Source organism: Pteronotus mesoamericanus, unplaced genomic scaffold (genome assembly GCF_021234165.1).
Source record: "Pteronotus mesoamericanus isolate MK-2021 breed Mesoamerican mustached bat unplaced genomic scaffold, CSHL_Meso_final scaffold_21, whole genome shotgun sequence".
Taxonomy (NCBI): Eukaryota; Metazoa; Chordata; class Mammalia; order Chiroptera; family Mormoopidae; genus Pteronotus; species Pteronotus mesoamericanus.
The window spans coordinates 5,093,909-5,379,307 of record NW_026555310.1 but is presented as its reverse complement, the minus strand read 5'-3'; the positions used below and the strand labels follow the sequence as shown (position 1 = coordinate 5,379,307).

At 44.0% G+C, this 285,399-nt stretch overlaps 11 protein-coding genes and 1 pseudogene across 23 annotated transcripts; 7 read left to right on the top strand and 5 right to left on the bottom strand.

The window, feature by feature from the left end:
* The first annotated feature begins 6,328 nt into the window (after positions 1 to 6,328).
* Positions 6,329 to 6,775, top strand: LOC129084869 (cytochrome c oxidase subunit 7B, mitochondrial-like). The gene is given in 1 exon segment (XM_054591152.1): positions 6,329 to 6,775. A coding segment is annotated over 1 exon segment (240 nt). The 5' UTR covers positions 6,329 to 6,402; the 3' UTR covers positions 6,643 to 6,775.
* Positions 6,776 to 29,362: 22,587 nt separating this feature from the next.
* Positions 29,363 to 36,897, top strand: TUBA1C (tubulin alpha 1c). The gene is made up of 4 exons (XM_054591151.1): positions 29,363 to 29,458; positions 32,713 to 32,935; positions 33,078 to 33,226; positions 35,835 to 36,897. The coding sequence occupies exons 1-4, from the start codon at positions 29,456 to 29,458 to the stop codon at positions 36,807 to 36,809; spliced, it is 1,350 nt and encodes a 449-aa protein (XP_054447126.1). The 5' UTR covers positions 29,363 to 29,455; the 3' UTR covers positions 36,810 to 36,897.
* A 14,571-nt stretch (positions 36,898 to 51,468) lies between these two features.
* On the top strand, positions 51,469 to 54,580 carry PRPH (peripherin). The gene is made up of 9 exons (XM_054590861.1): positions 51,469 to 52,019; positions 52,377 to 52,437; positions 52,623 to 52,718; positions 53,110 to 53,277; positions 53,366 to 53,491; positions 53,581 to 53,801; positions 53,895 to 53,944; positions 54,183 to 54,262; positions 54,515 to 54,580. The coding sequence occupies exons 1-9, from the start codon at positions 51,478 to 51,480 to the stop codon at positions 54,578 to 54,580; spliced, it is 1,410 nt and encodes a 469-aa protein (XP_054446836.1). The 5' UTR covers positions 51,469 to 51,477.
* A 15,787-nt stretch (positions 54,581 to 70,367) lies between these two features.
* Positions 70,368 to 76,440, top strand: TROAP (trophinin associated protein). 5 transcript variants are annotated; one of them, XM_054590860.1, is made up of 15 exons: positions 70,383 to 70,526; positions 70,625 to 70,811; positions 71,332 to 71,489; positions 71,574 to 71,711; positions 71,902 to 71,981; positions 72,253 to 72,255; positions 72,479 to 72,531; positions 73,008 to 73,129; positions 74,084 to 74,200; positions 74,301 to 74,384; positions 74,469 to 74,528; positions 74,788 to 74,922; positions 75,186 to 75,789; positions 76,058 to 76,251; positions 76,393 to 76,440. In XM_054590860.1, the coding sequence occupies exons 1-15, from the start codon at positions 70,383 to 70,385 to the stop codon at positions 76,438 to 76,440; spliced, it is 2,127 nt and encodes a 708-aa protein (XP_054446835.1). The 5 variants fall into 5 exon arrangements, with proteins under 5 accessions (XP_054446831.1, XP_054446835.1, XP_054446833.1 ...); XM_054590858.1 differs by lacking the exon at positions 72,253 to 72,255 and having other exon boundaries at positions 72,479 to 72,537; XM_054590859.1 differs by lacking the exon at positions 72,253 to 72,255 and having other exon boundaries at positions 71,902 to 71,983; positions 72,478 to 72,531.
* A 1,784-nt stretch (positions 76,441 to 78,224) lies between these two features.
* Positions 78,225 to 80,831, bottom strand: C1QL4 (complement C1q like 4). Its single transcript, XM_054590855.1, has 2 exons — positions 80,295 to 80,831; positions 78,225 to 78,404 (listed from the first exon to the last, which is right to left on the bottom strand). The coding sequence occupies exons 1-2, from the start codon at positions 80,829 to 80,831 to the stop codon at positions 78,225 to 78,227; spliced, it is 717 nt and encodes a 238-aa protein (XP_054446830.1).
* Positions 80,832 to 91,926: 11,095 nt separating this feature from the next.
* On the top strand, positions 91,927 to 94,799 carry DNAJC22 (DnaJ heat shock protein family (Hsp40) member C22). The gene is made up of 3 exons (XM_054590852.1): positions 91,927 to 92,027; positions 92,742 to 93,698; positions 94,618 to 94,799. The coding sequence occupies exons 2-3, from the start codon at positions 92,859 to 92,861 to the stop codon at positions 94,795 to 94,797; spliced, it is 1,020 nt and encodes a 339-aa protein (XP_054446827.1). The 5' UTR covers positions 91,927 to 92,027; positions 92,742 to 92,858; the 3' UTR covers positions 94,798 to 94,799.
* A 13,763-nt stretch (positions 94,800 to 108,562) lies between these two features.
* SPATS2 (spermatogenesis associated serine rich 2) lies at positions 108,563 to 214,711 on the top strand. Of its 2 annotated transcripts, none has more exons than XM_054591148.1 (13): positions 108,563 to 108,797; positions 160,370 to 160,633; positions 173,067 to 173,146; positions 177,176 to 177,284; positions 177,960 to 178,009; positions 181,826 to 182,087; positions 183,315 to 183,482; positions 185,501 to 185,636; positions 197,167 to 197,225; positions 203,309 to 203,418; positions 210,451 to 210,553; positions 212,015 to 212,229; positions 213,284 to 214,711. In XM_054591148.1, exons 2-13 carry the CDS (start codon positions 160,609 to 160,611, stop codon positions 213,593 to 213,595), a joined length of 1,629 nt encoding a protein of 542 aa, XP_054447123.1. In that variant the 5' UTR covers positions 108,563 to 108,797; positions 160,370 to 160,608; the 3' UTR covers positions 213,596 to 214,711. The 2 variants fall into 2 exon arrangements, with proteins under 2 accessions (XP_054447123.1, XP_054447124.1); XM_054591149.1 differs by having other exon boundaries at positions 108,768 to 108,825.
* LOC129084867 (60S ribosomal protein L32-like) lies at positions 142,846 to 143,259 on the bottom strand. The gene has a single exon (XM_054591150.1). The coding sequence runs from the start codon at positions 143,245 to 143,247 to the stop codon at positions 142,846 to 142,848; it is 402 nt and encodes a 133-aa protein (XP_054447125.1). The 5' UTR covers positions 143,248 to 143,259.
* Positions 151,349 to 151,860, bottom strand: LOC129085106 (60S ribosomal protein L15-like; annotated as a pseudogene).
* A 6,851-nt stretch (positions 214,712 to 221,562) lies between the features above and the next one.
* Positions 221,563 to 238,211, top strand: KCNH3 (potassium voltage-gated channel subfamily H member 3). The gene is made up of 15 exons (XM_054590851.1): positions 221,563 to 221,693; positions 223,096 to 223,329; positions 223,776 to 223,910; positions 224,828 to 224,961; positions 225,393 to 225,636; positions 225,984 to 226,141; positions 226,229 to 226,436; positions 230,159 to 230,431; positions 230,739 to 230,938; positions 231,292 to 231,541; positions 234,817 to 235,034; positions 235,593 to 235,924; positions 236,329 to 236,435; positions 237,098 to 237,174; positions 237,278 to 238,211. The coding sequence occupies exons 1-15, from the start codon at positions 221,618 to 221,620 to the stop codon at positions 237,872 to 237,874; spliced, it is 3,243 nt and encodes a 1,080-aa protein (XP_054446826.1). The 5' UTR covers positions 221,563 to 221,617; the 3' UTR covers positions 237,875 to 238,211.
* A 60-nt stretch (positions 238,212 to 238,271) lies between these two features.
* On the bottom strand, positions 238,272 to 247,722 carry MCRS1 (microspherule protein 1). 8 transcript variants are annotated; one of them, XM_054591141.1, is made up of 16 exons: positions 247,560 to 247,628; positions 246,953 to 247,031; positions 246,288 to 246,316; positions 245,539 to 245,677; positions 245,033 to 245,171; positions 244,276 to 244,434; positions 244,019 to 244,128; positions 243,003 to 243,111; positions 242,576 to 242,714; positions 240,340 to 240,415; positions 239,941 to 239,969; positions 239,730 to 239,822; positions 239,434 to 239,516; positions 239,168 to 239,255; positions 238,816 to 238,943; positions 238,272 to 238,696 (listed from the first exon to the last, which is right to left on the bottom strand). In XM_054591141.1, the coding sequence occupies exons 2-16, from the start codon at positions 246,991 to 246,993 to the stop codon at positions 238,610 to 238,612; spliced, it is 1,449 nt and encodes a 482-aa protein (XP_054447116.1). In that variant the 5' UTR covers positions 246,994 to 247,031; positions 247,560 to 247,628; the 3' UTR covers positions 238,272 to 238,609. The 8 variants fall into 8 exon arrangements, with proteins under 8 accessions (XP_054447116.1, XP_054447118.1, XP_054447121.1 ...); XM_054591143.1 differs by having other exon boundaries at positions 246,182 to 246,316; positions 246,820 to 247,031; positions 247,560 to 247,614; XM_054591146.1 differs by having other exon boundaries at positions 246,197 to 246,316; positions 246,820 to 247,031; positions 247,560 to 247,614.
* A 12,516-nt stretch (positions 247,723 to 260,238) lies between these two features.
* On the bottom strand, positions 260,239 to 277,845 carry FAM186B (family with sequence similarity 186 member B). Its single transcript, XM_054591512.1, has 8 exons — positions 277,750 to 277,845; positions 276,482 to 276,707; positions 270,384 to 270,566; positions 266,594 to 268,268; positions 265,905 to 266,097; positions 264,004 to 264,182; positions 263,115 to 263,300; positions 260,239 to 260,383 (listed from the first exon to the last, which is right to left on the bottom strand). Exons 1-8 carry the CDS (start codon positions 277,843 to 277,845, stop codon positions 260,239 to 260,241), a joined length of 2,883 nt encoding a protein of 960 aa, XP_054447487.1.
* Between the last annotated feature and the right edge of the window lie 7,554 nt (positions 277,846 to 285,399).

Here is a 285,399-nt window from a genome sequence, read left to right as displayed (position 1 = left end):
TTTCATTTTGTTTGTTTAGAGGGTGATTCCACCCTCAGAATAAGCCACGTATACAAACTACCTGTCAATTTCTTCACAGACTTCCCAAGAGTGGTCACTGAGCACTATTTCTGGTTAACCCAGTATAATAAGACTACCCATTCTCCCAGCGACTGAGGCTGGGGTTCAGATATTTTGTGTTTGGCAAATAGTGAGGGAAAATTTTTCTAGAGATGACCTCTCCCTTGACTTCTAGCCTGTTCTAAATTGGGCCTTTGCAAGACTGTGACCGTTCTCTCAAAAACATGAAGAAGAGTGAATTAGTAGAAATTTATATCTAGACCCTAGGGTAAGGTAAGTGTGTCTCTTTTGGTCAAAACCCTGATTTCACAGAGAAATTGCTTTAACAATGTCAATTCAACTCACTCTTGTTCTCTCAGCTTAGATCCATCCTCTCCCCTCCCTGCGAAATGTCAGACTGACTCTTGTTCATCAAGAGGGCTTAGATTTTGGGCCACTCCTCTGAGATTTCTGTGACACCCCCCCAAAAAAAGAGAGGGTCCCCCTGATGAGTTCCTAACACCTCATGGTTCCCCGTCATAGCTCTGTAATACCATATTGTCACTGCTTATCTGTCTCCCATAGTAGAATCTCATATCCTATGAAAATAGAGTCAAGGCTATTATGTTCATTTTGCATCCTCAGTGCCTAATTAGTGCCACAAATCAAGCAAGTGTTAGACAGGAATTCAACACACGGAGGTGGGAGGGACAGTGTTTCTGACAGAGGACTTGCCATAAGCACATGCACAGACAGAGCACCTAGGGACGTGAGTGCAGGTCGGCTGAGGCCTGAGGGGGACAAACAGGAGATGAGACAGGACAGAATCTGGGGTGGTTATGAATATTGTGAATGTTAGCTTAACATAGATGACATTTCTGGTATATTTATATCAGGCATTTTGCATATATTTTCATAAAAAACATGGAGCCACTGATATAACCCATTCCACTGGTGGAAAATATGGCTTAATTGGCAAAACCAGTCTCCATAGTCAACCCAGTCAGTTAATTAGACTTATTTTGTATCAGAAAAAGTTTAACTTCATTTTTAAATTAAAAACACTATATTACTACAGGTTCTTCCACAACCTCACTTGTGACTTCCAATTCTAAGACAGCCATTGTCCAAGGCACAGAGACTTGCCAGGAATCTGTCCAGGGGATGAAATAGTACTGCCCTGCCAGTGTTTCTTACTTGGCTCTCAGGAGATTCTCCCTCAGGCATGATTCATTCTCAAGTCATCCCGTCCTTTGGGGACAGAGCACAGTCTCGGATGGCTGAGGGTGGCCTTTCAGTTGTGAGAAGTCAGAGCACTTGGGAAGGGGAGGCTGGAAAAGAGAAATCAGCTCCATGCCAGCCATTCCCAGGCAGATCACTTTAAGGAGAGGGCACATTTGGTAGTTCAGATTCTGGAAGTCTGAACTATTTCCTTAATCTATGCTGTGTAGTCTCGAGTGTGAGGACTATGGTTCTAAAGAACCAGGATTTTATCCTAATGAGTGGGCTATACAAGAGGTACAGAGAGAAAATATTACAATTTCTATTTAAAAGGACAAACTTTTTCATGCCCTCTTAAACGTTCTATTTTGGTAAATGTTTATAATTTACATAAAGTTGAAGTACAACAGTATGTAAATAATTTTAACATAAATTATGTGTGCATGTATTAGAGAGGCTATGTAAACATTGGTTTAGTGATAAGCACATGTGACCAAGAAAAAATATGAGGACCACTTTTAGGGACAGTGGAGAGTCACTGAAGGTTTCTGAGTAAGGAAGTAAAAACGAGAGTAACTGTTAACTGCAGGTGACGAGAACCAGCGCCAGGCATCGAGGAGGATGCAGAGAGCGAGCTACCACGCCTGCCTTCAGAGCTGACCACTTGGCTGCACAGGAAAGAACAAGTAACAACAGTGCGTGGTACGGAGTTAATAGCTAATTAAAGAAAGGACAGCAAGGAAGAAATTTTAGAGAACAAGGAAAGAACAATTGTTTTTTATTCTTTTTTTAAATGTGCGTTTTCTGCAGAAAGAGAGGAATTTCCAGCAAGGCCCTAAATGGTGATGTCCTCACTACACTATTTTTATTTCAAATTCCAAGCATTCTGTTTGGTCATGGTCCTTCTTCTCCATTTTTAACCACCAAATTGATGTTTTATTTCTGATCGGGGGGGGGGGTGATAGATTTCAGTTCTTAGAAGAAGAAACCTCTAAAAATGTGAGTTGGTGACTAAGAAGGATTTACTTCTGTAATCCGGGTCTTTCAGAAGATACCAACACTATAATGGTTAAAATGTCCAGGGGGAAAAAGAAGTTAGGGAGTAATTTCAGGAGCTTCCCTATTTTTAGAAATTTTACTCTGACCAAGATTTCCCAGAGAGAGGGATTTTTAAAAAGTTCCCAAAGAACATCATAATAAGGTATAATAATACCTTTTAGTTCTGTGTAATAGATCCAGTCTCAAAGGATTTCCATGACCTTATCCTTGCATTTCCACATATCATATCTCCGTTGAATGAAAGGGTGACAAAGGGGTCAAGGGGCACCCCAGACTCCCAGTCTGAACAGCAGCCCGGGCCTCCTGGTAAACACTATGTTGGAATAGAAGCCTGCAGCGTCCACCCTGCTGCTTACTCAGACCCCACCCTCCTCCCTGTAACACCGCAGGCATTATTTTAGCCATTTAACAGAAGAAAAAAACAAGGCTTGGAGAAGATAAGTATACCTGTCAAGCGCAAAATTACTAAGGAGAACTGGAATTCAACACAGGCCTGTCTTACCCAGAGCCTGTTTTAGTGCCTAGGAGACAACAGATGATTTTTGGTGGGTTAGTCTCAGTGGAGCGGTAGACATGACAAAGAAGAAAGATTCTGTGGGCTTATTTACTTACTTATCAAATATTTATTGAGGAGGGTGAGACTTCCAGTTATGGCCAAGTGAGGAGGTGGGCAAATCCACTCCTGAAAAAAGCACCTGTAAAGCTGGAAAATAAAAATGATGAAAAGAGCCATTTTTAATATTTTGGAAATCAACCAAAGACATACAATAATCTGATAAGTGTTCATGCTTAAACAACTGCTGAAGTTCAGTAATAACAATGGGAATCTCTGGCATCCTTGCCTGGGAATTTTCCTATTTCCTGGCCCTCCCCACAGACCAGTGAGCATGCGATTTTGCCAGGTGAGGGGCAGCTGTGAATACCAGCAGCTTTGCTGCCACAGTCAAAGAGGCCTCGCTTGATGTGGAACAAGGAAAAGGGCCCACGATTCTAGTAAACTGAAGTTACAGTTGTGGTTGGGGCAAGTGTATTCCTGGTTGAGGTTTGTACACATTTCCAGCTATGAACATAGGGCCTAAGAGAGCCACACGTTCCTGGCTAACCTTGTGGGTCATGCAAAGAGGGGTTGTGAAAGGGTCCAATGGGAAGTAAGAGTCAAGCCCAAACAGAACTGAAAACAGCCTGAACTTTGGGTATATGCTGCCCTGCCTACACATCAATTCATTACCAGAGGATGGAATCTTTACCAGTTGGGGTGTTTGAGCATAATTTCTGTCCCATGATTGGCTGAGCATTAGGCTACTTAGACCCAAGGACGACCCTTAGGAAACCAGATTTAAAAATGAAAACAAGAAAAAAATTAACAGAGCAGAGATAGCAGCAACTATATGCTTCAGAGGTGACAGATTTCATCGATTTAACCCAGGCAAGTTACTAAACACACAAACACAAAAGTAAGCCTTGAGGAAGAAAATCAGAATCCAGAGTTGCTACAATATAGTTTTAAAAATGTCCAGATTTCAATAAAATATGCAAAGAGATAGGAACGTATGACTCATTTTCAGAAAAAAAGCAAAAGTCAATAAAAATGATCTGAGTGTCCCCAGAAGTTAGATTTAGCAAGGCAGAGACATCAAAGCAACTATAAAGTTCAAAGATATAAAATAAATCATGTTTAAAGAATAAAAAAAAAAAGTAGGGCAATAATGAATCAACAAATAAAGACTATCTATTAAAAAAAAAAACAAATTATTAAAAAACTTTCAAGTGTCACCCCGGCTGGTGTGGCTCAGTGGATTGAGTGCTGGCCTGCGAACCAAAGGGTCACTGGTTTGATTCCTAGTCAGGGCACAGGCCTGTGTTGCAGTCCAGGTCCTCCATTGGGAGTGTGTTGAGAGGCAACCACACATTGATGATTCTCTCCCTCCCTTCCCCTCTCTCTAAAAACAAATACATAAAATCTTTTTTAAAAAATTAAAAAATTGTTTTCAAGTGTAACTTCTAGAGGTGAAAATAAGTAATACCTGAAATGAAAAATTCACTAGGACTCAAAAGCAGATTCAAGATGGCAAAGGAAAAGATTAAGTGAACCTGAAGAGAGATCAACAGAAAATACCTACTGAAGAACAGATAGAATAAAAAGTAAAGAAGGTGCACCTCCTTGAGGCACACCCACTCGAACCTCCTTTTTGAGTGAATATTCTTTCTCTTAAATTCTAGGGTCCTCACGAGACTCACAACCAGGGGAGCAATGTGCAATGGCAGCTTGTCCTGGGCTAACCCCCTGAACCTGTCTTCAAGGCTCCCTTTTCTCTGACTCTCCAATGGGAAGACAGCTGCCTCGTCTTGGCTCACTTCTTTCCCATAATGTTTCTAGAGAGATAAAGCATCCTCGCCTAGTCTCTCTCCTGTTGCTTCTTATATCCCAGGCCCTTCCTGTTTCACTGCCCCCAGCTTTAATAAACGTACTCTCATATTTAAAAACTTTTTTTAAAGAAATGAATAGAGCCTCAGAGACTTGTGGGGACAACATCTAACATATCTACGTATGTGTAATGGGAGAGACGAGAAAGAGTAAGGAAAATATTTGAAGAAATAATGTCCAAAAACTTGGCAAATTTGATTAATAATACACAACCAACTAAATAATAAACTACAAAGAGATACACACCTAAACACACTATAGAAACTGTTGAAAGCTAACAACAAGAAGAAAATCTTGAAAGCATTAAGAGGAAAACCACCATCATGTACAACAGAGCATCAATGTAATTTACAGAAACAAAGGAGTTTTCTCATCTGAAACAATGGAGCCTGGAAGGCAGTGGAATGAGTTATTCAAAGTGTAAAAGAAAGAAAAAAATCTAACAGCCTTGACTTGTGTGGCTTAGTTGGTTGGGCATCCTACCACAAAGGGAAAGGTCACATGTTCAGTTCCAGGTCAAGACACATGCCTGGATTGCAGGTTTGGTCCCCCAGTCAGGCTGCATGGGAGAGGCAACCAATTGATGTTTCTCTCACACATCAATGTTTCTCTCTCTTTCTCCCGCCTTTCCCCTCTCTTTCTTAAAAAAATAAACAAACAAGCAATTTTATATCCCACGAAACTATTCCTCAAATGTGAATTAAGATATTCCCAGATAAATAAATCTGAGGGGATTTGTCACTGGCAGATCTGCCCTACAAGAAATGCTAAAGGGAGTCCTTCATGCTGAAAGTAAAGTACATCAGATGGTAACTCAAATCCACAAGAGGAAATGAAGAGCACTAGAAATGGTAAATATATGGGCTAATATAAAAGCCCCTGTAAATATATATTTTCTTGTTTCTTCACATAATTTCTTTAAAAGATGTGAAATTGTATAAAGCAATAATCATAACAATATATCGATGGGTTATAACATACATGTGCTATACATGATAATCATTAACATATAATATATAGTAAAAATTATTAAGTATTAATATAAAGACATATGTAAAATAACACAAAGGAAGGAGAGAAACAGAATTATGTTAGAGAGAAGTTTCTATGTTTTACTGAAATTAGTATTAATCTGAAATAGATAATAATAAGTTGTATGTATTATAATCCCTACAGTAACCATTTTAAAAAGTAACTTAAAAATATATGGTAAAAAAATCTACATAAAAAACAAATGGCACCCTAAAAATATTCATTTAACAGAAAAGGTGGCAGTAAAGTAGGAAGAGGGGAGCAATAAAGGAAATATAGAAAACAAATAACAAAGTGGCAAATGTAAATCAAATAATATCAATAATTATATTGTGAAAGTTCTAAACATCCCAATCAAAAGACAGAAATTGGGAGACTGGATAAAAAGCAAGATCTAACTATAAGATGTCTACAAGAGACACCTTACATTTGATGACATAAGTAGATTAAAAGGTTGAAAGAATATACAAGGGTTATAATAACCGCAAGAGAGCTGGAGTGCCTATATTAATTGTAGACAAAATAGGCAGCTAAAAAGTGTTATTAGCTTCTTTGCAAGGGTACTTGAAGCGAAGATCCAGCAAACCCAGCAGTGCAGTTGCTACAGTTCTGTCTTCAACTTCACGATGTTTCCATTGGCCAAAAACGCGCTAAGTCGTCTCCCAGTTCGAAGCATTCAGCAAATAACAGCGAAGCAGATCAACCAGAAACGGACACCTGATTTCCATGACAAATATGGTAACCTTGTATTAGTTAGTGGAGCCACTGTCTGTATTGCTGCGTGGGTATATACAGCGACACAAATTGGAATAGAATAGAACCTGTCCCCTGTTGGCTGAGTCACCCCAAAGGAATGGAGAGATTAATAATCATCGCAGCTGGTGTAATTAATTGTCCCAAAACCAACTCATAATCTGCCAAGTGAAAGCGCTGTGTACCCATGAAAATATGGCATGATTGAAGAAATAAAGTACATTTGAAATCTTCAAAAAAAAAAAAGTGTTATTAGAGACAAAGAGGTACATTTAATAATGATAAAGGAATCAACTCATCAGGAAGATATAATCATTATAAACATGAATATATATATAAAAACATCTACAAAATACATAAAAGAAAAATGGACAGAATTGAAGGGAAAAATTCAACAATAATAGTTGAACATTTCAATGCCCCACTCTCATTAATGAATAGAACAACCTGATAGAAAATCAGCAAGAATAGCCCTGGCCGGGTAGCTCATTTGGTTATAGTGTCATCCTGACACACCAAGGTTGGGGGTTTGATCCCGGGTCAGGGCACATACAAGAATGAACCAGTGAATGCAAAAATAAGTAGAACAATAAATCAATGTTTCTCTCTCTCAAATTGATCAACAAAATTTTTGTTCTCATCTGAGGATATTGTTTCATTGCTTTTAAAGAGAGAGAAAGGAGAGAGAGCGGGGAGAGAGGAGAAGAGAAAGAGGAGGAGGCGGGAGGGGGGAGAGAGAGAGAGAGAAACATTGATTGGTTGTCTTCTGTATGCACCCTGATGGGGGACCAAACCCACAACCTAGCTATATGCCCTGACCAGGAATTGAACCCACAACTTTTCAGTGTATGGGACAATGCTCCAACCAACTGAGCCACACTGGCAGGACAACTGATAAAAAAAATTCTTTTAAAAATAAAGAAAATTAGCAAGGAAAGAGAATACTTGAACAACACTATCAACCAACTTGACTTGATTGACATCTACAGAACTCCAACCAAGGACTGGAGAGTAGACATTCTTTGCAAGTGCACACGGAATATTCTCCAAAAGAGATAATAAATCAGGATATAAAACAAGTGTTCAATAAGTTGAAAGTAATTCAAACCATTCAAACTATGTTCTGTGACCACAATGGACTTAAATTAGAAACCCACAACAAAAAGAAATCTGGAAAATCCCCAAGTATTTGGAAATTAGATTTCTAAATAGTCCATAGGTCAAAGAAGATACCACCAGGGAAATTTTAAAATATTTTGAACTGAATAAAAATGAAAACAGAACATATAAAAATTTCTGGAATACAGTTAAGTGGTGCTTTTAGGGAGACACTTATGTCAGAAAAAATAAAGAATGTTCCTATTAAGTAACCTAAGCTTTAGCCTTAATAAAGTAAAAAATAAAAATAAGTGCAAACTAAACCCAAGGCAAGCAGAGAAGGGGGAAATAAAGATTAGAGCAGAAATCAATGAAATTAAAAAAAAAAAACAGAAAAACACTTCTGCTTTGTTGGTTCTTTGAAAAGATCGACAAACTTGTCTTTTTTTAATCCTCACCTGAGGATATGTTTATTGACGTTAAGAGAGGGGAAGGGAGAAAGAGACACACACACACCTGCAACCTAGGTATGAACCCTGATCAGGAATTGAGCCCACAGCCATTTGGTATATGAGATGATGCTCCAATCAAATGAGTCACCTGGCTAGGGCAATATCAACAAATTTTTAGTTAGATTAACCAAACCAGAGAGTAGAGGAACAGAGAGAGACGGAACATACAAATTACCAATATCTGGAATAAAAAAGGGGAACATCAGTGTCTACCCTACAAAAATTAAAATATTTAAAGGTATGTTATGAATAACTTTATACCAATAAATTAGACTACTTAAATAAAATAGAAAAATCCCTAGACTTCGAGTCAAGATGGCAGCCTAAGTAAACAGAGCTCATCTCCTCACACAACCACATCAAAACTACAGCTAAAATATAGAACAACCATCACTTAGAACCACCATAAATCAAGTTGAATGGAAGTCTGACAACTACGGAATTAAAGAAACCACATTTATTCAGACTGGAAGGAGGGGTGGAGACATGAAACAAGCAGGTCCCACATCCACATGTGGTAAATAAAAATTTGAGAGGGATATCTCAGAAATAAGGAGTCCCAGCCCTATACCAGCCCACCCAGCCCAGGTTTCAGGTGCCAGGAAGATAAGACCCCCATAACTTCTGGCTGAAAACACCAGTGGGGATTGAGTTAGTGGAAGAAACTTCTAGAGTCTCAAGCAGTTTCCCCTGAAGAACCCACATATAGACTTAATCAGACTCACTCCCTCTGAGCTCCAGCACCAGGTAGCAGCTTGAAAGGTACCAGAGACACACGGGGATGAACTGAAGTGTCTGGCATCAAGATAAGAGCTGGAGGGCAGCCTTCTCCCAGACAGAAAGTTGGGCCATTGTCCCTTTTCCGAACCTGCACAGAGCCACAGAGCCAGCAAGCTAGTGCCATATCGGAGACTCCATCAACCTGGCTAATACTGTTTTCCCTGCCCTGGAGACCCCCAGAGACTATGTTCCACCCAACTTATGGGCCCATCCAAGCTGCTTCCATATATGAATGGGTAGTCTTGGTATATGCTTCACAATTTCCTAAATCCCATCAAACAAGCAACAGTCAGCATCAGTAATCCCCCAGACCCCCAGACCTCTTGCTAAGGGGCCCCAGGCCTGGCACTAGCAGCAACCAGCCTAGATTCACAGCTTGGTTTTGCCTGGGAATCTCCAAGCCCAGCACAAATAGCAGACATCTCAGATTGCTCTATAGCTCAGGCAGGAGTGTCCCAGGCAAAACACAGGTAGGGGATGACCTTGGCCTGCACCACCTGGGAAACCCCAGAGCCTGCACACCCAGTGGACAACTACAGACCACATCACCAGCGCACCACCACGCTGCCCCTGCACAGCAGATCCTCCACGGAGGGTGGAGGTTGGTGATCAGTGGTCACCAGTCCTTGCAACTGACTGTCCTGGGTAAATCCCTCCTATTGACTTGCCAACAGAAATCAAGTCTCAGCTACAAGAGGAGGGTATACTCAGCCCACACAAAGTGTGCAAGTTGAGTACCCCCAGGTGATGGGGGTACTGTGCCGCTGAGCCCTACAGGACACCTACTACATTAGGCTGTGCTACCAAGACAGGGAGTCATAGCAGCTCTACTTAATACATAGAAACACACACAGGGAAGCTGCCAAAATGAAGAGATAAAGAAACATGGCCCAAATGAAAGAACAGATCAAAACTCCAGAAAAAGAACTAAACAAAATGGAGGTAAGCAATATGTCAGGTGCAGAGTTCAAAACACTGGTTATAAGGGTACTCAAGGAACTTAGTAAGGACCTCAATAGTATAAAAAAGACCCAGTCAGAAATGAAGGATACATTAATTAAAATAAAGAATGGTTTACAGGGAAACAAAAGTATAGTGGATGAAGCCGAGAATCAAATCAATGATTTGGAACATAAGGAACCAAAAACAACAAATCAGGACCACAAGAAGAAAAAAGAATTCAAAAAAATGAGGACGGTATAAGCAGCCTCTATGACAGCTTTAAGAAGTCCAAGATGCACACATCATAGGGGTGTCAGTAGGAGAAGAGAAAGAGCAAAAAATTGGAAATCTATTTGAAAAAATAATGAAAGAAAACTTCCCTAATTTGGTGAAGGAAATAGACATGCAAGTCCAGGAAGTACAGAGAATCTTAAACAAGATGGATGCAAAAAGACCCACTCCAAGACACATCATAATTAAAATGCCAAAGATTAAAGATAAAGAGAATATTTGCAAGAGGAAAGAAGTTACCATATTTTGCTATGCATAATATGCACTTTTTGCCCAAATTATTGAGGGAAAAATAAGGATGTGCATTATACATGGGTATAATGATTACATACCATGGGTATAATAATCCTGTGTATAATGTGCACAAAACCGTGGGTACATATTATACATGGCAAATTACAGTAGTTACCTGCAGGGGAGTTCCCATAAAACTGTCAGCTGATTTCTCAAATGAAACTTTGCAGACTAGATGGGATTGACAAGAAATATTCAAAGTCATGAAAAGCAGGAAGCTACAGCCAAGAGTGCTCTACCCAGCAAAGCTATCATTTAGAATTGAAGGACAGATAAAGAGCTTCCCTGACAAGAAAAAAGCTAAAGGAGTTCATCATCACCAAACAATTTTTATATGAAATGTCAAAGGGACTTATTTAAGAGGAAGAAGATGATCAAAACTATGAACAATAAAATGGCAGAAATACATATCTACCAACAATTGAACCTAACAAACAAAATGAGCAAACAAGAACAGAGAGAAAATCGTGGGTACAAAGAGCATTTTGATGATTGCCAGATAAGAGAAGGGTGTAGGGGATGGGTAAAGAGATGAGGGGGTTAAGAAATACAAATTGGTAGTTACAGAATAGCCCTGGGGTTGTAAAGTACAGTGTAGGGAATGGAATAGCCAAAGAACTTATACACATGACTCATGGACAGGAACAATGGTGGGGGGATTGTCTGAGGGAATAGGGGGTGCTGGGTGGAGGGGAGCAAAGGGGGAAAAATTGGGACAATTGTAATAGCATAATCAATAAAATATAATTTAAGAAAACCCAGAAAAATCCCTAGGAAGGTACATATTACCAAGATCAACTCAAAAGAAATAGAAACCTGAAAAGACATATCAAGGGGGGAAAAAGAATTAGTATTTAAAAATCTTTCCACAAAGAAAAACCAAATCCCAAATGGCTTTACTGGTGGATCTTATTAAATATTTAAAGACGAGCCCTCACTAGAGTGGCTCAGTGGATTGAGTGCTGGCTTGCAAACCAAAAGGTCGAGGGTTTGATTCCTGGTCAGGGTGCAGGCCTGGATTGTGGGCCAGGTCCCCGGTTGGGGGTATGCAAGAGGCAACTGATCAATGTTTCTCTCCCTCTCTTCCTCCTTCCCTTCCCCTCTCCCTTAAAACAAAATTTTAAAAGAAGAAATACTACCAATACTCAACAAACAATTTCAGAAAATAGAATAAGAAAATAGAATAGGAATTCATTCTACAAGGATAGGAATAGAATAGGAAAATAGAATAGGAATTCATTCTACAAGGACAGCATAATTACACTGATATCAAAGCCAAAGAGAGATACTATAAGAAGAGAAAACTACAGATATTTATGAGTATCGATGCAAAAATCCTCAATGAAGCACTAGCAAGCCAAATCCAGCAACATTTAAAAAGAATTATACACCATTACCAGGTAGGATTTATCCCAGGAATTCATGGTTGGTTTAACATCCTAAAATCAATTAATGTAACATACTATATTACTACGATAAAGAACAAAACCCACATGATCATCTCAATACATATAGAAAAAGCATTTGCCAAAATCTCAACTAACTGGGAATAGAAGAGAACTTCCTTATCCTGAAAAAGGATATCTATGAAAAACCCACAGTTAACATCCTATGTCCCTCGACTGATGGATGGGTAAGCAAAACATGCTCTATCCATAGTAATGGAATTCCATTCAGCAATAAGGACGAATAAAATACTGACACGGCCACATGAGTTAATCTAAAAAAAGAAACATGCTAAGCGACAGAGGCCTGGTGGAAGCCTGTAAGTTACATGATTCTATTTGTAGGAAATGACATAGTAGGAACACATACAGAGACTTAAAGCAGGTCAGTGGTGGCACAGGAGGGAGGGGGAGAGCAGGCTTAATTGGGCTCCATGTCCCTGCTAGAATAAATGACAGCCCCCTTGGAGACAAGCTACCACAGGCAGTAAGCCATTGGAGGACTTTAAATAGAGAAGTGTTACGATCTGACATTTTAACAGGATGGCTCTGGCTGCAGGGCCAGGAGTGGACATAGGTAGGCAGGAGGAGCAGAAAAAACAGTGGCGCTCGTGCAACAGGGCTCCAGTGGAACTTGTGAAAAGTGCTCAAACTACAGGGATATTTACAGACAGGATTTGCTGATGGGTTGATGGGGGTGACAGAAACAGAAGAGCCAATGAGGACTCCAAGGTTTTGGGCTCAGGACGCTGGAAGAATGGAATTGTCATTCACTGAGATGGGAAAGGGGAGGCGCATGTTAAGGCGGAACATTAGGAGCTTAGGTTTAGGAACCTACTAGATATCCAAGCAGAGAAGTCCCCCAGGCACTGGATATACGGGTCTGGAATTCTGGAGCATATTCCAAATTGGAGACATATGTATGTGTATAGATTAGTGTATGGAGAGGATATAGAGTAAGAGACTGGATGAAATCAGCAAAGGAATTGGTGTAGATAGGAACGAGAGGAGATCTTGAGCTCTTGACATACAGAGTTTGGGATAACAAGGAGGAAACAACAGTGAAGACTGAGAAAGAGCAGCCAGGAGGAAAACCAAAAGAGTCCTGGAAACACAGTGAACAAAACACTTGAAGCGAAGTGTTTCACAGTGACCAACAGTGTCCAATGGTGCTGACAGGCTGGATGAGATGAGACCCGAGAGCTGACCACTGGCTTTGGTGATGTGGAGGCCACGGGTGGCTGTGGCAAGAGCAGCTTCGGGGAAGGGGTGAGGGTTCAAGTCTGATTCCAGTGGGTCAAGAGATAGGGGGAGACGAACTCAAGATTGTAGATAATTCTTTGCTGTAAAGATAAGGAGAGAAATGGGATAGTAATCACAGGCAGAGGTGAAATTAAGAGAGGTTGTTTTGGAGATGGAAGAGCATGTCTTTATAGTAAAACATGGAATAGAGGGGGAACATACATGCAGAAAAGAGAATCACTAGAGTAATAACATTGAGAAGGGCAGACAAAAGGGGATGAGCCCTGGCCGGGTGGCCCAGTTGGTTGGAGCATCGTCCCATACACCAAAAGCCTGCGGGTTTGATCCCTGGTCAGGGTGCGTCCCTAGGTTGCAGGGTCTACCCCCACTCAGTGTGTGTACAGAAGGCAACTGATAGGAGTTTCTCTCTCTTTCTCTCCTTTCCTCTTTCCCTAAAGTTAATGAACATACCCTCGGATGAGGATTAAAATTTTTTTTTCAAAAGTGGATGGGATGTAACATACAAGTGGAAGGACTGGCCTTGAATAAGAGCTTAGACAGTTTATCTGCATTAGTGAGAAGACAGGCAAGAGTGCTTGGGTACAAATAGGTTGATTGATAAGAAAAATTATCCCAAATTTGGAAGTAAGCAAACAGGGTTATTTGGTATCTTCTTAATGAAGATCTGTGCTCTGCCCAGCAGGTCTACCAGGAGCAGGTGCCTTTACCTGACTTTCAACTTACTATTGATTGGTATTTTATAACTCTGTTTCTTATAGAAAACTTACAGCAATGTAAACAGTTCTTGTCTGAGAGAAATACAAATGACTTCTGTCCTATGGAAAAGGTAACCTCCTGTGTTATTTACTTATTTATTTTATTCAGCCTGGTGGGGTATAAGCCAGTTTTGTAGCTAACTTAGAAATCTTATTCCAACATTTTTAAAACACTTTTCCTGATGAAAGTATATCAACTCTTGTTCCTCGTATGCTCTTTGCACCAACTCTATCATTTTATTGCTTCCTTGCTTAATAAATCTTGGACATGTTTGTTCTATATTTATATGACTCTTGATTTTAACTTTTTGGGAAAAAAAGGTATAGTAGTGGAGGATTGTGGACAGTCTGTTCTGGTTGCTTCTGTTTCTTAGAGAATAAGGACACAAAAGAATTATGAACTGAGAGTGAGAATGGAGAGGAAATTTGGAGGCTTGAGGGTCATGAAGAAGATCTAAAAAGCCTTTCAGGAGAGGGCGAAAGTGAAAGGAAATACAGTGTGGCTTCTGAGCAATGTAAGCCCACTGCAGGGCGATAGTCATGGGGTCTGAATGAACTGTCAGCAAGTCACCGGGTTAGATTCAGTCGGGTTTGAGGTTGCGATCAGTGAGCACCACAGAGAAAACGGAGCAAGGCAGGGGCAGGAGTAAGCGAGGGCGTAACTGGTGACCGGCTATGGAAGGAGAGACTGAGCACGTAGGTGGTAAAGGTCAGTAAAAAGGTGATGGGATCAATGGCTGTCCGTCCCATTAAGTAGAAGTGTTGCTGGGATTGGTTTTCTCTTGCTGGACAGTGGAGGTGGTGGTTAGACAGTGAGATGCTCAAAACTGATATCTTGATGGGGGCAGTGGATGGGATACTTATTAGAGCTAAGAAGTGAATGGGAGGGTGAAAAGAAAAGCCACAAGTGTGACTAAAAGGGAAGGGACATAGGATAGTAAGTCAGTGGGAAATGACACTATGGTGGTTAAATCCTAATTTGTGTAGACAAAGAGAGTGAAGGGTCAAGAAAGGGGTTAATATGTGGTGAATAGTGTGTACTGACCGGAATGATGAGCAGACAAGCGGGTTTTAGGGAGAGTGCTTCAATAATAAGCTCCGCTTTTAAACTTAACTTTGAAATGTCTGAGAGGCTTCCCAGTGGAGATATCAAGGAGGCAGTTGGATTTACAGGATGAGCTCAGCAGTAAGGCCAGCTTGGAGATGCACATTCTGAAGCCGTGAACATAGGGCTGGTCTTTAGAGCTACAGGAATGGCTGGTGTCCCCTGGGGAGGGAGGAAAGGGGGTGGGAGGAAGCCTTGAGGAACTGCAGCCTTTAGCGATCAGGTAGAGGAGGAAGAATCTGGCACTGGGATGAGGAAGAGGGGCTAGAGAGGTGGAGGGATATTTCCCAAGAAGAGAGCACAGTATAGCCAAAAAGTGGGGATGATCAACTGTGTCCTAGGCTACTGTGAGGTCAAGCAGGATGATGTCTAAAAAGCATCTACTGGATTAAACTGGGCAACACAGAAGTCACTGGTGATGACTGCAAGATCAGGATCAGTGGAGTAGTAGGGAGAAAAGCTAGATTGGAATTAGTTTCATAAAGAGTGTGAATAGTAAGAGAGAAAATCTATTTGGTAGTGATATGTTCAGTTTCCAAGTGACGGATACAGAGCAAGCACTTTAGGCAATACTCTTAGTTCTAGGTTAGGCTATCTTGTGCATGCCACTCTCCCTGCCCCAGCCCCCCACCTTATCCATTTGGCAAACACATTTTCATGCCTTAACTTTCAAGAAGCTGTCCCTCTTTGTCACAAGTAGGGCTAACCATTCCTTGTAGTAATTTGTTTCTGTCTCCCAGCAAACAGAGAACTCCGTAAGGGCAGGGAAAACAGCATCTTCTACATCCATTCTGACACCCCCAGCACAAAGTCTCGGCTTACAGTCATTAAGTGAATAAATAAGATAAGCGGAATAACAATTTTATATTCACTGGGGCCATTTCTGAGATAGGAACCTTGTCACAGAAATGCATTCTCGTAGTGTAAATGGAGGCAGTCTGCCTTCCCCACCCAGGTGTCCGGGTATCTAAGGGAAGCAGTTTCTCACAACCTTAAATGGGCCCGATAAAGTCGTGTTCTCATAGCCTTGAGTCTGGGTCTGATAAACGGTTCCCATAACATGAAGTGGGCTCACGTGCGCAGATTCACGCTCGTTATATAATATGTTGGCTTTCTGCCGGCTTTGTTTTCTCTAGTACTTAAGAGGGTAGGAGCTTCTCGCTACCTGCACAGACACGCAGCTCGCAGCATGTGTGCCTCGCCCATCCTCAAGCATCCCCATGGCTTCGCACATTTCCTTCCATCTGCCCAAGTCTCAAGTGGACCTGCCAGGCCTTGACCGGCTACAACACAATTCTCTATTACAATGACCTTCTGTTGCCCTGATGACAAAGGAGAACATCAAAAATTCTCTGTTAGCCTGCCTGATTTTGCTCTTTCTTTGAAAATATTTGCAGCTTCTCAGAACAGAGTTCAATGTAAATTGAAGTGGCCCAAAGTAATAAATATAAAAAGTCACTTCATTGTGGTTTTATTATATGTTTTTTAAAAAGAGGCTAGTGGGTTCTGTGTGCATTAAAATCAGTGGTCTTGTCGCTGTGCTTGCCTAGATGAATTCCATCTCTCGGGCTTCTACAGCCTTTGCTGCATACATAGAAAAGCGATAACGGGAAACATGCTTATGAAGCTGAGGGTGGAGCTGGGGACACGGAGGAGTCCCTGACGTGCGACCAGAAGAATCTGGAATCAGGTCCTGTCTGCCTCCTGGAAGCTAAGTTAGGACAAAGCATTTAAGCCTCACCAGCCTTTAGATTCTTCCTCTACACAAGGGGGATGCTGTTAATTTTTTTAATAGTCTCATTAGACTCTGAGCACCTTAAGGATAGAAACTCTATGTTATTTATCTTCATGTCCCTAGTATTAACACAATGTCTGCCAGAATATGCATGAATAAAAGTTTCTTGAAGAAAAAAAAAAGAGGTTAATTTTTAAAGCAAGATTCCAGAGACTGTGAGCAGGAATAAAAATGAGGGAGCCAGTGTACAGATCAGACTGGAGGGAGCCCTACTGAGACAAGAGGGTGGATAGTAGCAGGAACCAGAGAGAGAGAAATTTGTTGAGGACAGGATTGAAGGGGTTGAAGCCCAGGTTAGATCCCTTAATTTAGGTTATCTGCTAAGAGTGAATAAGTGAGTGTAGATTAGGAACAGGAAGGATATCAAAGAGATTGGGAGCAGCTGTTAGGAAGAGTAAGCGATAGATAAATGCATCATCAGTAGTGTGGGTGGGAAGGAACAAGAGCGGTTGAAGTCTCTGAGGAAGGTGGGAGGTTATCTTAACTTCCTGTGTCTCTCTGTAAAGATGGAAAGCTCAATGAGGTACTTACAAGGGTTAAGTTTTATTGTTTACATAGGTCACGAGATTGACCCCATAGACATTACTAGTGTTCGCCATGATCAGCCCTGCAACAGTGGTGCCTTTAAGTCCCTCCTAGGCTCCAGATCCAGGTGCCCATACTTACCGACTGGCCCTCACTACCCGTGTGTTCTGAAGGAATCCAAAACTCTCTACTGGAAGGCCAAAAGCAACCTCACTGCAGCCTCACATCAAAAGTAAACAAACAAACAAACATACAGAAGTAACCTCACACTGCCACTCCCCCGCGGCACACGCACACCTCTTCTGGTATTTCCTATGCGCTTACCAGCCCAGGCTCCAGAGATGGAAAATTCAGAGCCTTTTCCTGTCCCTCACTCTTTAATCCAATTAGACACCAATTTCTACACTGTGAACACCTCTCAAAGCTTGTCCCTCCTCAAATTAGGATGACTCACAAACTGGCTAAAATCTTGGAAGGTTCACACATTCCAAATTGGGGAAGGGGGAGTTGGTGGTGGTCCAGCTCAGGCCGAGAGGGCACCGGCTCTTTCAGGCCAAACGTACACACGCACTCAGACGGCTCGGTTCTAAGGCCTTCCAGCCTGTGGTTCTGCTTGTGCAGTGCTCCCGCGTGTGCACTTGACGGTCTCACCGTAACTGCATCACTAGCTTAGACCTCCATTTTCCTCAGGTGACTTTATTTTGGGTCTTGGTGTCCCTTTCTGCCACTGGCCTATTGTCAGGCACTCCTAGTCCACCCAGACTGGATAGCCTAATACGGGATCTGGGTTGGAAGTTCTGGTCCCTTCCCACCCTGGGATCCATATGCGTATGGATTCACTTCTCACTTCAATTCTCCACTTGGAAGCGTAATAGGCATCTCATACTTAATTGCCCAGAGCAAACCCTGTCCTCCCTGCTCCTTAACACACTCTCTCACCTGTTTCTCCCAAAGTGCTCCTCATCTTAACATCCACTCCATTTTCCCACTTGTTCAGGCCCAACCTTTTGAAGTCATTCTTGATTCTTTTTCTCCTCACAACCCACATCCAATCCACCAGGCACTCCTACCCAGGACCTGGCCACATCTCACCATCTCCGCTACCAGTCCAGGCCCCTGCCCAGATTGTTGCAGTAGCCACTTAACTGGGTGGTCACCCTCCCTCCTTGCCTCCCTACAGTCTGTTTCATGGCTTTGCTTAGAACGCTCCATCAACTTCAATCTCACTCAAAGAAAAAGCCAGATTTCTTACAGTGGCCTCTGAGGACCTACACAGTCTGAGCCGCCCTCTCCGTCTCTGACCTTATCTCCGGTTGCTTCCCTCCCTCACACTGCTCCAGCCGCTCCCTCTGCCTGGCATGCTCTTCCCCGAGACACCCACGTGGCTCAGCTCTTCCTTCAAATCAGAGAGGCCGTCTTTGCTATATTAGGTAAAACAGTGCTCCTCATTACTCATTAGCCTCGCTCAGCTTTATTTTTCTTTCTACATCGAGTCTCTTCCCCAAATGCAATTTAAACTCCTCGAAGAGCTTTGTCTTGTCCTCAGTTCCTAGTACAGTGCCGAGTACACACTAGGAGTGAAATAAACATTTATTGAATAAAAGAAAGAGTAATGTAAATTTGCATTTCTAGAAAATCTTTACATTTTCAGAGCTATATATAAAATGACTGAATTATATAAGGAAACTTAGAGACTATGTTTTATTTTACAAATGACAAAACTAAGATCCACTCAGTCAGTTGTATGTACTATAACTAGAATCCAGTCTCCTAAATCCCAATCCAGGGAGCTATTTACAAAGCTGTTTCGGGGCAGGTATTATCCTCACACAGCAGATGGGAAAACTCAGACGCAATACAGCTAGGGACTCTGCCAAAGGCTGTGCCGTTTAATTACACCAGAAACCAGAATTCCCAGTTCCTAAGAGTTATAATGACTTGGTGAGTGAACACTCTTGTCACTAGGAGTCCTTACTTCAATATTTTGTCATTCTAATCTTTACTTTCCCTACACCCCAGGATCTTTCCCTTTGCGTCTTATTCTGTCTTTTCTCTAGAGGTCAGAACGATTCAGTTGCTTACTAAGTAACAGCTACTTTCCCTTTATCAACACCTAGGCTTATCTTCCTCTGCTTCCATAACAATGTGCTTGGAATTAGGCTTCCTTTTCTCAGGCCGCTTAACAAAATACCATAAACCAGAGTGGCTTATATACAACAGAAACTAATTTCCCACAGTTCTGGAGGCTGGAAGTTGGAGTTCAGGGTGCCAGCATGGCTGGGTTTGGCGAGAACCCTTTTCCAGGTAGCAGGCTGCCATTTTCTCATTGTATTTCACATGGCAAGAGAGCTCTCTGGAGCCCCTTTTATAAGGACACTAATCCCACGGGGCGGGGAGGGGGGGGCTCTACCTCCCAAAAGCCTCACCTTCTAACATCACAGTGGAGGTTAGGATTTCAACGTGAATTTGGGGGTGACACATTCAGTCCATTGCAGGCTGTCTGGGCCCTGACCAGAGGCCATTAAATCCCTCACTGCACTCAAGGAAAGAGGTTTCATAGCTTGTTAGGTGACCTACTTTCCAGGTTAATTTTTCTTTCCCCAGAAACAACTTTGGTTCACTATCAGTCATTTCAGGCAGAGTGAAGGAGTAGAGCAGCCTGACTGTAAAATTTGTTTCTTTGTTTTGAACACAAAGAATTCTTTCCTTCTCTCTCCCTTTTTCCCCACAGTATGTGAACCGAGCTCTGTCCCTTGGGTTCAGTACAAATACCGGAGAGGGGGAAGCAAGTTGATTTTTGTCCTTACAGGCCTTTCCGCATTTACAAGGTCAGTGGGGACCACAACTTACCAAAACAAAGAAGTATGTAATTTAAAATGAGGAACTCTTGATCAGAAATAAGCAAAGACCTTCTGGGGTTTCTAAAAGGCTTATATTCCTGACTCTATCAGAACAAAAAAGCTGCGGGGAGAAAAAGTACACAGACCAGAGGATCCAAATAGCAAAAGCTATAAGAATAGGGGCCTGTGAGTACAGGTCCACATCTGTCAGAGCTCTGTCCCAGCCTCCTGCCCTCACGGGGCCTTATAGCTGAAGAGTTTGGGGACCATTCCAGGTTTGGATGACTTGGAGGGATAAACATGTAATTAAAATTGTAGATATAAAAGTGGTTTCATACTAGTGTTTTTGGAGAGAAGACAGTGGTCTGAAACTGAGAGCATTAAAGCAGCCCTCCCGAGGAAAGGGGTGGGGACCCCTCCGAAAAAAGCTGGACCTAGCACAGCCGGGCCAGTGTGTCTTCAGATAAAGCTCCTTAACCCCATGAGCCTCAATTTCCTTTTCAGTAAAATGGAGGTAACCATAGTTTCTACCTCATAGGGTTATTGTGGAGAACAAATAACTTAAAGCATGTCAGCTTCTCAGTCTGTGGATGAAAGCCCAGGGTCAGGACACTGGGGGAGGGGGACGCGACGAGGGGCAGGGAGAGGCAGCAGAGGCGTTTGGGGGCTTTTAGCCCCAGGAGGTAAAAGGGCTGGAAGGGATCCGAGAGTGAGTTGATCGGGATGGCGGGGGCTGGCGGGTGACCTGTTCTTAGTCCTGAAAGCCTGAGCTGGGAGAAGCCAGGATGCGCTTTTGGGCTTTGGTTGGCTGTGAGGAAAGGGTTAGGCCTGAAGCCAGGGAATCGGCTACACTCTGAAACAAAAAAGCAAAAAACAAAACAAAACCCACCTTCTTCTGCCAGGACCGAAGGAACCGAGAGAGATGGCCTGGCTCGGTCAGTGTGGAAGGAGGGGCAGCGCCTGCCGGTGGGTGTGTAACAGGCAGCAGCGAGTGGAGGTGAAGCCTCGTGTGTAGTAATCACCCGTCTCCACAGTGTCAGTACCTCCCCCATCACTGATTTCAAGCTACCGACACGATGTCCACTTGGCTCACGGAATTCCTGAGAATCTAACAATTGGCGTTAGTAGGCGCTAGCGCACCAGGGAGCAGGGAACTGGCACAAAGGAATCACAAGGGGTTCAGTCAGGGAGACTCCCACTGATCTGAAGTGGGGAGAAACACGGAAGGCACGGAAAGGGGCCGTGTGCTTTCAGCCAAATTCAATGATCTGCCTGAGAAACACGAGACTGTGTCGCCTCTGAGTTTCTGAACTGTGTATAGTCCATGCGCTGATATTCCCTTGTATTGCGGTACTATTGCACTAAAGAGGTAGAAAAAACTGAATACTTAGTGTACTTGAGAATGGCTGGCTCCGTGTCCTGGGAGGAGGCGGGGGGCCAGGGAGCGAGTGTGGGAAAGGGAAAAGCAAAAGGGGAAGGGTTGTTCTGATAGTCACGGGCTTTAAGTAAATCCCCCACTGTCTCAGCTGCTGGCTAGAAGTTAGAGTCACAGGGAAGAAGACCCTCAGGGGCCTTCTGCTGTGGGCCGCTGGGGTGCTTTTTAGACATATGAAAAAATAAAATTATTTTTGCCATAAATAGAAAAGATTTTCAGACTCCAAGATATGGTCCACTTACTGGATAAACATTGTTCATAATTGAAGAATGTGAGTAGTTCCTTTAATTTTCTGCAGGAGAAGTTTACCTGTTTATCTAAAAGAGATGGGGGAGGGGAGTTCCTTACAAAAAAGGTCAGAAAGAGCTTGGGTCATAAGGTTTGGCTGTAGTATATAGAATGGAAATACAACCTACTCGGTATTTCAGTCAGTCACTGTGAGGAAATGATTCAAAGTGTTATATTTTTAAGGAATATCAGGCAGATTAGAAAAAGTCAAATGATGTCTCAGTGGGAATAAAATGTGAAATTTTGGAGATGAAAGCCGATCTTCTCTGGTAATCTCCCAAAATGGAGCTAGCATTTCACATAAAGAATCCTGAGGAATGGGAAGAAGTCCAAAACACCACTCCCATTGCGGGGGAGGAGAACTTTGAAAGAATGTGTAAGAAAGTTATAAAGGCTGCAAATTTTTGCAGGATAAAGAGAGCCGTGAGTGAAAGTTAAAGGATCTAAGGATTATTTTTCCCCAAGAAAAAAAAATAACACATTACCTGGAAGATAATGCCCTGCTGTTCTGTATTTACAAGGGGTAAAAAGAAGAAAGAACAAACTGCCTGGAAATACATAGATTTTTTTAAATGCTTACTGTAAAGAAGCTGGTTGAACTTAACCGCAAGGAGTCCTAGTTGTCCTTGGAGGTCTTGAAAGTTGGACATTGTATCTTTTTTCTTGTTAAATGAGTAGTAGCCTTGCCTTAAGGCAACAGATTTGATAAGTGACTTTTCTGGCACTTCCTTTCCCTGTGAACTAGTGCCACTTCTTAGGAAGGGCCTAGAGGTAAAAGAGGCAACTGTCATTTTTGGCATTTATTCTGGGTTTTACTTCTTGTGGTTTCGGATAATTATTTCAAGTCTCAGGCTTTATTTACCACAGTTCCATAATAAATACCTTTGTTAAAAAGAGTTTTGAAAACTCCTCCAGGCACTATTGGAGTAGAAAATATTTTGTTATAAATTACTATATGAGCACAAAATATCCCTATACCATTATTATTTGTAACATGTAATTTGTAACTGAACACAAATAAAATTTTCAGTATTACTGGTACTATTACCAGTAATAGGAGTTAGGCTGAAAAAAAACATAAGGTTCAGTTTTATGTGAATTACTTTCTCTTTACTAATGTTTTATGGACATGCTATATGACAGCAATTTAAAGTCCAAATTCCCTCAAGCCAGAGTAGGTATGCAACACTTCTCTCCCTAAAGCATTGTTAAGACTCCAGCAAAAGCCCCATCTGTAAGTATTTATCCGATATACTTGTGATTCCAGAAGACCCTAACTGAATGAAGCATGTTTTTAACTTTGCTCATTTTTTCTACAGCTCACATGTACAGCAGAAGCATCAAGTCCCACATCACAAAATATTAGTGCGGGACAAAGCCTTAGAGATAATCCTGTGTAGTCCCCTCACACTGTGCATGCAAAGCCTGTGCCCCAAGGAGTTATATCACCAAAAACGGCAGAGCACTGGCTCTGTTAACAACTCAGCATGTTTGTGGTGACTTCTGGAAAGTAAGACCAGTTTCTGCATCTCCTCGTTCAATGATTTTTAGACCCATAAAGACCTGTTCGCTTTAATAAAGCTTAAATTTTTAGCCGTCTGCCCCGGGAAGATATTCCCCACCTCCTCAAAAAAGAAAAGCCAGCAGAGGGCAGCACACTTAAATATGGATCCCAATGCTCAAAATGATTTTAAATGCAAGAGGAAGAAGCATCTTCATCTCTAATTTTGTCCACAACCAACCACCTCCAACAGTAACAGCGACTAATTTTACTTACTGCCTTACTACGTATGTGTGCCATGTACTACGTATGGCATTTAACCCTCATAACAATGTATCTACCTATGAGTTACATACTATCCCCATTTTATAGAGGAGGTTTAAAGAGATTAAGAAATGTGCTCACTCTGGCCTGGTGGCTCAGTTGGCTGTTGTCCCATACACCAAAAGTTTGTGTGTTCGATCCCTGGTCAGGGTACGTACCTAGGTTTCAGGTTCGTTGCCCAGTCTGACATATATGGGAAGCAGTTGATTGATGTTTCTTTCTCTCTCCCTTCTCTCTAAAACCATCCTCAGATGAGGATTAAAAGAAAAAAAGAAATGTGCTCAAGGACATACAGCTAGAACACAAAAGAAAGCTAGAATTCAAAGCAAGGTAATTAGGACTGCAAAACCCTTAAACATACTGTTGTTCAAGGACTATCTGTATGAATGTGAGGTAGTAGGCAGTGAGAAGAAATATAAAGTCATTTTGTTAATGAATCATATGAAAACAGAATCTAAAAATAAAATGCCTATTATTTTAAAACTGCCACACTGAACTGTTCTTATCAAAGTTCCTAGTGACATCTGTGCGGCTAAATCCAGGGGTCATTTTTGAGTTCTCATCTTGCTTCACCTGTCTGGCAGCATTTAACGCTGCCGATCGCTCCTTCCTCGGTTTCCAGGACTTCGTGCTCTGGTTTCTAACATACTGGCTGTTCCCTCTTACTGTCCTTTTGCTGGTTCTCCCAGAACTCAGCCCCAGGTTCTCTTCTATTTCTACATTCACTCATTCAGTGACCTCACTCGATGTCGCAACTTTAGGGTGGCATTTAGATGTATATCTCTACCCAGATCTCTCTCCCTTGAAATCCAGACTCTCATATCCCACTGTGTATTGAGCATCACCACCTCCACATGGACATCAACATCTCGACTTGACCAAAAACAAACCCTTGACATCGCCCCCTCCAAGCCTGCACCACTTATAGCCTTTTGCATCTGTTGATGGCAGATCTACCTCTCAATCATTCAGGCAAAAGACTCTGGAGTGATCCTTGGCTTCTCCTTCCCTCATATGCGAGCCTTTGGGAAATCATTTTGGCCCTGTCTTCAGAACGTAGCCAACTCTAAACACTTTTCACCACTTCCTCTGCAACTACTCTGGTCTGAGTCTTCATTATCTCCCAAAAGGATTACTGTAATGAGTTATTATCTCAGGGTGTATTCCTGTTTCTACCTGTGCCCTCCAATAATCTATTCTCACCAAAACAACCTGTGTGATCTTTTTAAAAAAGGTAATCAGGTCATGTCACTTCTGCGTTTTGAACCCTACCTGCGCTCCCCATGTCAGAGTACAAGCCACAGGACTTGCAGTGGCTTACAAGAAGCTGCTAGATCTGGCTCTCTCCTCTCCTACTATTCACCTTTTCCAGCCAGACTGGTCTCCCTTCTCTTCCTTCTGAGAACACTCTTGTCTTTGCTCCAGCTGCTCACTGTTCTGGGACCACTCTTCTCCCAGATTGCCACTTGGCTAACCCCTCATGACCTTCAAGTCTCCGTTCAGATGTCACTTACCACTAAGGCTAACCCTGACCATTTTGTTTATATTGCAACTGTTGGGGCCCAAAGTAAGCCACTCCAAAATCTCCCACAATAGTATGTTGATTATTTTGAATTAAAATCACTTGAGACGCTGTAGGAACCGAGAAGCTCTCAGACTCTCAGTCTAAATACAGGAAATAAATCTCCAAGTGAAAAGTACCTTCCCTGCAAGGGCTGGGCTAAGGAGCAATCAGACTAACAAAGAAACCACCTTATTGCCAGATTAGAGAATCCAGAGCTGAGTCTCTAATCAAACCCTTGTAAATTTTACTAATTTACGGCCCTTGTTTACCTTCTGCTTAAATTCCTTACCCATCTGCAAGAACTCAAGACGTGTGAAGGGGGGAATTCCCTCTCAGGGACAGAAGCTTCCTCCCCCCACCCTCAAATCTCATTCCATTTTACTTTGCTCTATATATTTTCATAGCACTCTACACCTTATAGCAAATTATATAAATTACTTAAAAAAATTTTGACAGGGCAGTTATAAGTTTATTGAGGTTCTTGTCATTAAAACCCTTCACAGTAAAGGCTACAGCCCACAGGGGAAGCAGCCTTCTACATGTTTCCTGCCCCAAAACGCACACATTGAAGTAGAAATTGGGTTATTCCCCATCTCCTTCAGTCTCAGTGGCTAAGGGGTAAGGGATGAAAATGGAGAAAATGACCAAGAAGAGGCGAGGATGAGGTTCAGCCTTAAAAGAAAAATCCTGAAGGGATTCAACTTACACCAGCTGGTTTGTTTTTACAGCTGTTTTCACCCAGTTCCAGCCAACCAGGAATAAGTTAAATGCTGTATAGTTTTGCCATCTCAGCTGATGACAATAGTAGCAGCTTTCCAGAATGTGGGCCTAGTTTGCACTAGTTGCCGACATCGCCGCTGCCAAAATTACCAAAGGAGACTTTACAGCAGCTCCTGTGCCCTCTCACTCCGCTCACTGGGAGGCCTAGGCTTCCCCCAGAGACCAGTCCGCCGTGCAGCTTCATTTACCCTTTTCCTTTGTGCTCCTGCCCAAGAGTTTAGGGGTGTCTCACTTTAGTATAATGTAATTTACTTTTTACCATGTTCATTGTTTTTCTTCCCTACCCCCCTCTTGAACATTCGCTCCATGAGGCAGAGATCTGTCAGTTTTGCTTCCATACCCATTCCTGTTACTGGAAAGGGACCAGGCTGGGAGCGGGTCTGCCTCAGGCCGGCCTGTGGTGTGTAGGCTCTTGACTTCATGTAGGAAAGATTTCGCAGCATGAGTCCAGGTGATTTTGAGAGTACGTTTTTAAAGCTGGGGACCTTGACACAAAGGAAGGGCTTAGGGTAGAAGCAGCACCAGGACAGCCTCGGCAGAGCTGCTTTCGTTCTCTAGAAACGTTACAGCAAAGAAATGAGCCCAGGCAGGGCTGCGCTGGCTCACTGGAAAGTCAAAGAGAAAGGGGACTTGGAGACAGGCTCGTGGGGTTAGCCTAGAATGAGCTGCTGGTGCCCACTTTCTCCCGAGTGAAGGTCCGTGGGGTTCCTTAGAGTTTAGGATATGGCGCCTGTGGAGGAAGAAGAGGGAGAGAAAGGCATAGGCATGCACCCAGTCCTTTGTTTGGGGGGTTTTAAAGGCTGGGGATTTAGGGGCGGTCTTAGGAAAGAATCTCAATAGAACATTCGCCAGCTTTTCCAGGTGTGCCTTTTCAGGGATGTGGTCTCTACTGATAGGTCAGTGCCAAGCAGGGGGCCATTAGGCATTGCAGCTGGTGCTGGTGTTGCTCACCTGCATACGCTGTTTTTCTGGGCCTGGAGCTGAAATACAACTGAGGCCCAGGTGCTACCTCTTGGGGAGAAAAGTCAGAGGGTCTAAACTACAAAACCAGTGATGTGCCAGGGGAGGAAAGGCCACCCTGGGGTGAGGTCCGGCATCAGTTTTGCCCATCGATAGGCACCCAGGGCTTTCCACCCTGGCGACTGCCTGCACCTGGCTGTAAATCGCTCGGTCAGTTTGTTCAGCAGTCTGTCTCATTTCTCCATTCTTGTTGCCAAGGAATTTTTCTAGCTTCTTACAATCCTGCCTCACTCCTAAGTACCTAGAAACTATACTAAATGTATTAGTGGAATGAATTAAAAAAGAGTGTAAAGCTCTACTAATTTAAGATTAAAATATTTAACAACATACTAAAATGCTAGTTATTCCAGATTTCGGAATACCTTGCCATGCAAAAGGAACTCAGTGTTTGATAAATGAACTATGTATTGTAATATGAAAAGTAGTCTCTGTACATATTTTCGTAACATCCATTTTGTGCCTGTGCGTTGGAGTATATCTCGGGTTCTACCTATTCAATATCCAAAATCCATTTTTCTTTCTCCTGCTTCTGGAAAAAGCCCTTTAACTTATATTCTGTATAGCAGTCACTACTGTTCTCTGATTATTTCCATAAACTTATCACCCAGAGCTGGTTAAGGAATTTAAGAGCTAACATAATGAACTTGCAGAAAAATAAAAACAACTGAAATAAAGGATGCTAAAGTCAGGGCAGTGGAAGCCTCCCTCACCTGGTTAGTTCCTATGCCTGGTCGAATAACTCAAATGAGCATACAACAGATAAACAGGAGAAAACCAAATTTTAGTATGAGTGCTCAAGGAATTCACGTAAGAATGAAAATTCCAAAGACAGTGAGGCAAAATTAGGTATACATGCCATTTTGGACTTGGGCGGGGGGGAGTTTGGCAATTCACTAATAGATGAGAAAGAGGACACATATTTGTTAAACAAATTCTTGCAGAAGCACTGGGACACAAAAGGGAAACTAGGGAACAGATTTTTGCTCTTTGATCCTCCCTGTTTGCCACACTTAATGTTGATTTGCTAAGGTGAATATCCTAAGATTCCTTTTCAAAAGCAGGTTTTTCTATCTGAATCTCTTTAGACAGGTGAGGGGTAGGTAAAACAAAAACAAAAACAAAAACAAAAACACAAACAAACAAAAAAAAACCTCGAGTTTTTTGGACTTTTTTTTTCCAGCTCAAAATAATCTGCATGCCAGGGTGCAACATTCTGGGGAAGATTCCGTCCAACCCCACGCTTCTGAGAGAGAAAGGTAGCGGGGAAGGTGTGGGCGGAGTATTTAGCACGAGGCAGTACAAAGTCGTGAGGACTTGTAGGCAGCTCCCCCACCTGACCAGCTGTGTGACCTTCAACTAGTTTAATTCCTCTGAGTCCGAGTTGTCTCACCTGTAAAATGGGGATAACTCACAGGGTTTGTTGCAGATGAAGGGTGATTAATAGCGTCAGAAACCAGTTCTTCTGCCTAGTAAGCAATCAAAAAATGAACTGAAAAACAAAAAAGCTTTTGCACCAAGTGGAAAGAGATTCTTGTTAGGAACCGAAATTTTCCTTTTTTAAAGGAAGCAGGGAAACTAGTAAGGAAAAACCACCAGAAAGGTCAGGGTTCAGGCCGACCGCTGGTAATTAAGACCTGGAAAGGGCAACAAGCCTTCTCTCTTGGAAATCCCGCAGCTGAGGGGGCAGGAGCCCCCGCGGCTGGGCGAGACGGAAGCGGCCGGGGTCGGCTCGCAGGCCCGGCCTCTGTGGAGAGCTGTGCGGCCGCCACTGGCTGGAGGCCTCGCCGGGTGTCCTCGAGGGCGCGGCCCAGGGGAGTGGCGCACGGCGGGAAGGTCCGCCCTTCGGGGTTCCGGCCGCCGCTCCCCTAACCAGGCGCCTTTCCTCGCTTAGGCCTGACCCACATGAGGCCACCCACCCACCCAGCCACCCACTGAGCACGGTGCGCACGCTTCGCCCTCCTGCTCCTTTCAGGCCCGGTCTCGACCCCCTTTCCCACCCCACAGGCCCGGGCCCACTCACGGGCCCCAGGATATCTCCTCCCCTTCCTGGTTCTTCTGGCTCCTTCCAAAGTGTTTGGTTTGAACTTTTGAACCCACCAATCAGCGCCACGTACCCGTCTTCTCTCCCCACCCGCGGTGTGGGGAGGGGCGTTCGGCAGAGGGCCACGCAGCTGGAGGCGGGGCCCGGGGGATGGGCCCGGCCCGGGGTCAGGGCCCGCCCTCCCGACAAGTGGCTGGTATATAAGGTCCCCCGGGCAAGCGGGCGGGCCATTGCTCCCCCGGATTCCTTGGAAGTCTGTTAGTGGGAGTTTATCTTCTCGCCTTCCCTTCGCCTTCTCCAGCCCCGCGGAGCCCTACAAGTCTCAGTTATGGTAAGCTGAGGGGGGGAGATGTCTCCCCGTCCCCCGTCCCTGTCCGGGGAGAGCGAGCAGCCCTCCTGGGCGCGGGACGGGGTTGCACGTGGGACCACGCCCGGGACGCCTCCTGGCAAAGTGGCTTCTAGTGACCAGGCTGGGAGAGCTGAGTTCACCCGGCAGGCTTCTGCCTGGTTGAGAGATGCAGCTCGGGCACTGGGGCCATCGCCTTAGGGAGGCCAGGAAGTCTTCACATTGGCTCCCAAGGCTCGTGGGAACTAAAAATTTCTTCCCTCTCATTTCCCCAAATGACCTCACCTTCCCTTACGAAGTGGAAGTACATGGAGCACCTCAGGCGCTTCCGAACGGAAGGTGCAAGCACTTACTGGCTCCCCAGCGCCCTGTGACTCGCTGCTGACTTACCTGTGGCCAGGCACTGGCGCGCCCTCTCCAGCGCCCTGTGACTTGGTGTTGACTCACCTGGGGACAGGTGTCAATTGTACCAATCCACCTGAAAGGCAGATTGCTCACGTTGTCCAATCTTGCCTGTCTGGTGTTCATTTAGAGGGCTTTTTTTAGCTGAAGCTTTCTACTCAGCCAGGTTTTTTGTTTGTTTGTTTGTTTTTTTAAGTTCATGAAAGGATTATTTTCTTGTAAAACCACAGGGTAAACTAGTAGTGACAATGTGTTCTTAGTTTCAAAGAAACATGCAAGTATACACAATTTTCTACATAGCTTCCAGAGGTATTGAAAGCAACTAAGAGTCTCTGTTGGTTTACCTAAAATAAGTCATGTTTTAAAACCAGTATTTGTTTCAAAATAGTATCTCTTTAAAAAAATACATTGAATAGTAGCAAGTAACATTCTTCACAGACTACAGCAGTTACCAAATGCATTTCTGACTGTAACAACTTGCTTGAGTGTCACTAAGCAAAACCAAAAACACTGGTTTAAAAAGAAAATGTGATTCAGAAAGTAGTGTGACAGTTTAAAGAAGCAATTTTCAACCTGTGTCCTGCAAGAATTTTTAAAACATGTAATACTTGACTGTTTAGTCAGGGGCACTGACCTTAGGTTGTCTAATACAACAGTGGCTGTCTGGTGTGAATCAAAGTTATACCTACATATTTTTTTGGTCAGATTGGCAAAAATATGTATTTTTAGTATGCCACAGAATTTTAGTAATTGGCTTGTGTATGCCATGAGATGAAAAAGGTTAAAAAATCGCTGGTTGAAAGGGAGGGAGAGCAGCAGCAGCAGACCTGTTTCAGCAATCACAGGCTAGATTACAAGAGACAGTGACTGCTTTCCAGTTAAAACTAAACTGACTCCATCACCTGTGTCTCTCCTTCTCCCTAGCAGCCAGGGGGTAGTGAGGATACAGTCTAAAGGAGGAATCAAGTTAGACTGTTGAACAATGAAGGAAAATCTTGGGGCTCAAAAGGCTGTTTTTGTTTTTTTTTTTTAAGTTTTTAAAAGATTTTATTTATCTTTTGGAGAGAAGAGAAAGGGAGAGAAACACTGGTGAGTGAGAGATACACTGAACACATGCCCCGCAGCGGGGTAGCGGGCCTGCAATCCAACCAGCTACCTTTTTGCCTTTTTGCCAGTGCTCAATCCTGAGCTACACAAGCCAGGGCTCAAAATGCTTTGCTAGAAAAAGCACTTCATTAGACTGAGAGTATTTTCTCAGATATTTTATCTCCTTGGGTCTGGGTCTATCATGGGCAAATCTCTGGTTTTCTCCAACTTTTCAAAGTCCAGTTAAAAGTAAACATGATGCAATGGTAAATAGTCGTGGGTTCATTAGAACAAATAACTTCCTTTTCTCCCCACAGCCCTAGAGCTGGGCTAGTAGGTGCAGGTGATCTTGGACTTGCTGATGTGATCAGGAGACCATGATTGTTTTATGGGGAGTGTAGGTGGGAAAGAGGAGGACCGTAGTCAAAGGTTGTGAGTGATTAGGGTTTTATTATCTCGGGTTATGAAACTAGACTCTGAGATCTTAGCCGGTGTTGAATTTTCTTTAACTAGTTTCCTATTAGTGGCCCTTAAAAACTTAAAACCCTTTTATTTGAGGGAGATAGTTGGTGTCAACTTTTTGAAAGTCCTCTGCAAATCTCCAAAGTAGTTAATCTGACTTATGATGAAATACAATAAACACTTTTTTTTTGTTTCCCTCTTAAGTCTGTGGGTATAGAGGTTCATTGCCTTCTTTTACTATTTTTTTAGCCCTCACCCGAGAATGTGCTCACTGGGGCTTTTTTAAGGGAGGGGAAAAAAACATCAATGGTTGCCTCTCTCACACACCCCAACATGGGACCGAACCTGCAACCCCAGTGAGTGCCCCATATGGTAATCAAACCCGCGAACTCTCAGTTTATCAGAGGACCACACCAACCCACTAAGCCACACTGGCCAGGGCTTGCTGCCTTTTTCTAAACAGGAATGAGTTTGGTAACACTATTTTGTTCAGCAAATAAAAACAAACATTTTCTTAATCATATCATTAAATCTTAACTGTAGACTTTTTCCCACAGTACCAAAAATATATCTACATTTTACTGGGAAACCACTACAGTCTTGGTGACACTTCTAGCTTTTATTAACATGTGTCTCCATCTCTCCCCACACCCCCGCCCTCACTCTGGTGTGTTGATAGTGAAGGAAAATGTACTTCCTTAAGATTAAATTCTTCCGCAGGGTTAAAAAGCTGCCTCTGGCCAGTTTTTAAAATACAGCTAACTGCTGCTTATCTGGCATTTTCCCTGAGTCATATGGCTGTAGTTTTCTGGTTTAAGCTGGTTTTAAAGGGAGAAGTCCTTTTAAAGAGTAGGATTAAAGAGGGACCAGAATGAGCTCAATAGTTACACAATCATACAGAATGAATCATAGCTGAAAGGCAGAATTTTGCATGCCTGTAAGGACTCGGCAAGCATATTTTCCTGGAGCTGGGGGGAAATGTTGCTATAGAGCCAGCTTTGTCTTTCTGAAGTGGTAGGAACCTGACCTTGAATATCTAATGTGGCTACAAAGGAACGATCTGGTCTCTAGTCTGTCTAGTAGTTCATTGACATACCTTTGGTTTTCCCAAGCATTTTCTCTGAATTAATCTTCAGTAAAGACTTGTTGCTTGTGCAATAGTCTGGGGTAGGAGTGGCCTTCAGAAAGGTGATTATCTATCCTGAAGGTTAGTCATTTAGGTGTGAATCATTCCTAAATGTCCCACTCAATGTGTTATGTTCTGACATTTTCCTTTCCTCCTCCCACAGCGTGAGTGCATCTCCATCCACGTTGGCCAGGCTGGCGTCCAGATCGGCAATGCCTGCTGGGAGCTCTACTGCCTGGAACATGGCATCCAGCCTGATGGCCAGATGCCAAGTGACAAGACCATTGGCGGGGGAGACGACTCCTTCAACACCTTCTTCAGTGAGACAGGCGCTGGCAAGCATGTGCCCAGGGCAGTGTTTGTAGACCTGGAACCCACAGTCATTGGTGAGTTGCCCTCAGTAACCCAAGTGAGACCCCAGGGGTCCGGGACAGGAGGTGTGTCCTGGGGGCTCTGTCGATGCCCTGGGGTTGCGCAGGCTTGCGTGGGTTGTTAGTGATGGGTGGCCGCCTCGTTTCCCTTTTCCAGATGAAGTTCGCACTGGTACCTACCGCCAGCTCTTCCACCCCGAGCAGCTGATCACAGGCAAGGAAGATGCTGCCAATAACTATGCCCGTGGACACTACACCATTGGCAAGGAGATCATTGACCTCGTCCTGGACAGAATTCGGAAACTGGTAAACACAGTATTTAAAGTGGGGTGACAGTTTTCTCTGAGTTTTAAGAGAGACCAAACTACAGGAATCATTCTTCGCACGCTAAAACAGGCTGCAGACTGCTCACGAAATAACTGGACTTCTAAACCAGATAGCCCTGGTTTATGGGACAAGTATTTGGGGTAGGGATAAGTGCTCTTGCCTATTTCTGTCTTACAAGGCAGATTTGGGCAATTGGGCAATTGCTTATTCAATGAGGGCAGTTTACCAGGAGTCAAGGTGAGAAGCAGGGGACATTAACAGTTTGACTGACATGTTAGATCATTAAACACCCTTGTTCATATTAATGAGTCAGCTTCCCTGCTTCAAGCTGAGACATCCCTTTTTAGGTTATCTGAGTCACAGTGAGTAGGTGGCTGGATTTGATGAGCAACTAATTGATCAAACTTTTAAAAAGAAAGCCTGGCCTAGTGCCTTATATTAGTACAAAAAGTTCAGAGCTCAAGAAGCCAGTATAACACTGATTGATTAGAAATGGCCAACACTGAAAATGTTCAACGTTGAAAGTGGAGGCAGGGCAGCTCCCTTATTATAGAAGCAAGTGCCGATCACTGCAACTAGGAAGGCATTGAGAGAAAAACACAAAGCAGCAGGCTCCTTCTCTGCTAGAACACAGGGCAGTGTTGGGAGTCCCACAGAAGTAGAATCTTAGGCAACTGTATTCACACCAGTGAAGTTCACTAACTGCTCTGAGTCACTCTTAATTAAGAGCCTGGCAATCAGCTGATTCTTTGCTCCTTAGACATATGGGCAGCTTGTAATTAACTCAAAATCAAGAATGAATGCTTGGATAGAGTAGCTTGTTAGGAAAATCACATTATACTGGGTTTGCCAAAAGTCTGTTCAGTATTTTATGTGAAATGAAAGACACATTTTTCATTTTCACCAATAACTGTTGATTTGGATATTTTGAGTATGGCGGCTCTCTTCCTCTATTGGCTTCTAGTGGGCAGAGGCCAGAGGTGCTGCTAAACATCTTCCAATGCACAAGGCAGCCCCACAGTGAAGAATTATTTGGTCAAATGTCAATAGTACCAAGAAACATCACAAACCACTTTTGACATGTTCAATCAGTCACAGCACCTTCCCCATACACTGCACAAATGCTTTTTTTTTTTTTTGCATTTGTTGCATTTTTAACTTTCTTGAAATAAAGTACAATACACCAAAAATGTTGCATATCTTCCATCTTCAATATTAAAATGGCTGCACAAAAATCCAATTTTGATAAGGTTTTTTTAATGCACGCTGATAATGACAACTGTCAGAATAAACCTAACAAAATTGTTTCAAATGATGTTAAAGACAGCTGGCCACTACTAGAGCCATTGTACAGAGAAAAAAAAATGTAACAGACTTTTGGCCAATCCACTACTAAGCCCAGGTACAACTGATCTATTCTAAAAAGAATGGCCTTGCATCATTCATGGCCTCATACTTTTCCGGATGTTTATCAGTCTCCCCAGCAAAGTTTGGGTTAATGGTTCCTATCTTTGCAAATCAAGCTTCAGCTACAGACACTCACTTGGCAATCAGGACCTGTGTTTAGGAGAAAATAAGTCTAGTAAAAGCCATTGAGAATTTACGAGTGAAGATCATTAACTACCAAAACAATTGCATTTGCCCTTGGTGTTATTCATATGTCCATATGAGATTTAGTGGATATACTTGGTAGACTAGGATCTGCCCTGTGCATTGATCTCATTGTAGGGACCCACTGGAGAAGTGAGCTGTGAAGGGTTGGTAGAGAATGTCCACAAATCTGTGAGCAGCACCTTTGAGAAGGGTGGTTAATACTTTGCCTGAAAGGTCAACATCATCTTTTCATAGAGCTGCAGTTGCTAACTAGAATAGCTCTGTTGAGTGGTGGAAAGCCCCAAAGTTCTCAGGGAACTGACAGTAAACTACCCCTCCCAGAATGACTAGGCTTTCAGATGACTAGTGGTTACTGTGCCAAGCGCTGTTCCAAGTGCTCACTTAGTTCTCAACAACCTGAGGTAGATTGCTATTCTCATACTAAATGAGAAAACTGAGACTGAGAAATGAATTCGGTCAAAGTCACACAGCAAGGAACTGGTAGAGCCAGATGACCCAGGCTGACTCTAATACCAGGGCATTGAATGTGGTTATTCTGTTGTATTTCAGCTCAGAAAATAGCTGCCAAATCTCTGTAAGGCATCCATTGTACGGAGCTGGTGGTCCAGGCCTGCGCTTGGTAGCTCTCCAGCTGATAAGAAGTTGCCCTTGTTCTGTGGTCACAGCAAGGGCACCAGAGGTTGCTCTCCCAGGCACCAAAACCTGGGCCCTGCATCCATTCCAGACCTCATGAGGCCAGACCTCTGCCTTCCAATGAGAATGGTTCACTTTTAAGTAGCCTTTTAGCAGATTCTCCACTCCAGGAGTTGCTGAAAAGTTTCTCTGCATTTCTTAGCACTTTAGAAGATTTTTACGTTAGTTTTCTTAGCAAATAGTCAAAAGACATTTAAAAATCGCCATCAATAGAGTAATTATGGATTCAAAGAAGTCATTGCAGCTTTCATCAAGACTTAAAACTTTTCTTTCCCTACAGGCTGACCAGTGCACAGGTCTTCAGGGCTTCTTGGTGTTCCACAGCTTTGGTGGGGGGACTGGTTCTGGGTTCACCTCCCTGCTGATGGAGCGCCTCTCCGTCGATTACGGCAAGAAGTCCAAGCTGGAGTTCTCCATTTACCCAGCCCCCCAGGTTTCCACAGCTGTAGTGGAGCCCTACAACTCCATCCTCACCACCCATACCACCCTGGAGCACTCTGATTGTGCCTTCATGGTTGACAATGAGGCCATCTACGACATCTGTCGTAGAAACCTCGATATCGAGCGCCCAACCTACACTAACCTTAACCGCCTTATCAGCCAGATTGTGTCCTCCATCACTGCTTCCCTCAGGTTTGATGGAGCCCTGAATGTCGATCTGACCGAATTCCAGACCAACCTGGTGCCCTATCCCCGCATCCACTTCCCTCTGGCCACATATGCCCCTGTCATCTCTGCTGAGAAAGCCTACCATGAACAGCTTACGGTAGCAGAGATCACCAACGCATGCTTTGAGCCAGCAAACCAGATGGTGAAATGTGACCCCCGCCACGGTAAATACATGGCTTGCTGCCTGTTGTACCGTGGTGACGTGGTACCCAAAGATGTCAATGCCGCCATTGCCACCATCAAGACCAAGCGCAGCATCCAGTTTGTGGACTGGTGCCCCACTGGCTTCAAAGTTGGCATTAATTACCAGCCTCCCACTGTGGTGCCTGGCGGAGACCTGGCCAAAGTGCAGCGAGCTGTGTGCATGCTGAGCAACACCACAGCTATTGCTGAGGCCTGGGCTCGCCTGGACCACAAGTTTGACCTGATGTATGCCAAGCGTGCCTTTGTCCACTGGTACGTGGGTGAGGGCATGGAGGAGGGGGAGTTTTCTGAGGCCCGTGAGGACATGGCTGCCCTAGAGAAGGATTATGAGGAGGTCGGAGCAGATAGTGCTGAGGGAGACGATGAGGGTGAAGAGTATTAACGTGTCTGCTGCAGTGTTACACTCCAGTGTCTTCATACTGTCTTATTTCTGTTCTGTGAAGTCCTTTGTATCCCAAACTTAACCAATAAAGGTGATGTTTATATTTTAATGTCAAACTGGCTGCTGCTTTGTCACAATACTTGACCCACTTTATTCAAGGCCAGTTGGGGGATGGAGGCTGGCAGATGATCCATGTGGCGACTAAATCAGCATTTCAAGTGGCTTCTGTGTGCCATGTGTGGCGCCAAGTGGTTTGTCTGTTTCACTTGGAACTGAAATGATGAATGGTGGTGGTCATTTAAGTGAGGCAACAGGCTTGGATAGATTGGGCCTATGTTTCTCAAACTACAGTGGGGATGTATCATATTAGAATATAGATCTTAATCTGCAGTCTGAGGTAAAGCTTCAGGTACTGCATTTTTTCCAGCTGGCTTCTCTTGGTCCGCTGTGACCACATGTCGAGTAGCAAGGGGGTAATGATGGTGGAGCCAAAACTCCAGTAACCAGTCAGACATGCCTACTGTCAGTATTTAGTAAAATAATAGTCACATTGAGGCAGGATAGTCAGCTAGGAACATCTCTTGGCAAGTGGAATGGGGAAACAGACAGCTGAACAAACTGGCTGAGCAATTTACAGCCAGGTGCAGGTGGTCACCAGGACAGAAAGCACCTGATGCCTAATGAGCAAAACTGGCACCGGACCTCACCCCAGGGTGGCCTTTCCTCCCCTGGCGCATCACTGGTCATACAGTTCAGACCCTCTGACCCTTCCTCCCTAGAGATGACCTCTAGGCCTCAGTTGTATTTCAGCTCCAGGACCAGAAAAGGAGTGTGTGCAGGCGGACAGCACCAGCACCAGCTGCAATGCCTAATGGCCCCCTGCCCTGGCCCTGACTGATAAGGAGAGACCACAACCTGGAAAAGGCACACCTGGAAAAGCTGTGCCTTTAAAACCCCTCAAAAGGACCTGGTGATCAGCCTCCACCTCTCCTTGCCCCACAGGCACGCATCTCCTGAAGTCTAAGGGACCCCTGGAGGCTTGCAACTGGGAACAACAGGCACCAGCAGCTTGGCCAGGGCTAACCCCCTGAACCTGTCCCCAAGCCCCCTTTTCTCTGACTTCCCAGTGAGCCAAAGCAGTCCAGCCTAGGCTCCTGTTGTTTCTTCCATCCTAGGCCCTTGTGCCACTGTCCCCAGCTGTAATAAACATACTTTCATAATCACCTGGACTCGTGTTGTGAAATCTTTCCTACACAAAGTCAAGACCCGCGCCCTGCAGGCCGACCCAAGGCAGAGCCGCTCCAGCCTGGCCCACTTTCCGGCACCAGCATGGGAAGGGCTTTGGAATTGTGCTGGTATATTCCATACTTCGTCAAAACCTACAGTGGCAAATAAGGTGTTCTTTTTAAGAAATTTCTGCTTGGAGAAAGTAAAGTTGGGTAAGACACAAAGTTACAAGTCACACGTGGCTGTAGTATTGGTACTTGGACCCAGTGTACCATAGGGATATTTTAGGTAGGGGAATAATAAGGAAAATTGAAGAATAATGTACATGCAGGAAAAATGGGAGAGGGGAGAGTTTCCTAGTTTGGATCCTCTTCCAAGCACCTGTTGGAAGCAGACTAGATCTTGAGAGGAGCAGGAGACAGCTACAAGGTAAGGGGGGGACAGAGGGGGCTTTAAAACGGGTGGCTGGAGAGCTTGGTGATTGGTATTCAGGTATCAGTGGCGTGGCCTATAAGGTCGAGCTGAGTAATGTAAAAGGTCAAGGATGACCCAAGGGCCAGGCCTCCTGCAGAAGGCAGAAACCAGCTTTGGTGCTTGGCCTGAGCGGAAATGCCACACAGGTGGCAGGAGATGGAGGCAGGTGCAGAGAAGTGGATGTGCTCACTGTGCGCCCTGGCTGACCTCATATTGCTGCTGGTGTTCAGTGGCTGCCTTTCCCCACGAGTGTTTTTACCCCCACCCCTGCCTTCCTCTGCCCCCTTGCTGTGGGAGGAGATCATCTAACACTGTGCCTGTTCTATCTCACGGCTCTCCCAGCCTGAGGGGCTTCGATTTTGTGCTCAGGGGGTTCTTAACAGCATTCATTGGGAGAGCAACCCTGGGCGCAGACCCTGCAGGACAGACCCAGCCGCACCATCCTAGAGCACAAAACCAGCTGTTTCCACGTCTCAGATGGGCCCGATTCCTCCCTGTAGCCTGAGCATGGTGTCTGGGGCAGGGGTCTGGGATGAAGAAAACAAGCCTTAGATAGGCCAGCGGCCAGTCCAGCCACCAGAGGGGTGCCCAGAGACCTTCCCAACCTAGGAAATCTGCCAAGTGTCGCGCAGTGTGAGGACCGGAGCAAACAGGACACTCATGTGAGAAGGGGCAGACAAATCATCCAGCTTCAGCTGAGCGTGACATGCCATGACGCCTGAGAGGTCTGTCCTCTGAGCCGGCATCTCCCAAGCACAGTGCCCCAAGAATGGGATTCGGGGCTCCCTGGGCTAATTACCCCTGGCCAGGGGCGGCTCCTCCAATTACCGCAGTAAGGCTTAGAGGTAAATTATTTTCTACACGTGCCAAATGTGAAAAGGTTGGAACATTAAAGAAGCTGCCATGATGGTGGGGTAAAAAAAGATGAAGAATTTAGTTGAGAGAAAATATTCCAGTAGAACAGAGCCCCGGGGAAGAGCACAGAGCTGGTGGCGGGGGAGAGGTTTCTCCTTGCAGTGATGACTTCCCCTCCTGTGACGGTGGGAGAGTGAATAGAAGTTAGCCTGCAGCAAGAACAAATAGACCCCAAGGTCTAGGTCGCTGCTTTGTGGCTGACAATCATCTGATCTGCCCTTGAGCACAAATGGAAAGTCTCAGAACTGCAGCCACTGTGGATGCCCCCGAGGCTCCGAGGCTCGAGGGGGAAAATGGAGAAAGTCGAAGGGGCGCAGGCTCTGAGACTGGCTGGGGCCCCAGGTCTGGCTCTGCGGACACGGGGCTTAGGCTGCCCTCACCCGACCTGACCAGAGGAGCAACCTGCTTCCATCCCACGGAGGCCGCTGGCCACTGAGGGCCCCGTGGGCCCAGGCATAGCTGCTTTGAGCTGGGGCGAGGAGGAGAGAACGGCTGTGAGGCCCGGTGTGCTGGCCTGTCTACGTGTCACCCTCAGTGTTTGGGAACCAGCTGGCAAGTGCCTCTGCTCCGGTGGAATTTGTCCAACTCCCCACCGTCAGAGCAGAGGTAGCCGGGCGGGGGGCGAGGGTGAGCTTTGAGAGAGCCTGTCTTCAGGCCTCAGACTTCCCGAAGGTGTGTGGCGGCCCTGAGGGGGTTGTGGGAGGAAGGGGGGACTGTCAGGGTGGAAGTGTTCCGTGATCTTCGCAAAGCCCTGTGAGGAGATGTTATCCCTATTCCCGCAGCTGGAGTCCGAGTTCAGAGAGAGTAAGAATCTGCCCCCAGGCTGCAGAGAAAGTGGAGGAACTGAAATGGACCCCAGAACTCTGACCCCATCCTGCCTCCAAGCAGGACCCTGGAGAGTGGTCACAGCACCTGGCAGCCCTTCCAGCTCTGGGTGCGAAGGGGTGAGTCAGACAGGAGGCCCACAGAGGCCAGCCCTGCGTGGAGCACCGCTTGGAGCCACAGCCACAGAAAGGAGCTCTCATTCTGCCTTTGATTGTTAGATCACCTCCCTGGGGCCCCATTCTGGGGCCCAGGTGGCAGCGCACTAGTCCAAAGGAGCAAAGCCGGCTGGTCCCCACTAGCCAGATTGTAGACTTCCTAGTGAGGGGACTCTTTCGTCCAGGCCTCGCTCTGAACTCAGTAAATCAATTCTCAGATCATGGAGACAATGGCGTCCTTGTAGGGTAGCCGTTCCCACCTTCTTGGGCTCCTGCTGACCAGACAACTGCCACGGGCAGACAGGACAGCTCGCACCAGGAGCATCGCTACCCTAAGCCCAGGGGCCAGAATGGTCACCTCCAGTCAGCCACGGTCACAGGGTGAAGCTGGCAGAGGTGACCCAGGCAGAGGGCTCCTGAAGTCCACTGGCAGGGCGGCTCTCCGGGAGACACGGCAGCATGAGGTGGGAAACAGACCCAGTGTGTCAGACAGGGAAGGCTCCCACCTTTGGCCCGTGGAAGAAGTCCCCCCATGCTGACGTCTCATTAACCTGTCACTGCCCCATTCGTTCCGAGAGCCTATGGCTCTGAGTTTGTTCGTCCTGAGAGCCGGCTCTGGGAAGTCAGTCCTTTCCTCCTCTCGCGCTCCTCGGAGGCTGCAGCAGGGGAGAGAGACTCAGCCGCGGTGGGCCTGACAGAGCTGGAGACATGTCTTCTTTAGTCATAAAATAGAAAATGCCCTTAAAACACTTGTCTTACCACTAGAAGATTTATTTTTTCTCTTTTTAAAACACGAGAACAAAATATCAAGCTTTCCTAATTACACAAGTGGTTTGTCTACATTGATAAATTAATGAATTCACTGGGGTAGATAGCAATTGAGTCTCACTGCTGTCAGCCCTCCCTCCCCACACTCTGTTTTCATCAAATTTCACTTGGCTCGTAGATGTCTAGCCTGCCAGTAAACTGAAACTGAAATGCCCTTGGCAAAAGTAACCATGTCCAATTATACTATTATGACAAACATTTCAGTTTTTAAGTTTCATTCATTCATCATTTGGTGCGAGTCATTGTGCCAAGTACTACAGGGGATACATTTCATTTCTTTGTCCCCCTCAGAATATGGAGACATAGGCATAACCCTAATGCAAGGCAGCATATGAGACATATCAGGAGAGATGGTCACAAGGGGCAGCCACTGTTGCACATCTACCCCAGAGCCATCTCCGCTGGTTGTTTTACCTGCCAACACAACCTGGTTCTGTTCAGGTGTTGCGACTACGTGCATCAGTGGAGGCTGGGCCTCTGCACCCCCAGGACCGTAGTCTAAGCTGATCAAGGTAATTCCTTGCCAGGGATTGGTTAAAGAACTGGCATGTGATGCAATTATGGAAACGAGGGGTGAGGTAATGTCTGCTGGTTGGAGGCTGAGGGGGAAGGGGGACAAACACGAGGACAAAAGCTAACACTCTGAGCGTGACACAGCAGAAAGATGTAAAGAACCTGGGTCCTTGATAAGAGGTTGATCCCTTGAATTAACCAGCCCTAAAACTCTGTCTCTGGGTTTTCCATTATGTGAGATTATCAATCCCCTTACTGTTTAGGACATTCTGAGTTGGGTCTTCTATTGCTTCCTGCCAAAAGCAGTTTAATTAATATAAAAGCCTTAGGAGATAGGTCATAGGAACATTTAGTAAAAAGATAATGATAAAAACATTAAGACCCTGTTAAATCTGTGTAACCCTTTTCGAGCGCAGACATTGCCCCGGGAGAGATTCCATGCCCGGCCTTCCTCTGGCTGCAGTGTTTCCAGGAGTCTTGGCTGAACCTAAACCATAAACTGAAAGCACACGGACAACATCTGCCGGCCAAAAAGGTGTCTCCTCTTTCCTTTTACATGCAACTACAACCGGAGCCATAGCCCAGTCTGTGGAGGCAGCAGAGCAAGGAGGCCTCTTGGAAAGCATGGCCTCCTCCCAGGAACCCTGACCCCAGGGTGGTCTCAAATCTCCCAGGGCCTAAGGAGCTTTGAGCTGCCCTTGCAGATAAGCAGCTGGTGCCAGGTGACTCTTTGAACATGAACCAGACCAGATTCAGGGGGTTCTAGGAGGTGAATAAGGGTCACTTGGCTGGTTGTTCCTCTGAGTGGGGGCACTTGGGTTCTTGAGAGGAGAAAGCCTGGGAGGCTTTTTCTCTCTTTCTGGCCCCTTTGGTTTTCTCTACTTTTCCTCCCATCTCCCCTCTCTACTTGGTCCCTCATCTGCTCCCTCCACTTCCATTTCTCTCCCCCGACCCTCTCTCACTCATCTCCCCCATCCCCCACCTTGGTTACCTCCATCACCTCCCTGCCCTCCAGCCAGGATACCAGCGTGCTGCAGAGAGAATTCGCCTCGAAGGCGAGGGAACGGCTAACAGCAGCTGACAACTGACCCTTGCTGGCCGGAGATCCGTGGGCGAGGGCCTGCGTGGCTGGGAGGCAGAGGGCAGGCAGGGCAGTTTGTAGGGCGTCAGCCTCTTTGAACTTGTCTGTTCAGCTGCCACCCGGCCTCTCCCTGCAGGCGATGGGGTGGGATGGATGGCAGAGTGCCATGATTGCGGAAAAGAGCCTCCTGGTGGCTGGCCTGATTGGCAGAAGTCCCTGTCCTATCTCATCTCAACGTGTTCAAGCCCCTGCCTGGGTAGGGAGGGGTGACCAAGGCTCCTTTAACAGGGAATTGTAAGAAATGCCTCCCATCTCAGCAGCTTCATGGGGAAAATGAGGGAGGGGTGCCCAGGTGATCTCAGAGTTTCCCACCTGCTCTAGTTTACAGGGGTTCCAGGCTGAGGGGCTCATGGCAGCTGTGGAGAGGGAGGGTGGGAGTCTGCCCTGTGGGCCGGCATGAAGGCGGCCTCTCTGGGCAGTCCCGGCACGTGGAGCTGGGGAGGAAATGCCTGTCCACCTTGGACTGCCCGACTGTGGTCTGCTCTGAACATGGACCCTGCAACCAGAGATGAGGTCGCACGGACGCTCCAGCTCACGACAGGCTAAGGCTGGCTGTCACTTCCCCATCCCTCATTCCCACTTCAGGGATCTCGGGGCATCACCTTGTGAAGGAAGAGCCTAAAGCTCTGGGGTCAGTGCTCTGAGACCCATTACAATATTTAATAAATGCGTCTTTTATTACCTAAACAGCTGCTTAACAACCGCTATGCCTGGAAAGGATCCAGAGATCATTTCATCTAAAGCCTTCATTTTACCAACAAGGAAAGCAAGGCTCAGTGAGTGGCCCAGGCCTGGGACCGGGTTTCTTGCACACCCTGTGCTGGGGGGTGAGAAGGAACCCTCATCTGTTGCACAATCTTATAAGAGCCCCGCAGAGCCAAGTGGAGACCAGGATGAGAACCCTGGGTTCTGTTCTGATAAGCGACATCACTAACTCTGCAACTGCTGCTTCTCGGTCTCACTGACTCAGCAGCCAGAGCCACCGCCTTGTACCACACGATGGTGGAGACAACGGGACTAACCTACTAGAAGGGTCACAGGCAGCATGGCTCTTTACCCCAAATGCTCCGGCAGACACCTCCTAAGAACAAAAACATTCCCTTATACAGCCACATTCCTATCTTCACACCTAAAAACAGGAATAAATCATATCATAGCATATAATAGGCACATTTCATTAGTACGCTTTGTTTTTCTGCAAATCCGGGATCCAATCTAGGTTTGAACATTGCATTTAGTTGTTATATCCCTTAGTCTCTTTCTTGTCTAACACAATCCCCCCAACTGTAGTGAGTTGAATGGTGGCCCCCCTAAAAAGATGCCCACATCCCAGAACCTGTTGACGCAATCTAATTTGGAAAAAGGGGCCTTGGCAAGATGTAGTTAAGGACCTTGAGATTATCCTGGATTACCTGGGTCCCCAAATCCAAAGACAAGTGTCTTTATAAGAAGGAGAAGACATAGACACAGAGGAGGAGGAGGGCAGAAGCAGAGAGAGATTAGAGTTGCAGCCACAAGCCATGAATGCCTGGAGCTCCCGGAGCTGGAAGAGCAAGGAAGGACCCTCCCCTACAGCCATTGGAGGTCGAGCCCTGCCAGGGTCCTGATTCTGGATGTCCAGCCTCCAGAACTGCGAGAGAATAAATTTCTATTTGTGGTGATTTCTTATGACATTTTTTGGAAACAGACAGACCCACCATTTTTTAAAGAAAATGACAGACTTCTCAAAGAGTTTAGGACTCTTTGTCTTATAGAACGTCCCAAATCCGAAACTGTCCTCACATTGACCTTTTAAAGTCATAAATCAGATCAAGTCCATCCTCTGCTTAAAACCCTCCAAATAAGCTATGAACACTTTACTCTGATTTACAAAGTCCTACCTGCTCTGTCTCCTTCTCATTCCTCTCTCCTCCTCTCCCCCCTCACTCTACCCCACCAACATTTCTGCAATTCCTCGAACATGACAAGCTCATCCTGCTTTACCTCTATGCTCTGGACCACCCCTCTGCCCAGGTGACAACCAAATACAATTCTTGATCTTTGAATCCGATTTGTGGGGCAATAGCTGTGACGGGTATTATTAGGACAACTGGGGGAATTCGAATACGGACTGTATATCGGGTTAAGGAGCGGGTTAATAGTACCACGGTCATGTAGGAAAATAGTGCTGTTGGCAGCGAGAATGGCGCCAGGTGTTCGACTGGTGGAGTCAGATCAGACCTTGGTTCAGCAACCTCAGTACTTGAGTTCAGGGCCAAGACTCAAACTGTAAAAGTTTAGTTAGAAAGTCACACAGGTAGAAGAAGTGAGCTGTAGAAGACATGGGCTTAGGAGACAAGTTACAGCCAAAGAAGGGCCCTTGGAGCTTAGGAGCGAGAGAGGCAAGGCAAACCGGGTGGGGAAAGGTGCTGGCACACCAAAGCTGAGCGGCCCTCCGACTTAAGTTATTATCTGGAGGTCTCAGGGGAGGATCCCAATAGAATATGCATCAGCTTTCCAGGTGTGTCCTTTCAGGGTTGGGGTTTTTACTGATTGGTTGGGAGCAGGGCAGGGGGTCATTAGTTAATGCAGCTGGCCCTGAGGTCAGCCTAGGTGTCACTTGTCTGCTTTTGCTGCTTTTCTGGGCCTGGAGCTGAAACACAACTGAGGCCTAGACGTTCTCCCTCGGGGCTAATGCTTAAGTGAGTGGTCATGCAACAGGGGAGCCGCATGAGGCCATGCTCCAGCTCCTTGTTCCTCCTCCCCAGAGGGGTCTGCCGTGGAACTAGCAACATGCCAGGAGAGGAAAGGTCAAGGGAGGGTCTGAACCACGTGACCAGTGATGTGAAAGATCAGGAGGTCTAAACTGTATGACCACCAATATGCTAGGGGAAGAAAGGCTACCTTGGGGGCAAAGTCCTTGCTTTCCCACATTTGCTCTTGCTGGGCAGCTGGGGATTTCTGCCCCGGTGACCTTCTGTACCTGGCCCATTGTCCTTGCCCTGCTCACATCTGTCTAGCTGCCTACCACAGTTCCATCCTTGTTTTTAAGAGCTGCATGCTGAAGGGGTGAAATATCATGATGTCTGAAACTTACCTTCAAACGAATTGTGGCAAAATATTGACAACTGATAATCTGGGACAAGGGTATATTGGTGTTCGTAGCAGGATCCTTTCAACTTTTCTCTAGTTTGAAAATCAAAAGAAAATGTGGGGGAAAGATAGACAATTTAAAGAAAACAATCTTAATCCAGGTAGGATCAAATTTTCACGTGCATTAAAAATCACCTAGGAAGCTTGTTAAAATGCAGATTCCAGGGATTCAGAAGATCTTCGTGAGGGACTGGAATCTGCTTTCAACAGGCCCCGCAGGTGATTCCGGGTCAGGCCCGCAGCCTGCGCTGTGAGAAGGAAGTCTCCCGTAGCATCCCAAGGCCCAAAGGTGCTCTTGGTTCTTCAGTTGAGGGCTCGTTGGTTGGAAGGGCCAGACAGGCATGCAGGCAGATGGAGATGCGATTTGATGGTGATGGCAGGACTGGAGGTTGTGTACATAGTACAGGACACGGGAGAGTTGAGGACAGATTTTGCTCTCCTTCCCGGGCTTTTGGCTTCCGGCGCAGCGCGGGGGGCGGGGGAGGGTGTGTGTGTGTGAAGCGGGGCGGCGGCTGGGGGAGCAGAGGGGCAGAGGAGGCTCCTAGAGCCCAGGGGAAGAATAAAATCGGGGCTATGAAATCCTAATACTAATGCTGCTATTCTATTTTTACACACCCTTGGTCAATTCTCCTCATCTGTAAAAAGAAGGTCGTCATAATTTTGAAGCATCCTTCAAATTCCAATGTTCCCTTAGCCTTGAGTCTTAAACACAAGCCTGGATGCACACTGCAGGCATGTCATTCTGATTTCTGACCAGAAGATGGCAGCAACACATCTCTCTTTATTTTCCAGACTGAACCACCGAAAAGATTTTTTCAGGTGCCTCAGGGTTACCCTTGAGTTTAACCAACACATATTAGACCAAGGTCCTGTGCTAGACACTATGGACACAAAGGCGAATAAAGTCCGATAGCTGCCCTCAAGGATCATGTTGTCAGGGAGGGAGGAGTCAGACATATAAACAGATCACTAGTTTCCTAGATGTGTGACCTGCGTCAAGTTGCTTAACTTCTAAGTGCCTCAGTTTCTTCAACAGTAAAATGGGAATAGTAATAGTACCTATGTATACAATGAAGATTGAAAGTGGTAGTACGTGTAAGATGCTTGGCATATAGGAGATGTTAACCATAGCATACGAGTACAGTGAGAGAAGTGATGAGGTAGAAAAACATACCCAGAGTGTTCCCTAACTGAGAAGAGTGGAACCCCAAAATGGAGACTATAGGGAAGGAATTCTACTTTGATGGAGCCACTCCGCCAGTGGGGGCCCGGTGGCTGGGCCGGCCTGGGAGAGCCCATCTTGAATGGGGCTGAACTCCCTCTGGCTGAAGCTTATCTTGGCTCTCACAGTCCCAGACTATGGAACACCAGCAGGGCCTGACCCTCCAGGACAGGAATTTTTGAGAGGAGGCTGCTGTTAGCTGTCTGTGCAACCTCATACAGGCAAGTTCATCCCTCAGAGCTTCAGGTCCTACCTGTGATGAGAAAGGGGATCACGGGAACCAAGGGACAGTATTGAGTCCCACAGCTGGGATCCTGTGGAGAGGGAGCTGTAAAATCAGCCAGTTCAGCAGCATTAAGGACAGGGAGCTAAGGATGTAAAGTGGAAGCCCCACAAAGGCATAGGTTTTGGGGAACACACTGAACTTTCCCCAAGATATGGAATGGAGGTTGAGCCAATTTCAGACCTCAAGGGACAGCTGACCCTTAGTTACAAGTAATTAAGGTTATGTCCTTGCTCCTCTGTGTCTGTTTCCTCTTTGTCACATGGGAGAGGAAGAAAATCAACAGTGTTGAGCACCTACTGTGAGCCTCACAACATGCTAATTGTTTTTATATACAACATCTCATAGATCTCACAACAACCCTGGGAGGAAGGTGTCATCCTCCCAATTTTACAGATGAAAAGAACGGAAGCTCAGAGAAAACAGGTAATTGCCCAGGGCCACATGGCTAGTCAGTGTCCAGGCCAGCACCCTGACCTTTTCTCCTCTGACCTTTGTCTCTAATTCACCTTAGACTCAGCTGCCTCCGCCCTTACAAATGCCCTGGGAACCTTCTCACCCATTGAATACTCCTGCTCCAGAATCACAAATTCACACATCTGCTCTCTGAAAACAACTTCCTACCCTCTCAGTGACTCTTTCAATTTCGTACTATGACTGTTCCTCAGCCTTGACTGGGAGTCCAGCTCTGGAGCCTTTTCCTCTGCCAATCTTCCCCATACGCCTGATAACCAGCTTTGAGTCCCTCGCCGGTCATTCGGTAGCACTCTTGCTAGTGACCTAACCTTTGTTTCTCACCTTCCTTGCAAACTTCTGAATGTATCCAATTGTCATTTCTCTCCAAGCCTTTACCAGAGCAGCCAAGGGTGGCAGGAGGAAGAAGGGTAATAAAAACGCTGGCTAATACTTACACAGCATGTCCTGTGTGCCAGGCACTAAGTGTTCATATACTGTAATTCATTTCAGCCTCCAGCATTAACATGGGAAGTATTATTATTATCATTCCCACTTGTGGATCAATACAATGGGATGAATAGAGTTTCAATCACTCACATAAACCCAAAGCACATAGCTAATTAAATTGAGTCTTAATTAGCTATGGCAGTCTTAATCGAACTCAGTGTCCATGTCTTAATCAGTATACTATTTGTCCAGTACAGAGGAAGATAAGGCCACCTTCCCCTCTCTCCCTGAGCCAGTAAATACTTGGCTCCTTCAGCCCTGGGTCCAGAACTGCTCGCAGCCACTAGTAGGGATAATTTAAAAGGAGTCCAGATTCTCACTGCACTAGGGGGCTGACAATGTCCTTCAGGAGATCGATATTAATAATAATAATAAATAAAATAGCTTACATTTTCAGCTGTTATTACATGTATTCTAAGTATTTTATATGTACTTATTCATTTAATCCTCCCAATAAGACTATGAGATAGAAACTACAGTTATCCCCATTTTACTGAAAAACATGGAAGAACGTAGTACTGAACCTAAATTCATACAATAGAGAGTATTGTGTTAGATGGGAAGCTTGGCAATTGGAGGCCAGAGCCCTGACTCTTAACTGTGACCACTCCTACTTTTCTTCTGGCCCCAAGATCTCCTGGGCCTGGCTCTTTCTGAGTAAGGGGGCGAGTCTCCTCTGTCTGGCCAGCATGCCTGGTTTCCCCTCCCAGGCCCTGGCCTTACTCCCTCCACAGCCCCAGAGCCCCGCTGAGGGCCCTTGTCCCCTCCACTCTAAGGCACCTGGATTGTGAGCTGGGAGCTCAAGCAGGGGAGCAGATGGGAACCCCACCTGGAACTCCCTGGGCAGCCCAAGGGGCCTCTATTCTCAAAGACCCAGGTCTACCAGCAGCTCCTTATAAAGCCAAGGCCTGAGCTGGTCCTGCCAGGCTGTGCCTGCCCCTCTGCATGCAGTTCCAGCTCAGACCCCGAGTTTGCTCCCTGAGAACAGCAGGCAGGGGCAAGGCCTAGGCTGGAGTAAATGGGGATCCAGACCAATGGCAGCCAGGGCTCAGAGCCTGGGGCTGTGCCAGAAAGCACCAAGGTTTCCCCATCCCCCTCCTCACACCTGCCAAGCGCCCTGCCTCCAGCCCAGGCAGGACCCTACCCCTCACCATCCCAAGAGTTAGAGGGGACAGGCCCTGGCTTATCCATCCCATCTCTCCCATCCTCCCTCTTCTCATCCCCCTGGCAACCAGACCAGACCCATCAAGGAGAAGACCTGGCAGCTGTGCAGGGAGAGACTAATGGCCCAGAAGGAGGGAGGGGCCTAGAGAGAAGAGGCGGTAGGGATGTGAGCCAGCAGCAGGGCGTTGGCCCATCTCAGAGGACACACAAAGAGGAAAAGGCTCTGCTGCCCTGCAATGCTGAAGGAGCTGCAGCCAGGGAACCGCCCTCCTCACCGCCTCAGCAACCCGGGGTCCCGAACCTGCTTCCCCAGATGCCCAGCTCTTGTCTTCAGGGTCAATCCAAGGCAGACTTGTCCCTCCTGGAGAGCCCTGGAGTCCCCGGCAGCAGCAGCCCCATGGCTCCTAGCAAATGCCACAGGTCTCATCACCCTGGCTCCTGCAGACCATCCGGGCTGCCTCTGTCCACTCCTGGGCAGCCTGTGCCTGCGCTCTGGAAGCCATTTGACATGCAAAGGCCAGATATAAGCCTTCCGGCTAACTCCAGTGTGGCGGAGGGTAGGAAGGTGTGTGCGGTGTGTGTGATGTGTGCACATAGGTATAAAGCGTTATTATACACATGCATCTGTGTGCAGCGGCTTGTGGATCTGCTCCGTGGCTTGCTTTCTCCTCTTTCAGTCCCTGAACTATTGGGGGTAAATACCTTCTTTTTCCCCATCTCTTCCTCATCCAGCCTCACTCATTCTTGGGTACCTGCAATTCCCCAGTAATGGAAACCGGTTGCTGCCAGTCCATCCATCTCTCAGCCTTGGCAGTAGCTACCACCCTTCAGCCCCCTCCCCTTCCTACCTCAGGAATAGCCCCGGTTCCCGTAAGGCCGTGACTGAGCAGCAGTTGGGTGGGGGAAGGGAGAATCCAGTAAAGCCAGACAGCATACACTGGCTCACTCAGCTCATCTTCTGCCAAGGCACAGACCCTGCCTAGTGGGACCGAGAGCTGGGCCCAGTCACCCTCAACCCCTTCTTATGTGCCCACCCTCTTGGGACCTGGGGTAGATCCAGGTTTGGGAGCTGTGTCTTTAAAGCTGAGACATCAGCAGGCACCCTCCTGGCCAAGTGTCCAGGGGAGGGGGAGGAGCAGTGGCCAGTCCATTAGCCGCAGAGCTGGCGCCAGGCAGCAACCCTCCACAGGGCCCTGGGGATTACAGAGAGGCAGCCCTTCCCCACCCCCCTTAGCCTCTTCTGCTCTCCTGTCCCCCATATCTCCCTGGATGTGGTGACAAAGGCGGTAACTGACAGCAGGTAAAAGCAGAGCATAGCCTTAAGGGGAAAAGTGGAGGCACAGGTTCTGGGGCCCAAACCAGGCCAGCTCTCCACACACCTGAGCCACCTCCTCCCTACTCATGTGCCAGAAGTCTGTCCTTGAACCTCCAGTCCTTTTATCTCCCAATTTTACCAGCTATTTCAGTCAGGGACCCCAGCTCAAATCAGGCCCTCCCACTCTAGGCTCTAGCTCTGGGTGCTTACTGAAAGGCGCTGACCTCCGACCCGCCCGCCTGTGGCCTGTAGTCTCGCCATCCCTGCTTGCTTCCCCACCAGCAACAGGGGGAACCAAGTAGGCTGGGCGCCAGCAACCAGGGAGGGAGGGTGCGGCGCTCCCGCAGCTCAGCAGGGTGGGGCGTCCCCCTCCCCACTTAGCCGCACAGTCAGGCCAGTGGGAGGAGCTGCCCGTGCCCCCGCTGAGCCCGCAGGATTATAAAGCCGCCTTGCAGCGGTCTGCGGCTCCGGGACCAACTCTGCCAGCGGTGACTCCCCATCCTCGGCCGCCATGAGCCACCCGTCGGGCCTCCGGGCCAGCGTCAGTTCTACCTCCTATCGCCGCACCTTCGGCCCACCGCCTTCACTGTCACCCGGGGCCTTCTCCTACTCGTCCAGCTCTCGTTTCTCGGGCAGCCGCCTGCTGGGCTCGGCATCCTCCAGCTCCTCGGTGCGTCTGGGTAGCTTCCGCGGCCCCCGGGCCGGCGCGGGCGCCCTCCTGCGCCTGCCTTCTGAGCGCCTCGACTTCTCCATGGCCGAGGCCCTCAACCAGGAGTTTCTGGCCACGCGTAGCAACGAGAAGCAGGAACTGCAGGAGCTCAACGACCGCTTCGCCAACTTCATTGAGAAGGTGCGCTTCCTGGAGCAGCAGAATGCCGCCTTGCGCGGGGAGCTGAGCCAGGCCCGAGGCCAGGAGCCGGCGCGCGCCGATCAGCTGTGCCAGCAGGAGCTGCGCGAGCTGCGCAGGGAGCTAGAGCTGCTGGGCCGCGAGCGCGACCGGGTGCAGGTGGAGCGCGACGGGCTGGCGGAGGACCTGGCGGCGCTCAAGCAGAGGTCAGGGGGCAGGGCCCGGCGGCGGCCGTCGAGGGGGCTGCTTCTCGCTCCCCTTCCCTCTCCACCAGCCATCCGAGGGAGTTGCTTCCCCGGTCAACCAGGGAGGGTGTGTGCGTGCAGGCAGCATCCTTGACCTTCCTCTACCACTTTGCTGGTCTCTGGGAAGGCGAAGTGACTATGTTTCTTCGCGCATAAAAGGGCCCCAGCTCAGCTCCCACCCCTTAGACAGAGAATAGGGCACGTGCATCAGGCAGCCTGAAGATCCCTCCTGCGAGTCTTGGGCAGTAGTACCCTGGATCCTGGGGGTGGGGAGGACGGTGACCCCGCAGCTCAGCCTCTGCCCACTCTGTTCTCCAGGCTGGAAGACGAAACACGCAAGCGAGAGGACGCTGAGCACAACCTCGTGCTCTTCCGCAAGGTGAGTCTGGGCCCCGGGTGGATTTCCGTTTCCCTGCCTCTACCCCTGGCCTGCGTGTCCAGGGTGGCATCTGTGGGTGCGGGGAAGCCACCAGAAGCCTTCAGAGGCTGACCGGGAGGGCCTGGCTCTTCCTCATGCTGATCAGCCCCTCCCTGCTCTTGAACTGCCACTGCCACTCCATGAAGGACGTGGACGATGCTACCCTGGCCCGCCTGGAGCTAGAACGCAAGATTGAATCTCTGATGGATGAGATTGAGTTCCTCAAGAAGCTGCATGAGGAGGTGGGTGGACCTGGGTATCAAGGGAGGATTCGGAGGTTGAGGGTGGTCTCTTTAGCGCTGGGAGACAAGTTCTGAAGGAGATTGGCAGGTGGAGCCGAGGAACAGCACTGGAGAAGTGAGATTCTCTGGATAGACGCCCCCACTCAACTGCAGTCTACAGGTGGTTTGCCCCCCGCCCCTGCGCCACCTGGTGGCGAGAAGCAGCGCTGCATCCTGTATCCTAACCGCGGGTTCAGTGCAGGCCAGGCGCGTGCGTGCAATCCTGTGCGCGCCTCACCCTCTGGCGCCCCCTTTTGTTCACTCAAGTGTTTCTTCTTTTTCCTGTGCGCGAACTGCACGACCCGCCTGCGATCTGCGCGGCGAACTCGACGTCTTGTGGTCCTGGGGGCAGGAGTTGCGAGACCTGCAGGTGACCGTGGAGAATCAGCACGTGCAGCAGATCGAAGTGGAGGCGACCGTGAAGCCCGAGCTGACAGCCGCGCTGAGGGACATCCGCGCGCAGTACGAGAGCATCGCAGCGAAGAACCTGCAGGAGGCAGAGGAGTGGTACAAGTCTAAGGTGTGAGAGCTCGGAAGGGTTTGGGAATGCCTGAGAGGGTAGGGCGCTTGGGTGAGGGAGCATCCCTAGGTTGCCCTCTTTCCCGCAGTATGCAGATCTGTCGGATGCCGCCAACCGGAACCATGAGGCTCTGCGCCAGGCCAAGCAGGAGATGAACGAGTCCCGACGCCAGATCCAGAGCCTGACGTGCGAGGTGGACGGACTGCGAGGCACGGTGAGTACCAGGCCGCGCCACTGGGTAGGAGAGGACCATGAAGGCTGTTCGCTCTCGGAACCATGCTTCCCCTCGCCCCCCAACCCCAGAACGAGGCGCTGCTGAGGCAGCTACGGGAGCTGGAGGAGCAGTTTGCGCTGGAGGCCGGCGGGTACCAGGCGGGCACTGCGCGCCTCGAGGAAGAGCTGCGGCAGCTAAAGGAGGAGATGGCGCGGCACCTGCGCGAGTACCAGGAGCTCCTCAATGTCAAGATGGCCCTGGACATCGAGATCGCCACCTACCGGAAGCTGCTGGAGGGCGAGGAGAACCGGTAGGGGCAGGGCTGTTGGAAAATGGTGGTCAGACCTGGTTAGGGAAGGGGCGCAGCCTGGGCAGAATAGCTAACCACTTGCTTCGCCCCCAGGATCTCCGTGCCTGTCCATTCCTTTGCATCCTTAAGTATAAAGACGACTGGTGAGTCCCACTTCTGGCCTTCAACTTGTCTGTCCCCTTGTCTTCTGCTCTGACGGAACCCTTGCTATGGCTCTGCTCAGGGATTGGTTCTCTCTGTGAACTATAGAGGCTTGGTCTACTCTCTCCCCTCTCTTTAAGCCCTGCCCCTACCTACCCCTCCCCTCACAGGTGCTATGAGGGCTTAAAAGGAAATAAAGGCTAAGCCTCCCTTCTTCCATCCCTCACCTGCTTTTTCCAGTGCCTGAGGTGGAGCCCCCCCAGGACAGCCACAGCCGGAAGATGGTTTTGATCAAGACCATCGAAACCCGGGATGGGGAGGTGAGATGGGACACTTGAGACCATTACCCTATCGTTTCCAAAATTATTTCTGAGCCCCAGTTTGGCTGTAGCCAATCTTAGGGTGTTGTAGGTTAGTGGTCTTGGGGTGGGAGGGAGACAAGGAGATAGAGAAGGTGGATGGATAGATTGGAGCATCAGCTGGTTATGCCAGAGGTTAGACATCATGACCCGAAGGAGCTCGGAGGGTGGTACTGAATGGCTTGTGCCCTTCACATTCCTTGCCCCCAGCAGGTGGTGACAGAGTCCCAGAAGGAGCAGCGCAGCGAACTGGACAAGTCCTCCACTCACAGCTATTGAACCTGTTGGTCCAGAATTTCCTGGCCCTGCTGTAGGCCTACTCTGAGCCCACCCTCTAATACCAGTCCTGAATTAGTCCCCCTTCCATCTGCATGTGTCTAGGGGATGGTATCAGTCACCCCTTCCCTGGTGTGTAGCCAAGCCCTACCCAGCCAGTAGTAGTTGGGCCTCTCCCTGCCCTGAAATAAAGATATGACCCATGTGTTCCTCTTTTCTGATCTCCAAGTCAACTATACTGCCATGAACCCCTGATCTGTGGGATGGGCCAAAGTCTGAATTTAACTTTTGAATCAAATAAAGCTGCTGTCAAGAGAAACCTCTCCAGTGCATTTTGTGTCTGTGGGTGCATTTGTGTCTGTAGAAGTGGTGGTACCTGTGAGGAGGAGGCTCAGCAGTATTTTCTCTTTGTCTCTAGTCATTTCTTTTTTCTTTTAAAAAAATATACATATATTTTATCTTAGAGAGGGGAGAAAGAGAAAGATAGAGAGAGAGAAAAACATCAATGTGAGAGAGAAACATCAATTGGCTGTCTTCCGTACGCACCCCAACTGGGGACTGAACCTGCAACCCTGGCATGTGCCCTGATGGGTAATCAAACCAGCAACCTTTTGGTTTGCAGGATGATGCCTAACTAACTGAGCCACACCAGCAGGGCCTCTAGGCATTTCCTTTTGGCCTCCCACTATCTTGGCATCTATGACTCCTATCTACTCTTCTGGTTTTTCTCCTACCTCTCTGTCTATTCTCCATTTCTGTCTCCCCTCTACAACCCTGAATATCCAGGTGCCTCTGGGTGTCCCAGTGGTCCCTCAAATCCAGCCTGTCCCAGAGCTCCTCATCCCACTCCTCACCGTCTCTGATCATGTTCTTTCTGCTGGATTCCCACCCTAGAAGAGGGCACCACTGGGACTTCTGTTGCCCAAATTAGAACTCAACTCATCTTACACCCCTTTCTTTTCTTCACCTCCCACCCCAGGCAATTTTGCTCATTTTACTTCTTATTCCAGTCTCTCTGCTTCTCCCATCCCCACTTCCACCACCCTAGTCCAGGCCACCATCATCTCTTGTTGGGGTTACACTACCTGCCTCAGTAGCTTCTTTCCCCCCTCCTGGTCCTGCCACCCACCTAAATCTAATCAACACTTAGCCAACAAATCAGATTCTGCTGCCACCTCCTCTCCCCCACTTGGAAATGTCCACTTTCACTCTGTCCTCCAATTCCATTCCATCTTACTCTTGTCTTCATCTCAAAACCTACTTCTGGATTTTAAATGATCTTCTTCACTCAATTATGGTACTAGGCACCGGAAACAAACCAGAGTCCCCTCTCAAGAAGCACATAGCCTGGGGTGAGGGGATAGACAATTAAACAGGAAATACAAACCCGGTGATGAGTGCTGTGACTGGAATAAACAGATGGCATTGTGGGACTGTGAAGAGGAACACCGAACCCAGCCTTGGGGAAAGGATGGCTTCCCAGAGGAGGCGCCATCACACTGAGCACAGAAGAACAAACAGGAGTTATTCAGGTGGAGCAGGGAGAGGAGGGGGACTTTCTAGGTAGGTAAGTCAGCCAAGAAGTAAGAGAGCAAGTTTGGAAATTAAAAATAGTTCTATAATGCTGGAGTGAAGGATAGAAAGCAAGAAATGATGTTGAGGTTGGAAAGATGAAATGGGGCCAGTCAGGGAGAGTCTTATATGCTAGATCAAGGCACTCTGAATTTATCCTAAGGGAAAGGAAAGGACTTAATCAGGAGGATAAAGTCTTTAGTTCTGCATTTTAGGAAGATCCATTTAGGTGTAGCATGCAGAAACAATTAGAAGGAGAAGGGGGATGAGTTCAGAGGCTGTTGAAGGGAAGGATGCAAAAGATGATGGCGGGCAATGAAATGGATGGATGTGAGCCCCGGCCAGTGTGGCTCAGCTGGTTGGGTGTCATCCTACAAACTGAAATGTCGCTGGTTGAATTCCCAGTCAGGGCACATGCCCAGGATACAGGTTTGATCCCCCATCAGAGCATGTATGGAAGCCAACTGATCGATGTTTCTCTTCCTCTCTTCCTCCCTTTCCTTTTCTCTAAAATCAAAAATTTTTTTAATTTAAAAATAAAAGAAGTGGATGGGTTTGAGAAATATTCAGGGGGTAAATTAGCAGGTGAAAGAAGGGGAAGAGCGAAGACGACCCAAGGTTTTGACTTGAACAACAAGGCAGATGGCGGACCTTACACAAACACAGGGAAGAGCTGAGTAAGGGGAGGAGGGGCCCAGCAAGACAACAATGTCAGTTTTAGCCTTACTGAGTATGAGACACTATGAAACAATCAAGAGAAAGTACTAGCAGGCTGTTGGATCCACAGGTCTGAAATCAGGTGTGATGGGATATTTTAAGATACTGAATCTGATCGGTATCTTTTTGCTATGATGCTTTCTGCTACAAGTAGCATATAACCGCATTTAAAAAAAAAGAAAAAGAAAAATAGAGTAAAGAAATATCTCGTGTAACAAGGGTCAGAGGCAAGCAGACTGAGGTTGGTGGATCGGCAGCTCAATGGTGTCCTCAAGGACCCAGGCTGTACCCATGGTTCCGCTCAGCCTTCCTCCTTGGAGGGGAGCTTTGTCCTCAGGACAGTCCTCCTTGCTGTACCAAGATGGCTGCCAGAAGCTTATGGGTGATGCTCCTCTCTTCTCCTCCAGGGCAGGAAAGAGAAAAACCTCCTCCAAGGTATGAGACATAAGTCCTTTCCTTTGGGCTGTCTGGCTAAGGTTATTAGTGTGTCCAGTCCTGGAGCACTAAACGTTGCCAAGGGAAAGGCATAGATTGTTTTGAGCTAATTGTCTGTTATGGAATAGACGTTAGGAACCAACCACAATGTCCATTGCAAATATTGCTCAGGATCCCCACCACACACAGGCACACACATACTCATTCTTACTTCATTTTTTTTTTTGTTTAATTAAATTATGTGGGTATAAAGCCACCATGAGATGTCACCTCACACCTGTCAGAATGGCTATCATCAATAAATCAACAAACAACAAATGGTGGCGAGGATGTGGAGAAAGAGGAACACTTTTGCACTGTTGGTGGGAATGCAGACTGGTGTAGCCACTGCGGAAAGCAGGATGGAGTTACCTCCAAAAATAAAAAATGGAACTGCCTTTTTACCCAGCAATTCCCCTTCTGGGAATTTATCTGGGAGAAAAAACCGAAACACTAATTCAAAAGAATATATGCACCTCTATGTTCATTGCAGCATTACTTACAATAGCCAAGATTTGGAAGCAGTCAAATTGTGCATCAGCAGATGAGTAGGTAAAACAACCTTGGTACATTTGTTAGGTAGCAGCTAGGAATGAGTAGCCAGAGGGGAAATAAAGCAGGGACCCCGCCATTACATCTAACAAAGAACTTAAAGCAGGAGGCTAGAAACAAAAGGGAGACATGTCTCACCCGGTGACCCAGCCATCCTAAGCCCAGTCCAATAAGATTGCAAGGTGTTCCAAACATCACGAGCAAAGCTGCAATAGCGCAGGAAGAGGGGAGCCCTTGAAACTCTGTGTGTATCATCTTCACTAGCTGGGAAAGAAAGCCTTTGTAAACGCCCCAAAGTCTGAAAGGGAGAAGCAGAGGGGGAACCTAGAAACTGACTAAAGTATATGACCCCTGACCACGAAGAGTCAGCACGCCCAGATTAGCTGAGTGCCCATTTATAGCCAGGGACTCAAGTGTATATAACAAATTTACTAACAACTTTATTTCCTCCATACGTAGAGCACTCAGTTTAGCTGGGCACACACTTGCAGCTTTTTGCTCAAGCGTATAGACAAACTTGCAGCTTCATTTTCCAACATATGTGAGACACTCAGCTTAGCTGAGTGCCCACTTGTACCAGGTGCTCAAAGAAACTTAGCAGCAAATTTATTAACAGCTTAATTTTCTCTATTCATGAACGATTCAGATCAGCCGGGTGCCTGCTTGCAGCTTCATGCTCAAGTGTATTTCATAAATGAACTTGCCGTCTCATTTCCACTAGTGTTTGTCTCTTGTCTGAATTCTTCTCTTACGAGTAAGGCAAGAACCGAGGAAGGGAAGGCCCTGACTCAGCTCTCACCGGTAACACATTTACACAGTGGAATACTACTTGGCCGTAAAAAAGAGGAAAACCTTACCCTTTGCGACAGCACAGATGGACCCGGAGAACGTTATGCTAAGTGAAATAAGCCAGTCAGAGAAGGATAAATACCATATGATTTCACTAATAAGTGGAATCTAATGAATAAACTGAACTAACAAGCAAAATAGAGACAGACTCATAGATAGAGAGCAGGCTGACAGTTCTGGGGGGCAAGTTTTGGGGGTGGAGGGATTGAGCCAAAAAGAGAAAGGACTCACGGATACAGGTGACAGTGTTGTGATTGTGGGGAGGGGATTGGAGGTGTAAGAGGGTGTAAGGGGGATAAATGATAATGGAAAAATACAATTAAAAATAAACAGTTAAAAATAAAATAAAACACAATCCCCCCAAAATTTATTGGGGGTAAATTGATTAATAACATTACGTAAGTTTCAGGTCTACAACTTTATAATATACCACCCACATACTCCATTGTGTGTTCGTCACCCAAAGTCTAGTCTCCTTTTGTCGCCATAGACTGGCCCTCTTTACCCTCTTCATCCTCCCCCACATCCTTCCCCTCTCGTAACCTCCACACTGTTGTCTCTAAGTTTGTTTGCCTTTTTGTGTTGTTTGTTCACTTGTTGCTTTTTGTTTAATATGCAACATATGAGTAAAATTGTATGGTTCTTGTAATTTTCCATCTGACTTATTTCACTGAGCATGATGCTCTCAAGATCCATCTATGTTGTTGCAAATGGCAGTATCTCGTCATTTGTTATGGCTGTAGACTCACATTCTTTGTATCACTTGCCTTCTCTCCCTTTCATTCAATGGCAGTTAGTACCTGAGAAATATCACTATAGAAAAGCAGATAAAAACTTGAGAGTTTCAAATTTAAATTTTCAAGTGAGCAAAATTTCAAGTGGAGAAACGTTCATATCAGAGCCTGTGGCCTGTGATTTGTACTGGACACAAGGAAGAGAAGGGCATGAGGTCCCTCTGGGAACCACAGCAGAAGGTATGAAATGCCTAAAGGTGTGGAAATTGAGGAACGAGAAGGGCCTTGGGAGGCCCCTAGCGCAGCAGCAGAAGATAATCTTGAGGATTAACTTGCAGAGACGGAGGAGAATTAGAAGAGAAGGGCCTCAGGAAACCCCTGCAAGAGAAAGGTCTCAGGAAGAGGCTGGAACTCCAGGTTAGATAAAAGCTGGAAAATTTGGGGTTTATCAATAAGGAAGGTGTTACACGCTTCAGTGAGGGAATTTACAGCCAGGGTAGGGTTAGAGACAAACCTGTGCAGTTGAAGAGTAAATAAGGGATGAAGAAGGGGAGAGCAGACTACCGTCCTCTTTCAAGATGTTTGCTTGTAAGAGAAAGAACCAGAGGAAAGAAACATCTGTGTTTGAGAAGTGAAACTTTAAAGAAAAACTAGACCAATAATTTTCAAACTGTGAGTCATGAAACATTGTTATAAAATTGTGTCGAGATCAACATTTGTTAAGAAAAAAAGAACTGAGCCCTGGCTGGTGTGGCTCAGTGGATTGAGTGCCGGCCTGCGAACCAAAGTGTCACCGGTTCGATTCCCAGTCAGGGCACATGCCTGGGTTGCCAAGCAGGTCCCTGGTAGGGGACGCATGAGAGGCAACCACACATTGATGTTTCTCTCCTCCTTTCTCCTTCCCTTCCCCTCTGTCTAAAAATAAATAAATAAAATATCTAAAAAAGAAAAAAAGAATAGAAAACTTTAGAGTGTGGTAAAACTTTTATTTTCAAGGTATTTATGTACATATGTACTGGGTTGCCATAGAAAATTCACTTTTTACTCTGGATTTTGGTTTAAAAAAAAGAATGAATGGAAATGACCAGACTTGAACATGTTTAAATGCTAGGAAAAATAAGAAAGAATCAAGGTGTCACAAATGGGCTCAGCCTTCTACAAAAAAGACACCACCTCAGACTTGGCTGTGATTGAAGAGATTGTGTTGAAAACTCACAATCCAATTCTAATCAAGAGGATCTAATGTTAACGTCAAGAAGACAAGGCTGGGATTTGCCTGTAATTAAGAAAGCTTATACCTCATTGATTTTATTGTACTCTGCTTGTTAGAAGAAAGGAGATAGTTTTCAGGACATCTATAAGAAGGTCATTTCTTAGTATCTCATACTATTCCTACAGAGAATCAGATTGTGGCAGGCACCTGTACCCTGAAGCCCAGGAAGGGGCCCACTGTTGTAGCAGGGGTAGTTCATCAGGGGCCACCTGCAGTAGGTGGAAGGGGTTCAGCTGTCTGGGCTGCAAAGACCAGAGACTAACCAACTCTCGCAGGCAAGGGAGAGTTTATTGTGAGGTTACGCACAGAAGGAAGGCGGACAAGAATTGCAGCTGCCTGGGGTGGAATGGGCGTTGCTTCACAGGAAACTGGAAGCACCTGTATGACTTGGTCTCACAGGAAGAATGGGCTCTGCGGCCCCATCAGGCCTCACAGAGGCTCACAGAGGACAGGGAGGCCCCTCAGCAGCAGCAGGAGCAAAGACACCGCTCCCGGACCCAGGGCCTGCTGCTTCTATCGCTCCTGTCACAATGGGCGAATGAACTCACGCTATCCCCTGGTTTCGCTTACTCATAGCTTTTTCTTAGTCACGGCTTCAATTGTCCCATGTTCAATTGTTCCATAACTGATAGCAATTGAATACCAAGTTCTACAGCCTTCTTTGGTTCTGCTCTCACTTCCTGCCACAGAAGATGCACACTTTACTAGCCTTGCCAGATTGATTGACACTCTCCCTTCCCTCTCTGAGACATATCAACAGATATCCAAAGCACTGGGCTCTTGTTGGGGCTGACAGGCTGCTTTGTCTCCTGCGCACTGCTGATCCCATCAGTGAGCAAATGTTGTTAAATGCATAACTAATGTTGGCTGTATTTGTTCCTAAACCTGTTTTTGACACTTGTTATAAAAATCTCACAGTTCAAGCAAATATTTTTAAACTAATAAAGAGTGTGAAAAGTACAATCTTTATTTAACACATGGCATAGTGATTAAAATCTGCATTTAAATCTTGGGACCTACTTACTAGATGTATGACTTTGGGAAAGGTACTTCACCTCTCTTTGCCTCCTTTTCCTCATCTGCAAAATGGAAACAATAGCAGCTATTTCACAGGAGCATTATGAAGATTGAGTGAGGGTTGAGTGGACTTGGATGTCCTATAGGCAGGAGAATGGGGTGATATGGCCCTTAAGCTGCTTCCTTCAGCAAGGTAACAAGGGACCTTGTAAGTTCCAAACTAAGGATCACAATTCCAGTTATTCTTTAACGGTGTAAGCGTCAAAGGGTTTTTTTCTGTTTCAAGGGGAAAGCTTGAGTATGTACGGTCGCTTTTTTTTGTACTGTATAAATCTCCTGTTGCTGTTGTAAAAAATTACAGTAAATTTTGTGGCTTAAAACAACAAGTGTATTACTGTGCTGGAGGTCAGAAGTCTAAATGGGAAGACAGATCCATGTTCCTGCTGGAGGCTCTAGAGAAGACTTTTCCAGCTTCGGCAGGCTGGCCCCAGTCCTTGGCCTGTGGCCTGGTCTCTCTGCAGAGCCAGCAATCTCGTCACTCTGACCTCTGCTTCAGTTACCATAGCTTCTCTGAGTCTCCGGCTTCCCTCCTACAAAGATCATTGCTATAATTTGGAGATAATCCAGGATAATCTCAAAATCCTTAACTTAATCACACAAATTACAAAATAGGCAAAGAACTTAATGGATGTTTTTCCAAAAAAGATATACAAATGACCAAGTACATGTAAAGATAACCAACACCATTAGTTATTAAAGAAATGCAAATCATTTCATACCTACTACAACGCTATTAAAAATGAAAAAAACAAACAAACAGAAAATAACAAATGTTGGAGAGAATGTAGAGAAATTGGGAGTCCCATACATTGCTGGTGGAAATGTAAAGTCGTTCAGTTGTTGTGTAAAACAGTTTGGCAGTTCCCCTAAAAGTTAAACATAGAATTACCTTATGACCCAGCAGCTGCACTTGTAGACATATATGCAAAATTATTAGAAACAGGAACTCAGACAAATGCACATACATGCATGGAAACAACCCAAATGTCCATTAAAGAATGAATGGATAAACAGGATGTGATATGCACATACAATAAAATACTATTCAGTTATGAAAAGGAATGAAATACTCATACACATTACCACATAAATGATCCTTGGAAACATCATGTTAGATGGAAGAAGCCAGACACAAAAGGTCACATATATATCATTCCATTTATGTGAAATATTTGGGATAGGAAGACAAAATAAGCAAATTAGTGGTTTCCTGGATTTGCGGGGAGGAGAAAATGAAGAGTAACTGATTTTTGGGTGTGAGGTTTCCTTTTTTCTTTCTTAAACTAACAACTCTTTTTGTTTGTATTTTATTTTAGATTTGAAGATTTTATTTATTTATTTAGAGAGAGGGGAAGTGAGGAGAAAGAGAGAAAGATGTGCAGAGAGATACATCATCGATTGGTTGGTTGCCTCACCCATGCCCCCAGCCAGGGGCCTGGCCTACAACCCAGGCATGTGCCCTGACCAGGAATAGAACCAGCCGGCTTTGGGCTTGCAGGCCAGCACTCAATCCACTGAGCCACATCGGCCAGGGCTGAGGTTTCCTTTTGAGGTGATAAAAATGTTTTGGAACTAGAGAGAGGTGGTGATTATATAACACTGTGAGAGTACTAAATATCACTGATACTCACTTTTAAGTGTTTGATTTTATGTTATGTGAATTTTACCTGAATTAAAACAAAAAAAAAACAAAAAAAGCCTAAGGAGTCTTATATCTAAGAACCAATATTTCAAATGAATATAATTAACATTGTTAGAGAGATAAAGAATAGATTAATCTCCCCAAAAATAGTTACAAAAAAAAAAGAACAATGAGAGATCTTGGACATAAAAATTATAATTGTTGCAATGAAAAATTCAGCTTTTATGTTATATATGTGATAGTCAGTCAGGTTCAGCTCCAAGAGGAGACACAGGAAAGGCAAAGAAAACAAAGTTTATTATATTCATAGGTCCCAGAGAGGGGGTCACCACATGCCACACAGGGTCACAGGAAAAGCTGTGGGTTTTGTTTGATTCAGTGGCAGAAGGCAGGAGTCAGAGAAGAGCTTAGGCCACCATGTTTATTGGTGTTTCCAAGGGAAAGGCAAGGCAGGGCAGGGCGAACAGTTTTGGATTGGCTAGAGTGAATCATTTCTGCAGGTTCTGGTGATCCCTAGTTGCCTGATACCTGGTCCTGGGATGATTAAGTCGGAGAAATATTGTCCCCTGGGGTGCACGGATCAGATAGAGGAGGTAAGGGCTCTGGGTTGGATAATTTGCGTATCAAAAGAATGCTCCACGCTGAGTCCTTAGCTATCTTTAAGAATTAGTTAGCCCCAGAGAGCCCGGTTTGAAAGGTTTTTCTTTTTTGTTTTTTTTTTCCAGTGTCAAAACATTATAATATACCAAAAAAATTATACATATACTACATATATAAATCATGATGATGGATGAGACCGCGGTCGGTGCATTCCCCTGCGAGTAACAAACAGCATGTCTTCAGCATGTCCACATCTCCTGGGCCCCCTGTGGTTTTTTCCAGAATATGGCAAACACAGGTATAGCTCCCTGGTTTGGTGCTCCTGTGCTAAGGTCTGTCTAGTTTAAGAGATAATATATACATTTTACAACATGCAACAAAATTCTTATAACTCTTTGCCTAGACTGGCACACTTACTACTTTTAAAGATTTCTGTTATCAAAGGGAAAACGCTGGCTTCTCCGAACCTCTGCCTTGGTAAAGATTATAGAAGGGGAACACTGGCACCTTTCTTCTAGGAGATGCTAGGCCACATCCATAGAACTTGACTATAAGTGAACCTCTCTTTGCTGCTTCTTTTAAGACAAAAGAGCTTCAAATATTTGAAACGAAAAAAATAAACCTCACCAGCAGAGGGTTAAGAAACCACTGAGAGTTACGTTGATGCCTACTTAACAATTGGGTATAAGGTCTTTAAAATATGACTATAATAAAATCTTTTCTGGCTGACCTCTGCCTCTTTTCACTGCAAAAAAAAAAAAAATTTATCTCAATTCATTAATTGGAGGAAAGAAAAGAAAGCCTACCTTATTTTAGCAAGTTCCTAAGTAAGATACTTATAAGGAAAATAGAAAACCTTTGAAGTATTTTAAAGCAGGTAATATGATTTTTAAAGCCTGGTCTTGAACTCATGGTTTTCAATATATTTAGATCCATACATAGATATAAATGTAAATGTGGTGTGTATGTGTGCGCGTGTGTGTGCACATGCATGAATGTGTACCTCTTAGCTCTGTCCACTGAGAGAGCCTGGAGCATCAATATTCTAATATCAATGAGCAGAGCTAGTGTCTAGCTCTTGGTTTCAAATAACATTTTCTATTAAAAGGAACCAGAGCTCCTTGGAGAAATGGTTGATTCCAGAGCTGATGCAGGAAAAGTATAAATTGAGCCTAAAACATGTTGCTATGCCAGAAAGAAAACTAAAAATGCTAAAAGGATACAGTTGAAAGGAACCTAAGTGTTGCCACTCTGAAGCTGACTTTTTGGTATATTGATTTTAAGCTGTTTATTAAGAAACATGCTCTGGCTGGTGTGGCTCAGTGGATTGAGCATTGGCCTGCAGACTGAGAGGTCTCTGGTTTGATTCCCTATTGGGGCACTTGCCTGCATTGCAGACCAGCTCCCCAGTTGGGGGCCTGGAGCCAGAGGCAATCCATCGATGTATCTCTCGCACATCGATGTTTCTCTCCATCTCTTTCTCCCTCCCTTCCTATCTCTTTAAAAATAAATAAATAAAATCTTTTTTTAAAAAAAGAAAGAGAAGATTCATAAAGAAGCTTTGACCCTCCTCTCCTTTCCTGACCAGGAGATTCAGACAGAAAAACCTGCTTCAGGAAGGAAATTGTAGGATGTTAGACTTAGCCTGAATAGCCTAATCTGAATTAGTATGGTAAATAAAAGGGCTTCAGACAGGGGCCTGTTAGACTAACTAGATACTTCGTGTCCCATTGTTTTGAGTTGCCTAGCAAGAATTTGCCTACCATGTATGTTCTCCTTTCCCTCAAAACCTGTAAGTCACCCATTCTCACTTTTGAAATTTAAGACTCCATTTTCCCTCCTTTTCTCCTTTCTCCAAATGTCACATACCCGATGTTGCTTCTCTGTCTGGGATTTTCATGCTTATGTGAATTCCCCATGCACATACATTAAAAGTTTTGATTTTCTCCTGTTAAATCTCTCTATGTTAATTTGATTATTAGTCCAGCTAGAAGAACTTAGAAAGTGAGAGGAAAAATACTCGTTTTTTTTAGCCCCTACATCGTCATGCTGAAGGATACAGAAGACAACTTGAAAGGGCCCCCGCAGACCAAATCAGACAACTTGAGTATCAAGATAAACAGTATTAGTCATTGGATAATATTCCACTGAATATAATAGGAATTTATGAGTCCATACTGATACAGTAAATCAAGTAGAAGTGTGATGAGGAATAGAATATTTACATAATCTCAAAGTCTTTCCCCCCAATACTTATTAATTACAAAGAAGAAAGAGTAAGTTACAGTAGAGAAACCTGGCATATACCATTTTAATCAAGTAATCAAAGTGAAAGAACAGATGGAAACAGGTACCACCTGACAGGGCGCAGTGGGAAAAAACAGCGTCATTTCTGTGACAGTCCTGCCAAAGGTGCGTACCCTGAGTCTAACTGTAAGGAACTGTCAGACAAACCCAAACTGAGAGACATTCTACCCTCATCTCCCCCCGGAAAAAAACCTGGCCTGTAGTCCTCAAAAGTGTCAAGGTCATGAGAGTAAAGATTTAAGAACTGTTCTAGATTAAAGAAAAATGAAGAGACATGACAACTAGATCTTTTTGCTATAAAAGGCATCACTTTGAAAACTGGTGATACTTGAGTGGGGTTTGAGGTTTAGAAATGGTAGGAGTGTGTCAATGTTCTTTTCCTGGTTTTGACTGTTGTATTGTGGTTATGTAGGAAAATGTCCTTGTTCGCAGGAAATATACACTAAAGTATTGGGGTGATAAGGCGGTAGGGCAACATATTGGCAAATTACTCTCAAATGATTGAGGTAAAAAATTCTTTGAACTATTCATGTAAGTGTTCTGTTTGATGTAGTTTCACAAAAACAGGTTTGAAAAAAAGGTTATTCTTAGGGAAAAACTTTTACATGGTTTTCCACAAATCATGTTACCCCTAGCACTGCTACTGTTTAATATAACATTGGAAGTTCTGTACAATGATGTAAGAAAAAAAAACAACAGCAAAACAAAACAAACAAGAATAAAAAACCCAACAAGGTGTAAAGACTACAAGAGGACATATAAAACTGTTTTTATTCACAGAAGGCATAATTATCTCTATAGAAAACTCAGCAGAATCAATAGACAAACTAGGAAGACCAAAAAAAGAGTTTATTAAGGTTGCCAGCTACAAGATCAATTATCTTCTTCTATAGACCTAAAGGAAATATTTACAAAGCAGACATGAGGTTAATATATGAATATACAGTGAAGTCTTATAAACCACCAAGAATGAAGACAGGAAAGCCAATAGTAAGAAAATGTGCAAAGCATGTCAATAGGCATGTGAAGTTCTACTGGTTAACAAGAATATGAAATAACACTCAAACTCACTAATAATCAGAGAAATGCAATTTAAAATAGCCAAGAGTCCACTTTATACCCATTAGAACTATAAAGATTAGAAAGCTGTATAATACCAAGAGTTTGGGAGGATAGAGGTGGTAAGAACTTGCAAGTAATATTAAGAGTTTAAACAAATACATATATTCTGAAAAAATGACCTGCTGGTACATAGTGAAGTTAATGTGTGTGGGCCTCTTGACCCACTCCTGGATATATATCCCAGGGAAATTCTTGAATGGGTTCACAGGGGATCAGGTAAGAAGATAATTTCCTAGAATTGCTTGTAGAAGTGCAGGATGGATAAGTAAACTATGATGGATCCCTACTATGAAATCCTATGTAGCTGTCATAGCAATGAACTAGATTATATATAGCAATAAGGATGGATCTTAGATATTGAATTGACTGGAAAAAAGTAAAAACAATCAAGTGACAATGCCATTTATGCAAATTTAAAATGCATACACTAAACAACCTGTAATAGGCTGAATAATGTCCCCCCAAAGATGTCCACATCTTAATCCCTGTATCTGTGAGTCCCCTGAATATGGCAAAAGGGATTTTGCAGCTATGATTGAATTCAGGACCTTGAGATGGGGACATTATTCTGGATTATATGGTAGACCTGATGTAATTACAGGATGTTTATAAGAAAGTGGCAGAAGCAAGTAGTGTGATGATAGAACAAGAAGTTATACAGAAGGAAGAAGGGGCCACAAACTGAGGAAATCTGGCAGTCTCGACAGGCTGGAGAAGGCAAGCAAACTGACTCTCCCCTGTAGAAGGAATGGAGACCTGCCAATACTTAATTCTAGATTTCTAACCTCTAGTTCTGAATGAAAGAGAATAAATTTGTAATATTTTAAGGTACTACATTTATAGCAATTTTTATAGCAGTAATAGAAAACTAATACACGACCCTACATATTTTACAAACACACATGCACAGTTAGGAACATATATCAAGCACATTTGAGTGGTGTCTATGGAGGAGAGAAATAAGAGAATAGAATGAAAGGGCATCATAGACTAAAACAAAAGAGGTGGCCTGTACATCAATGAAAACACTGTGCTATAACCTGAAGATTAACTCAAGTCTCCATGGGAAAGGTCCAGCAAAGAGAAATAGAAACAGGTCACTCTGATTGCTGTGCAGAAAACAGGTTGGATGCTCTGCAAGGCACAACAAATATTCTGAGCATTGGCTCCTTTAAAAGCTTTTCTTTCTCCTTTGTATCTTGATTCTGTGAAGCTGGTTCCCTGAGGAACAGGCATAAATATTTTGGTTATTGAAAGGTATACCACTTATGGTAAATCACTCAATTCCTCTTACAAATTTTATTAGTGTGAATTAGTCCAAGATCTACCATGGGTCGCTGGACAAATTCAAGATTCCAAGTTTGTGAAGATAAGGACAAACCTGCACTGTGCTACCTTAAAATTATGTAAAGGCACAGTACAGCCAACCTCCATCCTGGCACCTCCCCATCCTTCAAATTTAAGCCTTATTCCTCCTGTTATCCCAAATGCCTAGCAAAGGACGGTACACACAGTAGGCACAAGCTGCTTGTTAGTAACCGTCCCTGCTGGCCTAGTGATTGGGATCTGGCACGTCCCAGTACCTGTTCGTGGAACAAGGTGACCCTCCCTTTCCCTCAACGCAGCCCGTCTTTCTAGTTTTATTTCCTACGTTGCATCTCCCCTGAGGATTCATTTTTCTCTGAACACTCCACATTCTTTCACATCCACTTGCCTTTGCAAGTACTGTTCCCAATGATTAGAATAATGTTCTTTTTTTAAAGAGGAAGTTCAAATAGTACTTCTTCCTGGTCTCTCGATGCATTCATTTAATGAATATTGAGCATCGTTACAAGCTGGGCACAATGCAAGCTATTAAAATGTGATCGTAAACTAAGCATAAAGGGTTACCACCTTCGTGGAGGCTTAGCGGGGGAGACGGAGTTCAACAAACCTAATTTATTATGTTCACTTTGATGAATACACAATTACCAACTGAGATGACATGCTTGAAGGAAACGCACACTGTTCTTTGAGAGCACTTAACCACGGAATCTTTTTTAGATTAGGGTGGGTTATGAGTAGAGTGGCTCAAGGAAGGCCTCTCTGAGGAAATGTTTTAAGTGCCTGAAATGGCGTCCCCAAAGCTTGACGCTACACTACGATTAGAGTCAGCTCGGGGTCTCTCCAACCAGCCACCGAGAGAGGTGGCCTCAATCAGGACAGCCAGTCCTTCCCACAATACAGCCAGAATGGTCTTTCCCTCACCAGTCCCGAAACCTCGCGAGAATACGACCGCACCCGTTATTGCCCAGCCCCGGGGCGCCACGCCTCCTAGCTTCAGACCGGTCTCCTTTTTCCTCTTTCCTCGCCTTCCATCCCGCGCTCCGCTCTCGGATTGGCTGACTGAGTCGGGTCCGTTTTTTCCTGGCTAGGAAGTGGTTCGGCAACAAGTCCAATTTTGGCCCCGCCCTCGAAGCCTGCGGATTGGACTCCCGAGTAAGGGGTCACGCGCCTCCGGGAGCGCGGACGAGCCAATCAGGGGCTTGGCGTATTTTACAAACTGGGGAAGTAGCTGCAGTAGAAGCCGAGTCCGGGGGAAAAAGCGAAATAGTGGGGGCAACCCTGAGGGGTTGCCGGGAAGGTGCGGCACGGGGATCTTGGAAGGAATGGGGGCTGTGGAGGTTCATAAGGAGATGCAGCTCGGGTTCTTGGGGCGAAAGGGTACACGCAGGGTGTCTGGATGTGGCACTCAGAAGTGCGGGCCTTGCAGGCGCCGCGTCTTCTGGACGCATGGATTTGAACGAAAGTGGAAGTATTAGGGATGTGAGGACAGAGCCAATGCCCAAACTGGCCGACCCTTTGATCTCTGATCCTGCCTTCTTCCCCGTTTCAGTTATAGCCGTCATGACCACCCTCCAAACCAAGAAGGATTCTCTCCTCCGGGGTGTATCACCCACCCCTAGCAAGATTCCGGTACCTTCAAAGAGACGCCCACCTCTCCCTACTGTCAAGCCCTCCGCCCAGGACCAAGAGAACCAAGATCCAAAGGTAAGAGGGACTTGGTGGTGAAGACAGTAGCCACAAGGAGGCAGCACACACCAGCAATGTATCCCGACGCTGAATTTTTTTGTCCTCTCCTCCCCTAGAGATTGGAGCAGAAGATCAGTATTCAACGTCCCCTTGCTGACTCAGCATGCCCCAGGCCAAAAGCCACCCATCAAACAGAGAAATCAGAGAGATTGGTGGGGAGCACTCTGCTTCGGAACCCCTTGGAGGAGCTCAGGCCTAGCCCTAGGGGACAAAATGTAGGGCCTGGGCCCCCTCCACAGACAGGTACTTTTTGGAGGCCTAGAACACAGTCTCTTTGGCTGGTTGGTAGAATGGGGTGGGGATAGTGGAGTTGGGGGGCTTTGCACTCCTCCAGTCTCCCGCAGACTATAAGAGTCCATCCTGGTCCTTGCTCCTGGAAAGCTCTTTGCTTTTAAAAGCCCACTCCTTCCTTCAGCAAAATGTCATCTCTTCTAAAGCCTTTTCCAGCATTGCAGTCACAATCAATTACTCTGTGTTTTAATACTTTGCTATACTCTTTTATAACATGTCCATACTTTGACTTGAGTCTGTTACCTCTTTAGTTTGATGATAGCTTCTTGAGTATGGGGACTTTGTCTTATTTATCTCTGGGCACCAGGGCTAGGGTAGTGCCGCATTTAATGTTCTGTGAACATTTGGTGAGTTCAGTCCTATTATGAGTCTCTGGCTCACGGTTGTACCTCCAGGTGACTACATAGGGTACCAGTCCCCTCAGCTTTCCCTCTTCCCATTCCATCTCACCTTTCCTTCCCTTCCTTTGCAGAGGTTCCAGGGGTCATAGAGTTTGTGGCTGACCCTGAGGCTCTGGCTACCATCCTGTCAGGTGAGGGGGTGAAGAGCTGTCGCCTGGGGCGCCAGCCCAGTCTAGCTCAGAGAGTACTGGTTCGAGGGAGCCAGGGAGGCACCATCCGGAGGGGCCAGGTAATGAGACAGGATATGAGGCAATCAGGCTGGGGTGGACTGAGGAGGGAATCCTGAGCTGATAGCTTCTTTTGGGGGTCCCAGGGTGCCCGGGCCTCTGCATATTTGCCTCCCAGAACCCCCCAAAACCGACTGGACCCTGCCAGGGCTTCCTGCTTTTCAAGGCTGGAGGGACCAGGACCCCGAAGCCGGACCTTGTGTGCCCAGAGGCTAGAGGCTATGGTGAGTGCCCTTGAAAGGGGACTGATACTCAGTGCTCCTGGGAGCTCCTTCCAGGGACAAAGCTGGGCCTTGGGAGGTAGCTCATGATGAGCCAAAGGGGTTCTGTGGAGGCAAAGGAGGTGGGTGGTGAGGCCTGAAGGTTTGGCGCCCACTTGTGACTCTGCTTTTTTCTTTTCCTTTTATGGGTCAGATTCTACCTTCAGGATCTTCCTTTCACTCCTCTGCTCGCCCCAGCTTCCAGAAGCTAAAAAGAGAGATAGGTGGCAGCAGGTGAGGAGAGGGTCATTTGGAAAAGAATGATCCAGTGTCCCAGGCAGGGATCCCTCAGAGCTGAGGCCTTCCAGCAGCTTTAGGACTTTCCACCAGCCAGAAAGGGAAGGGGGAACCTGTGACCGCCCAGGTGAGCCCTTGGAATAGGATTCAGGGCTTGCTGGCCAGGCCTCAGTAGAACATCAGTTTCTTCAGGTTGTGAGGAAGGAAGGGGACAAAAATGAGAGGTCCTGTCTCTTTTATTTAGTGGCTGGATCACAGACTAGGGCAGTAAGTGGAATCTGGGATTGACTCCTGACCCTTAGCCAATTTACTAGTTGTGTAAGCTTGCCTGAACCTCCATGCTTCAAGTTCTTTAATCTGTCAAATGAGGATAATGTTTGTGTCATCATTAGAGGTTGTAAGAATTAAATGAAATGTTTGTAAAGCAGTTAGCACAGTGCCCAGCTCATACTTGATATGCAGTGACTGCTAGCTGCTGCCCTTGTTGTCATCAGGACTTCAGTGAGCCAGGCCTCAGGATTGCTCCTGGAGACCCCAGTCCAGCCTGGTGAGTGTGTCTGGCCATGGAGAGAGAACAGGGGCAGGTGGGCTGTCTGCAGTGGGGATCAAGAGGAAAAAGCTCAACAGGCTTGAGGGGAAGAGGAAAGGGCCAGATCAGAAGGGGCTGGAGAGGAAGAGACCTTCTTGATAGGCCAGAGTTTGGCCCAGTTGCCCCTGAGTCAAAGGAGGTGGTCCCTATTCCTACCCTCTCCCTGACACTTCTGACAAGAATTGCCTTCCCCTCACTATTTTATCCTCAGCCCCTAGGGGCCATCAGCACACCCCAAAACACTCAGGGTATTCAGATTAATAAGTGGTTATCGAGCTAGTTCTGGGCTCCAAGGAGATATTGGACGGCTCCCTACCCCTGATGGGACAGTGAGGGCTGTCAAGCTGATATATTCTCTTTAGAGGCTGTAAAGCCCCATGCCAAACTTTTATGGGTGTTCCAGACACTACAGCAAATATCCTGTCTCCTCCCAGCTTCCTCGATCCCAGAAGGAGAACATGAAGTTGTCACTCACTCAGATGAAGAAGGAAAGGGCCGCCTCGGTCTGGCCCAGTGGGTTCCATTGAGAGAAACCCAAGAGATAACTCACAGCAAGGTAAGATGGGACCCTCCTGGGCTAGGGGAAGTGGTGAAGAGAGATGCTTGGGGAAATTCTCCAGCAGCAGCCAGCACTGAGGATTGTGGGTGGAACCAGGTTAGTCCGGGGCCTCCAATACTAATTGGATCTGGGTTTACTCCCCATGGGCCCAAGCCCTCTCCAGAGTAGGACTGGCCTCCTTATACCAGGTGTCTGGGGTCTGGAGGTGAGAGGTCACAGTCTGATATATATGTGTATCTCCATCAGATCAGTGCTGAGAGATCTGACACTTGTCAGCCAAAGCATTCATTCATTCACTCTGCAAGTATTTATTGATCGACTACTGTTTGTCAAGAACTGTTCTGCGTTCTGGATATACAGTAGCAAATAAGTTTACATTCTAGAAGGGGGAGGCAAAAAGTAAACACATTATAAAATATATGGTATGTCAGATAGTAATAAATTCTCTGTAAAAAAAAATAATAATCAGGTACTGAAGGGAAAGTAGAAGTGGGGAAGTGGTATTGTAATTTCAAATAGACTGGTCAGGAGGATCTTACTGAGAAGATGACGTTCAAGTGAAGACCAGAAGGGGTTGAGGGAGTAAGCCCTCCAGATATCTGGGGGAAGAACATGCAAGGAGAGCTGCAGGTGCAAAGGCCCTGAGGAGGGAATGTGCCTACTTTGTTTAAGGATCAGCAAAAAGGAGATGGCAGCAAGACTGGAGGAAGGAGAACGGCAGGAAGTGAGGTTACAGCAATGGCAGGATTAGACCGGGTAAGGATTTACAAACCAGTATTAGACCTTGGGTTTTACTTGGAATAAGTGGAAAGCCATGGGGAGCAGGAATGAACAAGGGAGTGACATGATGTGATTGGATCTTAAAAGAATCACACTGGCTGCTGTAGTGAGAACAAGACCTACGAAAGCAAGAAGGGAGGGATCGATCTTCCACCTTGTTCCTGTCCACAGGACAGCCGGGACTGCCACCCGATGCCTTCCCCTGGCCGTGTGCTGTTACCATCCATCACCCGTCCATCCCCCTTTGGGTTGGCTCAGCGTGTTCCCTCCCCCAGCCCCTCAGCTCTGGTTTGTATCCATAGGGGTTGGGCAAGGGCGGAACAGTTGGGCTGGGATCCCTGCTAGGTCGAGGTTTTGTGACTACTCAGCCAACCCCATCTCTCCCCAGGCCTCACATTCAGTGTTGCGGCGTCTTGCCATTCGACCCAAAACCCAGTTCACACCCATCCCATCAGCCCCCAGAGCTCAGCAGGTAAGAGAGGGAAGGGGAGGTAGCTGGCATAGGAAGGGAGTGAATGGGTACAGAAAGGGTCATGACATCTCACTTCTCTCCCAGGTCCAGTGTGTGAGTGGCCTCTCTCCTCAGTCTTGTCCTGAAGAGCCCGCCCTGCCCTGGGTAAGTGCCCAAAACCTTCCAGTGCTAAAATCCCTCACTCTACCCTGTCAGCCTGAGGCCCAGCAGTTTGAGGCCAGTGGGCTCTTTAGAGAAGCTACCTAACTCTCCAACTCTCCCTGCTTCTCTGCTCTCCTAATCTCAGTCTAGGGCCTCTCAGTTAGGCACCTGGTCCCTTCCTCATGGGGCGGGGGGGGACTCAGACTGGTTTTCCTGCCCCAGCCAGGCTTCCTCACATGGTCTGTCTCTTCCCATGTGGCAGGAGCAGATTGCAGTCCGGTTATTTGACCAAGAGAGTTGTAAAAGATTGCAGGAGGAGCCTGGGAAACCACCTGTGGCAACTCCTCATGGACCCCTCCCCAGTGGAACCCCCAACCTCCAGGAGCTGAAGAAGCAGGTGGGTCTGACTGGGCAACAGCTTTGGTGCCTGATGGGTAGTGAGGGCTGGGAAAGGAGAAGTGGGAGGAGAGTGGGTATGGGAATAGGAATAGGACTGTGGGTAGAGCCTTGAACCCACATCTTTTTTTTTTTTTAGTCATGTTTATTCCATTACGGTTGTCTCCATTTTTCCCCCTTTGCCCTCCTCCACCCATCCCACCTCCACCTGCCCCGTGAACCTACATCTTGTCATCACACTGGTGTATTCTCTCCAACCCACAGCGCATCAGTATCCTGCAGCAGCTTTTGCAACAGGAAGTACAGGGGCTGGCAGGGAGCAAATGCGCCCCCCTTACTGGAGGCTCCTCTCTGGATATGGTAGAACTTCAGCCCCTGCTGGCAGAGATTCCTAGAACTCTGAATGCCCCACAGCATAATTCTGGGGCTTTCCACCTTCCTAAACTGTTCCGGCACTCTGGACTGCCAAAGCCCTGCCTTCCTGCGGAGTGTGGGGAAGCACAACTCTGTCCTGGAGCAGAGCCAGAGGTAGCTCAGGCCTGCCCTCCAGCAGAGCCAGGGCCCCCAGGGTCCTGCCACAGGAGGGAGCCTGAGATTCCAGAACCTGTCGCCCAGGAACAGCCTGAGGTATCTGAGGCCTGCCCTCCCGTAGAGCCTGGATCCCTTCAGGCCTGCTCCGCAAGGGTAGAGCCTGGGGCATCAGAGGTGTGCTCCCTGGAACCTCGGAGTACAGAGTCCAGCCCACAGCCCTGTTGCTATCAGTGGGCTCCAGCAACCACCAGTGTGACCTTCTCTTCCCAACACCCACTTTGTGCCAGCCCCCCTATCTGCTCGCTCCAGTCTCTGGGGCCCCCAACCGGCCAGACAGGTAAGTAGTTGGTTGGAAGGACTTCTGAACAAAGGAGGTCCTCATCTTGCTGGGAGCGGGACCCGTGCCCTGTACCAGGTGATCCCAGGCTTGCTTTCTTTTACCTAATTTGCCCAGCCTGGCACTCCTTCAGGAAGATAGCAGGAGCTGGACCTCCAGTTGTATGCTTCTAATTGGCTTAGCCCTTGGGGGGATTGAGAAAGGGCAGTATAAGGTGAGAGTATAGGACCCCAGAGCCCATCCTGAACTCTGGCCCTTGGACCCTCAGGCCCTAGTAGTCTGGCTCCTCGAACCCTGGCCCTGAGGCAGCGCCTCAAAGCATGTCTGACCGCCATCCGCTGCTTCCACGAGGCTCGCCTGGATGACGAGTGTGCCTTCTACACCAGCCGAGCCCCTCACTCAGGCCCCTCGCGGGTCTGCACCAATCCAGTAGCCAAGCTATTGGAATGGCAGGATGCCCTGGTGAGCTTCCCCGTCCACAGCAAGCCTGTGGGAAGTAGAAAGGGGCAGAGGCCAACCTTGGCTCCTTTACAGAGCTTAGTGGGGAAAGGGTGGCTCAGGTCAAGGGTGGCTGGGCTGTGACAAGTTCTCCTCTCTCTCCAGTGTTTTATTCCAATTGGTTCTGCTGCCCTTCAGGACTCTCCGTCATGAGGCACCCACCTCCACCTGCTCCTGCCCTGTCTTGCTCCTTCCTTTTAGCCCTTATTTATTGTCGGTCCACCCCATGGGATTGGGAGCTGACACGCTTTTGTCCTTCAATAAAGTTTCTAAAGTGTCTGAATGTTGGTTTCTCTCTGGTCTGACCTAGGCCAGCTACTGCTGTTGCTCTCCAGTTGTCCACTTGGTGGCAGTGTCCTCCATCTTAGAGCCAGCTCTGGGCTCTCAGCATCTCCCCCCACCCCCTCACCTTGGGTCTGTCCTGAAGGGAGAAAGTCAGCCCACTCTTGTTCACCTCAGCAAGTTCTGTGAGTGTGTTGGGGGACAACACTCCTAGTCAGTCCCCTTTGGAGACCTGCTCTTTTCCTTGGTTCTTGAGATAGGTGGCACTTCCAGGAGCCATCAGCAACTCTGTCATCCCCTAGAACTCCTCTTCTTAGAACTCTCCCTGCATCAGGCAGAAAGCTGAACACTGGACCCATATCCTTGGAACCCTCCCTTGTTAGTGTCACTCTGGCTGTCTCCCTGCAGGGGTGTCCAACCTTTCAGCGTCTCTGGGCCACACATTAAATACACAAACACTAGCCCTGACTGGAGTAGCTCAGTGGGCTGAGTGCCTGCCTTCGAAGCAAGGGGTTGCTGGTTTGATTCCCAGTCAGGGCACAGGCCTGGGTTGCAGGCCAGGTCCCCAGTAGGGGCTGCGCAAGAGGCAACCACACACACTGGTGTTTCTCTCCCTCTTCCCCTCTAAAAGTAAATAAAATCTTTTTAAAAAATAAATACACAAACACTAATGAAAATGTGAGCAAAAAAAAAAAAAAAAAGCTCCATGTGGAATTCTCAATTTTTTGTTGGGCTGCATTCATAGCCATCCTGGGCCCTGGGCGGGACACCCTTGCGCAGTATAAGGTTGGAAGCTCTCCTGAAGCTGATACCCACCGTCTCCCCCTCCCCACATTACAGCAGAAGCCCTGGGCTGCTCCCCTCCTCCTCCAGAGGCAGGCCTTGCTGGGAAGGACTAGACTTTTGTCTCTGGGGTGGGTTAGAGTCCTGGAGGGGAGTTTGGGTAGAGGTCAGCCCCCTGTCCCCGCTCTGCCAGTTAAGAGGCACACACATTCTCTAACGTCACTTTATTGGAAGAGGCAACAGCAGCTGTAGCCCCGGGGCTAAGTCCAGATCGGAGTAAAATGGGGGCTGTACAGAATGAGTTTTAAATGCTAGGAAGGAATTCACTAGTCCCTCCAGTTCGCAGAAAGGCTGCCAAGGCGGGAGCCTGGAGCCTGAAAAATGGAGGTGAAGGGAGGAGGGGATGGCAAGAGAAAGTTGTTATGACGGTGGACCAGCACCTACGCAGGGCCTAACGCGGCCTTTCAACTAGACGGGCTCCTTCTGTCCCTCCCGCAATGCCTGGTCTAGCTAGTGAGGCCGTACTGAGCTCCCGGCGGCGGAGGAGAGGGGCAGGACCTCTGCCCCTCTAAGACCGGCTTTCACGGCCCGCCCACCCTACACCCACTCCCGCCCCGCCCCGCCGGGCACAGGGGTGCCAGTGGTTCCTTCCCTAGCCGCTCGGTTCCTCCAGCCCGGCCTCCGCTCCCCAGCCACTTATACCCCGGAGCATTAAGAGTCCGTTCCAGAAGGCCGCCCCCGGGAGCAGGAGGGTCCGCCCCACCGCCCGGCTCTCAAAGGATGGGATGGCGCCTTGGGTGGGGCCGACTAAAAGTGGATGAGAGGGGAGCGAAGAGAAGGGCAGGCGAGGGGTGTGGGGGATGGGGCCCGGCTCAGTCTGGGTAGATGATGAAACCAGAGAAAGTGCTGTACTTGTTGGTGTTCCCGCCGTGCACCTTCCCGCCGTCCAGCTTGATGAAGACTTCATCGCCCACATCCAGGTGCAGGATGACGCTGTTGCTGGCGTAGTCGTAGTTCTGGTCTGCGTCCTGGGCAATGGCGCTGGCCCGGACCTACCGAGGGAGAACAGAACAACCCTTCACGCCCTGTGCGGAGCTGGGTTGATGAGATGGGTCCGGCCAAGTAGACGCAGCTGGGCCTGTGAAAGGCCGCGCAAGGGTAGCTGGCTGCAGGGGCTGGGGAGGAAAAGGAGAGGGCAGATCGCTGAGCTGCTCAAGCACCACCATTCGCTAGCTGTGCGACTCTGGCAAGTTTCATGCCTTCTTTGGCCCTCAATCAGAGCTATAAAATGGAAGGTAATAATAGAGTCTACCTTCTAATATTAGAGTTAAATGAGTACTACATGTGAAGTGTGTTAGAACAGTGCTTGACACCTAGAAAACGCTATAAGGCTTTACTATTATTATTATTATTTATTTAAATATAAAATTAGACCATAGAATAATTTCTAGGATTCTGAACCCCCTCTTAGCCTCCTGAACTTGCATTCCCAAGTGATAGAGCAAGGTGTGTATGTGCGAATGCAAGGGCGCGGGTCTTAAATAGGAAAGTACTGCAATGATGCCTTCTTGACTCCTGTGCCCATTTCCCTCCAAGCTCCCTCTGGCGCATCCATGTAGGGGTCGCCTTCTGCCCCAACAGGTAGCCTCTCCTCCCCTCTGGCTCACTGCTGCTGGTTGCCTCCCGCCTCCTGCCGCCAGCCCTGCTCACAACACCCCCCTTCCTGTCCCGCGGGGGCTGGTTATTAACTCATTAATTATTCATCATTATTCTAATCACTATTTACTGTCCTCAGGGCCCGCAGCGCCCGCAATACTGAGTGGGAGCCGGGCAGCCCCTGCCCCCTCGGAAACTGACACACTCTAGATACACACTGTCCCCTCCACCCACTCACAGATAGCCCTTATAGACCACACACACCTACTCATTGCTATATGCAGATAGAAACAAGAAACGTGCTTTTCTTTCACACCTTTGCACCCCTGCAATAACAGACACACTCGCATCACACACACATTCTCACACTCGCTTGCACACATACTCTATCTCACTCCCATACAGACACGCACACACTCTCCCTTTCCTTGGGTTCCTTGGGTGGCCCTGCAGGAAGGCGACCCCAATGCAGTGCTTGTGGGTCTTGAAGCGGTAGAGGGCTGCAGCACAGCAGAACCCGGGTTTCCCACAGCCAGGATGAGCGGGCCTTGTGCGGCAGGGCACAGTCACCACCACCCAACCGTGTGGGGTATTCAGAGGTCACTGCTAAGTCCCAATGTTACCCCCTGCTGCTTGGCGGCCCAGGCACCTAAACCAGCCCTTATGCCAGAGGCAGCCTTTCGCTCCCTCTGTGTGTGTCCTGGATCCTCGAGCTAAGTCCTTGGGGGCTATTTTCCCAAGCCAAGGTGGCAGTGACTCCGATTCCAACCACAGGGGCAGGAAGCAGCAGAACCTGAAGGCCAGAGGCCCCAATGAAGATGTGGGGCCTGGTCAAGTAGGCCCCACATTCTCTGCCTTGTCTTTCCTCCTCTAAACCTGTCCTTTGCCTCTTTCCTTCTTCAAACCAGTACCTTCAAGCCACCTGCCTGGTGCCTTGAGCTACCATACCATTTCTCACCGCTGCCTACCGACTCAATATCAGCTGAGTGTAAGACTGCTCTAGAATTGGCCCCGAGCCCTGGGACTGGCAACAGAACTGATGGTAAATGAGCCAGTGTTTTCCTTGTTTTTCACCTTTTCCTAAAAAAAAAAAAAAAAAAAAAAAATCCAAGCTGAATGCCCTCGCATTGGAACGTCTGCCTACTGTGCACTTCCTGGGACTTGGCAGCCCGGCATTCCTGGATTCAGTGACGGTGTTTCAGGAAGGGGACCGGACTGCGTAATGAAGGCAGGGAGATTTAGAAAGCTACCCAGCAAATCTGGGGCTGGGAGAGGGGGCATCTCACCTGTCCATTCTTCATCAGGTCAGCCCACATGCTGGTGCCGTCTCCGCCGCGCATGAGCACATGGTAAGCGAAGAAGTAGACACCCGGCATGGGGCAGGTGAACTTGCCACTGGCCGCCTCATAAGCGTTGCCGACGTTGGTCACCACGTCGTCGAAGCGCAGCACCTCGTAACCTTCGTGTGGCCGCCGCAGGCCCGCGTAGAAGGCAATTCGGGGCAGGTAGCCGGCAGGGGGCGCCACGCCTCCGGGACCTGGGCCAGGAGGGCCAGGAGGACCTGGCCTTCCCGGCTCTCCTGGAGGCCCTCGGGGACCTGGCGGTCCCGGGGGCCCTCGAAGACCTGCCTTCCCGCGCCGGCCCACCTCTCCTTTGGAGCCCGGGGGGAAGGGGGGCACGGAGACAGGGGCGCCGTCGGATCCTGGACCTCGAGGCCCATGCGGGTCGCACACCATGCGACAACGACCCAGCATCTCGTAGTGCGCCGGCCCGCGGGAGCTGTGCACCAACAGCGGAATAGCCACCAGCAGCAGCAGCACCATGGCCACCCCGACGGCCGCACCGGCCACCCGCTTGCGGCGGCTCAGACGCGACGCGGCCAGGGCCAGGAGATCCTCCTCACTCTTGGGCGCAATGGCGGCGGAGGCTCGGGGCTCTCTGTGGGCCCCGGAGGCGGCGGCCGGGCTCGCGCCTGCGTCGGGACCGCCCCGACGGCTGCGCCTGGCCCCCCACTCCCTTGTAGGCTCTCGCCTCAGCGGTGCGGTTCTCCAAACCTTCCGTCAAGGCGGAGGTCCTGCGTGGGCTGGGCCAGGGGCAGCTCCCGACGGTTCAGAACCCGTGGTCCTCTATTACCCTCCTGTTCAGCCTAACGTTCCCGGGCGTCTGACATCTGCGGTTTCTTGTGCGGCTGATCTCTCTGGACAGCTTCTTTCTCAAGGATGGCGGAGCCGAGGTCCCCAGCTACCCAGACGGATCTCTCCTGGCCGGAGCGGGGACTACTCTCCGCTCTCTGGACGTCCCGGGCTCTGTGCTGAGGGTGGCAACCACCGGACGCGACCTCCTCTTAGGTTTGCGCTCTGGCTCTTGGCGAGCACTGATCCGCCTTTCCACCCCAGCCGCGGCCCCAGCCTCTGCTAGAGCCCGGGCCCCGCGTATCTCTCCTGCTAGCGCATTCCCTCTCTGCGTCCCTAACCTTCCTTTCCTCCCTCCCAGGGCGGCCGTGCCGGTGGTGTGAGCTGCCGCGCGCCGGGAGCCGCTATAAACGACCCGGGGAGGAGCGACCCCTGGCGCCCAGAGCGGGAAGCGCGGGGGCGGGGCAGGCAGCGGACCCCCCACCCGCGGACCCCCGCCTCTTGGTTGATGCCTGGCTCTGGAGCGGCTTCTGCAGGGGTTCGCTGCTCCCACCTCGCCTTACTTTCAGCCTCTACCCCCACTTGGGCATTGCCAGAGCCCAGAAGAAACTAGAAATAGCGATGGGATTTAAAAAAGGGGGCACGGGGGTTGAGATACGCACACAGAGAAGACAGAGGTGGATTCCTGAGCTAAAAAGAGCACCCCCCCAAAAAAGAAGAAGAAGAAGAAGAAGACGAAGAAAATCCAACAAACAAACGAACAAGAAGGGTGGGCAAGAAGAAATTCACCACCCCATACCTCTCAGTGCCCAGGATGAGAATGTCAATCATATAGTAAATGGTTCAATGGTACACGTTGGCTTGAACTAGAAAAGGTAAATCTACAGCCACCTCTACCCTCGATCCCCAGTGCTGGGGAGCGCAGAGCAGCCGAGAGAGTGACGGAGTAAGAGAGAGTGAGAAAACAGACTAGTCTGTGGAAAGGAGCAGGAAACCGACAGGAAAGCAGGAAATGGAATGACAGAAATCAAAGAGACAGAAAGCAAAACAGAGGCGCAGAGACAGAGACAAAGCTTGGGAAAGAGACTAACTGACAGCCCCAGAAGGGGAGAGGGAGAGACAGAGACGGAGAGAGAGAGACAGGAGCCGAGACAGGTTGACAGATCGAGAGAGAAATGTAAATGGCGCGCTGCAGAGAGACACCCAGGTCCGTGTTCGGACTCCAATGTGACATATCAACTGTGGGGAAGACAAGGGGGCGGGGCGGTTCTTCAGCGGAGTGGTAGGCTCTGGGCCTGTGCATTGTGACAGTGTACTGGCAGGTGTGGACATGGCCATGAGCCCCTGGCCTTGTGTGTCCCTGGGTGAGTGGGATTGTGGCTTGTGTTGTCTTTGTGTGTGTGTGTGTGTGTGCGCGCGCGCGCGTGCTATCTGAAGGGAGGTTTTATATTTGTCTTTCTCTCAGTCCTTAAATATGGGATTCTATGAATGCCACCTCAGGACTGGGTAGAGAGTATACGGGGGAAACAGTCAGAAGGCAGCTCTTGTCCCTTTTTCTGCCCAGCCCAGCCTGGCTCTAGCCCTGCCGCTAGTCCCAGATTTTGTCCAGCTGTAGGATCTCTGCCACCTTCCTTTCCCCTTCCTCATAGGTCTATGGTTACACAGGAACCCAGAGAAGTTGGACCCCACAAAGTAAATATTTGAAGCAGGGGTTTGAAGTTGGTTATGCAAATTACCATAACCAAAATACAGATTAAGTGCTAGTTATCCTCCCTCTGGTATAAGTTGATTGTGTCTGCCATTCAGGGTAACCAAAAGGGAACACAAGCTGTGATAGATCCTTTTCTGTGAGGGTTCAGAGTCCAGAGAAAAAGCTAGTGGCTGTGTTCTTCCTTAGGGCCTGGCCTCTCTGGGGGAAAATGCTTGCTTACAGGGACCCTAGGGCCAGAGGCTTTGAAAAGGGGCTCCAGGACAGACAAAATGGGGACGTTTGAAGACCCTGAAGGTGGACAGCTGCAAAGGACCTCTCAGAGACTAGCATAAACCAGGACTGTGATGTATGAGAATATGATGTGTAAAATGGAGGGCATGAGGCACACTGCAGCATGATTACCAGGTGAAGATGATTTCCTTATTTCTTGTTTCCTGTACCCATGTTTTGTCTCTCCCAGCCCATACTGGTGCAGGGAGAAAGAGGTTGCTGAGGCTGGTCCTGTGTGGAGGGAAGCTCCTACACGTATGAAAGGCTTGGGAGAGAAAGAATTGGCAGTGAGTGGGGGAGGGGCCTCCTCCTCTAACCATAAATACAAATTTTATTCAAGGTCTTTGTCACCATTTGTCTCCCTGGGGTGGGGGTGGGGGGCTGAGGGCCATGTTGCCCCGTGCATGTTTAATTCTGGATCTGCTCCCCCAGGCTGGATGATGGATGGATCAGAGAGGAGAGAGCAGGCCCGGGCTCACATCAGCCTCCCCTGTCCAATCCTCAAGCCCCACTGACCTCAGGTCCTGCCACCCCTCTCCTTCCTGCCTCACCAGGGGCAATCTTTGCTCAGCCCTACTCCCCATCCCACTCTCCTACTCACCAAGTCTCTCTTTTTGAGCCCCTCACCTCAGCCCCTGTCAGGTCCGAGCCCTCTTCTCTCTGGAGCTTCCCTTCTCCTCCTATCCCCAGCTGCCCAGACTATGGGCTGCGGTGACCAGCAGGGCTGCAGGCGGCAGAGGGTGTGTGTGGTGGGGGGAGCAGGCTTGGCTCACAGGGAGCTGAAGGGCCAGCTCCATGAATTTATTCATGTTCTGTTGCTCTTTCCCCACACTCCGGAATGAAGCTGCCAGCTCACCAGGCCCTTATTGCTTCCCCTGCAGCTGTCACAAGGAGGGATCTGGGTAGGGTCAAGACCAGTCCATGCTCCTGAGGTCAGACACCAAGTATCTGGGCTCAAGAGGAAATTCTGGGGCCCAGGCTGGGATCTGCTATCATTTACCCAGACCTTCTCAGGCAGCCAGACTGGGAGGCCCCAGGGAGGTCTCCAGATACGGCTGGGAATGGGAGGTAGACAGAGAAGGTTGTGCGACAGGACATAGAAGGGGCAGTGGAGGTGGGGACAAGGCTGATGGGGGAAGAAGAGGGGAGAGGAATCCTTTAAGGAGTCCCCTAGGCTCCCCTATATGAAAGCACAGCCCAGTCTGAATCCTGCTTTAACATCCATCTTCGACTCTGCACTATCCCTGACCCTAACTCCAAATTATACACTTGACTCCTCTCCAATCCTAATATTGAACCCGAACTCCATAACCTCATTCTAAATGGAATCCATCCTGTCCTGGAACCCGGGGTTCTCCCAAGAATTTTCCTCAGAGCTTACAGCCAGGTGTGCCTCAGAGTTCTGAGGATCAGAGTTTTGATTAGCATGTGATTAGCATATGATTTGCATGTAATATATGCCTTCTACTTTGTGGAAGTTTTCATGTTAAAATTTCATGAAGTCTAGCAGAAAGGCCCTGGCTTCTTGAGGGTATTCTCTTTTTGCTCCTTCTCCCACATTCCTTATCACGGACTAAAATACCCTCAAGGGAAAAAGGAGGTGAGGAGATGAGCAATAAAGGGCTCATGGGAGGGAAGACGCTGGCAGTGTGACCTGCCCCTGTCATTTGCAGTGTAACCTCCACAAACCTCAGTTTCCTCATCTGTAAGAGGAGAGGAGCCAGCTGTCTGATGTTATACTAAGGTCTAAGGAAGCATCCCCCCCCCCACCCCCTTGCACTCTTTCTTTCCTTGTCTTTCAGGATCATGCGTGTTGTGGTTCTCCTCCTTCCCACCCCATACACACATTCTGACTTTCATCTCCCACATCTAAAATGACACAGGATTGGAAGCAGCCTGGGGCTCCTGGTACCAGGCCTGATATAAAGAGAGAGGAGCTTTGCCCACTTCATAGCATGGAAATGGAAATAACATTATTGAGTGCTTACTATATGTTAGGGCTTTTACATGCAAGCTTTCATTGCATCCTCTCAGCACCCTGAGAGACGGATATATTGTCTCCGTTTTACAGATGAGGAAACTGGGGCCCTGAAAGAAAAAAAAAATGGCTTATCCTATATCACCCTGTAAGTGGCAGCTCTAAAGCTAGAGTTCTAATCTCCTGGCTTCCTTCTCAGTGCTGTGAAGAGGCACTGGAGACTGTGGAAGGGTGAGAGAAGCAGGACAGGAGTGGGGAGCAGGATTTGAACGCCTGTTGCAGGGGAGACCTGTGTGTGAAGCCAATAGGGCAAGTCCTTGGCTCAGTGTGACCTCCATCTCCAACTACCAGCAGTACAGAGATGGCCACCCAATGGGTACTCAACTGCTAGCTAACAGATGTCAGTGGATGGGAGATGCAGAGAAGTGATGTTCAGACGGAAGAGAAAAGAGGGAGGGAGAAGTGAACCAAAGGAAAATGTGCTCAAAAGGCAAAAGGGAGGAGAGCTGGCCAAGAGGACTGGGGACCACTCTCTTCCTCCTACCATCAGTTGAGAAAACAGTCAGGACCCCAGAGCCTGCACGCAATTTGCCCCCCATGCACAGAGGGTCCATAGACCTCAGCTACCGGGCAAGAGGGAGAGTGCGTCGCCCAATCTAAGACTTCCACTCATCTGCGCCGGAGCCCCTGGCACCGCAGTTCAGTGCAGCCTTAGGTTCAAAGGACTGCGCCAGTGCCCACAGCGCAGAGGACGGGCTCGTGGTTCCAAAGGGAGCGGGTAGAGATCGCTTCCGAGGTGTCCGTCAGGCCACAGCGCGCTGCTGACTTGTTTCTGCAACCCTTGGCCCCTGGTCAGGCGCAGCTCCTCGCCCTAACATTCTTCTCCACCTCCTTTTGTGACCCTCTTGTCGCCACTGTCCTCCCGCTCCAGCCTCCTGTTAATGAAATGTGGTGAGCGGCTGCACAGACAGCTGTCAGACCCCTCATTTCTCCTCCGGGACGTTGGATCCCGCGCTGAGAGACCGACAGGTGAGCAGAGGAGGAGTGGTGCAGGGAGCCCAGGGAGGGGTGCTGGCTGGTGAGGGCTCGGGGCCCGGGAGGCAGCGCCAAACTCAAGCAGCGCCTAGGGCTCCGCTAAGCGATGTCGGCCCTGGGGTGCTCTTTGTGCCCAGGGCCCCTAGCTTTTTCCTCTTCTCCAATAAGCAGGAGACTTAACGAGCCCCACACCCACCGCGCCCGGACCCGGGCCCACCCCGAGACTCCTGGCCCTGTGAATCCTAGGCCCGCCTGGGTGGCTTGTGCGCTGCGCGTAGTGGCCCTGATTCTGCGGCCGCGGCCCGGTGCTTCCTCCCACCTCCTTCCATTCCTTCGTTCTTGCTCCCCCTCCTTCCCGCGCTCCCTCCCCGGCGGCCGCGGCCTTTATTAGGGATTCCGCGGCTGTCGGTCCCACCATCCATCCTGTCCGCCGGCAATTAGGCGGCCAGACAAAGAGCAGCTTCGGATGGATGAGGGTCCCGGCGGATCGGAAATGTGAAGGGTCAGCGCTGCCGCCCGCGGCGCACCCCGCTCCCCGCTCTGCATAATCACCGGCCGCCCGTCATTCAGCCGGCCGCCGGGGAGCTCCGGGGCCCGGGCTGGGGAGGGGCGGGGCTCGCACTGCAGCCTAGGCGCTTCGGGCCGAGCGGGCGCGGACCCGCAACAGGGCGCCTCCCGCGGGAGAACGAGGGGCTGCGGGAGACCGGAAGCACCTGCAGGAGAGAGAGCAGCATAAGGCCCGGAGGGTTCCCTGAAGGCGGGCTGGGGGACGGCTGCCTGGGGCCTTCCAGGGAGGAAGTGGGGACTGTCGCTCCTGGAGAGGAGGCTGTTGACCCAGACGGCCACTCCTGGGAGGCTGGGGGAACCGAAGGCCTAGAGTCTCGGGTGTGTACAAGTGGAACTGCGCACAGGGCGAGCACCTTTAGGCAAACTGGGGTCTGCAGCCTGCTGCACCTCTATCAGAATAGAATGATACTGCGCTTCTATCTCCCACCTCGTAAGTGAAATCCAACCCATCCGCATCAAATCCGGAAAAACTCCAAGGCTGAGCGAGCCCGAATGGAACCTAGTGGAAGTTCAAGGAGCCCGGGTTCTTACTGCGGGTTCTTCGGCGCTGGCTTCCAGCTGACAAATCAACATCTCAATCTGACAATTAGTGGTCGAGGTGGGGGGAGAGGGGCTCTCGCCGCCTGGACCGCTTAACCCTCCCAGCGAGCGGCAGAGAGGTGGGCGGTGCTGGCAGTGATGAACGACCCGGGGAGGGGGGGCGGTGTGGGCCGGGGCCCGGAGCGCGCATTCATTACTCGCCTGACAGGCGGGCGGCGGGCCGGGCGGGCCGCGAGTGGACGTGCCGGGAAGAGGCCTGTGGCAAAAGAGAAAGAGTGAGGGAGGCGTTTAACAACCCCACTGCCTGGTCAGCTCCCGGTTCTTGGCCTCGATCCTGGTAGTTGACTTCTTGATCTTGGCCTTTCAGCTGCTGGGGCTGGCACTGGTTGCAAATTTTGGGGAGCAGAGACGAGGACCTGAGCCCTTTCGGCAGGTTAGGCGATTTAAGGTCTGAGATGCCAAGAAAGGGTGTAGACAGGCCTTAGGACTAGGAGCTTCTGCCTGACCTGGGAGAAATTGTGCGTGTCTGCGCACACAGAGATGGTGTGTGACAGGGATTGATGGGTGTGGATCTCGCATAAGGGGCAGTGTCTGTGTGTGTCAGTGTTAGGGATGTGTCAGCCTGATTTTGTCAGTGGAGGTTCGAGCTGCGAGTGTCTGAGGATGAGCTGCTGCCTCTCCCTGCGTGTCTGGGCCCCCTCCCCCCACCACTTGCTGTCAGCTCTGTTTTCATTTCTGAAGGAAATGGCGGTGTGCTCGGTGTGCTGCTGGGGGTCGGGGGATAGATGTTACCTGTGAGAATGCTGGTCTGGACAACTGCTCCCTTTCACCACCTCCACCCCAAACATCATCCTTTTCTCAAGCTCCCTGAAAGTAGTGGATATCACCCCGCCCCCTGTCCCCCCCCCCCCAAAGTCTGGAGATCCAGTTGCTGAGTCCCGGAGGAGGAAGTGGTTACTACCAGTTTTCTGTAATCCACACACAGTCTCGATCACATACGCAGTCTCTAATACTAGATAGGATCTCAACCCATCTGGTTTTCCCAGGCTGGTGGTGATCAGAGAGGAAGAGGTGGATCTCAGGAAGGGAGAGACAGACCATCCGACCTCCAAAACCTCTCACCTCTTTGGGTCCTGGGCTAGTGGCTCCTGGGATCCTACCTTTTGGATCTCAGGTCCAGTGACTAGTTGACACCTTGGGAGGAACACGCTAATCATATTCTAATTCCTTTCCTTAATAACTCTCCTTACGTGACTTTGTCTCCACTCACCTTCCCACTTTCAAACACACCAAAACGTTGACCCTTCTCCCCAGCTCTGAATCTCTTGGGCCTACAGCACAGGGATTTGGCCTGATTCTGGATCTCTGGTCCCCTGTTTTGCTGTGTGTCTTTCAGCCACTTTCCTTTTGCCTTGCTATTCCTTATCGTGAGAGTATCTCTCGGAGCCTCTGTATCTTTGTTCCTGCAGCCTTCCTCCTTGTGTCTGCATGTCTCTACATTTAGGGATATTTTCCAAATTCATCTCCCTACATTTGAGTGTCTCTCTCTGTTCCTCTGGGGCTTCTCCCTCTGGGAATGCCCCAGGGCAACAGCGAGGCCCATTGGAATGAAGAGGGGGAGTAGGGCTCCCTTCCTGCTCCCATCCAGAGGCGACTGCAACCAAGGGATGGCCAGGCAATGTCAGGGCCCGGCCATGGTCAGGTCGCTTCTCATTCTGGGCACAGGCGCCTGGTCGATGCCCCGCTGTCCGCCCCACTCCAAGCCGCCCTTCTCCAGGCCCTCGCCCCCTCCGCCCTCCTGGAAAAGGCAAATTTGACATTTTTAAATCCCGAGTCTTTGAGGGATCGATGCGGCCCCGGGGCCCCGCCCGGGGTCGATATTCCTGATTGGGAAGCGGCCGCTGCGCGGAGCCGGGTGTAAATCACGCGGAGTGGGGGAGGGGTCTCGGGGAGTCAAACAACTCCCAGGCACGTGGAACCTGGCAGGGTCCCTGCTCGCGCGAACCTCAGAGCAATGGAATGACAGGCCTTAGAGACCGGGACACAAGCCCGCCCAGGGGTCCCCTCCTCCCCTGCTCAGCTCTGCCAACTCCGCGGGCCGGCTCCTGTCTCGCTTCAGCGGCCGCTACCCTCCGTTGCCCCTGGAGCCGCGGGGGAGGCCGGTGCCGGAGCCAGCCAAGCGGCGGCTCCTCTGCGGCCGCTCCCGCGGGGCCTGGGCTTCGGCGGCGGCTGTCATGAAGCCGACAAGCCGGCCGGGCCGGGAAGGGGCGGGTGTCGCGGGAGAGTTGTTGGGGCGGGGCGGGGGGTGGTTTGGCTGGCGCGGCTCTGATTCACAGTGGGAGCGCAACAGATGTTTGCGGGATTGAGGGACAGCAAAGTGGCGTGGGGCACCTAGCAGCGCGGAGCCCCGGGCTGGAGGGAGGGTCCTGGAAGGGGATAGGAGTCCAGCCATTCAGAGGGGCTGAACTGAGAAAGGCCACCCCCTCCCGTCCCCGGGACCGGGGTAGTGAAGAACAAAAAATAGAGTCAGCAGGGAGTTTTAGCCCCCAACCTACAATTGCCTCCACCGCCTCTGCCCTGCAATTCTTGCAGTTCTCTGTTGGGGAAACCGAGGCAGCGCAGCTGAAAACCAGGAAGGTTAAAAATGGGATCAGCGACGAAGCTGGGGAGGCAGCCAGAATTCCCGCGTGGGCCTCTGAATTCACCTGCCTGCCCCAAGTCCGCTTCCTGGTGAATACACTACCACGCCCCCAGCGCAGCTCAGACCCTCGCTCCCACTTCAGCTTGTCGGATCCCCCAACTCCACTCCGCGCCAGTTTATAGAACAACAATTTGGGGAAAACAATCCGGGCCGAGTGACGGCCCCGTAATTGTGACAAAGTGAGTGCGGGCGACTGGAGAGAGCGCTAGGGCGGGAGCGCGGCGGGCCGAGGCGGAGGCAGAGGCGCCTTCCGCCCTCCCCGCCGCCCTCTTGTTCTCATTCTGGTCACCTCCCATCCCTCTCCTTGACTCTTCTCCAATTCTTCTTCTCCCGGCCCCTGGCGCCTCCCTTCGCTTGTTCCTCCATCGTTCTTCCCTTTCCTCTCGGTAACAGCTCTTCTCCCGCCTCCGCCCCGCTGCAGTCCCTCCCTCGGTGCGCCTTTTCCTCTCACTTCTCCATCTCTCCTCCTCCCTCCACTCGTTTCTCCATCTTTTCCTCGCGCTCAGGTCGCCCTGGGGCCCCTGGCTCCCACCGCACAGTCCTCTTCTCTCCCTCCCCAGTCCTCGCTTCCTGAGCTCGAGCCTTGAGCCTCCTTTCTGGGACGCCAGAGCAGCCCCGCACTCCTGGGTTCAACCGCGGCCCAGGGCCTGGGCTGCCGGCCCTTCCCTCCCCCTCCCGCCGCTCCCTCCTCCGCCCCTATCCCTGCGCCTGGAGATAGTTTGTTTGTGCAGCGGCGGCGGCCGCCGCCAGAGCTGTTTGCTGAGCTTAGCGCGCCGCCGCGCAGTGCGGGCCCAATTAAGTCTCATTCATTATTCAGTGCCCGGGTCCGCCCCCACCCCCAGCTGGCGACTCCCGCGTCTCTTTGGGGCCCCTCTCCGCTCTGGCCCCGCAAAGCGCTCTAACAGGCAGTAGGGAGCGCCGTCTTCCTTCCCCGGGCTGGGAAAGGGACTGAGGGGCCCGGGGCTGTGGAGGGAAGAGAAATCGCCAACTGCAGGGAAGCGACGTGGGTGAGGCTCACCAGGCCCAGCCCAGCCCCAAGTCAAGGCTAGGAGACCTTGGAGAGCCAAGCCTTTCCTGTACAGAGGAGGAAACAGTCCCCAGAAATGGCGTGACTTAGCCAAGGTCACATAGCAGAACCAGGATTGGAGACCAGTATAATAAAATGAAGGCATCTTTCAGCCCGACTCTATCCCAGCATCGAGGCGGGAGGAAAGCAGACTACCCTCGGCTGCGGCCTTGCTCTCCTGATGGGACCCCCATCATCCCCTGTCCCTTTTTGCTCCTGGTTCTCCCTTTCGCAATAGCTGGCGGAATGCAGCCGACTTGGGGTTCCTGCTGCATCGAGAGGCTCCTCAGGTCTTAGTCTCAGGTCTAGATGTGGTGCCCCCTGACTGGCACGCCTGGAACGGGGCAGTGAGGCAAACTCGGGTGTGCGTGTGTGCGCGCGTGTGTGTGTGTGGGCGCGCGCGGCCGGGGGGCGGGTAGGGGGATCACTGCAGCCTATCTTTGGGTGTCTCTGCAATAGAGGAATTGGAAGTGGAGCCATCGAAGGCAGTCTTTAAGGACAAGTAGAGATAGAGGAGAGTGTTTCTTGAGGTGAGGGGGAGTCACCCTCCTATTTGTGGGAGTGGAAAAGGGCGATCCAAGGGCCTATTTTTGCCTTCGTTGAGGACTGCGGCTTTGCCCGCGAAACTGGACAAGGTGAGTCAGGGGACCTGCCGGGCCCTTATGTAAGCAGCAGCGCCACCTGGCGGCCGCGATGCCGCGGTGCAGGAGCGCTCGGCCTGGAGTTGGACCCTTTCCCCGCCCCTTGGACCCTGGGGAGGCTGGATCCGCCCCGACAACCTTAAACTGACTATCCGAGAAGGCGGGTGAGAGAAGCCCGAGGCTGACAGGTGATCCCGAGGGGGCCAGGGAGGGCCTTAGGGAGGGGCCTGGCCCCAACGTTCTGACTTCCGTGACAAAGCAAACACAGAAAGACAAAGTCCATTTGAATGGAAGTGGGAGCGTAGTAAGAGGGGCCATTTTGACTCTGTGGTCCAAGGAAATGACTGGTCTGACGACCCTGGGAACCGGGGTACCCAGGTACGGCCGCTCACTCTGGGGCTAGCAGGGACTGGTTGGTGGTCCTGAGGCCCGCTCTACGTAGAGGGGAAGAATGGCAGACACATTTTGGCATCTGGTTTGGTATTCTCGGGATTCATAGCTGCTTTAGAGAGGCTTTCCAGGTCTGCCCTGATAGGAGGTGGTTAAATTATGGGGTGCCAGGATCTAGGTGAAAGTGTAGTTTTCCAGAGCTGTTTAAGTGGTGTGAATTCAGGACCTTTTGCAAGTTTGACATGTGGAAAGATTTCATGGCCTGGAGAGCTGGGAAGGCTGGAGAAGGGCTAAAACCTTGACCAAGTGTCTGAGGAAAGCCATAGTCGGAGTTGGGCAGGAACTTTCGTAGGAACAAACAAGGGCATCCGATTCACTCCACTCCCCACTGAATCATCCCCCCTCACCCTGCCCCCCCAGTCAGTGGTCTGAAGGGAGGTAGAAATTTAAGCTTCCAATTTTTTTTTGTTCCTGTGTTTAGTTCTCAGTTATTCAAGTGAAAGCATTTAAAACATTCCAGTCCCCTAAATTTGGAGTCGCTGTGGTTGTAAAAAACAGACATGAGGTGTTAGTCCAAAGGGTATAGAAGCAGCAGCATTTCAGGGACACTCAGGAAGATCTGGACTCTGTTATTGGAAGGAGATATGGTTACTGGGTTGTGACCTGGATATAGTCTCACGGCTGCTTTCTTCCATCTCCTAGGGTCTAAGGATGACTCTGGGGCCATGATGTCATGATTCTCACAGAGGACCCCAGATTTCTGCACTATGAGCATTGTCAGGTGCCACTAGACTTGTTCTGAGACGCTTTCCCTAAAGGATGGCCAAGGGGCTCCTGGTGACATATGTCCTCTGGGCTACCGGGGGCCTTGCTGGGCTCCATCACCTGTACCTGGGCAGGGACAGCCACGCACTGCTCTGGATGCTTACCCTGGGAGGAGGTGGGCTGGGCTGGCTCTGGGAGTTCTGGAAGCTCCCAAGCTTTGTAGCTCAGGCCAACAGGGCCCAGGGACAGAGGCAGATTTCAGGACGGGGGACACCCCCACTGAGTCCCATTCGCTTTGCCGCCCAGGTGATAGTGGGCATCTATTTTGGCCTTGTGGCTCTCATTAGCCTTTCCTTCATGGCCAGTTTCTATATTGTGGGCCTCCCACTGGCAGTTGGATTAGGAGTCTTGCTGGTGGCTGCTGTTGGCAACCAGACCTCGGACTTTAAGAACACACTAGGGGTGGCATTTCTTACTTCCCCTATCTTCTATGGCCGCCCCATAGCTATCCTGCCCATCAGCCTGGCAGCCAGCATCACAGCCCAGAAGCATCGCCGCTACAAAACTTCAGTTGGATCAGAGACACTCAGTGTGCGGCTCTACCGCCTGGGTTTAGCTTACCTTGCTTTCACGGGCCCGCTAGCATACAGCGCCCTCTACAACACAGCTGCCACCCTGAGCTATGTGGCAGAGACCTTGGGCTCCTTCTTGAATTGGTTCAGCTTCTTTCCCCTCCTTGGCCGCCTCATGGAGTCTGTCCTCCTTCTGCCTTACCGTGCCTGGAGTCTGCTGGTGGGGAATCTTGGCTTTAGCAGTGGCTACTTCCAGGAGTGGGAGAAGCTCTATGAGTTTGTTCACAGTTTTCAGGATGAGAAGCGTCAGCTGGCTTACCAGGTAAGGCTTTCTTCCCTCTCATTCCTGTCTGGGAGTTAGACTAAGCCTTACTGGAGCTGGTGCCCTTATATGGAAAGTCCCCTTTTCAAGCCAGAGGATGTCCTGACTTCTTTGGGTTTCTCTGTGCAGTGGGTGGAGGGGCAGAGGCTCTAATAGTGGGAAAAATATGTGTATTTTATTTACTTTTTATTGAGGTAAAACATATACAAAGTATACTAATTTCATGTATAGACCTATGTAACCACCATTCAGATCAAGGTATGGCATATTTCCACCCCTAAGAAGAGTCCCTCCTGCTTCTTCCCAGCTTATACTCCTTTCCTCGGAGGTAATCTCTATTCTGGCTTCTGTTACCGCAGACTAATTTTGCCCATTTTTGAACTTCATACAAGTGGAATCATTCAGTATGTACCCTTTTGTGTCTGCTTTCATTCAGCATGTCTGTGAGATTTATTCATACTATTGTACACAATTGTAAACTGCTTGTTTTCATTGTTGTATAGTATCCCATTGTATGACTATACCAGAATTTATTTATCCACTCTGTTGTTAATGAACATTTGGGTTCCAGTATGGGACTATTCTAAATAAAGCTGCTATGAACATTCTTGTACATATCTTTGGTGGACATACATGCTTATTTCTCTTGCAAGGAGGAGATCTTGTCAGAGATGTGAAGTTCCAGGTGGGAAAATGGGCAGCAGTGACTAAAGGCAAATTCTCTTTCTTGTCCTGAGATCCAGAGCTCATCCATGTTTCAAAAGGTTGGAATTCTAATGTGAGGCTCTAGGCCTTTTCTATGGTCAAGTAGGAGCCAATCCGAGAGATGTCACGGTCTGATTTAACAAGGGAGCACAGAAAGGCCCAGGTGCCCTGACAACTTACGGGATTCTAATTTGTCAGTTTCTGCCTCCCTAAGGTTTTGGGTCTCTTAGAGGGGGCAACAAATGAAGAAATACATCAGAGATACCGGGAGCTAGTGAAGATCTGGCACCCTGACCACAACCGGCACCAGACAGAAGATGCTCAGAGGCACTTCCTGGAGATCCAGGCTGCATATGAAGTCCTGAGTCAGCCCAGGAAGCCCAGGGGATTCTAGAGGTGAGGAAAAAATTGAGGATGGACTCTTCTGGGCAGAGCTGGGCAGCTCGTCCCAGCCCAGCTTTGCCCACAGGGGGCACCCAACAGCATTAAAGAAACTGCTTATAGTGGAGATGAGAAAACCTTAAAGGGGTGAGGAAGCTATTGTGGTGGAAGAATGTATTCATGTATTGAATTTCTGAGTTCTTGGCTGTTGTGTGCCTGACTATTTTTCTTCTTAAAACCATAAAGTGAAATGAAAGACATTATAAAACCAATAAAATATCTTTTAGGGAATATACCATCTTATCCCACCCCTGATACATTAATGAATGACAGAGGAAGCTAATTTAACTTTTTTTTTTAAATGTGCAAAGCACTAGATTAGGAGGTTGAAGGGAAAAAATATGAAGGTTCTAATATTTTACAAATGACTCTGTGACAAAAGGGATTTGATCTGTGGATTGCTAAGAGGTAAAGCTGATGTTAAACTTCAAAATTTCAGAAAAATATTTTAATTCCATTTACAGGAGAACTTTCTAGGTGCTGTACTTTTCCCAAGAAGGAACAAGATGCTGTGGAGTAGGACATAGTCAGTTCCCCCTCACAGACTCTTCTGCTTGGAGTATTGTGGAGGGCCCTCAAACCTTACAGGGGTGGTTGGACTGGCTGACTTCTGACTTCTGAGGTGTTCTCCAAACTTAGGATCTGATTCTAAAGCTGCAACACCTTGCTCCCTGGGAGCTTACACAGATATCAAAGTTCACCTTGTTCAGTTTTTGAGCTATGTGTTGTAACAGATATAAAAAAGAGTGCACTGGGATATTGGAGAAGGGACAGATGCCATTGTTTTATGGAGACTTATGGACGAATTCATGATTTTATATCTCATATGCCTTTAAGGGGATTTGGGGGAAACCCTAGGGAAACAGCAGCTGGAATATCTCAAGGGAACCTTACTTAATTCCCAGTTACTTGCCAAGTGTGGAAGTAGCAGTCCAGGATGTAGAGGAAGACTGGAGACCAGGAACAGGATATTAAAATTATATACCTTAAAACTCCAGCTCTCTTGCTCTTCTTTTTTATGTATGTGTATCTCCTACTATTTTGGCTAGTAGCCTCTACAAATTAAAAAAAGTTTCAATCAATCTGAGAGGCATGAAATTTTGTAGACATTTTTTTTGCATTCATATATTTAAAAAAGTATTTATTTATTTTAAATATTTTATTTATTTATTTTTAGAGAGGAGAAGGGAGGGAAAAAGAGAGAAACATCAGTGTGTAGTTGCCTCTCGAGTGACCCCTACTGGGAATCTGGCCTGCAATCCAGGCATGTGCTCTGACGGGGAATCGAACCAGTGACGCTTTGGTTTGCAGTATGGCACTCAGTCCATTAAGCCACACCAGCCAGGGCAAAAAAAGCTTTATTAATTTTTTTGCCAATGAATTTATAAACCATGATTTCAAGACCAAAATAACTTTCACACCTTTTTAAAAGTTGCCAAAAATGATATACATGTCCTTTGAAAAACACAGTTTGTCAAATTATTACATGGAATTTTAATGAGACATTTTCACAAGCTATTAATTAATAGCTTATTATCATATTAACATGATATGTAGTACTACATCTGCAAAATGTAAATATATTAAAATAATTTATAAGGTAAAAGAGGCAAAAGAGTGATTAGGAGCTTTACTTGATTTACAAAATTATTTTACTGTCCTCAAATTCTGTTTTTGTTACAAAAAATATGGGTGTATATACATTTTAAAGTAAAGTGATATCTTCTTATATTTTTAAAAAGATTTTATTTATTTATTTTTAGAAAGAGGGAAAGAGAGGGAGAGAAACGTCAATGTGTGAAAGAAACAACCATCAGTTGCCTCTCACATACTCCCAACCCCCAACCAGGGACCAGCCCAAAACCCTGGCATGTGTCCTGACTGGGAATTGAACCAGCTACCTCTAGGTTTGCAGGGTGATGTCCAACCAACTGAGCCACATTAGCCAGGACAAAAAAATATGTGTATATTTTAATTTATTTAAATGGGAACTATTGAAGAGCAATTTCTATTTTTCCAACATGAGCAAGGCTGCAATATCTTTAAGTACATATACTAGTACTTTTTGGTTTTTTGAGGCTATATTCCAATAACTACTAATGCAGGGCCAAACAGAATACATATTTTAAATTTTGATTGGTAATTCAGGAAAACATTGCAACAACTTACACATTCACCAGCAGCTTAAGAAAGTGGCCTTTTCTTTGTCACTGGCATGGACTGTTAATCACTTTTAAATTTTTGTCAAGATGGTGGGTGAGCAATAGTATTTACTTACATTAATTTGCCTCTCCCTGACTCCTAGGGAAGTTCAGCATCTTTATTTATTTTTTCCATTGCCATTTACCTCCCCATGCCCTCCCTCTTCTACCTCCTTTCACCCCCTCCCTCATCGTCTTTTCTTTTTTTCCCATTCATTATTTTTATCAAGTATTTTTTTTAAATAGCAATTCCACGTAAACTTTTTAGCAAAATATAGGGAAAAACAATTCCAACATCATTTTACAAAGTCAGTATTACCCTGATAGCAAAGCCACATAAATAAAACTAGAGACTTATATCCTTTCTTTCTTTTTTTTCTAAATGTTTATTGGGCACTTGGATTTTTGTCTTCCATGAACTCCCTGATCTTATCATCTGCCTTTTTTAAAAAATCAAGTGTTCCTATTTGTCTTTATAAAATCTATTTTGTTGTTATCTTTGGTAGGTTGAAAACTTAACATTTTGTCTTATGTATTGTAGATATTTCCACGCATCTATGACTTGGTTTTTGATTGAACATTGGTTTTAGAGTGAGAGGGATTAGGATTAGGATTTGAATCTGGTTCCATGATTTTCTAGCAATATGATCTTGGGTTTCTCTAGCCTTCGTTTCCTTTAAAATTGAGATAATATTGTGTACTTTTATTTTTTAATTTGTAAAAAAAGTTTTTATTGTATTTTTTCCCATTACCATTTAGTCCCCTTATACCCCCCTCCCCCCAGCAATCACCACACTGCTGTCCGTGTCCATGAGTCCTTTTTACTTTTGGTTCAATCTTTCCACCCCCACACCTCCCCCACCCACCAGCTGTCATCCTGCTCTCCATCTATGAGTCTGTACCCATTTTCCTTGTTAGTCCTGTTTGTTTATTAGATTCCACATATGAGTGAAATAATATTATGTACTTCAAAGGTTTGCTTTTGGAAAAAAACATATGCAGGGTGAGCAAATACTTGTATAACTAGTAAGCTCCCTTTCCCCTTTTCAGCTTGTATAAAGAAATAGGTCTTGAGTGTCTAATGAGTTAATTAGTATAGAATGAAGGTTCTACCTATAAGGCCAAATATTCTGAGAGAATGTTTTGTGGTGGTTTCTTTTTTGTTTTTTTTTTTTACAAAATTTCTTCTGCCACCACAATTAGCTCAGACAAGCTCTACCCCACTTTAAAACTATAGTCCAAGAATGGCTGCACAAAAACTACTTCCCTGGTTCCCCATAAACAGCTAAGAAAGCCTGGAATTTCCTTAATTATAAAATAAGGGAGAAATGCTAGAGACGAAGATTCCTTCTTGCCCTGTCTGTGAGCAAGTACTGAAACTTAGTCCTTGCTAGGAGTAGACTACCGATCCACCCACCGAGGACATCTGTTCATATATCTAATAGCCAATGCTATAGTCCAGCCCTTTTTTTAAAAAGGGTAACAGTAACCTTTTATTAAACTACTTCTAGATTCTAGGCAACTTGTTAAGCACAATAGATACAGTGATGTCAATTAAGCAATTCCATCAACTCCTCAGAGAAGGTTATTATTATTTCCACTATATAGGTTAGTACACAGTCATAGGGAAATTAAGTCATTTACCCAATGATTTTTAAGTGGCTAAGCTGGGGTTTAATCTCTGATCATTGTGACATAAATTTGTGCTATTAGTCATGACATTTTATTTCTATTGCTATTTTAAAAATTGAGGTATAATTGTGGTACATTATATTAGTTTCAGGTGTACAACATGATGATTCAATATTTGTATATATTGTGAAATGGTCACTACAATAAGTCTAGTTAACATCCATGACCATACACCCTAGCTGCTGTGGCTCAGTGGATTAAGTGCCAGCCTGTGAATCAAAGGGTTGCTGGTTCAATTCCCAGTCTAGGGCACATGCCTGGGTTGTGGGTCAGGTCCCCAGTAGGAACACCACACATTGATGTGTCTTTCCCTCTCTTTCTCTCTCCCTTCTCCTCTCTAAAAATAAATAAATTTAATTTAATTTAATTTTAAAAACCCAACCCATCACCATGCATGGTTACAGAGTTTTTTCTTGTGATGAGAACTTTTAAGATTTACTCTCATAGCAACTTTCAAATATGCAATACAATATAATATAGTCTCCATGACATACATTACATCCCTAGGACTTATTTATTTTATAACTGGAAGTTTGCCCCTTTGACCACCTTCACTCATTTCGCCTACTCCCCTCTCTCTTGACTCTGGCAACCACCAATCTGTTCTCTGTATCTATGAACTTGTTTTTTATTTTTGTTTTTAGATTACACATATGAGTTCATATGGTATTTATATTTTTGTCTGGCTTATTTCATTTAGCATAATGCCCTCAAGGTCCAGTCCACCCATGTTGTTGCAAACAATGTTTTGGGTTTTTTTAAAGAAAGAAATGACATAAAATGACATAAATTTAGAACTTCAGGTAGGGAATTCTATTTTGATGCCAACCCTGGGATATAATCGTTGATTTTTGTCATGATATGCTTCCCAAAGGATCTGATATAATGAAAATCAGCTGAAAGCAGACATTCACTAAAATGATTTTAAATATATATTATCATTTTTTATTTTTTATTTATTGATTGTAGAAAAAGAATGGAAGGAGGAGAGAGAGAAAGAGAGAGAGAGAGAAAAACCACTGATTTGTTGTTCTACTTACTGATACATTCGTTACTTGATTCTTGTATGTGCCCTTACAAAGGACCAAACCCACAATTTTGGCATATCAAGACAATGTTCTAACGAAATGAGCTACCTAGCCAGGGCTAAAATAATTTAAAAAAAAAATACCCAAGACTAACTAGCAAGTAAGAAGTCTTCTTTACTCTCTACCTGAATTGATGTAATGAAATCCAGTGAATTTGTATTCTCTCACAGCCACAAATAAAAAATTTATAGGACCTCTTTTTTAAACATTTTATTTTATTTTATTTTTTGATAGAGGGGAAGGGAGAAAGAGAGGGAGAGGAACATTGATAGGTTGTCTCTCACATGTGCCCTGACTGGGAGTCAAACCAGCTTTTGGTTCACATGCTGACACTTAATCCACTGAGCCGCACCAGTTAGAGCTATAGACCCTTCAAAAGGGTTGGAAGGGAACTGAGAAGGCCTCTACCCCAAGTACTTGTCTAGTGCAAGATCTTGAGAATAGCTTGCTTCAGAGATGACCATTTTGGCTTTTCTTGAATAGGAAATTTCCTACCTTGTCCACTTTTTGAATATTCATTATAGTTAAGAAGTTCTTTTATTGGATTGAAATTAGCTTTATTGTCATTTCTTTCTACGTTAGCCATCTTTTGCTACAAAGGACAAAGACCAACAGAAAGCCCCCTGTTGGTAAGAACCCGCCCTTCACCTCATATCCCTCTAATTCTTCCCTTTTCCAGAATAAACATCGCCTTGTTTAAGGAAGCACTGCAGTTTGTTAGAAAGACCATAGATGGAGAAGTGAGGAGATGGGGCTCTACTTCTGCTTCTTGATGACCAGTTGGCTGACTTTGGATGAGTCACTTCACCACTTGGCCTCAGTTTTTTCCTTACAGTGTGAGAAAGTGGGACTTAGATGACTCCTAAGATTGCTATCAACACTGGATTCTGGGTTCTTTTTAGCCCAGGCTTATGCTAAATGATTTGGTTTGTCATCTTCTGTGTGCCCTTTTGTGGATGCTATCTTGGGAAGAAAAGAAAATATGTAATGGCTTGAAGAACAATGTAAGAGTCACCATCCCCCCTCAATAAAAAATCCACCTCTGTCAAACTGCCTGTTTTCATTTATTCATGATCTCTTTGTCTTCATCCATAAATATACATAATTAACTTTACATGGTTGAATCATACCAGGGATATAATTTTATACTGCTTTTTTTCCCCTCATGGAATCATGAGCATTTATATATATTATTATGAAGGCTTCATATATAAATTTTATTGAGATGTAATTCACATGCCATAAAATTCACTCTTTTAAAGTATACAATTTAGTGGGTTTTAGTATATTCATAAGGTTGTGCAAACCTCAACACTACTTCCAGAACGTTTTTATCACCCCAAAAAGAAACCTCATTGCCATTAGCAATCAGTCTCTATTCTCTCCTCCTCCCAGCTCCCAGCGACTGCTAATATACTTTCTGTCTCTATAGGTTTGCCTCTTCTGGACATTTTATATAAATGGAATCATACAATGTCTTCCTTTGTGTCTGGCTTTTTTCTCTTACAATGTTTTCAAGATTCATCCATGTTGTAGCATTCATTAGCACATTTTTCAAACAATACATCCTTATATTTTAACAGTGTATAATATTCCCTTTTCACAAGACATTTAGGCTATTAATATATATTTTTGTAATAAAGACTGCTGCATCTATATCTTCATGCATCTAATTCATCTGTTCTCTTGAATTATTTCAGAATAAATTCCCATGGGTGGGATTACTGGGTCAAAAGGTATGAACATTTTTATGGCTCTTGTCAATATTGCTCTTAAATTGTGGTGCTCAGAACTAAATGCAATTCTCAGATGTGTTCAGACAGAACAGGGTACTGTGGGGTTATTAAGTTCTCAAGGTCTGGACAATATATCATTCTTTAAATCAAGCAGCCCACGACTTTATTAGCTTTTTTTGGTTGTTGTTCATTGAACATATAGCCAATAAGACCCTTAGATCTAGGCACTGTGTCTTAAAGCTATGTTTGTATTTGCTCTATGACCCAGGGTCTTCTGAGGACTCTCTGTCTTGAATTTAGTATTTTTTTGTTTTCTTTTGTAACAGTGGTTGATTCTAACAAGCTAGCAGGTGTGGGTTTATTGCACTCTTAGCTGAGAACTGCAGATGGCGCCTTAAGGCTGTCACAAGGATAAAATACCTGCCTTCACTTTTTTAGGTCTGGTCATGGCACCTCCATAGTAGTTTCATTCTAGAGTTAAGTCTTCTCCTTTTCTGGGAAAGGAGAGAGTAACTGTGAAGTTGGATTTGAGTGTTATTCAGAGAAAGCTCCAACTGAAGCATGCTTTCTAGTTGTCATTTCATCTCTTAGGGGATTCTGGGGCAGTGTACCATGTTAGAGGTTTCTTTTTTTATTTCCTATGTAGGCTCTCTTACACTTCTTTTTAAAAAATTTCCTTGAAGATTTTATTTATTTTTAGTGAGAGGGGAGGGAGAGAGAAAGAGGGAAAGAAACACTGATCAGTTTGCCTCTTGCATACCCCCAACTCGGGGCCTTGACCTGGCCCACAACCCAGGCATGTGCCCTGATCAGGAATCGAACCATCGACCTTTCTGTTCGCAGGATGATGCTCAATCCACAGAGCCTTACTAGCCTGGGCTCATGTTAGAGATTTCTTTGCTTGAACACACATTTTCTATCCCTGCCTTGAAGCTGAGATTTTTGATTTTTTTCATGTTCCTTGTCATCTCTATCTTTTAGTCACTGCAAGGGATTGACACTTGTTCAACTAACTGGTTTTATTTGCTTATCTGTTTCACTAAGGTGAGTTTTGAACAACAAAAGCCGAAAATTTACATGGGGTTTCAGCTAAATGAGATTTAATTTTAATGGTTTGTTGTTCTTTTCATTTTCCATTTTCTTTTCCTCTCAATTTTCTCCTTTCCCCCACCTCTCACCTACCCTGTCCATAGTTCATTAGCTTATTTGAAAATTATTATAAATTTAAGCAAGACCTTGAATTTTCTGGATTTAAACCTAACAAGTTTCAACAGAACAAAGCAGTGCCTTGTGTGGGAAATTTGGAAGGGACTCATTTTAACTCATTCTGTGTCAGACCTTAGTCTCAGTTCTGGACTGAGAAGGTTATAGGGGACGCCCTCTGCTGGGTAGTGACTGAGTTAGGACGTGAGCTTGGCCTTGCAAGAACCACCTCAAGGGTCTTTTTTTTCCCTAGCATCAATAGGTTACCTTTCAGATGAAATAGTATCAAGAAAGGAATGGGAGGCGTATGAGGAGCATATAAACGTCTTCTATTCATGTTCCCTATTCACAGATCTGAAGGCTAGTGAGGCTCCTGTTACTTCCCCACCTTTTATTCCATACCCATAACCACCAGTTTAGACTTGGCTTCTCTTGTTTTTCCTTTTCATTCCTGGGGTCCCTGGAAGAAAGTGTACATTTATTCCTTTTCTGTATAATTTGGGTTGGAAAGCATATAACTGCTCATTCTGAGCAAGTAGTACCATACTATTTTATATTCATTGGCTGGGAACTCATTGCCTCCTATCAGTCAACTTTTTTTTTTGCACAGCCAAGAGACTGATCCTTTCAGACCCATCTCCCTTCAAACTCTAATTCTTTGCCATCAGTTTATTTCTTGTTCTCATGTTAATGTCTTTGCTGATGTCACTCTTCTTTCCTATAATTATTTTCTCTTTCTGCTAATTGAAATCTTTATAATTCTTTTATGATCCAGCTTAAGGTTTATCCCTACATGATGACTTCACTGATTAATTCCATCTCCAGTAATCTTTCCCCCTTGAATTCCTTCAGCATTCTTGTCTAGTTTCTACCATTCTACTTAGTATTCTCTTTCATACTGTTTCATGTTTGTAAGTCTTGTCTCCTTGACTATGAAAAAGCCCCTTGAAGGAAGGGACCGTCTTCTCCCAATTCAACTCACATGACATTTACTGAATGTGTTAACTTGTTATTTAACAATTTAAAGCCTCAGTTTCCTTATTTGTTACATGGGGATAATGATGTCTGCCTCACAGGGATGTTCAGACAATAAAATGAGACAATATATTGAGAGTGGTTTGTAAACCAAAAAACATACAAAGGATAGGCATTACCAACTTAAAAAAAATGGTGACAGACTCTAGAAATGAAAGAGTATGCTGAAATTACATGAATAAACTTAGAGAAAAGCAGTATTAGTTATATATCTTACACATAGAAACAAATTCGCTAATGATCAAATTCAATTTTTAATGAACCTGCAAGTTTTTAATGAAACACTTTCATTGAATTGAGTGTTTCGAATATGAGTTTTGGTTCTTACATTGTCACTAATTTGGTGATGTAACTAGTTAACCTGTGATAATTTAAGTACTTTTCCAGCTCTAAACATCTGATACACAATTTAATTTGTATATCTTACCTATGTCTTTTGGACGTCAGTTTTGTTATCTATAAAATGGGAAATGCAGATCTAATCAAAACCCTTTTTAGAACTTTACAGAATGGATGTTCAAAGAAATATTAACCTTGGACAGAAGTCTCTTGGAGAAAAAAAAAAAATTTCCTTGGAGGAAAGCTACGTACTAGATAGTGCATCCCTTTAAATATTAGCAAAGCACATTACCATATCAAATGCTATGAGTAAACCAGTTTAACTTTATTTTACCCAGTGTTTCATAAAATTATTTGGACCTGGAATAGTTTTTTCAGTTTTAAAAAATTTATTGATTTGAGAGAGAGGAAGGGAGAGAAAGAAACAGAGAGGGAGGGAGGGAAGGGAGGGTGGGGCAGAGAGAGAGAGAGAGAGAGAGAGAGAGAGAGAAACATTGACTTGTTGTTCCACTTATTTATGCATTCATTGGTTGATTCTTGGATGTGTCTGGACCAGAAATTGAACCTGCAACCTTGGCATATGGGGACAATGCTCTAACCAACTGAACTACCCACCAGGGCAGGAACAGTTTTTTTTTTCAGATAACATCTATTTAGCGTCCGGTGAAACTAATTTTCTAAGGCACATAGTTTGGACTGCCAACATGAATAGTCTTAGGTATTAGATGTAGTCCAAGCAAAGGGAAAAGTACACCCTTATGAGATGTTCTCTGCTAGTCTTCATGCTTGCTGTGGCTTGTAGCTTTATCTTTAGTCAACAGAGACTTTGAAAAATCATGTTTCTGTTAGTCATTGATTATCAAGTCTCCAAGATAATTAGAAAACTTTTTAAGTCTCTCAGATTATTAACTTCATCCTCTTGTTCTCATAAAAACATGAAATTTGGCAATCACCTCAGATACAAAATATCAACTCAAAATAAAAACATAAGAAAAATTTTCATCTCCAGGATCAATTTGAAACATATAAAATTAGGTCAGGTTAATATCTGCAGAATATATCTGCCAAGGTGAAGATTATGTCATGATTTATTTTTGGTTCTAGTCTTTCCACTGGATCATTAGGTAACCAGGGATAAATTAATTCCCTTAAGGCTGAACTGAGACATATGTTATTTCAAAATGATCTTATTTTGCAACCTTAGCAGTTATTCTAATAATTTCAGAAAAATTTTTTGGTTTGTTTTCTTCAGAATACGTCACAAGAATTAAATGTTTAATTAATTACAGCATTTATTTTTGCCAACATAATTTATAGACAGACTTTAAACAATTTGCAAATATGTCAAAGCAGGCAATAATCACTTTGTTTTATTGTGAAGTATAGCTTACAAAATTAAAAATGTATAGGTAGTATAAACAACAATGATAAAATTGATCTTTGTAACCCAGTTCCAAAAGGTATTTTTTAAAATTAAAATTTTATTGATTTTAGAGAGAGGGGAAGGGAGGGAGAAAGAGAGGGAGAGAAACATCAAAGTTCAAGAAAAACATCTATTGATCAGTTGCCTCTTGCAGGCCCTCAGTGGGGCACCTAGCCTGTAACTCAGCCATGTGCCCTCACCAGTAATTGAAACTTTCAGTTTTCAGGAATGATGCCCAACCCACTGAGTCACAGCAGTCAGAGGCAAAAGGTATTTTTGAAACATCTGTTCGATGGCCTCTTAGAGAGGTTGAGTGCTGCATGGAGAAAGGGCAAAGGTGGGCCATGAGTTGCAGTAGGGGTACTGTCAGGGATTGAACAAAATGTTCCTCTCAACTACATTCAGAATTCTCCCTTGGAGATCTGTTAAATATGACATTCTTCATCTCATTAGATTTCCAATGATGTTTGACAGGTCTTCGAGATTGGGGCTAGCTGTGCTCCTTAGTCCACTTCTCTTCTATTTGATTGGGATATACACATAGAAAAACAACTCTCTCTTGTTCGATCAAGGGCTCTCTTAGGAGAGGCATCAATGTCTCTTCAAAACAGACCATCAGGTTTCCAAGAGTGGGGCCTTTGTTTTCCTCCCAAAGAAACTATATTGGTTTTGCAGCAATAACAGGCCCTGTACCGAAGGGATTTCCAGAGTGACTTTTGGTAGGTAATATCAGTCATTGTGGAATAAAATCTTGGATCCTGTTGGTTTAGGTCCCATTATTCAGTATGAAGTTTCCTATTAACTAGGACTTATTGTCCCTTTCCCATTCTGTATGGGAGGGAAGGGGAATTTTAAAAGTTCGTTATTCATTCTACTTTGCACTTTTCTGTTTCAGCATTTACCATGTTATTGTAGTTAATTATTTAATACCTTATGTCCTCATTTATAAGTGGATACTCTCCTTGGTTATAATGATATGGTTTTATTCTTCTTTGTAAGTGACTAGTGCCTAGAACAATGCCTACCACTTATTGGGTATTTATGTCAATTTAATGAATGAAAAGAGAGCAGATATTTGGATGGTCTGCTTCTAATTGAGCATTTGAAATAATTCAGTAGAAAGCAACACATGGTGTAGTGCCCTAACTAGCTGGATGACAAATTTACTCTTCTGTTTCTTTAGATCTGTGAATAACACGATTGGATTAGATTAGGTATTACTAACCAGGGATCAGTGGGCTTCAAGGTATTTTTGACCTCTTAGGCCATGTAAAGTTAAAAATCAAAGGACCAATGACTTCGTAGAGATTTATTATACTACTCCATAACGTTTACTGTAGCTGCAATAACACATACGTGGAAAATAAAACTGCATCGTGCCCGTGGCAATACGTATTTGCATACACCCTCGGGTTTGTCCAGATCTCCTTATGCCTTGGCCTCAAAACATAAAAACATGATGACAGATTCTGGTTAATTTTTTTAATTTAATTTTATTTAAAAAATATTTATTTATTTTTAGAGAGAGGGGAAGGGAGGGAGAAAAAGAGGAAGAGAAACATCAATGTACCACAGATACTTCTATCGATTGCCCCTCCATACCCCCAACTGGGGACCTGGCGCGTGTTCCCTGACTGGGAAGCCAAACGATGGCCTTTCGTTTCCCAGGTCAGCACTCCATCCACTGAGCCACACCAGCCAGGCTCCTGATTAATTTTTGAATGCTAAATTCTCAGCTTGTAGCCGCTCCTAATAGGCGGCTGACCGACCAGTGGGGTGAGTGCTTCATATACACAGGATATTGGCTAGGAAGGTACACAGATATTAGGAGTTGTATCCTTGACCCGTGTCTCAGTTGGTTGGGCGTTGTCCCAAAATCCCGGATTTGTTTAGGGTCAGGCCACAAGATTGGGTTGCGGTTCGTCCTGTTGGGATTGGTGGTGTAAGAGAGGCAACCCATGATTCTCTCACATCGATGTTTCTCTCCCTTTCTCTAAAAATACATACTAAAAAAAAAAAAAAAAAAAAAGTGGTTCTGGCCTTGAGGAGGTTGGAAGTCTAACCACGAAGGCAGAGGAGTATTTAACAGAAAGATTCGACGGGCGGTGAGACAGACCACAGCCGCGGAGGCGGACGCAGATAGCTGAGATCGGAAAACCGACTCAGCAGTGGACTTCGGCAGTGTGCCGGGGGTATGTAGCCGGAGTAAACACCCGACTCGCTTCTGAGGTTGACGTGCCCCAGGCCTGGACGACGCGTCCTCCTTGCCCCACCCCCCACCGGCCTCCAAGCCTCCCAGGAGGCTGAGCGGCCGCCAAATCCGGACGTCCCAGAGTTTCCCCGCAGCCGGTGGCTCTGAAATGGCCTTTTGTTGTAAAACTTGGGTTTGGAAGGAGGCAGAGGGGAAAATAGTGGAAAAATTCACGGGGCGGAGACGTGAGCAGCGAAAAAGAGGGCACCTGAGAGACCAGCTCCCAACCAGAACCAAGGGAGAAAAGCCCCTCGCGCGGTTCCCCCAGAGGCGCCCGCCTTCGGCCACCTTCGAGAGTTTCGGCTCTTTCCGGCAGTTCTAGCTGGGGTGCAGCACTCCCAGCGCACTATCCCCCACCCACACGCCGCCCGCTTTTTCTGGGCAATTGCAGTTCTGCACGTTGTTACGAGTTCGCGTCCCACTCACCCCCGCCTCCTTCTATGAGTTTGTTTTGGACCCACTCCTCCAATCCTTCCCTTTCATTGTTATTGCAATTCCCGGCGACACCCAAGCTCCCTCAACTCAGGCGCGAGGGACTTGGTCGCGAGAGGAACGGTAACCCGACTGACTCCAGACCGCCTCCCTCCCGGAGCCTTTCCACTAGCACGCCAGGTTCGCGCCGGCGCGAGCACGCGCCCTGTGCGCTGGCTGGCTGGCGCGCACGCGCCCGAGCGCGCTCCGGGGCGGGGCGAACAGCTAGAGCCCTGGCGAGGCCGGTGTGGATCCGCTGGCGCTCCGGCCCGTAGTCGCGGCTGCGATTCCCAGTCTGCCCGCCGGCAGAGAAGGGAAGCGGGGAAAGGGGCGGGCGGAGGCGGGGCGGCATCCGACTCTGGGAGAGCCGAGGGAGTATCGCGGAGGCGACGTCGCCGGCTCTGGAAGAGGCGAAGCAGGCGGCGGAGCTCCTTTCCCCTTCTCAGACCCCGGAGCGTCCAGGACGTAGAGCCCGGAACTGGGGGGACGCGACGACTGCGGGGGCCCGCCGTAGGTGAAGCTGAGCGTGCTGGGTGGAGGAGGTTGGTGGGGGATAAAGGAGGCACAGAGGGTGCAGAGAGCGGGCTTGAGGGAGGGTACTGGGGAAGGGGTAGTTGTTGGGGGTTGGGTACGGAGAGGTGGGGATGTGAGCCCTTGGGACTTGGAGTGGCCAGATGGTGGAAGGTTTTTGGGGTCTGTGGCGGGCCGAAGCACACTGGTCCGAGTTGGGGTGTTTCCAGAGGCATAGGCCGGGGAAACAATGGAGCGAGGGGTTCTTTGGTGTGACCGTGTGGGGGGTATTGGATTTTAAGAAACAACAAGAGATGGAAAATAATGAAAGAATGGGTTAATTTAGGAGAAGTACAATGAATTGGGAATGCAGTCGGGATGCGTAAGGTCATCTGAGTGGATGCTGGAGGCCCTTCAGATTTGGGGCCAAAGTGGAGGCCCTGGCCACGTAGCTCAGTTGGTTAGGGCGTCCTCCAGATACGCTCAGGTTGCCGGTTCGATTCCCGGTCAGGGCACATAAAACAATCAGCCAGTGAAATCAATGTTTCTCTCTCTCCCTTCCTCGCTCTAAATCAATTTAAAAAACAAAAAAGATTTGGAACAAAGTGGGATTTGAAAATAAGAGATAGAAGAGCATTTTTGGAATTGAGAGGAGGACAGGAACAAAAAATAATGCGAAGTGGGACAGAGAAATAAAACAGACGTGGTTTGGGCTTGAATTAAAGCAGAAGGGTACAGCCAATTAGAGAGTATGGGTAGGTGGACTAGAGTGACTTCTTTTCTTCTTGTTCATCCAGGTTGATTGGGTTCTTTTGGAAGGTGGATCTTTCTCAGGCTTGTCCCTCTGCTAAGGAGTACAAGCTGTTCTTTAAATAATTTGGTTTTCATTTGTAGTCCGTTTGATGATAAAGCATGCCTGTAATAGTTATTTTTCCTCTGTTCATCAGGTTATGTACATAATTTACCTGTGGTTAATGAAGCAGGAGAGGACACATAACTAGAAACAGGCATCTTGCTTTTGACTCAAGTCAGTGATAATGCAGAGTTCAGGGTATTTGGGGGAGAACCAAGACCAAAAGGTGACGAGTAGCCTTGATAAAATCTAAGTTAGCTGTACTTGTTAGAACTGCAGTTTCTCACTGAGAAAATTTCACATATCATGTGCTGCTAGTTTTAAGTTCGTGGGAGAGAGTTTGTGTGCTGTCTCAGAAAATTCTTGATGTTGATTTCAAATTATCAGGCTGCTTTATACCTTCCAGTTTAAATGAAGGTGATTTGAAAATCACCTTATTTGAAAATATTGTGGGAAAGTATTTCTGGAGTTACGATCTTTGCATTTCCTTGATACTTGGATTTCCAAACTAAATTTTGAATCGTATTAGATAACAAGATTGCTGATTTTGAAATTGTAGTTACCTTTATGTGCTCATAAATAGTCCATGTTAAGCTTTGTATTTGTCGGGCATTAAGTTTTGCTGACTCATCTAAGATTTCTGGGAATTCATCAGTTTATGTTTTTCACACTAGGTTTTGGATAGTAGCATTAGAGCACTTTATAAAGGTCCATAAATAGTGATCTATATCGTCACTTTTCTTATATGTTATAAAAACTGACCAAAGCAAGGAGTGAGTACACTGTCCTCATTAGTGATAATGTGGCTCCTTATTGACCACTTTCAGTGGGCTAGGCAAGGTGCTAAGATTGTTTTAAATGCATTATCTCATTTAATATTTAAAAAAACACTTTATTTTATTTTGTTTTATTTTTTTTTGAGGCGGGGGAAGAGAGGGAGAGAGACATCAATCAGTTGCCTCTCCTGTGTGTCCTGAGCGGGACTGAACCTGCAACCCAGGCATGTGCCCTGACCAGGAATCGAACCAGCGACCTTTGGCTTTGCGGGACAATGCCCAACCAACTGAGCCATACCAGTCGGGGCTATCTCATTTAATTTAATCCTCACAATTATTTCCCATTTTATAAATTAAGAGGTGAAATAACTTACTGAGGTCACAGAGCTAGTAAGTAAAGCTGAATTCAGACCCAGCTCTGTTGGATGCCTTTAAATCTTCACTGCCTGGTGGGTCTTCCAGCTTTCTCCCTCCTTCAGTCTTGGTTGTGGTACAAGCAGCATGAATTGGTTGCAACTTGGGTCTGATGTGATATTAGTGATTTAGATGAAGATTGGGTTAGTGGGTTATACCTGTAGAGTTAATTGAATGCTTGCTCCTGTGATTTAACAAATTTGGGGTCCTGATAATAGGGCTAAAATATCTTGCTAAGGGTTTGTCCTGTGAGCACAGTTAATTTTCTGCTTAGTGTACTGCTTAAGTACTGTGCATATGTGGCACTCTTCCTTGTAGAAGTCAAGACAGCCAGTTGTGGAACCAAAACCAGTTCATGCTGGAAAACCATCAAAACTGCTGAGTGCTCAAGTACCCTCCAAGGACCTGTTGAGTCCACAGTTGGTACTGGCATTATCTCTAAATATATATAGGATCCTCTTAGAAACCCCAAGTGAAACAACTAGAACTGAGAGAAACAGCTGGGACCTGAGGAAGGAGCCATAGGTTGCTGGCCAAAACATCAGCATAGCCCCTGGAGGCTGATTCAGGAGTAGCAAAGGGCAGATACTAGTAAATGGCAGGAGGGGAGGGCGTTACATGTTGAGCATTTATGTATTCTAGGCATCAAACTCAGTGTGTGTGTATTGTCAGATCTTCAAACAGTCCTTAAAGGTAGGCATTAATTCCCATCTTTCAGATGAAGCCCAGAAAGGTTAAATAATTCGTACAAAGTCAGTTAATAGGAGTGAAGGAAGTTTGTATATTATTATTATTGTTGTTATTTTAAATTGCTGCTTGCAGTGTTCCACTGTAGAAACACATATTATAATAAAACTGATATTAAAATCGGGAACTTAAAAGTCACATTTTAGGATCCATTGTGCTTCTTTGTTAGAAGTAAAACTGGTTATTTCAATATTGCTGTTTCCATTGGAGACTGGAAGAAAAAGCTTTCTTTTCTTTTTTTTAATGGGAAGGGGCTTCCATTGATTTATTTAACAAAAATAACCTCTTATAGAATATAATTCAACTTCTCAGCTTCTTTGGTTACTTGGTATACATCTATAGCAACATGGAAATGGCATGTCTATCCCTCCTGTATTCTGAGATTTGAAAAAAAGAAAAAAACTTTAACATCTAATCTTTTATTATTCTTGGCAAATGGGGGATACTTTTTAAAAAATTACCCTCACTCAAGGATATGTTTATTGATTTAAGAGTGAGGAAGGGAGGGGGCACATCAATGTGAGAGAGAAACATTGATCGCCTCCTGTGCACATCCTCACTGGGGATCAAACCCGCAGCTTTTTGATGTAAGGGATGGGATGATGCTTCAACCAGCTAAGCCACTAGGCCAGGGCTATTCTGAGATCTTGACTTTCAGGTAAGTCATCTAGGCTCTGGAGGATGACAGTGAAGCATACCTGTTACAGACTTTGACCACTTCTCTTGATATATATTTGCCACAAAAGTTAGATGATCATTCTTGGTTACTTTGAAAAAATTGTCGTAAAATATACATAACAAAATATACCATTTAAACCATTTTTAAGTGTACAGTTCAGTGAAATTAAGTATAATCACATTCCTATGCAACCATCACTACTGTCTATCTCCAGAACACTTTTTATCTTCCCATACAGAAACTCTGTATCTACTAAACAATAACTTCCTATTCTTTTCTTTTCCCAGACCCTGGCAGCTGTCATTTTACTTTCTGTCTCTGTGACCATAACTACTCTGGATACCTCATATAAATGGAATCATAGTATTTGTCCATGTGTGTCTGGCTTGGCTTATTTAACACAGTGTCCTCAAGGTTCATCATTGTTTTAGCCTGTGTCAGAATTTTGTTCCCTTTTAGGACTGCATTATATTCCACTGTATGTGTATACCACACTTTGCTGATCCATTCATCAATATAGATACTTGGATTGTTTCTACCTTTTAACTATTGCAAATAATTCTGCAGTGAGCATTGGTATACAAATATCTGATTGAGTCCCTGCTTTCAACTCTTTTGGGTATGTACCTAGAAGTGGGATTTCTGGGTCATATGGTAATTCTGTGTTTAATTTTTTGAGGAAGCTTAGTTACTCGTAAATGTGGTTTTATTATGTGTTCACCCGAAGGTAGTGCTTGGCCTTGTGTTTGAGGAATGATGTTTCCTCTACTGATGCTTTCTGTACTGTTCATAAGACACTTGTACTGGAAATGATTCAAAAGGAAATGATTTACCCAGTTTTCATGGCTTTCTCTTAGCTTCTGCCTACTTATATTTATCATGACATCTGGGAGGCACATTAAAATACATTTCAGCTTAGCAATAAAAATACTTTTGAAAATCTTTTAGACACTTCAGCTGATGAGTAAAATGGAATTTCTCTTCTATAGTGTGAAATGTATCCAATGTGGGAGGAATCATTTATGATCTTTTCAATCATACCTGGGTGATCATCTCAAGAACATTATCTGTATGTGTATTTGAAAAATGTGTCAATAGTGTAGCATTCAGTTTACTTCGCTGCCTTTAATTGAAATTTAAGGTACTTTTTTCATTTTAAAATGTTTTACATGTGTGGGCTACTGATTACTGCTTATCTTTGGTATCCCTTCCTCATTCATTGAATAAGGTTTTAGTGTCTGCTATGTGCTTTAAATATTTCAGGAAGGTAGCTGTAATACAGGAAGTAAAATTGGCTGAAGTCATTTGTTTGATTCCATTTTCCCCCCTCCCTTCATATGTGAAAGAAAGTTGACACACGATACCAATACAATAGGTTGAAGTAGCTGTAGACTGACGGTGAACTCTGTCTTAGGATGAGTCTAACCTCCCATGTCATTTTTTCTAAATGCCACCAAGAGGTTAATTATACCTGCATCTTGCTTCTTGAGATGATTGGGTTTCAAAGGGACTTCAGGCTCATGTGCCATTTTCTGGGAACCTCATAGGAGATTTAGTAAGCCCATACTAACCTTGGAGGTAGTATGTCGATTCTGAAATATTTCTAAAGGTTTAAATTTTGTAAATGCCTTTTCTTTAGGTTACTGTATATTAAGAGTTGATCAGAGGCCAGTGCTTAGTATCCATGTTCACATCTACCATGGCAGCCTTTAAGGGTGGGTTCCTGAAATATATACATTATCTTCTACACAGATTCTGCAGCAGCCCCCGGCCCTTAAAACATTCTACAGGGTCTGAGGATGTAGTCATTAGTTAAAGGTAACTTCTGCAGTCATTGTTCTGTGACTAATTTGTGGTTAGGGGTTAGCAAGGAATTCTTACTAATTTAAACCCTAAATAATAACCTTGGATTGCTGGTAAGGAGGATTTTTAGATTACTTAATTAACAAAATGACATGATTGTTAGTTGTGGAGGGTATTTATGTGTGTTCTTTAGAATTGGCTAAAGAGTGTTGGGACTGAGGAGAAGAAGGAGGTGTTTGATGAGGCAGTTATATGATTATGGATGAATCATTATAGATTCGTGATGATGTCTTTTGGATTTGAAGATGCTGCCAATGATGTTAGTTCTATTGACCTGTTTAGGACTGAAAAGATCATTTTGAAAAACCTGCAGTCCTCCCTTTTTTGAGTACATATGATCTGTCCAGTGGTAAATTACTTGCTGCTGTATTAAGGTTAAAGCTGGTAGAGCAATACTTTTCTTTAAATTAGCCACTTGGTCTCTGATTATAGCATGCCAGTGTGGTCAGCTCACTGCTGGCTCTTCCTGGTTATCTTCTGCTATTACATTGACTCAAAATATGCCTTAGTGTGTGACGGAAGTGACTTTTTAGCCTACTTTGTTTGGTTATCCTCTTACATCTTTATAATAAATTGCCTTCATAGCTTACCTGCATATCCTGCACAAACTCTCAATACAAGGATCTCATCATAAGAAGCTTCCTTACATTTGATGAAAACAATGAAACTTGTCTAAAAGATGGAACAACAGGAAGCTAAAGTATTGTACCTGAATGGTAGGTGGTACAGAACCACCCCAGACTAAATCAGCCATTTAGTTTAGATACAAACTCAGTGTTTTATTATGTCTTACTAGTCAGTACCCAGTAGGTTCTTGAGATGGTTTATCTAATTCCTTGTTAAGTGGCAAGTACTTTACACAAGGTTTAGTTGGGTATTCCTTTTTACCTTTGTCACTACTCAGGTTGTACATATTTTACGTCAATCTTTTACAGGTTGATAATTGACATTTGTCATTAGTTTGCCTGCCTGTGATGTTACGATGATCTTGTAAGTTAGACTACAAGTTATTAATGTGATGCCACGTAATTTGAGAGCAAAGGAAACAATGCAACAACAGTGATGACTAAATTTGTGTTTGGGCATCTAATTTGATGACATAGGAAAAGCTCCTGAAAAAGGAGGGATATTTGATACCTTCATCCTGATTACTTGTTACTTGAAATCTTAACATTTAAGTAAGATTAAATAAAATTATATTCAATTTTGACATGATTACATTTTTGATTGGGCAGTAAAGCTGAGAACACACCATCCTTTCACACTCTACTTACTAAGCATTTCCATTGTGAAATAATCCCAAGTATATTATTAAACTTCTTGGCAGATGAACTTTTTAAGGCCTAAAATGTGGACTTACTGAATGGTGTTAGTTATGGTCAGCTAATACTCAGAGTATATTTATAATATTTCCATATTGTAATATTTTTCTTCTAATTGCTTATTAAAATAGGGAAGCTGTATTACACATTAAGAGCACAGACCTGCTGTATCACATAGAAGTTGCTAATAAGTAGGATTATAGATAGCTGGGCATAAAATTAATTTTAGGGGAGAGAGGCTATGAAGCTCCTACATTGTATCAACAACAACAACAACTAAAAAAAGTATAAATCTGGTGCACAGATCAGGCTTTGAACTTCTGCTCTTCTACCTCCTCCCTCTGGTGATTTGGTCAAGTCATTTAATTTCTCAGAGCCTGTGTTTCTGAATCTGCAAAATTGGTGTAGTAGTAATTCCTACCACAGAGTTATCTTAACTGTTGAATTTTTTTTTTTGAGGTAAAATTCACATAACATAAAAACTCTTTTAAAGTATTCAGCACAGTGGTATTTATTACATTAACAATGTTGTGCAACCATCACTCCATCTAGTTCCAGAACTTTTGTATCACCCCCAAGGGAGACACAGTTCTCATTAAACAGTCTTCATTTCCCCCTACCTCTCTCCCTAGGTAACTACCAGTCTGCTTTCTGTCTCTACAAATTTATCTATTTTGTATATTTCAAATACATGGAATCATATAGTAAGTGACCTTTTGTGTCATTTCACTCAGTGTAATGTTTTTGAGGTTCATCCTTGTAGCATGTATCAGTACTTCATCTCTTTATAGCTGAATACTATTCCACTGTATGGCTATATATCACGTATTGTTTATCCATTTATCTGTTGATGGACAGTTGTGTCATTTCCACCTTTGCCTATTGTGAATAACGTACCAGTATTTGTCTGAATAGCTGTTTTCAGTTCTTTTGTGTCTATACCTGAGAATGGAATTGCTGGGCCATATAATGTTTCTATATTTAACTTTTTGAGAGACTGTCATACTGTTTTCCACAGAGGCTGCACCATTTTACATTCCTACAAACAATGTTCAAGGGTTCCAGTTTCTCCACATCTTTGCCAACACCTGTAATTTTTCTTTTATTTATTGTAACCATCTCAGTAGGTGTGAAGTGGTATCTTATTATGAATTTGATTTGCATTTTCTTAGTAACTAGTGATATTGAACATCTTTTCATGCACTTGTTGTTTGTGTATCTTCTTTGGAGAGATGTCTAAGTCCTTTGCCCTTTTTTAAAAATTGGGTTGTCTTTTTGTTGAGTTATGACCATTGAATTTTAATGGCTATTGAACATTTAGGTCAGTGAGTACACATAATATGTACTCAATAATGACTAACTAATAATATAGTTAGAATTATTTTTGCTACATGCAGTCTCAATTGGAAGGCTGAAAAAACTGGCTTTTCTAAATAGAAGTGGAGAGGCAACAAAATTTATTTGTTGTGAGTAAAGGTTTGACTATGTCATTGTTGGTATTTGGCTTTTAATTGATGCCCCCAAGTCGGGAAATTAGACATGCACAAGCAAAAATTAGTTTATCTTTGGCAGAAGTTAGTACAGTGAGTCCTCACTTAACGTTTTTGATAATGTTCTGTGACTTTAAGTGAAATGTCATTTAACAAAACCAGTTTTTACCAAAGGCTAATTGATATAAACAAGAGTTAAGTTCCTGTGGCATCCCATCAATGTTATAACAAAGCGATGTTGAACAAAATTATGGACCTGCTGTAGTGCCATCTAGTTATAGCTGAAATTGAGATTGCTTGTTTTTGTTTTACTCTATGAGATATTTGTTATAAATACTGCAGTCAAAATGTGTTTGCTGCCTCGGTCAGGGAAGCCTACTTTTTATATTTAGTGGTATACAGTTTATGTATTGTTATGTTTTTATGCTTATTGCAACTATATGGGCTGGTCAAAAGAGGATAGATGGGACTAGGAGATCAAAGTAATTATTAATTTAGAATCTTACTCCCTAGTCAGGATTGTATCACCTTGAACTGATGAATATATTTTGCTAGGTTTTTAGGTAGATAAACTCATTTAATTATGTCATGATTTGGAGTGAGGTGATAGCTTTAATCAGAACATACAGAAAACTATATGCAAGTCTAAATTTCAGTTATTTACTTGGAAAAGGCAGCAGAGAGGGGAAATGTATGCTTTCAGGAAATGGTGATTATTCAAATTCCTCCTGAAGCCCACCTATCCGTCCACCTCTGCCCTCGCTTCCAAGCTTTATAAGCTTCAGCTCTGAACCCTCCTCTCTCTTGCCCTCCTCTACGCCTTTGCCCATTCCCTAAACTCTGCCTGCAATGTCTTCTAAATCTCATGGTGCCTTGCGTTTCTGAAGTCTCAGGCAGACCAAACACTCCTTTTGGGCTTTTAATTCTGTTACATACTTTCATAACAGTACTTATCATAGAGTGCTTTTGAAACTGTGTATTAAATTTTTTAAAGGAGTACATGCACATGGCAAATAAAACTGAATGGTACAGAAGTAAGTGGTAAAAACAATTTCCCTGGTTTTCTTCCTTAGAGTCAGTCACTGATAGGACTTTCTCTTCTATACCCTTCAAGAGTTATTGAGTACTGATACAATAATTTTTATAGTATATGAAATGCTTATTTTTCCTTTTATTTTGCAAAGAAAAAAATTTAAGCATTATAGAAATACATAGAGTAAAAAGTGAAAGGTCCCATTTCCCTTGATCCTTAATTCTTGTCCTTCCCATGTAATAACTGGCCTTCTCAACAACATTCCTCTCTTCAGAGGTAATTCTGTTTTAAGCCCTTTCAGCTTGTTCCACTTACATATTTATATAAAATATTTTTGCATGTATTGTTTTTATGATTTTTATGTATTCTGTAACTTCCTCTATATATCTATTGTAGTTTCTAACAACGTTTCAATGAACAGTTTTTGTGGTGCTTCTCATTGGACATATGTGAGTGTTTCTCTAGGTTGCTGGAAGGAAATTTCTGGGAAGGAGTATATTCTAAAAGTTTTGTTGAATACTGCCAAACTGCTTTTTTAAACTTTTTGCCCTGAGCAGTGTGGCTTATTTGGTTGGGTGTCCTCCTGCAAAGTGAAGATAGAGGCCAGTTCGGAATCCGGTCAGGGCACATGCCTAGGTTGGGGGTTGGGTCCCTGGTCTGAGCTAGAGGCAACTGATTGATGTTTCTCTCACACATCCATGTTTCTTTCCCTTTCTTTCTCCCTCCCTTCCCCTCTAAATAAATAAATAAAACCTTTTTATTTTGAAATAATTTTAGATTTGTAGAAAAGATAGTATAGAACATTCCCATATATTCTTCTGTCAGCTTTCCCTAATGTTAACATCTTTCGTAATCATTCTACCTGTTATCAAAACTAAGAAATTAACATTGGTATAATAGTATTTAACTCCAGATTTTATTTGGTTTTCCCAGTTTTTCCACTTGTGTCCTAAAATGTTGGATCCAGTGCAGTTAGCCATCTTGTCTCTGTAGTGTCCTCCTTCCTATCTGTGACAGTTTCTGTTTTTCCTTGTCTTTTTCACTGTCTTGACACTTTGTAAGAGTACTAGTAGGTCAGGAATTTTGTAAAATGTTTCTTAATATAGGTTTATCTGATGTTTCCTTGTGATCAGACAGAGGTTATGGATTTGGGGGAATAATACCAAAGGTCATGTGTTCTTCTCATTGCATCATATTGGGATAGATGATATCAACATGTCTTGTTAATGGCGATGCTAACCTTAGTGACTTGATTAAGGTGGTATCTGCCAGGTTACTTCACTGTAAAATTTCTGATTTTCCTATTCTCTGTAAGTCACTAAGTCTAGCCCACACTTAAGTTCTACCACCTGGGGGGAGAAGGATAAAAAAATTTGGACATTTAAAAAAAGATTTTATATATTTATTCTTAGGGAGTGGTAGATAGGGAGAACGAGAAGAGAAACATTGATCAGTTGCCTCTCACACACACCCTGACCGGGACCAGGCCTGCAATCCACACCTATGCTGGGACTGGGAATGGGAATCCAACCTGTGACCCCTAACTTTGCAGGACAGTGCCCAAACAGCTGAGCCGCACAGGCCATGGTGAATTTGGACATAATATTTATACCGCCACAGTAATAAAAAGTATTTTAGAGAGAGCATTTGAGGCTATGCAAATATACTGTTTCTCTTTAAGAGTTTCACCTGTTAATTTTAGCATTCATCAGTTGATCTTGCCTACAGTGGTTTTCACTTTGGTATTCTAATGGTTATTTTCATTTCTGTCATCACTTCTGCATTTAATAATTAGAAATTTTCTCTAAGGAGGCTTGTACTTTGCCCCCCATTTATTTATTTAATAATTTATTTACATCACTATGGATTCATGGATATTTAGTTTATTCTTTGGATCATAACATTATTTACTTTGTTGCTCATTAAATTACTTTTTAAAATACCTGTAACAATTTACACTCCTACTATTAGTTGTAGATAACAAACTTACACACTTAAAACATTGGCTATTATTTGATGAATTAAAACACTTTTATTTTTCCTGATGAAACATGAGGTTGAATGTGTTTTGTATGGTTATGGATTATATTTCTTTGTGAATCATCTTTTTGTATACTTTGCCCATTTTTAAATTGGGTTTTTTGTTTTATGGAAGTTTTACATTCTGGATATTAATCTTCCATTAAATATAATTTTTTTTTTCTTTTGGGAAAAACTGTTTTCCTTCTATCGTTTTTAAATTACAAAAGTAATACACTTATTGTAAATAATGTATGAAGTGAAAAGTGAATGTCTCCTCATGCTGTCTTCTGTCTCATTCCCTGTGTATAGAACTGTTCTTACACCACAAGTTAACAGTTCGGTATTTTTCTTCCAGAACTTTTTTTGTATAGGCACAGAAGTATATAGAGGTGTTGTGTGCTCATGCTAGTGTGCATGTATGTGTGTACATATATGTGTATGTGTGTATATATATAAAAAGCACACATTTTTTATAGTAATGGGATCATGGAATGTTAGTTCTTTAGCTTTGCATTTATCATAGAGTTAACAAATCATTGAGTTAACAAATCATAGAATACTAATGTGTTATAAATGTATGTTTCAGTATCTTACACTGGACTATAAGCTCTTTTGTGTAAAGACTGCTTATTTCTACTTTAAAGCTATTCTTTTTCTGTGTAAATGATACTACCATCCACCCATTTGCTCATGCCAGAAGCATTTTATTTTTTTAACAGTTTTATTGGATGCCTACTATCTTTCTGATACACAGAAGTAAAGTAAGCATAAAAATCCTTGCCAGCATGCTGCTTATAGTCTAATAGGGAAAAACGGATATTAAGCAAAGGAGTAAAATGTTTTCCGTTGTTGATAACTGGTATTGAATAATAAAACCCAAAAACAAAATTAGGAAAGGTGATAGATTCTGTTAGCACGTACCTGTGTGTGAGCGTGCCGGCGGGTGGTGGGGGCCGGTGGTGCTTGTTGAGAAAGTAATATTGGAGCATAGACGTAAAAGCCATTATTGATTCATTTCTCTTACTCATACCTCATATCAGATCCATCTCCAATTATTGTTGATTTTGTCTTCAAGATACATCTCAAACCTACCCATCAAGTAGGTGGATTAATTTGACAGTAGGCGTTTGTAAAAGTTTTCTGATTGTTTTAATATTCTCAGTGAATTAGGAATCAAAGTATTCAACTGGGAATGAGGGTGGGGAGGAGGAGGTAATGGAGGTTTGTGGGGAGGGCACAGGTGTGAGGTTGTTCAGGATAGTGGGAGAATAGCTGAAGCAGAGAAATACTGTATGATTGCCAGGTGGCATAAGGGCCCTTTGAGGTTTGTGGTCATGCATTTAAAGTGAGATTAGTCAGTATGGTTTTTTCCTCCAACCACATTCAGCTGCAATGTTATATGTTTGGAGTGGATTTAACCAGAGGGAGGTTTTACCAAGATAGTAAAACAAAACACATGAGGGTCAATGAATAGTGGATAGACACTTCAGGACAAGATGGCAGCACAGGCAGACATGGCTTGCCTCTTTGCACAGCCACATCAAAATTACAACTAAAATATAGAACAGCCATCACTCAGAACTCAGACATAAGAGTTGAATAGAAGTCTGACAGCTGTAGAATTAAAGAAACCACATTCATCCAGACTGGTAGGAGGGGCGCAGATGTGGAATGAGCTGATCCCTCACCCACATATGGTGAATAAAAATTCGGGAGGGATATCTTGGGAGCAAGGAGTACCAGCCTCACACCAGGCGCCCCAGCCCAGGATTCCACTGCCAGGAAGATAAGTCCCCACAACTTCTGGCTGCAAAAACCAGTGGGGATTGCGTCAGTAGAAGAAACTTTTGGAGCCCCGAGCATTTCCTCTTAAAGAACCTACACATGGATTCACCTACTCAGGCTCACTTCGTCTGAGCTCCAGCAGTGGGGTAGCAGCTTGAAGGGCACCAATAATATACAGAGAGAAACAAGTGTCTGGCATCGAAGTGAGCAGAGGCCATTGTCCCTTTTCTAAACCCTCTTCCCACAGTGCTGGCAAGCTGGTACTATATTTGAGACTCCATCAACCTGGCTAACACTGACCAGCCCTGGAGACCCCAGAGCCTCCTCCCCACCCAATTTATGGGCCCATCCAAGCCCATAAGCTTGTATGAATGGCTGGTCTTGGCTCATGCTTCACAACTTCCTAAATCCTCTCAAACAAACAACAGCTGGCTTCAGTGAGCCCCAGGACTGGCATTAGCAGCAGCTGGCCTAGATTCACAGCTTGGCTTTGCCTGGCAATCTCCAAGCCCAGCACAAGTAGCAGCCATCTCAGATTGCATTATACCTTAGGCATGTGGTCCCAGGCAAAACATAGGTGGGTGCTGATGTTACCTGTACCACCTGGGAAATCCCAGGGCCAGTGCACCCAGTGGACAGGTAAAGACCAGTTGGAGGAACACCACCCTAGCCCTGCACAGCTGATCCTCCATAGAGGGTGGAGGTTGGTGATCAGTGGTCACAGCCAATCCTTGTAGCTGTGACTGGCATGGGTAAATCCATCCCATTGATCTGCCAACAGCAACCAAGCCTAAACTACAAGAGGTAGGTGTACTCAGCCACAACAAAGGGCACACCTTGATTACCCAGCTTGGGTGATAGGGGAGGCTGTGCCACTGGACCCTAGAGGACACCTAATACATTAGGCCACATTACAAAGACACGGAGCCAAAGCAGCTCTACCTAATACATAGAAACAAACACAAGGAGGTTGCCAAAATGAGGTGACAAGGAAACATGGCCCAAATGAAAGAACAGATCAAAAATCCAGAAAAAGAGCTAAACAAAACGGAGATAAGCAATCTATCGGGTGCAGAGTTCAAAACACTGGTTGTAAGGATACTCAAGGAACTTAGCGAGGGCCTCAGCAACATAAAAAAGATCCAGTCAGAAATGAATGATACACTAATTGAAATAAAGGACAATTTACAGGAAAACCACAGTACAGTGGATGAAGCCAAGGATCAAATCAATGATTTGGAACATAAGGAAGCAAAAAATAACCAATCAGAACAAGAAGAAGAAAAAAAAAAATGAGGATAGTATAAGTAGTCTCTGGGACTACTTCAAGAGGTCCAACGCTCGCATTGTAGGGATGCCAGGAAGAGAAGAGAGAAAGCAAGAAATTGGAAACCTGTTTGAAAAAATAATGAGAAAACTTCCCTGATTTGGTGAAGAAAACAGATATGCAAGTTGAGAAGCACAAAGAGTCCCAAACAATATGGATGCTAAGAGGCCCACTCCAAGATACATCATAATTAAAATGCCAAAGGTTAAAGATAAAAAGAGGATCTTAAAAGCAGCAAGAGAAAAGAAGCTAGTTACCTACAGGGAAATTCCCATAAAGCTGTCAGCTGATTTGTCAAAAGAAACTTTGCAGGCAAGAAGGAACTGGCAAGAAATATGCAAAGTCATGAAAAACAGGGACCTGCAGTCAAGACTGCTCTACCCAGCACAGCTATCATTTATAGTCAAAGGGCAGGTAAAGAGCTTCCCAGACAAGGAAAAACTAAAGGAGTTCATCATCACTAAACAATTATTGTATGAAATGGTAAAGGGACTTATTTAAGAAAAAAGATCAAAACTATGACCTATAAAATGGCACAAAACACAAATCTGACAACAATCGAATCTAAAAAACCAACTAAGCAAACAAGAGGAACACAGACAGAATCATGGATACAGAGAGTGTTTAAATGGTTGCCAAATGGGAGGAGGTGTGTGGGAATGGATGAAGAGGTGAGGGGATTAATAAGTACAAACAGGTAGTTAACAGACTAGCCCTGGGGATGGAAAGTACAGTGTAGGAAATGGAGTAGCCATAGAACTTATACCCATGACCAATGACAGGAACAATGGTGTGGGGATTGCCTGAGGGAGTGGGAAGTGCTAAGTGAAGGGGGCACATCACGGGAAAATCAGGACAACTGTAATAGCATAATCAATAAAATATAATTTAAAAAAAGAATAGAGAATATGTATAAGGGATGATTGTGATAATGTACTGTGGAATTTAAATATGATAAGGATGGAAGAGAGGATTTGAAGTGGCTAAGAGATGATCAATAATTGGTTGAATTAAGGGCCCTGTGGGATCAGAAGATGTTGGAATTTTGGTATGTGAGAGACAGAGTATAAAGATAGTAGGTTGTGGTCAGGCAGTAGAATACAGAATACAGTAGTTAAGACCATGGAGGCATTATCATGTGGTGTATGAATAAAACACAAGATCATCAGAGGCCAGGAATTCAGAGAAGACAGACAGGAATTCAGAGAGATGGGGTGTTAGAAAGATCATCAATCTGAAATCACTTAGACTTAAGACAAGGGCTATGTTTTAAAGAGTCACAGTGATTAGGGTTTTCCAGAGAGAAAGAACCAATAAGATTCTCTCCCTCATCTGTGTTTATGTGTATGACCTCTCTTTCTCTATATGTCTATCTTGAATGAAATTTATTATAAGGATTGGTTCATGTATTATGGGGGCTGAGAAGTCCCACGATCTGCCATTTGCAAGCCAGAGACCCAGGAAAGCTGGTGGTATAAATTTCGGTCCAAGTCTGAGGCCTGAGGACTCAGAAATATCATAATTCCCAGTCCAAGGGCAGACTGATACCTCCGCTCAACAGTCAGCCAAAGAGAATGAGAGAAGAAAAGCCCCCTTCCTCTGCCTTTTTGTTCTCTTCTGGCCCTCAGTGGGTTGGATGATACCCACTCATATTAGGGAGGGCTGTCTGCTTTACTCAGCCTGCCTATTCAGATCCTCATCTCAGATGAAAGCACCTTCTTGGACACATCCAGATAAGTTTAGCTAAATATCTGGGCACCTTGTCATAAAATTAGCCATCACAGCCAGGTAATGGGTAATAGAGTTTTCACATGATATTCAAAGTAGACTTTTTTTTATGGAAGGGAAGGAGACTGATTTGGAAGCATCAGTGAAGTGCAAAGAGGACACTTTCCTTACTCCTGGGTTCTCTGGTGTGAGGGTGGGGAAATACAGCTTTTCACCACTTGAGGGCTGTGAGGGGTGTTTGGCTTGAAAGGAATTAGAACAAGAAGTTGAAGGGCACATTCACAATGGAGGTTGAAAATGTAGAGCACAGTGGAAGGGTTTCACAGTTGGGAGAGAGGTACCCTGGCCATGTAGCTCAGTTGGTTAGAGCGTATCATCCTGATATGCCAAGGTGGTGGGATGGATCCTCGTCAGGGCCCGTTCGAGAAGCAATCAGTGAATTCAAAAATAATGAAACAACAGGTGGATAAGATGTTTCTCTCTCTCCCTTCCGCCTGCTCTCTAAAATCAATAAAGAATTTTTTAAAAAATGACCAATTGGTTTTAGTACTGTCAACATGATCCATCCTTTTCTAAAAGTTCTCTTTGAGCCTTTCATCAGTGGTTTTAGCAGCAGCCATTGATGATTGTTGCCTAAATCTGTTCTTTCATTAAGGCTTGCAACATAGTGATTTTTCTATTGCTATTGTTCTGTATTTATTAGCTGGAACTTTCCTTGATTAACTTTCTGATTACTCTGAAATATAGTTTATACAGGAGAGGAAGAATAAATGCTTTGGTTCTTTCTCTTCATAAATATTCAGAATAATGAAATGAGTTAGTATCCCACTAACCACCAAAAGTGACTAGTGAGTTTTTTGTTTGAGTATGATTAAGAGTTGACTTTTTATGTATTTAATATGTTTCATGCACTGTAGACATTATTCTTATTGGTATTCATATTGTCCTGTCTTAGGCTAATGAGCACCCACTTAAGTTCACTGTGTGTTTAATAAGCCTCCATTAGTCTTTGATAGCTATTTTGCTTTAGACAAAAGAAAACACCTCAGGCTCATCTACTTATTTCCTTCCACAAACCTGGAATCAGCCATTTCTCTAAGGATCCCTGGTTTCTTTTATTGGGAAATGGTATTTAGAGACCACAAGTTAAGCATCATATTTTTAAAAAGAAAACATGGCAGTTATGTTACCCACCTTCCTTCTCCAGAGGTAGCCACTATAACATACTAGTGACAATCCCTTGAATGCTTTTAACATTTTTGCTCTGTATACAGGAATAGGCGAGAGTACGCTTATAGTTGTTACAAATAAATAATACAATAATTAATAATAATACAAGAATAAATTGTTTTGTATACACCTGTAAACCTATTTTTGCTTACCTCTCCCTGTACACACAAACGAGTTGAGTATTTCATTGGTTCTAAGATGCACATCTCCACACCACCCTTCTTCAATCTCTGAATTTGTGATGTGTTTTACAACTGATTATATTTTGGCAGGTTTTTTTTTTTAGTGGTTTATAAGATAATAATGTGTCTTATCTGTGGCTTCTTAGATTAGAAGGAAACAGTATTTAAAATATTGCACTTCATGAAAGCAGCAGCATATTGTGCTTATTTTTTGGCAACTTGCTCTACTTGCTCAGCATGGTTTTTGAGATTTGTCCCATGTTAATAAATGTAGCTCTAGTTCGTTAAGCTTTCTATAAGTGTTTGGTTGTATGGATTTGCATTTTATTTTTTAAAGATTTTATTTTCAGAGAGAGGAAGAGAAACATCGATGTGTGAGAGAAACATCAGTTGGTTGCCACTTGCATGCCCTCAACGGGGGACCTTGCCCACAACCCAGGCATGTGCCCTGACAGGGAATGGGGGCCTTTCAGTTCCTAGGCCGGCGCTCAATCCACTGAGCCACACCAGCCAGGGCTGGTTGTATGGCTATTCATTTTAAAACTCATTTGGCTGCTAATAACATTTAAGTTGTTAGCAGTTTTTAACTATTACAAACAATGTTACGGTGAACCTTCTATATATGTTCTTGTGTTAATAAGTGAGAGTAGAGTTTCTTGGGCTTAGATTATGTGCATGTTCAGCTTTATAAGACTTCACCAGATTGCTTTCCAAAGTGGTGGTTCCAATTTATACACTCATCAGTAGGGTACAAGAATTCATTTTGTTCTTTGCCAATTGTTAGTTTTATTGGTTCTTTATAATCTTTGCTGATCTTATGAATGTCATACTATTTTGTTTTAATTTACATTTCCTCAATTGTTAGTAAGTTTAAGCATATTTTAATTTATTGTCATTTAAATTTCCTCTGTTGTGAATTCTTTGTTCTTACCATGGCTTATTTTCCTATTAAGCTGTTTTTGCTTTAAACTGATTTATAGGTATTCTTAATTCTTTCTGATACTACTCCTTTGTCAGTTGTATGCATCGCAAATATTCTCTGAATCTGTGGCTTTCCCTGCTCTATTATAAAACAACTTTGTTGAGGTGTAATTGACATTGAGGAACATTTACAGAGGAGAATTTGATCAGCTTTAAGGTGTACCCCTGAAACTACCACCAGTGTCCACATAATGAGCATATTCATTGTCCCCCGAAGTTTCCTTGTTTCCTTTGTCATGCCCTTTCCTCTTCTAGTTCCTTTTCCCCCCAAAGCAACCACTAATCTGCCTTCTGTCACTAGATTAGTTTGTATTTTCTGTTTTATATAGATGGACTCATACTGTGTATATTTACTATTTTTTTGTGGAGGTCTGGTTTCTAGCAGCATCATTATTTTAAGATTAATCCATTTATGGATAGTATATATCTATATTTCATTCATTTTTATTGCGAAGCAGTATTCCATTGTGAGGATTTAGCACAATTTTATGCATTCAAAGTGGCTGATGGACTTTTGTATTATTAGCAGTTTTTCATTACTACAAATAAAACTGCTAATGAACATTGATTTATGTGTATGTCTTTGTATAGACATGTTTATTTTCTGTTGGGTAGAATGACTGGATCATCTGTTGGGTAGAATGACTGGATCATATGTTTCACTTTTTAAAAAAACTGTCAAAGAGCTTTCTAAAGTAATTGTATCATTTTTACGTCTCTACCAATATATGAGAGTTCCAGTTGCTTCACATTCTTTCCAATACTTTATAGTTAGTCTTTTTCATTTTTAAAACCTTTATCCATTCTTTCCTGGCCAGTGTGACTGGTTGGAGCGTTGTCCAGTAACCTAAAGGTTGCAGGTTTGATTCCCAGTTGGGGAACATGCCTGGGTTGTGGATTGCCCTGGATGGGGTGCATGGGTGAGGCAAACAATCAATGTTTCTAACATCAATGTTTCTTTCTTCCTTCCTTTCTCTCTAAAACCAATAAGCATGTCCTTGGGTGAGGATTAAAAAAAAACAGACAAAACGTTTATCTGTTCTAACAGGTATGTAGAGGTAACTGATGATTTATTATGTCATTTCCGTAATGACTAAGGAAGTTGAGCAATTTTTCAAGTGCTTATTTGCATCTTTGGTGAGGTGGGGCTTTTGCCCATTTTTAAAATTGGGTTGTTTGTGTCTTTATTATTGTTTTGAGAATTCTCTATAAATTGTGGATATAAGTCCTTCATCAGATATATAATTTGTAGATATTTTCTCTCAGTCTGTGGCTTTTTTTTCTTAGTTTCTTTCAAAGAACAAAAGTTTTGTGCTTTTGGTGTCAAACTAAGAAATCTTTGCTTCCACGAGGTCATAAAATTTTTCCTCTTTTTTCTTCTTGAAAACTTATAGTTTTAGGTTTTACATTTAGATCTGCGATCCATTTTGATGAGATGAGAGTTCATTCTTTGCATATGGATATCCAATTGTTTAGTACCATTTGTTGAAAGACTGTTGCCTTTTTTATCTCTGTTGAAGATCAGTTGTCTATACATGTGTAGGTCTATTTCTGGACCCTCTATTCTGTTCCAGATCTTTGTACTAATATCATATTGTTTTGATTACTATAATTTTATGACACATTTGAAATCAGGTAGTTTTAGCTCTCTAACATCTCTTTCAAAGTTGTTATGGCTATTCTTGGACCTTTGCATCTTCATATGGATTTTAGGACTAACTTGTCAATTTCTACAAAAAAAGTCTGCTGGAATTTTGGTTGAGATTGCATTAAATCTATTAAGTCAATTTGGGAAGAATTAACATCCTAGCAATATGAAGTCTTCCAATCCATGAACAGATGTATATCTCTCCATATTTAGGTCTTTAATTTCTCTTCACAGTGTTGTGTAGTTTTTAATGTACAGATCTTTCACATATTTTATCTGCTTTATCCTTAAGAATTTATGTATATTTGATGCTTTTGTGTTTTTAGTCTCAATATCTGATTGTTTATTGCTAGTATATAGAAATACAAATGATTTTTGGCCTTTGGTCTTTTTAAAAAATTATATTTTATTATGCTATTACAGTTGTCCCAGTTTTTCCCCCTTTGTCCCCCTCCACCCACACCCTCCACTCCCTCAGGCCATCCTCACACCATTGTTCATGTCCACGAGTCATGGGTGTAAATTCTTTGGCTACTCCATTTACTGTGCTTTCATCCCCATGGCTATTCTGTAACTACTTATTTGTACTTCTTAATCTCCTCACTTCTTTACCTATTCCCCTATATCCCCTCCCATCCAGCAACTATCGAAAATGCTCTCTGTATCCATGATTCTGTCTCTATTCCTCTTGTTTGCTTAGATGATTTTTAGATTCAGTCATTGATAGGTATGTATTTATTGCCATTTTATTGTTCATAATTTTGATCTTCTTTTTCTTAAATAAGTTTAACATTTCATATGATAATGGTTTGGTGATGATGAACTGCTTTAGTTTTTCCTTGTCTGGGAAGCTCTTTATCTGCCTTTTGACTCTAAAGGATGTCTTTGTTCGGTAGAGCAACTGAGAAAAGTAGATATCTGCTTTTCATGACTTTGAACATATCTTGCCAATCTCTTCTAGCCTGCAAAGTTTCTTTCGTGAAATCAGCTGACAGTCTTTTTTTATTTAAATGTATTGATTATGATATTACGGTTGTCCCAATTTTTCTCCCTCTGCCCCCCCACCACTGCCCAGTACCCCCATTCCCTCCAGCAATCCCATCTGCTCCCGCTTAGTTCATGTCCATGGGTCATGCATATAAATTCTCTGGCTTCTCCATTTCCTACAATGTTCATAACATCCCCCTGTCTATTCTGTACCTACCAATTACCCTTCTTAATCCCCGTACCTTTTCCCTCATTCTCCCCCTTCCCCCTGCCTGCTGATAACCCTCCAAATGATCTCCGTATATATGATTCTGTTCCTGTTCTGGTTGTTAGCTTAGTTTGTTTTTTTAGATTCAGTTGCTGATAGTTGTGAATTTGTTGCCATTTTAATGTTCATTGTTTGGGTGTTCTTTTTATTAAATAAAGACCTTTAACGTTTCATGTTATAATGACTTGGTGATAGTGAACTCCTTTAGCTTTACCTTATCTAAGAAGCACTTTATCTGCCCTTCCATTCTAAATGATGGCTTTGCTGGGTAACATAGTCTAGGTTGTACGTCTTTGCTTTTCATCACTTTGAATACTTCTTGCCAGTCCCTTCTTGCCTGCAAAGTTTCTTTTGAGAAATCAGCTGACAGTTTTATAGGAACTCCTTTGTAGATTACTCTCTGCTAGTCTCTTGTTGCTTGTAAGATTCTTTCTTTATCTTTAACCTTTGGCATTTTAATTATAATGTGTCTTGGTATGGTCCTCTTTGTTTCCAACTTGTTTGGAACTCTCTGTACTTTCTAGACTTGTATGTCTCTTTCTTTCCTTTTTTTTTTTTTTTAAGATTTTATTTATTTTCAGAGAGGGGGAAGGGAGAGAAAAATAGAGGGAGAGAAACATTGATGTGTGAGAGAGTCATTTGTTGGCTGCCTCTCGCTCGCCCCCAACCAGGGACCTGGCCTGCAACCCAGGTCTGTGCCCTGACTGGAGCTCTGACCGGCGACCTTTCGGTTCACAGGCCAGTGCTCAATCTACTAAGCCACACCAACCAGGGCTGTATATTTATTTCCTTTGCCAAATTAGGGAATTTTTCTTTCATTTTTTTCCAAATAAGTTTTCAATTTCTTGTTCTTCCTCTTTTCCTCTGGCATCCATATGATTCGGATGTTGGTACTTTAGGAGATATCCCAGAGGTACCTTATACCGTCCTTGTTTTTTTTGAATTCTTTTTTCTTCTTGCTGTTCTGGTTAAATGCTTATTTCTTCTTTATGGTTCATATTGTTGATGTGAATCCTGGTTTCATCCCCTCCACTTTTGGTTCCCTGTAGATTTTTCTTTATTTTGCTTAGAGTAAACTTCATTACTTATTGGGTTTTTTGTTTGTGTTTTAAATTCTATTGCTGTACTCAGCGAATTTTTTGAGCATCCTAATCACCAGTGTTTTGAACTCTGTATCTGATAGATTGCTTATCTCCATTTTGTTTAGTTCTTTTTCTGGAGTTTTGATCTCTTTTTTCATTTGGGCCATGTTTTCTTTGCCTCCTAATTCTGGCAGCCTCCGTGTGTTTGTTTCTATGTATTAGGTAGAGCTGCTATGACTCCATGTCTTGTTGCATGACCTAATTGTAGTAGGTGTCCTGTAGAGTCCAGTGGCACATCCTTTCTTGTTATCCAAGCTGGGTACTTGAGGTGCGCTCTTTGTGTAGGCTGAATACACCCACTTTTTGTAGTTGAGCCTTGATTGCTGTTGGCAGGTCAATGTGAGAGATTTACCCAGGCCAATCACAGCTGTGAGGACTGACTGTGACCACTTACTACCAACTTCTGCCCTTCATGGAGGATCAGCTCTGTGGGGGCAGGGTGGTGGTGCTCCAGCGTAGTTTCTAGCTGTCCACTGGGTGCACAGGCTCTCTGGAGTTTCCTGAGTGGTGCAGGCAAAAGTCAGCCTCCACCTGTGTTTTGCCTGGGGCCACCCTGCCTGAGCTGTAAGCAATCTGAGATGGCTGCTACTTGTGCTGGGCTTGAAGTTTCCCAGGCAAAGACAAGCTATGAATCTCAGCTGGCTACTGCTAGTGCTGTGCCTGGGGCCACTTAGCAAGAGGTACAGGGTCTGGGGCTGTTGCTTGTTTGAGAGGATTTAGAATGTTGTGAAGCATGAGCCAAGAGCAGCCACTCATATGGAAAAGCAGCTTGAGTGGGCCTGTAAGTAGGGTGGGACTGAGTCTCTGGTGATCTCCAGGGCAGGGCAAACAGTGTTAGCCAGGTTGATGGAGGCTATGATGTGGCACCCGCCTGCCAGCTCTGTTGTTCTTTGTGGGGGGAGGGACATTCAGAAAAGGGATGTTGGCTTCTGCCTACCTTTCTGTCTAGGAGAACGATGTCGCGCATCTCTTGCCTTCATGCCAGACCCTTCAGTGTTTCTCTGTGTGCCAGTGATGCCTTTCAAGTTGCTACTCTGGTGCTGGAGCTCAGAGGGAATGAGTCTGCGTAAGTCCTTGTGTGGGTTGTTTGAGAGGGCCTGCTTGGGGCTCCAGAAGTTTCTTCTACTGACTCAATCCCCATTGTTTTCACAGGCAGAGGTTGTGGGGACTTATCTTCTTGGAACTGGAACCCTGGACTGGGAGGCCTGGTGTGGGGCTGGGACACCTTGCTCAGCAGACAGCCCTCCTGAATTTTTATCTACCACATGCGGTTGAAGGACCAGCCCATTTCACATCTGCGCCCCTCCTACCAGTCTGGATGGATGTGGTGTCTTTAGTTCCATAGTCGTCAGACTTCCATTCAACTCGATTTAGGAGGGTTCTGAGTGATATTTGTCTATATTTTAGTTGTAATTTTGATGAGGAAGTGGGCTGTATTTACTTCTGCCACTATCTTGACCAGAATCTGGATATCAATCTTATATTTTATAACTTTCATAAATTGTTCTGGGTTGTTTTTTTTTTGCAGATTTCATCAGATTTTTCATGCATATAATCATATCATCTATGAATAGAGACAGTTGTGTTTTTTTTTCAAACTGGATGCCTTTTATTTCTTCTTCTTGCTTAACTATGCTGGCTAGAGCCTCTTGTACAATATTAAAGAGAAGAAGTTAGAGTAGATACCCTTGTCTCGTTTCTGATCTTAGGGGCACCACATCTTGTTTTTAAACCTTTTTTTAAATTGTCTTTTTCAGAATGTTATATTCTTATTCTTGGGGCACAGCCTGTGTTCGATGCATCAGCTGATGCCTCATGGCAGGTTTGCTTCTTTGTGTGTGTTTGTTTTTTCTTTAAACCCTGAGCTTAAGTCCTGTGTATTTCAGATTGTGAAAGCATCTCTACACTGTAGTTGCTCATTTGTTTCTGCTGTGGTTCTATTTCATTCTTTAGTTCGGAACCTTATTTATAATGAAGTGCCTCCTTGGGGTCCCTGTACCACCTGTGTAGGGTGAATTTAGATTCCACCTCTGTGAATGGTGCAGGCCTTGGGTCCCATTTTCTTCTGGGTAACTTTTTCTATCACTAGGCTCAAGTGCAGTGCTTGCTCTTTTCTCTATTAGTGAGCTGAGTGTTTGTTTCTATGTCCTGTTTCAACTATGGAGAAGTCTTTGTGTTTCTTGAATTTATACTCAGTTCTACCTTGCGGGCTTGGCACAGGGCCTATGGCCTAGACTCCTTTGCAACTCCTAGGCATTAACGCATCTGTCTGATTTAGATATTCCTGTTTGTCATTTAGACTCTGTAATAGCCTTTTAAGTAAGCTCCCCATATTCCATTCTTATACCCCTAATAATTCATTCCCAACACAGTCATCATTTATTTGATTTAGATTTTAGTGCCTATGTTGTCCGTGTTCTCTGGCATCCTTTCTACTATCTAGTTAATCTGGCTTTTAACTTTCCCTAATGCCCTGATCACCCACCCGCCTCAGGGCCTTCATACTTGCTATGCTCTCTGTCTGGAATGGTCTTGACCACCACTACCCCTTCCCTTGTCATTGCTTACTCATGTTTGGGATATTGTCTCAGTTATCACTTCCTGAGAGAAGTCTTTCTTGACCCCTAAGATTGGTTTAGGTTTCCCTGTCCCTCTGTGTCTCGTGGCGTCCTTAGCTTTATTTTTATGTCATTTATCAGAGTTTCTCACTAGAATATAAACTGAGGGCAGGGACAGTGTCTTGCTCATCACTGTTGTATCTAACATTGAGAAGAGTGCTTGTACAAGTAGACATTCAAAAAATGTTTAAGTGGATGAATATATTCATCTGAGCAATTTCCTGCATTACACTGTAAGCTGTGAGATGGTAGGACATTTCAGTTTGTTCCTTAGAGAATTTCCCAGTGCATAGTACAGAATCTGGCATGTTTTAGGTGCTCAATAAATAATTTGGTGACTGACTGAATGAAAGAGATAAGGTTTTAAATAAGGATGGAGGCCAGATTAGGGTTACTTTATAAAGGTTTTATTTGCATGCTGAGGACCATAAACTTGAGATGTTGAGGAGTTTTAAGCAGGAGAGTGACATGAACAGGCTTACATTCAATTTATAGGGTCTGGCAGAAGTAACACCTGCTTGAGTATGGTTGGTAGAGTAATAATATGGGCATGGTAATCTATAGTTTTAATTTGAACATTTCACCTAAAATGGTGTGATGTTCACATGGTGTGCTTGAGTGTGATATTGTAATGTTACAGAATTACATGCTTACAATTTTTTAATAAAATATTTTGTAATAAAAACAGGGGGCGTTATATGTGCCAGACCCTGTAGAAAGATCCCTCTAGCAATTACATGGAGAAGGATTTTTTATCACTGCACTTGAGCCTAGTGATAGAAAAAGTTTCCCAGAAGGGTTTTGATTTTTTTGCATCTTAGACTGTTTCAGTATGTTTGTCTCCAGTCCTTGCAAAGCTGTTCTAGATTTTTCCCAAGTTCATATACATTTTTCTCTTTGTTTTCCTCAAAGGTCATTTATTTTTTTCCTTTTATGTAGAGTTCATTTTCCTCAAAGCTGTATGTGTTTCTACACATAGTTTGTAGAATCAAGTAGTTTTGCAATGTTCCTTAAATCTGGCCAAGGAAACAGGAGTTAGAGGGAAAGAGTTTGACCTGTGTCCTGGGAGAGAGCAAAGTACTGTTTGGAAGGAGGGGACCTACCCAAGGACTGGTATCCTGGCAGGTTCCTGAAAGAGCCGTTGCTGAACAGGAGACTACTATTGGGAGAGTCATTCATTTCAAGAGATATTTACTAGTACCTACTATGTGCCAGGCACTGGGCTAGATGCTTGGGATATCATATTGAGCAACTGCGTAGGTTCCTACTTACATGGCTTTACAGTCTAGCAGGAAAGACAATTAAACAAGAAGTTACAATTTACTGTGATGCTATGATAGAGGTAGTGAGCGTTCTTTGGAAGCCTGTGGTAAAAGCATTGGATTAGTCTCAGATAGGGGTAGGGAGGGGAGGAGTCCAAGTTCCGGAGTTAGTGACATTTGAACAGAGATCTGAAAGATGAACTGGAATTAGCCAGGCAAAGAGAATAGGGAGGGGAGTTATATGTTCACCAGCCACCTGAAGTCAGTTTTATTGTAGAACTGGGATTTTTGAATTTTGAGGAAGGAAGAATTAGGTAAATGTGGATTCTCTGGGAAAAGTATTTCAAACTTTCTATAGGGCCTAAACTTTTTGCCCTCTAAATAAGAGAAAAACCTTTTCTCCCTTTGTATTGGATGATTCACTGCTATCACAACTCAGAACCCAGACTGATGTTGCAAATCAGCCATATTATGGGTTAAATAGGCTTTTGCACACTGACCTTTTCTTTTAGTTACCCAAATTTGAGTGTATATATTACTCAGTGTTCGAAGCAGGACACATATTTTATTTTTTAAAATTTCTTCTCAATCTGATTGTATTTGATTTCTTCTCAGGGCTTGCTGGCTAGCTAAAAAAGAAAAAAAGAAAAAGAAAAATTTGACAGTCTAGGAAAGAGTGAAAAATGTTTAATTAAATTGCTGTTAAATAATTTAGGATTTTTAGTTATTTTGTGGCATAGAGGATTAAGGCTTTTTCCCTTAAAATGTCTGGTTGGAAGCACTTAAACAATGGAGAAAGTAATTACATTTTCAGAGTAAGCTATTTTGACCTCAGGCTTCCTTGTTCTTCCTATTCCAGCGTACCTCCTGCCATTCTGCTGGAGCCAGATAGTTCTTAGCTCAGGTGTTTCAGTTTCTCTACAGAAGTTAAGCTTAACTATGTTTATAATCTATGAACATCAAATTCCTTTTTTTCTCCTGTGTGCTAAAACATTAAGTTCCTTGCCAGTGTCCTAAAACACATAGAAATCTGTATCTTCAGATGCAAAATATTTATTTTCTCTGAACTTAGATCATGACATTTAAAAACTAAGAGGCCTGCCCTGGCCGGGTGGCTCAGTTGGTCGGAGCATCGTCCCATACATCAAAAGGTTGCAGGTTCAGTCCCCGGTCGGGCTGTGTATGAAGGATAAACCAATTGATGTTTCTCTTTCTCTCTCTCTAAAATCAATAAACATACCCTCAAGTGAGGATTTAAAAGAAAGCTTTCAAAAAGATTTTTTATGAAATAAAAATAAAGAGACCTTAGAAATGAAGAGACCTTAGGTTATTATCTATTAGTGATCATTATTCTAGTTCTGCTGCAGATATATATATATATGGTTAAAAACACTATGGATTAGTGTTCTGTTGCAGAGGATGCTGTAAGTCAGTCTCAAATTATTTAATCATTTAAAAAATATTTGTAATGTAAGTGAAATCATGCTAATAAACAGCAAATCATTGTGTGTGTGTATTTATAAATAAAGGTGATTTCAAAGGACAGATTGGCATACAATTTAAAACAATAATTGTCACATTATAATTATATACATGTTAAATCAATCATAAATGTATTTTTTTACCATAGTCAAGTCAAATAATTTAAGTAGGGGAAGGAGCAGGAACTGGGTGAGCATAATGCTATTGTTTGATGTTATTTGGTTGGTACTATAGATAGGCAGGCTAAGTTTGACCTCCTGACATTTCAGGCTAGGGTCTCCAGGCATGTTGTTGCTGTTTGTTACTTCTAAGGAAAACCACTCCCAACTTGACACAAAACTCTTAGGGTTCTAGATGTTGGCTGGGCTCAGCTAAGTTATTCTTGCACAAATTTTGTCATGCACTTGTAGTCACATGGACCCGGAGTTATTCCAAAGGCTTCCTTCCAGACTTACATGTCTGGCACTTGAGCAGGGAAGTCCAAATAGCTAGGTGCTGGAATAGCCGGAGCTTCTTGAACATCTTTATTTCTCACTATTTCTTTGTAGTCTCTCCAGCATAGGGGCTTCCTTGTACGCACTTCTTACACGGAGGCTTAGGGCTCCAAAAGCACTTGTTCTGAGTTAGAGAGCCAGAAGAGAGTTGTATTGTGTTTTACCACTTGAATTCAGAATCAGTGTCATTTCCACTGCATTTTGTTCATTAGAAGTGAATCACTAAGTCCAACCCATGTTCAAAGGGAAGAGAACTAGACTTCACTTCTTTTCTGGGAGAAGTGTGAAGAATATTCAGACATATTTCAAGATCACTTCTGTCTTCCCTCTGGCCACAAATTATTTGCACCCCTCCCACATTCAAAACACACTTGCCCCTTCTCAATGTCCCCAAGGCCTTACCTTGAACAGCATCAGGCTCAGGCTTGATGTCTAGGATCTTGCCACCTAAATCAGGGCCAGGAGGAGATAAGGCTATTCAGATATGGTTCCTTGAGTATAGCTCCTTGAGTTCTATTGCTTTCACTTGAAAGACCTGAAAACTAAAGAGTCACATTACCTCCCCTTACACTCAGCCCACCAAGTATGCAAAAGTGGGAAGGCATAAGATAACCACTATAGACACTCCTGTTCAAAAATTTAAAAAAAAAAAAAAAAAAAAGAAAAGAAAAAAGTAAGGAACACAATAGTCACTAGCTCATAGCAATTCTGAAATCCAGCCAGGCACATGTTACCAGTTCTCTGTTCAGCCCTACTACCTGGGAGCAATTCTTCACAGCTCTCACTTTTGCCCCTGAATTATTCTTTTCCATAAAATGTATCCAGTGTTTGCAGCTGAGTAATTTTCTCAGCCTATTTTCTGGCTATAGAGAGTTGAGTGTGTGTGTGGGGAGGGGGGTGTCGGGGGTCCCCAAAAAACCTCTTTTTATTTTGTACTATCTCTATCCTTTTCAGTCCAAGATGACAATGTTTCTGAATATGAAATTCTCTGAATCTTATTGACGGGTTCACTCTATTACACAAAAGCCACACTTACACATTGATGTAAGCCCTTTTCTATCTTGGACTCTGTAGAGGAGGAACAAGTTTTCTTTGAACCTCTTAGGTCCGTGAGTGGGTCTGAAAATTAAATTGACAAAAGACAGATTAAGAAGGGAAAGCATATAAATTTATACATTTTATGTGACATAGAGCCTTCATAAGTAACTGAAGACCCTAAGAAATGTTAAACCTGAGTACTTTTATGCTGTGTTTGATGAAGAGTGGACAGTCTTGAAGGAATATGGTAGGTTAACGAGTATAAATTAAATGTATAAACTGGGGAAATTTGGCAAGGTCTGTTTGTTATGAATCTTCTCTGTGTGCCTTTGTCTTTGTAGATAAGGATGTTCCTTTGGTTATAGGGAGGGCATGTTTCACATGGGAATTTTATAACTTGCTTTAGGGGAGAATAGCAGGGGAAGGTCAGGGTGACCTTTCTACCTCTGGTATTTGCTCATGTTCCTTCATCTTAAAACATTCAGTATGCCAAGGTGCCATACTTTGGGGTAGCATGTCCTGAACCCTCTCTCAGTTCCCTTTAAGACTTTTGTGGCACAATACCTTTAAGATACTTAGAAGTACTTTTATTTTGAAAGGATCTATGAGGCACCACCTTAAATCTTTTTGGAGTCTAAATTAGGGGTAGGCAAACTATGACCAATGAGCTAAGATTTGTTTTTACATTTGTGTATAAAGGGTTGTTAAAAAAAAAAAAAGAATGTTCACCAGAGACTGTTTTTGTCCCTCAAAGCCTAAAATATATGATCCTTAGTCTAAACAAAAGTTTGGGGTTTTTTTATTACAAAAATCTTTCATTACAAAATCATAAGCATGTAATTTTATAACAGTATCGCACTCAAGCACACCATATGACATTTTAGGTGAAATGTTTGAATTAAAACCATAAATTATTACACCCATATTATTACCAACCACACTCAAGCAGGCATTATGCTTCTGCCGCACCCTGTCTATAAGTGATTCCATAACTAAAAAAGAAAAAGGATAAAAGACATTCATAAACTCCACCATTTTAAAATTTATTTTCACTAATGAACTTGAGTCCGTGGCCTTGTGGAGTGGTGTGGCTACCTGGAGTTCACAGCTCACTGACATTCTAATGTGAGACCCCACCAGGGCTCATGGTAACAACGCTCTTAAGTTGCAAGAGAGCCCGGCCAGTCTGGGGGTAGAGGTTTCCTGTCAGGTATTATTGAAGTGAGGATGCAACTTTCTTTCTGTTTCATTTTGAGGAATGTACAACTGTTACTACCTTCTCACCAATTTTTATCCACGAAAAACCTGTAGAACTCCTCCTAGTCAGAAACCCTCCATATGTTAGGACCTCCAGCAGGCTACCAACTTTCTGATATCACAGAGTTTCTACACCAATCTAAACAAAAGTTTAATCTTTGAAAAAAAATTTTAATTGATTTTAGAGAGAGAAACATGAATTTGTTGTTTCATTTATTTATGTATTCATTGGTTGATTCTTGTATGTGCCTTGACCAGGGATTGAACCTGGCAACGTTGGCATATTGGGACGATTCTCTAACCAATTGAGCTACCCGGCCAATGCCAAAAGTTTAATTTTTAGGCCACGTTTCCCTGCCTTGGATTTGATCTTTGCCTAGAAGGCATTTCTTAATTTAAGAAACATTTTGCTATATAAAGAAGCTGGGAATAAGAATCAGGTGTTTTTGGATCTAACAAGTCTTTTTTTTTATATTTCTTCTATATTCTGCTTGAAAATTATGTAATTCTGTCTTTTTCTCATCTCTCTCTACCTGTATTTTATGATACATATCTAAACAACAACAACAACAAAGGCAACAAAAACCCCAGCTGATTGATAGTTTTGACATTCTGCCTGGAAATCTTACCCCGATTCATTATTTTATTAGTTATATTTTATGTTTTCTAAATTACTGCAGGTGACAGCTTTGCTAAACTTTACACCATTATCTAGTAAGATTCTTCTTTCCTTCAGCTTCCAGTAACGCTTGCTTTTAAACCAAGGATCAGCAACCTTTTTCTGTCAAGGGCAATGATTAATATTTTAGGCTTTTGGGGCCATATGATCTCTGGCTCACCTGCTCGGCTCCGCTGTTTTAGGAGAAGGCAGCCACAGACATGTACATGGGGATGGCTGTGTTCCAGTAAAACTTTATTTATAAAAACAGGCAGCAGGAAAACAAAAACAAAAATAGGGACAGGTTGAATTTCACCGGTAGAGTGTAGTTGGCTGTTTTAATATTTTTACTGACATGTTCCTTGAAGCTTTTCCTAACAGTGCCCTTAAGACCCCTCAGGCTTTCACTAGTACTTTTAAGGCCCTTTTTCTCCTTTTTAAAAAAATTTTTAAAAAATGTATTCATTTGAGACACACAGACACACACACACAGACACACACACACACACACACACACACACACAGACACACACACACACACACAGACACACACACACACACACACACACACACACACACACAGACACACACACACACCCCCGCCGTTTGTTGTTCCACTTATTTATGCGCTCATTGGTTGATTTTTGTATATGCCCTGATTAGAGGTTTAACCTGCAACCTTGGTGTATTAGGATGATGCTCTAAACAACTGAACTACCTGGCCAGGGCTTTTAGGGCCGTTTTTGCCTTCTCCTGCCACCCAGTCCCAAAGCCAAACAATTTAATTTTTTGTTATGGGAACCGCCCACTTCATATACCAAAATCTGTTTTGGTTATATATTGCTGTGTAACATACCATACCAAATTGAGTGATATAAAAACAACACTCCTTTTTATCTTTTATGGTTTTGGTGTTTAGGCTTTGCTAGGCAGTTGTTTCTCAGGATTTCTCATGAGGTTGTGATCAGATAATAGCTGGGAATGGAATCATTTAAAAGACTCCCTTACTAAAGTCTCTTAATGCAGTTGGAGGCTGCCGGTACCTGGGCCTGGAGATAATTTCTCAGTCATATGTCTGATGGCCGGGCTGGGAAGATGCGAACAGCTGGCACTCCTCAGGCATTTAATGGTCTGAAGTTGGGTCATAGTCTCTCCAGCATGAGGGCTTTAGGTAGAAGCTGGGTATCTTACATGGTGATTCAGGCTTCAAAGTTGCCTGACCTGGAAGAGTGCCAAGCAGTTTTATCACCTTTTATGATCTAACTTCTGAGGTTGCTCAGTGTCATTTCTCCTTCATTCTCTTTATGGGAAGAATTAGACTCTGCCTTTTGATGGGAGTAGGATCAAAGAACCTGCAAACATGTTCTAAAACACAAAATGCCCTCTAGCCCCCACATATCGAAAAGGTTTGGAAGCTGGAATGTAGCTGGATCTTGCTTTGTTAGGGCAGGCTTTCTCTCTTCCCTGTTCGTGGGGGTGCAGGTAGGAGATCACCTCCCTTCATTTAATGTTCAAGAATGGATTTGTCAAGATGTCAGGAGCTGTGGAAGGAGACTTCACAGTAACAAATGCCTCTCGTCTTCAGTAGAGGTAGGGCCTGGGAGCTTTGGGCTTACATTCTTTTTCCTTTTGTATGAAAATAGGAATAATGGTGCTTCCAACCCAAAGAGGAAACAAATGAAATAAAATCTCACAAGCTATTAAACGTTCTACCATTTATAGATTTGTTTGAGTTGATGAGGAACATTTTTGCAAGGGCTAAAGAGTACGTATGCCTGTTTGTCATTATACTTCCCATTGAATTAACTAGTTTTTTAGATGCCTGCAGCAATGCTTCCAAGCGAGTAGGTGATAGAAATAATTTAAAATCTGGGGATTCTAGGGCAGGTGGGAAAGCAGGTTATAAGAGACGTTGAATAGCATTAGGGAATAGTGTATAGAACTGCACTGCTACCTGACCCCGACTGAAAAGACTTGGTTCACCTTATGTAGTGATCTGGCTCTGGAAGTAAAATAATTGGTATTTTATGATATGTGCTTTGTAGAGGCTATTTTGTTTTTTCTTTTCTCTCTAGATCAGTGATTTTTCAGCCTTTTTCATCTCATGACACATAAACTAATTACTAAAATTCTACAGCACAGCAAAAATATTTTTTGCTGATCAGATAAACTATAGGTATAATTTTGATTCATGCACACTGGATGATTATTATTTTATTGGCTCTCGTCATTTTTTTATTTGACAGTCTAAGGGAAAAGAGGTCAATGCCCCTGACTAAATAGTGAGGTATTGCACATTTTAAGAATTCTTGCCACACACTGGTTGAAAATCCATGCTCTAGATAGGAGAAAGTGACAGTGAATATGTTTTGCCTTATTTGTTTATAGTCATACAGGCAATGTGAATATTGCATTTTTATGTTGTTTCCATTTTGTTTCTTAACCCTTCTTTCTGGTTTTGTACACCAAATTCTCTGATGATCTGAAAAAAGAAGATAGCTTAGTTAATAAGAACTTATAATAAAAATAACTGCTTGTCATTACTCTTCCCACTTTTGGAAAGAAGAAATGCCTGTATTTAATCATTTACCTGTTTTATTTTCTTGGTATCCAGATCTATACATTGTTGAATTAGGGGTAGAAGAAAAAAGCCTATTAACTTTTATTTTAAATGATTCAGATATTTTATTTTATTTTATTTTTGAAATGCCAGAGGGCAGAATTTTATGGTTTTATTAACACAAATACAGTGTGCACATAAGCCGTCTATTTCTTTTTTTCTCGGTGCAGCCTGGCATTCGGATTAGTGAATCTGATGGCCAGCTGGGTTGCTTTTTCCACTATGGCATTGTGGATCTTTGAGGAGACACTGTGAACAATCTCAGCACAGTAAGATGTGTTGTACATCAGCAGCATGTCAAGTTCCCTGACATCGTTGATCAGGAACTTCCAAAAGCCACTGGGCGGTATGTGCTTTGTTTTCTTGTTGTTCCCATAACCAGTCTTGGACATCCATAGCTGGCCCTTGAATCTTCTGCACACTCTATTTCCACTGGGTTTCTGCCAGTTATGCTTAATTTTGACATATTGGTCTGACTGGTGCCAGATGAACTGCTCCGTCCTCTTTTTGACAATTTTGGGTTTCACAAGGGGTGTGAGGGCAGCCATGATGCTGAGTAGGAGATGACTGCCCAATTCAGTTTTTTTTCAAAATTGATTTTAGAGAGAGAGAGAGAGAGAGAGAGAGACGTACACCCTCACCCCCCTCCACACCCATTTGTTGTTCCACTTATTTATGCATTCATTGGTTGCTTCCTGTATGTGACCTGAGCGGGGATTAAACCTGCAACCTTAGCCTATCAGGATGATGCTCTAACCAACTGAGTGGTTCAGGGCTCAGTTATTTGTTCTTTTAGTACAATATTTGAAAGGTGATTTTACAGAGCTTTGATAGACTGCTACAAACACATGTTAATAATTTGTAATGGTATGAGACCCTCAAGAAGAATCAGAAAAGACAGTTTTGGAATAAGTGACATTCCCAAGGAGAAGGTCTATATGTATCCGTCTTGAACTGCTGAAAATGGGGAAGCCTTCTCACTACAGTTCTTTAGCTTCAGGTGAAATTTGGAAGAGCTAACACCTCCTTTTTGGAATTAGCATTCTGTACCTTTTTCAGTTTATCTGCATTCTCTTTTCTCTTTCATTCTAGTTGACACATGTTTGATTTGGAGGGAGTAGGTGGGGAGATAGAAGAGTTAACTTTGCATGCTTTCAAATCTGCTAGTATTACTTATAACTTAGATGAAAACTTATCTTTTAGAATATTCAGTACATGAGATGTTGCATGTGTTATGCATTCATTTTAACAATTATAGTAGCATGGATTTATGAATGACATGGATAGCAGATTATTTCCAGTCTAAAATTGCTCTGTTCATTTTTGGACAAAGTAATTACTTGCTAGAGCAATTATTTTTCTGGCATGTTATAAGCCATGAGAGTGGTTTGGGAGGATCTGAATGAATGCTGACTGTAAAGATTTTTAGTACAACTTGATTTTATTCTTTCTTTCCTTGGAGTGTTGGCGGATTAGTTTGATTTTAAGAGAGGAGAGGAAAAAAGCTGCTTTTCAATTCCATAGAGACTAGTGGTGTTAGAGATATTTTAAATTGGGGGCTTAGAAAGCCAGAAGATCTGAGCATTGATATGCTCTTTTGCCATGAATTAATGAATTTAAAATATATTGTTCATTTAATGTTTAGTTTGTGTATGGACTCATGGTTTGGGCTTCTTTGAGCTGTATGTATATAATGAATCAAGTTATGCCCTTTCAACTGACATACAGTATTTTGAAAGTATTATTTTGAAAAGACAACTATTATTTTGAAAATAACATGTAGTTTTATTTTTTATGATTGTATAGATGTTACTGGCAAAAAAAATCTTCTGGATCAGAAAAAGTTTGTCAAATGTAGATTTTTAGTTCAGTATGAAAACGTTACCACCTATTTTATTGGTGAATGTAATTAATAAAAATAGTTCAGATAAAAGATTCTAAGCACTTCTGAAATGATGAAGCTCCTGTTCTTAAGACAGAGCTTTACTTACATTATGTATCAGGAAAAAAGCAGCTGGAAATATAATTTGAAAGAATTCTTTGGTGAGTTAAGGGCTCTTTCAAGAACTACCAGCTTCAGCAATTACTGCTTCTTAGAATCTTAAAAATTTCGGAGCTTGGAAGAGACAAGACAGTTTTGTCTGGCCTTCCTTAAATATATACATGAATTGAAAAGGGTGTTTCTTTCCTTTGAGCTTTTACGTTAAAATTTTCATTTTTAATGGTATTTACTACATGTGTGAAATTCATTGTTAAAGGATTGTTAAAAAGTAGGCAAAATTATGATATTCATGCAAACATGAAATGAACACATGTAAAAGATGTTATTGAACTCGTTAATTATTGAGAGAACCAGTTAGATATTAAAAGTAGTTCAAAGGAAAATTCAAAAAGCATGCATATTTGGGATCAAGAATGCTGAAATGTATGTACAGATTGACATAAAACTGGCTTTTTCCATTTGACATGTGAGAAATCATTCCTCCCTTCACTGGACAGAATTTATTTGCTTGTGTACAGACAATCCTTTGCATTGCTCTCAGTCAGCTATCTACAACTTACAGATATAAAATAGCTCAAAGATCATAAAGGATGCAAACCCCATAGATTCAGATAACTAGACAGGGTGCACATTAAACAATGCCAAATTTTTCATTGAAGATGCCCAGTGATCTTTTTGGTTCATTTCAAAGTCTTTTACAGTTTTCTCTACCATAAAAGGTCAAAATAAATGAGTCTGTATTCTGGTTTTTGACAACAAGCCAATGTCTGTTAGTCTTAAGTCCTAACTGGTATTCCTTGTAAATAAAATGTTTTCTTTTTCTTTTCTTTTTCTTTTGTACATTCCTGATAAATGATTTATTTTTTAAGTTAGTTTCAGTTATAGTTGCGTATATGTGCTGCTGAAGCAAGCACAAAAATGTTTTCAAAATGAAAGAAGATTAAGTTATTCTTGGGTGGATGTTTTCTGATATTTTAATTGGCATTAGAACACTTCCTCAGGTTAGTGTTTGAAATTTAAACAGATACTTGCACTGTAGCTTCAAACGGTTAGGTAGCAAGTTCTGTAAGACTATCGAGGAACTTCTATTTTGTAGATAGTTAATTAATAAAGAACAATAGTAATAATTTGAAGGGAGGCAAAACTCTCCTGCCCAATTTTAGTCTTTGGAAATACATATTAATTTGTTACAACTTTAGCATCTTCCCATGTAAATACTTTTTACTTGGTAGTTGAACCCAGGGATGAGAGGGCACAGAATTGGCATTTCCTATTCCAAATTTATACTTATTTTAACTGGACCCTTGCTGCTTCATGATTTGTTTATTTTCCTCAGATTTCCTCCCTTGCATGTTCCTGATTTTGAAGCACCAGTGTAGTATAGTGAAAAAAAAATAGAATTTGTAGTCTCATAGACCTGGGTTTGAATCACCACTCTACCACTTACCAGCAGTTTGATTTTGGGAAATTCTTACAATCTCAAGTTCTTCAATTAAATGAATAATACTTACCAAACAAAATTGTATGAAAATTTGTGTATAGAGAATGTAACAGTGCCTGGCACATGTTAGGCAGTGGATGTTAGTTTTCTTACATATTCCTTCAAGTCCTCAAGCCTTCTTGCCTTCTTTCTTGTTTTCATTATGGAAACAACTGCAGTCATTTGGTATGACCTCCGTTATCTCCCCTTTTGTCTCTCTATTTCTTATCTTTTTTGCTTGTTTCAGAAGTATATTTATTTTATCTTGCAGGGTTGTTGGGAGGATTAAACAAGGTAATGTGTATGAAATTACTTAGTACATTTCCTGGCATATATTAGGTATTAAATAAAGATTAATTGAGTCCTGGCCAGGTGGCTCAGTTGGTTAGAACATAATCTCGTAGACCAAAAGTTTGTGAGTTTGATTTCTGATTAGGGCACATACCTAGGTTTTGAGTTTGACCTCCATTAGGGTGCGTCCTCTCCCTCTCTCCCTCTCTGTCTCCCTCTCTGTCTCTGTCTCTGTCTCTGTCTCTCTCTCCCCCCCCGCCCCCCTCCCCCCCACCTCCCCCCCCCCCCCGCCTCCTCCTCCTACCCCTTCCCTTCCTCTCTGAACATATCCTTAGGTGAGGATTTAAAAAGAAAAAAAGATTAATTGAATCTGAATGTAAGGTTAATTTGGCCTTTGATTGCCTTCTGTCTTGCTTTTCCTTAGTTATTTTCTCTTTCTACAAGTATCATCCTTTTCTGTAATATGTTTGATCTTTCCTTCTCCTTTTGAAAAAGTATTCCCTCTTTTGGAGGTAAAGCTTACCCTTCTACTTTGCCTTTCTAGAACTCTGGCTAATTCCCTATTTCTTTCATTCCTTTATTGCCAGACTTCTCAATTGAGTAGTTAAGGGGTTTGGCCTTCACTTTTTCATCACCTGCTCTTAAGTTAAACTCCTGCATTGTGATATACCATAATGCTCCCCTGAATCTGAAGGAGGAGCACCCTCCCAACTTAAGTTCCCATAACACTTAGAATGTAGTAGGCATTCAGTGAATATAGTTGAGTAATGAATGAAATAGAAGCTTTGAAATAAGTTATCTAATGCTTTCAATCAGTGGGTTTAAAGAAATCTGATAAACTATTATATCTAAATTCGATCTAACTGGATGCTCCTGTATAATGTAAATTTTTTCTTTTTCTAAGAAACCCATGGTTTGTATCAGATTCTGGAAAGAAATTTTAAATACTATATTTTACAGGAAGTTTAACTTTAAAGGAAAATTTATTAGCAAAAACATCTTTCTATTTTTCCTATCAAGAGAACACAGACCATTGTTTTTCCATTTCGGTGATACTCAGACCTTGGTTCTTAAGCCCCGTGTAGGCCTTTCAACAGCCATCTTCTTCTAACACCTCCACTATATTCAATATTAACCAGATTATGAAACCGGAAAAGTTGGCCTTTATGCTGCCTGTCACTACCAAAATCAAGTACTAGAGACAAGGATTGAATCATTATGAGCCCTTTATTCATAATCTGGCAATCTGAAAAGACAGCAGGTTATGTACGCTAAAAACTGCCTTAACATCTCACCTGAAGCTAACCTTTTTATAAGAAGAAGAAAAGGGTAGGTAATGGGTTTGGAAAAAGGTTAATTGGATAAAAGTTGCAGTCAGGTCTTGATTTTCCTAGTATTTCTTTATCAACTGATCAGAAAATCTTTATCTGCATCACAGATGTCCCTTCCTGGGACACAATGGCTTAGATACAGTCTTCAGTGCTTGCAGACCTCCTGGGGCACAAAGGTTGAATTGCTTGATGACTTCCTGGAGTCATTGCATTCCATTTCCTGGAACAACTGCTTTCTACTTGCATTAATCAATCCTATCAACAGTGACTGAAGCTAAAATATTTAACTCTTAAGTTCCCCTATCAATTATGCCACAGTAGGGTAACCATTGCTGACTTTTTGGTTAATGATAACTAATACGGCACCAGAGGCATATTCTTCTTTATTTTTTAAAAGATTTTATTTATTTATTTATTTATTTATTTATTTATTTATTTATTTTTAGAGAAGGGAGGGAGAAAGAGAGGGAGGGAAACATCAATGTGTGAGAGAAACAGATCGGTTGCCTCTTGCACATGCGTAAGTGGGGACCTGGCCTGCAACCCCAGCATGTGCCATGCCTGGGGATCGAACCGGTGGCCTTTTGAGTAGCAGGGGTCCACTCAGTCCACAGAACCACACCAACCATGGTGTGTTCTTTGAAATACTTCAGTCCCACCTTCGGCCAATTGATTTCTCTTTAGTCATTTTAATAAGTAGACTTGTTGGCAGTTAATATTTTTGCTTTAGCTATCTAGTAGATAGTATTAATTTGCCAAAAATTATTATAAATTTTCTTCGATTATAGTAGAAGTCTTCTTATCTATTGCTATTCTGTCTTATATAGTTTACAGGTAGTTGAGAAAGTTGGTTAAAGCAGGAGCTATGAATGATACATATATAACATAAGCATTTTATTTCAGCTTAAATCTAATAAACATTTATTCACCAACTGTATGATATATTAAGTATGAGTCTGCTGATTAGAGTTCTTCATCTTTTTGGCATTAATTACACCCCGTGATGTATTGCTTGAAACTTCTAATTACAGTTTTTGTAAGTGGAGTGAGAACTCTTAGTTACTTGAAGCAATGAATATGGACTCCTCCTAGATTTTTAATTTTCCCCAAGCTTATTTATGTGTCTCACCACACTTAAATTGAGGACAGTTTTTCAAATGATTTATATTTAGTCTTCTAAGGCCTTCAACTTAATTTTCAAAGAAATAGCAACTTTTTTTTTTTGCATTCATAGTTTATCATTTAGTATTTCAGTATAATTGTAATTATGGGCATGACGGGCATTGAGTAAGTTTGAGAACTAGACATGAAATCAGCGTAGTGTAGCGGGGGCAGAACAGCCCCTATGTCAGTGTCGTCTCTTCGCGACCAGTGTTCAGCTGGGGGTACAGACAGTACATGGTAAAGGGAATGGAAATATCACGTAAACTGTTACCTTAAGTGGTAAAAGGATGTCTGGCTCATTTGGTCAACTTACATATGTAATATACACGAAGTGAAAGGCAAAATCCTTAAGAGTACAATTGGATGAATTTTTACACAGTGAACCCTCGCATATAACCATTACTCAGATCATGATAATGGGACATTCCCAGGATCCTGGAAGCCTCCCTTGAGCCCTGACCCAGTTTCTCTCCCACCACAATTCTGACTTCTATGACTGTAGATTAGTTTTGCTAGTTTAAGACTTCCATATAAGTGGAATCATACAGCATGGACTCTTTTACACCTGACATTTTTCACTTAGCATTGTTTTTGAAATTTGTCCATGTTAATTGGTAGCTCTTTCTTTTTCATTGTAGACAATATTTTATTCTGTGAATATATCACAGTTTATCCTTTCTGTCATTCATAGATGTTTAGATTTGTTTCTAGTTTTGGCCTCTTACAAATGATGCTGCTATAAACACTCTTGTACATGTTTTTGGTGCACATACATGTACATTTTTGTTGAGCATATACTTCAGAGTGGGACACCTGGGTCATAGGATATGCTTATGTTCTACTAGCAATATGTGAGAACCTGTTACTCCACATTCACCAGCGGCCCCTTTAAAAAACTTTATTATGTACTTACTTATTTTGTCATTTTGTTTATGTTGTATATTTGGCTTTAAAAAATAGTATTTGGAATATTCATGAACCTACCATCTAACCTAAGAAGTTTAATACTAGATATCGACAATATATTACATATTCTTCTCTCTAATGTCTCCTCGGCTTTCATGGTAAATGCTATTCTAAACTTATTTTTCACTCCTTTCATTGTCTTTTCAAATAATAGTTTTATATGATAGATGTGTCTGAATGTTGTCTAGTGTTAGTTGTATTTGAATTTTTAAAAAGGGATGTGCTGTATGTAATCTGGAAATTGACTGTTCTTCCTTTTTTATGCTTAATGTTATATTGCTGAGATTTATTCACATTGTTATATATAGTTGTAGTTGACTCAGTTTCTCTGCAGTATAATACTTCACTTAGTGAATGTATCACAACTTATTGTTTTTTCTGTCAATGACATTTGAGTTATTTCCATTTCTTACTGTTATGAGTGATTTCTACATATATTTTTTGCATGTACCATGATGAGAATTTCTCTTGGTACTTAGGAATGTAATTTCTGGGTCTATAGGATTGATACATGTTTTACTTTACAAAATAATGCCTGTACTCCAAAGAGGTTGTACCAGTTTACACTCTTACCAGCAGCAAAGATGAAATCATTTTCATTATGATAGAATTTCAAATTACAACTTCAGTTACTTTAGAGACATAGGGCTATTTAGATTTTCTGTTTTTGTGTGTGTCTGTTCAGTAACTTGTATTTTTCAAGAAATTTGTTCTCTAAATTTTCAAATGTACTTATATAATGTATTTTGTAATTATATTTTTGTTTAAAAGATCTAGACTGATTTCTTACACAGACTTATTTATTTTTAGAAAGAGGAAAAGGGAGAGAGAAGGAGAGGGAGAGAAATATTGATGTGTGAGAGAAACATGGCTCATTTGCCTTTCACACGCCCCTAATGCGGGACCTGGCCTGCAACCCAAGCATGTGCCCTGACTGGGAATCGAACCAGCAGCCTTTCAGTTTGTGGGACAATGCCAAGCCCACTGAGCTACACCAGTCAGGGCTATACTGATTCTTTAAAAAAAAGAAAAAAGAAAGAAAGAAAAAAAGTTCTTGATATTGGCATTTACACTTTGTTTTATTCCCCTTGATCAGTATTTCTAGGGGATTTTTTGCTGGGTCAAGAAATCAACTTTTTCTTTTATATTTTTTATATTATTGCATTAAAATTTTTACAAATTATGGTAAAATACATATAACATAAAATTGACCATTTTAAAATGTACAGTTCAGTAACATTAAGTACATTCAAATCGTTGTGCAGCTATCACTGATTTCATCTCCAAAACCTTTTAATCTTCCCAAACTGAAAGTGTACCCAGTAAGCACTTAATTACTCATTCTCCTCTCCCCACAACTCATTCTACTTTGTTTGTATGATTTTGACTATTCTGATTACCTTATATAAGTGCAATCATACAGTATTTGTCTTTTGGTGACTGGCCACAAGGCCACAGCTCCTGTGGTCTGCACGTGTGAGCCCTGGCATCTCCCCGTGCTTGTGGACGGGTTTGGTGATCTAGTAGGTGTCAGGATTCCTTCTGATAGCCTTATGGAATGGGTTACCATAAAGATTTGTCTGTGGACTCTTCCCCAACCCAGTAAGAAATCAGGACTCTCAGAGCCCCGCGGTGGCATCCAGCTCACTCCTCAGCAACAGACAAGGCTTTCAGCAAACTAGCGGCTTAACAACGTGAGGGACAGGCTTGCTGTGGGTCTCACCCTTAGGAACTCGGCATTCATGGCCACCACAGCACCCACGAACCTGATATGTTACATAACCTTGCTTGGCCTTGTATCCCAGCCTGCCTGCTTTACAGGGCTGGGTGGGGGCAGGTACTGCCGGCAGTGCACCCTGAGAAGAAAGCACGGTACATTGGACTACTTCTTCCTTCATAGTTCCTGGATGTACTTTTAAGTGCCCATCTTGGCTTACCTGATGGGTGTGGCCAGACAGAAAAGCTCACAATTTTTAATCACAGGTATTGACATATAGAAGATTCACATTAAATACTTATTAGTTGATCAGTTCATGTTTAAATTAGCAGTGGTGTTAGAAATCACTTTCTATATGCATGGAATCTTCCCTTTATGGATCAGAATCCATTAATAAAGTTGCTTTTAATTGCCTTGTTTTGTTTTTTGCCTAGTAACTGCCTCTGTTCCCTTGAGCTGCTTATGCATCTGTTCTTTGGGGAGATGGAAGGAATGGAGTTTATGTACGTGTGTATGGGGATGAGGATGAAATGGTCAGTATTGTTGACCACAGTTATTGAAGAATTTATATGGTTGAGGATAATTTGGCGTGATTTGGCTTGGGAAAGAGCCACCTGCATGAGGAGGAGGATACAGACAACTCTGACCACCCAGTTAGCAGTAAAATAAGAAGAGACAAACGAATATATTCCTACTCTGCTGCTCTTGAGACTCCTATACTCCCACACTTACAGCTGCCACTGATGACTAATGTTAAGCAATTTGGAGGGTCCTGAACCTTTTAATAGTAGTAATAAGGAGTTGTAGTATCACATGGTTTCTGACTTTCCAACTAAATTGTATTTTAAATGTTCAGATTTTTTTGGTTCCAGTTTCCAACTCTATGTTGTTTCAATTCAGGGTTTTTATTAAAAAATAATTTATTGGTTTTTCTAAGTGAAAATTTTATTTTCCAAAGTAAAGTTTATGGTGATCAGACCTTACTTATGGGAAAGATTCTAGATTAGAATGGCATATGAATCAAAAAGTGCCAATAAGTAAAGGCATTTGTTAAGGAAACAGACTTTGGAAAGGCTTCACATTCCCCTTTTTGACCTAAGGAAATAGTGTTTTTGGTTCCTAACTATTTTGTCGAATATATCAGTTCATTAACTTGGGTCTCTTTCCTTTTTCATATTTCTTTATAAAGCTAATGAGAATGATCTATATTGGCCAACCAATGATATTGTGGAGTAAGAGTTTTGGTTACTTTCTTACAACCAAAACTCTAAAAATCAGAAAAGGATTTCTTATTTGGAACTTCCCATGTTCTGGTTTTTGGTTAGAGAGCATTTTGTAGGGGTTTTTTATAAAGATTTTATTTATGTATTTTTAGAGAGGGCAAAGGAGAGACAAAGAGAGAAACACCAGTGCGCGGTTGCCTCTCGAGGGTCCCCTAAGTGGGAACCTGGCCTGCAACCCAGGCATGTGCCCTGACTGGGACTCGAACCCTGTGACCTTTTGGTTCCCAGTCCAGCATTCAATCCACTGACCCACACCAGCCAGGGCGGCATTTTGTAGGTTCTTAAAGACACATTTTTTGAACCTGTTGATTGGCTTAAAATTTTTTTTCATTGATTTGAAAGAGAGAGAGGGAAGTGGGGAGAGAGAGTGAAACATTCATTTTGTTGTATTACTTACTTACGCATTCATTGGTTGATTCTTGGATATGCCCTGACCAGAGATTGAACCCGCAACCTTTGTGTATTGGTTTGACACTCTAACCAGCTGAGCTACCTGGCTGGGGTCTGTTTATTGGGTTTCTAAGTTGGAATAAATATTATTTAGAGTCAGTAGAGGGTTTTCAGCTTGGATTTAATTGACTAGGAAGGAGTCTGTTAAAAAAAAGTATTAAAATTTTTTGAACAGATAAGCTGTTTATTCAACTCCAGTGTCAAAAAAAAAAAGGTAAATTGAAAAGTCTTTCTTATCCTTGTTTCCTATTTTTTTTTAGTTTTCATTTCTCAGTAGATCACTACTATTGCTGATTTCTTGCTTTATCCTTCCAGATATACAGTATGTATGTGTCTATAAGTGAATATAACTTATATTATTCTCCTCATGATATTCATTTAAAAATATATCTTACTATATCACTATACAAAAAACTTACTCTTTTCTCAAAAATATTTGTATAGTGTCCTTGTATGGATGAACCATCATTTATTAAATTACTGTTCTCTTGCCCTGGCTGGTGTGGCTCAGTGGATTGAGCGCCAACCTGTAAACCAGAGGGTCACTGGTTTGATTCTCAGTCAGGGCACATGCCTGGGTTGCAGGCCAGGTCCCCAGTAGGGGGCGCATGAGAGGCAACCACACATTGAAGTTTCCCTCTCTTTCTCCCTCCCTTCCCCTCTCTCTAAAAATAAATGAAATCTTAAAAAAAAATAAATTACTGTCCTCTTGATGTATAATTAGGTTGTTTCCAATCTTTTGTTCTTATAAATAATGTTGTATAACTTTGAACACATGAGTTCACACATTTGCAAATATGTTTGTAGGGTAAATTCCTATAAACTGTCTTGCTGGGTCAAACAGAATATGCATTTTTAATTTTGATAACTAATATCTAATTGTCTTCTGTAGATGTTGTACAAATTTACACTCTCAGATATGAGGGGGCCTGTTTTTCTATAGCCTTCTTACTAGTGTGTTTGATCATTTTGGATATTTGTCAGCCTGAGGGTAAAAAATGGTGTCTTAGTAGTTTTAATTTGCATAAAATAGGTTAAAGTATTTTTTAATCTAAATATACATATATACAGTATAAGAAGTCAAATAATATCATAAGGCTTATAATAATTTTAAAAAACAGTCCTGTGTTCCCCCCTCCCAGTTCTCTATTGTAGCTTTCCATGGGTAATCATAAACATTTCTTCTAGTATTGATCTCCATATTTCTGACTAACATGGCAATACTGACTGACTTTTTAATCTTTTCATGGGCAATCCTTTTATGGAAGATGAGGATTTAGTTTTCTTCCCTCATCACCTGTCCCCTCATTTTCCCAGTTTCTGTTGATAGGCAGATTTTGTAACAATCTATATTTTAAATTTAAAATAACTGCACGTACCTTTGTGTATAGCCCAGTTAATTATTTGTTAGTGTGTCATGTCCTTGTAATGCATGCCAATACTCCAAGACTTGAAAATTATACTCTCTGTATCTTTAGAGTGCTTCGGATCATTTGATTTCCCAATTGCACAAGATTTAAATTTAATGGCGTTGCCATTTTAAAGCTCTAACAGTAACTAATTATGACCTATTGCTGGTAACCCGTTAACCCATAGTCTTGGTAAGGTTTTCATTTCTTTGTAAAATAACATATAATCTATGATTCTTGGAACCCTTCAGTTTTTGGGGACACATCTTGCAGTTAATATCAGCCATTATTTATTGAGTGGTTGTCAATGAGTGTCAGGCAGTGCTCTAAGTGCTACATGTGTATGAACTCATTTAAACCATAGAACCACCTTGTGAGGAAGATGCTCTATTATTTGCATTTTAGAGATGGAGAAACTGAGAAACAGGAAAGGTAAATAGCTTGCGTGGAGTCACTCAGCTAGGAGGTGGTGGAGCTGGGGTGGAAACCTAGGCAGTCTGGCTCTACAGCCTTCACTTACCCAGTCCACGCTACATCCACGCATATGTTAATGATAATACTCAACCTCAGTAAAGAATGTGCTTTGGTTTGGTTTTCCACTAGTGGTGATGGATTTATGCTAATCCATCTGTGTTTAGCATTTCTTGTTTCTATTTTTACAAACCAATGTATTTCTGAAGATTTTTTAAATAATTAAGAAATTTTTAATTGTGGTAACAAAAAAAGCCACATAACATAAAATTTACCATCTTAACAGTTTTTAATTCTACAGGTCAGTAGTGTTCAGTATGTTTACATAGTTGGGCAGCAGCTCTGCAGAACTTTTTCATCATGTAATACTGAAACTCTGTACCTTCTAAATAGCAATATCTCATTTCCCCCTCCCTCCAGCCTCTGGCATCCACCATTCTACTTTCTGTTTGTATGAATTTGATACTTTAAACTCCTCATTTAAGTGGAATCATACAGTAGTTGTCTTTTTTGTGAGTGACATTTCATTTAGCATAATGTCCTCAAGATTCATCCATATTGTTGCATGTGATAGGATTTCCTCCTTTTTAAAAGCCGAATCATACTCCATTGTGTATGTATACTACATTCTATTCATCTAATCATCCATCACTGGACCTTGGGGACTGTTTCTACCTCTTGTCTAATATGAATGGTGCTACAATGAACATGGGTGTGCAAATATCTCTTCGATATACTGCTTTAAGTTCTTTTGGATATATACCCAGAAGTGGGATTGCTGGGTCATATGGTAATGAATTTTGAATTTTTAGGAATCTCCATACATGTCTTTCATAGTGGTTGAACCATTTTTCATTCTTATAAACAATGTACAAGGGTTTCAGTTTCTCTACATCCTTGCCAACACTTTTTTTTTTTTTGGTAGCAGCCATCCTAATGGGTATGAGATGATATCTCATTGTGGTTTTGGCTTTTATTTCTCTAATGATTGGTGTTAATCATCTTTTCATAGACTTGTTGGTCTTTATATATCTTTTTTGGAAATAGCTCTTCAAGTCCTTTGCCAGTTTTTAAATTGGGGTTTTTGTTGTTGTTAAGTTGTAGGAGTTCTTGATGTATTCTGGATTGTAACTCCTCATCAGATAAATGATTTGCAGATGTTTTCCTTTATTCCACAAGTTGCCTTTTCACTCTGTTGATTGTTTCCTTTGATGTATAGAGGGTTTTAAGTTTCATGTAGTCCCATTTGTCTATATTTGCTTTCTTTAACTATGCTTTTGGTGTTCTATCCAAGAAATCATTGCCAAATCCAATGTCATAAAGCTTTTCCTCTGTTTTCTAGGAGGTTTAGGTCTTATGTTTAGGTCTTTAATCTATCTTTAGATAATTTTTTAAAAAGATTTCATTTACTTATTTTTGGAGGGAGGGAAAAGGAGGGAGAAAGAGAAGGAGAGAAACATTGATCAGTTGCCTCTTATATATGCCATGACTGGGGACTGAACTTGCAACCCAGGCATGTGCCCTGACTGGAAATCGAACTGGCAGCCTTTCACTTTGTGGAACAGTGCCCAAACGACTGAATCACCCCAGTCAGGGCTTTAGTTAATTTTTGTATATGATGCAAGGTAAGGATTCGGCTTTATTTTTTTGCATGTGAGTATCCTGTTTTCCCAACAACCCTTTTTAAAATAAAATTTATTGGGGTGATAATTGGTTAGTTAATGCATTATGTAAGTTTCAAGTGTACAATTCTGTAATACATCATCTGTATATTGCATTGTGTGCTCACCACCCAAAGTTTGGTCTTCTCACCACCATATTTTTGGCCCCTTTTACCCACTTCATCCTTCTTCTACCTTCTTCATCCTTCTTCTACCCTCCTTCTCCTCTGGTAACCACCATATTGTTGTCTGCCAACACCATTTGTTGAAGAGACTCTTCTTTCCCCATTGAGTGGTCTTGATGCCCTTGTCAAAAATCATTTGACCATATGTGTGAGAGTTTATTTCCAGGCTGTCTTATTCAATTCCATCAGACTTAATGACTGTCTTTATGCCAGTACCACATTTTTATTACTGTAGCTTTGTAGTAACATGTTATACTTCATCATGTCTCTCTTTCTCACATGTTTGCTTATTGTGTCATATTCTAAGTATTCAGAAAGACCCCCTCCCCCCCAAAAAATAACCCAACTGTGGTCTTTTTCAGTGTTTTGGCTATGTGAGATCTATTCTTGAAATTAAAAAAAAATTTATACATAGCATATATTTACCATTTTAACCATTCATAAATGTACAAATCAGTGTCGTTTAATACATTTACTGTGTTGTGTGACCATCACTATTCTCTACACCCAGACTTTCTCATCATCCTCCAGAAAAACTTTAAACTCATTAAACAATAACTCTCACTTTCCTACTTCCCCCTAGCTGCTGGTAACCTGTCTTCTACTTCCTCTTTCCCATCCCTTTTAACCTATTCTGATATCTATCTATCTATCTATCTATCTATCTATCTATCTATCTATCTTATGCTCTCTTTTGTTGTGATTTATAATGAAAAATAAATATAACAACAGTAAATCAAAGTAATAGGTTTTAAAACTACATATTCATCATTTTCCCATTTCCCCACCTTGAGAGTCACCAGGCGGTGTCCTCAGGCTCAGGGTGCTTGGGAACCAGTAGCATATGTTTGTATACCTGTTACTAGGGGTGAGGTCTGTGATCATGGGCTGCTGCTGCTTTTTTTAAAAAATCCTCACTGGAGGATATGTTTATTGATTTTAGAGAGAGAGGAAGGGAGAAGGAGAAAGAGAAATCGATCTCAATCAGTTGTCTCCCGTATGCACCATGACTGGGGATTGGGCCACAGCCTAGGTGTGAGCCCTAACCAGGAATCGAACCTGCAGCCTTTTGGTGCATGGGACAATGCTCCATCCAGCTTAGCCAACCAGCCGGGGCAGCAGTGGACTTCTTTAGAGCAAAGCTCACTGAAGATGGAATGGGATTCACTAGTTTTCTTAGCTTTAAGTTCTAGTCTACAGAAGTAACTAATCCCAGGCTGACCATTTTGAATACTTAATAAGGAGCAACAAATTAATACAGGTTTAATCACTTGCATTTTCTTCTTAATATATCCATCCATTATTGATTACCAGTTTCCCCACACCTCAGGTATTGCATACATTTGGTTCACATTTTGAAACAATGCTTGACCGAATAGTTTCTTACATACAAATGAGTGGCTTGCTTGGTCAAGAGTATCTTTTGGGTTTTTTCACTTAGTTTTTACAGAAAAATTTTAGAAGTTTTTTAGTTGTATTTTAAGTATAGTAAAATGTACAAATCTTAAGAGTACAGCTCAGTGAATTTTTATACACGTATGCACCCACATAAGTACCACCCAGATCAAGATACAGAACGTTTTACCCTCAAAAAGTTCCCTGTGTTCATTCTGAGAGGGACAGCCTCCCTTTGGAGAAGCGAGGTAATGACATTTTTATTATAATGATATAGTTCTATCTCTAGCAATATTTTTGTCTTAAAGATCTGAATTTCATTCTTCTAAAATCTAATAAAAATGTTTTCTATCAGACCCACTCTATCGACTAGTAAATTCCATGTATTTCCATAGACTTTGGTTGATTCTGCAATTTGACTCAATGCTGTGGAAGGTGGTAAGCCCCAGAATTTCAGCTGCCTTTCTTTAGGTCCCATAGTGGATTATAGAGGCTCTTACTCTTGATGGACTTTTTAAAAAAATTTCCCAGGGCTATCTATTCATTCCTTCATTTTCCTCCCACATTGGGAAGTATTTCATATACATTCTTGGGTTGCATTTCCTTCTTGGGTTGCGTTTTATAAAATGTTTTTTTCTGGTGCTAGGTATAAGTTCTGTAGTCCTTCTCATCCTTTCTTTACCCAGAAATCTTGGGCATTTTTTTTTTTTTTTTTTTTGAGATTTTATGTATTTGCCCTGGCTGGTGTGGCTCAGTGGATTGAGTGCCTGCTTGAGAACCAAAAGGCCACTGGTTTGATTCCCAGTCAGGGCACATGCCTGGGTTGCGGGCCAGGTCCCCAGTAGGGGGCGCATAAGAGGCAATGACACATTGATGTTTCTAGTCCTCTCTTTCACTCGCCCTTCCCGTCTCTAAAAATAAATAAAATTTTATTGGGAAGTGCTGGTGAATGGAGGGCACACAAAGGAATTTTAGTAAGGAAAATTGAAACATCGAAATTTGAATTAGTTCGTTGTGTGAAACTTCTATAAATTGTAAAAATACAAATGCTATTTTTTCCACATTACTAAACATTTAAATTTTTTTATTTATTTTTAGACAGAGGGGAAGGGAGGGAGAAAGAGGGAGAGAAACATCAGTGTGTGGTTGGCGTCTCCTGTGCCCCCTACTGGGGACCTGGCCCACAGCCCAGGCATGTGCCCTGATTGGGAATCGAACTGGTGATCCTTTGGTTCTCAGGCAGGCACTCAATCCATTGAGCCACACCAGCCAGGGCTTGGGCATGTATTTTTAAAATGTTTAGTAATGTTGAAAAAATAGCACTTGTATTTTTACAATTTACAGAGGTTTTGTGCAGAATGAACTAATCCAAATTTTGATGTTTCGATTTTCCTTACTAAAATTCATTTGTGTGTTCTCTGTTCCCCTTGCTCCCAAATTTCTTGCAGCTGTATTTGAGCTGGGAAACCTGAGGAGTGATTAAAAATAGGAAATTGTAGAGGAAGAGAATAGACCCTTGGTTTGGACAGGAAAAACGGGTAGTAAGAAAGACCTTAAGGAGTGGTAAGAGGTAATATTTTAGTAGGTGAATCAGGGGTGTGGATAAGATATTTGAAGTAGACACAAAATATAAGATGACTAAGAAAATATGCTTTCTGAACTAAGAAGATGGTTTGATTCCAGGATTAAAGTTTCTAAAGGAGCAAAACATTTATTTTACAGTTAGATATAGTTTCAGAATACTTTTCTTCTAATCACTAGTTTTGTTTAGGAAAAATACAAAATAAAGCCTGTGGATATCTCTTAGAAATTTTGTACAGAATTCTATTACTATAACAGTAAATATGTGTTTTTTCCTCCTCCAGAATCTCCATGGAAAAAGAGACATGAATGTCTGCAATGATATTTCCTGACAAGAAGTTAATAGGAGGAAAGGAGATCACCAGTTAGAGAAAAGAATTTCAAATAACCAGGATTTTATATTTATTACCTCCAATTATAGACTTCTCTTGCCTACCTTTCAATCAGAGATAACTACAATCAGAACCCAGACAAGGCAAAAGAATACATTTCTTCTGTATCTTCTGAGATCAAAGAAACTACAATGTCTAGGAAACAAAACCAGAAGGGTAAGATTATATGTGGATATAAATTGTTAAAAGCATAATTGTGAAGTAATGATCACCATTTATCTTTTTAAAAAACATTCTCTTACTACTGATAGTTACAACTCTTTGTCATGACAGAAATTAATTTTATTGTTTTAATGTTTCTTTTTATTATATTTTTCCATTACCATTAATCCCCTTATACCCTCTTCTACCTCCACCCATACCACACCCCCACAATCCCCACACTGTTGTCCACGTCCATGTCCATGAGTCTTTTTTCTTTTTTGCTGGATCCCTCGACCCCCTCAACCTTGCACCACCTCCACCACCCCCCGGCATCAGTCTGCCATCTATGAGTCTGTCTCTATTTTGCTTGTTAGTTCCTTTGTTCATTGTATTCCACATATGAGTGAAATCATGTGGTATTTGTCTTTCTCTGACTGCCTTATTTCACTTGGGATAATGTTCTCTAGGTCCATTCATGCTGTCACAAAGGGTAAATAAAATCTTCTCTTTTACAGCCAAGTAGTATTCTGTTGTGTAAATGTACCATAGCTGTTTTATCCACTCATCTCCTGATGGATGCTTGGGCTGCTTCCAGATCTCGTCTATTATAAATAACGCTGCAGTGAACATAGGGGTGCTAATATTCTTTTGAATCAGTGTTTCAGGTTTTTTAGGATAAATTCACAGAAGTGGAATCACTGGGTCATAAGGCAGTTACATTTTTAATTTCTTAAGGTTACACCAAACTACTTTCCCACAGTGGCTGCACCAATCTGTATTCCCACCAACAGTGCAAAAGTGTTCCTTTTTCTCCATGTCCTTGCCAGCATTTGTTGTTTGTTGATTAATTGATGATAGCCATTCTGACCAGTGTGAGGTGATATCTCATGGTTTTAATTTGCATTTCTCTGATGATTGGTGACATTGAGCATCTTTTCATATGTCTATTGGCTATCTGTACATCCTCTTTGGAGAAGTGTATGTTCAGGTCTTTTGCCCATTTTTTAATTGGAGATACTGAATAAGAAAATTGAAGAAGATAGCCCTGGCTGATGTGGTTCAGTGGATTGAGTGCCGGCCTGCGAACCAAAGGGTTGCTGGTTTGATTCCCAGTGTAGGGCACATGCCTGGGTTGCAGGCCAGGTCCCCAGCAGGGGGCATGTGAGAAGCAACCACTTGTTGATGTTTCTCTTCCTCTCTTTGTCTCTCCCTTTCTCTCTCTAAAAAGAAATAAATAAAATCTTTTAAAAAAATTGAAGAAGATACAAATAAGTGGAAGCATATACCATGGTCATGGATAGGAAGAATTAACATCATTAAAATGTCCATACTACCCAGAGCAATCTATAGATTCAACACAATTCCTATCAAGATACCAATGACATATTTAACAGAAATAGAACAAGTAATTCAAAAATTTATGTGGAACCACAAAAGACCTCACATGGCAACAGTGATCTTGAGAAGGAAGAACAAAGTTGAAGGAATCACTCTGCCTAATATCAAACTACTATAAGCCTATAGTTACCAAAAAAGCATGGTACTGACATTAAAACAGACATAGAGATCAATGGAAAAGAATGGAGAGCCCAGAAATAAACCCGTGCCTTTGTAGTCAATATTTGACAGAGGAAACCAACACATACCATTGGTTAAAGATAGTTTATTCAATAAATGGTGTTGGGAAAATTGGACAGATATGTGCAGAAAAGTGAAACTAGACCACCTTCTTACACCACACAAGAATAAATAAAAAATGGTTTAAAGACTTAAATGTTAGACTCAAAAACATAAAAATCTTAGAAGAAAAACATAGGCAGTAAAATCTCATACATTGCTTGTAGCAATATTTTTTCTGATATATCTCCTCAGGCAAGGGAAACAAAAGAAAAAGTAAACAAATGGGACTACATCAAACTAAAAAGTTTTGGCACAGCAAAATTAATTTTAGAGTATGAACATTCATTAACAGTCTGTTATTAAATATCTGTAGATATTACAGTACAGTTTTGTGTATTACTAATTTGTGAATTCATAGAATAGTTGCTTTTCTAGTCTTATAAACCTAATAAATTGGAATATACTTCCAGGAAAGCCAAATGCCTCTTGCAAATGCACTTTTTTTGGAGAATGAACATACGTTAGGGGAAGTGGTAGGACATAATTTACTGCAGGATAGTCTGTGTCCTGTGAGTTGATGTTTCTTTCATTGGAGATAGGAAATGAAGCAAGGGCAAATGCTTCCAGGTTTTGATTCCTTTTTTAGCTTTCCTTCTGAATTATTACTCTAGTTTCTTGTTGAAAGTAAAATATAAGGTGTAAAGAGTCAAGAAATAACAAGAATAGATATAAGTACTATATTTATAGGAAGGACGACAAAGACTTATAAAATCACTTTTTCCAATTTCCTTGAATAGCTGCAAAAACGTTAAGGGACAAATGTAACAATAGCACACAACTGTTATACACAACTGGAATATATTTGCTTTTTAAAAAAGCTTTTATTTATTTTAGAGAGAGGGGAAGGGAGGGAGAAAAAGAGGGAGAGAAACATTAATCAATCGGTTGCCTCCTGCACACACCCAAACCAGAGGCCAGATTTGCACTCCAAGCATGTGCCCTGACTGGGAATCAAACTGGCCTTTGTCCTTGCGGGGTGACTCTCAACCAGCTGAGCCAGCCAGGGCTCAACTGCAATATATTTGTTAAGAGAATGATCAGAGCTATTCTGGCCCCCCCCCCCCCTTCAATTTAATTTTGAGTTTAATGTTTTTTACTTGAAAACAAAGCTGTAGATACAGATCTCACATGTTAAATATGAAATAAATCCTTTTAAACTAATTTTGACTTAGTAGTTCAAAAACTTCATTTTAAGAAAATAATATAACAAAGCTCCTTGTGGTTTGAAAGCTGTCATTTCATTGTATAGTACATCCATACAAAGAAAACCTGGGCTCTAAGAAATGGTCAGATTATTAAAGAGCTGAACTGTTTTATGGAATGAGATTTATCAACTGAAAAGTTTTTATAACCTTTTTGTTTCTTCTTCAGGCTTTAATTTTATCATGATTCAGTTTGCTTTTTTCCTAGTTACGCTTGAAACGCTTGCGTTTTTGTTTTTCTCCTGAAAATGAGAACTACTATAGTAAAAATAGGATTCCAGACTTGAAAATAAAATAATTTCATCTAAAAAGCTTAGCATTTAATTTTTCTTAAAAATGTTAACTTAAAATTGCTTTGACCTTTTAAAAAGTAGATTCTGTTTATTTCATGTCTGTGTCCTTCCAGAGCTTTGAAACTGTCACTTTATAGTATTATTGAAGTCAGGTAGCGTAAGTTCTTCAACGTTGTTCTCCTTCAATATTGTGTTGGCTGCTCTGAGTCTTTAGTCTTTCTATATCAACCTCAGAATCAGGTTGTTTGTCAATGTTTAGTTTGTCAATATCCACAAAATAAATTACAAGGATTTTGATTGGAATTGCTTTTAATCTACAGACCAAGGTGACAAGAACTGACAAACTGACAATATTGAGTCTTACTATCCATGAACATAGATTATCTCTCCATTTATTTAGTTTTTTAAAATTTCTTTCCTCAGAGTTTGGTAGTTTTCTTCAGATAGGTGTTACGAGAGGGGAAAGCCCCAAAAACCTGGAATTTATTTATTAAAAATTGTGGATTTATTCTTACATGTTTAAACCTCTGTAACCTTCCAAGTGCTCCATTTAATGAAATACCCCCGTCAAGACTTTTTTTCCACTGCTCCAACAGTTTTTGAACTTGTCAATTTTGATGCCTTTTGGTGCTTCTGCTGTTCTTTTGTTTCAGCTTTCCTACATCTGTAAAATGTTGCCCTTCGAGGACTTTTTTCATCTGGGAACACACAAAAAAAGCCACGTGGGGTGAAATTGGGTGAATAGGGAGCATGGGGCACAGAGGTCATGTCATTTTTGGTCAAAAACTGATGAACACTCAGCACAGTGTGGACAGGTGCACTTGTCCCATCATGAAATGGGCAAATGTGTTGGAAGAGTCTTAAAAAAATTTCACTGAAGCCAAATGCAGCCTCTCACAACAACACCTGCTGGTACACTGATACAGGTGGGTTCCTAGAGCACTTACCTAGCAGGGGAAGCCTGTACTAGAAGGGGCCTGATCTCCAGAAGATAATTGGGTTTTTTGGAGAGTCCTCCCGTATATACTTTGTTAGATTTATACCCAAGCATTTTGAGGGTGCTCATGTAAATGGTATTGTGTTTTTTATTTTAAATTCCACTTGTTCATTGCTGTTATATGGGAAAGTAATGGGTTTCTGTATATTAGCCTTGTATCTTGCAGCCTTGATATCATCATTATTAGCTCCAGGACAGAATGGGCTAAACAAGTATGTTATTTAAGTAGCAAGTTTCATACCTTCACAAGTATAATTCCTAAAAGCTAGGGTTCATCGTGTGATAATTATAACAACTATTTCAAAATAGAAATATTTATAATTAAAGTAAATTATTGATCCAGAAGAAGCTAGTAGATTTAATTCTTATTTGCGTGAGGTTAATGAGTGAAGAGTGACAGGTTTTGTAGTGTTGTGGGTTTTTTAATGTCTGTAGAGGGTGTTTTGTTGGAGACAGAAGCATGTGATTAGAATTGACTTGTTCATTTCTGTACTTTGAAGCAAGGGGACGGGGTGCTGTAGAGAGGGATGATGTTGTGTATTTGACAGGGCTGAAAGGGACATCCACAGCGAAGGCTTTTACAATGATATGAGAATATCTCTCACATCTAACATATAGTTTTAAAAAGATGATTTCCTCTTCCTCACTTTCCTTCAGATTCTCAAAAATTCTACCAACTAGTCTATACTGATCTTAGTAATTAAAGAGTTGACTTAAAAATTTTTTTAAACATTTATTTGAGAGAGAGAGGAAGGGGTGGGGGTAGCAACATCAATTTGTCGTCCCACTTATTTATGCAGTCATTGGTTGCTTCTTGTACGCACTCTGACGGGAGATCAAACTCATAACCTTGGAATATCAGGATGATGCTCTAACCAACTGAGCTACTCGGCCAAGGCAGATTTGTTTGACTTTTAAATATCACAGTTCTTAAATGTTTTACATTTTTTTTGACTTATGTAATTGAGTTTCCTGGAATAGCTGGTAGAATTCTTGAGAGTCTGAAGGACAGTGAAGAGTAAGAAATAATTTTTTTTTTTTTTTTAGATGTGGATTCAACTCACCTAATCCCTCTAAGCCCAGAAGTATGGCATGTGTTGCAGTAACATCCAAGAATAGTAATCCCATAAAGTAAAAGATCCCATTAAAGAGAGAAATATTAGTGAAATCTAAAAATGAGGATTTGACTTGTAAGAGAGACTGAAAATCTCTCATCACATCTTGTCCATCACATCACAATTTATTTTTATCTTTCCCAAAAGAAAGGGTGAGATTAGCAAGAAGAAAGATAAAACTCACATCAGTCCTTCTTACTACCTGGAAATAAAGACATGAGTAAATATTTTAATTTTTATTATATTTTAGTGCACCTTTCCTTTAAAAAGCCTGAATGTTGGCTGTAAACAGATATCAAAATAATCATCATGTGGCTTCAGAATTTTCTAAGTAACTGTTTGTATTCATATAATCCCTGGGACTATATGTGAAGTTTTTTTAAATAAAACTAGCTCAGAGATGATCAAGAGTTAGCAGAAAGTATGTACTGATTTTAGGAATGCAAAATTTGAGTTGGTTTTTTTTTTAATCACAATTCTTAAATCCTTGAGTTTTTTTGACTTAAGAAATTGACGTTCTTTCCTGGAACAGCTGGTAGAATTCCTGTGTATCTGAAGGGTAGTAAAGAGTAGGAAAGAATTTTTTTTTAGTTATTTATTTATTTCGTATGTGAGAGAACTGAATCCAGACTATGGAAAATGGCATTGAGGCAGAAAGATTTAGGCATTAAAATCAATATTGCCTCCTGGCTGTTCTCTAGAGTATATTAATAAGAAGGTTTTTGAAAGGTGGACTGAGTTTTCTATCCAATTGCCATTCATGGAAGAATTGACAGAATTAATATTAGAACTAGCAAATCTTTTAAACAAATGAGACCCTCAAGAATACTTGAACTTAAAAAATAGAAGCTTATTCTATTGCCCCTGCTGGAAATCTGGGAAAATCTATTGTGGTGAGTAAGGCAGGATTTAATTGCTTGTCTGTATCCTTAATAAAAACCCTGACTTTCCATCAAGTTCTATGTGAAGAAATCAGAGCTCAGTCTAGAAGTCTGGAAATTTTCCAGTGTAAGTGTTTTGTCTTATAAGAGGCCCAACCTCCTAGACTGTAGTTGAAGAAGCACTCAAAGGTACAAAGTAAAGAAAACATTTAATCAGCTGTTAACACTGTATGACAAATGAGAGCAGAGCTAACGGGAAGGTAAAAAGCTGCTTAAAAAAAAAAAAAGGCTGCTTTTGTCATTAAAGATTCACTTAGCAGACTGATCATTAAAGATTGGATTTTTCTGAACATGAAGCCGCAGTGGTCATCTGAGATGGCCAGGGAGACCAGCGGATAAGACTGCATTGAAGGGATTTGTGTGGTTGACCATTGGCAGCCAAGATGGAGGTTTCTTTATAACTTTTAAAGAACTAAATACAAAAATGTATTAACGTTTCAGATGGCTACAACTATACTGTAGTACACTATAGTAGAATAGTATAGTAGATTACTTAAAACAGACTTACAGAAGTCTTACAAAATGGTACTTTGACATAGTTGTTTTTCAGAATTTCCCATCTCCAATTTGCTCCCCTTCCAAGGTTGATTTCCCATTATTTACACATTCTCTCCCCTTTAAAAATATGTAATATCTTAATACCAAAACAGGCATAATTCTTCCAAGCTTAGGTGGTAAATTGGCAGAAGAGAGTAGTATGGCCTAGGAAATTGAACTTGGTGGCATATTCAGTTTTGAAGTTGTAAATTACACTCTAGGCTTTAGCTGGTAGTGTCTTTGACAATAACTTTTCCTTGCACTCACATTTGTTTTTCTTTTTTGTTTGTTTTTTTGCTTGTTTGTTCTTTTGCATGTATGTAATGAATAGTTTTTTTTCTTTTCTTTTTTCTTTTTTTGTCTACGCTGTTACAGTTATCCCCACTTTTTCCTCCTTTGCTCATGTCCACCCAGGCCCCACTCCTCCCTTCAGGCCGTCACCACACCATTGTCTGTGTCCGTGGGTCACTTGCACTAACATTTGTACAGTAGTACCCCCATCTCCATATTTGCCTCTAGTGCACACGAAGAAACTGAACTCCACTTGTCCTTTTATTGGTGACTTATATGTGGATTATTCTCAAAATTGGCATGAGAAAAAAACTATTTGAGGCACTGGTGTTTGAATATTGTTTGTGTTCACTCTAAAGGAGAACTTCAGGTTGTTCAGTTGTTCATGAGATACCACTTCTGTGAGAATTGGCACTTAGGTCTGCTCTTGAGTTTACCTTTTAATTTTTATGGGAAGTTTATACAGTTTGAGAAAATATGACTAGTGATCATCACACTTGTTAGATTATCTGCTTGGTTAGTCTTCTTCACCTCAGAGCTTACCTGCATTTAATTGGATCTTATCTCTGTGGCCTCTCTTTGGCTAGGGTAAGATGGGAATAATTTTGTTACCCAACTTGTTTTATGCATGTGTAAGGAGTATCTGTGAGTAATAACAAGAATCTGAGATCCTTAGGAAAAAACTAATAATATACCAAGGTACTATTCAAATAATGGCACTTGAGACCCAGTATATTTGATGAGTTACCATGGTTCAGAACTTGTTAGGATACTTGTTCAATTCCAAAGAAGACATAAAGATGGCCAACAGGTACATGAAAAAGTGCTCAACATTACTAATCATCAGAGAAATGAAAATCAAAACCACAGTTCTCATAACTCTTAGAATGGCTATTATCAAAGGAATAACAAGTGTTGTCCAGGATGTGGAGAAAAGGGAACCTTGTACTGGTGGAATGTAAATTGGTGCAACCACTATAGAAAATAGTGTGGAGTTTCCTCAAAAAATTAAAAATTGAACTACTCTATGATCCAGCAGTTCTACTTCTGGGTATTTGAAGAAAACAAAAACACTAACTCAAAAAGATACATGCACCCCTTTACATTGTCTGCATTATTTGCAATATTAAGATATGGAAACAACCTAAGTATTTGTTGATGGATGAATGGGTAAAGAAAATGTGACATATATCTGTGATTATAATTCAGTCATGAAAAGAAGGAAATCTTGTCATTTGTGACAACATGAATGGACCCTGAGGGCGTTATGCTAAGTAAAATAAGTCAGACAGAGAAAGACAAATATTGTATATGGAATCTAAAAATAAAACAAAAAAAGACACCAGCCCTGGCTGGGTAGCTCAGACGGTTAGGGTGTTGTCCTGCTACGCCACAGTTGTGAGTTCAATCTCTGGTCAGGGCACATACACATATAAGAAGCAACCAGTGAATACATAACTAAGTGGAACAATAAATCGATCTCTCTCCCCAGTCCTCTCCCCCCGCCGCCACCCTTCCCTCCCTTCCCTCCTGTCCTCTCTCCCTTCTTTCCTCTCCCCTCCTCAAATCAATAAAAATAAATAAACGTAGCTCATAGATACAGAGAATAGATTGGTAGTTAACCAGAGGCAGTGGTAAGGTGTGTGGGGAGGGGGTGAAATGGGGAAAGAGGGTCAAAAGGTACAAACTTGCACTTATTACATAAATCCCTAGGATGTAATGTACAGCTTAGTGACTATAGTTAATTATACTGTGTTGCATATTTGAAGGTTGCTAAAGAGTAAATCTCATCACAAGAAAGAAATTTTGTGACCATGTATGGTGAATGATGTTAATTAGACTTATTGTGGTGATTATTTCACACCATATACAAGTATCAAATCCTCATGTTGTATACTTGAAATGAATATAATGTTATGTAAATCTTAATTATACTTCAGTTTTAAAAAATTGTTCAAGGTTGGTGTGATATATGGGATAATCAAACTCAGATATTTCTGTCTTTTCAGTGCCTAAAATAACTTTCATCTGATTTTTGAAGCCAGCAAAAACAATAATAACAAAGCCTATAGTACATACAAATATGTCAGTGATAGTGTAAATAACATACTTTTTTCAAAATGTTCCTAAATGTGTGCTATTTGAAATAATTCCAAGAAATTTCTAAGATGGTTCCTAATAGAGGGAAATAAATGATAAAAAGAAAACTCATTCTCAATTACTCCTCATCTCCTTTATGAATCTTCTCTAATAGCATTTAACTGCATTTTTTATTTAAAAATTTATTTCTGATAGAGTATACATGCTCTTCTATCATAGAATGAGATTTTTTTTCCTGCCTTATTTCCCAGCAATGGAGTTAGGTAAATCTTGGGCTTTCTTTGCATGTAAAAATAAAAGAATTGTTAAATCACTAAATATTTTTGATGGGAATTAAAAATAACTTTCTCTGTAATGCTGAGAGGCATTTCAGCTCTAGTTATTTAATGCTCAGTTTTTATATCTACTTGAATTGTTGGTTTAAGAGGCAATATTAGCAGGTGAATAGACAAGTTAAGATGTTTAATTATTGCTTTCCCTTTTTTGGTGAACTCATGATTTAAAAGATAAATATTCCCTCAGTGGCTCTCTTACCCTCTGACTTCTGGTTGGGTTTGGCACTTGGGCAGCATGGGCAGGACATCACGCAAGGAGGAGAGTGAGGTAGGGGTATTTGTTCCCCCCGATCTTTCCCTGAGGGGTCACTGTGGGCTTATTGTGACCTTTGACTAAAGGTCATAGGTAGTGTCCTATGGTCCTTACTGCACCAGATGAAACAAAGAGGGAAAAGCCCTTTGTCTGTGGGTTCCAGTAATTGATGTCTCCTTGCACCTCTTTAGAACCTCAGGGTAGCAATGCACATTGCTGTTATTAGCCAAAGGGTAACTGCACTACATCTTGTGGTTTCCTTACTCCCTTCTAGAACCTTCTAAAATAGTCTTTTTAAAACACTCTCAGATTTCCTGATTTGAGCTTGCCATTTGTTTCCTGCTGGGATCCTGACTGAAATAACTGCTTTATGTATTTTTAACTATTACCCTTACTCGTATGCCAGCTGAACCCTAGTAATAATACTGTGCTAATTTTAGAGGGATAATAACTGAAGGTGTTTGCAGAACTACCCTTTGTTTTCCTTGTACTTTGTTTCAGCTAGTGTGTTGTTAAAGAAAAAAATAGTGTTAGATGATGTATTGTATAAGAAGCTTATAATACTGATAGTTCATTTAAATATGGACACCACAATGCTGCTTTACTTTGTATCCCTTCTTTTCCATAAAAGAGACTGGTGGTTTGATTATCTAATAAGATTATTGAATTCCCTTATATCATCTCACTGCTCATTAATATTTCTCTGGGAGAGAGTACTTACAATATTCAAGTTGTATCATTTGGTTAAGCTATAGCAGTTCTGAGCAGATTTGCTGGATAGTATTTCGTCTGCATAGTATTTTCATGCTTATATATTGTCTCTCTTCAATTATTAAAGGTAACTAGAAATTAAGTATGTAGTCATCTGGAAAACTAAGCCTTAAATACTGAATTTGTGTTTAAGTACAGCCTGATTTCTCATTTGTTAACATTCTCAAACTGCCAGTATTACAGAGGTTAAATCTAAATGAATTCACTGTTCATTGGTAATTGGTGAGCAAAGTGTGCCTTGGAATGACATACATTGTATTCATATCCTCTTTTCCACTTTTAGTACCAAAATGTGTTATTGTAACTTATAAATTGTCAGTCTTCTATAGCCACTAGGAGGTATTTGAAAACACAGGATAAAGATTGAGCTGTAAAAGAGGCTTTACTTAAAACACATCTGTAATAATAGCAAAAGGATTTGGGCCCTGGCTGGTGTGTCTCAGTGGACTGAGTGTCGACCTGCAAACTGAAAGGTGACCTGTTTGATTCCCATTCGGGGCCCATGCCTGGGTTACTGGCCAGGTCCCCCATTGGGGATGCTCGAAAGGCAACTGATCGATCTATCTCACACATCAATGTTTCTCTCTGTCTTTTCTCTTTTCTCTAAAAATAAATTAAAAAAAAAAAGAATTTGGAAAATGTACTAGAATATTGCTGTATTTTTTAAATCCCTGTCCATTCGGGTTACTGTAACAAAATGGGTAGCTTTTAAACAACAGAAATTAATTTCTCACAGTTCTAGAGGCTGGAAGTCTGAGGTCAGAGTGTCAGCATGGTTGGATGAGGGCCCTTCTGCTGGCTCCCAGACTTCTCATTGTGTCCTCACTTGGTGGCAGGGGCTAGGGAGGCTCTGGGCGATTGCTTTTGTAAGAGCTCTAATCCCATTCGTGAGGGCTCCACTCTCATGATTTATTTACCCAACTACTAATACTATCCCTTTAGGATTTCAGCATAAGAATTTGGGGGCGGGGTGGGGGGGCAGGGACACAAACATTCAGAACATAGCAACCCTTTTTTCCAAACTTTCCCTTTTTCTTGCTTTGTTGAAATCCTAGCCCCCAAGCTACTCCCAAGTATGGTGCTTGAATTAGCAATGTTGATACCACCAGGGAGTAAAAATCTCACGCCACAGGCTAGGCTACTGAATCAGAACCTACATTTTAAACTGAGATTTCCTAGATAAGTATACCCGTCAGAATCTGAGAAGCATTCTAACCATTTCTTGGATTGCATCTCATTAGATTAAAACAAAGTTGTCAAGTGTTTAAAGCTGAGGTAATTCATAATAGTCTCAGGTAAAGGAATTGATTAAATGTGTGGATAGCCTTTTCTTTATAAGTACAGGGAAGCCAAACTCTTTCTGTAATCAATCACATTAAACTAAGTTTTCCCATGTTGTGTTGGTAATGTAAACTCAGGTACATTGCTTCATCAAGCATTATATTGGGAACACAAACACGAATGAATTCATGGAGTTCATAGTCTAAAAACACAATGTGTGTGATACAATCTAGAAGGTTGAAATTACTTTCATGTGTTGTTGTTATTGTTGTTACTGTTAATACCACAGACGCTCCCATCCTCTCTCACATTTTCAGATTTGTTAATGTTAAATTTTACCTTGGGAAGCCATTTACTTTCAACATTTCTAGAGGGACTTTTAACAAAGATATTAAGGATTACTGGACAGTTTAATATAGTTTCTGTATTTAGTGTTTTTCTCAAGCTGTGACAGTTTCTATTAAAATCAAATTTTATTTTATAATTTTAACTCAAGTATAGTTATCAGGGATCTATATAATAGAATTTACAAAGTAAGTTAACTTTTTAAGGCAGAGAAGCAGCTAATACTGGCCCTTCCATTTGGAGGATGGATCACATAAATCAGTTTTGGACCTTGTTGAATATATTTTTTCCCTTATTCTTTCAGATTCATCAGGATTCATTTTTGATTTGCAGTCCAATACTGTACTGGCCCAGGGAGGAGCTTTTGAGAACATGAAAGAAAAGGTATGATTAGTTACTGTAGATAAGTAATTTTTAACTGATGTGCTGCAAGAATTTTTAAAACATGCAATACCTGAATGTTTAGTCAGAGGTACTGACCTCTTCTCCCTGTCAAAAAAAAAAAGACAACAGCCAACACAGCAATAGCTGTCCAGTGTGAATGAATCAAAGTTATATTTTTCAGTTAATTTTTTTTTGTTATATTGGCAAAAAATATACCTTTGGTGGGCTGCAGAATTTTTGTAATTAGTTTACATGTGCCTTGAGATGAAAAAGGTTGAAAATCACTGCTGTAGATAGAAAACTTGAATGTCATAGTAAAATTTAGTTACTAATACAATCAGTGCCTTCACAAACTCATTAAGTGAAACTATAAGAATAAAACAGAATGCCACTGTATATTGAAGAGTAACTACCATGAAGGTTTTGAGAAATCAGAGCCTATTAAGTGCAAACATGATTTTTTTTTGCATATCTCTCTATATATTCATTCTAATTCTTTTGAAGACACCTTAATATTAATTGATATTATAATATACTATTTATATGGCTAAGTGTGTATCACATTTGGCACCATTTTTAAAGGAACAAACTGAGTAGGATCTTTCCATTCACTTGAAAAAGATTCTGAAGTTCAGGAGACTTCAGAGCAAGATAAGAAATAGATCTTTCAAGTAACATTCCTTTGGAAGAAAACCTGATGTTTTTACTAATATAACCCTGAGTGAGCTATACTGAGAAAAACATAAAACAAAAGCTTTATGTGCTTTAAAAAAAATGTGTCTTATTAAAAAAAATTGTTGAGCCCTGGCTGATGTGACTCAGTGGATTGAGCACCAACCTGTGAACCAAAGGGTCACCGGTTCAATTCCCAGTCAGGGCGCATTGCCTAGATTGCGGGCCAGGTCCCCAGTAGGGGGCGCTTGAGAGGCAACCACACATTGCTGATTCTCTCCATCTCCTTCTCCCTCCCTTCCCCTCTCTAAAAAATAAATAAATAAAATCTTTAAAAAGCAAAATAATTGTTGATTCTGGAGTCATATATATATATTGTTTCAATAATATGAACACTCACATTTTTCAGTTACCAGAATCTTATCTTTATTGTTGAATCTATAAGTTTTGCCTAAAATCCATTTTCTAGAGATCAGTGCTAAGTTTTTTTCTCATCTCAAAAGTGTATAATTGCAAGTTATCCCTCTTTGGATTATAGGTTATATACTTTCCCACTTGTATGGTTTTAAACCTTATCATCATTTAATTAAGCCTGAAACAAAAACAAGCATAGAAATATGTAAAAGCAAGTGTACTAAAAAGGTTCTAATACAGACTTCACTTATTACGTGGACAAGATACTTCTTATCTATAAAAGGACTTCCTTTTCAAGTAGTATTGCTGACTAGGTAACTTGAAAACATTCATAATATAAAATTCTGAGAAACATAGAATGAAAAATAACACATCATTTTAAATGCATAGCTGAACAGACAAAGTTAGGGAAATCCTTAGGGACTAAGTATATATGGTAGAGGGAATGAAAAATCAGAGTAGTAAGCCTGAGCAAGGTAATTCTGATGTGTTTTGCCAGTCTCAATAACAAATGGGTTTTATCACACGGGGTCATAAAGCTCAAGGCTTGTCCTAGGTTAGGAACTGGAGCTGAGAGCTTATATAAGATTTGAGATCCTAAAAATATTTTACCTTCAGGGAAAGGGTGAACTAGAACAAATCTTGCCACTGAACACAGTATTCTTACTGTATGTGATTAGAGGGATATAATTAAAGGACAAAACAAATTGCAAATGAATCTTAAATTTTATTCAGTGTTTTGTTATTAGTAGTAATATATCATAGTGTTATTAGTAATATTATTTTATGAATATTATAGAATAAAGCAAGTTAGTAATTTAACATTTTTAGGAACTAAAACTTTTGGTTTAGAGGAAAGAGACATGTTTAAAATCATATAAGAAAAAATCTTTTAATATTATATTTGAATATTATATATGAATGCATGTTGCATAAACCAAAATCTCCTAGCTCTCTCTGGCAGTAAACACACCTAGCTCATAAATCTTGGTTTCTAACTACCACTTCCTACCAAAAAGAACCTGGTCTTTTTAGAGAAATAACTAATTTTACATTGTACAGTAAGACAAGAAATGAAAATTATAAGGATTGGAAAGGAATTTAAAAAACTGCTGTTATTTATATGCAATACAGTTTATCTATCTAGAAAAACCAAGAAAGCAACAAATTGTTAGGAATACTTAGGAATACTAAGTGTTCATCAAGGTTGCTGGGTAAAAATTGATATATAAAAATGAAAACTATGCAATAATTACAAATTATATATTTTTAATCTCAAAAAAATTAAAATACCTTGGGAATAAACCTGACAAAACTGACATACCTATTTTAAAGTGCAGTTTAGTATTATCTAATGAATTTGTAGATACCCTACTATTCAGGAGTTCTACTAGTGGTTATATACAAGAGACATTCTCTCACTGTTCACAGAAGACACAATTTTTTTTTCCTTGAAATATGCTAAACGTTGTTTTAGGCCCTGAGGATTCAGCAGCAGATAAACATAGGAATGTTCAGCATTCTTCCTGCTAGCCAAACATTGGAAACAATGTAAGTGTCTATCAACAGGAGAATGAATAAATTGGCTATATTCATACAATGGAAATGCTGTGTAACAGTTAAATAAATAAGAGATACATTTATCAACATGAAAAAAACCCTAAAAAACAGTGTTACATGAAAAAAGCAAATTGAATATAGACAGGTATTAAGTGATAATATTTACATAATGCAAAACATTAGTATATATTTGTACTACCTGTGGATACATAACATACCTTGTAAAAATGCAGACATGTGTATTGAAATAACATCAAAGGAAGGTGGAACTGTCTGTGGAGAGAAGGGAGACAGGATTTATGAGGGACTTCATGGGGGCTTCAATTGCACCTCAAGTGGAACCTTGGCTCTCGAACTTAATTCGTTATGGAAAACTGTCTGAGAAGTGGTTTGTTTGAAAACCGAATCTCCTTTGTCACCTGAGGGATGTGTGACTGATCATACAGTTATCAGCATGAAAAGGTTGTCGGGTAGAGAATCGAGACCTGAAGTTTTGTTAAACAACTGAGACACTTTTTCTGTGAATAACTTCATCGAGAACTGAATTGTTTGAGAACCAAGGTTTGACTGTATTTTATTTTATTAAACTGGCTGTCTCACCCTGGCAAGTTGGCTCGGTTGGAGTGTTGTCTGGTAACCGAAAGGTGGCAAGTTTGATTCCCAGTCAGGGCACGTACCTACGTTGCAGTTGGGTCACTGGTCTAGGTGCTTACGATCCCTCGTCCAGGTGCACCATCCCTGGTCTGAGAGCATATAATCCCGAGTGCAAGCGGTACAGCCCCTGACTGGAGAACAAATGGCAGAGAGCCAGTCAGTGCTTCTCTCTTGCATCAATGTTTCTCTCTCTCCCTTCCTCTCTCTCTAAAAAGCAATGAAAAACTGTCCTTGGGTGAGGATTAAAAAAAAAACTGGCTGTCATGCAGTGAGTGTTCATTATGTTTTGTATACCTGAAGTAGTTTATAGTAATTTAAATGATCTTTATGGTGTTATACAATTAAATGATGTGAAATAAAATGTTTTGAAAAATGCTATATAAAAATCTAAGTTGTTATAGGTGGTTCATTAAACTTTCTACCTTTCTGTACAATATGCTAAAAATGAGGAAATGTTGATGGTAAAGTTAATATCTGATACCTAAATTAAACCTCCCTTTCTTGGAATAAAATCTAGCACATGACTTCTATTTCTAGAAATGTTCTGGTTTTCTAAGTTTTGAAATAAATTTTTATGTGCTGTTATCACTCATCTATTAATCATTCCCAGTGAGATGGTTGTATGTTCTCTCACTGATGCTAAAGAGTGATACATATTGTTAAGAATGAAATGTCACTCTGTAATAGGCTTCGGTTGTTAAAATTAAATGACCCTGTCATCTTTTCCAGATAAATGCAGTGCGTGCAATAGTTCCCAATAAGAGCAACAATGAGATCATCCTGGTTTTGCAGCACTTTGATAATTGTGTGGACAAAACAGTACAAGCGTTTATGGAAGGTAATCCTAGTTCAATTTTTTAATAAGTTTGCGTTTGTTCAAATATAAATTGCTTCAGACTTCTATAACATTCATTCAGTAACCTGGTGTTTCATAGTTGATACAGTAGACCCTGTGATAGTATAACAGACCATGCCATTTTAAAAAAATACCTCATCATTGAATAGCTACATCAGATTAGGTCTCCCTGTTCCTGTTTTTCTGCCAGTAGAGAATAAACAGGTCCAAACACTGTAAGGTTTCTCCATTGTCATCTGTTTTCTTTATAATGTTAGTATCTGGGTCTAGGGTAGTGCATAGGTCTCTAAAACAATGTAGCTAAGGTGGTGTGTAATGTTCAGGAGGAGAGAGGTTGGCATACTTGGGCTGAAACCACTCGTCTTTGTGTTCAGTCTAAGCTGTATAAATAAAAGAATTTAAAAATCATCAGGTACATTAATCTCTTCTTGGAAGAACTTACTGAGGGGATTACATGGAGAAGGGAAATCTAAATGGGCAGGTATTCCAAAAGATAAGAATGATATGATTATCTCATTATATTAGCACAGAGATTTGAACCTAACTTTTCCTATTAGGAACTTTAGAGATTTTCCAGCAATTACAAAATGCAGGGACACTGATTCCTCCTTGTGCATGTGCTAAGAGAGAAAAGTCTGTAATTGGTTTCTCTTACAGGTAGTGCCAGTGAAGTACTCAAAGAATGGACAGTAACAGGCAAGAAAAAGGTAAAAATTAAATTTAAAAGCATGATATTGATATTATAAAAATATTTAGGCTCTGCAAAAATATTTGAAAGAAAAGATTTACATATGCATCTTCAGTTCATCTGGTTTAAAAAAGTCTTCTGTGAGTTGAAACACAGCTGTGTATATAGAGTACAGTACAGTCTCCTCCATATGATTTAAGACGGAACAGAAGGACCCTGCCACGGTGCAGTTGCGGAGGGTATATTAGTATTAGTCTGGAATGAAACAAGAGGGTGTGCCAGCAAAAGCAGAGCTCCACAGGAGAAAGTGATGTAGACCGTGCTTTTCAACATCATTCATTTATCATAGATTAGTTAAAATAGTTTAGATTTTTAGGTCAACTGTGTTGTAGTCTCTGATATTAATGAGTTTTGACTTAAAGCCCGGAGAGGGGCTTTGCTACTATTAGCTATGCAGAGGGGTCTGATATTGCAATTTAGGGAGGGAGAAGGCTCTTGGGCTGTGGGGTCAGTCAGAACGGGATTTATATTCTATTCTGCTTAACGACTTTGCATCTTGGGAGTATTGCTTAACCTTTGTGTGCCTTAGTTTGCTCATCTCTAAAATAGGAAAATAACATTAACAAATACTAGCAGCTAATTTCTGACATGCTAGTTCTCATTTCCTTCTTCTTGTCCACTTGAAACCAAAATGCTTTCCCCAAAGGATGCTAACTGGTCTCAAAATGCTTCCCACAGCTCTGTGCTCTAGATCTAGTTCCTTTAGGACATACTTGAAGTATGGATTTATTTAAAAAGATTTTATTTATTTATTTTTAGAGGGAAAGGGAGAGCAAAAGAGAGGGAGAGAAATATGATGTGAGAGAGGAACATCAATCCGTTGCCCCTCATCGTACCCCTTCTGGGGACTGAACCTGCAACCCAGGCATGTGATTTGACTGGGAAATGAACTGGTGACCTTTCGCTTTGCAGGATGACCCCCAACCAACTAAGCCATACCAGTCAGGGTTTGAAGTATGAATTTTAATCTAATTTCAGGTATCTCTATGAAATCTCTTTGGAGATTCTTTTCCTATATCAGGTTAGTACTGGGGTTCTGGAATGCTTTCTTGATGACTCTGAATCCCTTTGTTAGGTCACCTGTTAAGTCTTGATCAAATTGGGGTTGGCCCCAATGACCCTTGAGAATTTTTTCTGAAGAGAACCTAATATTACTGCAAATTCCCCTGAAGCTCTCCAAACCTGTAGCTTTGTATATTTGCTTAACTTCTTCCCGTTGCTTTCACCTAACATAAATAGCTCTGTGTGCTCTGGAGAACACAAGTTTATTAATTTGTTGATCCAGGATAGTAAGTTATTTAGTAATGTAGTATATGCTTGAAGCTGGAAAAGTATGTGTTGGACACACATAACTTTCTTAAAATTTAGAGAAAGAAAAACGGCTTCCATTTGGCAATCCCAAATGTCCAAGTCCAGTCCAGTTAACTGTTGGGATCAGTTCAATAGGGTGTGACCGTGAGCAGTTAGTTACTGGGAAAGTTATTACATCCATGGGACAACGATATGAAAACTTAGCCAATTTACATGCAAGAAAGTATATTTAAGTAAATTTAAGAGAAAGCAAGGCAAGAGCTGTGGGGAGGAGAAAATGATATCTAGAGTTCCAGTAGTGCTCCTGTAAAAGAGGGTCATAAGAAGGGTTTGGGGGGAAATGGGTTGCCATGACAGTCTAGCCTTAGGAGTAGAATTAAGCAATTGCTAGTAGAGCTGTGGTTTGTCATAGAGCTGTGGTTTGTCAAAATAAAAGGTGTAAGGGACTTGTTTGTTTGTTTGAATTTTATTATTTGCCTAGGTAACATATTCCTGTGGCCCCAAATTCAAAACTATAAAAGTTGATACATTGAAACATTTTTTATCCTGTCCCTGCTCCCCAGCCATTTGGTTCCCCACCCTAGAGGCAAGCAGAATCATCAGTGTCACATATCTCCCAGGAGTATTTTAAGTGTATATGAGCAAATATGAATATATATTCTCCTCTCTGCCTGTTTTTTTAAATTTAATATATCTTGGAACTTATTCTGTGTCAATATATAAAGAGCTTTCTTGTTTTCTATGGATATGTAGGCATCCTACTGTTTGAATGTACTGTATCTAATTTAACTAGTCCTTTTATTGATCAGCATTTTGGTTGTTTCCAGTCCTTTGCTATTATGAATACTTCAGTGATTAAGCTTGTACGTAGATCATTTTGCACATGTGTTAGTATTGCTGAGGATAAATTCCTAGAAGTGGAATCGCTAGCTCAAAGGGTGTGTGCATTTGTAATTTTGATACCAGATTGCCATAGAGAGTACTATTTAGCACTCCCACAAATCATACAGGGGAATGCTTGTTTCTCTATACCCTCTACCCTGTCCACCCTGTACTGTTATCAAACTTTTTGAATTTTGCTAATCTAGTAGATAAAAATGATATTGTAGTGCAGTATTTTTTTCCAAATGTTTCTTACTATAGAAAACACATGTCATTTACCATTTTAACAGTTTTTAAGTGAATAGCTTAGTAGTATTTAACACATTCATGTTGTACAACCATCACTACCATCCACCTCTAGAACTCTTCTTTTTTTTGGATTTTTTTCTAAGCTGGTACCTAAACTAATTTGCCAATGAAGGCTTTATATTTTACTTTTTTAAAAAATTGACACAATTGTCCTCAGTTGTGTATAACATTATGTTACAATCATGTATAACATTGTTAGTTTCAATTGTACAACATAATGATTTAATATTTGTATGTATTGTGAAAAAACTCTTAACACCAATCACCATACATGGTTACAAAAGCTTTCGTATGTTATACAGACAGATCCCAGCTTAAAATGGTTTGACTTACAATTTCTTTTTATTTTGGGATGATGGTGAGAAAGCAATAGCATTCAGTAGAAACCATGCTTTGAATTTTGATCTTTTCCCAGCCTATCTGTATGTAGTATAATACTTTCTCATGATGCTGGGCAGATAATGAGGGTAAACAACTGATAAGATACTCTACATTGTATTCACTGTGTTGGATGATTTTGCCCAATTGTAGGCTAATGTAAATGTTCTGAGCCCATTAAAGGTAGGCCAGGTAGAGCAACAGATTCCTGGTGCTTCCTCCTCTACCATCTTCCCAGAATTTTCTGCAGTGCATTTTTAATTTATGTCTCTTATTACTGAGGTTGCATTTCATTCCATATGCTTATACCCTACACCATTTTTTTTCCCATTAGGTTATTGTTTTGTTTTGTTTTTTGTTAGAGCTCTCTATGTAGTTAGCTCTTTGTAGGTAAGTTGCACATTTTTTTTTTAAGATTTTTAAATTTATTTTTAGAGAGAGAGGAAAGAGAAAGAAAGGGAGAGAAACATTAATATGTAGTTGCCTCTTGCACGCCCCCTGCAGAGGACCTGGCCCACAATCCAGGCACATACCCTGACTGGGAATTGAACTCGTGACCCTTTGGATTGCAGACTGGCACTCAATCCGTTGAGCCACACCAGCTAGGGTGATAAGTTGCACATAGTTTTTCACACTTTGTAATTTATCTTTTGATTTTGCTTATGGTGAGTTTTGCCATCCATAAATTTCTTATATTTATGTGTTTGAGTTTATCCAAAGTATTTTACAGTGTCATTTTAGTTAGTAATTCAACGTATACAGAAATGTGTTCAGTTTCTGGAAAAACATTTGAGAAATTGGTAATATTGGTTGCCTTTTAGTAACGAGAGTTCCTCTCTGAGTGGGTGGGGTCTTCTCTTTCTTTTCTTTTTTTCAAATCTTTAACAACCATTAGAACAAAAAGAAGAAAAGCAAGCCAAAACCTGCAGCAGAAGCAAGTAACAATATCCCAGATTCCAGTAAATCGGTTTCCATTCAAGAGGAGCAGTCCGCACCTTCTTCAGAAAAAGGTGGTATTAATGGTTACCACATTAACGGTGCTGTCAATGATACTGAGTCTGTGGACTCCCTCAGTGAAGGTATGGAGACACTTTCAATAGATGCCAGAGAACTGGAGGATCCTGAGTCTTCCACACTAGATATGATGGACAGAACAGGTGAGTTTATTAAGAGGTCTTTGAAAAGTTGCATCCTTAGCCAAGGGCTTCCTGGTTGAGAAAGCAATCAATAAATTAAATCTAGTTAGTCTCTTCCTTTTAATTTTTGTTACTTTTCATGTGAAAGAGCCACATTTTTTAATTATCAAAGGCCTAGAAAAATATAATTATTTTCCTTTGTCTCATATTTTAATTTTAGTCTAAAGCAGCCTTGTAGAAATCTTATAATTTAGTAGTCCCTTGGTACTTAGAGACTACAGAAGGTGACCTTAATGTTTTAAAAAATTGCATACTTATTAAGGAAAATTATGGTCATGAGTTGATTTGATCTTATTTTTCTGAGATCCAACACAGTGAGAAATATGTAATAATTGTAAACCCATTGTTTTCAGGAGAAGTAGACTGTTGGTTTTTGTAGTCTCACATTTGTTTTCTAACAAAGAATTAAGATTATTGTTAGTTATAAATTTAAATATTTTGCATGTTTTGTTTTGTTTTGTTTTATTGATCATTTTGATGAATGCTGGGAAGATATTGGGGATATCTCTTTTAAGAAAGTTTTTCAAATTATTTGTTTTTTTGGTTTCTCTTGCTCTATTGCTGCTGGCTTTATAAATGTAAAGGCAATTTAAGAACTATGCTGTACTTTCATATGTTCTTTTATTGATTAGTTTGCACACACACAAAAAAGACAGAGAAATATAACACCTAAAGTGACCTCAAACCAACTAAAGATAGTCATTGGCTTCGATTTTGGGGGAAGCTGGGCTCTCCTTTCATTTTCTAATTCTTTGCCCTTTTTGTTCCCTAAAGCTTTTAAAACTCTTCATTCCCTAAGACAGTGTAAAGCAAGTTTTTCCTCAGCAGAACTTATACAATCTATCAGCAGCTGGTGATGTTGACTCTGTTCCCTTCCTTGTACCCAGAGCTACAAGGAAGCCAACAAGGTACAAGGATAGAGCTAGCCTATCTAGAGATAGGTTAATACAGACTTCTTCATTCAGTACGCTGCCTAGGGCTAAGTCAGAGAGCCTCGCTCGACTGTTTCTGCTCTCTTGATTTGTTCTCAGCCATTTAAGAAGCACAGTTTTGAGGAAAAAACAACTTAAAAAAGAAAGGAAGATAGCTTTGTCTAAAATATTTTTACCTTTTTCTGTGTGTACACTTATGACTGCTTGATTGACTTACCCTTAAATCTTTTAAAACGTTCTCCTGTTTCTTTGACAGGATCCATGCTGGAAAATGGTGTCTCTGATTTTGAGGTCAAGTCTTTGACTGTCCACTCTACTCAGAATTCTCAACAAAATAGGAATGCTGGCAAATCTCTCACAAGGCCCCAGTTTTCACATCTGGGCATGGAAGATGTTCCACTAACTTCCACCAACAAAAAGCTGGGTAAATCAGCGGTCTAGCCTACCCTTCGGAGAACGCGAAAAGTCTGTGTGTTTGTCTAAGGAGGGGAAATTACCTCTTTATTCCCATAGATAAGATCTGAGAAGGTTCTGTAGGTAATCTTCAAGTTTTCTAGGCACAGACTATCCAGTTCTTACCTGACTCTGTGTACACAGTGAAGTCTAATAGCTCAGATGCTATACAGTCTTGTTATAATAGTGGGGATTCTTTTCATGAAAGAAAGTCAAACTCTTCTGCCAGGATGACTTTTATGCTACCATTAATCTGTTTCTTGTATTTGCTGTACTGCACCATTTTTGTGCTGTTTCCTTCATTTTTATCTCCTGGTTGACAACAGTAAAAATCTCTGCCATCTCTGATGTGACATTTGAAAGAAATATTTTCATTTGTCTTCAAAGCTTTATGCTCTTACTAAACTCTGTCAGATTCTAGCTTTAAACAAGATCATTATTTTTTAAGTACTTAGCATTGACTAGTGGTAGCTTTTGTTTTTTTAAAATTTAACTATAATAGCCCTGGCTGGTTTGGCTTAGTGGATTGAATGCCATCCTGCGAACCATTGGGTCGCCGGTTTGATTCCCAGTCAGGGCACATGCCTGGGTTGTGGGCCATGACTCCAGTAGGGGGCACGTGAGAGGCAACCACACATTGATGTTTCTCTCCCTCTCTCCCTCCCTTCCCCTCTGTTTAAAAATAAATAAATAAAATATTTAAAAATAAAATAAAATTTAACTATAATAGTAATTTAAATAATCAGTCAGTAATTAAACAGAGATAATAGCCCTTTTGAGTATCGTACATTTAAATATAGTAGTCCACTCCATTAACCAAATGAAACATAGAAATGTGAAAGATACTTGTAACCTGTAATTCTTTATTGAATTATTTATTCTGCATGAGCTAAATTTAATTAGTAAAGCTCTCTTTTTCATCTTTCTAACATAAACTTCAGTTTAATGCAGAAAAGTAAGTCTGAGAATATTCAAAGTAAAGGCACAAGACTTGAAAGCTTTTAAGTAGATTTTTAGAGAAATCAAGCTGATAAGAAAAAGAATTTAAATAAAAAATTAAAAATCTATATCTGGATACATTATAAACTTCTAAGATCCATTATTCCAGCCATCAATTGTATATTTAACCTCAACACTAGTGACATTGCAATGTCTACATGGTGAATTATATTCTAAAACCTATTTTCAAGTAGGTTTTTTTTCTTAGTCTTTATTTCATTTCATTTTGGATAGTTTCTAATTACTGCCTCCAAATTCATTAATCTTTCTTACTTAAGTTTCTAACCTGTTAATCCCCCCTAGTGTATTTTTCATCTTGGACCTTGTTTTTTTTGCATTTCTAGAGGTTCAGTTGGGGTCTTATTAAAATATCTTCCATGTCTCTCCTTAACATCCTTATGCTTTCCTCTACCTTCTTAAACATGTCATATCTGATTATATTAGCTGTTTTGATGTCCTATCTGCTTGATTCTGCATAGGTGTCATTTCTGCATATGTTTCTGTTAATTGACTTTTCATTATGGGTCATATTTTTCTGCCTCTTACATGTCTAGTAATTTTGTATCAGATGCCAGATGTAAGTTTTGCTTTGTTGATTGCTAGATATTTTTGTATTTCTAAAAATGTTCTTGCAGTTTGCTCTGGGATTGTTGTTTGGAAACAGTTGGAGATGTGTTTTTAAGCTTCGGTAGGTGGTACTAGAGCAGCCTTTATTGAGAGAGAGAGAGGGGGGGGAGAGAGAGAAAGAGAGAGAGAGAGAGAGAGATTAGTTGTATAAGATAGGGTAAATTAAATTCCTATTAACTCCATCTTGGCCAGGATACTTTTTTTTTTTAATCTATAAAAACATTAGTTTTTTTGTTGAAGAGGGGGGCCTGTTAGGAAACATTCGTAGTCCACACATTTGTTATTTTACATGCTTAACTGTTTGGATCCATCTTTCAAGTTACCTATGCTTTGTAAAATTAATCTTTGGGTTTTTTCCCCAAGGTTCCAATATTGAAAAATCTGTGAAAGACCTCCAGCGCTGCACAGTGTCTCTTGCACGATATCGAGTTATAGTGAAAGAAGAGATGGATGCTTCCATTAAGAAAATGAAACAAGCTTTTGCTGAATTGCAGAGCTGGTAAGTTGCATTTGATATCAGTAGCACAAAAAAAAATCATTTATAAAGATGGTCAGCCATTCACCAAGGTCTTTAATTCCTGACTCTACTCTATGTAGTGGAGAGAGACTTAAAAATCCTTTGATAGATTCAGTTTTCTGCTTTGTTCTACTTCTTTTGGTCACACTGTGGGAATGAGCGGGGGAGAGAACTCCCAATGCTCTAGAAATGGGCGTGACATTAGTATTGTTTGGAAATGGACAGATGATAATAGAGTAGATCATGCATTCTTACTTTAGGGATCTGTAATCAATGACATGATGTTTGTGAATAAAATCATAAAGGAGAAAAGATCTGTCTTTATTTTCGTACCTTCTTTCATCCTTCCTAGCGCACCCCACCCTACTGGTTTCTTTCTGCTCTATTACCAGTCACTGACTTGTTTTAGTTTTGTGTTTTTCAAACTGTGACCAAAAGATACTCATGTCGTAAAATGTATTACTAGATATTCTTTAGGGGAAATATGGTTTGGTAGTTAAAGAGGTTTGAAAATACTTTTAACAAAAATTTTATTACTGGACTTCTAGTGCCTTTAAAATGTTAATGTGTGTTGTGTATAAGAGGGAGATATAATATGACATTCCTCAAATGTGTTTGATTATAGAATCTTTTGCGGGGGGAGAAATATATTCTAATGTTTTTCTAGAATACCAAAGCTGTTTTGATTATTAGATACTAGATGTTAATTGATGTTTAAACCACAACTCCTTTCTGGGACGTATTTGCATTTATATAAGGGACTTTTTTGAAACTAGGAAAGACTTCAGAACAAATTAAGTAAAATGATGGGAAGAAAAGCAGCTAGGGGATAGAGGACTGTCTGCTCTGCTTATTTATAAAACTTGCCTCTGAAAAATGAGAAGAAGTATTCATGAATAGAGAGAACCTATATACCACCCTTCCTCCCAACCAACTGTTTTCTTGCCTGTCATGTTCTCTTAGTTCATATTCAACTGTGCCTCTGTTCACAAACTTAATCTGGTTACTTTATGCCACAGCAGACAAGAGGAGTATGGGTACCCTCAGTCTTCCTGTTCTCTGGAATTGAAGAGGCATGAATTAATAAAGATGCAGAATAAAGCCTCCAAAAAGTTACTGACCCCTGTGTTTATCATCTGCAGGTTGTAGAATGGTCCATTAAACCATTATAACCAAAAAGTCATTTTAGGATCGATTCATGTACTAGTCTACCCGTGCTTTGTCCTGAATCCTGAGTTGCCCCTTTCAAGTTTTACTCGTGTAGCTAAAAACTTAATGTCATATCTTCTATGTGTTTTTTTCTTACGAACACTTTTGCTCCAGCCAGATTACTAAATGTCTCAAAAACTTAACATTCTTAATTCCTCTTCCACTTTCCCAGCCTAATATGCTCTCCTGTATCCTTGTACTTATCTAAATTCAGCTAATTCTTCCAAACTTATCTTAAATTAAGTTCTAACTTGTGGAAATTTTTCTAGGTAAACTGATTTCTTCTCTTTCTGCACCTCTGTGAGGAAGCATTATGCCTTTTGTCCTGGATTATGATCATATCAGATATTGTTGGCTCATTTGGAAAAGAATAAAGTACTAAAAGTAGGTCATCACAACTTTGCCTTGATAAGCCTCTGGTCTCCATGATTGTTTAGCTTCCTGGTTACTTAGCCACAGGATCTGATTCCATTCAGAACCAACCTGAAGCAGGAAACACAGTTCCGGCAGAGAGATTTGTGAGTTCCTGTTGGCCTGGAACCTAGCCAGGGGGAGCCTCCTTCAATAAATGACAAATGAAATGGTTTCCTGCCTGGGAACTGTGTATTTAGGATTGATTAGCAGACATAGCAACCAGGTCAATTTAACTTTAGGAAAGAGATTACCTGTCCTTTCCTGCTGGTATAAAACACTACTCTCTGGCTGATTGGGTTTTTAAACTACCTTATTTCAGTGCCCCTTGTAGTTGTTACTTCAAGACATAATTGGCAGGTGAGCTAACTCCATTTGGCACTGAACCAGAGCTTGGAGTTAATGTCACTTAGGAAGCATGTTTTGTGTTGGTTATAGTGTAAAAGAACAGGGCACTAGGGAAATTACACTGATAACTGCTTTCACTATGAGGCTAAATGAAAACTGACATATATCTACGGGAGGGTAAAATATCAGAAGCTTTCTAGTATATAAAACTTAAAAATCTGTTCATATTGATGAATCAGTAATAATCATCTCTGGACTTAAGTTTACTTTTCTTATTATTGATAAAATTGTTAGACATGGTTGGAGCCATTAGTTGACTTAAGTTTAAGGCTATTAAGGAGTGGGATATGGAGTGGAACATGAAGCTGGAATATATAAACTACTTTGGATGGTAGTCATGTGTTGGTGAAAAATACAAATAGGATACACACTCAGCCTGCCTTTTAAATAAAAATTCCTACTTTGTTGAAAGTCAAAAGGTACGTACAAAAGGAGAAAACAGATAAAAGGACTGTCAAGAAATTTGAGATTCTACAGCATATAAAATCAATGTAAGTCTGTATTTAAGATTTTGGGCCCTAGCTGGTATGATGTAGTGGATTGAGCAGCAGCCCGTAAACCAAAGGGTCAGTGGTTTGACTCCCACTGTAGGTCACATGCCTGGGTTGCAGGCCAGGCCCCCAGCAGCGGGTGTGCGAGATACAGCCACACATTGATGTTTCTCTTTTTCCCTCCCTCCCCTTCTCTAAAAATAAATAAATAAAATCTTTAAAAAAAAAAAACATTTTGAAAAATTTTCTAGCTGTTTTCTCACTGACTTTAGAAAAGTTACTTTTTATTTGAGCTTCTCTTTTCTATTAAGCTACTAGAGGTCTTACCAAAGATTTCCAGATCCTTAAATTTAAAGTTTATATAGAGATGCTGGAATCATTTTATGAACCAGAGCACTTTCAAAAATGTCAAAAAAGCATAGAAATAAAGGAATGGGCCAATGTATTATTAAAAAAGTACATATCATTCTATAGTTTTAAATTCTTCAGGTTTTTTATGTTTAAGATAGTAATACCTTATTTCTACTAGTACTTAGCTCCATGAGTCTCAGTGTTCTTTGATTTAATAATTTAACTCTTTAAAGAAATAAAATAAATAAAAATTTAACTTTTTAACCATTTCTGAAAATAACTAATAACATGAAAATCACTTTGCCAAACATATTAAATCATATTATCAAATATGTAGGAATTTTTTTTCTTTTTTTAAGTACATTTTATGATTATGCTATTACAATTGTCCCATTTTTTTCTCCCTTTATCCCCTTCTGCCCTGCACCCCCCCCCATCAGCATTCTTGTCCCCCCTTAGTTCTTGCCCATGGGTCGTACATATAAGTTCTTCGGCTTCTCCATTTCATGTACTACTCTTAACCTCCCTCTGTCTATTTTGTACCTACTATTTAAGCTGCTAATTCCCTGTACTTTTACCCCTCTTTCCCCCCTCCTGCTCCCCTCTGATAAACCTCCGTGTGATCTCCATTTCTGTGATTCTGTTCCTGTTCTGATTGTAGTTTGTTTTTGTTTTTGAGGTTCAGTCGTCCATAGTTGTGAGTTTGTTGTCATTTCACTGTTCATAGTTTTTGATCTTCTTTTTCTTAGATAAGTCCTGTTAACATTTCATATAATAAGGGCTTGGTGATGATGAACTCCTTTAACTTGACCTTATCTAGGAAGCACTTTATCTGCCCTTCCATTCTAAACAATAGGTCTGCTGGATAGAGTCATCTTGGATGTAGGTCCTTGCCTTTCATGACTTTGAATACTTCTTTCCAGCCCCTTCTTGCCTGCAAGGTTTCTTTTTGAGAAATCAGCTGACAGTCTTAGGGAAACTCCTTTGTAGGGAACTGTCTTCTTTTCTCTTGCTGTTTTTAAGATTCTCTCCATATCTTTAATCTTGGGTAATATAATTATGATGTGTCTTGGTGTGTTCCTTCTTGGCTCCAACTTCTTTGGGACTCCCTGAGCTTCCTGGATCTCCTCGAAGTCTGTTTCCTTGGTCAGATTGGGGAAGTTCTCCATTATTTTTTCAAATAAGCTTTCAATTTCTTGCACTTCCTCTTCTCCTTCTGGCACCCCTATGATTCAGATGTCGGAACGTATAAAGTTGTCCCAGAGGTTCCTAGGCCTCTCCTCCCTCATTTTTTTGAATTCTTGTTTCTTCATTCTGTTCTGGTTGAATGTTTATCCCTTCCTTCTCCAAATCATTGATTTGAGTCCCAGTTTCCTTCCCTTCACTCTTGGTTCCCTGTATATTTTTCTTTATTTGACTTTGCATAGCCTTTACTTCTTCCTCTATTTTGCACCTGTACTCAACCATTTCTGTGAGCATACTGGTTACCAGTGTTTTGAATTGTGCATCTGATAGGCTGACAATCCCCTTGTGGCTTTGTTCTTTTTTTGGAGCTTTGATCTGTTCTTTCATTTGGGCCATATTTCTTTGTCTCAGCTCACCTGTTATGCTGTAAGGGGTGGAGCCTTAGGTATTCGCCAGGGAGAAGGGCAATCTGCTTTCCTGTGTTGTGGTGCTGTATGTCAGGGTGGAGTCCGAGAGGGAACAATGCCGCTTGCTTGTATCTCACACCACTTCATGTCACTTTCCCCACTACCCATAAGCAAATTGTGCCATTTGGGTGCTGATTCCTAAGTGGGTGGGTTTGTGTATGTTCTAGAACCCCGTGTGTCTCTCCTACAAACTCTTCTGTGAGACTGGGAGTTTCCCCCACCTCCGCAATATCCACAGGTTTTTATAGCCAGAGATTTTGATCCCGCACTGGAACCCATGGTCTATCCCGCTCCCCAGTTGTTCCTTCTGGCTTATCTGCATGCAAATGTGGGACCGCCTGGTCTGCCAGCCACTGCCTCGCCTGCCTGGTCTGCTGCCTTGCCCCAGCATCCTCTCCGTCCTGGCTCCCATCTCGGCCCCTCCTACCAGTCTGGGTGAATGTTTCTTCTTTAATGCCTTGGTTGTTGGACTTCTATACAGTTCAGTCTTCTGGCAGTTCTGGTTGTTTTTTTATTTTTAAGTTTGTTGGTGTCCCTCTTTGGTTGTGCATGTCTACCTATGTCTCCATCTTGGCCAGGAATCCTGAATTTTTCATTCTACTTTATCATTAAGTCCCTTTTACCATTAAAAGGGATTTAACCCCTGTCTAGCGTGGCTCAGTGGGTTGGGCATTGTTCCGCAAACCAAAAGGTCACCAGTTAAGTTCAAGCCCTGGGGACATGACAGAGTTACGGGCCATGTTCCCTGCTGGGGATGTGGGAGAGGCAACCAATCGATGTTTCTCTCTTTCCTTCTCTCTAAAAATACATAAAATCTTAAAAAAAAAAAAATTGAATCTTTGATTAAGTGATTTGCCTAATGTGTCATCTTAAGTTGCAGATTGAGTATTCGAGTCTATGATTTCTGACTCCCAGTAACTTTGTGATCTTCCTTCTATCCATCATTGATAGCTCACTTCCCTACTAAAGCCAAGGAAGAAGGCTGAGGATTGTTGGTACATATCATATATGTTATTTCCTCCTCAGCTTAAAAGCTGTGTAACAGAGAAACCCTGCTATAGGAGATTCAGGGACTAAGGAATTTAGTCATTATGGAACAGAATTGAACCAGGGTGACTGAGATTTTGACTGAGCCTATGGAAGCCTTTATAAGTATATTTTTAGTTCAAAAATAAAACTATAAGAAGGAATATTCCATCCAAATATTCAATTTTTTAAAATTTTATAATTCAGAAGATCTTAAATCACATTTTAATTTTTAGATTAAAAAAAATTATTTATTTTTAGAGAGGAGAATGGAGGGAAAAAGAGGAGAGAAATATCAATGTGTGGCTGCATCTCGCACACCCCCTGCTAGGGACCTGACCTGCAACCCAAGCATGTGCTCAACACTGGGAATCAAACTGTGACCCTTTGGTTCTCAGGCCAGCACTCAATTCACTGAGCCACACCAGCCAGGGCTTAAATTACATTTCTTAAGTCACAACTTTGAGTGACTTGTGATATTTTTCAGGTCAGATTTTAGTTGTGGGAAAGTTCACTATGAAGTGGAGTCAACTAGAAAAGACTTTCTAGAGGAAATGAGTCATCATCGAGCTTTGACAGAAGCATGGAATTTACAGTGGCAGAAAGAATGGGGATAGAATACTGCATTTAGAAAATATACAAGCGAAGGGAGAGAAGGAACATGTAGGGACTCTACACAGTGTAGCTAGTTAAGGGATAACATATACTAGAAAGTTGTGAGGGATAAAGGCAGAGACTGAGATAGAATGAGAGCATTTGATGAAAGAATCTGAATTCTGTTTTTCATTTTTTAAGGATTTCATTATTCTCTTATTTTTACTATATTTCCCATAATTATAACAATAGTTTTATAAAAATAGAAATGAAAGTCATGTAACTCTGCCACCTTAACACATAATTTTCTCTGTTCCCTTGGGTCCCTTATGTATCTGCATACATAATCTTAATAGTTATAATCATATGAGACTGTAATTTTGTAATGCATTCTTTTCTCTTAAAGTTATCTTAGATTCACGTCTGTATAACAGCCTACACTGTGTTATTGTGCGTATGTGCTTGCTTAAGAATTTCTAGACAATGGATCTGGACTGTATAATGATTTATCAGAGTTATTATAAAGGCATTTCACTAAATAGATATTCTGAGAAATCAAGATTAGTGCCGAAAACTAGAATAATTGTGGCTGCCATTTATCTCTGAGCTATTAATGTATGTCAGAAGCTTTTATGCACAATATGTAATGTCACTTGTAGTGTGAAACTCATTTTATAGGTGAGAAAAGATGGGCACAGAAAAACATACTTTGCCCAAAGTAATTTTGGTGTTAAAATGACACTTCTACCGTACCATGCTTCCTTTTTCTTTGTCTTATCAAGTATCTACTCGCCTTTCGTTTTCAATTGTTATCATAATTCCAGAGAGATAGATCATAGTTTCAAGTGAAGATGTCATTCAGGCACTCATTATGTGGCTTAACACTGACCAGTTTTCCTTACCAACTAGAAAGTTGAACAATAAACTCCTTGGTAATCTAGATGGCTGATATTTTCCCCCCTAAATATATCGTAAAATGTTATTGAGCCCATATGGTCTCTAGTATTACTTCATAATTAAGATGCTTTTGACCACTGGAAAAAACAACAGGAAGAGAAAGGTCACTCATTGAGGGCCTGTCCTACAAGAACAGCTTACGTTCACACTCCCAACTTCTGAAAAGCTACTTTAGACTCCTGAAATATGAATTCAAATGCACACATGCTTTGTAAAAGACTCCTGACAAAGAGGAACCCATCACATTTTTCGTAAGATCCAAATTTGATTTAATGATTTCGTTTTTTCAATTCATTTTACCCCAGTTCTTCAGCTCTGTGTGATGACCTGGCTACCTAACTGGTATTTTTTATTTTGAGCCCAGATGTGTGTACCATCCTCAAGTAAGGCCAGGTCGGGGAGTATGGAATTGTACAAAACACGTGAACATGAAGCATCATTAATTTTCTGCTAATAAAAACTACTGACAGTGCTCTTTTTGGGTTGTTTTATTATGTGAAGAGGGATGTGTCTTCAGAGAAATGAAGGTGTTTGCATTGGCTTTGCTTGGATTTCTGCTTTGGTTGGCTAATGGAATTAGAATGAATAGGTTTTAGGTTTTCAGCAAATAAAATCAAGTGCAAATGTTTTCTAAGAACATTATTGAGTGGCTTAGAGTATTATCCCTTTGGGGGTAATCATTGGCTGTGGAATTTCCAGGATTGTGTTTCCATTATAACATTGTTTTCTAATGCAACAACCATAAACAAATGATAGATAACAAGTTTTTTGGTACTAATGGCAAGAGCTAGAATTAGTAAGCTGCATGTTAAATATAATAATTAGAGGGCTTGGCTTCAAATGATAGACATGAATATGTCATAGAGATATAAATGGCAATACTAGAGAAACACATTCTGAGTAGCTAAATTACACAAAGGGTCTAGGATAAATTGAGCAAATGGTGAAGGTGATAAAAAGTTCTGGTAAGGAGGGAAGAAAATACAGAACATTCAGATAAATATCCTTATTTATCCAGTACTTTTCCTTATTAATGGTGAGTAATCATTTAAAACCATCTTTCATGATTGAAGAAAAGAAGTGGAAATTCTCTACACTCTGCAGAAGACCCAGGCTTAGTAAGACCTAGTGTCTTTCTAAACAGAGTGCCAGCAATATTTAGCTGAATTACATAAGCAGTTTTAGAATTCAGTATATCAGATGCTTCTTATGGTATATTTCTATTCAGGAAAGCCTTAAGAGAACATTTGCAAGCATGGTCCTGAGTGAGCAAGGCAGCAGAAAGTGTGACAATCTGAATGAGCCTTTCATCACTCTCTGAGGAGAGTCATTGCTTGCACTTACGGCTTCTAAAAACTGTTACCTCAAAGTACAGGTTCTTTTGAATCTTGTGGCCACAGATCCATATTGGGACCATGTTTAGTTTAGGAACAGATGGGAAACTTTAGCTTAACTTTCTTCATTGTTAGTTGTTTTATAGTACATTATTGTTTTTAATTGTAAAAAAGTCTCTATTTATTGTTTTGCTTAGCCTACTTTCCACTTTTGAACTCTTCCCACCTTCTCTTTTTATTTTGTAATGCACATAGTTCCCCCAACTTTTTATTATGGAAACTTTCAAGAAATAGAGAAGTTGATAGTACAATGATCAGTGTATTTTCAGTGTGTGTGTCTGTGTGTATGTTTTGGTGGAACCATTTGGAAGTTGGAGACATGGGCATGTCACCCTTAAATACTTTAGTAAGAATGATGTAAAAATATGGCTCTTCTTCTGCACAACCATAATATTACATTATGTAATGTACTTTTAATAAGAAAGTTATTATATGTTTTGTATTGGTCTCAGCCTATTAACAGTGATGCTATCAGCTAGGAATGCCTGGGGGCACTGTGGCAGTCCCTGACACGAGCCCGTGTTGTGTCTGGAGTGGCCCTTGTGGTTCTTATGATGGCATGATGCACCTCAGCGACAACACCTGGAAACTTTGAAAAAACAGGATTTATTATTCCCAAGTTCTGTAGGGTAGGGGCACTCCCAGGGCCACATAACAAGGCAGGGAGGGAGGGGACAAGAGCCGGGAGGGAGGGGTGGGGGGGGAGAGAGGAAATATGATTGAGGACACCTGGGATTCTTCCTTTATTGGGGTAAAGTGTGGGTGCCTAGGGTTTTGCAGGTTCATTGTTTATAGGCAAATTTAAAACATAAGAGGGGAATTAAAGCACAGAAGGGAAAGCAGGGTCACTCAAGTGGTCAGTTATCTAGGTCACCCAGGGCTTTCTAAAAGGGGGACTTCATCGGGGGGACAGCCTGGCTTTTTATCTAGTTGTGTAGCTGGCAATGTGTTTATTAGAGATGGATGCCTTTGAAATGGACATCTCAGCAATTAAAGGCTTAATGTCAAATGTACTGCATGTATTTTAACATGTATTCATTTTTGTATTTTAAAGACTTGTGAAAAATTTAATGGAAAAACTGCAAGTATTCATCAAGCTTTCCTCCAAGAAAATACCCTGACAGCTTTTGTTAGGGTATTAACACCAGTAGATTCCTCTTTCTAATGCTTGGCTGACATCACAGGACCTTTCAATATATGTTATGAATATATGGCAACATGAAAACTAGAAGAAACAGAGTGCTTACTTCTCTTTGCTATTTTTTGGCATAAAAATATAAACTAATTTCTTTAATGGAGTGGTTGTATGGCTGTCCATGCACAGCCCCATGAATTTCTCATGATTTCCTGTGAATCAGTCAAGCAACAAAGTTTATTTAAATGGATGCTTTTTCTCAGGGGAAAAAAAGTGCCTTCACAATGTACTAGCTTATAATGCCACAAAAAAGTTTGATTGTGATAGTGCAAAATTTATTTTTTTTCCTTACTAAAAGTAAGGTTGTATGACAGTCTACTTTTCATAATTAAGATTGTTATAAATGTTATTAACATAACTACAAAAAGCTTACTTGTTTGCTGAAGTCTTATCATAAATAGTTTACAAGCTTTGTCAGAGATAAATTTGTCTTCTGGTGGACATAGTAACTGCACCTTAGGGTGATTCAGCAACAGAAGAGAAGTAACGTCAAACTCCAGGCCCGGCAGCTTCTGTCTCAGTTGTGCTTTTGGTCTACCTTTTAGGTATTACAAATGCTGGTAGAGTTCTTGGAGCAAAATCTTGCCAAGGTTTGGAAAGTGCCTTCCTAACAAAATACTGCTACATACAATAGTTGTATCTTCTCTGCAGTCTGGTGCTTTTGGATTAGTATGCCAACCAAATTTGTCCCAAGTCTATTTATGCGTAATGATGAGCAAATCTATGTTCTTCAGCACTTCACTAGAAAGGATTTTACTCCTTGAGGAAAAATACCCCACCTTATACTTTTTTGTGTATCTTACACTATAGTCTCTGTATTAACTACTTTGTGGTAATGTAAACTGCAGGTTGAGCTAGACCGAATTAGTATATGTGTGTGTGTGTGTGTATGATTGGTTTTACAGCAAGAGATGAGTAGAATTTTTATTAACCCTGTAATTATAGTCCCATTCAAAAGGAGAAATCAGAATGAATTCCAAATTTGAAAAAAAAAAAAGTTGGAACATATGGTTGTGTAGATATTAAAATTTAAAACTTTTTTCCCACCACTATAAAAACTGATATGGTAAGGGAAAATTATTTGCATCTAGAGGTTGAATAGTAGGGCAGCCTACCATCTGGGCTCTTTTATAAAGGACACGGAAAAGCTGTGCATGCCACTTACATTTGCCTTGGAGAAGGTGCTAATTGTCAGTTTAATGTTCTTTTTCTGTAAAAAGCCTATCAGAAAACTGTGATCCTGTATTTTCTGGATTACTCGTAAAGGTTTACCCAAAACCAAAACAAATTTGACTACCCCTCATTCTAAAGACTAAAGTGCCAGTAGACTTGGTAAAACGGTGGCAAAATGTTGAAGGTATACAAATCTTAATTATGGATAAATTTACCATGCCCCACCTGGGGTACTGCCTGGTAAATCCATTAGAAGCAAAGCTGTCCCACTTTGTAGGCCAAAATATAAAATAAAAAATAATTTGTGTACATATGTAGAGATAGGTAATTTCCATCAGGACTTTTGCTTTAAACAGTTTACCAAGCAATGTGTTTCTTAGTTTGCTACTGCCATCTACTGGTCTACTGAAATACTCAGAAAAGAGAATTAGGCCTGTTTATTTATTAGAACCCTTAAAATATTCTTTACTGAGGATAAGAGCATTTCCTTGAGGTCCATACAGTGTTTACTTTGTAGTATGCTTTTAGAGAACAGACTCCATATGCTTTTAGAGAACAGACTCCATAAATCTATCTCCACTATCACGATGTGTTACTTCTCTGTTTCAAGTTTCTGATCAAACCTTTTTTCCCTTTGTCTTCCCTTCTCAGTTTAATGGATCGAGAAGTGGCATTGCTCGCTGAAATGGACAAAGTGAAAGCTGAAGCAAGTAAGAATGATCTTTAAGTAAAACTATTACCAGTTAATAGGTTCTTGCCTCTCAACCCCTATAGCAAAAGCTCAATATAAATGCCACAGAGTTTATATATTTGGTTAAACAATCTTGAGCAATTGTACTGCACTGGTATATGGATTTTTTCAGGCAAAATAACTTTAAGGGCTATTCTCAAAATATTTTCAAATTTTAATATTTTGGATGTAAAGTTCCTTATATAAGAGACTTTATTGTGGTATCTGCCACCACAGCATGAACTTAGGAAAATAAAGTCTCCCACTGGCACCTTTGGTTTGTTTGTTTGTTGGTTGGTTTGTTTGTTTATCCAGTGATTAAAGAATTTCTTTGGCATAGTCAGAAGAGACTTTACCAGGTTGCATCAATTTAGTGTATACATTCATGTCATTACCCACCTCAGAACGTTGTTTTCTTCAAAAGGGCTGTTCAACAGCCCTTTTGTAGAACAGCCCTTACTCAGTGTTTGTTATTATTGGGTAGAGGAAAAGTCGATGGATGGATTGAGAGTTCGAGATACCTTAACTAGGGTTCCTTGAAAGCTTATTAAAATAGATTCTGGAGGAATAGAGTCTAACTTGGGTAATTTTTGAGGTTTTGTACAGAAGAATAAATACCTGTTTTTCGTAATTTCTATAAATATAGTTTAAAGATGTACCTACAGCTATATGAAAAGAAGGAAATGTCAACTGCACCTTACACAGTGGCATTAATTTGGGGCTTTTCAGCAGCAGGTTTTACTTCCATGCATTGAATGCCAGATCTGTAATTAAGGAGGCTGTTTTTTTGAACCTGCTCTTAAACTGGTAAGAATGGAAAAAGGTTGAGATGATGACTCACAATTAAATCATTTGTGTCTATGGTCATGGACCAGAGAAGGCAACTTCGAAACACTGTGTTGAATTGAGTTTTGATCCATTTTAACCAGAAAGGTTCAATACATAGCAGAGATTTTACCTACTATTTTTCAGAGGTAATATTTCATTTAAATTGAGTGGTATATCCTGAAATTTCGAAATGTGACAGTTTTAGTCCATTCGTCTGCCTGTGCGTTCGTTGTATTCTTTTTGAAGATGAAGGTTCAGATAACAAAAACCTAGTACAAATACATAGTCCTTACTTTTAATGTATTTCAGGTAGAGAGGCTAATATAATTAACCCCTATCACCTTGCTTCAACCAATATGAATTCATTGCCAATCTTTTTTTTTAATCAAATTCAGAGCTACAGTTTTACTTAACTTCATCAATTTTGTATCTATGTCTCCTTTCTCCCATGCTAAAAATTCTGGTTTTCAATGACACTAACATAATTACGCATTTACCAGTATTATCAGGAAGGTGCTGCTTTCTAAGTTTACATTATAGTTTTATTAATTTATATGTATATAATACTTCACAATTCAGAGTTTTTTTACTCATATATGGTCTCATGTCAACTTTATGAAGTACTTAGGGTTTCCTTTTGTTTTCCATTTCATAAATGAAGAGAAAAATATGGCTTGTCTAAAGTCATACATAATTAGGTTCTCTGAGTTAATCTGATATGTGTAGAAATCTTTACGCAACACATTTTCTCCATCTTAGAACCCTAGAGTGCTGGAGCTGAGAGAAAGTGAATTTGATACAAACAGCAAGTAGGTTCTATCTTGGGAGGCAGACCAATAGATCATTTGAAGCTCTTGGGCCTTGGTGGTTATTGGCACATTCCTGATTTATTGGGACAGTATGCCCTTACTGATTAACCTGACATGAGTATGGGCAGCCCGTGGGTGGCATATATGTGGCAATTGGTAAGAAAACTTGCTAAAGAGGTTCAGATCCCTGTAATACCTGGTGTAGCTCTTTGAAATTTCTATTTATAAAATAAATGTGGTTAATTTCTCAGTAGAGTAGTATAACAGTTAGGAATTAAGTTTGATTACACACAACAGAGTGGCCTAAATAAATGTGAGTTTATTTTTCTCTCATGAAATGAAAGGTCCAGAGGTAAGTGATCCAGGGCTAAAGGGCGTCTCCAAAATGATGTGAGGGACCCAGGCTTCTCTGTCCTTCTCCAGCCATCCTTGGAGTGTGTTTATGGTCAGAGGCTCCTTTCAAGGAAGGGCAAAATGTTACATGCCGGCTAAGACTCCTTTAAAGAACTTCCCTGTGAACTTTGCCCTGTGGGTTCTGCTTAGAGCTCGATGGCCAAACTGTATTACCTGACTGTGTTATCTGTAGCGGAGTCAGGGAATGTAGATTTTACCTAAGCAGGTTGGTGCCCAATAACATTGAACTTCTGGTAGGAAGAAGAGGGGAATGGATAAGCAGTCCCTAACAGTCTTTGCCACAGTCTGTCTCCCAGTATCCCTCTTTTTCCCAAAATGAGAATACGCTCACCACCTCCTCAATGGCCTCACCTACAAAGTCTCATCCAATTAGTATATACAGCTGAAAGTCCAAGACTTCTGGGGAATTTCCGATCTTTCAGCAGGTCTGGATATGGCACACTGCAGTCTGGGGCCCCAAAACTGAAGAAAAGTTGTATGCTCCATCCTCCAATATTACACCGATAGAGAAAGAAGAGATAATTATAGTAAAAATTCCTACTCAGAAAAGCCATGATCAAATCTTACTGGACAGGAAGAGCAGAGCCCCTGCCCTGGCGGAAGAGAAGTTTCCTTGGTCCCTCTGGCAGCCCCTGGTTCTGCTTCCTGGGAGGGGCTCTTCGGCCCATGTCCTCTGTAGTCCCGACGCTCTACTCTGAGAGGGTTTTGTTTTTGTTTTTGTTTCTGTTTTTAAATTACTGTTTGGCAAGATGGCAGTATAGGCAGACATGGCTCGCCTCTCCATGCAACCACATCAAAATTACAACTAAAATATAGAACAACCATTACTCAGACCTGTCAGAAATCAAGTTGAATGGGAGTCTGACAACTACAGAATTAAAGGAACCTCATCCATCCAGACTGGTAGGAGGGGCACAGACATGGAATGGGCCGGTCTCACACCCTTGTATGATGGGTAAAAATTCGGGAGGGATATCTTGGGAGTGAGGAGTCCCAGTCTCATACCATGACTCCCAGCCCAGGGTTCCAGTTCCAGGAAGATAAGTGCCACAACCCGTGGCTGCAAAAACCAGTGGGGAATGAGTTGGTGGAAGAAACTTCTGGAGCCCCAAGCAGTTCCTCTTAAAGAACCCACACACGAAATTACTTATTCAGACTCACTCCCTCTGAGCTCCAGTGCCGGGTTGGCAGTTTGGAGGGCAGCAGTGGGATACTGGGAGAGGCTGAAGTGTCTGGCATCAAGGCAAGCAGAGGCCATTGTCTCTTTTCTGAGCCCCCCCCCCAGGCAGAGCCACAGAGCTGGCAGGCAGGTGGCATATATGAGACTCCCATCAACCTAACACTGTTGGACCTGCCATGGAGATCCCCAGAGGCTCTGGCCCCCCAACTTCAGACCCACCCTAGCTCTTTTCCATATGAGTGGCTGGTCTTAGCTCATACTGCACACCTTCCTAAATCCTCTCAAACAAGCAACAACTGGCCTCAGTGAGCTCCAGGCCCGGCATAGCAGCAGCCAGCCAGGATTCACAGCTTGTTTTGCCTGGGAATCTCCAAGCACAGCACATTGCTGATGGCTTACAGCTCAGGCAGGGTGCTGCAGGCAAAACACAGGTTGGGGCTGACCTTGACCTACACCACCCAGGAAACCCCAGAGCCAGTGCACCCAGTGGACAGATACAGACCATATCAGAGCACCACCACTCTACCCCTGCACAGCTGATCCTTTATAGAGGGCAGAGGTTGGTGGTTAGTGGTCACAGCCAGTCCTTGCAGCTGACTGGCCTTGGTAAATCCCTCCCATTGATCTGCCAACAGCAACCAAGTTTCAACTACAAGAGAAGGGTGTACTCAGCCCACACAAAGGGCACACCTCGAGTACCCAGCTTGGTTGATAGGGGAGGCTCTGCCACTGGACCCTACAGGACACCTACTATAGTAGGCCACGCTACCAAGACACAGAGCCAAAGCAGCTCTACCTAATACACAGAAACAAACACAGGGAGGCTGTCAAAATGAGGAGACAAAGAAACATAGTCTAAATGAAAGAACATATCAAACTCTAGAAAAAGAACTAAATGAAATGGAGATAAGCAATCTATCAGATGGAGAGTTCCAAACTCTGGTTGTAAGGATACTCAAGGAACTGAGTACCTCAGCAGTGTAAAAAGGATTCAGTCAGAATTTTCAGTCAGAAAGGATACACTACTTTAAATAAAGAACAATTTACAGGGACACAACAGTAGAGTAGATGAAACCGAGAATCAAATCAATGATTTGGAACATAAGGAAGCAAAAAACAACCAATCAGAACAAGAAGAAGAAAAAAGAATTCAAAAAAATGAGGATAGTATAAGCAACCTCTGGACTACTTGAAGAGATCCAACGTTTGCATCGTAGGGGAGCCAGAAGGAGAAGAGAAAGAGCAAGAAACGGAAATGTTTGAAAAAATAATGAAAGAAAACTTCCCTGATCTGGTGAAGGAAATAGACATGCAAGTTGAGGAAGCACACAGAGTCCCAGACAAGATGGATGCAAAAAGGCTCACTCCAAGATACATCATAATTAAAATGCGAAAGGTTAAAGATAAAGAGAGAATCTTAAAAGCAGCATGAGAGAAGCAGTTAGTTACCTACAGGGGAGTTCCCATAAGACTGTCAGCTGATTTCTCAAAAGAAACTTTGCAGGCAAAAAGGGACTGGCAAGAAATATTCAAAGTCATAAAAAGTGGGGACCTGCAGCCAAGATTGCTCTACCCAGCAAAGCTGTCATTTAGAATCAAATGACAGATAAAGAACTTCCCAGACAAGAAAAAACTAAAGGAGTTCATCATCACAAAACCATTATTATATGAAATGTTAAAGGGACTTATTTAAGGAAAGGAAGATGAAAACTATGAACAATAAAATGGCAAAAATACATATCTATCAACTATTGAATCTAAAAAACAAACTAAGCAAACAAGAAGAACCAAGAGAGAATCATGGCTGCAGAGAGCATTTTGATTGTTGCCAGATGGGAGGGGGCTGTGGGGAATGGGTAAAGAGGAGAGGGGGTTAAATACAAATAGGTAGTTACAGAATAGCCCTGGGGATGTAAAGTGCAGTATAGGAAATGAAGAGGCCAGAACTTATGCACATGACCCATGGGCATGAACAATGGCGTGGCGACGCCTGAGGGAGTGGGGTGTGCTGGGTGGAAGGGGGCAAAGGGGGAAAATCAGGACAACTGTAATAGTATAATGAATAAAATAGAATTAAAAAATAAAATTATTACTTTTTTTGTCCTTCACAGTCATATCTGAGTTATAATCTGGGAGCATGCCAAAGAAGATGCTGCTTAACAGGCTGTAAATGACCTAAATATTCATCATTAGGGAACTAGGTAAATAACTATGGTATATCCATACAGCAGAATACTAAGTGGCTGTTAAACAGTGAGGGAGAGCCAGTGAATTAGTAAGGATTGAACTTCAAGAAGTATTAAGTACAAATAGTTAAAGTAAATGAGGAACCATGCATATGATACATACCCATGTGTGAGGAGGGGAAAAGAGAGAGAAATATGTTATATATGCATAGAATATATTTGGAAGTATACATAAGAAATTAATAGTGGTCTCCCCTGGGGAAGGGACCACAAAGTCAGAAGTAGGAAGGACACTTTTAATTTTGATTTCATATTCATTTATTCTAGGTAAGTATTTTCTTACCACTTGTTCGTGGTTTTTGTTTTAATTTATGTGCTTCTTGAAAAAAATTTCTTTGCCTAGAAAGATGAAAGAGAGAAATGGCAAATGATTTAGGCATCTTTATGATTCCATAAAGTGTTCACTTTTAACTGCCCTCAGAGTCCCTCAGGAAGGTGGAAACCGGACCTTTGGTATTTCCATTTTCTGGATGGGTAGGCAGCTGAGCCTTTGGCTGTCCAGATACATACTGCAAGGCCTATACTTCCCATTCTTCTTTATCTTATTGAGCGGACCATAAGAATTATACTGCCTTTTCCCCTACAGTGGAAATTTTGCTCAGCCGACAAAAGAAAGCTGAACTTCTAAAGAAGATGACTGATGTGGCCGTTCGAATGTCAGAGGAACAGTTGGTTGAGCTCCGAGCTGATATCAAGGTAAAATTTTCTTCTCCTTTCTGCCTTTCTTCTTGTCCTCGGAGACTGAGGTAGCAGGTCTCCATAATTCATGGCCATAGTTAATATATTGAACTCATGATCGTCCTTTTCAAAGCCTTGCCCTCCTTCAGGTTCCCTTTCTTTGTGAGTGGTACTGTCATCTGTCCAGCTGTCCAAGCTGGAAACCTTACGAAATTTCTCCTTTCCTACCTGAAATCTTATCAGCAGGCCTTACCTATTTGAATTTCTACTGAATCTCAGATTTGACCTTTTCACCACCACCACTGTTCATGATCAAGTTACTATTATCTCTTGCTTGGTCTTCTGTAATAGCCCCTTAACTGATTGCAACCATCCTCTTTGTCACTGCCCTACCCTCTACATCCCTCCATCCCTCCAAATCTGTTCCTCACACTGCAGTAACCCGCTTCAAACTTTCCATTGCTCTTAGGATAAAGATGACAGTCCTTAGCATGGGCTGTAGGCCTCTGCATGGTCTGGCTCTGCCACCATCCTCATTTTGTACCGTGCCCCCTCCCTTCCTTATTCTCAGCTCCAGCAATATTAACTTTTCCTTTCCACAGACGCATCCTGTTCCCTCCTGCTAGAGGGCTACTGCAGGCGCTGTTCTTTCTATTCAAAATACCCTTCCCTCCCTGCCATTCCCAGCACACACAATCACTCATGACCTACTCATCCTTCCTGATTTTTCCTGTCATATCTCCTCATTTTGTGCCTTTATAGTATAGTTATAGTCCATGTACATTAGAATAATCTGTCATTTCCAATAGATTGTGAACTTTATGATGGCAGGAACTGCTGTCTCTCCAGTGCCTAGCATAGTATCTCGGCACATAATAGGTATTCAGTAAATATTTAAATGATTGGTTAATTCTGATTTTATAGAGAAAAATGTGATGTGAGATGTTGGTTACATTATAATCTATAATGATTCCTTGTGTTTAATACTCATACATTTCATTTTCTTTTTTAACTTTATTTTTCAATTACATTTGACATTCAATATTATGTCATATTAGTTTCAGGTGTACAGCATATTGGTTGACTATCATATAATTTGCAAAGTGATTCCCCTGATATTTCAAGTACCCACCTGGCACCATACATAGTTACTACAACATTATTGACTGTATGCCCTATGCTGTACTTTATGTCCTCTTGGTAACTACCAATTTGTAAAAGGTGAAAGATTTATACGATCAGAAGAGAAACCAGAATGTAACTACCAATTTGTATTTCTTAATCCCTTCACCTTTTCCACACAGTCCCCCAACACCTTTCCCCTCTGGCAACCATCAGTTTGTTTGCTGGGTCTATGAGTCTTCTGTTTTGTTTGTTCATTTATTCTGTTCTTTAGATTCTGCATATACATGAAATCATATGGTATTTGTCTTTCTCTGTCTGACTTAGTTCACTTAGCATAATACCCTCTAGGTCCATCAGTGCTGTCACTAATGGCAAGATTTCATTCTTTTTATTGGCCAAGTAATAATACTCCATTGTATATATGTACTTCTTTTATCTACTCGTCTATGGGCATTTGGATTGCTTCCATATCTTGGCTATTGTAAATAGCACTACAGTGAACATAGGGATGTATATATATTTTCGAATTAGTGTTTTGAGTTTCTTTGGATATATACCCAGAAGTGGAATTACTGGGTCATAAGGCAGTTCCATTTTTAATTGTTTGAGGAACCTCCATACTGTTTTATGTAGTGGCTGCATTAACCTGCATTCCCACCAACATTGCACAATATTGCCAAAATCCACATCTTTGGCCAACAGTTGTTTGTTGATTTGTTGATGTTAACCATTCTGACTGGTGTGAAGTGATATCTCATTGTGGTTTTAATTTACGTTCTCTGATGATTAGTGCATCTTTTCTTATGTCTATTGGCCATTTGTATGTCCTCTTTGGAGAAGTGCCTGTTCAGGTCTGCCCATTTTTTAATTGGATTGTTTGTTTTTTGGGTGTTGAGTTGTCTGAATTCTTTATAAATTTTGGAAGTTAACCCCTTGTCAGAGGTATCATTGGCGAAAATGTTCTCCCATTCAGTAAGTTGTCTTTTAGTTTTGTTGATGGTTTCCTTTGCTGTGCAAAACCTTTTTAGTTTGATGTAGTCCCATTTGTTTATTTGTCTTTTGTTTCCCTTGCCCAAGATGATACAGCAGAAAAAATATTGCTGTGAGAAATGTCAGAGTAGACTGTCTATGTTTTCTTCTAGGATTTTGATGGTTTTGAGTCTTATATTTAAGTGTTTAATCCATTTTGAATTTATTCTTATTTATGACATAAGAAGGTGGTCTAGTTTAATTTATTTGCACATATAATTCCAATTTTCCCAACACCATTTATTGAAGACTATCTGTATCCCATTGTATGTTCTTGCCTCCTTTGTCAAATATTAATTGACTGTAGAAGTGTGGCCTCTGGGCTTTTTCTTCTGTTCCATTGACCTATGTGTCTTATTTGATGCCAGTACCATGCTGTTTTCATTACTGTTGATAGCTTTGTAATATAGTTCAACATCAGGTAGTGTGATGTCTCCAAATTTGTTCTTCTTTCTCAAGATTGCTGTGGCTATTTGGGGTCTTCTATGGTTCCATATAAATTTTTGGATTATTTGTTTTAGTTCTGTAAAATGCCATTGGTATTTTGATGGGGGTTGCATTGACTCTATAGATTGCTTTGGTAGTATGGACATTTTAACAATGTTAATTCTTCCTATCCAAGAACACAGCATATGCTCCTATTTATTGGGTGGGGCAAAAATAGGTTTGCAGTTGTAAGTAGGCAAAACAGTTTATTCTTGTATTATTATTTATTTATTATATTATTTTCTATACAAACAACTGTAAATCTACTTTTGCCCCATCCTGTGTTTGAATCTTCTTCAGTTTCTTTCTGAAGTGTCTTATAATTTTCCAACTACAAGTCTTTTACCTCCTTGCTTAATTTTATTTCTAAGTTTGTTTTTTTTATTTTTAATGCAATTGTAAGTGGAATTGTTTTCTTACTGTCCCTTTCTGATAGTTCATTATTGGCAACTGATTTATGAGTATTTATTTTGTATCCAGCTACTTTACTGAATTCATTTATCAGTTCTAGTAGTTTTTTTGGTGGAATCTTTAGGATTCTCTAACACTCATACATGTTAAATTCTTATTTAAAGAACAGATGTTTCTGAGTGTGGAAACTCAAGAGAGGTTGGGATATTCATTGGTAGTTGTAAACACTGGTGTTCTAAATAATTGTTTAAGACTTCTGGTCAAGATGGAGGCGTGGGTAGAAGATATACTATGCCTCCTCGCACAACCAAAAGAGGGACCACAAATTTAAAAAAAAATTACCAGAACTGCCAGGAAATTGAACTGTATGGAAGTCTGACAAACAAGGAGTTAAAGGAAAAAACATTCATCCAGACTGGTAGGAGGGGAGGAGACGGGCAGCCAGGGCAGAGAGGACACATGACAAGGCAGTGGCTGGCAGACCAGGCAGTCCCACATCTGTGTGGGGATAGACCAGGAGGAACAACTGGGGAGTGAGACAGACCATGCAACCCAGGGTTCCAGGGCAGGAAAAGAAAGCCTCAAAACCTCTGGCTGTAAAAACCTGTGGGGTTTGCAGCAGTGGGAAAAACTCCCAGCCTCACAGAAGAATTCATTGGAGAGACCCACAGGGTCCTAGAACGTACACAAACCCACCCACTTAGGAATCAGCACCCAAATGGCTCAGTTTGCTTATGGGTAGTGGGGGAAGTGACATGAAGTGGTGTGAGATACAAGCAAGCGGCATTGTTCCCTCTCGGACCCCACCCCGACATACAGCACCACAACACAGGAAAGCAGATTGCCCTTCTCCCTGACGAATACCTAAAGCTCCACCCCTTACAGCATAACAAGTGAGCTGAGACAAAGAAATATGGCCCAAATGAAAGAACAGATCAAAGCTCCAAAAAAAGAACAAAGCCACGAGGGGATAGTCAGCCTATCAGATGCACAATTCAAAACACTGGTAACCAGTATGCTCACAGAAATGGTTGAGTACAGGTGCAAAATAGAGGAAGAAGTAAAGGCTATGCAAAGTCAAATAAAGAAAAATATACAGGGAACCAAGAGTGAAGGGAAGGAAACTGGGACTCAAATCAATGATTTGGAGAAGGAAGGGATAAACATTCAACCAGAACAGAATGAAGAAACAAGAATTCAAAAAAATGAGGGAGGAGAGGCCTAGGAACCTCTGGGACAACTTTATACGTTCCGACATCTGAATCATAGGGGTGCCAGAAGGAGAAGAGGAAGTGCAAGAAATTGAAAGCTTATTTGAAAAAATAATGAAGGAGAACTTCCCCAATCTGACCAAGGAAACAGACTTCGAGGAGATCCAGGAAGCTCAGGGAGTCCCAAAGAAGTTGGAGCCAAGAAGGAACACACCAAGACACATCATAATTATATTACCCAAGATTAAAGATATGGAGAGAATCTTAAAAACAGCAAGAGAAAAGAAGACAGTTCCCTACAAAGGAGTTTCCCTAAGACTGTCAGCTGATTTCTCAAAAAGAAACCTTGCAGGCAAGAAGGGGCTGGAAAGAAGTATTCAAAGTCATGAAAGGCAAGGACCTACATCCAAGATGACTCTATCCAGCAGACCTATTGTTTAGAATGGAAGGGCAGATAAAGTGCTTCCTAGATAAGGTCAAGTTAAAGGAGTTCATCATCACCAAGCCCTTATTATATGAAATGTTAACAGGACTTATCTAAGAAAAAGAAGATCAAAAACTATGAACAGTGAAATGACAACAAACTCACAGCTATGGACGACTGAACCTCAAAAACAAAAACAAACTAGGCCAAACTAGGCAAACAATTAGAACAGGAACAGAATCACAGAAATTGAGATCACATGGAGGTTTATCAGCCGGGAGAGGGCAGGGGGAAAGAGGGTAAAAGTACAGAGAATAAGAAGCATAAATAGTAGGTACAAAAAGGGGAGGTTAAGAATAGTATAGGAAATGGAGAAGCCAAAGAACTTATATGTATGATCCATGGACATGAACTAAGGGGTGGGAAATGCTGGTTGGGGAGGTGCAGGGTAGAGAGGAATAAAGGGGAGAGAAAAAAATGGGACAACTATAATAGCATAATGAATAAAATATATATAAAGAAAAAATTAAATGTTTATAAACCATGAACTATATGAACAAGGAGAGTTGGCATTCCCTACTCCTGCACCCTTAACTTCTGTTCTTCTGAATACATGAGATTTATTGCCATATTTAAGAGGCATACTTGCTGTGGAAGCTGTATAACAGCCTTTGTAAAATAAAAACATAGATGGAAGATCACCTAAGGCCTTACAAGTATCCTTGTCATCATTCTGACCCAGTGTTTCACACAGACCCTAGGTCATGTTATTGTTCTCTCACTTCTTAGAGTCTATTGGAGTGAAATAGCAAACGAATGCAAAATTTAAGTTACCATTTTCTGATTAACTAAAACTATATTACAAAAATTTTTTAAAAGATTTAATATTATTTATTTTTAGAGAGAGCAGTAGGGAGGGAGAAAGAGATGGGTTGTCTCTTGCATACATGTGCCCCAACTGAAGACTGGGCCCAGAACCCAGGCATGTGCCCTGACCGGGACTAAAACCAGTGACCTTTTGCTTTGCAGGATGATGCTCAATAAACTGAGCCACACTGATCAGGGCTGTATTACTAAATTTTTTAGAAAGTCGTCTTCACATTGATGCAAGTCAGCCTCATTCAGCTATCTGGGAGAAGTCGGAAACCCCTTTGGAATTAGACGAGAATTCTGGCTCTCACAGGCTTCATCTGTTCTCCTTCCCACGTGGTTGAAAAGCTGCTAGAAATATTTCTGCAGGCTGACTAAGGATCTGTTTCTCTCCACATTTTCAGAGTACTGAAGTGGGTGCTATGCAATTTAAATGTCTTATTTCCAGATCATTTTATTTCCGTCATTCCTGTTATGGTTTTGGCTCAACAAACTAGAATTTGTTTCAGACTTAATCTCAGACTGATATTACATTTCTGAAGGCTTTGTCACAGAGGCTCGTGTGCTTCCCTGGGCCACAATATACTCTGAAGCTTTAGGGCTTCAAGGGCCAGAGATAATTTTTATTTCTCCTTTCCCTTTCACTGCTTCTCAAGGGTTCTGATGCATTCATTTATACCCCTTGAAAATCCAAAGTGGGATTAGACCACTGCCAGTTAGAGGACTATTCTAAGGATCTCAGTTCTTCTAAATTATATCTAGAAGAATTATAACTTTCCTTTTTCATCTCCTCATCTGAAAAAAAAAAAAAAAAGTGATTCCAGGCTACCTTAGAAATTGTTTAGTGAAATAAATTCCCAGAAACACTTTATTTCTAACGTGTATTTAATCCTGCAGTTTCTGTAATATAGTTTTTACCTAAGGGATTGGTTACTTTTCAGTTCAGTTGGTTTAAAAGGATTAAATTATTTGCAGCATAAACTTCTCCTTTGTAAAGCTGACTTTTCACATGAATGATTTTCCATCTCAAGAAGTTGTTTCTATTTCAAGCGCTAACAAATCCTACTTTATAAAGAGGTGAGGTGGGTTTCCTAAAGAAGTTTCCATCTATTTAAATGTTGTAACTTACGAACATTTTTGCTGCTGTCTCTGCTTCTATATAAAATGGAATGATGTAGAGAGCAGCCAGCAGTGGAAAGGTGGCCCTCTGCTATAAATTCTTTTTCCTTTCTCTACAGTTTCTCTTGATTATACTTAGTGGGCTTTGACCATCATACTGTTTCATAAAGCTCCCAAATAGACTTATCTTTGGGCTCTGAAGAAAATGAATTTTGTCAATTCCCAGCATTGGTAATCGTGTGGCCAATGAGTAAACTTTGAAGTAGTAAAAAGAATTCAATTGAAAATAATTCTGTTTCATTCTTACATAGCAAGCTATGGATTCCATGTATACTATTTGTCTCACCTGAAGGCTTTTCTTTGCTCTTTCTCCAGCACTTTGTTAGCGAACGTAAATATGATGAGGATCTGGGACGAGTAGCCCGGTTCACCTGTGACGTAGAGACCCTAAAGAAGAACATTGATTCGTTTGGACAAGGTGAGATAGTGGGAGATTCTGGGCACTGGAGATAGTGATGAGAAGACCACACTCTACTAATTAGACTCTCAGGAGCAGATTGGCTTCTCTGCTGATTCTTGAGTGCTCTTATGTTTTTGTTTGTTTTGCTAATTTTCATGAAAAGTAGCTCCGAGATCTTTAAGAAGTCAGTGGATGTAAGTTGCTTTGAGCCCTGAGGATGGGCTTCCTAAGTTTGCAATAAGATTTTGTTCATCCATCTTGGCTGATCTGAGAGGTATATGATATGCAGTGTAAACAGCATGGAGCTCTGGAGTCAAACCACGTTTGAATTCTTGCCTCCACACTGACCTTTGGGAACATCATTTTACTTCTTTCCAAAACAGAGATAACAATACCTGCGTAGCCTGGCGTATAATAGGTACTTTAAATAATACCTTCAAAGGGGGCAGTGCCTCTAAGTTGAGAGTTTCTGTGACACCAACCAGCTCCTTTGTTCTTCCCATCTCAGTATGAAAGTGAAATATTGAAGGCAGGGCAGTGATTGTGAACTCAACATTAGCCCAGGCTTAATGCCAAGAAAAAAATCTAGAAGGCATCATTAAACCATTAAATTTGGATAAAATTCAAATAGGAAATGTTAATATATTTCAGCTTGATTGGTGTTTTGAATTTGAGATTATTTTTGCAAAAGAACCTTGGGAAGTACATGTTTGTTGTAAAGACTAGTTCTATTCATATTAACAAATCTTGATTATTTATATTGTGCATCATTCAAATTTTGTAAAAAAGATTCAGCTCTTTTCCCTTTTTCTTTCTTTGCAAAGTCTGTACTTTAGAGCAAGGGTCCCCAACCCCCTGGGCCACTGACAGTATACAGGTCTGCAGCCTGTTAGGAACCAGGCGCTCACCTGAGCTCCTCCGCCTGGCTCCAGCCTGCCCCTCCCCCCCACCCTTTCCAGGCCAGTCCACAGCAGGAGGCAGCGCTGGTGAGAGGCTGAGACTGAGCTCCGCCTCCTGTCCCCGCCCCCACCGGCCTGGAAAAATTGTCTTCCCGAAAACCTGTCCCTGGTGCCAAAAAGATTGGGGCTCGCTGCTTTAGAGTATTCCTCACATAGGAAACTAAACATGTGGCTTATATTATTATTTCCAGGCTTAGACAGCTGCCAGAGCTAGAGCCAGTTTAGGTAGTAGGAAGTGTCAAGAAGTCATTAGTTGGTGGGGGGATGGGTCACTGATCTGAAACTGTTGTCCTATCTCTGAGAGTTCCTTTACAGTGCAGTGGGGATTTGGAGGGAGTAGAGGAAGAGGGCAGAAGGGAGATTTTCCTTTTTGTTACCCATTTTATAAGCTTTTCTTTGTAACTACTCAGGTAGACAGTTCTTTATCTTAAATTGCTCATTGTGAAATGGGGAAATAGGGAACCTTACGTTTCATGCTCTTTCATCATTTGACCATGTATTTCTTACATTTCTGTTTCAGTGTCCCATCCAAAGAACAGCTATTCAACCCGGTCCCGATGCAGCTCAGTTACGTCTGTGTCCCTGAGTAGCCTGTGTGATGTCTCTGCTGCTTCCTCTTCCACCTGTGCCTCTGCTCCCAGCCTTACAAGCACTAACAAGAAAAACCTGGCACCAGGAGAGACTCCTGCAGGCATTGCAAACTCCAGCGGCCGGCCCTACCAGCCTCGTCGAGAGGTAAGCGGGCTTCCACACTGAGCTGGTGAAGAAAGCTACCAGCTTGTGACTGTTTAAATGCTGACAGCTCTCAGTACATTATCTTCCTCTCTTTATTCCCATTCCACACCTATTTTGAATCTCTTGAGCCCCAGTTAGTTCCAGAGGAAGCATTTGGTATGTATGTTCCAAGCCACCAGCCAGTTTAGATTTCCTGTTGCCAAGACTGCTGACTTTCTGATGTTGGCAGTCATCCTGGCTGTCATAGGTAGTACCGCCTGGTAATTAGTCACACTGGGAGTCCTGCACCCATCTTGAGGTAGGTAAGTACCACAGCATTAGGTTCACCAGAGTGAAGCAGCAACTCCCTAGAAGCACAGCACAGAATATAACAGGGAGAGAGAGAGTGAACCTGGTGCAGTGGAGAGTGAACACTACAAAGCTGAAGCATAATCCAGAGTTCATTTTCCTTGGTTTGAAAAAGGTACACAAGTGCAATTCAAGGCAGTGCTGGCAGTAATTCTTCAGAGCTGGTATTACATTGGAATTGGAAGACAAAAATAAAATCCCGTGCCATGAGCTCTCTGGGTTGTAATGTAAAAATGTACTACATGTCACAGCAGCATGATTGAATCTGTGTTCATGATATATAGCAAAGCAGATCATAATGATGTTTATTTTATTTTAACAAATGTTCGTTATCTTTACAAATTGCTTTTTACCTGTTAAGTTCAGAGATGTGATAAGATACTTGCCCAATTGAGTGCTTGTAACAACCCAAAGAATGTTCTTTGTTTGTCTTCAGCTTGTGCCCAGATAAAGAAAAATGAACTGCTCTTCAGTGGGGAAGAGCCTAGGGGTGAAAGACAGGGGGAAAATAGTGAAAGATTGATTATTTCTAATGTAGTGGCTAGGTTGAAGTGGCTGGCAGAATTCCGTGAGTCTTGAGAGATAACCGAGTCCCAAGCATGGAATACTACAATTATGCTATCAGAATACTCCTATAAACTAAACTGGAACAAATGGAGTACCACAGTGCCAGAGTGTTTTGAACATCGTATTCTTTTATCCTTAGGTGTTGCTGGGGAACAGAAGAGGAGGACAAGGCTACAGGCCACAAGGCCAGAAGTTCAATGACCCCACAAACCAAGGGCAACAAGACAGTGCGGGCCGTTACAGAAATAGCTCATGGTATTCGTCTGGTTCCAGGTATCAGAGTGCACCATCCCAGGCACCAGGAAATGCTAGTGAAAGGGGCCAGGTTCACTCTGCAGGGACCAATGGAACTGGAACCAGTATGGAACCCAGCCAACCCAAGCCCTCGTTCAAAAGGGGCTCCCCCCAGCGCAAACCCAGGACCTCTCATCCTGAAGCTGTGAACTCCTGAGGGAAATTCCAGTTGATCTCTCTTGTCTATCCCACGCAATTCAACTTGGTAACTGGACTTTGGGAAACTTATAGTTAGATTTAATAACAAAAAGAAATTTTCGCATATCACTTTTTATGCCATTCTAAATATTTTTGGTTTTTTCTTTCCTGATTTCCTCTTTACCATTTTTGGAGAGGAAGCTTTTTTTTCCCTTGACCTTTCCCAATGATATGAATTAACTCTGATTGGTCATTTCTACCAGGAATCATGGGCAACCATTGCCAGGTTTCCCAAGGTTAAGCAGGGTTCTTCCCAGGGCCCCAGGCCTTTCAGCTGCCCGAAGAAGCCTTCCTCAGCAACCCCCTACTGTTCAGGCGCTCGAGGAGATGAATCAGGGCTAGTCCTGTTGCCTTTCCTGTCTAAGCAGAGCCACACATGGCATGTCGTGTTTGCTCTAAACAACAGTTTTATCCAGGAGAGGCAATGAGGGGATTGTATTAGCCACACTGAATTAGCAAGAGAAGGAGAAATTTAATTGGTGAAGAGGAAAGAACATTAGTAAATATGTGATAATCTTCCCCTCCTCCCAGAACGTGCCTGAGATTGACACTCAAATCAGCGTCTCAGTCTCTTGCCTGGCGCAGTAGCTTAACCTGCAGTTTCTATTACCTTAGACAATAAACCAGTTTTTGGGAAAGTAGCATTTAATTAAAGTTAAAAAAAGGGGAAAAAATTCTTTGTTTTAATGTTTGAAGATTTTTGTTGTTGTTATTCTCTCTCTATTTCCTGAATTGTATTCTTACCCTGAACCAAATTTATAGCAATGTAATTAGTGTTAATCTAAGGTGTTACCCATCAAAAAAATTGCTGCAGTCTTTATAGTTGAGTAAATAAAAACAACTGCATAAATATTCCCACATTTGTTTCCCAGCAGCAAGTGATTTCATTTCATTTTCTGTTTTTCTTTGGGCCTCATGGGGTAGAAGTCTCTCAGACAGCTTGTTTGGGGCTTAAATGAGGGTGTCTGATGCCTAAGTTGTCTGTCCACCGCTTAGCTTCAGAACCAAATTAAAATGTGAAAGGCAGGATGAGCAAATGCAGCTGTTCCTGTGGGAAAGATTCATAGGATAGGGAATGGTGACTTTCCAAAGGAGAGCTTACCAGTTTAGAAAAACCACAGCTGCCAACAGCTCTCCCAGGCAACCAAAGGTTATATCAGCACCCCTCTCCTTCCTGCCTGTCTCTTGACAGGAGTAGTGAATGTAACAGTATAATTGAGCTCCCGCATGTAGCAGGTGGCATTGGTGCCAGACCCTTCCACCCTACCCCCACTCCCAGCATCTATGATTTAATAACAGCACAGCTATTTATTTCTCCAGCATTTGTTCTCCCAAGTCTGAAGCACAGACTGCAAGTGGCAGTGGTGCAGAACTTAGCTGCCTCAGGGCTTCCCCTGGCTCTTTGGATGAAGCTGAGCTCCCAGAGTTCAGGTTGGTTGAACAGATTGTGAGAGAGAGAGAGAGAGTCAGTCAGTCTTTGAGGAATGAAAACAGTAGCGAAGGAGTACCGGGAAGCCATTTTCTAAAAGGCTGATCACCTCATTTTGGAGAATTTGTCCAACAACACCATCCGCCTGCTGGGTGTCAGGAAAGAGCCTTGCTTTTCTGATAATTGCTAACCTTACTTTGTAGGAAATCCGCAGATTGAAGCAACCTTGAAGGATTATGAGGTCTATCCCTGTATCCAGGGAAAACTGTATTTAACCACCCATACAGACGGGAAGCCACTGTTTGTCAAAGCTGTCTTTAAGTCAAAATTAAAATCTCTTTATAGAAAAGTATTTGAAGTTTTTTCTGTGACTATAAAAAGTTTGAAAATTATGATTTTTCTACATTTTGTTTTTAATTACAAAAGTAGTATTTAAAATATCAAATAATACAGAAATGTAAAAGAATAAAGTTAAAGCTTCCATTTTCAGGATTAGTAATGATTATTAGTAATTTGATTTATACCCTTATAGACCATTTTCAAAGCATATATGTGTATATACACATGAATATACAGATTCTGTTTTTGTTTTGTTTTTATAAAAAGAGATCATACTGTATGTGTTCTACAATTCTTTTTTTACTCTTTCATTCATTTATTTATAATCCTCATCTGAGGATATGTTCATGGATTTTAGAAAGCAAAGAAGTGGGGGAGAGAGAGACATTGATGTGAAAGAGAAACATCCATCAGTTGCTTCCCATACGCGCCCCGACCAGGGATCAAACCCACAACATTTTGGTGTACAGGATGACACTCCAAACAACTGAGCCACCCGGCCAGATCGCTACAATCATTTTTTTAAATCATGTCTAAACCGTAGTTCATTTAGGGTCTTCTGTTGTAGATATTCTCCTAAATTTGCCAATTTGACTTTCTTCAGTGAAAGGTAAGTTAGGTTTGTCTTAAGTTTGAATTGTGCAGCCCATTCCTTGCTCCCTGTAATAAGTAGCTCTGGGATTCCCAAGAGAAGGGAGGCTCCAAACTCTGGGCCACTTCCACTGGCTGGTCAGAGAGGTCCTACCTAATCATCACATTTCCTTCCTTTTCCATCTCCTCTTGGAGACCAATATCTTACCCTTTCCTCCTTAGAGATAGAGACTTGAAACTTCGAGTTCCTTAGCTTTGGCAGTTACGTGCCACTTGAAAGAGAACATTTAAATTAGCATGGCTTCATTATCAACATCAGATATTTCACAGGCCGCTTGCTTACTTATGGCAATTCTTAAAATTCATTTTTTAAAAAAAGTAATACAGTCTAGGTTTTTAAAAAGGTACAAAAGAATGCATGATGGAAAGTAAAAAAAATCCTCCCCTATCTTGTACTGTTAATAAGTTTCTTATTTATTTTGCCACAAATTTTCTAAATTCAAACATGCAAATATATTTTTCTTTTATATAAATGATAATCTATTCATACTTGTATACACTTGTTTTTTTCACTTGTCCTTTTTATAACTAGTTTTTGTTTTGTTTTACAAAAAAAATCAATATATATAAGTGGTTAAAATAAAATTTAAGCAATTCAAAAGCACGATAAAAAATAAGCCCCCGTCCCACTTTGGACCATTTGTCCCACCTGGTGAGGTGGGACACCGGTGAGGGTTATATCCACATGGCAGCACGCTTCATGAAAGAAACAGGTGTCTAGGTGTCCTCACTGGTGTGGCTCAGTTGGTTGGGTGTAATCCCATGCAGTAAAATGTCACTGGTTCGATTCCCAGCCAAGACATAGCCTGAGTTGTGGGTTCAGTCCCCGGCGGTAGTGCCTGCGGGATGTTTCTCTTATCACTGTTTTTGTTCCTCTCCTTCTCCCTCCCTCTCCTTTCTCTAAAAATAAATAAATTAAATCTGGTAAAAATATTTGAAGAAAGAAAAAAGAAGTGTCCAAAATGGTACATGTATGGAGGTCACCAACTGATACAAGGAAGCTATTTTGTCCCTATTTTAACCAGTTCAGAGTACCAGACCATAATGTTGGTAGCCAGATCACATTCTGTAAAATCAGTTAAGCTTGACTTCTGGTTGCTTTAGCCACCTAAGCCCATTCTTTCCTTCAAACATTGAGGCACCTACTGTGGGCTAGGCAGGCTCTATGCTGAGTTCTGAGTCTACGATGAATGATTCTCTTACCTCAACCACTATGCAGGTGAAGGAAATAGAGTTCTTAGCTCTTCCTTAAACTCCTAGAAGCCATGCCTGGTATCTAGGCAGTGTGGTACAGGGGAAAGACCCTGGACTTTTGGATTGTAATTCTGGCTGCACACCTTGGTAGCCATGTGAGCCACTAACCTTGGGCAAATAACATTTTTTAACCTCTTTGGGAAGTATAAAGTGGGGACGATGGCAACTACTTCATCGTTATGCCAGGTGGTATAGAACAGTACCCTGGGGTTTAAGTCAACCAGGGTATGACCAGTTGAAAAATCACTCATGTGACTCTTTTGCGTCTGCCCTGTTAAAAAGTGATGAAAGGCTGCCCTGACCAGTGTGGCTCAGTTGGTTGGTCATTGTTCCACATTGCCAAGGGTTGCCAGTTCGATTCCTGGTTGGAGCACATGCCTAGGTTGTTCGTTTGGGTCCCTGTTGGGGCATGTGTGTGGGAGGTAACCAATCAGTGTTTCTCTCTTCCTTCCTTCCCCTCTTTCTAAAAAATAAATATTTTTTAAAGTGATGAAAGACTTTCCCTATCTCCAGCCATTCAGGCCTTATCAACTAAAAAAAAAATTCAGTTCTCCTATTCCTTTTGTAGCTTTTCTCCCCTGAGTGCATATCCCCTCTCATCTGTCTGCCGTAACTGTCAGAAAAGTGCACCCCCACCCCCAGTCTCTGAGCTCTGTGGAGGGGGCTGGCCGGATGCTGACGGCACTGACCTGGATCAATGTACTCACCGGAGCAGCAGAGTGCCAGAGTGAAGGGGGGGGGGGGCAGGGTTTCCCAGGGACAGGCAGGGAATGTCATTTCCCTACAGGTGCAGAGGGTTTTATTACCTATGTTGCTACTCCTCGCCAAGGAGGAAACACTATCTGAAGATTTTTCGGGGGTGAAGAAACTCACCCACCATCGCCACAACTAGCACAACTGTTCTCCAGCCCGCCCACCCGCCCCTTCACTGCCGTCAAAACAGCAGGAACAAATACCAAAATACCACCCACTCTGATTCCTTAGGGAAAAGTCAGGTCTCCTTTTTATGACTCTCTTCAGTTTAACCCAGTTAGGCTTTCTCTGTAACTTGATTTCAAACAAACCCATTCCTGGTGCTGCTAGAACACAAGATTGAGATTTCTCAGACTCACTCCCTTGCTGGCTCCAGGCAGGATTGTGGTAGTCCACCCTTGGGCAGGCAGAGCCTACAGTCCAGGCCCAGACGTGAAGTCCAGGTTGCTGTTTACCGTGGACACTCACTACAGGTCACTCTCTGACCACTCATCAAAATGACCATACTGTTACCTTTTAATAGGTTTTCTACCAAAGAACAGGACAAAGCACCCCAGCAGTGTGGCACAGTAAGATACACTGTCAACGTAGTCAAATCTGGCTTCAGACCTGGTCCCTCCACTACTAGCCATTAGAAAACGGTTTATCTGTTAATAAAACTATGTACTTCCCAGGATTCCTTTGTTCGAAAGCTTATTGTGGTTTTTGCACACAATCTAGTATCATCCACTAAAAAACAAACAAGAAATGGTTTTGTAAAGTATATGATTAACACCACTGTGCTGCAACACCTGAGCTAATACAAAATGATACTGAATATAAACTGTAATTTAAAAATAAAATTTAAATAGTAAATAATACTGCAGTAAACCTCACTGAACATAAAAGGAATGGCCTAAAGTAGGAGTGAAATGGCGGCTAAGTACTGGAGGCCTCAAAGTATTTCAAAATGCCTTGTTTATTTTAGTGGGGAAGGGGAACATTCAATGAGGCTTCATTTTGAGCTCATTTCCATGGTCCTGGCACCTAAGGCAAGAGCAAGTGCCCAGGTGAACTTTTAACAACAATGCTACCACTTTCTGAGATCAACAATCCTCTGACAAAGGATCATTTCACAGATGAAGAATCTGATGCTCTGTGAAATTAACACCCACCCTGCCCCATCCCTGCCCAAGGTCACTGACCCAGTCAGCAATAGAGTTAGAATGGAACCCAGACTAGCCTAACTTGAAAGCCTGAGATCTTCCCACCACGTAACACAGCCTTGGAAGCAAAGGATGGCCACACTGGCCGAGAGACAGACCTGGGGATCTCCAGAAAGGCAGGTGGCAAGAGTAGGAAGAGGGGAAGAGAAGGGAGGGGCCCCTGGGCTCTTTTCCTCGACAGCCACCTGTTCTCACCCACACTGCACACGGTGACTGACTCCCCCAGCGCCTGGGGGATGGGGGCTTTTTCCATCTTTTGTATCTTTGAACATTTTTTCCCCTTCGCTTTGCTCTGCTCTTCTCTCTCTCCTTATTCCTTTTGTAGATAATACTCCCACGGGCCTCCCACAGCAGCTCCAAAACGCAGCCTCCTGAGTTTCTTGTTGACAGTGGCTTTCAGCTATCTCTGAACAGGGCTCCCCCTCAACCTTCCCCTGCCTGTGACACCCCACGGTGGCTGAATGATCAAGAGCTGGGGTTGGGGGAGGTGGGGGATTACAGGGAGGAAGTCAGTGCTCTCTGCCTTCCCAGAATTCTGATCACTTTTTAAACTGCAGCCCAGGACCCCGTTGGGAGTGTGATTGGAAGCGGAGAGCATCATCTGCAGATTCCTCTTAGGCTCCTTCTTCCTGGGAGCAGGATGCCAGGATTCAGGGGACTGGGGGAGGAGAACGCTTCTCTCTTTCCTCCCAAAGCACTAGTTCATTTTAATGCAGGTGCCTGGGCTTTGGCCCTCATTGCGGATGAGGGGGTGGGTGGAGCGGTGGACTCTTTCTTTCCGGCATTGGTGACTATGAATGTATCTCCTAGAGGGGTGGGAAGCGCTGAGACTCCGGCCCCACAGTTAGGGAACAAATTGCTGTTTTGGCCCCGGCGGCTCCTCTGGGCGCGGGCGGCAACCGCGCTCGCTGGCAAATCGTGGGAGGGAGGAGGAGCGGCTCTGGCAGCGCGAGGCTGGGGGCACCGACGCACCGCGGGAGAAGCGCCGGGGACGGCCGCTACGGCCCAGCTCCGCCAGCTCGGCCCCTCCTCCCTACCCCCTCACCGGAGGGGGAGGGTCTCTGCAGCCGCCGCAACCACCCCTGCCAGCTCACTCTCCACCTCAGCGCCTAGTTCTCGAGGGCTGTAGCGGGGCGGGGAGCGAAGGCTGGGTCCTTCTGACTACCAGCTCCTCGCCAGGACTCAGGCGCGCAAGGTTCGGAAGTTCCTCCCAGCGCCTGACGTCTACCAGTCCGCGGTATTTGCAACCTGACCCTCTAGCGCAGCGTAGAAGCAATAAATGACGAATAATAGAAATATAGGGACAAAATAAAGGGTATAATTGCCCTCCACCCCCGCACACATATACCCTTTCCATTCTCCGGCACACATCGGGAGCATCTGAACCTTCCTTCTAAGGCTACCCAGCCTCCAATTTCCCGACAGCTCCTGGCTGCAGCGGCATCTGCTAGAGATGGCGCGATCCATTTTCCAGGAGACAAGTTGAGGCTGGAAAAGGCTTGCATGCCCAGAAGCTGTGTTCAGACCGCCCCGCCCAAACTCCTTTTAGACTTCCCCTGTACAATTGGAGCCCCTCTAGCGGCCCAAACCTCCGCCATCTACCCGGCCTTCACCTCCTGCCAGCCTCCTTTCCAATTACATTTTCCTCGGGGAAGGCATCATCTACCGCACCCCCACCTCCCCGCCCTGGGCTCTCCTCAGGTCCCTACTGCAGGGACGGACGCCTCTTCCCCGCGGCTGAGTAGCCCCAGCCAGACTCGGCGCTCGCCTGTCGTTCTCCGAGAGGCGGACGGTGAAGCTTGGGGCAGCCACCTCCCCTACATCCACCGAGGCCCCGAGGGGAGGGTGTTCCCTCCGCGGGTGTCCTGTCCCTTTAAGGAGGCGGCCCAGCCTGGGTGTGCCCGGTCTCCATGGTTACCCCGGAGCAGGCGGCGGGCGCCCGAGGGAGGGAGGGAGGCTGCCGCTTCTCCCCGACAGACGGAGGGAGCTGCGGAGACCCGGCATCCAGCCGAGGCTGTGCGGGAGCCGAACTGCAGCCGAAACGGGAGCCACGGTCTCCGCTGTGGTGAACGGAAGGTACTGAGCGCAGCAGGCGCTGAGCCTGGAGCCCCGGATTCGTGGGTGGCCAGAGCTCGAGGGGCCGTGCGCCATGCTCCGGGCCCCGACGGCAGGGACGCCCCCTCGCGCGCGGGCGGCCGACGGGGCCTGCGAGCCCGGGGTAGGCATCGTCCACCGACGGCTGCGCTAGGGGGCGCGGGGCCCGGCGGGGGGCGGCCGAGCTGGGCGCCCTCCCCAGGCCCTGAGTCCCCGCGCCCCGGAGGGATGGGGCGGGCGGCCACGGCCGCCTAAGATGCCGGCCATGCGGGGACTCCTGGCGCCGCAGAACACCTTTCTGGACACCATCGCCACGCGCTTCGACGGCACGCGTGAGTCTGACCCTCGCCCCTGAAGGAGCCGTCTCCTGCCAGGGATCCCGCGGGTCCTGCACTCCACTTCTCGGCCTGCCGCCCTCCTGCTCTCACCTTTCCTCCTTCCCACCTGCTTCCCGCTTTTCCTGAGACCACTGTCTCCTTCCAGACGTCACTAACCCCAAAGGTTTAAAGTCAACACTGCCCCCCCCCCGCCCCCAGGTCGGGCAAAAACGGCTAGAAGTCTCCAGGTTTGGGGCCTGGGATGCCGTCTGTTCGCTGGGGCACGAACTCCAACCTAGTCATTCTTATCCATCCCATCCCTAAGTCTGACTCTATCCCACCGGCAACCTTTGAACCGACAGGGTAGGGTGTGAGGCGAGGGCACGAAGCTCAGGGACAGCCAGGAGGGCTTAGAAAAAAGATTTAGGGAAGAGATTTGCAAACGGATATAGAGTAGGCAGGACTCCGGATCGCACTGTTTGGCCAAACTCACCTGACCGCCTAAGTCCACCAGCCTAAATCCGTGGAGTCTGCTAGCCCCAAAAAGGTAGGTTTGGGGACTCCTACCAAGTTTGGGGAAGGCGACCAGAGCTTCTGGATTGTGGGTTCCCAAAGCTATGAGCACAGGGAAAGTCGTAAAAGTGCCCTCCTCCCTCACGTTGCCCCCAAGTGGGGCTTCCCATCTCTGCCTAGCACCCTCCACAGTCTCCAGTTACTGATAGGAAGCGGTGGGAGCCCGTCACTAAGCCGTGCCCCCCCCCCCCCAGCCTTCTCCATCTGCTTTGCTTGTGTGCTTGGCTCCTGCAGCCTGCTGATTCAGCACCCCCCACTCCTCAATACATTTCTGGCTCCAGGCTCGGTGCTCATCTAATATTCTTACATGCTCATTCTTGATCATGTTCACTAAATTCCTGAGCCAGGTCACCCAGCTGGGGCTCAAACAGGGAGTGCAGAATGGATGGTGGCCTGGGCTGTCTCAGTCCAGGTGGGTCCCAGTGGGAGGAGCCACGCAGCCAAATTGGGTACCTGGCTGGTGAGTGAGCCTGGCAGAGGTAGAGGTGGTGCAGTCTTCCTTTGGGCATCCCGGAACCCGTCCCTTACCCCAAGCTGCTCAGTACACACTCCAGAGGGCACAATGCCCACACAGCGCTGCAGTCGCCAACTTCAGTGTTCATACATGTCATTCTCGAATACGCTCACACACACTGCTAGGAGTGGGGCAATGACACAGGTGACACACTCAGCCTTGTTCATAAACAGCTCCTGCCCTAACCCTGTCCACTCTCCCCCCACACACACATACATACACACACATGTGATTCCTGCGTTTTGTAAAGCCCACTTTGATGGAAAGAAGGGGTGGTGGACTCCGGGCCTTTTTATCCCATGGTTCCTTCTGAGAGATGCTCTCTTGCAGACAGTAATTTTGTGCTGGGCAACGCCCAGGTGGCGGGGCTCTTCCCTGTGGTCTACTGCTCTGATGGCTTCTGTGACCTCACTGGTTTCTCACGGGCCGAAGTCATGCAGCGGGGCTGTGCCTGCTCCTTCCTCTACGGGCCAGACACCAGTGAGCTCGTCCGCCAGCAAATCCGCAAGGCCCTGGATGAGCACAAGGAGTTCAAGGCGGAGCTGATCCTTTACCGGAAGAGTGGTGAGGGACCTCCTGGCCGGCCGTGTCACCTCTTCAGTTTCCCCAGCCTGGCACCCATCCCTTTCCATTCTCTTCTCCACCTCCCCGCCTCATCCTAGCTCCCCATGTACCCACCTCCACTTCCCCCACCTCACCCCTGGCCCTGGCCCTCCTCTCTTCCATCCTCACCCCAGCCTTAGCCTCCATTCCTTTCCTATTTTGGGGTCCCCACCCCAGCAGGAAAATGTCCGTGTCAGGACAGATCTGTGAACACACAGGTCTGACCATTATGCTGCTGTGCCGTGCTTTCCACCGCCCTGTTCCATCCAGACCTGTCCTGAGTGGAGCGGGCTGCCGCTTCCCTCCCAAGACCCTGCTTGTGTCTCAGCTATGGGTGTCGGTGGAGCCTCTGTCGCTTTGGGCAGGATGGAGAATGGGAGCTGGGCTGAGTCTGTCTTTGTGCCCAGGGCTCCCATTTTGGTGTCTGCTGGACGTGATACCCATCAAGAATGAGAAAGGGGAGGTGGCCCTCTTTCTTGTCTCTCACAAGGACATCAGTGACACCAAGAACCGAGGGGGCCCTGACAAATGGAAGGAGACAGGTAGGTGCTCGTGGGGCCATTGATTTAACTGCTATGGCTTGGGTGTTGGGTACTCAGGCCTTGGCTCATGGGTGCCCCCCCCGCATTTGCACTTGTTCACTCGCACTGTGCTGGCTGAGAGGCCTGTGCTGCTCTCCTCCCCGCATACCCAGGTATGGAAAGCTTGCTTCCAAATAGACTGGTGGTTGTACAGTTGGAGTTTAGAAGTCATCTTTACTAAGAAATGGAAATCAAACAAACTCCACTAGTGCCTGTGAAATTCCATTTCCTGACCAGCTAGTGAGGCTGAGCACGGCCCCCCATCCCCATGCCTTCTCCTTACACAAACCTTACTGGGGAGCCCTGGCCAAAGCCCTCTTAAGTCCTTGACATCTTGCCCCTCTCATATCCTCCCAGAGCTGGGAAAGGCCCTTAGCTCTCCAAATGCCATCCCAACCTGCTCCAAGGCCTCTTTGCCACTTGGGGATGTTGGGTCCTCTCCATTCCCCAATCCCCTGCTTCCAGCCCTGGGTCAACCTTCCCACAATGCAAGTGCTCAGTGGTCCCTGCACCTGGACCTTGGGCTCCTTCTCTGAGCTCCTACAGCTCTACCTGATGGCCTTCTGCTTGCTCTGCACCCCCTCCACCCCTAGGAATCCCCTCTCCCCTCTGTTCCTAGGCCTTTCCCTGTGGAGATCCTCTCCTGCTTTGCCTTGGTCTAAACCTGCTTCTGCAGGCAGACACTGGGAGTAGTGTCTGTAAGCACACATAGGATTGTCCGTTGCTGGGGATGCAAGTGATCCTAGGAAATGAGAAATGCCAGAGCCTCCAACTCTAAACAGACTAACTAGTCAATGAGCCAGACCTGTCCGTGGACCAGCAACTGGTATCCAATACCCAAGACACCATCATTCTCATGGGCCCATCTTCTTTTGCAGGTGGTGGCCGGCGCCGATACGGCCGGGGAGGGGCCAAAGGCTTCAATGCCAACCGGCGGCGGAGCCGGGCTGTGCTTTACCACCTGTCTGGGCACCTGCAGAAGCAACCCAAGGGCAAGCACAAGCTCAATAAGGTGGATTGAGCACTAGGGTGTGTGTCTGGGGGTTGGGACAGGGTAGGGGCAGACTGAGGAGATGGAGGGAGGAACTGAGCCCACCACAGAGAGAAAGTCCAGGGGGCCACATACGCCCCACCAGTGCTTTGGGGTTGTGACGTCATATGCCTGAGCTGTCAAAGGTGTAGAGGAGAGTCTTGGCCCTGAGGTCAGATGGGCCTTGGCTCAACCCTGGCTCCTCCTGGAAGCCGCTGTGTGACCTGAGCTAAGTCCCTTGAAGCCCCCTCATCCTCAATCTTCTGATCTATAACATGGGGACTCTAATGCCTACGTCAGAGGTTGCTTTGAGGAGGCAGGGAGGGAAAGAAGGTAGACCCCTGGCCTGGACCCTGTTCAAACTCAGCTTGTACCAATTTCCTGTCCTTCCTGTCTGGACCTGCCTCACTCAGAGGGTGTTTGGGGAGAAGCCAAACTTGCCTGAGTACAAAGTAGCTGCCATTCGAAAGTCACCATTCATCCTGCTGCACTGTGGGGCACTGAGGGCCACTTGGGATGGCTTCATACTGCTCGCCACCCTCTATGTGGCCGTCACCGTGCCCTACAGCGTGTGCGTGAGCACAGCCTGGGAGCCCAGCGCCGCCCGCAGTCCCCCCAGTGTCTGCGACCTGGCAGTGGAAGTCCTCTTCATTCTTGGTAGGTGCCCTCGGTGCCTCCCGCCCAACCCCATGCCAGGTGCCCCTCAGGCTTCAGTGGGGATAGTGTTCATGGCTCCATTGCCCTCCTCCTGTTTGTGACCTGTGTGTGGGCTTTGAAATCAGACATGGGTTCCTAATGTGTCTCCCACTAATGGGTTATGTAATCCTAAGCCAGTCATAGCCTTTCCAAGCCTCAGTTTCTTCCTTCATCAAATTGGCATAGCAGTGTTCACCTTTTAGAGTTACTGTAGGTCAAGGGCCTGGGATAGTGTCAAAACTGAGCTATGCCCGGTAAACAGTGGCTCCTCTTCACCCTGATCCGACTCCCACTCGGGCATTCCACAGACATCGTGCTGAATTTCCGAACCACGTTTGTGTCCAAGTCGGGCCAGGTGGTGTTTGCCCCCAAGTCCATTTGCCTCCACTACGTTACCACCTGGTTCCTGCTGGACGTCATCGCAGCCCTGCCCTTTGACCTGCTACACGCTTTCAAGGTCAACGTGGTCAGTGTGTGGACATGGTGGGTTTTGGGGCGGGACAGTGGGGGCCGGCCCGGGGTGACTCCCTCCCTCCCTCCCTCCCTCCCTCAGTACTTCGGGGCCCACTTGCTGAAGACTGTGCGGCTGCTGCGGCTGCTGCGCCTGCTCCCGCGGCTGGATCGCTACTCTCAGTACAGCGCTGTGGTGCTGACCCTGCTCATGGCCGTGTTCGCCCTGCTCGCTCACTGGGTGGCCTGCGTCTGGTTCTACATTGGCCAGCAGGAGATTGAGAGCAGCGCATCTGAGCTGCCCGAGATCGGTACTGGAGGCTGGGGTGGGGAGAGGGGCATTCGGGTGTGCATGCGTGCGTGCCCAGGAGTGGGCCTACTTGAGTGTACGTGTGTTAGGGAAGTGTGAGAGCATGTCTCTGTCAGGGCATGTTTGTGAGCTGGTGCGAGGTGTCAGAGATGTGTACAAGTCTGCATGTGTGTGCTTGTGTGTGTGTCACAGCAACGTGTGTGCAAGTAAACCTGTGTTTGTGAGAAGAATGTGGGGGCTGTGTGTGTGCAGGTGTGTGTGTGACAGAGCCGTCACCTCACAGTAGGACGGTTCTCCAGCAGCCGGGCATTGTGGAGAAAGCCTGGTGGGCTGTCTGGGGGAGTCTTATTCACCCATAGTGATCTCCTTGTGGCCAAACTTTTATGATATTCTTCAAGCCCCTGCCCAGCCGGAGAAGGCTGCGCCGGCAGCCAGCCTTCCGGGGTTCCTCTGATGGCTGGCACTTTCCTGCCACCTTCTCTGAAGCCCATCCCCCACTATCTCAGATCCTAAGCCGTCTTCCCCACTCTTGTCACCTCCAGATTGCATCTCTCTCGGCTGCTTCTCATCCCTCCTCCTGCCTAAAACGCGGTCTTTTTCTGCGTCCCACCAGTGTCTTCACTGCCCTTCATTTCACCTCCGCATTCACAACTCCGCCCTCTACTGACCTCCCACTCGCATCTCACCTCCTGCCGGGAGGGCTTCCACCTCCGCCTCTCATCTCAAACATCACCCAGGAGGTCGCAGTGACCTTCTGGGGCCAAACCCTCACCCCCTCGAAGTCCCTGTAGCACCTGACCCTGCCGACCACACTTCTGAAATGTTCTGCCCCTTTGCCCTGGGCCGGGCCTCCTCCTGCTCTAGCCCCTCTCCATTTGGAGCTTTCCTCAGATTGCTGCCCCCTCATCTTGTTCTCCTTTGCAATTCCACCGGTGCCACTCTGTGGAGTCCCAGCTTCCATCCTTTCTCTGACACCAGACCCTTCTTTCCCAGCCCTTTCAGACTCTCCAGCTCCAAAATTCAGCACGCCGGTTTCCTTCCCATGCCCCCCAGCCCTCTGTTAGCTGCCCGGTATCTGGCCTTTAGCACCTGTTTCCAGTCATTGGGCGAGAGACCGGCTGCTCAGATGGCCTGTCATGACTGTCCACCCCTTGGTGGGACCCAGGTTGGCCTTAGAAACCCGTTCTGATCAGTTCCCAGGGATGAGGAGACTCCTGTGGATTCTCTCACCTTCACCAAGCCCCCAGAGGCTGGGGTGTAGCCCAGAGTGTTCACCTGGCTATTTCCCAAGCGCTCTGGTTGCCGAGCACACGGGCGCTCCAGGCGCCGAGCACACGGGCGCTCCAGGCGTGCCAGCTCCTTGGCTCCTGCCCTTCCCAGAGGTAGGCTGTGGTGGAGGCTGCTCCGGGCTCAGGCTGCTGCGCAGGGAACACACAGTCAGAGGGCCGAGAGATGGACAGTGGTGACACAAAGCGCTGACCGCCGACTGGGCTGAGACACCAGATCCCTGGGTCAGCCCCCCACACCAAAACAGGACCCAGGCCCCCTGGCTCTTGAGTCCATGTGGCTCTTTTGTTCTGGCCACTTCACAGGGACTGTGGAGCTGACATTAAGAACACCTTTGGTTCCCACAGGGCTCTGGGCCCCACGCGGCGAGAGCACCGGGACATGGGCGGCTGGCTGGTTCTTCTGCAGATACACATGGCGATTCTTGTTCCCTTGAACCCTAAGTTCCAGAGCACTTTTGTTCTACGTAGGACTGGTCCTAGTTCATATCTGGGGAGTTGCCAAGTCCTTCAGGTCATCAGCTCCCCCTTCTTTCTCCAAAGAAACCACCCCCAACCTGGGTTGGATTTCAAATTTCCCAAATTTCAGCCCTGGCAGGATGTCCCTGGGGGAGAGTGGCGCCCCTGCTGGCCCAGCTCTGTCTGTAGGAGGCACCTTCTTGTGGCCGCCTTGCCTTGGTTCCCCTGTCCCACTGTCCATGGTGTGGACAGAGTTCCTGCCCCAGGTTCCCATGAGCCCAGAGGAGATGGGCTGGACTTTCAAACGATTGTGTGAAGCAACTGAGGGAGATCACTCAGGGCAGTTCACAGTATGGACGTCACCAGCCCCTAGAACAGCCTTTGCCGGCCTGACTCTCCCCACAGAGAGGCCCCGGGTCAAGACTGAGAGAGGAGAGGCACCCTTGTCGCCCTCCCTTCGTCCTGCTTCTTGCCCTTCCAGCGCCCCCTCCACCCGCCACTCTTCTCACCTGACAACTGGCTTCATTTACCTCAGGGGCCCAGCTAAGACTGAAGAGTTTTGCATGCTCCCCTGCATTCTCACAGAACACCTCAGTACCAGGAGGGGGAATACTCACCTTGGCTCAGGCCTTGTCACAATGCCCCAAATTCCGTGGCCTTGAATTTGATGCCCCAGTGTGAACTCCAGTTCTAGCTAAGCCAAGCTGCTTGCCTATTCTCATCTCCTTCTTGAGGTTTGGCTCATGCCTTTCCTTAGAGCAGGAATGACCCCTCCTCAGTTTCTTAGTGTCAAAACTCTATCCATCCTCTAAGACTAAGCACAAATGTCCCCTCTTCCAGGAAGCTTTCTAGCCCTAACCCATAGCACATTGGTTTGAGCCCCGTCATGTGGCATTTGGGCCTTGTGTAGCTCCTACCCTGCAGTATGTTCCTGTGGGTCCCCCCAGCTCCTGGCCTCTACACTAGGCTGCTAGATGAATGAATGCGTGGATGGGTGAGAGGAAGGTAGTCGGGATTATCGGCGGGGGGGCAACGTGCTTAAGGCGTTGGGAGTGTGGAATGGGGGGCTAGGTTGTGTTGAGGTGGAAGGGACAGAGTGTGTGTGAAGAGGTAGGTCCCACTGCCCCACCTCCTGCCAAGGCCAACCCAGAGGATGTGGAGTTGATGGAGAGACTGGGATGATCTTTGGCCTCTACCCAGCAGTCCAAGCTGGCCTGTGTCTGCACATGTGTTGAGAGCCTCTGTGTGTGCACAGGTGCCTGTCTGTCTGTGGCTTTTGAGTGCCCTCATTTGTGTGTCTGTGTCCATACAAATGTGTCCCCTCCCCAACCTGCACACCAGAGTGCAAATACCTGTGTAGCCTTGTCTGGCTTCCGAGTGTGCAAAGGCCTTTTCTGTGTGAGTGGTGTGGCCGTGCACCTGTGAACATGCTCACATGTGTGTGTCCTTGTCTTCCCGACTGTGCAGAGCACCTGTGTAGCCTTGATTGTGTGTACGTGCATATTCATGTCACTGTGCTTGAGAACGTGTGTGCAGTTGAATGGTGTGTGTAGTTGTGGGGAGGGATGAGGCTGAATAGGAGGCAGCTTTCTGGAGCAGGCAAGTTCAGAGAAAGAGCAAGACGAGTCTGAGTGGACAGGGCAGAGTAGGTGGCCTCACCCATCTGGCCCTGGGGACAATTGTCTGGGATTAGTGCCAGCTGCAGGGAAGAGGGTACAGTGCTCCTTGCTCCATCCTCAGCACCAATAGACACCACCTGGGGAGATGGCAGCCTCAGCTTCATCCTCATGTGCTTGTCGTGCTGAGGGCTGAGGGGATGGAGAGGGGAGCACTGGGCCAGCAGGGAAGGAAGGTGCAGGGAGCCATGGGGTAGATCTGTATCCACATGTCCCCATCCCAGGGTTACCAGCAGGCGTGCGTGCACCCACAGCCTGGCAGTGCTGTCCTGCTGACTCAGTGCCACCTGCCCCCTCCCCAGGCTGGCTGCAGGAGCTGGCCCGCCGACTGGAGACCCCCTACTACCTGGTGGGCCGGAGCGCAGCTGTAGGGAACAACTCTGGCCAGAGTGACAACTGTAGCAGCGAGGCCAACAGGACGGGTCTGGAGCTTCTGGGTGGCCCATCACTGCGCAGCGCCTATATCACCTCCCTCTACTTCGCACTCAGCAGCCTCACCAGCGTGGGCTTCGGCAACGTGTCCGCCAACACGGACACGGAGAAGATCTTCTCCATCTGCACCATGCTCATCGGTGGTGAGGCCTGCCCCTCTCTGGGCCCACTCCCAGTCCTCTCCATCCTCCCCAGGGTCCCGAGGTTCTTCCCAGAGGTTCTTCTGCTTTAGGGGCCCCAAGGAGCTTGAGTCCAGGGCCAGGAGAGCCCACTTGGCTGCAGGACTCCATGCCACACGGCAGCCCTTGCGCTTTGCCTAAGAGCTTTGGGGTGGGGGCGGGGGGGGGCGTTGGAGAGTTTGAGGGGATAGGACAGATGTGTCCAGCATGGTATCAGTCAGGCTGGGCCAGGTCAGTCCTGGAGGTGACCCCCTCTCGCCACCCTCCCCAGCCCTGATGCACGCGGTGGTGTTTGGGAACGTGACGGCCATCATCCAGCGCATGTACGCCCGCCGCTTTCTGTACCACAGCCGCACCCGTGACCTGCGTGACTACATCCGCATTCACCGCATCCCCAAGCCCCTCAAGCAGCGCATGCTCGAGTACTTCCAGGCGACCTGGGCCGTGAACAACGGTATCGACACCACAGAGGTGCGCAGGCCTCCAGGGCTGGCCCTTCCAGCCTTTGCTCCCTCAAGGGGTATGCGCTTGGCCTAAAATTCTCAGGAGTGGGCCGGGAGGCAAGGAATGCGGAATTCTGGCCTCCCTGCCTCCACTCCCTCCTGGGGGGGCTGCAGAATGGGAAATAAGACAGCCAGGAAGGTTCGGAGGCTCCTCTCCACCCTCGTTAGGTCTGGAGGAGGAAAGCTGGGCTGCTCATGGAGGGGCTAACATGGGTAAGAAGGAGGCAGAGATTCCCTTCGCTGATCACGCCCTGCAGGGCTGGCTGGGAGGCTGCCTTCCTTCCTGCCACCCCAACCCCCATTTCTGCTCCCCACCTGCAGCTGCTGCAGAGCCTCCCTGATGAGCTTCGAGCGGACATTGCCATGCACCTGCACAAGGAGGTCCTGCAGCTGCCCCTGTTTGAGGCGGCCAGCCGGGGCTGCCTGCGGTCGCTGTCCCTGGCCCTACGGCCCGCCTTCTGCACGCCGGGCGAGTACCTCATCCACCAAGGCGACGCTCTCCAGGCCCTCTACTTTGTCTGCTCCGGCTCCATGGAGGTGCTCAAGGGTGGCACCGTGCTTGCCATCCTAGGTTTGTGAGGGTGGGAGGGAAGGCACAGGGACTTGTGGGAGGCAGATGGCCCCATCTGTAAGAAAGCCAGAGAGGGGACCCAGGCAAGACCACCTGGAGAGAAACAGCCAGGATTAGCCACAGAGCCCTGGGCAAAGCCCAGAGTGGACCTAGTGACCTTAAGGTGGCAACACAAGGAGGTGGAAACGATTTCAAGGATGCTGGAGGCCAGAGTGAATGGAGGACCAGTGTTCAGTCTATGAGGGGACAGGGGGAGCAGCACGTCCCATCAAGCAGGATCTTCAAATGCTGAGCATTTAAGTGCTGGAGAGAGTGTTCAGGCAGCGTGGGAAAAGGGAGGAATGGATGTTGTCTCTGCAGGGCACCCCGCCACAGTTGGGCCGTGGAGAGGGGAGATGCTACTTGCCCAGCGCAGATGGCAGAGCAAGCCCAGGGCCTCGAGGGGTGACAGCAGAGCTTAGACTCGGCATGTATATGCCTTTCTTGGCAAAAGAAGGAGGTGAAGATGAAGGATCTGTTCCCTAGACAAGGCAGAAGACATTGCAGTTATGGAATCAGCATCATGAGAATCTGACTCCAGGTCTCACAGCGGGGCCAGCCCTGTGCAGCCTACACCTTTGTCTCAAGCAAACCTCAAAACCCAGTGACAAGGAACTATTGTCATTCCTGTTTTACAGAGAAGGAGGTGGAGGCTCCCAGAGGTTAATTAATTGGCAGGCTGGGGCTAGAGCCAGTCTGCCCAGCTTGGAACCTCAGGCCGCCTGCACTGTGCTGCTCCCAGGTGTGCTGCTCTGTGCAGACTGCACCGAAGAAAAGGCTCTGCTTCAGGACGCCTAGACGGGAGCACGTTTGAGCCCGGAGGAAACACAAGGTTGCATGGCACCTGGGCTGCGGGGGGCTGTCAGCAGTGACCCGAGAGGGCAGGAGCACTGAGATTGTCTTGGGTAACCAAGGGCCTTGCCCACGGGACAGGATGGGACAAAAAGGAGGTGGCACCCCAGTTACAACCAAATCCTTAGGCAGCTAAACATGTGGACTCTGTGAGGACAGGTGATGCCTGGAGCGGCTGAGGTGTGTCACTGATCTGAAGAACCAGGAAGACCAGCAGCTACTGTGTGTCCATCCTCTGTCCCCTGAAGAGGAGCATGTTCTTATGGGAAACAGGAGAAGGAAATACCATCAGGGGGTCTTGGAACTGAGAGAGACAAGAAGTTGCTGCACCCTTCGCTTTGTGTCATTCACGTGTTTGGCTTTTGGGCCGGATGCAGTTCGTGCCAGGACTCCGAGCAATCGGAGTTAATGGCCACTTACATGTACCTGTCAATCCCTGAGAACTTATGGCGAACTGGAGAGATTCAGAAGACAGAAAAGACAGATTTTGACAATGGTAGCCTGGTCACCCCAGAGCAAGGCTGTCGAGTGGATTATTAACAGATGGCTTTAGCGTGGAGCGAGGAAGCAGTGCGGCTGGGAGCTGGCATGAGTCCTGCGAGAGCGGGTCTTTGCTGATGCCAGGCACCACGGCTCAGAATAGCCACGTTCAGAATTAAGATGGAACCTCAAGAATGGCCACTGCCTACACACCTTTGCCTCCAGACTGTCACCAGCACTGGGACTTATGTCACCTTTGATACATCCTGTCCCTATGTTCTGAATGAACTGTTTCCTCTGTTGACTTCACGGCTCTGGATACCCCAAGAATGCCTGGTTCCCCGTGACCTGCTTTTCTACTTTGCCTTCATTTCAACTCCCACCTGCTTCCTTAGTTGAACATCCAGTGCCTCCTGCCTGCTCTTGGCAGCTACAGCTCACCATGCATCTAGCAGTGTTGATTCGGGCCCCTCCCTCTGGGTATGAACTAACAGCGAAGCGTGTGCAAACTCCGCTGTGGGGGAGGAAGAAGGCAAGGCGCAGAGAGGTGGGCTGGGCGATGGTGCCAGGAGCACATCTAGTGGGGCCTGATGAGCTGAGCTGGAGGCTCTGGCTGAGATGCCAGCCTGGGGGGCGGTCTCTGGTCGCTGAGACCAGTGGCGTGGAACTCTGTCCTTGATCCTGCCCTGTTTCTCATTTTTATCTCACCTCTTGGATGAAGACAAGAAATACACACTTATCCTATTTCCAGATGACACACACAAGGAAAGGGAGCTCATTCATCAGATGATCACACTGGGATCCAAACAGCTCTCAGAAGGAAGCAGAAGGATGGCCTTAAACCAAGAAAATGAGATGTAACAGTGATGCATTCTACACTTAAGTTTGAGCAAAAGTCCATGAACGTTTAGAATTCTGCCGGCAGCATGAGGCAGCCCTTGGCAGGGGTGGCGGTGATCCATCTTCTTCCTTAAGGATAAGGAAATACGCTCTAATCTTGTGAACTGTCTGGCTGTGGACTGAGCTGCCTTGTGAGGGCAGTGAGTGCTCTGCCCAATCCCTGATGGCACACCATCCCTGTTGGAAGGATCTACGGGGGGCTCTTGGCAGGAGAAGGAAGGAAATGGACTTTGATTGGTGGCCTAGGTATCAGGCACTCTGTCTCCACTAACTCAGTCCTCACCACGTCCCTGATCACAGACACCTTGTATCATTGATTCTAAGACACATGCTCTCCCTCCACCATTTGACATTTCTGAGACTGGGATGCAGATTTACAATCACTGCTAGCCAGGGGGCAGTCTCAGCTGGATGGTGGGAAAACCCTTTGTTGACACCTGCTGGTAGGATCAAGAACGCACCACAGCCTCAGTTCAATACAGGATCTATTGTAGAGACAAGGCACCAGGGCTCACAGCGTGTGGCCGCCTGACATTTTCACTGTGCCAGCGGGCACTAACCTGCTGGTGCCACACACTGTTCTTATATAAGCTACATCCAAATCACCTGCGAGGCCGCAAAGCCCATCGCATAATGGGTCTCCTGTAGATACTCTGATTGTGTAGGTAGGGATGGGACCAGGGAAGTCTGGTTTAACTTTCCCAGAGGATGCTGATCCCCAGACAGACTGGGAGCCACTAGAACTGACGGCTGCGCAGTGGTCTCAGAGGTACACTTTGGATGTGTTGCAGCTCAGTGGCTTTGACCCCCAGTGTGCTGGAGCACCTGGGCCACAGTGCTCTGCCAGGGCCCAGGCCCCTCTTTTCTGTCCTGGCCCTCAGGCCCACAGCTGGGGTCCGGCTGGAAAGCCCTTCAGCCCATGAGGAAAGCTCAGCAGCCTCTGCTTGACTTCCCTCTGTGGTGGCTGAGGGGCAGGCTCGCTGACTTCTGCTTTCTGTCCTCAGGGAAGGGGGATCTGATCGGCTGTGAACTGCCCCGGCGTGAGCAGGTGGTCAAAGCCAATGCCGACGTGAAAGGGCTGACATACTGCGTCCTGCAGTGTCTGCAGCTGGCTGGGCTACACGAAAGCCTGGCTCTATACCCCGAGTTTGCCCCGCGCTTTAGCCGGGGCCTCCGAGGGGAGCTCAGCTACAACCTGGGTGCTGGCGGAGGCCCTGCGGAGGTGAGCGCACCAGATGAGTGCGTGGAGGAGGCGGGGTGCCAGGGAGCCTGGAGAGGTGGGCCGAGGCTGGGGTTGGTGGAGGTGCTGTGTGAGCACATGCCCTGGGCGAACACCCCCCACACATGGTAGGGGGTCTACACTCTCCCTGCCCCTAACACCCACACTCTGTTCTTTAGAGCCAAGCCCACGAGGCCACCTCTGAAGAAGGTCCTGTATCTGCCCTGCTTTGTTCTCAGTGAAAAAGAACCACTCTTGAGGGGCTTTTGAGTATTCCTGTTCCAAACCAGTTTCTAGTACTGTATTCTCTTGGATAGTTCCCTTGGCTAGGATATTGAGGAGCACTATATGCCCCCAGGGCTTGGTGGCCTTGTGGTGGCAGCAGAAAAACAGCTTCCTGCTCCCCGGCCAAGCCCCTTCCTCAGTGGGGTGGGATGCCCTGGGCATCCTGCTTAGCAGACCAGCTCCTCTCTTCTAGAGAGATGAGGCCAGGGTGGGGGAGGTGCATGGAGCTCTGTAAGGGCTTATGGAAGCCAGTTTTCTGTCCTCCCCTGTCCCCAGGCGGACACCAGCTCCCTGAGCGGCGACAACACCCTCATGTCCACTCTGGAGGAGAAGGAGACAGATGGAGAGCAGGGCCCTGCAGCCTCGCCAGCCCCCGCTGATGAGCCCTCCAGCCCCCTGCTGTCTCCAGGATGCACCTCCTCATCCTCAGCTGCCAAGCTGCTGTCCCCGCGGCGAACCGCACCCCCGTCCCGTCTAGGTGGCAAAGGGCGACAAGGGAGGACAGGAGTTTTGCAGTCTGAGGCCGGCCCCTCTGCTCGCCCTCGGAGCTTAGAGGGGCTGCGGCTGCCCCCTGTGCCATGGAATGTGCCCCCAGATCTGAGCCCCAGGTGAGCAGGCTCTGAGCCACTACACTTCGGCAGAGACGGTGATGATAAGGCTGGGGCCCCAGCCAATCACACCCCTGCCCTGGATGCCCACCTTCCATCCTTACCCCTCCCAGCCTTCTCCAGGAAGCCTTCCTTGACTTCTCTATCTCCCTGCTGCCCCCACCCCACCATTTAGAACTGAGCTCGGAACTCTTGCTGTTTGATGTCTCAAGCTTGGATCCCGAGCGAAACTGCAATCTCCTAGGGGAAGGGACATCTCATTTCGCTTTTCTCTTGCGGTCCTAAGTCACTTCTCCCAGCTCCAGAATCCTGCAGCTTTTGTATGAGGACACTGGGGTGTCTTGTCCCAGGAAATACCCCAGTGGCTACCTGTCTATTTATTGTCCTGGTGCCTGTGTCCACAGGGTAGTAGACGGCATTGAGGATGGCTGTGGCTCCGACAAACCCAAATTCTCTTTTCACATGGGGCAGTCTGTCCCGGAATGTAGCAGCAGCCCCTCCCCTGGACCAGGTACTGGGGCCCTGTGCCTGGGGGGAGGTTGTCGGGTCCCTCTGCCATGCGAACCTCAGAAACCGACAGGATACAGATGTTGCCTGGAAGCCCTCTTGCCCTTACCCACCACCTGCATGGTGTGGGCTGGGAGTCTGGTGGCTAAAACCAGCACCTTGGCGTTGGAGGGTAGCTGGGTGCAGGGTTTCGATCTCTGCCGTCAGCTCTCTCACAGTGTGACCTGTGACCTTGGTTCTCACCCTAGCTTCTAGTCTGTAAAATGGTTGTTGTGCATGGTAAATAAGATAATGTTGCTAAGACCCTTAGCACGTTGTTTGGCTCACTGGGAGGATAGAAGACTGGGGAAGCAGAGTTGAAAATGGCCCCCAGCCAACCCAGGCAGCCCTGGGAATGGACCAAGTAATGAGCTCCCAGGAGTGTCTGTGCCCCTGGGGGACAGAACAGGAGACAGGCACGGAAGGCAACTTCCTGAGGTGAAAAGCATGGGGCAGTGTGCACAGGGCCCCTGGCAATTTGGACAGAATTTTTAGCAACTTGGGCAAGGCTGGAAGTGGCCCTTTCTGCCGGCCCAGGGTAGTCTGTGTTAACTGGGGCAGAGACCTGGCCCCCGCACCGTCTCCTTGTATCAGCTCTGCCCAGTAACCTCACCCTCTGGTCCACAGAGAACAGCCTGCTTTCTGTCCCCCTCGGATCCACTGAGGCGAGTAACACAGACATGCTGGACAAGCTTCGGCAGGCGGTGAGTGAGGGGCAAAGTGGAGGCAGGACAGGGAGAGGGGCCCTGCTCCTGTGTAACACAGGGCCTGGCTTCACTCTGACCTCACCCTCCTCCCTCCCCAAAGGTGATGGAGCTGTCTGAGCAGGTGCTGCAGATGCGGGAGGGACTTCAGTCCCTGCGGCAGGCCGTGCAGCTCATCCTGGCACCCCATGGGGAGAGCCCGTGCCCTCAGGCCTCACGAGAGGGGCCATGCCCAGCCAGCACCTCTGGACTCCTGCAGCCTCTGTGTGTGGACACTGGGGCATCTTCCTACCGTCTGCAGCCCCCAGCTGGTTCTGTCTTGAGTGGGACCTGGCCCCACCCTCGTCCAGGGCCCCCTCCCCTCGTGGCACCCTGGCCCTGGGGTCCCCCAGCATCTCAGAGTTCCCCCTGGCCTCGAGCGACAGCTTTTTGGACCTCCACCTCTGACTCAGAGCCACCAGGTTCAGCAGAACTCCATCCTGAGCCTGGCACCCCTGGCTCGCCGTCTCCTGAGCAAGGGGCTAGGACTGGGCCCCTGGAGCCCGGGAACCAGGCTGAGGCTGCCAGCACTGGAGAGCCCCCGCCAGCGTCAGGGGGCCTGGCCTTGCCCTGGGAACCCCATAGCCTGGAGATGGTGCTTATTGGCTGCCATGGCTCTGGCACGGTCCAGTGGACCCAGGAAGAAGGCACAGGAGTCTGACTGCCAGCCCCAGGACTCAGTGTCGCCAGACATGCTGCCATCTGCTGCTCTGCCCAACCTTGGGGCACAGGAAGGGTGGCAGCCACCCCCAGGGACCCCGGGCTGCCCGCTGGCTCAGGGCAGGGAGGCTGAGAGTCAAGAAGGGCCTCGCCCTGGCTCTCACGGAGGGTGGGCTGGAGCCTCAGGGGCTGGCCCCGGGCTAGTAACCCTGTGGTCCCTTTTTGTGGGTTTCCTCCTCAGGCCGCTTCTCTGACCTTGTCTCCCTCTACAGGGTGGGCGACAGAGGCCTGAGGCCAAGGTGGGGCTCTGCCATCACCTGCATGTGCCCCTGCCTCACCTGTCCCCACATTTTTTGTATTAAAAAGTAATAATAAAAGAAGCTACTTTGGAACTCAGTGCTTTTTATTTACAAAAGAAAAATAATAATAAGGGAAAAGTCTGAAGCTAATCAGCTGGAAACACAGGGATGAAGGTGGGAATCTGGGGGCGAGGGGAGGGTGGTTGGCAGAGAGAAGGGGAGGGGCTCTGGCTGTAAGGACGCTGCAGGGTCCCAGCCTCTAGGGACTTCCTGAGGGCCAGCCCCGCCCCCCACAGAGGCTCAGATCAATGGGCTGTCGGTTGGGTCTCCTGCTGCCCACTCTGGTTTTTCCAGGAACCCGACTTCCCAGCTCCAGGGAGTTGGAATGGCAGGGGAAACTGAGGCCAGAAAGAGCCCATGGGTCCTGCCACCACTCCTCACTGTGGTGTGATCTTGGCAGCCTCGGCCCGGATAAGGGCAATGAGGTCCTGGTTGATGAGGAAGACGAATCGCAGGCTGGCAATCTGTGGGCAGGAGAGGGGTGGATGAGGACAAAGGTGGGACGGGGAGCCAGGCCCACATACTGGCTCACCACACCCCACGCAGGTCGCACTGTGGCCTCTCCACCTCCCTCCCAGCTCACCTCCACCACGGAGTTGTTGCTGAGGCGCCATTTGGAGCCACACAGCACAGGCCGCCCATCAATATAGATGGGCCGCCGACCCTCATTGGCAATGAAGAAATCACCATTGTTTTTCAGCTTGATGACCCCTATCGGAATAGAGATGAAAATGAGGATGACAGGGTGGGTGAAGGCCAGAAAAGAGCCCCAAGTCCCTGTGTACCCTCTGTGCTTCCTGGGGACAGGAAAGGTACCCAGGACTCCCAGTTAGAGTCTTGAAATGCTAGCTCATCCGTGAGAGTTCCCACAGAGACCAAGCCCCAGGGCTGGAGAGGGCGGCGGGGAGCCGGGAGAGAGAGGCTTCTGCTGCTACCTTGCTTCCGTGAGATCTTCCAAGCTGGACCCTCCAGAGACAGGTCCACGTCAATCTGGTTATCCTTGGTTGCTCTCCCCAGGGTGATCTGGGGAAATAGGGCAGGTGAGGGCTGGCAGCTAAGGATTGAGGGAAGGGTCCACATAGGCCAGGGAAAGATGAGAAATCAGGGACCAGACATAGAAAGGGCAGTGACGGGAAGACTGATGGAGGCGGGAAATTTAGGAAGCGGGGGCGGGAATGGGATGGGGCTGGGCCTAACTCACCTCTCTGGAGCGCATCAGGTACCGCACCATGCGGCCCCGCAGCACCGCCAGCGTCTGGTTGTCGAAGTCTGGAGAGCTCATGCCTGGGGAGGAGCAGCTCGTGTGGGAGAGAGGCCACCCTTTAGGGCTACGAGGTGGAAGGTGTGGAGCCAAGGCAAGGTTTGTTGAGGGAAAGGAGTTGGGGCGAGAGAGGAGGGTGCACCCAGCCAGGCAACCACAGGGACGGGGACTGGGTGGGGGGTGGGCGGTGGGCGAGGAGCTGGAGTGTGCTCCTCCCGGACTGCTGGCCTCCTCACCTGTGATGCTATCTACTAGCACCTGCCACTTATGCAGTTCCTGTTCCAGCTGACGAATCTCTCGCTTCTGCCGCCGGTCAGCCACTGTCAGCTCTGGGGTGAGGTGGGGTGGTAAGGAGGGACACTCCAAAGTCACCAGCACCTTGTACTGGTACTCTCTGTGCTGTCAGGAGCTTCCACCCCCTCACTGTCCCCACCAGGACACACTCACCATGTTCCAGGACTTCATCTCGCATGTCCCTGGGAGGTGAGAAGGATGAATGAGGTTCTACTTCCAGCTCACCTGCCATCGCCATCAGGTGTTCCTTAGCCATTAGGACCTCCCTCAACCCCTCAGCCCCTCAGCCAGGGGGCCCAAGGGCACTGCCCTGGCCTCCACCTAGTCTCCTTCCCAAAGGTGGGGGTGGGGTAAGGGACTCGGGGACACAGGGTTGGGGGAGCAGAGGTTCGGCAGGAAGACCAGGTGGTAACAGCTACAACTAGAACTTCAGGCAGAAACTGGGCTGAGCTCTGTGCTCTGCAGCGAGAGGTAAGGCCAAGTAACCTGGGCACCCTGCCCCCAGAGAGACACTCAGCTCCCGGCACCCTGCCTGTGGCCCCAGCCACTCACTTGAGTTTACTGTCATCGATCAGGTCCTCTGCATCGGAGAAGTTCAGAACTTGGTCCCCTTTGGGCAATGGCTGCACTGAACAGAGGACAAAGGGAGGGTCAGCGCTGATGCTACTACTCAGCGTGGAGCTGCTGAGCAGACCACTGAACTAAGGGGACACACTGTGAAGGCTGGGTCCATGGGATCGGCTTTTTGCTGAAATGAACAGAAGTTAATCCAACACAGGTAATGGAGTGCGTGCCAGATGAGGCTGCACGCTGATTTGGCACAAAGCATGCCTGAGCTTAAGGAGGGGCAGAGATGGTTCTACAAAGGGAAGGGAATTAAGGTTGAACTTTTGTGCTTACTTTTTGGTGGGCAAAGGGCTCTCACACAGCCTTGAATTAGGTAGGGAAGGCACTGCTATTAGCTCCATTTTACAGATGAGGAAATGGGCGTAAGAGGGAAGATTCGACTATGTGACACCCGTTTAGGACAGACAGAAGATTGAAGGCCCGCTTTCCTGATGCCTAATCCAAAATCAAAAGCATCACATGCTCCTGAGTATCTTCTGTCACATTCAGGAAGGGGCTAAGTGGGACATGCCCACTTACACAGGCTGTGCTGACGGGAGCTACCCCAGCTTAACCGGTGCTTTTCAAACTGTGGGTAATAACGTGTTAATGGGTCATGAAATTAATTTAATTTTTTTCAAAAAATGAGATAGAAAGAGGATAATTAATATCAAAGTCCACCAGATACGTTCAGGATAAATATTGTTTCATGAAAATTTTTCAGTTTTTCTCCAGTCAAAATGTAAAAGGGACTGGAGCCTCCAGAACTTGAGAACTTCTGCATTCAGGCTGCCTGTTTCTGCAATTGCAAGTGTCTGCTCAGTAGCAGCTCCCACTAACTAGTGGCTGTGAAACTGTCAGTTAAGGAGTTTGACAACACTGAGGTGTCCCCACTGCCTGCCAAATGTTCCCTCCACCACCACACCCTCCTTCTTAGGTCTGACTGTGTGGGAAGATGGGTTTGGGGTGGTCACCTCCGCTAAGCCCCTCCCAATCAAAGCTGCCTGAAATCCCACCAAACTAATTTTCAGCTGACTTAACCGCTGATCAGGGTACATTCCTTGTTCCTAGTGACTCCCAGCCCGAACTGGCAAGGAGAAATCAAATACCCACATAAGAGACCCTTGGAGAAAAAAATTAAGCTTTGAAGTTGACAAATAAGTTTACACAAAGTAACTTTCCAAATAGTGACAATGGAGCTAGCTATTGCAGCAAGAATAAACTTTATCCAGTGTCCATTCTATGGGAATTCAGCGAAATTTGAGTCTGAGGAAGCAGCAGAGATTTGAAAGCTGCAGGAATACAGTGGGAAGCCTGCTGAGCACTAAATTCAAAGATTCTTAGGAAAGACAGATCCGCCCTCCCCTTGAAAGGATTTCCCAAAATCCTCTTGAAGGAATATGTTTAAATAGCCAGAGCTACAGGACCTAGATGGTAGAGTGAAGGGCATGGCCGAAACTTCCTTTTCACAACAATGTGAACAACAATGTAGAAAGCAATGGGCAACGTTTAGGAAGTAAGAGCAGCATGAGTTGTATTATGAAAGTCTGACCTTGAATCCCAAATCTAACTGCAGTGTTCCCTGCAGTTTAATCAGACTGCTTTTCTGATTGTCGCTAGGAGAATGGCAGTTTTGTTGGTTGAGGGAAGAGAAGCAGAGAGCATCGGGCCCTTGGGGAACGAGAAGGACAAAGGACTGGGGATGGAGTTCCAGTGCGGGTTCTGAACGGCCCGAAGGCAGCCTGACCGTACTGGCTGTTGGGGGAGGACAGGGAGTGAGGAGAGAATGAAGAGAGGGAAGGGCAGAAAGGCTTAGAAAAGTCATCATCTCTTGGGTGGCAAACTGGGAAGGGTGAGCAGTGACGGGGATGTCCACATTTTGCTCATGAAGCATATTAACATATTTATGTAATTATGAGTTATCAAAAAACAAAAAACCCCAGGAGTGATAGATAATTCTGCCATTAAGACATTTTGCCCAGCATTCCAGGCAACTTTTGGCTACCCTTACCATTCCACCTGCTTTCCCTCCCCTAGAAGGAAGTGGGTTTTGCTGCAGAGGGAGGTAAACCAGACACCGGGGGCCACTGAGGGATTTACCGCAGGGCACTTAAGGGCAGCTGTGCCCAGAACACGCCACACTCTCACACACCCGACGCTGCCAGCTCCTGGGGCCAGTTACCTGTCTGGTCCTCCAGCAGGTAATACTGCTTCATGAGCTGCCAGTGGGCCTGCAGAGCCTTGGCAGTACGGGCCAGGTAGAAGGCATCAGGGTGTCTGTGCAGCAGGTCCTGGAAGGTCTCCAAGGTGGGCTGGCTGGTCTGGAGGGCAAGAAGCATGCCCTAGGCACCTGTGTTTTTTCACTTCTGCCTCTGCCTTACCAACCCCCATCCTCACCCCCGTCCATTCCCACCAGGAGCTGGACGAAGTGACAGCTACAGCTGCCAGGAAGCCCGGCTTGGCTCTTCCTGAGTCCACCAGGGTGTGTACATCTGCACAGGCAGCATAGGCACGATTCCACGCAGCGGGGTCCCCCACGCCAGTTTTCCAAGTAGTCCAGCTCCCACCCTGCCCTGCCCCTCACCAGCCTCACTAGCCCTCATCCTTACCGAGCCAACTTTGCTCAGCAGCTGCTCCTCAGCCTTGCTAAACAGAGCCTTGCTCTGGATGGCGGCGATGGCCTCTGGGTGCAGCTGCCTCATGGCCTGGCAGGCCAGCCTGGGGAAGAGACAAGGTCAGGGCAGGGTTGAAGGGAGGGTGTCAAGCAATCTGAAGTTCCTATTTCCCCCAAAGCCTGCAGGTCTTCAGATGCAGGACAAGAGGCCAGGCCCTCAATAGGAAGAGCCCAAGGCTTAGCACAGCATGTATGGCTTCATGGATTTGTCCAAAGCATGAACAGGAAACTCAGGAAACATGTCCCTGTGTTCAATCCTGTGAAGATAGTCCAAGGCACAGCCCCCTAGAGGCCAGCCCTGGGGGAGATCCTGAGTGCAGCTGAGGCTCTCCCCCGAAGACCTCTGTCCTTCTTGGCCAAAGCAGCCACTCACCAGCCACTTCCCAGCACCATCCCCCCTTTCCCACGCTGAGCCCTGCCTGTTTCCTGGTGTATCAGGGCCATGGCTAAAACTGATGCAGTGCCAGGGGCTGTGGAGTAGAAGACAGGTGTTAAGCATCCAACCAAATTTGGATGACGTTAAATGAAGCGACTGAGGAGGAAGAGTTTGTCGTACATGTGTGCATGGGTTTATTTGGAACTCAGGCTGCTGGAGCTGGATGGAATTATGGGAAGTCTATGTGGAAAGGCTGGGGGGTGACTTTCCCCAAACCACAATGTGAAGAGTGGTGGAACTACAGCTTCTGGCTCTAATTTGGGCGTTTTCTCCTAAGCTGCTTCCTTGGCTTCCAGGTCCCCTTGCTTCTGGTATCAAGCCAGAACTAGCAGGGCTGGCAGCAGGAAGAAGCTTCCCCCTGAAGCCTGGCAGGTCTTGATCATAGCAGATAATGCAAGGACCCAAGAGCCCTGCCTCCCAGGCCACCTCCTTGGGCCCTTATACAAGTCCCATTTTTCCACGGGACAAATTCTGGTGTCTCCAAGTACTTTACTGCTAGAGCCAGCCCCACTCACTTGGAGATGACAGGATCGTAGAGCAGGGCGTACCAGCGCTCCTGGACTTCCCGAAGGGTGAAGCGGCAACTGAACTTCACACCCAGGTGGACAGATGTCAGGTCATTGGTCTGCAAGAGCCCAGAGGGGTGTCCTTCAGCCTTAGCACTGGAAGGAACCCTTCCCTTGCCACCCACAGGACACTGCTGGGCTAGTTGAGGGACAACCGAAAGCTGGAGGGAAAAGACGGACACAGAAACTATAGTGGAAAGCACTACCTGCAACACAGCATTGATCAGCAGGAGGTCATCTGCAGGCTTCCAGCGGCCCAGATCCTTGGTCACCTGAAGTGGCTGTTTGCTCTTCTTCACACGCTTGGTGAGTCCGGGGGTGGGGGCTGGGCTGGGTGGCACAGGAGTGCTAGGGGCCTTGGACACCTGGACAGAGGACAGGAACACAGTGAGCTCAAAGCTGGCATCAGGGCATCTGGGTCTTCAGGCCTAGAGCTTCACATACAGTGTGACAGCCCCAGACCCAGGGGCTCGACAATAAGAAGCACAGGCTGGGAGCTTAGGTTTCTAACGCCTGCCCCGACCAGAGCACTTCTACACAGTCCTCGACTATACGGGGTCTTCTCTTTGCTGGTGGCACCCCCAACCCCAGAGTGGAGGGTGGGTGGAGAGGATACCAGGAAAACACTCTTGCTGGTACCGTGTCTGGGGCCAGAGCAATACCACCTGGGGGTTATTTTTACACCCAGCAACGCTGGGAACAGGCTGTCTGCTCCCAGAATAGATGCACGCTCCATGCCTCCCACACAGAATGTGATACAGGATGCACTGAAGGGTGCAGAGTGGGGCAAGAAAGAGGGAGTAGGGAGAGACAGGCTGTCAGGAGGGAGGCATCTGAGGTTGGGGCGGGGGCAGTTTGGTCCTCTCATAGCATCCTCTGAGGAACCCTTGCCAGCTGGTTGCAGGGAGACACAAAATCTGGCCCTGAACCCCATCTCCCCCACCCCTTTTCCCAATCCCTCACCTTCTTTTTCTCACTAGAGGAGGGTTCACTCCCGGAACAGCGCCCTGGTTCCACCCCGCTGGCTCCCTTTGCCCGGGTAGAGGACTTAGCCAGGCTGCTCTCCACCAGCTCATCATCAAACTTCTTCCTCTTGATGAACCTGTGGAGAGTGGTACCCAGTGAGTGATCCTTCCCCATCCCTAGCACCCACTTACAAACACCAGGCCTCTAGAACAGAGCAGATCCCCAGCAGGGTGCTAACTGTTCCAGCTCAGTGGATGGGGCACAGGACTACTATGCCCCACCCCTCTGAGGCAAAAGGTTACCACACCACAAAGACTCCACATCAAAGACCTAAGATCTCCCTCCCTTGCCCTCAGTCAGTGATTTAGTAGGGATATGAAAAGCACAAGGCTCTGCCGACCCTTAGGCCCCTAAGGGTCTCAGGGGGTTATTCCCAACAGGGGACAAGGCGTGCAGTACCTAATGGCCCCTGCTCAGTCCCTGCCCCTCCAAACCCTTAGTACCTGGAGGAGCTTCTCCGTTTAGGGATGGTCCCTAAGGCCTGTGAGGAGGCCCGCTTCTGTCCTGCCAGTGACTCCTCATCCTCTGAGCGGCTGGCAGTGCCTGATGCCATCAGGGATGAGTCTAGCAGCCCCTGAGAATCTAGAAAAAGAGAAGTAGTGAACTCAGGCCTCCTAAGTGCCTAGCAGAGCCTTGAGCCTCTGCTCATAGGTCTCCTTCTCAGCCTTTCCCTGCCTCTGCCAGTCCTCTCAGCCCCCTCCCCTGTTTCCTTGACACGAGGTTTTATGTTGGGACCCCTTGGCCATCCAGATCCCATCTGGGCTCAGACCTGGCCCAGACCTTCCATGCTGGGCAGTTATCCTGGTGCCATGTGTCATGTCATGCAGCACATGATGCTCAGGTCAGGCAGGTGATGCCAACACATCAGGCTCTGGGTGTAACTGTTCCCTCTGCCATCAAAATGCAGCCATGCCAAAGAGCAAAAGCTCAACAGCAAATCAGTCAACTGTGGCCTCTGCCCAGAGGTACCTGGGTAGTGTTGGTCCAGGGGGAAGTGGCAATGCCCTGCTATGACCGAAAGACACATGTGCCTGGCACAGGGTGGAAACAGCAGATGCTTGGAGCCCAAACGTTTGGGGAGCTGACCTGGCCTCACAGTACCTTTGTCCATCCTCTTACAGTCCCGAAGCCACTAGTTCCAAACCACAGCGCTAGGAAAAAGGGTCCCACAGGCTCATCCAAGGATTCTGACCAGAGAGGCTTAGAGGCTGAGAGGAGATTCTGCAAAGGAGAAATAATGCTCCCTGTGGCTCAGTATTCCAACTAGCCAGCCCCACCTCCTTATACGGCAACAGGTCCCCCAAGGCCCCATAAGCTAGAGAAGACACAAGATACAAGACTGTTTCGCCAATATGACCCTGATAAACCAGTAGCCTTTTGAAGGCCACTGACATCTTTGAGAATATGATAAAAGCTATGGACTCCAGAAAAATGTAGAAACACATACTATTTATGGGGTTCACGGACCCCACTAACTCTACTCATAGCCCCTAGGCTAATGGCCTTGATATAAACTACCAGGAAACAAGGGATTCTTGGTTCACTTTTTCTCTCCATCAGCTGGGCACTCAGCTCAGCAGCACCACCCCTTTCCCTCCCAAGCCAATGAAGAGAAAAGTACAGAATTCCAACCAGTCTCTCTCTCCCCCCCTATTTGCGTGTTTAGCGGAAGATTTAGTGGGTGGTAACTCGGTGAAACTGAAAAACATGGTTTGGAAACTGACCGAATATCAACCACCTCCCCCGGCCCCCGCCTCCGGGGGTGGGGAGCTCCTAAACCCCGCAGAACTCAGGCGCTGAGGACTCGAGAGGGCGCGCTGTTTGTGGATCCCGCTCTTTCTGCTCAGGACTGCTCACTCTTCTCGAAGCGTTTCGGCCCAGTCCCCAGGTGTGCTCATCGCGCCACCCCACAGAATACGGCTGGGAATATTGACACCTGGGGAGAGGGCAAAGGGTCCCTATTCTACGAGCTGATTGAAGCAGGGTCTGCGTCCCCTTCGTTCCCCGGCCCTCGATTTATTCTCCTTTAAGTGCACACCAAGGTGAGGGGTTAGTCTAGGTCTCTTTCAGCGGGTCGGGACAGTAATGGTGATGAAACTCAAAAGCAAGGCACCGACAGAACCCCGATGCTCTTGCAGCCTTGGTTTAAGCCCCGTGGGCTCGTGGCGACAAAAGGCGGTATACCAATTCCGTGGGCCAATTCTCACGCCACCTTCGGCAAGCCACCCCTGCGCATGCGTAGCATCTCGAACCCGATTCTGGCCCGGTCCGGCCCGCGCGCGCATGCGTAACATCTCGGACCTGATTCTGGCCCGGTCCGGCGTACGCATGCGCAGACTTTCTGGGCGCCACTGGGGCGGGGCCCCAAACCTGGGGAGGGGGTCGTCCCTGGAGGTACTCTGGGAAATTCAATTTGAACCCCAACTCCGCTCAGAACCCTCAGAGGCGAACCGCAAGGTCTCACCATTCCTAGGCTGCCAGCTCCAACAAATTCTCCGCGGCGACGGCAGCAGCCGCAGGGCCAAAGCCAGCTTCCGTGAGGTACGTCTACTTCCGGGTCTACAAACTAAGGACTGAGCCATCTCTTCCGGTTCACACAGGGAACGGGCGTGGAGGGGCGTGGCCATGGCTGTGAAGGTGCCACTATTTTACTAACAGGTGAAATTAAAGGCATTCCCAGTAGGGAAACTTAAGGGATAATAGGCGTCAGAGAAGTTACCCGGTTGAGGGGAGCGATTAAGGGGACGGGTGAGACTTGGGGCCTGACAGGCTGAGGGGCGAAACCAAGCGCGGGGAGCTGGGGCGTTGCTGGGAGAGGTGGACCCGTGGGTTGCGTGGTCCCGGGTACGGACTAGATTTCGGCTTCGGAATTCTCATTAAGAATATGAGTCTTTGATGGTTTCCCAGATTCCACCAGGGGTTTTAAGAAACTCTTGTGTGTCAGGCCCTATGCTAGGCAGGTGGCGGGGAGATGATGTTGAGGAGCTCGCCAGAGAGATGTAGCGTAAAGGGGCAGGGAGGTTGATGTCTAAGGAACGGATGGGCTGCGTTCCCTGAAGGTAGAGGTCCTGGAAAAAGACGTCCCGTGAGCCCAAATGCACCTGGACTGCTGGGGACATTGTGGGTCCGGGGAAGTAAGAGACCAATGGAAGCACCTTCAGCGGGGAGTGCCCTGGAGGGAATCTTGGCATGGGAGAACAAGCCTATAGGAAAAGTTGGAGCTGCTCTGGAAGACCAGAAAGACTGTCCTCTAAAAGAGGATTTCTGTTTTATGTTTCCTTGGAGGGCACAAAAGTGTAGTAGCTTCAGAGAAACATTCTGCAGCTCAGAAAATGGAAGATACAATTCCAAAGCTATCCACCACCCTTCAGTGGAGGTGTCAAGTACACATCACCTGGACATTGCTAGGGGATTCAAATGTCAGATGGAGGGCTAGCCCTTCCAGCTCTGACCGTGTATGATAGCCCTCTGCTTCAAAAGTCCCCACTTCGTTTACTATCCTGTGATCTTGCTTAATGAATATTAACTTATTTTATCTCCCCTGAAAGATTGTGTTTCCTGATACAAGTTCTGGTGGAATATATATATGAATATATATATATATATTCATATATATATAGTATCTATATATTATATGAGAGTTGTCAGGGATGTCTCTAAGCAGGTGGCAACTGAGTTGAGATTTTATAGTGGAGAAGAAACCAGTCATGCAAAAAACTGGGATAAGATGAATAATCAGAGGAGAAAGCATAGTTCAAAGCAGAAAAGAGTTTGAGGAACAGGAAGGGTCCCAGTGTGGCCGGAGCAACATGATGAAGAAAAAGAGAGAAGGAGATGAGAACAGAGAGGTCATCAGGGGGAAGGTCACATTAGCTCTTGCAGTTCATGGAATGAACTTTGGCCTTTATGCTTAAGGCATTGGAAAGCTCTTAAAGGATTGTGAGCAAAGGCATCCATCCTGTGATACTTAATTTTTAAAATGAGCCCCCTGGCTGCTTGTGAAGATTGGATCATAGGGGTCAAAAAAGGAGGCACAGAGCTATTGCAGCAATCCAGGTGAGAGGTAACCCCAGGTGGTTTAGCTGGGTTGTGGCAGCAGTGAAGATAGACAGAAACAGTGACTTTGGAGCATTTTTCTGAGGCAGAACTGATGGACTGAGTGTGGGATATGAGGGAAAGAGAAGAATCAAGGATGAGACCTAGATTTTTGGCCTGAGAAACTGGGTGGATGGTAGAACCCCCCACAAGCTCCCCACCTTTAAAGTATGTTCAGAATCTGGTCCTATCACACTGGTTTCTCGTCTGCTGATCCAAGTCTCCTAGATCCATCATCTCTCACCTGGACTATTGCAAGAGCTCCCTAACTAGTCTTCCAGCTTTCATCTTTCCTGCCACTCTTCCAGTTTCCTCACAGCAGTTAGAATATTCCTGTCAAAATGGAAATCCACTCATGTCAAGTCTCTGTTCAAAATTTTCATCTTTCTTGGAATAAAAAATCATGGTCTAGCCCCTGTTACTTCTTTGGCCTCATTTTGTGCTCCTCTCACTTGTCCTTTTTAAAAGTTTAATCATTGTTCCCTGCACTCTTCACCCTTTCCGTGCTTTGTTTTTCTCCTTAGCCCTTATTACCCTTTAATGTATGATGTATTTTACTTATTTTTTTTTCCTGTTTATTTTGTGTTCCTCAGCAGTAGAATGTAAGCTCTGTGCGGGCAGAGGTTTTGTCTGTTTTGTTCACTGCTACAGCAGGTGTTCAATAAATATTTGTTGAATGCGTTAAATAAACTCATGAAAAGAAGTCTGTGGGAGGAGCATGTTTGTATGGGGGGAAACAAAGAGTTTTGTTTAGATGTGTTAAGTTTGAGATGCTTGTGAGGTTTCTTGGTGGAGGTGTTCAGTAGAGGGGTGGACACCCTAGTCCTGTCAGGGGAGAGGACTGGACTGGAGATAATAAAGGAATCATTATCATGAGGATCTGGATGCCAATAACTAGGGAGAGAGTATAGATAGACCAGTGTCTGGGGTACACTAATGTTTAAGGTAAGTTAGAGGAGGAACCAGCAAAGGAACAAAAAGAAGGAAGGGTGTGGATAAAAAGAAAAGCTAGCAATGGCACCAGCCATCCAGCTTCCAGTTAACTGTCCCTGGTTCCAGAGTAGTCTTTTATTGTTTGCCTGAGATAGATGTGGCTTACAATAGAGGCTCCAGTCACGGTTTCTGCAGTGTCTCTGCCCGTCTACTCAGGGCCCCAGGCTCCTTCTGGAGGATTAGAACATGGTGGTTAAGAAGACAGGCTCTGGAGTCAAACTGCTTGGTTTTAAACCTCAGCAATATCACCTGCCAGCTTGTGACTTTGAGTGTTACTTTTCTTTGTCTCAGTTTCATCATCTGTGAGGAAATAATAGTATTTACTTGATATGATGGTTCTAATGAGTAAATTGCTACTTACACAAGTGGGTAGTATATAGCAAGTTTTTAAAAACTATTAGCTGTTGGCACTGTTCTTAGGGCTTGGGTCTCAACTGCGACATGGTCGAATCAAGAACCTGGATTTTGAGCCTAGGCCTTTCCCACTCCTGTCCACTAGAGCAGGACCAGTTTCCCTCACCTAAGGCTGTTATCTTCTGGGCGCTCAGTCAGAGGACACGGAATCTACCTGCTGTTGACTATAGGAAGCCAAATTTACTAAAGCTGTTGACAAGTACAAAGTTTTCTTTGGGTTCACCATGCATTTTAAGTCAACATATACTCTACTTGATAGCTGTACACTTTTTTTTTTCCTCTAAGGGAGAAGAAATCTGCAAAGGGAGAGATGCATACACAGACTGAAACCCTCTGAAATATCAATACCCAGGCTAAAGAATTACAAACAGACTATGAAATATACGACTTCATTAACATGATAACATTTACACACCTCAGTTCAAAAGCCAGAATCACATTTAATGAGGAAACCTAAATTATTCTCATTAGAGATAGGTATTCCACAAGCATGGCTCCTGCGACTACTTTTATTTCACATTGCTTTGGCAGTACTAGCCTACTTAATTACAGAAGAGGAAGGAATGATATATATAAAAACTGGAAAAGAAGAGGTAATTATCATTATTTATGGTATGAGAGACTACCTGGAAAATCCAACGACATCAAATGAAAAAAATTATACACATAAGACATTTTCGCAAAGTGGACACAGTTATTCAGAAAGCCAATGCACAACAGCCAGTTAGAAAGTATAGAGGAATAAAATGCATCATTTACGATAGCAACAACAGAGTAAACTAAGAATAATCTTAATAATAAACATGCTAGATCTAGGTGTCCAAAACTAAAATGTTATATCATAGGACACAAAAGAAGGCTTGAAAAAATGGAAAGGAATACTCTATTTTGGGGTAGAAAGACTTGTTATCATAAAGATGTCAGCTCTCCATAAATTAATCTAATAAAATACATAATCTAATAAAAATACTAATACTACATAACCTGAATATAAAGTTCATATGGAAATTGTTGTATCCGGCATAGCCATGGATACACCAAAAAAAAATAAGTAAAATACATCATACATTAAAGGGTAATAAGGGCTAAGGAGAAAAACAAACATTCTGAAAAATAGGTTGATGTGAGGGGAAAAGCTTTACCAAAAAAAATAAGCAAAATACATCATACATTAAAGCGTAATAAGGGCTAAGGAGAAAAACAAACATTCTGAAAAATAGGTTGATGTGAGGGGAAAAGCTTTACCAGATATTAAACCATTAAAAGCTACAATAATTAAAATAGTAAAATTCAGGGGACGCTGGTGCATGCATTGGCAACATGATCAACGTGAACAAAAGAGAGTCCAGAAATAGACCCAAGACGTTTAAAATGTTGATAGATGATACAGATGGCATTGTCTTTCAGTAGGGAAAAGATGAATTACACAATAAGCAGTATTGAGGCAATTGTGTAGCGACCCGAAAAAAAATAATGTGGCATCTCTACTTTAGTCCTTACACTAACCTAAATCCATATGAATCAATTGTGTTTAAATAAATTTCAAAGAGTAAAAACATAAATTTATAATGTCATAGTGGAGAAAGTATTTTCAGAATAGCATGAAATTTCCCAAAGCATAAAAAAAGACATCTGTCAACATAAAAATCCATAATTTCTGCAGAACAAAAAACACCATAAACAAAGACAAATGGCAAACTGGGGGAAATATTTGCAATTCATATCATAGACAAAGGGACTAATTTGCTTCATATATACAAAAATCCCTTCAAATCAATATGAAAAGGAACAAAAATCCAATAAGAAAATGGGATGGTTAACATAAAAGGAAAGATAAATGGCTCTTAGATACATGAAAAAAACACTCAGTCTCACTTATAAGAAAATTGAAACTACATTTATTTTTTCCCTTTATTTTTATTGTTACTAATACAGATGTCCCCATATCCCCCTCCCCTTTGCCTGCCTCCACCCATCCCCTGCCTCCCCCTTCCTTCTGGCTATCACCACACTTGTCTGTATCTATGAGTTATGCATATATGTTCTTTGGCTGATGCCTTCACCTTCTTCCAACCAGTCCTCCCCCTCCTCCCTCCCTCTGATAGCTATCAGTCTGTCCCATGTGTCCATGCCTGTTAAAAATTGAAACTACATTTAGATACCATTTTACACCTATAGATTGGCAAAAATTCCAAATGTTTGACATAGACTCCTGGCATGGTTGTGGGGACATAGGTTCTCTTAGATATTACTGGCAGAACTGTAAATTTTCAATGCTTGTCAAAATTACAAGTGCATATAATTTCTGATCCACTATGCTTGTACACATGCATAATAAACTATACACAAAGTTATCAACTGTAGCATTGCTTATAGTAGCAAAAGTTTACAAACAATGCAAACATCTATTATTAAGGCTAGTTAAATAAATTACATCCCTCCATACAATGGAATATCATACAGCCAGGCTGAAGAGCTGTCACAAAAACCTTTACAGACCAAGATTGAACTCATGAAGAACCATTACAGAGCTCTTAAGCAGGATGTGTTATGAGATCAGGATTTTCGGAAGATCTTTTTGGCCTAGTATGGAGTATAGATTGAAAGAGTAAAACTAGAGCCAGGGTGATCAGTCAGTAGCCTAAATTAGGGTAGTCACCAAGGAGAAGACACATAAGATGTAAACTGGATAGGGCTTGGTGATGGATTAGATATAGGGGAGCAAGAAATGAGACACTGATGACACCCTGGTTTCCAGCTTTGGCTGTAGATGTAGAGTGATTGTTAATGCAGTAAGATAGGAAGCACAAGGGGAGAAGCTGGTTTGGGTGAGAAGGAACGATGAGTTTTTATTTGGATGAATTGAGTTGGAGGTGCCAGTGGGCAGCGGGTCGAGATGTCCAGTTGTGTGTTTGATATACAACTCTATGACTCCAGAGAGTGACTGGAATTAGGGAATCATCATATAGCTGATGTTCAAAGCAGCAGGGAGAATGAAGTCATTCTGGGATATTGTCTGGCATGAAGAAAGGAGGGAATCCAGGCACTGGAGCGACTGACCCCTAGAGAACACAGGCAGAAGGTAATGGGCTCCTGCAGGAAGGAACCAGAGCAGTACATGGTGACTATACCTAGTATCACAGAAGTCAAGGGAGGAATGTGGTAGCATTTTAGGGGTCCAAGTCTCACACTTCATTATAAAGTCCTTGAAGACATAAGCTGGGTTTTTTTTTTCTTTGTTGTGTGCGCCATTCCTACCCTCAAGCAGCACAAGGTTTTGCACATAATAGGTACTCATATGTCTATGAACAAATAAGGGCATGTATCCAGTCATAGCTGGTTCTTTATACTACTTTAGTTCACACCTTCATTATTGCTCTTCTAGTTGGTCTCCCTGCATCCACCCTCTAGCATCTCCACATTGCCAACGCTGCCTCTAAAGCACAAATCTGGTATAACCACTCCTTTCCTTGAAAATTGTCAGTGGTTCTTCACTGCCTACAGAGGAAAATCCTGAACTTGGCCTTTAGGCTCATCCAAATCCAGTCCCAGCCTGGCTTAGCTCACACAATGCCTGTCTCTTACCTATTGATCCACGTTGACCACTTTCTGATTCATAAACATGGTCTATTCTTATAATGCTCTATTTCCTTGCATTCCCCCAGATGCCCCCTTCCTGCCACATGTGGTAGTTCTTCAAAATTCTGTTGAAATCCCACTTAGCTCTGAAGGTTTTTCCAGAGCCTCACTTCCTCTGTTCTCCGTTTTACTGTGCACCTGTATGACATCACTTGCCCTGTACTATGTATATTGCATATGCCAGCTTCTCACTATTTACTATGTATCTCCACATTGGAGTGTGAAAGGGATTGCATCTCAATTGTCACCTTTATACATCCCATACTTAGTAAAGGGCACTCAGTAAGTACTTGCTGAATGAATGATGGATGGATGGGTGGGTGGATGGTAAGTCCTGGGAGTACAAGGACCTAGTTCTATTATTTTGTTCCCACTCCAATGCTTTGCATATGGTTTGTATCCTATGTTGGCAGTAAGCTTCTTGAAAGTTTGTTCTATTCACTTTTATACCCTTACTGCCTAGTAAAGAGCATAGCAACACAGTAGGTGCTTATAAATGTTTAAGGACTTAATAAATAATTACTCATTTAATTTGCTCTCACAAGCCTCCAGAGAGGCCAATAGCTTTGGCAAACAATGTTTTGTATGTGCTGCCCGCCAGCTCTGACAGGCCAATGACAAGCTATGTCGTGTAAAGATAGATCTGCCGAGGGACTGTGAGGTGCGGCTAACAGACCGAATTAGGGCTGTCATGGTAGGTAAGTGTTTGACTCAGATGTGACTCTCCAGGCAGAAACACAGCTTGGAAGAAGCCTCAGAGAGGCAAGAGCAAGGCACCTCAGTTAAAGAGGGATGGGATCACTTATTCCTTAGGAAAAAAATCTGACTTGGTTTCTACTATGTGTACAGCCCTCTGTGCTGGGGGCAACTACAGCTGGCAAATAACTGGAAATAACTGGGCATCTGCTCTTAAAGAGTTTGAAGTCTGGTGGGGCTGAGGACAGGTCTATCATTAATCCCAGAATAAAGGCAAGATCAACCAGTGCTGGAAGAGATGCATGAACAAAGGATGGAGAGAGCCCCCAGGAGAATTTGGGTCTTAGGATTAGGAAAGGCTTTGTGGTAGGGGGAGGTAGCCTTTGAGCTCATTTACTAAGCTGTCTTGAATGGGATGAGAATTGTAAAAGCTTTCAACTGGTCTCTTTGCTTCCTACTCCCAGCCATTAGTCTATTTTTCATCACTGTAGCCAGAGCGATGCTCTTGAAGTGTAAGTCAGATTATATCACATCTGTGCTCAAAAATTTGCAGTGGTTCCCATTACATTCAGAATTAAATTGGCTCCTATTCATTTAGAGTGTGGGCATGAGGGCAGTCTGTGATCTGCCCTCTAGTCACTTATCTTGCATCATTCCTTCTCCTCACTCACACAACAGCTGCCTCACTGGGAAGTTCTCTATTCCTTGAATGTGCCAGACTTGCTCTCACCTCTGGCCACTCCTTCTGCCTGGAATGTTCTTTCCCCATGGTTTGCTTTCTCACCCTGTTTAAGTCTTCACTCAGACGTCACCTCATTGAAGCCTGACGTGATCTACTTTAATTGTAACCCCTACATCCTGGTACCTTACCTTTCTTCTGAATTTGTTGTTTCCTCCATGGTGTCTTTTACCTTCTGACATACTGCGTATTTTCCTAAATTTTTGTTTATTGTCTTTCTCCCCAGCAGAATGTACACTCCATGGAAGCACTTTTTAAAAAAAATCTATTTTCATCAATACTGTATCCCTAACACCTAGAACAGTGCCTCGTATTAGGTGCCCAATAGGTAGTTGCTGAATGAATGAATGAATCAATGAATGGGGACATGATACATGCCTGAGAAAGTCTACAGGAAGGGTCTCTTGGTGGAATTCCTAAAAAAAAGTTGCCTGAAGAATCATTTGCAAGGACAGCTCTATGACCTGCAGAGCTGAGGACCCTGCTGGGAGTGGGTGGTCAAATGAGGAGGACAGGGCCCTAAGCTGAGGGAGAGAATTCCAGCCACCAAGAATTGCCTCCAGGAGCCAGATGTCCAAAGAGTGGCAAGGAATCCCTTGTATTTTTTTCCCTATTGTTGTCATACTTGCTCTGCATGCTCAGCCAAACACCCTCGCCGGTGTACCCCCCAGCTTCTTCACTTGGGTCCATCTTTCAGCAATCCCCATACTTCTAATTCAGCCCCTCTCCCTATCCAGGCCAGCTCAGTCCCTTAAACAAGCACTTTGCTGCCCCCGTGTGGCTCCTACAGTAAAGGAACTCTTCCAGACCCTGAAATGACAAGAGACCTACGCAGGGACTCTCTCTCTCTCTCTCTCTCTCTCTCTCTCTTTTTAAGATGGTAAATTTTATGTATATTCTATCACAGTCTTTAAAAAAGTTACCTCAGGCTGTTTACACAGAGACTGTTAGAACAGGGATTGTGGGAGAGGAAATCTGAATTTTCTTGACCCCATGGTAACTGAATTATTGACAACTCTCTTCTCACAGACACTGTCACCAATGGCAATTACCATCTCTCAGCAGGACGCTGACAGCTGTGCTAGCTGGACTTGGGATTTGGTTGTTCTGGGCTGGTCACCCTTGGGGAAAGAATATGAGGCAACAGTCTGATCACTGGGCCTACATTAAGGAGCATTTAGGCTAGTTGCCTAGCTCCCACCTACTCTGTTTCCTCCCAACTCACAGCCAGTAGTCTTGGAGCGTGACACAGCCACCAGCGAGCTCGGGGCTAGGTATGTGTAAAGAGCGGAGGTGTGGGGTGTGACACGAGAGAGAGCACCGCGCACTGTGGAGAACTGGAGAGCTCATGTCCTGTAGGGCACTGCTCAGCTGAGCCTCCCAGCCAATTGTCTTTGCAGGTTACAGAAACCTGTCTAAGCTGCTATCAGCCCCAAACAGGGGAATGTCCTGGAGTGCTCCTGAGTTATATTTTGGACTTACAGGGCAGGGACACAGCTGGGCCTCAGTAACCATCTGGCTGGTACAGTTCCCAAAGAAAAGACTGCTTTATTACTTATTTCTATCTATTTTTTTTCTTTCTGGCTGCTTTCAAGATATTCTGTTATCTTTGGTTTCAGCACTTTGACTGTGATTAGCTTAGGTGTGTTTTTCTTTGTGTTTATCCTGTTCAGAATTCTTTGAGCTTCTTGGATTGGTGCTTGTTGTCTTTCATTAGTTTGGGAAATTCTCAGTGATTATCTCTAGATATTTCTTCTGCTCCATTCTCTCTCCCTTCTCCTCTGGACTTCAAATGGACTAACAAGGTATGTTAGACCATTTGTCATTGTCTTATACATTTTGCTTAGTTTTGGGTTTGCCTGATTCTATGCTTGCTTTTACTCTTTATGTTACAGTTTGATTAATTTCTTGACCTAGTTTAAAGTTCATGGATTTTTTTCCTCTGCTTTTGTCCAGTTTGCTGATAACACTGGAATTCATCTCTGATACTAAGGTTTTCACTTCTAGCATTTCCATTTCTTCTTTTATAATTCCTCTGCTCAAATTCCCCATTAGTTCATACATATTGTACACCTTTTTTTAAAAAAAAATTTTTTTATTTATTTTTTAGAGAGACGGGGAGGAAGGGAAAAAGAGAGAGAAACATCAGTGTGTGGTTGCCTTTCACACATTCCCTTCTGGGGACCTGGCATGCAACCCAGGCACGTGCCCTGACTGGGAATCAAACCGATGACCTTTTAATTTGCAGGCTGGTACTCAATCCACTGAGCCACACCAGCCAGGGCTGCACACCTTTTCCACTAAACTAGATCCTTTAACATATTAAATATAGCCATTTCATGGTCCCTAGTTGATAGTTATATCTTAGTAATGCTCATGTTCTCTTTATGAGGTGACTCTTCCTTTTATGGAGTCATGGTCATCATTTTTCTGATTTTGTCCACGTTGGCCTCCCCAGAACATGGGACACACCGGACTCTACATGGCTTTCCTCCCTCTGGCTCTTTGGCTAGATTGTTTGCAAAAGGGTTTGTTTCCTTCCACTTCACCAGTGCCTCCTTGAAGAGCACAGTGAGAGCTTAAGTAGACCCTTCCTGCATGTCCCTTTCCACATTAGTGTTGGTTCCTCATCTTGGAGGCTCCCAGACAAGCAGAGCTTTGGCCAGCTCCAAATGCGGCTTGAAGAAATATGCCAAGAAATGTTCCTTTCCATGCCTTGGCCTCCCTGAGTTTTCTTTTCTTTCTTTCTTTCTTTCTTTCTTTCTTTCTTTCTTTGGAGGGTAGAGGTAATAGCTTGTTTGACCAAAAACATCAAGTTCGCTCTGAAAAAATAAATGAGTCATGTGTATAGGCTAAAAGAAGCTCATTGCTAGAAAAAGCACCATATATATCTATGTACCTCCTTGGTTTCCAACCCTCTTGGCATCTGAACTTGGGCCATCCAGGCCTTCTTTGCCTTTAAGGAGATTAACTGTTGGCAAAGCAGAAGAACCTATTAGATACTCTGCTTGCTTGACAGAGAGCTTGCTAGAGGACATGCAGAAAGTCAAAATCTTCCATCACCAGAGCAGGTTTAGCCACTAGGCTCCTTAGGCACAGTTCCAAGAACATACAATACACTTAAAAATGTTATTGATTCAAAAAAATGTTATTGGTTTCAAAATACAGAAAAATATAAAAAACATGTATATAAAATTAAATGTTTATAAAACAATATTGCCAGTTTCATTACACTGTCAAATTTAATATTCAAAATATTCTCATTACATTTACAGAACTTGTTAGATTTCACCTCTATGCATGATGATTGCTGAAAAGTCACAGTCAACTACACATTAAAAACACTCATAGCTGGTTAATTTCCACAGCAAAGTGATTAAACAAACAAACAAACAAAAAAACCTTTTCAAATTATTTAAAACAATACATTGAGTATGAAGGTATTTTAATGTTGGATGCAATTGGTGTGAGACCTCCAAAAAAGAATAAGCCTGGGACCTGAAAGGCTAGAAGGGGCCCTTTGCTGCCACAGCTGTACTATGTGACCTGCCTCAGGAATGCCTCTCCCCTTCCTCCCCGCCACCAGGCTTTCCTTGAAGTATGTTAAACTGTGGCTCAGAAGTCACATCCTACTTTGACATCATCCAAGAGCCAGCTGTTCACATCCTACATCCTTTTCTTCCTTCCAGACTCTCAACCTTAACCTGGAAGCAAAGATGGGCACCATTCCTAAGAAACAATCAGGGGACTGTGAGTTCTCTAAGGACAGAGTCATTTCCCAGTTAATGTTCTATTTTGTTTGGTCTCGGGCCGGGTCTGGCTGGATGAGTGAAGAAGGGAGGGGAGGGCGGAGGCCCAGTGAGAGAAGAGACAGATGGCTATGTGCTAGGAACAGTGAGGGTGGGACAGTGCCCTTTAGCTGAATGAACTGAGGAAAGTAGCATCTTAACTGAACTGACAGACAGTTGCCCTGATGGCCTCCTTAGCCTACACCATGTAGATCTGGAACCTCTGTGTCTCCATTGCTGCCGCTTGTGCTCTCATCAGAAATGTACTTGTCTTTGCCTCCCACACAGTGACACTTGTCTCTGACTTACACGCAGTATCTCCTTTTGTTTCTATCCTCTGTGCTTTCATGCTTATTGTCAGTATTGCAGTTACTTATTTGCCTGTATCTTTGATTAATGCAAGTGTTCCTGACCCCTACTGCGTGTCAGGCACTACTTATGGCTGTCTCAGCTTCTTGGCTCCCAAAGGACAGAGGCAACTCTTGGGGAATCTTCTCTGATTGGTGTCCAGTGGTAAAGTGGTCATGGACCTGGTTCCAAAACTCAGTTGGGAAGGTGTGGGTTTCAGCAATGAGACAGAAAAATTTAAAAATAAAAATATTTCTATTTAATGAAAAATATACAGTTTGGGGAGTGGAGGAAAGTAGAGTTTCTCAAAGTTCTAGGTTGTCCGCAAACATTAATACCTCTGATGGTTGTTGAAAAACACCAGCTGGGAACCTGAATTTGGAACAAGTTCCTGTGTAATTTTAGTCACCTTAAAATTTGAGAATCACTGGCTAAGGGATGGAGTGGCGACTGTGGTTGTCTCGATCCTTCTGGCTTTTTAGGGTTCCAGGGAGCAGCTCACTTGACTTTTCCTGGACAAGTTCAGCTGACTCATCTGAGGGCTCCTGGCATTCCTTTCTTTGGGTTGCTGAGACACTGAAAGAGTTAATGCAGTTACAGGTCGGGGAGCAGCAAAGACAAGGCCCCCGGATGTAAATGCCCCCACACAGGCCACCCAACAGTTTCCCAGGTCTTCTCTGGGAGACCAGTCCCGGGCTGGACCCAGACGTGGCCTGAGCATAGAACTGCTTACCATACATTTCTGCCACATCCCAGGGGCTCTGCTTCTGTTATTGTGAGTCTGCCTCTTGTCTCACATCACATAATACTTCCCACTTCCTTCCTCTTACTCTTCCCTGCTTCTTCCTACCCATCTCCATTGCCATCTAATCTCCTTCCCAGAAACCAAATTGTAAGCCCTCTCCTCTGTCTGCAGCATGTTGGATATCTGTGTAAGTTTGCACTTGCTGCATCTTGGTGCACACACGTGAGCCACTGTGAACTTCAGCTGTGCAGGAATAGGCCCTGAACAAGGGAGGGCAGCTAGGGTGAAGGTTAAGATTCTTCTCCAACTGCAGACAGCGTTTGGTGTGTGCAGACACGTAGTTATCTTACCTGTTAGAGAGAGAGCCCAGGGTAGACACTTGTGAGGCAAAGCACAAAAAGATCTTGAAGGAGGTCTGCTGGTTTTTGAGGGACATGGTCCTCCTAGTGCCCCCAACCACAGAGGGAAGATGAATAGCCCTTCCGCACATGCTGAGAGGATACCTCAGCAGGCCTGAGATGAGACAGGCTGTCAGTGCCAGGCAGATTGGGAAAATGGGGCAGTTCCGTGTGAGGTCGGTGGTCCTAGTTATGAAACTAGACGGTGCTGTGAAGGGGACAGCACGGCCAGGGGAGCCAGTGAGGACAGCAACATCACAAAGAGGTGAGTGACCTGGAGCCACACAGCAGGTGGACTTGAGGACTCATGGTGGGCCAGGGGCAGGTGGCCAGAGAAAAGCTGCACTTTCGGGAGTGGGGGCAGAATGTGTCTTCAGGGTACTCGCAGAAGAAGCAACACGACCACCCCCTACCCCGGAGGCAGCAGTAGCCTGGGCAGTGGGAGAGAACTTTTGTTGAAGAGTTGCAGAGCCTCATGCCACAATAACAAGACCCCAAGACAACCCCGGGAGCCCCCACACTGAAATGTTAAGGACCAGCCTGCCACACTGGTAGGTGGTGCCAACCTGGGATGTAGGAAAAGAAAACAGAAGAAGCAGGGCTTTGCCTCTATACCTGTTCGTGAGATAAAGTGAATAAACTTACATAGAGTTGGAAAGCGGGGAAGAAAATTGTATTCACCTGAGTTTCCCTGGAAAGGGGAAGCTGTTTTTGCTAGGAACAATATTTTGATAAGTGCTTAAGCCTGAAGCTGAGATCCCAGGGGAGGCCTGGGTGTGGGTGGAACAGCTCTGCATGAGACAGGAAGGAGTTTTTGAATTCTGCATGTTACACTGAAGAGAGGGGGAGTAAAGAGGCTCTGTTTGGTGCTGTTCATTGTGAATCCCTTAACGCATCACCCCCTTAAATTTTCCAAAAGTGGCATCATGAAATGCTTGGGGTCAAATGGAATATGTACCCCTGGTATTTATGTACACATATTTGCATGTGTGGGAAGAACAAAGGGGTTGGGAGGCCTCCGATTCAAACAGATGCCAAGTAGAGCCCAGACACTGGCAGGGATACAGAGGGAGAAGAGAAGGAGCTCAGGAGAGACAGCACCATGGGGCACCTTGGACAAGTTTAGCCAAATCTCAGTAGGTTGGGGCCCCATTAGACTTCTGGGTTACTTCATTTTGCCACATTGTTGTTTTGGTGTTTTCAATTAATTGTGTATGCTGTATCCAAATCAATTCACAACAACAGTAATATACATACACACGCCCCTTGGAAACTCTCCGGAAACTATCCATGTCCTAGGTAGGCTATAATGCTAATGTCCAGCTGGACTCTCAGGCCCACTTCAGAGCAGAAGCCTAGCTAAAGACCAGCCTTCTTTGATGCTGCCCTGCTATCCTGCCTTATGTAAGTCTCTGTCTCAAGGACAGCGGCAGCACCAGCCTCTTAAAGCTTTTGGTTCTGGTTAGGTCTAGATTGGCAGGCATCAGTGCCCTCTCCCTGTCGAAACCTATAACTGGGGCAGGTCGGGGCCACAGGAGGCAGCTGGGATTGGTTATCTAGAAAGGCTGCCTGAAAGGGCCTTGAGTCTTCAATAGTGACAGCTTCAAGCCAAGAGAGGCAAAGGAGAGTTGAAATGCCTAACCAGAAAGCTGATTATTGGTCCACTGAGACCTCCCTCCCTCCCCTCAGCTCCTCTTCCCAGGGACAGTTCTTGAAGGCCTTAAGGAAATAACAATGCCAAAGACAGGCCCAAGCCCATGTTTCAGGTTTATCATGCAATTCTTTGTCTCCTTCATTGATCTACCCCGCACGTGGCTCTCTTTGAAAACAACCCCAGACCTAGGGTGAGATATGACTCCTGAGTAATTCATTGGCAGCCCAGGAAACAAATAGAAGGAAAGACTTCCATAGTGACCTTCTGAGACACCATGGAAAGTCCTTTGAGAAAACTAGACGGGTATTGGCGTGGGGACCCAAGCTGATGGCTGATGAGGCAGACAAGCATCGCTCTGCCTGCCGTAGCATAATACATGAGGTCATTATTAATGATTGGAAAGAGACCTCTTGGGCCTCTGGACAGAGACAGTGTGTACTCTGGCCCCCACCCTTGGCGGGCAGGTCTCCCTGAATCCAGATTAACCACCCAGCCTTGCTTGCACCTTACCGGGCCTTGAGGGACATCAAGCTTTTATGGTATGAGGAATGGACATCCAGTGCCAACAGCCGGGGGATATCTGGGCACCCCCCGAGCTGGTCCCAGGACAGGCTGACTGGGGTCTTCTTTTCTATTGGGTGACTGGAGGAGGCCACGTCAGTTCTCCAAACAGCCTCAATCTGGTTACCCCGTTGTCTGAGGGTGGAAGGGTAAGGATGGAAAGTGTAAAAAAAAAGAGACAAAGAGTTAGACAGGCAGGAAAAAAAAAAAAGAGATTGACAAGCCAAAAGCTCTCCAGGGCCACAAGTCTCAAGACACTTTCCTTCTCAAATAGTTGTCACTGCCCTCCTTGTTACCTCTCTTCCCATTAACCCTAAGTCTCACTTTTCCGGGGCTCCTTTGGCTGAGGAGCCTCCCCCAGTCACATGTCCTGGGGCTGAAGCACTGAACTGGACCATACTAAGGGTGGGTGTAGATGTGGGTCTTTTTGCCTGCCTAGAGGCTCACAGAATCTCTTTCTGAGCACAGGGTCACATGGTAGGAAGGATCGGGCTTGTTTTTATGGACAAGACAATGGCAGGTGCTAGACCAATGCTCAGAGTAGAGATGGCTGTAAATTCTCAGCTGTGGGTCCTCAGAATCTTTCTGTTGCATAGTTTGAAACATTTGGTTAGACTGGCCCCTGAAGTCCACACACCCTTGCAGGCACATACACACCCACCATAGCCAATGGCCAGAGTTGAGGAGGGCAGCTGAGAAAACAGGTACCTTGCAACGCCTGGGGTGAGCCTTGCCTGTTTGTGCCCTTCAGGAGCTGTCAGCATCCCCAGTCTGGCCACCCCTGCTCCCTGCCCCACCATCCATCCAGGTGACTGCACACTTTGCTCCCTGCACCTACCGGGCCATCCGCAGGGACACACATTCCTGGTGCTTGGATGGAAGGTGTTCTGGGGGCTGCTTGCAGAAGGGGCTGCTGGAGTGGACACGCCGGAGTAAGGAGGGGGGCGGCTTGCTTTTTCTTGACTTTGGGGAGGTGATCACAGGGGTATGCAGGTGAATGTTCCACTCCAGCTGGAGCTAGAGGAACCAGCAGAGAGGCATCAGGGAGATGGGAAGTTATCCCTCTGGAGGGCAAAAGGAGGCATTGCCTAACTCAGGGTAGAAGCCCCTGGAATCCCAGAGTATCAAATTTTCTAGAAATCCTTTAAATTCTTACTTATTAGATCAGTTCCTGTTATCTCCTTTGCTGTGGAGAATCTGGACATTGGGTAAAACAGCAAAGGAAAAAACCAAGGGAAGCCAGAGCAGCTGGAACTCCTGAGGCACTTGCAACGTTCATGACATGGAGCCGGGTTGTGCCTGGAATGCTCTGGGTATCTTTCATCAGCCTCCACCCAGGCACTGGGCAAGGAGCTGGGGAAACCCTCACAGTCACCAAAAGAAGTCATTATGGTCCTTTTCCATTGCAACCTCAAAACCAACTTAGCAAGTTAGGACACTTACACGAGATGATCAGTACTAGTGTAAGGTGATGGGCAACTGAGTAGGGAGATACCTCCATGGCCAGCGCTCTTCCAACTGCCTGCTGCCGGCACTGACACAGAGTCCCTCAGCACACTGCTTCCCCCAGACTTAGGCCACTGCTGTTCGGGGTGCAGGGGGCTTACATCCTGGCCCAAGCCTACGGGAGATCCCAGCAGGTTTTGAGTCACTGCTGTGGTACTCTCCAGTCCCTCCAAGCCGTAGGCTAACCCCTTGGGGACCATGTCAGCACGGGCTGCTTCTCTACCCCAGTAACAGAGGAAGGAGTAGAAGAAACTGAAGCCAGCCCTCAAAGAATAAAAATAAGTCAAACCCAATAGAGTGGGACTCAGAATGACTTTGGACTCTCAGTATTAACACCAAAACCTAGAAGGCAATAAGCAGTGTCTTCAAAATCAGGAGGGAAAAATGAATTCTAACCTACACATACATTTCCATGCAAACTGTCTGTCAATTAAGAGTGAGAGTAGCCCTGGCTGGTGCGGCTCAGTGGATTGAGCACCAGCCTGCAAACTGAAAGGTTGCTGGTTCAATTCCCAGCCAGGGCACATGCCTGGATTGTGGGCCAGGTCCCCAGTTGAGGGCATGTGAGAAGCAACCAATCATTGTATCTCTCACACATTGATATTTCTATCCCTCTCTTTCTCCCTCCCTTCCCCTCTCTCTAAAAGGAAATAAATAAAATCTTTAAAAAAGAGAGAAAGTAGATACTTTAAAAAAAAGATGTTTTCACACAACCAGGGTCTCAGTGATTTTATGTGCCTGGCACTCCAGGAAGTGACTGGAGGAGGTGCTCCATGAAAACAAGGGAGACCTGGCATCTAGAAAGCGGGGGAGCTGTCCCCTGAGAGAAGCAATGCAAGTCCCTAATACGAGGGTGAAGAAGACAGCTGTGACGAGGCCTGGAGAACGTATAGGGACAGGGCAGAGACCTACAGGCGAGGAAGAACCTCACTGCAAAGTTGGGACTGCGGGGTCCAGCTAACTCCCTATCCAAAGGAGTCTTTCTTCCATAGCTCTTTTTGAAAGTCCCTCTCTATTGCTCTCCCCTCATAATGGAGATTGAAAAACTGCCCTTCCTTCCACTCAGGCGCCTCCTGCCTTCACCTTTTCCTGGTTCAGAGGCTTTAACCTGTTCTCTTATTTACCATCTGCCCCCTCTTGTCCCCAGCCACACGCCACATTCCTACTGGCTCACTTCCTGGTCCCCTCCCTACTGTGCTGACTCTGGAAAAGGTCACCAGGCAAGAGACCCACCTTGGGGAACATGGTCACCATACTGCTTAGGCACCCTTGGAGCTTCCCTTCCAGGTCCTTCTGCTTGTCCGTCCAGGCCTGCAGGCGAAGGGTCTGCAGGTGGTCAATGTTCTTCAGGGACGTGTAGAGACTCTGGGCCTTGTAGGTAGCCCCAGCTTCTCGCATGGCTTGTATGTGGTTGATTGCTTCTTGTCTGGAGAGAAAGGGAAGTCATTTCGTGGGTGAACAGGCCTCCTTTTTTCCAAGTCTATTACCCAGAGATGACTTCACATTTGTAATTCCTGGGAGCAAAAAGAGAAGCAGAGGTTGGTGAGAGCTAGGAAGACAGGGAGCATAGAAGGGGGAGGCAGTATCAGGTGAGAAGCCTTGGGGCTGGGCTGGAAAAAGGAACAAAGTAAGGCAAATGAGGGGGCATATTAGGTGGGGTTATGGACCAGGAAGTAGGAAGACAGGAAGAAATAAGGAAGCGAGCTTAGAGAAAAAACCCACTACATGGATAACAATGTCTAAGTATCCTACCTCCCACTTCTTCAGGGTTGCCCAAGGCCTCAGGGGGACTTTTTCAGGCCTGGGGTGATTCTCCCCATCCCCTCTTGCTCCATGCTCCTCCTTTCCCCTTGGGTTTTGACTGTTCCCACACACTACAGTGGATGTGGGTGGGTGCCCAGTGGGTGCCAGGGAGGACCTACCGGAGGCTCTGGAAGGATCTGTAGAGGATATACTTATGGCACAGGCTCTGCAGCCTGAGCACGGTCAGCTCCATGGTGGTGGTGGTAAGCTCCCGTGCTTTGCTGCGTAGGTAGCGGGGCAGCCCCTGCTCAGCATCTTCGCTCAGGAGCTGCAGATTCTTCCTCTGGGCCTCTACGTCCATATGATATACCTTCCGCTTCAGAGTCACTGAGGATATACGCAAAGGGGGCTGGGTCACTTTCTGGATGGATGCCCCTGTGGCAGGAACAGAGGCCGATTTCTTGGGCTTTGTGGGAACCTGGTGAGTCCATGGTTTCTGGGTAAACTCGATTGAACTCATGATCCTCTGATTTCCTAGGGTGGGCTTCTGAGTATTAGGGGTCCTAGGCAAGTGTGGCCTTCTGCTTTGGCAAGCAGATTGGGTCCGTCTTGGGGGAGGTGCCAGCGATGCCTTCTTCAAGTCCCTCCATCGACGGGTGGTCACAAAAATCTTCCTCTCCTCATCTTCCCTTGGCTGCCCCAGGTCCCTCTGTGGGTCCTCTTTCTCCTTTTCTGGCTGGACCAATCTCTGCTGCTGCTCCTTTGCCTCCTTCTCCATCTCCCACTGCCGCAGCTTCTCCTGGTGTTCCTGTTCCAGCAGGGCCCACTTCTGCTGCCGTTGCAGCCACATCTCCTCCTCCTCCAGCCACTGCTGCCTCCGCCTCTCCCAGTTGAGTTCCTCTTCCCAGTGTTCCACCTTGCTCTCCAAGTCCACCATCCTGGAGCTCTCTGGCGACAGATGCTCTCTACCATGGGACTCGATTTGGAGTCCTTCTTTCTCCTGGGCTGCTTCCTGGAAGAAGTCCTTCTGGTCTTTGATTTTATGACCTAGGCTCTCTGCCACTGGTATTTCCCATATCTGAGGAAATTTGTGATCCACTGAAGATGGAAACATAAACTGAAGACTTTCAGTGTCCTGGCTGCTATATACATCTGCGATCCTCAAATTCATGGTCATGGTGGAAAGTGGTTGATACGTTGAAGACCTGGCACCACTGTCCCCAGCTGCAGCCATGGGACCCGGGGAAAGCAGTGAAAACAACTGCTCCTCCTTCTTGGGTTCCAGTGGGGTTTCCTCCATGATTGCCTCTTTCTTTGGAATGGCTTCTCTCTCAGGGGGGCCTGGGGAGTCAACAAAGATCTCAGCTGAGTCTCCTGCTTGACCTCTAGCAGTCTGAGCCTTCTTCAGCTGGAACTCTAAGGCATGCTTTATCAGGAGAAGGTCATGGTACTTTCCCCCTAGAATTTCTACCTGCCTTAGTAGGGCATCCCTCTTACTCTTGAGGACTTGCAGGGACTGCTGAAAGTACAGCCTCTGGCTGCTGAGTTCTTTGGTCATCTCTGTTTCCAGTTGCTTGTATTTGGTCTCCAGGCCCCTGTTCTCATTGTGCTGGAGGATCAAGGCCTTGTTGAGGTTCTCCACCACAGCAGACATGTACCTGATGGCCTTGACCTCCCCCTGGTTGAACATGGTGGAGTCCAGGAGTTCCTGCAGCATGGACCTCACCTCAGAAACCTTCATGCAGGCCATATTCTTATCCTGGAGCATCTGCTCTGGGCTCAGTGGCTGAGGGTAGGATGTAAATTTTTGCAGGCTTTGTTCCTGCCAGCCTTGCCAGAAGGTGTGTTTGGACACTAAAAGAAGTAGAAAGAACAAAGGCAACAACCTCCCATGGGTCCCAAGGATTATACTGCTTTCCCAGATGCTGCTTGGCCAAATTTCCATCCACCCCTCCTAGAGCTTGGCAAGAAAGGAGCTGGGGCTACATGTAAGGCCAGGAGAAAAGTTGTCAGGAGAGATCTCTGCCAGGCTCAGAGCTTGCCCAGGGCTTACCGGTGGGGCCCAGAAGAGCCTGGAACTTTTCAATCCAGTTCAACTCAATTCAGAGTATTCCTGGTCCTCCATATTTCCCTGGAGTAAAGTTATTTTTCTAATCATGCACTTAGCAGCCTCAATACCTGTGTTTCCCAATTATCCAAACTCTGGAAGCCTACCTGGTACTTAGACCCCAGATCATGTGGGAAACTTTATTTCCCTCTTTTATTAGCACTGGACTGTGTTTATAGAAAATTTGTCACATGGTCCTATAATTGCTCGTTTGTCTGTTTTTTTTTTAATGAATAATGCCTTTTTCCATTTGAAGGGTTACAAACTCCTTTGATACTTTGATGAAAGCAGGGGACCTCCTCTCTCCATATATATGTGTGTGTGTATATATATATATGGAAAAAGAGAGAGAGGGAGAAAGAGAGAGAGATTGTGCACTCTGTGTTTCGTAGACGTCAGCTCCTCAGGGCTGGGTCATGGTCGTAGTTGTATCCCTTTGGATCTACCATGTGAAGGGCTGCCATGTGTGTGATTATCTTGGAGCATCCATTCATTTGCTCATTCAATGAACATCACTGGAGAAACTGTTGGCTAACTTTGGATGGGGGCTAAAGGAAATAATGGGATTAAACGACATTGAAGTCAAGCTAACCTCAAGCTAATATTGTCAGAGAGGCCAAATAGCCTAGTAATTCAGTGTGTGGATTCTGGAATCAGATAACTTGAGTTTGAACCCCACCCTTACCACTTGCTTTGGGCAAGTTTCCTAACTTCTCAGTGCCTGAATCTCTGAAAATTGGGGATAGTCATAATATCTAATTCATAGTATTTAACTTAAAGCATCTTTAGTGCCAAGCATAGTACCAGGTGCCTAGTAGGTACTCAGTAACTAATCCCTAAAAGGAAATGAATAAGACACAGCCTTTGCCCTCTAGGAGTTTATAATCTGGCAAGGAAATAAGTATGTAAGTAACTATATTTGGAGAAATAATATGGTGAGGATTGTAGAAGAGATTGTCTCCTTTTCATCCTCCTTTCCCTGCTTCCTCCCTCCCCCCGCTATGGACCCTGTTTGATGATAAGGAACCTGGCCATGAGACTCAGTGGGAAACCGCTAATGTTAGCTATTGGGTATTAAGCCCTGAGCATGTTCTAAGTATAGTGCCAGATGTCTGTACCAAGTGTAACCCCACAAAGTGGGCAGTATCCTCCTCATTTTGGATATGAGGAAATTGAGGTTCAGAAAGATGAAGTAACTTGCCCAAAGACACAATCACAAATAGGCACATGGGATTCAAACTCAGGTCTATCTGTCTGAAGCCCTTGCTTTTGAGTAAGGTTAAGAAGCCAAAAAACCTGTGTGGGACCTGGCTTTGCCACAGTCTTTCTTTGTGGTCCTTTCTCTTCTTGAGCTTTAATATTCTCATCTACAAAATGTAGGAGTTAGGTAATCTCAGGCGCCTCTAGTGCTGACAGGAGTAAAATTTGAAGGTTGAACTTTATTGTTGACTGACCACTTCTGGAGCAGCCACAGTTGAGTAGACTTTGGAACCTTTGGCCTTGTCTCACCAGACTCCTGGCTGTGTGGCTAGGTTTGGAGTAAGGAAAGGATGTACCTCAGGCTCTAGCAACAGACTCCACCCTTTCCAGCTTTCTAGCTTTGTTCCCCAGAAGTCTCAAGAGGCCACAGCTCCAGGGAGCACCAATGGGAACCTGTCTCCACATCACCCCTTCCTCCAGCGCTGAGGGACAGCTCAGAGCTGCCCCATGCTCAGCTTAGGTTCAATGCCTCAGCAACTGCCCATCCATCTCAGATAAAGCTTGTATTTCACTTGAGTCAGAAAGACCGCCCCCCCGGACCTTGTCCCCTGAGATGGCATCTGCTCCACCCAGTGCCGCTCACAGGTACTCCTGGAACCTACTTTGTGCCCTTTTCTTTTGTTCTTCAATGAGAGTGGAGCAAAGGGAAATGAGAGACTCGATGCCTCCTTTGGTGGTGATGAGAGAGAGAGGTAACACCTTCTCCATCACCTCAATCCATTCGTCCAGGCCTTCCTCTTCCTTCTCACTCGTCCTGTTCCTGATCTCATAGGCCAGACTGTCACCTAGAGAGGGAGTGGGAGGTTATAGTTCTAACTCTGACTTCTAGGGAGCCCCAAGCAGCCCAATTGCACGGGGGTGAAAACATCAGGCTTTGAGGTCAAATTGATTTCACCTCTTACTAGCTGTGTGATGTTGGACCTGTCAGTTATTCCCCTGAGCTTCAGTATCCTTGCCTGTAAAAGGATTACAAGAGATTAAATGAGATCATACATGTAAAATGATCAACATGAGGGTTGCCATGTAGAAAATATGTAATAGGCATTAAACAATATTGTTGTACTGTAAGGCCAGGGATGTGTCTGCCTTATTATTTATTACTCTATCCCCATATTGCCTAATCCAATATCTGGACAATTAAATGAATTAACTGGATTTAACAACCCTGCTTAGTTCTTGGGGGCAGCTGAAGAACCACTAAACTGGGAGCTCCTAGGGGGAAAGGCAGTGTGAGGGGGGTGGGGCACATCCCTATACCACCTTCCTCCAATATTGCAGCATCTACCACAATTCATAGTAGACTCTCATGATGGGATAACTCTGATAATGGGAGTAGCATCTGGCTCCAGGGCTGCATGCAGCTGGTCCACACCCAAATGTCTATACTGGTTTCTTACAGCTGACATCAGTGTTGTTTGACCCAGTACCCATGCTGTAAAGATCATTTAGTACTGTGAGTAACACCCCTGGGTTCCCATATGAAACAACTAGTGTGTGCCACAAAAAAAAACTGTTAGAACTAATAAACAAATTCAGTAAAGCTGCAGGATACAAAATCAACATACAAAAATCAGTTGCATTTCTATACATTAACAATGAATTATCTGAAAAAGAAACTTTGAAAACTCCCATTTACAATAGCATCAAAAACAATAAGTACTTAGGAATAAATTTAACCAGGGAGGTAGAGGATCTCTACACTGAAAACTATAAGACATTAGTGAAAGAAATTGAAGAAGACCCATATAAATGGAAAGAAACTCCAGTGTTCACAGATTAGAAAAATTAGTATTGTTAAAATGCTCATACTGCTCAAAGCCATCTTAGATTCAATGCAATATGAATGGCACTTTTTTGCAGAAATAGAAAAAACAATTCTAAAAGTTATATAGAACCATACAAGCCCTAAAATAGCTGAAGCAACCTTGAGAAAGAAAAACAAAACATACTACCTGATTTCAAACTATATTACAAAGCTATAGTAATCAAAACAGCACAGTGCTGGCATAAAATGCAGACACATTGACCTATGGAATAGAATCAAGAGTCCAGAAATAATCCCATGCATATACAGTTAACTAATATTTGACAAGGGAGCCAAGAATATACATAGTCTCTTCAATAAGTGATATTGGTAAACCTAGACATTCACATGCAAAAGAATGAAATTAGACCCCTATCTTTTTTTAAAGTATATTTTATTGAAAGTGGAGCAAAGGGAAATGAGAGACTCGATGCCTCCTTTGGTGGTGATGAGAGAGAGAGGTAACACCTTCTCCATCACCTCAATCCATTCGTCCAGGTCTTCCTCTTCCTTCTCACTCGTCCTGTTCCTGATGGTGATGATTATGCTATTAGAGTTTTCCCAATTTTTCCCCCTTTGCCTTCCTCTGCTCACTCAGTACCCCACTTCCCTTCAGCAATCCCCACCTTAGTTTGTGTCCATGGTTCATGCATGTAAGTTCTTTGGCTTCTCCATTTCCTATACTGTTCTTAATATCCCCCTCTCTATTTTGTGCCTACCAATTATGCTTCTTAACCCCTGTACTTCTCCTCCCACTCTCCTCCTTCCCCCTCCCTCCCTGCTAATAACCCTCCAGATGATCTCCCTATCTATGATTCTGTTCCTGTTCTGGTTGTTTCCTTAGTTTGTTTTTGTTTTTGTTTTTTAGATTCAGTTGTTGATAGTTGCGAGTTTATTGTCATTTTAATGTTCATAGTTTTGATCTTCTTATTTTTCTTAAATAAGTCCCTTTAACATTTTATAAAAAAAAGGGCTTGGTGATAATGCCCTCCTTTAGTTTTTACCTTGTCTGGGAAGCACTTTATCTGGCCTTCCATTCTAAGTGATAGCTTTGCTGGGTATAGTAATCTTGGTTATAGGTCCTTGCTTTTCACCACTTTGAATATTTCTTGCCAGTCCCTTCTTGCCCACAAAGTTTCTTTTGAGAAATCAGCTGATAGTCTCATGGGAACTCCTTTGTAGGTTACTCTCTGGTTTTCTCCTGCTGCTTTAAGATTTTCTCTTTTATCTTTAACCCCTGGCAATTTAATTATGATGTGTCTTGGTGTGGTCCTCTTTGGGATTGGTTGGGACTCTCTGTGCTTCCTGGACTTGTATGTCTATTTTGTTTGCCAAATTAGGAAAGTTTTCTTTCATTATTTTTTCAAATAAGTTTTCAATTTCTTGCTCTTCCTCTTCTCCTTCTGGCTTCCTTATGATCAGATGTTGGCATGTTTGGAGATGTCTCGGAGTCGTCTTATTCTCTCATTTTTTTGAATTCTTGTTTCTTCATTCTGTTCTGGTTGACTGTTTATTTCTTCCTTATGTTCCAATTAATAGATTTGAACCCCAGCTTCCTTCCCTTCACTGTTGATTCCCTGTGGATTTTTCTTTATTTCACTTAGTTTAGCCTTCATTTCTTCCCTTATGCTTTTACCATACTCAGTGAGCTCTCTAAGCATCCTCATTACCAGTGTTTTAAACTCTCCAACTGATAGATTGGCTACCTCCGTTTCACTTAGTTCTTTTACTGGGGTTTTGTTTTGTTTTTTTTTTTTAAAGATTTTATTTATTTGTTTGTTTTTAGAGAGGAAGGGAGGGAGAAAGGGAAAGAAACATCAATGTGTGGTTGTCTCTTGAGTGCCCCCCCCACTGGGGACCTGGCCCGCAACCCAGGCATGTGCCCTGACTGTGAATTGAACCAGTGACCCTTCAGTGCTCAGGCCAGCTTTCAATCCACTGAGCCACACCAGCCAGGGCAGTGTTCTCTTCTTTCATTTGAACCATATTTCTTTGTCCCCTCAATTTGGCAGCCTCCCTGTGTTTGTCTCTGTGTATTAGGTAGAGCTGCTTTGACTCCCTGTCTTGGTGCACCTGTTACATTGTATGGGTGGAGCCTTAAGCAATCACCAGGGTGGGGCAGCCCACTTCAGCACTTTGTGGCTTTGTATGTTGGGGAGGGGTCAGCCGGGGTAATGTCGCTGCCTGACTGCCGGAGTCTTGTTCGATACTTGCCCTGCTTGCGGTCACTTATGTGACTGGCATCTCTCTGGCTGTTGCTCTGGTGGCGATTCCCAGAATGGGTGGGTTTGCATACATTCTAGGACTCTGTGGGTCCTTTCAATGGACTCTCCTGAGAGACCTGCAGTCTCTTCTGCTGCCCCAACCCCCACTGATTTTTACAGCCAAGAGTTGTGATACTTTAATTTCCTGGGTTGGAACCCTGGGCTGTGGAATCTGGCATGGGGCTTGTTCCTTGGGTATCCCTGATGTGGGGCCACCTGTTCTGGCCGCCGCCACGACTGCCTGGTCACCGCGACTTCACCTGCTGCCATGCCACATCCTCTCTGCCCCAGCTCCTCATCTCTGCCCCTTCTCCCAGCCTGGATGAATATGTCTTCTTTAAATCCTTCATTGTCGAACTTCCTTCCATACGGTTCAATTTTCTGTCATTTCTGGGTGTTTTTTGTCTTGAGGTTAGTTGTAATGCTATTTATGGTTGTGCAAGGAGGTAAAGTGTGTCTGCCTATGCTTCCATCTTGATCAGAAGTCCTAGACCTCTATCTTATACCAGTCACGAAAATTAACTTCAAATGGATTAAAGACTTAAATGTAAAATCTGAAACCATAAAACTCCTAGAGGAAAAAATAGGGGAAAATCTTCTTGATATTGATCTTGACAATGATTTTTTTTTTGATATGACATTAAAAGCAACAGCAAGAAAAACAAACAAACAAAAAAACCATGTGGGACTACATCAAACTAAAAAGTTTCTGCAGTAAAAGAAATGATCAAAATGAAAAGGTAATCTACAGAATGGGGAAAATGTTTGCAAACCATATTTTTGATAAGGGGTTAATATCTAAAATATATAAGGAATTCATACAACCTAATAACAAAAAAAAATCCAGTTTAAAAATAGACATTTTTATAAAGAAGACATACAAATTGCCAAAAGTACATGAAAAGATGTTCAACATCACTAATCATCAGGGAAATACAAATCAAAACCACAATGAAATATTACCTTTTACCTGTTAGGATGGCCATTATGAAAAAAAAACAAGGAATAAGTTTTGGTGAGATGTGGAGAAAAGGGAACCCTTGTGCATTGCTGGTGAGAATGTAAACTGTTACAACCGTTTTGGAAAACAGTATAGAGGTGTCTCAAATTAAAAATAGAATTCTCATATGATCCATCAATCCCACATCTGGATATATATCTAAAAAAAGAGGGTGATCAAAAAAAATTTAAAAATCACTGTCTTCAAGAGATATCTGTATGTCCAGGTTCATTGAATTATTATTTATAATAGCCAAGACATGGAAATCACCTAAGTGTTGGTGAATGAATGAATGAATGAATAAAATGTGGTATAATGAAATATTACTCAACTATAAAAAAGAACAAAATCTTACCATTTGCAACAACATGGATGGACCTAGAAGGTGTTATGCTAAGTGGAATAAGTCAAAGACAAATACCATATGACTTCACTTACATGTGGAATCTAAACAAAATAAACAAAACAGAAACAAATTCATAGATACAGAGTACAAACTCATGGTTGCCAGATGTTAGAGGGGTTGGAGAGCTGGGCGAGAAAGTTGAAGGGACTAAGAAGTACAAATTGTAAGTTACAAAATAGTCATGGGGATGTAAAGTACAACATAGGGGATATAGTCAATAATACTGCAGTAACTGTGTATGGTGTCAGGTGGGTACTAGACTTATCAAGGGAATCATTTTGTAAACTGTGTAAATGTCTAACTCTAACCATTATGCTATACACCTGAATCTAACATAATATTGAATGTCAACTGTAATTGAAGCAAAATTTTAATGTGGTATATACAATGAAATATTATTCAGTTATAAAAAGAAGGAAATCCTGTCATTTGCCATAACATGGATGGACATTGAGGATATTAGGCTAAGTGAAATAAGTCAGACAGAGAAAGACAACACTGTACCATCTCACTTATGTGTAGAATCTAACAAGTTGAATTCATAGAAACTGAGTAGATTTATGGTTCCCAGGGGCTGGAAGTAGGAGTAAATGGGGAGATGTTGGTCCAAGGGTACAAACTTTCAATTATAAGATAAATAAATTTTGGGGATCTAATGTACAACATGGTGACTATGGTTAACAATACTGTATTGTATACTTAAAATTTGCTAAAAGAGTAGATCTTAAATGTTCCCACCACATAAAAGGTAACTGTGTGAGATGATGGATGTGTTAAGTAACTTTATTGTAATAATCATTTCACAACATAGAGGTATATTATTGTACACTTAAATGTACACAATGTTATTTGTCAATCACATCTCAATAAAGGTGGAAAATTAAAAATAAAATAAAGTAGCTAGGGTGGGTTTGAATTTAGTTTCCATCTTGTTAAAAAATGAGATATCATCATGGACCCATGCATTAGGCTTCATCACATATGGCAGCTAATGTTATATTTTTGACAGTTACATGCTTGCCATTCTGGGGAGTGAAGGTGATGTGTTGTGACATGAGTGAGAGAATATTTCACTGGAGGGGCACTGTGATACGTCTTTTGCTCCCTCTGCACCCGCCACGCTATACTCCCCTGCCAGAGAATGCTGACCAAGGATGGAGAGAGGAAGAGACTGAACAAGCTGGAAGGCACCTGCCCTCAGGACTGCACCCAGCCTACAGACTCACCCCAGTCACCCAGCCAGTGGAGAATTTCGTATAAGTGCTTCTCTTTAGTCTTAGCATCTTTGGAAAAGGAGGCAATTTTCTCCAACAAGATGAATCTGTCCTTTCCCTTTTGCTCCATCTGGTAAGATTTTGCTTTTTCTTTTAAATCATATCCTAATTCTTCCTGGAAGTGGTTGATGACACAATTGACATTGTCCAGGATGTCAGAGAGTTGGGAAGAAATATCCTACATGGAAGACAGAAGACGATAGTGTTTAGAGGAGGGAACTCTGGAGCCAGATGCCATGTTCTAGTAGTGTGATCTTAGACAAGTCATTTAAACTCCTGGGGCCTCTGTTTTTTCTTATTTATAAAGTGGGGATTATTAAAGTAACTACGTCACAGGGTTTTTGTAAATATTAAGTGAATTAATATTTGTAAAGCACTTAGGACAGTGTCTGGCACATAAAATAAGTAACTTTTATTACTGTCATTTTGATTATTAAGGTCAGAGCCCTGGCCTGGTGGCTCAGTTTGTTAGAGTGCTGTCCCCATACTTAAGGTTGCGAGTTCTATGCCCAGTCAAGGCACATACAAGAATCAACCAGCATAAATAAGTGGAACAACAAATCTCTCTCATCAATAAATAAAATAAAAATATCGCGCGCGCGTGCAAAGACCAGTTTAGAGAAAGAATACTAAAAACCCACAGCAAACATATCTTCAGAACTTAAGAATTTGCTGTGGATGTCTGGACATCTCATAAGGCTCCAGAGGCAAAGGACTGGAAAAATTAGGCTCCAAGAAACTCAGGATCAGAGGCTCCCATAAAAAATGCACTACTAGAGGCTGTCAAGCAGGATGATTTCAGCCTTTGGCCATTTCACTGTGAACTTCTAGGGCTCAGCTTAAGAGATTCTGACAGGTTGCCAAGAACCAACTCCAATTATGAACTCTAGGCCCTTCTCTTGTCTTGCTAGGACCGCCCCCACCCCGCCCCCCGCTCCGCCCCGCCAGCAGGTATCTTAGGGTCATCCTGGAGTTTCCATGGGCTGTTCCCTTCCTGGGCCTAGCCTTGCCTCAGGGAGTGGTTTGACTCTAGCCTGCCCTGGAGAGGCAAAGTCTAGGAGGTGGATGGATATTTTACACTAATCTGTCTACAAACCTAGTTTGCCAAGGATCCCAGGACTCCTGAGGGCCCAGACCTGGATCTTGCCCAAATCTGGATCAGTCCCCAACTGCTACATCAGACTCCCGCAGAAGAGTTTCTCCCTCATCTACAGGGTTACCTCCTGAGCCCGAGTTAGCTGGGCAGCCGTAATCCTCGAGATGATGGCTTTCACTGATGCCGGGGTCACAAGTTGTGGGGGCTCGTCTTTCTCCATTTTGTATCACTTTGTCAGTCACAGAGATGTCCTGTGTCTCTAGTACACAAGTCTGGACATGTGATGTTGTCTGCTTTGGAGTTAAGAGCTCCAGGACAGTTCCTGAGTACCCTGTGCCTAGCCACAGCTCCCAGTAACTGCCAGACATCAGGTTCCAACTGACTTTTTCTCCAGTGACATCATCAGTTTGATTAGGAGAATGACTTCCTGTCATCTATCTGCTTGATTATCTAGCCGATACTAATATATATTACCTTGACCTGTTGCTTTTAAAAAATCATTAAATGTTTTGCTCCTGATTAAGTGTTAATGGCTAAAAATAGGAAAAATAAATCAGAAAAAGCTCTTTCCCAAAGAGAACTTTTAAAAAATTAGAGCTAATCAATAAGTAATGGGAGCATGTTTGCATTTGCACCAGGGATCAGGGCTCAATCAACACTCTCACTTACTGAAGCTGATCATCATTACACGAGGCCTTTTGTAAAGAAATGGTTAAAATGGACAATGGTGTATGGCCAGAACCCAGAACAGTGCCTGGCACATAGTAGACACTTAATAAACACTTGTTGAATGAATATGTGATTAAAAATACATATACATGCAAATTATTCTTCTGTGCTACTGAAAAGTATTCCAATTTAGCAGATAAGGAATTAAAGTAGGTTCAGTTCTTAGAAGTGCCATAGCCATTTAATAACTTGTTATCTGACACCCACCTCTCTTTCACATACTATCATTCATTCACCTACTCAGCAAGATCTGTCTCTAAAGTGCTCCAACCCTGGTTTATGGACACCTGTCTATATATCTGGCAGTGGATGGTCCTTTAATCCTTACAATTTCAGATCATTTTGTAGTTTATAAATAATTTATTTATCCTTACAAATGTGTGAGGCAGCTATAGCTCAGAGGAGTTAGGAGGTTTACCTAAAGCCACAGAGCTGGGAAGTACAGAATCAAGACTTCAACCTGGTTTCCTGACTCCCAATCTAGGGTCCTTTCCTTTCCTCCTCTTCCCCACTTCCTTTCTTCTTTCTTTTAAACCTAACTTACTGATAATTAGATTACATATAAATGACCTAAACATATAAAGATAAAGATTGCAATGTTCAATTAAAACCTAAGATTCAACTATGTGCTATCTACACAAAACACACATTAAATAAAAAGGCACACAAGGGTTAAAAGTAAAAGGAGGGAAAGAGATAAACCATGCTAATACTACAATAATCAAAAGAACACTGGAGTGGCTCTATTAATATCAGATTTTGGAACATGAAATATTAGCAAAGATCAAAAGGGAGGGACTTTCCATATCAATAAAGGTGTTAATTAATAAAGGGGACATAATCCTATATGTGTATGCACCTAATAACATAGCTTCAAAATACATGAAGCAAAGAAACTTATAGAAGTGAAATGGATCAAACTACAATTATGGTTACAGATATTAATATTTCTCTTACAGGAATTGGGTAGAAATAGAAAAAGTGAGTAATGATATAGAAATTTTGAAAAACACTATTAACCAACACAATTCAATCAACATTTATAGAACACTTCACCCAACAATAATAGGACACACATTATTTCCAAACACATACAAAACAATAATCTGGGCCATAAAACAAATATCAATACACTTAAAAAGATTAGAGTCATACAAAATATGTTCTCTGACCACAATGGAATTAAACTATAAATCAATAATTGAGAGATATCTAGAAAATTCCCAAATATTTGTAAATTAAACATACATTTATATAATCCATGAGTCAAAGGAGAAATAAGGAAGAATATGAAATAATTTGAACTGAGTGAAAATGAAAACAAAATTTGTGAGATGCTGCTAAAGCAGTGCTTAGAGAAAGAAACTAGAAAAGGAAGAACAGAGAAACTTAAAGTAAGCAGAAGGAAATAATAAGACTAAGGGTAGGTACCAAAGTCCCCATCCTCACGCAGCAGCTCTCTCCTTCTGGATCTGGGGTGCATTGTCATCAGCTTCTGTGTAATAGTCCAGGAATACATGCACCGTGGTGCACTGGATCATAGTGGAGTCCAGGAAAGACCTAAGTCTCAAGAGCCCAGATAAAGTCCAGGTTTGCATGGCAGCAGGTCAGTGTCTTGCACGGAAGGCTTTGGAGTCAGCTAGAGCAGGCAGGATCAGAGCAGCAATATGTCTCCTTACTACACCAGGCTGCATGGCTGGATCCTGACTACAAACTACATAGTTGCTTGCTTGCTTCTCCCTCTCCCATGGCTGCTACATCATTCCTCCCTCATGGCTTTTCTACTCGCTTCCCCGCTGCATGGCTGAATCCCTCATGCCTGCCACCCTTAGTTTAAATCCTGACCCAGAACTTCCCGCATGACCTCATCCGACTCCTGCAGTGAGCTGCATTTTCCAGTTTTCTGTATAGTTTACATTCATTCAACTGCCATCCCCAGTCAGGGCAAGAGCGATTCGGTGATCAAGGGAACCACTTCCCCTGGCTACCTCAGAATACACCCTTAAAGTCATACCCACCTTGCCCCTTAGCAGAAACACAGCTATCAACAGCTATTAAACTAGCTACCAAGTTGTAAAGTATCTTAATCCTGTCATCTGCTCCCCCCCACCAACCAAGGTCTGTGGTGATTTTCTCCTACTTTCCCAGGGGCACCCCTCACTCACCCTGTACCCCATTACAGTTACGTGACTGTATACATTTGTGAAAATTCACTGTATTGTACACATAAAATTGGTGAATTTTCTTATCTGTAAATTATACCTCAATAAAGCTGATTTTTTAATGTAATATTTTATAATGCATGAGACTGTGGTGGTATTGTGGGCAGGTAGTGCAAGGGGCTGGAAGTTAGTCGGGAAGGTATTGGAAGGTGTAAGGAAATAACCCTTCCTCTTTTCTTGGTGGCAAGTCGTCTTTACTTTCGTTCCTTTTTCCCTTGGGGCTGGGATGCTCCCTCTTCTAAGCTCCTTTCCCGTGCAGCTCTTTGGCCAATAACAACACCTTCACCACAGTTCAAGGGCCAGGAGAGATCAGTAGCCCAGGAAAGAGGTTTGTAAACATTTTTTAAAAAGTGCAGCCAACCCCCTTTCTAAGCAAAGCCTTTCGTAAGACCTTACTGTTTAAAATAGGTAAAAGCAATATCTTATTAGAATGCATTTATATAAGGTCAACTTCATGTTATCTCTGTGTTATAAAATCATTCAATGTCAACAAGTTTTTTTTTTTAAGATTTTGTTTATTTATTTTTAGAGAAAGGGGAAGGGAAGAAGAGAGAGAGAGAAACATCAATGTGTGAGAGATACCTCTTCGATTGACTGCCTCTCTCACACCCCCAACTGGGGACCTGGCCTGCAATCTAGGAACATGCCCAGACTGGGAATCAAACGAGTGACTTTTTAGTTCACAGACTGGCACTCAGTCCACTGAGCCACACCTGCCAGGGACCAACAAGCCTTTTTTGATAAACCCAAAACTTCAATGTGTAGGGCAGTTGTGTATATATTATTTATTTATTTATTTTTAGAGAGGGAAGGGAGGGAGAGCAGGAGAGAAACATTTATGTGCCAGAGATACATTGATCAGTTGCCTCTCGCATACCCCCACTGGGAACCTAGCCCACAACCCAGGCAAGTGCCCTGACTGAGAATCAAACCAGCGACCTTTCAGTCTGCAGTCCGGCACTCAATCCACTGAGCAATGCCAGCCAGGGCTGTGTATATATTTAAACTATTATTGCAAAAAGTTAAAATATATTTAAAGTTTCTGGGTAAAAATTGTAGATTGAACACATGTATCTAATTTGGATCCACTAAAAATACAATAAAACTAGAGCAAAGGGATTTTTTTAAGGTATAGATCCACAAAGACAAGGAAACAGGGCAGGAGACAAAAAAAAAAAATAGCTGGAAAGCATGTGGGTGAGTGGTTACTGACTTAGACTAGAAACAGATGGATCTTAGGGCAGCCATGGGACAACCATATGGCAAAATGGAATTGGTTGTGCCAGATGGCTTACACCCCAAGAGGGAAGTCCTAAAGATGTCGACAACAGAGGTTCCCTGCAGTGAAGCTGTGACCAAGTCCCATCATGTACCTGAACCCACAGAGCACAAACACTTCAATCAGCTTTTAGATAACCCATCCTTAAATGTGAACAGACAACCAAGGATTATAAGACCTCCAAGAAAATAATCTAACTTAAAAGACACTAAAATAACAGGAAAAGAAATTTAGATGCTCTGGCCAGCTAGTTCAGGTTGTTATAACGTCAACCCAGTACAGTTGTGGGTTTGATCCCCGGTCAGGGCACATACAAGAATCAACCAATGAATGCATAAATGAGTGGTAAAACAAATCAATCTCTCTCTAAAATCAATAAATTTTTAAAAAAATTTTAAAGATTATAGAAAACAAAAATTATGCAGAAAGAATAAAACTTAAACAAAACTGTAATAGCTTCAATGATAAGCTATTGCAATGCAAACCAAATGAGATGCTATAAAAATGAATATTCAGAGAATAAAAATAAGGTGAGAGTAATAAAAATCTTTAACATATTGAAAAATTCAGAAGATTTCCCAGTAGAAGAATGGTGGAAGATAAAATTGAAGAAATACCCAAGAAAAAGTAAAAAGATGGAAAGTAGGAAAGAAAAATAAGAAACTAAAAGGAACAGTCTAGCAGATCCATTATCTGAATTACAGGAGTTCCAAAAAGAAAGAACAGAGAGAATGGAAGGGAAGAAACCACCAATGGGATGATTCAAGATTATTTCCCACAAGTGAGGGGCACTGAGTGTCCAGCACAACAAATAGCCTCTCACTAAGAAATAGGACTGCTATTTCAGAACACTGGAGACAAGAAGAAGTTCAGAGGAGGGGAGAAAAGTCACTTACAAAGGATGAGGATTAAAATGCATCAAACTTCTCAAAAATAATGATAAAAGCTTGAAGGTATTGTCACAATGCCTTCATAATTCCCAAGGAAGTCGATTCCCTGCTACATAATCAATCCAGTGTCAGAGTAGAATAATGGCAAAGTCAAACATGCAAAATTTCCAAATAATGTAACATGCCCTGGCTCCAGAAGCTTTTGGAAGATGGTCTCCTCCAAAAAGAGGGAATAAATCAAGAAAGAGAAAGACATGGAATATGGCAAATAAAAGATCCAACAAAGGAGAGAGGAAAAGAAAATGCCCAAGAGAATGAGAAGAGATGCCAGGCTCCCAGATGTTCAGCAAGGATAGTGGATAAATCCTCAGGTTGGAGCAAGTCAGAGGCTCCAAGAGATATGTCTTCAAGACAGTGAAATTAATAGAATTATTTGCTGTATCTAGATATTCTGAGAAGAGATTTACACAACTGAGAGAAGATATTAAGACAGATTTTGTGATAAATACATAGAAGACTAAACAAATGAAAAAAATGAGGCAATTATTCAGTCTAGGAAAAAAATAAAAAATTGTGCAGGAAAGGAAGAGAAATCAAAGTTTTCTACATGGCTCAACTCTGAATGGCATGTGTAGTCACAACGTTGTAAGAAATTGAACTAGCAAAAATTATCAAATTAAACTTGGCAGAAGGGAGATGGGAATTATGTATAAGTGGTGGGGAGAGATGAAGGGGATAAAAATCCTTAAATCTGCCCCTATTATTTGTGGGGGCTAGGGCAGTACCACAATGGAGACTCACATGCTAAATATTTTAATGTTACAAATTAAGCCAACAAATTGTTAAAATACCTTTTCAACTCCTCATTTACAGATATACCCTCATAAGGACTTGGAAGGCCAGGTTCAAATTAGAATTTATGGAATCCACAGAATTCTATGCCAGGAAATAGTAGCCCCCAATCCCTGGCTCTTACCTGACTCCTTTCCCTTCTGTTTTTGCCTCTCTTTTGAATTGAGAGAACCTCAGACAGGGTCCTGTGGACACCCCAGCTTGTGTTCACACCTCTAGCTGCGAAGAACTGTCCTTGGCTACCCTTCAGGTTTAGGGATGCCCACACCATCAGCAAGGTGTCCCTGGCGAGCAGAGATCCAAGGTAGAAGCTGGTACAGGTCCACGGAGCAAGCTGGGCAGGGAATTCCAGGGTCCCAGGTATTCAGAATATGGCATATAAGGGGGTAAGTGGCCTCTGGATAGGCACATCGCCTTGGACTCCTCACTGTGGGGAGGAGGGTTACAGGTATGAAGGTAACCGCCAGAAAGAGTTAGCTTACAATAAATGAAAATGGAGGGGGGGGGGCTCGGCTTTTAACAAATCTAGTAAATTGTTTTGACTCTCTAAAACAGGTGTCTCTGTGTTCTAACAAAATACCTCATAGAGCCCTGGCTGGTGTGGCGCGGTGTATTGAGCACCAGCCTGCAAACTGAAAAGCTGACTGATTCCCAGTCAGGGCACATACCTGGGTTGTGGGCCAGGTCCCCAGTTAGGGGCATGTGAAAGGCAACCTGTCTATGTTTCTCTCCATCCCTTGCCCTCTCTAAAAATAAGTAAATAAAATCTTAAAAAAAAAATAATGAATACCCCATAGGAAAAAGAAAACCTTTAAAAATAAAATCTGGTTGATAAAAATATATGGAACCTCTGAACCATTAATGCTATGCCTAGAGGTCTCAATAATAAAGTCTGAAAACCACAGGACTAGATCCTCATGTGATGCTATCTAGATATTGTGATGAAAAACCACAATGAAGTTTGTCTCTACAGTGGCCCCCAAGAATGAATCCCTCTTCCTTACGTCTACTTCGCGTTGTTTTCCTACCTCTCCCGTTAGACTCTGAACTCCTTCCAAGCAGAGACGCAGTTCAGAGTTCTTTGTATCTCCAGCACCTAGCATTGTGCCAAGCAGAGAGTAGAGGCTTAGCTAAGTGTGGATGGATAAAGGCAAAAGGAAGCTACTTTACCCAGGCTTTGGAGGGAAGGTGTTTGATCTCTTTCTGCATTTTGTATGCCTGAAGCCCTGTCAGTTACTAGCCCTGGCACCTTCAGCATATTCATTAAATAGCTTTGGGTTATAATTCCCTTACCTGCGAAACATAGTATTTATGTCACATCTTTAACTCCTATAAAAGATTGGGTCCCTGCTCCAAATCTCAAAAGAACTTGAGGGTCATGTGAGAAGCCCCTGTACGCCCCTTGACCGCCGGGATTTCGGGGGTGGAGGAGTCGGGGGAAATCTGCTTTTTTCCCCAACTGCTCAACACCCAGTGCCTAGAACAGTTCCTGGCACATAAACAAGTGTTCAATAGTTGTTGGATGGATTAATTAAAAAGTACTAAAAATAACTGCATCGAATAAAAACACGATTTGTGAAGTGCAAAGATAGCCTATACTCGGAATAAATACTTCGGTTCAGCCCCTGATCCTGGGAGCGAGCGCCATGCGGGACAGACGCGCTAGCCGAGCCGCGAAGGCCGGGAAGTGGCTGGCCGAGGTCTGGAGGTGGCTGGTGGGAAGGGAGGGAAGCCAGAAGAGTTGGCGACGCGCGAAGAGTGCGGAGAGCTCTCGGGATCCAGAGCTCCAGCCGCTTTGTGCG

Excerpts from the sequence above, each read along its gene's own strand:
- TUBA1C (XM_054591151.1), top strand. Across the intron at positions 32,936-33,077 it reads CCTGGAACCCACAGTCATTG|ATGAAGTTCGCACTGGTACC; the intron begins GTGAGTTGCCCT and ends TCCCTTTTCCAG. Across the intron at positions 33,227-35,834 it reads TGGACAGAATTCGGAAACTG|GCTGACCAGTGCACAGGTCT; the intron begins GTAAACACAGTA and ends CTTTCCCTACAG.
- PRPH (XM_054590861.1), top strand. The coding sequence starts at position 51,478 with ATGAGCCACCCGTCGGGCCTCCGGGCCAGCGTCAGTTCTACCTCCTAT. Across the intron at positions 53,492-53,580 it reads TGGACGGACTGCGAGGCACG|AACGAGGCGCTGCTGAGGCA; the intron begins GTGAGTACCAGG and ends CCCCAACCCCAG. Across the intron at positions 54,263-54,514 it reads TCGAAACCCGGGATGGGGAG|GTGGTGACAGAGTCCCAGAA; the intron begins GTGAGATGGGAC and ends TGCCCCCAGCAG.
- TROAP (XM_054590856.1), top strand. The coding sequence starts at position 70,383 with ATGACCACCCTCCAAACCAAGAAGGATTCTCTCCTCCGGGGTGTATCA. Across the intron at positions 73,130-74,083 it reads AAGAGATAACTCACAGCAAG|GACAGCCGGGACTGCCACCC; the intron begins GTAAGATGGGAC and ends TCCTGTCCACAG. Across the intron at positions 75,790-76,057 it reads GCCCCCAACCGGCCAGACAG|GCCCTAGTAGTCTGGCTCCT; the intron begins GTAAGTAGTTGG and ends TTGGACCCTCAG.
- C1QL4 (XM_054590855.1), bottom strand. The coding sequence starts at position 80,831 with ATGGTGCTGCTGCTGCTGGTGGCTATTCCGCTGTTGGTGCACAGCTCC. Across the intron at positions 78,405-80,294 it reads ACCTGATGAAGAATGGACAG|GTCCGGGCCAGCGCCATTGC; the intron begins GTGAGATGCCCC and ends CTCCCTCGGTAG.
- DNAJC22 (XM_054590852.1), top strand. The coding sequence starts at position 92,859 with ATGGCCAAGGGGCTCCTGGTGACATATGTCCTCTGGGCTACCGGGGGC. Across the intron at positions 93,699-94,617 it reads AGCGTCAGCTGGCTTACCAG|GTTTTGGGTCTCTTAGAGGG; the intron begins GTAAGGCTTTCT and ends TGCCTCCCTAAG.
- LOC129084867 (XM_054591150.1), bottom strand. The coding sequence starts at position 143,247 with ATGGCTGCCCTCACACCCCTTGTGAAACCCAAAATTGTCAAAAAGAGG.
- SPATS2 (XM_054591148.1), top strand. The coding sequence starts at position 160,609 with ATGTCTAGGAAACAAAACCAGAAGG. Across the intron at positions 210,554-212,014 it reads CATTGATTCGTTTGGACAAG|TGTCCCATCCAAAGAACAGC; the intron begins GTGAGATAGTGG and ends TTTCTGTTTCAG. Across the intron at positions 212,230-213,283 it reads CCTACCAGCCTCGTCGAGAG|GTGTTGCTGGGGAACAGAAG; the intron begins GTAAGCGGGCTT and ends TTTTATCCTTAG.
- KCNH3 (XM_054590851.1), top strand. The coding sequence starts at position 221,618 with ATGCCGGCCATGCGGGGACTCCTGGCGCCGCAGAACACCTTTCTGGAC. Across the intron at positions 226,437-230,158 it reads ATCTGAGCTGCCCGAGATCG|GCTGGCTGCAGGAGCTGGCC; the intron begins GTACTGGAGGCT and ends CCCCCTCCCCAG. Across the intron at positions 235,925-236,328 it reads CCCCCAGATCTGAGCCCCAG|GGTAGTAGACGGCATTGAGG; the intron begins GTGAGCAGGCTC and ends CTGTGTCCACAG.
- MCRS1 (XM_054591140.1), bottom strand. The coding sequence starts at position 247,722 with ATGGCCACGCCCCTCCACGCCCGTTCCCTGTGTGAACCGGAAGAGATG. Across the intron at positions 245,172-245,538 it reads AAACGGAGAAGCTCCTCCAG|GTTCATCAAGAGGAAGAAGT; the intron begins GTACTAAGGGTT and ends CACTCTCCACAG. Across the intron at positions 238,697-238,815 it reads GCAACAACTCCGTGGTGGAG|ATTGCCAGCCTGCGATTCGT; the intron begins GTGAGCTGGGAG and ends TCCTGCCCACAG.
- FAM186B (XM_054591512.1), bottom strand. The coding sequence starts at position 277,845 with ATGGAGAAAGACGAGCCCCCACAACTTGTGACCCCGGCATCAGTGAAA. Across the intron at positions 270,567-276,481 it reads CCACTGGCTGGGTGACTGGG|GTGACAGTCTGGCCTATGAG; the intron begins GTGAGTCTGTAG and ends CTCCCTCTCTAG. Across the intron at positions 263,301-264,003 it reads GTGTCCCTGCGGATGGCCCG|ACAACGGGGTAACCAGATTG; the intron begins GTAGGTGCAGGG and ends TTCCACCCTCAG.